At 40.7% G+C, this 210,572-nt stretch overlaps 7 protein-coding genes across 24 annotated transcripts; 4 read left to right on the top strand and 3 right to left on the bottom strand.

Moving 5' to 3' along the window:
• Window positions 1-2,331: 2,331 nt before the first annotated feature.
• gad2 (glutamate decarboxylase 2) lies at window positions 2,332-29,512 on the top strand. The gene is made up of 16 exons (XM_057823784.1): window positions 2,332-2,739; window positions 2,816-2,878; window positions 2,951-3,109; window positions 3,378-3,611; window positions 5,438-5,528; window positions 7,395-7,507; window positions 20,637-20,752; window positions 20,823-20,902; window positions 20,970-21,024; window positions 21,097-21,213; window positions 22,506-22,570; window positions 23,287-23,365; window positions 23,454-23,603; window positions 23,666-23,773; window positions 25,252-25,341; window positions 27,935-29,512. Exons 1-16 carry the CDS (start codon window positions 2,673-2,675, stop codon window positions 28,106-28,108), a joined length of 1,761 nt encoding a protein of 586 aa, XP_057679767.1. The 5' UTR covers window positions 2,332-2,672; the 3' UTR covers window positions 28,109-29,512.
• A 5,184-nt stretch (window positions 29,513-34,696) lies between these two features.
• On the bottom strand, window positions 34,697-88,113 carry LOC130908391 (protein zer-1 homolog). Of its 10 annotated transcripts, XM_057823780.1 has the most exons (18): window positions 88,046-88,112; window positions 81,167-81,369; window positions 78,688-78,838; window positions 76,085-76,488; window positions 69,635-69,808; window positions 69,436-69,550; window positions 66,429-66,578; window positions 66,164-66,352; window positions 62,173-62,297; window positions 56,546-56,678; window positions 52,178-52,219; window positions 51,971-52,090; window positions 51,775-51,890; window positions 47,367-47,552; window positions 44,370-44,467; window positions 41,474-41,576; window positions 37,764-37,828; window positions 34,701-37,684 (listed from the first exon to the last, which is right to left on the bottom strand). In XM_057823780.1, exons 2-17 carry the CDS (start codon window positions 81,331-81,333, stop codon window positions 37,798-37,800), a joined length of 2,304 nt encoding a protein of 767 aa, XP_057679763.1. In that variant the 5' UTR covers window positions 81,334-81,369; window positions 88,046-88,112; the 3' UTR covers window positions 34,701-37,684; window positions 37,764-37,797. The 10 variants fall into 10 exon arrangements, 4 of the variants coding, with proteins under 4 accessions (XP_057679764.1, XP_057679763.1, XP_057679765.1 ...); XR_009061593.1 differs by lacking the exon at window positions 41,474-41,576 and having other exon boundaries at window positions 34,700-37,684; window positions 47,367-47,466; XM_057823781.1 differs by lacking the exon at window positions 69,635-69,808 and having other exon boundaries at window positions 34,700-37,684; window positions 88,046-88,113.
• Window positions 88,114-92,778: 4,665 nt separating this feature from the next.
• Window positions 92,779-99,026, top strand: LOC130908395 (TNFAIP3-interacting protein 3-like). The gene is made up of 7 exons (XM_057823786.1): window positions 92,779-92,913; window positions 93,206-93,259; window positions 94,489-94,554; window positions 94,618-94,698; window positions 95,200-95,274; window positions 95,344-95,469; window positions 98,395-99,026. The coding sequence occupies exons 1-7, from the start codon at window positions 92,911-92,913 to the stop codon at window positions 98,470-98,472; spliced, it is 483 nt and encodes a 160-aa protein (XP_057679769.1). The 5' UTR covers window positions 92,779-92,910; the 3' UTR covers window positions 98,473-99,026.
• Window positions 97,804-120,409, bottom strand: si:dkey-192l18.9 (F-box/LRR-repeat protein 7). Its single transcript, XM_057823785.1, has 4 exons — window positions 120,149-120,409; window positions 113,812-113,907; window positions 100,512-101,084; window positions 97,804-100,308 (listed from the first exon to the last, which is right to left on the bottom strand). The coding sequence occupies exons 1-4, from the start codon at window positions 120,183-120,185 to the stop codon at window positions 99,572-99,574; spliced, it is 1,443 nt and encodes a 480-aa protein (XP_057679768.1). The 5' UTR covers window positions 120,186-120,409; the 3' UTR covers window positions 97,804-99,571.
• Window positions 120,410-124,922: 4,513 nt separating this feature from the next.
• Window positions 124,923-132,383, bottom strand: zgc:111976 (mediator of RNA polymerase II transcription subunit 1-like). Of its 7 annotated transcripts, none has more exons than XM_057824722.1 (17): window positions 132,332-132,383; window positions 132,093-132,139; window positions 131,950-132,034; window positions 131,534-131,610; window positions 131,409-131,463; window positions 130,551-130,677; window positions 130,447-130,475; window positions 128,709-128,780; window positions 128,569-128,643; window positions 127,274-127,350; window positions 127,028-127,202; window positions 126,825-126,937; window positions 125,715-125,809; window positions 125,463-125,643; window positions 125,319-125,408; window positions 125,137-125,239; window positions 124,923-125,069 (listed from the first exon to the last, which is right to left on the bottom strand). In XM_057824722.1, exons 3-17 carry the CDS (start codon window positions 132,030-132,032, stop codon window positions 125,003-125,005), a joined length of 1,419 nt encoding a protein of 472 aa, XP_057680705.1. In that variant the 5' UTR covers window positions 132,033-132,034; window positions 132,093-132,139; window positions 132,332-132,383; the 3' UTR covers window positions 124,923-125,002. The 7 variants fall into 7 exon arrangements, with proteins under 7 accessions (XP_057680705.1, XP_057680706.1, XP_057680701.1 ...); XM_057824723.1 differs by lacking the exon at window positions 132,332-132,383 and adding an exon at window positions 132,286-132,303; XM_057824718.1 differs by lacking the exon at window positions 132,093-132,139 and having other exon boundaries at window positions 132,332-132,379.
• A 120-nt stretch (window positions 132,384-132,503) lies between these two features.
• On the top strand, window positions 132,504-144,062 carry ralaa (v-ral simian leukemia viral oncogene homolog Aa (ras related)). 2 transcript variants are annotated; one of them, XR_009061657.1, is made up of 6 exons: window positions 132,504-132,732; window positions 133,609-133,789; window positions 133,875-134,083; window positions 135,784-135,958; window positions 136,027-139,567; window positions 141,183-144,062. XR_009061657.1 is itself a non-coding variant. In XM_057824706.1 (5 exons), exons 2-5 carry the CDS (start codon window positions 133,676-133,678, stop codon window positions 136,147-136,149), a joined length of 621 nt encoding a protein of 206 aa, XP_057680689.1. In that variant the 5' UTR covers window positions 132,504-132,732; window positions 133,609-133,675; the 3' UTR covers window positions 136,150-144,062. The 2 variants fall into 2 exon arrangements, 1 of the variants encoding a protein (XP_057680689.1); XM_057824706.1 differs by having other exon boundaries at window positions 136,027-144,062.
• A 3,966-nt stretch (window positions 144,063-148,028) lies between these two features.
• On the top strand, window positions 148,029-157,160 carry cdk13 (cyclin dependent kinase 13). Of its 2 annotated transcripts, none has more exons than XM_057825080.1 (14): window positions 148,029-149,895; window positions 150,085-150,603; window positions 150,678-150,824; window positions 151,787-151,926; window positions 151,989-152,159; window positions 152,245-152,434; window positions 152,509-152,565; window positions 154,303-154,404; window positions 154,475-154,552; window positions 154,754-154,870; window positions 154,934-155,065; window positions 155,140-155,330; window positions 155,407-155,871; window positions 155,942-157,160. In XM_057825080.1, exons 1-14 carry the CDS (start codon window positions 148,826-148,828, stop codon window positions 156,562-156,564), a joined length of 4,002 nt encoding a protein of 1,333 aa, XP_057681063.1. In that variant the 5' UTR covers window positions 148,029-148,825; the 3' UTR covers window positions 156,565-157,160. The 2 variants fall into 2 exon arrangements, with proteins under 2 accessions (XP_057681063.1, XP_057681062.1); XM_057825079.1 differs by having other exon boundaries at window positions 155,404-155,871.
• Window positions 157,161-210,572: the final 53,412 nt, after the last annotated feature.

Genomic DNA, 210,572 nt, shown 5'->3' with positions numbered 1-210,572 from the left:
CCCACCAATTATTAAGTGAATTATTTTCGTTATGTTCTTAGATGTACCTTTTACTTGTTGAATGTGCAGGTCCATTTTTTCCCCCTCCTAAACGCACAATTGATTGACTGATAACTTGTCTCCCCCCCCCACATACACACACAAACACAGACTTTAGATATTATGGATATTAGTAGGGCTGTCAAACGATTAAAATTTTTAATCAAATTAATTACAGCTTAAAAATTAATTGATCGTCATCGCAATTCAAACCATCTATAAAATATGCCGTATTTTTATGTAAATTATTGTTGGAATGGAAAGATAAGACAAGACTGATATATACATTCAACATACGGTACATAAGTACATAACTGTATTTGTTTATTGTAACAAAAAATCAACAAGATGGCATTAACATTATTAACAATTCTCTTAAAGTGATCCATGGATAGAAAGACTTGTAGTTCTTAAAAGATAAATGTTAGTTCAAGTTATAGAAATTTTGTATTAAAACCCCTCTTAATTTTTTCGTTTTGTTAAAATTTGTAAAATTTTCAATCAAAAAATAAACTAGTAGCTCACCGTTGTTGATGTCAATAATTACACCATGCTCACTCATCTTGCTCAAACCCATAAAATCATTTGGGCCCACGCGCCAGCAGAGGGCGCCAAACACACACAAAAAAAGTAACAAGCGGACATTGCACTGCTGTCATTTTAATGTTTGAGCAGAGCATGCGCGTTAATTGCGTCAAATATTTTAACGTGATTAATTAAAAATTTTAATTACCGCCAGTTAACGCGATGATTTTGACAGCCCTAGATATTAGACATTTTTATTTCAGCCAGCAGCAGTAACTGTTAGAAATGTAAAAAGATGTTCGGAAGTGGGGAATACACAACTAATTTTGCTACTGATAGCCCAACCTCCATCTGAGTTAGCATAACATTAAACTGTGCAAACTTGCTAACCTGAAAAACTCGAGTAGGTTGCTGCTTAGAGTGAAGTGTCCTCCTGTATGTGTTTTCTACTGTTAACGTGAATTCAACTGTAAGAAATGGAGTGAACTACTCCCCAATTTTACTTTTCATTTTATTTATGTTGGCTTAAAGTAGCCCAGGCCCACGGGAGCTGTCAGGGAAGTTCACTTTTGAACACCAAGACAAGTATCAACAAATAGCTCAAATAGGAGAAAATCAGACTCAGTCAAAAATTTGCCTGCTTCGAAGACTTTGTGCACAGGATATATATCAAGGGTACAATTGATGTGATCCAGACAGGAGCTGTGATCACGGAGAAGTACAATGAGACGAAAAAGACAAGCCTCTATATACTGAAGAAAGGGCGTTACCTAAACTTAATTTGAAACGATACATACACAGAAGTATTACAGCCCAAACTGAGGATTTTCCACTGAAAAACATTTGCGTTACGACCTTGAGAACTAGCTCTAGCTGGTACAAGAGGGACTCAAATCAGATAAGGCAGTCAACAGATACCCATTGTAAATGTTCAAAGGAATATATGGAGCACACGAACATGGATACAGTCTCACATGGAAGCATAACAAACGCATATAGTTTCACAGCAGTTGGTTTGTTTTTTTATAAGCATGAATAAAATATTCTTTCACAGGAGCTTTTAATTTTTGTTGAGTTTGGCTGCGCTTGTGGACAAAAGAAGTCGTGTTTTATCTGTAGGACGACTCCACTTTTTGTTTGTTATTCCCTGACAACATTTTTTTTTTTTGTATTTAGACAATGTTGAGTGGTCTTAAGACAAATGTAATGGGTTTTTTTTTTTTTTTTTTGCATTCCTGGATAGTTAAGAGATGATTAACAAGATTGCATTTATTGCGTATGTTAATCTATTTTCAAATAATGCAATTTAAATTTGCTCATAAAATCTGGATATTTTTCCTGGAGGTTTTCAAAATGTTTTACTCATTTTTGAAAACAAAGGTTTGAATTGCACGGTGTAGGCTGAACCAATACACATAAAAGATTTATTTTCATTAAGAATATCCCGTCCCCAGCGAAAAGTATACATGCAGGTTACGCCATATCGTCCCTACCAATGTTGAGACCAAACCTACGCCCTTGCATTCAACCCATCACATTTATGATTATTGTTCATGAATTTTAACAAGATTTGCTTTAAATTTGTTACTCCCCAGTCGGAATCCGGGGCCTTGGAGTAAAAGTACTCGAATAAAAAGTACGCAATACTTTTAGAATAAATGTGACAGCTAGGGCTAAAAATCCAGCTCCGGAAGGGGGGCGGGGGCAGGCCCCTCTCGAAGCCGCCCTCTGAGACGGCCTCCCGGGCAGACGCTCGCTTGGCATTCGGCGCGCGTCTGGAGGTCGGAGTGGATCCGCGTCGTCGTGCGCGCGCGTCTTTGAGTCACGACGCCATGCCCAGCAAGTGAATGCACCATTTGGCAGATTTTTTTCCCCATGGTGGGGGCTGTTTCCTAATCCACTTTTTTTTTTTTTTTTTTTTTTTTTTGCGTCTAACAACGTCATTTCCCCGGAGTGCGCACGTGTGATCATTTAAATTCTGCATCTGAGGGGCGTCGTGATTACTTTTATTTTTTTTTTTTACCCCCCCATATTTTTTTCTGGCGTGTGCGTGGATGTGCGCGCGTCCGACGACGTCGAGCACCAGCAGCTCGACGCGCTCCTGAGCGATGGCGTCCCCGGGCTTCTGGTCCCTGGGTGCGGGGGACAATTCGGGCAACCGGAGCCCTAACACGCGTGAGTTCTCCGCGCTTTTTTTCTTAATTTTGACAGCTTTTTCCTCTTCAACATCCACGTCTTTTATCTCCTACAGCCCGAGCTTGGTGCCAAGCAGCGGCCCAGAAACTCTCCGGAGGGCTCGGATCTAAATTATGTGGTATAAAATCCAGGTCGCCTGTTTTTTTTTTTTTTTTCTTGAATGAATTTGTTTGGATTTGATGTTTTGAAGCGCTCCTGAACGTCAATGAAGGGGACAAAGGGGGCGTCGAGCCCCCCGCCGCCAAGCAGGAGCATCCGCCTGACGCGGCGGAGGGCACTTGCGGATGCAACAAAAGCTGCGACTGCACCAAAGCCAACGTGCAAGGCTTCTCCGACCTCTATTCAACAGGTACGACACTTAAAAAATATATATTTTTTTTGCAACAGATACGGTGGATTTTAGGCCTCTTTTCTTTGCATTTTGATAATAAAAACGAATTCCTTGGCATTTCAATCCTCTATTTTAGTGCCGAATTTGTGAGGGGACAAAAAAAAAAAAAAAACGCTGATTTTGTTCATTGTTGCTGCAAAGGTCACCTTGATTTTTTTCTTAATAATAAATAATAAAAAGGAGCTCCATCCAAACGAATTTTTTTGGGGATGTGTGTATGTGTCAGATCTCCTCCCGGCTTCAGACGGCGACGCCAAAACGCTGAGTTTTCTCCAGGAGGTGGTGGACATCCTGCTGGCGTATATCGTGGAGTCGTTCGACCGTCAAACCAAAGTCATCGACTTCCACTATCCGAGCGAGCTGCTGCACTTGAACAATTGGGAGCTGCAGCACGAGCCCAGCACGCTGGACGACATCTTGATCAGCTGCAGGGCCACCCTCAAGTATGCCATCAAGACAGGTTAGACCACCGGCATTGCTTCAATCGATCTCGATGATCGCAGAAAATGCAATAGAAAAAAAATATTAGAGGTGTGCAAAAAAGAACTGATCTTTGATTTTGGTTATATATAATGTGGGGCCTTCTATTATTTCTGAAGATTGCAATGACACTATGAGAAGGCCCAAATCAAATACTCTTGAAATGATTGATTAAAAACAGCTCATATTTCAGATTTGCTTCATTTAAAAAGAATTTGTGAATATCATTTTTCCTCTTTAATATTAATGATACAATCAGGCATAGGTTTGGTCTCAACATTGGTAGGGTTGGTATAACAGCATAACCTGCATGTACACTTTTTGCTGGTCTCAAAAATAGCTGGTTCCTACATAAACATGAAAAAAAGTTACAGTAAAATTGTTTTCATGGGAGAAAGTCATTTTTCAAAATGCTTGCTTGATATAAAGGAAGTTTAGAGTGGTTGTGTGTTTTGTTTTTTTGGGTGGGGGGGTTAAAAATGTGCATCGGCTGCAAATAAAAAAATATTTTTTAATGATGTAGAAAATTCATAAATACATACATTTTAATTAGGGAATAAATGCACAAGTTGAATTAACATTAACAGTAGAAAAAGTACAAGAAGACACGTCTCTAAGCAGCTTTCTACTCGAGTTTTACAGTTTAGCAAGTTCACAGTTTAATGTTATGCTAACTCTGATTCCGGTCTGACTTTCAGTTGTATAATTAGTGGTGTGTTCCCCACCTTCACAGCATTGACGTCATTTTACATTAGAGTGGCTGCTGCTGGCCGAAAAAAACCTTCTAATATCCCTCCTCTTCAAAGGGGGCGGAGGAGGCGCCATGTCGACATGTATTTCCGTTGGGATTGTGTGAATGTGGGGGTTCTAGTCATCAGCCAATCAAACGTACCTTTGAAGGGGGAAAAAAGTGATAGGGGGTAAATGTAAGTCTGAACATAATGTAGGGTCAATTCTATCCTTACAACTTTTGGGAAGACAATCTAAATTACCTATATAACTGAACTCGTTATATAATTCAAATTAAGTTGCTTGAAAGTGGGTGGGAACAATTTGAGCATCCTTAAAAGATGGTGGTGTTATGTCCCTACCTTCCCTATGCAAACCTATACGACCTTGGATACAATGACAAAGTCTATTCAATTGTGCTTTTGCTGCTTGCTACCATACAAATAATAATAATACGACTTTACTATATTTTATGTTTGTGGCTCCAATATTAACATAAAACATAATATGAAGATGTCATTTTGACCTGAACGAAATATATTTTGGTACAAATCACACTCAAATATGAAAAAAATGTTAGCTGCAACAATCAAATGTTGCAGTAAATATTACTATTTCGTTTTTGGTTGGAATGTTTAATAAAGATGAAACAAATAAGTATAATGTCATGGTACTCCATGTCATTGACTAATCAGATTCATTTTTTTCCTGTATACACACATACCATTTACACAACAATATTTTTAACATACTATATTTAAAGTGCGTATGATAGGATGAAAAAGTCTTAAATAGCATTATTATGTGAATTAAAATCATATTTTGAGACGATTCGACTATATACAACAATTTGGCAAAGCGCAGATAACGGGAAATTAGTCTTTTAATCCGCTGTTTAGCCCCGCCTACCATTATAGGGCTCTAGCGTCCCCAACAGGAGGATGACGTCTGCAGGGTCATGGTTATAAAATACGAAATAAACATGCCTTTTGGTGTCATACGCACTTTAATCACTATGTGTAAAAGCAGAGTATCTGTTACAGTTTCTTGATATTTAATATTCCGTTTTTAACTCAGCGCACCCCAGGTACTTCAACCAGCTCTCCACCGGATTGGACATGGTGGGCCTGGCTGCAGATTGGCTGACGTCCACCGCCAACACTAACATGTGAGTGCGTTCGGCCCCTCGTCATCGTCATCATTTTGCATTTCATTTCCTGTCATACACGTGCTGATAAGTGGCCCCATTTCCTGCCAAATGAACAAAAAGAAGTAAATTAGCCCCCTCCCGACACTCCTTTTGTATTTGGTGTCCCCTCCCTCCAGTCACTGCGTCCCCATGGGAACAAGAAGGAGAAAATTGGCTGTGAAATTAAATCCAGTGGCTCCATTTAACGGGGGTCTGCTTTTGCCTGATAAAGTCCCAACACCACCAAAAAAATAGAATGTGGGCAATTAATTATAGCTACAGAGGTCATACATGGGTGTAAATGTGCTTTTTAAAGCCCCTTTGTGACGGGAAATGTTCACTGTCACTCACTTGGAAATATAAACAGTTTTTAAACAAATGAATGTATTTTACGTTGTTTTGTAATCATAAAAACCTTGTACAGAAAAATTGTTGATCACTTAAATAGGTAAGCCTATTCAACATATTTATATGGGGCTTTGCTATAGCCAAATCACATAATTTGGACATAAAAAATTCCGGGACGTTGAGGGCATAAAAGTTGTATACAGAATTTGGGAAAAAAATTACGGTTCTCCCGAAATTTGCCAAAAACTGTCCCATTCATTTTTAATTGGATGCCTAATTATATTGTAGTAAAATCCCCCCCCCCCAAAAAAATTCGAATGCCGTTTCTTCGGCGCACCGCACAGCCAGAACCGTTTGACCGATCGGCACTGTTGAAATATCGAAACGACAGAATTTTTGAGCGACGCAGGGACTTTTTCGAACAACCCTGAAAAATTTTCCCTTTGCCCGTAAACGCCGATTTTTTGCCGATTTTTCAGGAAAAAGAAAACCAAAACAAAAAAATTTTCAAAATCATGTAGTCCTACAAATTTTGACCAAATCACATAAGTTGGACATCAAAAATTCCGGAACGTTGAGGGGCATAAAAGTTTTTTTACAGAATTTTGAAAAAATTACGGTTCCCCGAAATTTGCCAAAAACGGTCCCATTCATTTGTAATGGGATGCCTTATTATATGGATATAGTAAGATTCTATTTTTTTTTTTTTTATTTAATGGAATTGCGTTTCTTCAGCGCGCTGCACATCGAAACGATGGAATTTTCAAGTGACTCGGGGACTTTTTCGAACGACCCCCAAAAAATTTCCTTTCGCCCGTAAAGGCCGATTTTTTTTACCGATTTTTGAAAAAAATAACAAATTTAAAAAACGTATCTAGTCCTACAAATTTTGACCAAATTTTGATGCCACTGACGGCCATGGACGTCCAAATTTCACATTCATTTCCAACGACATTTACCTCGGTTAATGCCATTGACGGCTGTGTATGTCGGTTCAGTTGATGCCAATGTACAGGTACTTTGACTCAATTGATGCGTATGTAAATCGATGCCAATGCGGCTATGGACGTCCAAATTTCTCATTCATTTTCAAAGGCAAAAAAAAACAAATTTCTCCTAATTTACAGGAAATGACCAGATATCTATAGGCCGTGTCCCCCAAATGTTCCCGGTTCCATTGACGCGTATGGAAGTCGTTGATATTGACGGCCATGGACGTCCAAATTTCCCATTCATTTCTAATGGCAAAAAAAAACTGTGTTCCCAAATATTGTCCCCAAAATGGGCCTCTTCCGATACTAGTATCTATCGCCAACAATGGCAGCCAATGTTAAGTGAAAAGGTTGTTGATGTGATTCATTAATTTGAATATTGCGTCAGTATGCCAAAATTACTGTGAGCTCAAAGTAAAAACATTTTCATTTTAAAATCAACTGCTGTTCCTATGACCGTCTACGGTAGCCCAGGGGTTCATATTTGTGACGTCACCCCGCGCAGGTTCACGTACGAGGTGGCCCCGGTGTTCGTGCTGCTGGAGTACGTGACACTGAAGAAGATGCGCGAGATCATCGGCTGGCACGAAGGCCGCGGAGATGGCATCTTCTCACCTGGTGCGCATGCGTTACATTCTCACGCTCATTTGCATACAGATGAGAAGGAAAAAAATCCTTTTTAAACCTGCTTTGATCTTAACTGGGAAGAATTGAAATGAGTCGATATGCTCCATTTTAGATATAAAAGTGTGTAGATGTGATGCTATTTAGGGCCCGAGCACTCAGCGTGCGAAGGCCCTATTGTTTTGCAAAGGATTATTATTATTATTATTATTATTATTATTAGGGCCCGAGCACTAAGCGTGCGAAGGCCCTATTGTTTTGCAAAGGATTATTTTTTTTTTTATTTTTTTTTTTTTTTTTTTTTTTCAGGGCAAATGAAAACGGCCAATTTGGAGGCCTGAACATGCACGAAAAGTCACCAAAATTTGCACATACGTCCGGAAAATTGTAAATTTCGATAATTTTGCAACGTTGCAAAAAAATATAACAAAATGGCTCAGTGGCGCCCCCTTGAAATTTTAAAATTGGCCTATAACATTAGGGTCTGTCAGCGTAGAGCAATGAAATTTGGGGGGTCTATACCTTGTCCAAAACCGCTCCAAAAAAGCATTTACACGCATATTCCAAACCCAACAGGAAATCGGTTATTTTGGATCAAATATGAAATTTTTATCGATTTACAGGGTGCACATTTGAGACCTTTTCGCCGAGGGAGTTAGTTGGATCATCTTCAAAATTGGTGAGACTGTTCAGGAGACATATGAAATCTTAAGTTTTGAAAATGGTGCGTTTTCATTCACGGGTCTGACCTGGGCGTGGTGCCAAAGTCGACCATTTTTTCGGCAAAATGACAAATTCAGTAAATGACTTATAGTTCCTTGACACAACGTTCAATCTTTTTCATATTTGGCATGTATGTGTGGTATCCCACCCTTAACACGAGTGCATTGAAATATTACCCATTAGGTCTAGCGCCCCCTAGTGAGAACAGGAAATGCCTTTTTTTACGAGACAGGTTCCTCCTCCAAGGGAAAAAAATCTGTTGACCTCAAACCTGCATCAGGGGAGCCTTAAGACCTGTGTTCAGGTGCCTGATGAAAAATATTGAGGTTTCGTTGAGGCGGAGGGGTCCAAACAGGAAAGTGAAAATGAACGTCAACAATTTGTCACGCAAAAAACTTTGAACAGTCATAACTCGGCAGATATACAACATATCTGCGCCAAACTTCCCGTGTTTGTTGAGAGTCATACCCTGAAGGTTCTTGTAGGGGTCATTTGCATCAACTCTACAGTGCCAACTAGTGGCGACAGAAAGAAGTTTTAAAAAAGGCCTTTCCTATTGGGTTTTTTCAACATAGAGCAAGGAAATTTGGGGAGTAGATACCTTATGCAAAACTGCTCCAAAAAGTCTCTTGCACCCATATTCCAAATCCAACAGGAAATCGGGTATTTTGGATCGAATGTGAAATTTTCATGGGTTCACAGTAGGAGTTTACATTTGGAGGCTTGAATATGCACAAAAACTTGTACAAATTTGCACATACATGCGGCTTTAGATAACGTTCGATAATCTTGCAATGTTACGAAAAAATGTAGCAAAATGCCTCAGTGGCGCCCCCTTGAATTTTTCAAAAAGGCGTTTCCTATTAGGTTTTTTTAACAGAGAGTGATGAAATTTGGGGAGTCGATACCTTGTGCAAAACTGCTCCAAAAAGTCTCTTGCACCCGTATTCCAAATCCAACAGGAAATCGGGTATTTTGGATCGAATGTGAAATTTTTATCGGTTCACAGTAGGAGTTCACATTTGGAGGCTTGAACATGCACGAAAACTCACAAAAATTTGGACATACATGCGGCTTTGCATAACGTTCGATAATCTTGCAACGTTACGAAAACATGTAACAAAATGGCTCAGTGGCGCCCCCTTGAAATTTTCAAAAAGGCCTCTCCATTTAGGTTTTTTCAACGTAGAGGGATGAAATTCGGAGAGTCGATACCTTGTACAAAACTGCTCCAAAAAGTCTCTTGCATGCGTATTCCAAACCCAACAGGAAATCGGGTATTTTGGATTGAATGTGAAATTTTTATCGATTTACAGTGTGCACATTTTACACCTTGGCACCTAGGGAATTAGTTTGATCATTCTCAAAATTGGCGAGACTGTTCATGAGGCATATGAAATCTTAAGTTATCAAAATGGTGTGTTTTCATTCACGGGCCTGAGCTGGGCGGGGTGCCAAAGTCGGCCATTTTTTCGCCAAAACACCAAATTCAGAAAATGACTGATAACTCCCTCATACAACGTTCAATCTATTTTAAATCTGGCATGTGTGTGAGGTATACCTGCCTGAGCAGGACTGGATTGAGAATTTACCATTTGTGCCTGGCGCCTCCTAGTGGGAACAGGAAAAGCCCTTTTTTTACGGGACACACACCTCCTCTAAAGGGAAAAAAACAATCTACCTCAAACCTGTATAAGGGAAGCCTTAAGACCTGTGTTCAGGTGCCTGATGAAAAATATTGAGGTTTCGTTGAAGCGGAGGGGTCCAAACAGGAAAGTGAAAATGACCGTCAACAATTTGTCTCGCTAAAAACTTTGAACAGTCATAACTCGGCAGATATACAACATATCTGCGACAAACTTCCCGTGCTTGTTGAGAGTCATACCCTGAAGTGCCTTGTAGGGGTCATTTGCATCAACCCTACAGCGCCAACTAGTGGCAATAGAAAGTCACTCGTTTTTCCAATACATATCCAGTTCTTTTCAGTTTGGTCATTGTAGTTTCAAGACCTATTAAAATACTTATTTACGGCCCATGTCCACGTGTCTGTCTGTTGCCGTGACGACCCTTTGTTCGCCATTTAAAGGAAATATTTTTTTCCAGAGAGTCAGGCAGCTTATAGAGCCACAATATTTGGCACACTTGGTCAAATTGGCCCAGTTAGAAGATTAATTTTGGTTTTGAATAAGGGCTTGGCTGCACAGCTCAGTAGTGGCTCCTTTTTTGTAGTAATCTCTCCAATAGGGGTTTTTATCTCTTGGGTGTGGTAATGTAAGAGGCGACTTTCGAGCATGTTAGGTTCTAATGAGATGATTAGAGAGGAGGATCTGCCACCACCCTGACCTGCACACAGTCCGAGTTGCGTGACGTCCGAGTTGCGCTAGATTGCGAGGGCCCGTTCAGTCCTGCTTGCAGGCCTAGTTATTATTATTAGGGCCCGAGCACTAAGCGTGCGAAGGCCCTATTGTTTTGCAAAGGATTATTTTTTTTTTTATTTTTTTATTTTTTTTTTTTTTTCAGGGCAAATGAAAACGGCCAATTTGGAGGCCTGAACATGCACGAAAAGTCACCAAAATTTGCACATACGTCCGGAAAATTGTAAATTTCGATAATTTTGCAACGTTGCAAAAAAATATAACAAAATGGCTCAGTGGCGCCCCCTTGAAATTTTAAAATTGGCCTATAACATTAGGGTCTGTCAGCGTAGAGCAATGAAATTTGGGGGGTCTATACCTTGTCCAAAACCGCTCCAAAAAAGCATTTACACGCATATTCCAAACCCAACAGGAAATCGGTTATTTTGGATCAAATATGAAATTTTTATCGATTTACAGGGTGCACATTTGAGACCTTTTCGCCGAGGGAGTTAGTTGGATCATCTTCAAAATTGGTGAGACTGTTCAGGAGACATATGAAATCTTAAGTTTTGAAAATGGTGCGTTTTCATTCACGGGTCTGACCTGGGCGTGGTGCCAAAGTCGACCATTTTTTCGGCAAAATGACAAATTCAGTAAATGACTTATAGTTCCTTGACACAACGTTCAATCTTTTTCATATTTGGCATGTATGTGTGGTATCCCACCCTTAACACGAGTGCATTGAAATATTACCCATTAGGTCTAGCGCCCCCTAGTGAGAACAGGAAATGCCTTTTTTTACGAGACAGGTTCCTCCTCCAAGGGAAAAAAATCTGTTGACCTCAAACCTGCATCAGGGGAGCCTTAAGACCTGTGTTCAGGTGCCTGATGAAAAATATTGAGGTTTTGTTGAGGCGGAGGGGTCCAAACAGGAAAGTGAAAATGAACGTCAACAATTTGTCACGCAAAAAACTTTGAACAGTCATAACTCGGCAGATATACAACATATCTGCGCCAAACTTCCCGTGTTTGTTGAGAGTCATACCCTGAAGGTTCTTGTAGGGGTCATTTGCATCAACTCTACAGTGCCAACTAGTGGCGACAGAAAGAAGTTTTAAAAAAGGCCTTTCCTATTGGGTTTTTTCAACATAGAGCAAGGAAATTTGGGGAGTAGATACCTTATGCAAAACTGCTCCAAAAAGTCTCTTGCACCCATTTTCCAAATCCAACAGGAAATCGGGTATTTTGGATCGAATGTGAAATTTTCATGGGTTCACAGTAGGAGTTTACATTTGGAGGCTTGAATATGCACAAAAACTCGTAAAAATTTGCACATACATGCGGCTTTAGATAACGTTCGATAATCTTGCAATGTTACGAAAAAATGTAGCAAAATGCCTCAGTGGCGCCCCCTTGAATTTTTCAAAAAGGCGTTTCCTATTAGGTTTTTTTGACAGAGAGTGATGAAATTTGGGGAGTCGATACCTTGTGCAAAACTGCTCCAAAAAGTCTCTTGCACCCGTATTCCAAATCCAACAGGAAATCGGGTATTTTGGATCGAATGTGAAATTTTTATCGGTTCACAGTAGGAGTTTACATTTGGAGGCTTGAACATGCACGAAAACTCACAAAAATTTGGACATACATGTGGCTTTGCATAACGTTCAATAATCTTGCAACGTTACGAAAACATGTAACAAAATGGCTCAGTGGCGCCCCCTTGAAATTTTCAAAAAGGCCTCTCCATTTAGGTTTTTTCAACGTAGAGGGATGAAATTCGGAGAGTCGATACCTTGTACAAAACTGCTCCAAAAAGTCTCTTGCATGCATATTCCAAACCCAACAGGAAATCGGGTATTTTGGATTGAATGTGAAATTTTTATCGATTTACAGTGTGCACATTTTACACCTTGGCACCTAGGGAATTAGTTTGATCATTCTCAAAATTGGCGAGACTGTTCATGAGGCATATGAAATCTTAAGTTATCAAAATGGTGTGTTTTCATTCACGGGCCTGACCTGGGCGGGGTGCCAAAGTCGGCCATTTTTTCGCCAAAACACCGAATTCGGAAAATGACTGATAACTCCCTCATACAACGTTCAATCTATTTTAAATCTGGCATGTGTGTGAGGTATACCAGCCTGAGCAGGACTGGATTGAAAATTTACCATTTGTGCTTGGCGCCTCCTAGTGGGAACAGGAAATGCCCTTTTTTTACGGGACACACTCCTCCTCTAAAGGGAAAAAATCAATCTACCTCAAAGCTGCATAAGGGAAGCCTTAAGACCTGTCTTCAGGTGCCTGATGAAAAATATTGAAGTTTCGTTGAAGCGGAGGGGTCCAAACAGGAAAGTGAAAATGACTGTCAACAATTTTTCTCTCCAAAAACTTTGAACAGTCATAACTCGGCAGATATACAACATATCTGCGCCAAACTTCCCGTGCTTGTTGAGAGTCATACCCTGAAGGGCCTTGTAGGGGTCATTTGCATCAAACCTACAGCGCCAACTAGTGGCGATAGAAAGTCACTCGTTTTTCCAATACATGTTCAGTTCTTTTCAGGTTGGTCATTGTAGTTTCAAGACCTATTAAAATACTTATTTACGGCCCATGTCCACGTGTCTCTGTCTGTTGCCGTGACGACCCTTTGTTCGCCATTTAAAGGAAATATTTTTTTTCAGAGACTCAGGCAGCTTATAGAGCCACAATATTTGGCACACTTGGTCGAATTGGCCCACTTAGAAGATTAGTTTTGGGTTTTGAATAAGGGCTTGGCTACACAGCTCAGTAGTGGCTCCTTTTTTGTAGTACTCTCTCCAATAGGGGTTTTTGCTACTTTCGAGCATCTTAGGTTCTAATGAGATGATTAGAGAGGAGGATCTGCCACCACCCTGACCTGCACACAGTCCGAGTTGCGTGACGTCCGAGTTGCGCTAGATTGCGAGGGCCCGTTCAGTCCTGCTTGCAGGCCTAGTTAGGGCCCGAGCACTAGACGTGCGAAGGCCCTATTGTTTTGCAAAGGATTATTTTTTTTTTTATTTTTATTTTTTTTTTTTTTTTTCAGGGCAAATGAAAACGGCCAATTTGGAGGCCTGAACATGCACGAAAAGTCACCAAAATTTGCACATACGTCCGGAAAATTGTAAATTTCGATAATTTTGCAACGTTGCAAAAAAATATAACAAAATGGCTCAGTGGCGCCCCCTTGAAATTTTAAAATTGGCCTATAACATTAGGGTATGTCAGCGTAGAGCAATGAAATTTGGGGGGTCTATACCTTGTCCAAAACCGCTCCAAAAAAGCATTTACACGCATATTCCAAACCCAACAGGAAATCGGTTATTTTGGATCAAATATGAAATTTTTATCGATTCACAGGGTGCACATTTGAGACCTTTTCGCCGAGGGAGTTAGTTGGATCATCTTCAAAATTGGTGAGACTGTTCAGGAGACATATGAAATCTTAAGTTTTGAAAATGGTGCGTTTTCATTCACGGGTCTGACCTGGGCGTGGTGCCAAAGTCGACCATTTTTTCGGCAAAATGACAAATTCAGTAAATGACTAATAGTTCCTTGACACAACGTTCAATCTTTTTCATATTTGGCATGTATGTGTGGTATCCCACCCTTAACACGAGTGCATTGAAATATTACCCATTAGGTCTAGCGCCCCCTAGTGAGAACAGGAAATGCCTTTTTTTACGCGACAGGTTCCTCCTCCAAGGGAAAAAAATCTGTTGACCTCAAACCTGCATCAGGGGAGCCTTAAGACCTGTGTTCAGGTCCCTGATGAAAAATATTGAGGTTTCGTTGAGGCGGAGGGGTCCAAACAGGAAAGTGAAAATGAACGTCAACAATTTGTCACGCAAAAAACTTTGAACAGTCATAACTCGGCAGATATACAACATATCTGCGCCAAACTTCCCGTGTTTGTTGAGAGTCATACCCTGAAGGTTCTTGTAGGGGTCATTTGCATCAACTCTACAGTGCCAACTAGTGGCGACAGAAAGAAGTTTTAAAAAAGGCCTTTCCTATTGGGTTTTTTCAACATAGAGCAAGGAAATTTGGGGAGTAGATACCTTATGCAAAACTGCTCCAAAAAGTCTCTTGCACCCGTATTCCAAATCCAACAGGAAATCGGGTATTTTGGATCGAATGTGAAATTTTCATGGGTTCACAGTAGGAGTTTACATTTGGAGGCTTGAATATGCACAAAAACTCGTAAAAATTTGCACATACATGCGGCTTTGGATAACGTTCGATAATCTTGCAATGTTACGAAAAAATGTAACAAAATGCCTCAGTGGCGCCCCCTTGAATTTTTCAAAAAGGTGTTTCCTATTAGGTTTTTTTAACATAGAGTGATGAAATTTGGGGAGTCGATACCTTGTGCAAAACTGCTCCAAAAAGTCTCTTACACCCGTATTCCAAATCCAACAGGAAATCGGGTATTTTGGATCGAATGTGAAATTTTTATCGGTTCACAGTAGGAGTTTACATTTGGAGGCTTGAACATGCACGAAAACTCACAAAAATTTGGACATACATGTGGCTTTGGATAACGTTCAATAATCTTGCAACGTTACAAAAACATGTAACAAAATGGCTCAGTGGCGCCCCCTTGAAATTTTCAAAAAGGCCTCTCCATTTAGGTTTTTTCAACGTAGAGGGATGAAATTCGGAGAGTTGATACCTTGTACAAAACTGCTCCAAAAAGTCTCTTGCATGCATATTCCAAACCCAACAGGAAATCGGGTATTTTGCATTGAATGTGAAATTTTTATCGATTTACAGTGTGCGCATTTTACACCTTGGCACCTAGGGAATTAGTTTGATCATTCTCAAAATTGGCGAGACTGTTCATGAGGCATATTAAATCTTAAGTTATCAAAATGGTGTGTTTTCATTCACGGGCCTGACCTGGGCGGGGTGCCAAAGTCGGCCATTTTTTCGCCAAAACACCGAATTCGGAAAATGACTGATAACTCCCTCATACAACGTTCAATCTATTTTAAATCTGGCATGTGTGTGAGGTATACCAGCCTGAGCAGGACTGGATTGAAAATTTACCATTTGTGCTTGGCGCCTCCTAGTGGGAACAGGAAATGCCCTTTTTTTACGGGACACACTCCTCCTCTAAAGGGAAAAAATCAATCTACCTCAAAGCTGCATAAGGGAAGCCTTAAGACCTGTCTTCAGGTGCCTGATAAAAAATATTGAAGTTTCGTTGAAGCGGAGGGGTCCAAACAGGAAAGTGAAAATGACTGTCAACAATTTTTCTCTCCAAAAACTTTGAACAGTCATAACTCGGCAGATATACAACATATCTGCGCCAAACTTCCCGTGCTTGTTGAGAGTCATACCCTGAAGGGCCTTGTAGGGGTCATTTGCATCAACCCTACAGCGCCAACTAGTGGCAATAGAAAGTCACTCGTTTTTCCAATACATGTCCAGTTCTTTTCAGGTTGGTCATTGTAGTTTCAAGACCTATTAAAATACTTATTTACGGCCCATGTCCACGTGTCTCTGTCTGTTGCCGTGACGACCCTTTATTCGCCATTTAAAGGAAATACTTTTTTTCAGAGACTCAGGCAGCTTATAGAGCCACAATATTTGGCACACTTGGTCGAATTGGCCCAGTTAGAATATTAATTTTGGTTTTGAATAAGTGCTTGGCTGCACAGCTCAGTAGTACCTCCTTTTTTGTAGTACTCTCTCCACTAGGTTTTTTTTTTATCTGTTAGGTGTGTGAATGTAAAGAGGCGACTTTCGAGTTTGTTAGGTTCTAATGAGATGATTAGAGAGGAGGATCTGCCACCACCCTGACCTGCACACAGTCCGAGTTGCGCTAGATTGCGAGGGCCCGTTCAGTCCTGCTTGCAGGCCTAGTTATTATTATTCTTTTTTCAGGGCAAATGAAAATGGCCAATTTGGAGGCCTGAACATGCACGAAAAGTCACCAAAATTTGCACATACGTGCGGCTTTCCGTAAATTTCGATAATCTTGTGTCGTTTTGAAAAAATGTCAAAAAATGGCTCAGTGGCGCCCCCTTTACCCTTAAAATTTTCAAAAAGGCCTCTCCTCTCAGGTTTTCAACGTAGAGCAATGAAATTTGGGGAGTAGATACCTTATGCCTAACTGTTCAAAAAAGCCTCTTGCACCCATATTCCAAATCCAACAGGAAATCGGATATTTTGGATCAAATGTGAAATTTTTATCGGTTCACAGTTGGAGTTTACATTTGGAGGCCTGAACATGCACGAAAACTCACCAAAATTTGCACATACATGCAACTTTACGTAAATTTTGATAATCTACAAAAAAATTTAACAAAATGGCTCAGTGGCGCCCCCTTGAAATTTTCAAAAAGGCCTTTCCTATTAGGTTTTTTCAACGTAGAACGATGAAATTTGGCGAGTCGATACATTGTGCAAAACTGCTCCAAAAAGTCTCTTGCACCCATATTCCAAACCCAACAGGAAGCCGGAAATTTTGGATCAAATGTGAAATTTTATCGATTTACATTTGAGACCTTGTCGCTGAAGAAAATAGTTGGATCGTCTTCAAAATTGGTCAGACTATTCAGGAGACATATGAGATCTTAAGTTTTGAAAATGGTGAGTTTTCACTCAAGGGTCTGACCTGGGCGTGGTCCCAAAGTCGGCCATTTTTGGGCAAAATACCAAATTCAGAAAATGATTAAAAACTCCGTGATACAACGTTCAATCTTTTTCATTTCTAGCATGTATATGAGATATCCCAGCCTGAACACGACTGCATTGAAATATTACCCATTAGGCCTGGCGCCCCCTAGTGGGAACAGGAAATGGCCTTCTTTACGAGACAGGCTCCTCCTCCAAGGGAAAAAAATCTATTGACCTCAAACCTGTTTCAGGGGAGCCTCAAGACATGTGTTCAGGTCCCTGATGAAAAATATTGAGGTTTCGTTGAAGCGGAGAGGTCCAAACTGGAAGTGAAAATGACCGTCAACAATTTGTCTCGCCAAAAATTTTGAACAGTCATAACTCGGCAGATATGCAACATATCTGCGCCAAACTTTCCGTGTTTGTTGAGAGTCATACCCTGAAGGTTCTTGTAGGGGTCATTTGCATCAACTCTACAGTGCCAACTAGTGGCGACAGAAAGAAGTTTTAAAAAAGGCCTTTCCTATTGGGTTTTTTCAACATAGAGCAAGGAAATTTGGGGAGTAGATACATTATGCAAAACTGCTCCAAAAAGTCTCTTGCACCCATATTCCAAATCCAACAGGAAATCGGGTATTTTGGATCGAATGTGAAATTTTCATGGGTTCACAGTAAGAGTTTACATTTGGAGGCTTGAATATGCATAAAAACTCACCAAAATTTGCACATACATGCGGCTTTGGATAACGTTCGATAATCTTGCAACGTTACGAAACAATTTAACAAAATGGCTCAGTGGCGCCCCCTTGAAATTTTCAAAAAGGCCTCTCCATTTAGGTTTTTCTAACATAGAGTGATGAAATTTGGAGAGTCAAAACTTTGTGCAAAACTGCTCCAAAAAGTCTCTTGCACACACATTCCAAATCCTACAGGAAATCGGGTATTTTGGATTGAATGTGAACTTTTTATCGATTTACAGTGTGCACATTTTACACCTTGGCACCTAGGGAATTAGTTTGAGCATTCTCAAAATTGGCGAGACTGTTCATGAGGCATATGAAATCTTAAGTTATAAAAATGGTGTGTTTTCATTCACGGGCCTGACCTGGGCGGGGCGCCAAATTCTTCCATTTTTTCGCCAAAACACCGAATTCGGAAAATGACTGATAACTCCCTCATACAACCTTCAATCTATTTTAAATCTGGCATGTGTGTGAGGTATAACAGCCTGAGCAGGACTGGATTGAAAATTTACCATTTGTGCCTGGCGCCTCCTAGTGGGAACAGGAAATGCCCTTTTTTACGGGACACACTCCTCCTCTAAAGGGAAAAAATCAATCTACCTCAAACCTGCATAAGGGAAACCTTAAGACCTGTCTTCAGGTGCCTGATGAAAAATATTGAAGTTTCGTTGAAGCGGAGGGGTCCAAACAGGAAAGTGAAAATGACTGTCAACAATTTTTCTCTCCAAAAACTTTGAACAGTCATAACTCGGAAGATATACAAGATATCTGCGCCAAACTTCCCGTGCTTGTTGAGAGTCATACCCTGAAGGGCCTTGTAGGGGTCATTTGCATCAACCCTACAGCGCCAACTAGTGGCGATAGAAAGTCACTCGTTTTTCCAAAACATGTCCAGTTCTTTTCATGTTGGTCATTGTAGTTTCAAGACCTATTAAAATACTTTTTTACGGCCCATGTCCACGTGTCTCTGTCTGTTGCCGTGACGACCCTTTGTTCGCCATTTAAAGGAAATATATTTTTTTCCAGAGACTCAGGGAGCTTATAGAGCCACAATAGTTGGCACACTTGGTCGAATTGGCCCAGTTAGAAGATTAATTTGGTTTTGAATAAGGGCTTGGCTGCACAGCTCAGTAGTGGCTCCTTTTTTGTAGTACTCTCTCCAATAGGGGTTTTTATCTCTTGGGTGTGGGAATGTAAAGAGGCGACTTTCGAGCTTGTTAGGTTCTAATGAGATGATTAGAGAGGAGGATCTGCCACCACCCTGACCTGCACACAGTCCGAGTTGCGTGACGTCCGAGTTGCGCTAGATTGCGAGGGCCCGTTCAGTCCTGCTTGCAGGCCTAGTGTTTTTATTGGTTTGTGAGTAGGGATGCACAGTACATTCCTCATATCACAATTTTCAAATAGATTCATTTTTACAGTCTTTATTTGCCGATAACTGAGCTAATCGGGCCTCAAGAAATCATTCGTCTGAGTTACATGAATAGATTTGATGTGTGTTTTGAACATCAATTTTCCCTTTTTAACTAACTAACCATACTCTGTAAACTGGCCTGGCAGTGAATGAGTTAAGCTAATGATTTAAATCATACTTCCATCATTTAAATTTTCAATAGTGTTATTTATTTCCTGGCTTTTTTCTGTCAAGAACCCAGAGAGGGTTATTTGGTTATTATATATTTAATTAATAGTGTTATTATTATATTATATTATATTATATTATATATTATATTATATTATATTATATTATATTTAGGGCTGTCAAAGTTATCGCGTTAACGGGCGGTAATTAATTTTTTTCATTAATCACGCTAAAATATTTGACGCAATTAACGCACATGCCCCGCTCAGATTAAAATGACAGCAGAGTGTCATGTCCACTTGTTACTTGTGTTTTTTGTCTCCCCCTGCTGGCGCTTGGGTGCGACTGATTTTATGCACCATGAGCATTGTGTAATTATTGACATCAACAATGGCGAGCTACTAGTTTATTTTTTTGATTGAAAATTTTACAAATTTTATTAAAACGAAAACATTAAGAGGGGTTTTAATATAAGAATTCTATAACTTGTACTAAAATTGATCTTTTAAGAACTACGAGTCTTTCTATCCATGGATCGCTTTAACAGAATGTTAATGTTAATGCCATCTTTTAGATTTATTGTTATAATAAACGAATACAGTACTTATGTACAGTATGTTGAATGTATATATCCGTTTTGTGTCTTATCTTTCCATTCCAACAATAATTTACAGAAAAATAAGGAATATTTGAGAGATGTTTGAATTGCGATTAATTACGATTAATTCATTTTTAAGCTGTGATTAACTCGATTAAAAATTTTAATCGTTTGACAGCCCTAATTATATTATATTATTTTTATTTTATTTACTTTAGTTCCGTGAAGAATCCAGAAAGGGTTATTTGATTGTGGCTTTTTTAAAAACAATACATTTTTACAGTTAGACACTCCTGCAATCGTCAAACTTTTTCTGTTACAAACTCATCCTCATCAGAGAAGTGAAGGGTTATGTGGCCCTCACTGGAAAAAGTTTGGGGAGCCCTGATCTAAATAGATGGCCACTGCCCCTGACAGGGTTGTGGGGTTTTTTTTGGGGAAAAGCTGAATCTCTATACTTACTTACTCCCGCAGGAGGCGCTATTTCCAACATGTACGCCATGCTGTTAGCCCGCTTCAAGATGTTCCCTGAAGTCAAGGAGAAAGGAATGTCATCCGTTCCCAGACTGGTGGCCTTCACTTCTGAACATGTAACTTCAAAAATTGCCATTGTTATTATCATTCTTATGTCATTATGATGTCATCGTTATTATTTTTTAGAGTCACTTCTCCATTAAGAAAGGAGCAGCAGCTCTGGGCATCGGCACCGAGAGTGTCATCTGCATCAAAGTCGACCAAAGGTAACTAAATGTCACTCTGATTGAAATGTTACTGCGACTACTTAAAACATTTTTTTTCTTCCATTAGTGGCAAATTGATCCCCGCCGACCTCGAGCGGAGAATACTGGAAGCCAAACAGAAGGTGAGGCGCTCCCCGCGCGGTCACGTGACATCGTCAAACTGAGCGTGACCATCCCCCAAATGCGGCTCGCAGGGTTTCGTGCCGTTCTTCGTAAGCGCCACGGCGGGCACCACCGTCTACGGCGCCTTCGACCCGCTCATCGCCATCTCCGACATTTGCAAGAAGTACAACGTGTGGATGCACGTGGACGTAAGTCCGGCCGTTCCGCTGCCGTCGACGGCGATAGGTGTCCAATTCCTAGTCGAAATTGATTGGATTTCTGTTGTTGTCAATGGCAGGCACTGATTCACCTGGCAAGTTTGAAAAAAATAAAAAATTAAAACAAAGGTTTAAAAACGTATATGAAATTTTAAATAATTGAATTATATAGCTTATAAGTTAAGAGACAATTCAATAATTGAAAATAAAATGAAAATAATAGAAAAGTACAATGTTAAAAAGGCATTGGAAAATGGGAGTTCACTTTATATGGCAGAAAACACTCAGGTGACTTGAAGTTCCACTCTGAGACCGCCAATTTGGCCAAATTTTAAAATTGTGCTATATGCATGTGTAATACAACATTGGAAAGCTTAAAATCTAAATTTTCTGGAGGGAGAAAAATTTTGAACAGGAGGGCATTTAAAAAATAAAAAGCCTAAACCCTGACTCGAGGAGAGAGCATAATTAAAGACACCATGATTTTAACGCCTACTTACCTTGTTTCAATCCCAAACCTCCGTGGAACATGTCTCACGCATGTCAAGACACAGCTGTGAATGGCCACAGCTGGATTTTTGAGAGATTTTATGGGTGAAACACGGTAATATAACAAGGGTCGAGTTGCAGAAATTGCAGATATCAAGGAGAGGTTGAGATGTTCTTTTGCAAAAATTTACCCTTTTAATATATATATTTTTTTCTTTCTTTCTTTGGATCGATTATTATCTAAAATATCGGAGAAAATGCGACAGTAACCAAAAAAAAAAGTTATGAGGTAGATATGCGTGACCTATTTACATGCACTATTTTTTCATTGTGACGTAATATGTTTAGAAGTTTAAAATGTGTGAGTGAATAATTTTATAAAGTCATTTTTTAAAAACTAAATATTAGACATCAATTAAGCTAAAAATGAGTGACAATTCAAATAAGGAATAAAAGTACTTCTTTTTATGGCTAGGTTGAAACAAAAGCGGTTGCGTGGCATCCGTAAACAAGGGTCTCCAGGGTAAAACGGACAAATTACAAATAGTTCGGGGGCTTAATGCGCCATGAAACTGCTATGGCAGCATATAGACATATTGTTCAATCAAACACAACAGTTCTTTTGGCTTAAAATACAGCAGTTTATTTAAAAGAGGGGTGCAAGAGCAGAAACTGCTTTTTCAGCCTTGTCTGTCTTAGTGACTCCTAACTGGCCTTTAATTGTTTGGCGATTAGACGTCTTTTGCCGTCAATTGCCGGCAATGACTTATTTGTGCTTGTTTTTGTGCCGTCAGGGTGCGTGGGGAGGAAGTCTGCTCATGTCCAGGAGACACAGGTGGAAGTTAGATGGCGTTGAAAGGTAAGTTAATGATAAACCTCCGTGAAGTTGCCCCCCCATCAGATGCTAATTTATTTAAAGAGGTTGTTTACAATTCTTTTAAACGTAAATCTGAGGTCAACAACCCGTCATTTTGATAAAAAAAAAATGTGTTAATCGTTTAATTTTTTTGAACTGTAAAACGTTTCATTTGTGTTTCTATTGTTTTTGAGATATTGAGCTATTATTTTGGACGGTTGACCTCTCGCAGCCTCCCATTTATTGCAACATAGACCCGAAATGGTGCCATTTGTTTATACCACGTTTGTGCTGTAAAAAAAATTGTTTGTGCTGCTATTGTTTTATAGATATTGAAATATTAATTTCGAGTGATGGCCTCACTTGCAGCTTTTCCGTATCCAACTCCCGCGGCTGACTGAGCGTACCAACTCTCTCTATAACAGAGGGGTGTCCCAACAACTAATGCAAATGTAGCACAAACAAACGCACTCCTTTGAGTCCATTTTGCAGTAAATGGGGGGGCTTAAGATATTAATTTTGAGTGAAGACGTGACTCGCAGCCCCTCATTTACTGCAAAATGGATTGAGTTCGCATGATACATACATTTTAAAATATAATTTACGTAAATGACAATGGCAAAAAAAAAAAAAAAAAATTACCCCTTTTTTAAGTGTACCTACCTCTGGCTAACGTTGCTAATTTTGAAAGATAAGCTAGCGCTATTTGTTGCCTTCAGGGCCAATTCGGTGACTTGGAACCCGCACAAAATGATGTCCGTGCCGCTTCAGTGTTCTGCTCTGCTGGTGCGCGAGGAGGTAACTAACCTGCTTTTCTCCCCGATTCGTAACCGCGCTCTGAAGTACTCACGCCTACTTTTGTCACGGTTGTGCGGCGTCCCTGCAGGGCCTGATGCAGAACTGCAACCAGATGCACGCCTGCTACCTGTTCCAGCAGGACAAACACTACGATCTGTCGTACGACACGGGCGACAAGGCCCTGCAGTGCGGGCGCCACGTGGACATTTTCAAGCTGTGGCTGATGTGGAGAGCCAAGGTGCGGCCCGCGCAATACTCACCCGTTCGGGCTTCACCCTAAAATCCTCGTATTTCTTTCAGGGTACCATCGGTTTTGAAGCGCAGATCGACAAGTGTCTGGAGCTGTCAGAGTATCTCTACAACAAGATCAAGGACAGGGAAGGATACCAGATGGTCTTTGATGGAAAAGTATGTGCCACTTTTTGTTTCTAAATTGTTCAAAAGTCAAGTGGATTTGGGACACGGTTATTAAATAATCTTTTTAGAGGCTCTTTGTTAATTGCATTTTAAACCCTTTATAAGGCCATTTTGGGTCTTGAAGGCAACAATATTCATATTTGGTGTGGCCAAGATGATCCAAAATGTAGTGGATGCCAGGTATCAACTATAGTTATTTATATATGTTTTATTAATCATTATTGTTTTAAAATGACTAAATAAAATTGTGGATTAAAATGGTTTCAAAACTAAAATGGCATGACCCCAATAGCACTCGAAAGTTCTTATTAACTTTGAAACTGGGAAGAGTGGCTCACGTTTCAGTGCGTTCGTTCAAAACGGATTGGACGTATTATGCCGTCAATGGCGGCCAATGAGTTCTGTCAAAGGTTCCTTAATTAAACGCAACCTGCATATGAATTGCAACACGTCACAAATAACGCTCCATTGAGCAAAAGGAGAACAAAAGCATGCACAGACATTGCCACACGCAAAATGGCTACTGGGCACTCATTAACATAATTTTTAAAATTGTGCTCCTGTGTTTTTTTTTCAATGTTTGTGTGTTTTTATTTCTAATTCTCAGGTGATTTTGTTTTGGTGTAAAGCACATTGAATTTGTGCTACACAAATAAATTTGACTAGCTAGCATTGCCTAATTTAATGTAGGGCTGCAGCTATCGATTATTTAGGTCATCGATTAATCTATCGATTAGTTTGTTTGAATAATCGAGTCATTGGATTACAAAAATTGAATGCGTTGCAGAACAAATTTTAGGAGACGTAGAACAAAAAAACACGTGTTTATACCTGCAATAACATTTATATTTTTGCTTGCTAAGATCACACTTTCAAAAGAGCATTAAATGCGAATAGAAAATAAAATACCAGTGTTTTTTCAAACGAAGCAGAATTGCACTTTCATTTCACAAGAGCAATAAATGCATTTAAAAATAAATCGATACCCGATCTTAGCCTCAAACGGTATAAACAACAAAAATGAGGTACAACAAAAGACAGTTGGCTAACTTGCATCGCAAAAGCCCGCTATCTTAAATGCTATAAAACACTTATATAGAAAATGCTCTTAACAAATCACATTTACACACACACTCACAGAAAAAGAATTTCTAAAATTCTAAAAACTAAATTATCAATACATGAACAAACCTATTAGCAAAAACTTTAACAGGGAGCAGTTGGATTCAGCAATGATACACAAGTAGTGTCATATTCGCTGTTGCCACTAGAGAGCGGTGTATCACCCAAATCAATGAAACTAAAAGCAAACACTTTCAAAACTATAACAACGTGGCTTTAATTAAACAAATCCTTGAACCAGCAACATTTAATTTGAAGCTTTTTTCTAATCGAATTACTCGAGTTAATCGATTAATCGTTGCAGCACTAATTTGATGATCATTTTTGGGGTTTTTTTTCGCGTGCAGCCGCAACACACCAATGTCTGCTTCTGGTACCTCCCTCCCGGCATGCGCTACATGGACGACAAAGACGAGAAGAAGAAACGCTTGCACAAGGTGATGAATTCAAATACAGGTAGTCCCCGGGTCACAACGTACTCGACTTACGCGATTTCGACAGTCTGGAGTCTCGTCCGCCGTTTTGTATTAGTTGTTTTTTTTTTGTTTGTTTTTTTAAGTCACATGAACAATACCTTATTGTACCTCCCAGTTTCTTATTTTTTACTCTACTTTATTAATATGACCTCTTCTGTCCCCACTAAATGTAAAGTTGTTCAGCTGGACATGCAGCAAATAAGGCAATTGTGCTTTTGGCAGCTTTTTACTTCCTTTTGACAATTTGTAAAGCTGTAACACACAAATGTACACTTATCTCCAAAACGACCTGCATTTTAACCATAAAACACTTGACACAAAACAATTGGTGTTCAAACGTCCGTCTAGTCTGATCAATATGTATATTTAGTAGATTAAATTAGCCTAATTTGCCTAACAAAAGTCCGCTAGCTTAAATGCTACGAATGCTAACGTATTTACAATTCTCATAGCAAATCGCTCACATGTAACTCCACAAACTGTAGCTCTAAATTTAATTACAAATGCATAGACAAACATATATTAGCTGAAACAACTTACAGCTTTATGTGAGCCAAACCACAGCCTAGCTATCCTGATCCATGTCAGACGTCTAAATCTGCTTCTCAGTTACAGTGCTGCCCAAAAGTATTGGCACCCCTGCAATTCTGTCAGATAATACTCAATTTCTCCCAGAAAATAATTGCAATTACGAATGCTCTAGTAGTAATATCTTCATTTATTTTGCTTGCAATGAAAAAACACAAAAGAGAATGAAAAAAAAAACAAGTTAAATCATTATCATTTTACACAAAACTCCAAAATTGGGCCGTACAAAAGTATTGGCACCCTCAGCCTAATACTTGGTAGCACAAACGGTCGATAAAATAACTGCTAACAACCGCTTCCGGTACCCATCAATGGGTTTCTTACAATTCTCTACTGGAATTTTAGACCATTCTTCTTTGGCCAACTGCTCCAGGTCTCTGCGATTTCAAGGGTGCCTTCTCCAAACTGCCATTTTCAGATCTCTCCATAGGTGTTCTATGGGATTCAGGTCTGGCCACTTTAGAAGTCTCCAGTGCTTTCTCTCAAACCATTTTCTAGTGCTTTTTGAAGTGTGTTCTGGGTCATTGTCCTGCTGGAAGACCCGTGACCTCTGATTGAGACCCAGCTTTCTACATTATGCTGCAAAATTTGTTGGTAGTCTTCAGACTTCATAATGCCATGCACATGGTCAACCAGTCCAGTGCCAGAGGAAGCAAAGCAATCCCAAAACATAAGGGAACCTCCACCATGTTCTTGTGTAAGAACCGTGTTCTTTTCTTTGAAGGCCTCGTTTTTTTCCTGTAAACTATGTTGATGCCTTTTCCCCAAAAGCTCTACTTTTGTCTCATCTGACCAGAGAACATTCTTCCAAAACATTTTTGGCTTTCTCAGGTAGGTTTTGACAAACTCCAGCCTTTTTTTTTTTTTTTTTTTTTTTTTTTTAATGCCTCTGGGTCAGAAGTGGGGTCTTCCTGGGTATCCTACCATAGTCTCTTTTCATTCAGACGCCGATGGATAGTACGGGTTGACACTGTAGTACCCTCGGACTGCGCGACAGTTTGAACTTGTTCGGATGTTAGTCGACGTTCTTTATCCACCATCCGCACAACCTTTCATTGAAATCGCTCGTCAATTTTTCTTTGCCATGCACATCTAGGTAGGTTACCCACAATGCAGTGGGCTTTACACTTATTGATGACACTGCGGACGGTAGACACAGGAACATTCAGGTCTTTGGAGATGGATTTGTAGCCTTGAGATTGCCCATGCTTCCTCACAATTTTGCTTCTCAAGTCCTCAGGTAGTTCTTCGGTCTTCTTTCTTTTCACCATGCTCAATGTGGTACACACAAGGACACAGGACAGAGGTTGAGTCAACTTTAATCCATTTTAACTGGCTGCAAGTGTGATTTACTTATTGGCTCAACCTGTTATGTGCCACAGGTAAGTAACAGGTGCTGTTAATTACACAAATTAGAGAAGCATCAGATGATTTTTCAAAGGGTGCCAATACTTTTGTCCGGCCCATTTTTTGGAGTTTTGTGTAAAATCTTTTTTTTTTTTTCATTCTCTTCATCGCAAGCAAAATAAATGAAGATATTACTGCCAAAGCATTTATGATTGCAATCATTTTCTGGGAGAAATTGAGCATTATCTGACAGAATTGCAGGGGTGCCCATAATTTTGACCAGCACTGTATACAAAATGACCGTCCAGCAAGACCCAATGCTGCCACCAGAGGACAGTGTTTCCCCCATCATTAAACAAAATACTGTACAATACTTTTGGCATAGTCATTTTGTAGGGGTACTTAAAGGGTTAATTCCGATTTACACAGAAATTCAGGTCACGTCGCCAGCGTAGGAATGGATTTCGGTCATTACTCGGCGACTAATACCGTAAACTATATGGCGCACCTGCAGCCAATGTCATCATATCTGAGAAAAAAATTCGTAGCTCAAGTCACCACTCATACTCTGAAAAATAAAGTTTTTTTTTGTGTGTGTGTGTGTGTTTGTGCGCGGCAGGTGGCGCCGGTGATCAAAGCGCGCATGATGGAGTACGGGACCACCATGGTAAGCTACCAGCCGCAGGGGGATAAAGTCAACTTCTTCCGCATGGTGATCTCCAACCCGGCCGCCACCTTCGAGGACATCGACTTCCTCATCGAAGAGATCGAGCGTCTGGGCCAGGATCTCTAAAATATGTAACGATCCCCATTCCAAGTTCAATATATATATATATATGTACAGTATATAGTCTATAACGCGTGTGGTGGCTCCGCTGCAGTCCAAAGCTTTGTACAAGTGCGTCCGTCCGTCCGCTCCGCGTGTGATAATCGCTGTCACTTTAGCTGTGCTAATATGTGCGATATTAATTCTTATTACGATGACTTCTCAAGCCTTTTTCTCATTTCTTGACAGTCATTTTGTGGTGAAGCGTCTGTGTTTTTTTGCGGTGGATGTTTAACTTGTCGACTAAACCGCCTTGAAATAAATGCTAGCGGTGCAGACTACGTCCCGGCACCACCAAGTAAGTGATTTATACGATTCCATAACGATTCTACAGCAATATTGAAGAACGATCGGTCGTAAGAGAAGCACAATGAGCTCCGCAATCACTTTAATGTAAATAGTGTACATGTACATAAGACGTATAACTAGAGATTATTATGATGTGATGTTCAATTTATGTAGAGCAGGGTGGGCAAAGTACTATATTGCTTTAAATGTGATAACGAACATGAAATGTTCAGATGAATGAAGTATTTTATCAATTAGTTGGTTAACTTATGACAATACGTGTGCTGTCGTGGTGACGTTTGTGAGCCGGAAGAAGTTTTTCTCGTGATCTGTGAAGGTTGGTTTGTGAGTGCGTGTGTGTTTGTGTTGTAGTTTTGCTGCCTTACAGTCCAACTTTGCTTATATTGTCTACCACCTGACACTTGTGGGGATGGGGGGTTGAGCACTTTAGCCCAAAAACATATACATATACAGGGAGTCCCCGGTTTACGAACAAGTTCCGTTCCCGTGCTGGCGATGTAACCTGAATTTCCGCGTGAAACCCTTTAAGTACCTCTAAACAACCTCTAAAATAAAAACTATCCTAAAAATGTATTATACGTCATTGTACTGTCCCCGCCAAGACCTTAAAGTCCTAGCTAGACAGACAGTGAGCTAAGCTCTGAAATGACAATGTCAGACTTAAGTGTGGTTTGCCGACTTTATTCTGCGGCCCTCGACTTTGGCACCCCGCCCAGGCCAGACCCATGAAGGAAAACGCACCATTTTGAAAACTTAAGATTTCATATGTCTCTTGAACAGTCTCACCAATTTTGAAGACGATCCAGCTAACTCCCTTGGTGAGAGAGTCTCAAATGTGCATCCTGTAAATCAATAAAAATTTCACATTCGATCCAAAATACCCAATTTCCTGTTGGGTTTGGAATATGGGTGCTAGAGACTTTTTGGAGCAGTTTTGCACAAGGTATCGACTTAAAAAATTTCATTACTCTACGTCGAAAAAAAACTAAATGGAGAGACATTTTTTAAAAATTCAAGGGGGCACCACTGAGCCATTTTCTTACATTTTTTTTTCGCAACGATCCCATATTATCAAAATTTACACAAAGCCGCATAATGTGCAAATTTGGCTGAGTTTTCGAGCATGTTCAGGCCTCCAAATTGGCCATTTTCATTTGCCGAGAAAAAAAAGATACCTGTACACATGTCTTAAGGGTCCCGTGATGCAAGTTTGAGGTCAATTGATTTTTTTTCCCGAGGTTGAGGAGCCTTTCTCGTTTCCTGTTCTCACTTGGGGGTCGCCAGGGCTAATGGGTAATATTTCAATGCAGTCGTGTTCAAGCTCGGATACCTCACATGCATGCCAGATATGAAAAACCTTGCACCTTGTATCAGGAAGTTATTAGTCATTTACTGAATTGGCGTGTTGCCAAAAAATGCACCCCACCCAGGCCCATGAATGAAAACGCACAATTTTGAAAACCTAAGATCTCATATGTTTCCTGAACAGTCTCACCAATTTTAAAGAAGATCCAACTAACTCCCTTAAAGAGAAACTCTCAAATGTGCACCCTGTAAATCCATTAAAAAAAATTCACATTTGATCCAAAATACCCAATTTCCTGTTGGGTTTGGAATATGGGTGCTAGAGACTTTTTGGAGCAGTTTTGCACAAGGTATCGACTCCCCAAATTTCATTACATCGAAAAAACCTAAATGGAGAGACATTTTTTAAAAAATTCAAGGGGGGCGCTACTGAGCCATTTTGTTACATTTTTTCGCAACGGTGCAATATTATAAAAATGTACGCAAAGCCGCATGTATGTGCAAATTTTGGTGAGTTTTCGAGCATGTTCAGTCCTCCAAATAGGTGATGAATGTTTGGAGGGTTTTTAGTTAAAGCCAACACTGTTTTTACATTTGTGTGATTTTGACAAAGATCAGATCAGATTTGATGGTGATTTTATGCAGACATGTGAGAAATTTCTAAAGGGTCAGATACTTGTTCATACCATTGTAAAAGCATGCATCACAGAACAAAAGCCAGCATTAAAAAAAAACCCGACTCAGGTCTAAATCACATAGGTCGGGTACGTCGTAACCCAGGGACTACCTGTATATAAAAATATGTAAACATATATGTGTACATAGTGTATATATACACGCAAAGAAGCCAATGATGTGTAATGTTGCTCCTTAATGAGGGTAAGAAATGTAATCAAAGTACCGTGAATGTGCAATTATTATATTTCCAATGCAGCAGAAGCTCCAAAGTAAAATCATTGAGCTCATCTAACGTCAAGATGCCTACCAAAAATTCAATTGGAATTGTAACCAAATCAATGTTGAAAAATGAAAATACCTCAGATAAAATGTCAGGTTTTTTTTGTTTTTTTTTAATCAAACATTTTTTAATTGTTTTCTCACTTGTTTTTTTTAAATTGGAATTTCTAACTTTAGCGCATTCAAGTCTACAAATGAACACTTTTAGGGACATCATGAGCTCAACTCTTTCACTGCCAGCAGTTTAAAATGTATCGGACGTCTATTGTCGTCAGTAACGACAAGAGTTAAGTTATGTGAGTCCACCACAGATTTATAAAGTTAAAAAAATCCCCAATGTAATGACAACATTTCTGAAAGAAAAAAAATCATAATTTGTATGGAGGTACAACTACCGTTTGGGGTCTAAGCGAGGACATCGACTTCCTCATCGAAGAGATTGAGCGACCCCAAAATTTTGAACCGTAGTGTACATAATGAAAAATCCCATATGATACAGTACAGTTCAAAAGTTTGGGGTCGCTTGGACCCCAAACTTTTGAACGCTAGTGTAGATTTGTGTCTTTATTATACGATTAAAAAAAAAAAGTCACTTCAATCAAAATATAAAAGTTCTATCCCAAAAAAGTCACTTCAATCAATCAAAAAAAAAAGTGAATGCAAAAATAAATTTGAAACAAAAAAAATGCATTCGAAAACGGTTTTCTTTGAAATTCTTTTTCTGATTGAAACAACTTTTTTGATTTAAGCAGGGTTTTGCACTTGGGCCACATTTTGGCTTGGACATTTTTGTCTTTATTATTCAGTCAAAAAGTTGCTTCAGACAAAAAATATTTTCAAAAGAAGAATCACTTCAATCAAAAAAAGAAAAATTTCAATCGTAGAAAAAAGTTTTTGAATGTGAAAAAATATCAGACTCAGAAATTTTCATTTGAACACTTAATTTTTGATTGAAAATGTTTTCTTTGATTGAAGCAATCCTTTTGGTGTTTGGGCCATATTATTTGTTTGACATTTGTGTCTAAATCATTAAATCCCCCAAAAATATATTTTCAAAGAAAAAAAACAATCATTTGAAAAATAAAATTGCCCTCACCCCAATTAAAAAAAAAAAAAAAAAAAAAAAAAAATTGAAATTATTTTTTATTGAAGTGTCACTTTTTTTAAGTGCAAAAAGTTTTGAACTACCTTTTTTTGATTGAACAGGAAAAAGTTTTAAAGGCACTTTTTCTAAATTGAAATTTTGACACAAATGTTCACTTCGCACTTTGCACTTCAAAAAAGTGACTTTAATAAAAAAAAAAATTTTTTTTAATTTAATAGACAGCCAGACAGATTGCTTTAATCAGAAGAAAACATTTTCAATGAAAAATTAAGTGTTGAAATGCAAATTTTTGAGTCTTGAATATTTTTTCGCGTTCCAAAACTTTTTTTCTATGATTTAATTTTATTTTGTTTTTGCAGCGACTTTTTTTTTTTTTTTTTGATTGTATAATAAAGACAAATCTACTGCCATAAATTTGTCCCTGAAAGCGTCCAAGTCAGGCAGGCGCTTCATGACCAAATGGAAGTTTTCTGCCATCTCGTGGCTCCTGTAGGCTATTACAGTTGCAGCCAAATTCCCATAGACTTAATGCTAATGCTAATAATGCGAATCCTTTTATTATTATTTTTGTTTAAGTCCATTCAATTTTAATTGAAAAAATATATATTTTAAATACGTTAAAGAATGATACATTTAAATAGATTTTTAAGACTTTTGAACATTCAAGAAAGCGCTGCGTCACCTTCAGTGGATTCCCACAATTGGACTTTTGGAGCTTGTGCTGTTTCTTTTCTGCCAAACTGAGAAATGTTGTCATGGCTTCCCATTCACGGCGGCGACGCGGTTCGCCGCTTCCGACCGGGCTTCCTTTGCACGTGCATGCATGCGCTCGCAACCTCGCTCGCTTCCTGGCCTCGTCCTGCTTTACCGTGTATTTTCCTGTCTTGTAGCGCCTTCTATATATCTAAGCACATATATATCGACATATCTATCCAGTATTTGCGCGTATATTCCCGTCCGTGCGTGGCTTTGTCGCGTCCCGCTTCTGATTGTCGTCTTCGGTGTGAAAAATGCGTCTCGCTCGCTTTTTGTGTGCCCGCCCGCCAGCATGCCGACCTCGCTTCTACGCGCCGTCTTCTGCTTTTTCTGCCGCTTCTGCCTGAATGTCATATTATATTCTCGTTGCATGTTTCCTTACCTGCGCTCTGCTTCTGTATCTAACCTCTCTCTCTTTCTATCGCCCGGGGAGCGTCCGGTCGCGGCGACCTGTCGCCGCCGTTCGGGAGTCTTGACGCCGCGTTTGCTGCTTTCGTGCGTCCGTTTTGAGGAAAGCCTTCAATAGATCCGATATGGTACAATTGTATATTCTGTAAAGTGATGTGTTGAAGTCAACGTTCATTTGTCCTGAATTATGTGCAAGTCTTTTGGGAAGAATATATATGAATAAATATTGGAAGTAGTAATATTGGGAACACAAAAAAAGTGTTTTGACTACTGTGTCACGCACAATAAAAGACACTACAGCATGGAAAACAGTAGCCTGGTACACCAGACTCACCGCTGTTCCAGCTATTGAGTCTGGCCACCATTCCCGCGGATACAATTTCCAGGGCGGAGCAAGCCACAGCAAACAGACAGCGGAGTGGACCAATCAGCGACGGGCAGGGCAGACGTCACGTTATTAAAGCGACGACGGCAGGACCAGGGACTTGCGCGCGGAAGTAAACGTACGAGGAGAGCGGAGTTTATTCAACATGGCTAGCGCGGGACAGACTTGTCAATGACTCGTGTCGATGTGTTTTTGGTCATTTAAAACTGATTTTACCTTGGATTGGAACATTCTCGGCTCTCCTGTTCAGCTTTGTTGTGGAGACGACTTCCGACGCGCAAGAGTGACGTTGCTCGTTAAAAACACGTCACGCAAATAAACGAATCTGATTTGTCGATTGATTTTGTACCGGCTCGAAAAGGCTGTTAATGGGATGGTTCCCAGACTATTTCTCTCAGTGTTTGAAAAATACAGGGAGAAAAGTCTGGCAGAGCCAGGCAAGGAAAACAGTACACAAACATACAAATGTATGCAACTTTATTTTCATTTTATTGAATTGTTTTGTCCAATTTTTTTTTTTTTTTTTTTTTACATTGCAACTACAGTGATCCCTTGCTACTTCGCGCTTTGAACTTGGCACCCTCAGTCCATCGCGGATTTTTTTTTTTTTCAATCAAATAAATACAGTATTTTATAGAGCTGTCTCGATCTGATCAAGTAGGCTGCGTTTCAATCGCGGTTTAAATGAGCCCTTGCTCATTTGCCTTAGCCACCGCCCCTCAGGGGAATCCCCGCCGCCATCTTAAGGGCCGTTCCGATTCCTAAAACAGCGAACTGAACTTGGTGAGATGGACCCTCAGAGGGCTCGGTGATAGAGTGAAAAACGATGGTCACTCCGGAGCTCCCTGTATCCCACAATGCATTGCAGTGGTACATGGAAAACATGTCCATGCGGTGGTGATAATGAAGCTCAAACACCGTTGGTTTTAACCAAGAATCGAGCCTCTTTTACGCCCATATCTTTGAAGAATTTGGGGATTTAAGCATTTATTCACAAGAATTCTCGCCAGAATAGCTGTTTACCCCATGAGGCCGCTGGCCTCGTTTGCAGTGGCGCCACTAGGGGGTGGCCAGGGTCGGCCACCCCGCTTGCCAGTATATCGTTAGATTGTTGTAGCATCAGTTATGCATTTCATCCCAAATGAATGCATTTATTTTGTTTTGTTAAATGTAGGGCTGTCAAATTTATTGCTTTAACGGGCGGTAATTATTTTTAAAAAATTAATCACGTGAAAATATGTATCGCAATTAACGCATTTGCGGTACGACTCACTCACGCATTGCCACAAACAGCCTCCAATGGCGCCGTTTTACTTACCGTATATACAGAGATAAGAGGCAGTGTCAAGTGAGTGGAGTAGATGCAAGCATTCATTGAAACAGTGCTTTTAATTGGTAAAAGCTTTGTCATCTCTCTCACAGCAACTATAAATATTGTGGGAAGCGACATGGGGAAGTCATGGTTGCACCACTTCCCATCATGCATTTGGGCAGAACAGTTAAGTCGCTACAGTATCATTTACTGAAAGCTCAACACATACACTAGATGGCAATATTTAGTCACAATATACAAACTCACATGTATCCTTTAAGAATTACAAGACTGTCTATTCGATCCCTTTCACAGAAAGAATGTTAATAATTTCAATGCCATCTTGTGGATTTATTGTTAAAATAAACAAATACAGTCCTTATGTACAGTATGTTAAATGTATATATCCTATATAATGTCTTATCTTTCCATTCCAACAATAATTTACAGAAAAATATGGCATATTTTAGAGATGGTCTGAATTGCGATTAATTACGATGAATTAATTTTTAAGCTGTGATTAACTCGATTCAAAATTTTAATCGTTTGACAGTCCTAGTTAAATGTACACCTTATGCCTAATACTGTATATACTGTATATAACAATAAAACAGAATTGTTGTGGAACTCAAAATGTTGACTGGACAGTTATGGACTACGCACATCAAATATTACACAATACACCAAAGTATATCAGTAGCCGTGTCCATAAGTCTTTCTGATAGTTTTCCTCTGACGTTTTTACTGCAATAATATAATGAAAACCTGAAATTTTGGCTTTTAGTCTTGGCCACCCCAAGATTTTAAGTGGCCCCATCTGGCCACCGCTATGAAAAAATTCCGGAGGCGCCACTGCTCGTTTGCTAACAGAGTAGCATTGTACTTCGACATTATACGTATAATAAACGCTAACTGCATGGTTTCTTTGCTTTTAACCAAGAATCGAAACTGTTTTATGTCTATATGAAAAATTGGGGGATTTAAGCATTGTTTCAAAAGCTTTGTTTACGCCAGGTGGCCGTTAGCCTCATTCGCTAACAGAGTAGCATTATACTTCCACAATATACAGAAAGTAAATGCTAACTGCACAGTTTCTTTGCTTTTAACCAAGAATCGAGACTGTTTTAGGTCCAGATCTGTGAAGAATTTGGGGATTTAAGCATTTATTCACAGGAGTTTTCGCCAGAGAAGCTGTTTATGCCAGGGGGCCGCTAGCCTCGTTCATGAACAGAGTAGCATTGTACTTCGACAATATACATAAAATAAACGCTAAATGCACGGTTTCTTTGCTTTTAACCAAGAATCAAGACTGTTTTACGTCCATATCTATGAAGAATTCAGGGATTTAAGTATTTATTCACAAGAATTTTCCCAGGAAAGCTTTGTTTACGCTAGAGGGCCGCTGGCCTCATTCTCTGACAGTAGCCTTATAATTTGAAAATATTCATAAAAGAAATGCTAACTGCACTGTTTCTTTGCTTTTAACCAAGAATCGAGACTGTTTTACATCCATATCTGTGAAGAATTCGGGGATTTAAGCATTTATTCAAAAGAATTTTCCCAGAAAATCTGTTTACGCCAGGTGGCACCTAGCCTCAGTCGCTAACATAGTAACGTCATACTTCCACAATATACAGAAAGTAAATGCTAACTGCACAGTTTCTTTGCTTTTAACCAAGAATCGAGACTGTTTTACGTCCAGATCTGTGAAGAATTCGGGGATTTAAGCATTTATTCACAGGAGTTTTCGCCAGAGAAGCTGTTTATGCCAGGCGGCCGCTAGCCTCACACGCTTACAGTAGCCTTAGGCTATAATTCGACAATATACGTAAAATAAACGCTAACTGCACGGTTTCTTTGCTCTTAACCAAGAATCGAGACTGTTTTACATCCATATTGATGAAGAATTTGGGGATTTAAGCATTTATTCACAAGAATTTTGGCCAAAAAAGCTCCTTTTACGCCAGGCGGCTGCTAGTCCCATTCGCTGACATAGTAGCATGGTACTTCGTCAATATACGTCAAATAAACACTAACTGCACGGTTTCTTTTGCCAGAAAAGCTATGTTTACACCAGGCGGCCGCTAGCCTCGTTCGCAAACAGAGTAGCATTGTACTTCGACATTATATGTAAAATAAACGCTAACTGCAGTCTCTTTGCTTTCAACCAAGAAACGAAACTGTTTTACGCGCATATATAGGAAGAATTCGGGGATTTAAGCATTTACCCACAAGAATTTTTGCCAGAAAAGCTGTTTACGCTAGGCTGCTGCTAGCCTCATTCACTAACAGTATATGGTGTATAATGATTATAAAGGGGTATTCTATCCTATAATAATCTATTTACACATTATTTATAATTGATTCTGCATGTTTTCCTCAAGTAGTACGTTTTTTTTTTTTTATGTAAAATGAGTGATTTATTAGCTGTTTAAAACTTAAATAACGTAAATAAAATAAAAAAAGATGCTATTTTGGTCAAAAACGTATGTTAAATATTGCTATTGATACTGAAAATATAGGTGATTATCTCTGCATTTGGTGATTTTGTGCATCTAGTGTAAAACCTGACTTTTATAGCCATTTGAAGTCGTGCTATACTTATGTAAAATATAATCAGGATATTATAAGGTAACGACTTGCCGCTGCTCATAGAGACTCATACTGTACATGGCTATGTTAGGTGCCTGTTTTGATTTTGAAAATATTTGTTTTTGAAAATAGGCCCCCTACCAATCAAATCGGTTATGAAGTCTATGAATCTGTCAATTTACTTGGCACATTGACACCAAATGCATGCTTCATTTCACAATAGTGTTTTTGTCAGGCAGGCATTATTATTTTATTGAGAAAAATACAAATAAATGAAGGTCTCCAGCGTGACTCCACCCCGCCATTTCCTGTACGACAGACGAGCGAGTAGATCACAGGAACTACACTTCCGCAGTCCTGATTTTCTTTCTAAAGCAATCGCCACCCACATGCGTTGTCTGAGTACAGTAAAACCTAAAAAAAAAAAAAAACGCAACTGAAAAGGAAGTGCAGTTGGCTTGAACACGGAATTTAAAAATGCGGCTCACTTCACCTCAGTCCTCCTGTGCGTGATTCATTTCCGTTCTTCAGAAGCTTTCACACTGCTCAATTGCTACCCTGAAAGAAAGATTTCATGTCTGTGGGATGGTGCAATTCAAATAAAATACTACAGTGTATATTCAGTTTGGTTTTGTCTAAAGAAGCTGTTGTTGACATTATCATCTACCTTTCTTTGATTATTGTAGCATTCAGACGGGGAAATAACCCAGATTAAAAGCATCTCTTCCGTGGGTCGTTCAGGACAAGATAACGTCAACGTAGTCGTCCGTTTTTGTGGCTTGCTAACTACCGCTACTTGACGAGTTGGCTTTAATGTGTATTGTTCTACTACTTTAATGAATGACTGAGTGATCAAAATTGCACCGAGCGAGACACTTCTCACAGTGTTGAAATGAGATAAGATGTCCTCTGGATAAGTGTGTGTGAATTAGGGTTCTCGCGCAACTGCTCGTCTACAAAACACTTCATGGCCTTGGACCAAAATACAGTGTATTACAAAAGTGTGTACACCCCTCGCATTTCTGCAGATATTTAAGTATATTTTTTCATGGGACAACACAGACAAAATGACACTGACACAATGAGAAGTAGTCTGTTTACAGCTTATATAATAGAGTTCAGTTTACATCTGGCGGTCGCTAGCCTTATTCGCAACGGAGTAGCATTGTCCTTCGACATATGTAAAATACAGGCTAACTGCACGTTTTTTTTGCTTTTAACCAAGAATCGAGACTGTTTAACGTTCATATCTATGAGGAATTGGGGGATTTAAGCATTGTTTCAAAAGCTTTGTTTACGCCAGGTGGCCGCTAGCCTCTTTCGCTAACAGAGTAGCGTTGTACTTCAACAATATACATAAAATAAAACACTAACTGCACGGTTTCTTTGCTTTTAACCAAGAATAGAGACTGTTTTACGTCCATATCTAGGAAGAATTCGGGGATTTAAGCATTTATTCACAAGAATTTTCGCCAGAGAAGCTCTGTTTATGCCAGCCGGCCGCTAGCCTCGTTCGCTAACAGAGTAGCATTGTCCTTTGACATATTTATGTAAAATAAAAGCTAGCTGCACGTTTTTTTTTTTTTTTTTGCTTTTAACCAAGAATCGAGACTGTTTAACGTTCATATCTATGAAGAATTGGGGGATTTAAGCATTGTTTCAAAAGCTTTGTTTACGCCAGGTGGCCGCTAGCCTCTTTCGCTAACAGAGTAGCGTTGTACTTCAACAATATACGTTAAATAAAACGCTAACTGCACGGTTTCTTTGCTTTTAACCAAGAATCGAGACTATTTTACGTCCACATCTTTGAAAAATTCGGGGATTTAAGCATTTATTCACAAGAACTTTTGCCAGAAAAGCTCTGTTTATGCCAGACAGCCGCTAGCCTCATTCGCTAACAGAGTAGCATTGTCCTTTGACATATTTATGTAAAACAAAGGCTAATGGCACGTTTTTTTTTGCTTTGAAACAAGAATCGAGACTGTTTAACGTTCATATCTATGAAGAATTTGGGGATTTAAGCATTGTTTCAAAAGCTTTGTTTATGCCGGGTGGCCGTTAGCCTCTTTCACTAACAGAGTAGCATTATACTTCCACAATATACAGAAAGTAAATGCTAACTGCACAGTTTCTTTGCTTTTAACCAAGAATCGAGACTGTTTGACGTCCACATCTTCGAAGAATTCGAGGATTTAAGCATTTATTCACAAGAATTTTCGCCAGAAAAGCTGTTTAGGCCAGGCGGCCGCTAGCCTCGTTCGCTAACAGAGTAGTATCGTACTTCGACAATGTACGTCAAATAAACGTATACACGTAATTCTCCAGCACCTGCAGCACCCATGCAGCCCCAAACCATGACATGCCCACCGCCATGATACACTTATATTTGGACTCCTCAACTGGTCGCCGCCACACATGCTTCAGACCATCGGAACCAAACAATGTTCATCTCATCAGACCATAGCACATGGTTCCAGTAATCCATGTGCTTTGTTGACATGTCTTCCGAAAACTGTTTGCGGGCTTTCTTGTGTACTGTCTTCAGAAGAGGCTTCCTCCTGGGGTGACAGCCATGCACACCAATTTGATGTAGAGTGCAGCGTACGGTCTGAGCATTAACAGACTGACCCTCCACCTCTTCAATTGCTGCAGCAATGCTGACGGCACTCTTGCGACAATCTTTCAAAGAAAGCATTTGGATGTGACGCTCAGCTTCTTTGGACGACCAACCCGAGGCCTGTTCTGAGTGGACCCTGCTCTTTTATAACGCTGGATGATCTTAGCCACTGTGCTGCTGCTCAGTTTCAGGGTGTTGGCATTCTTCTTGTAGCCTCGTCTCTCTTAATGTAGCGCAACAATACGTCTTTTAAGATCCTCAGTTTTTTGCCATGTGGTGCCTTGTTGGAACTTTCGGTGACCAGTATGACAGAGTGTGAGAGCTGCACTACAAATTTGAACACACCTGCTCCTTATGCACACCTGGACATAATAACACTGACGAGTCACATGACATTTTGGAGGGAAAATGACAAGCAGTACTCAATTCGGACATTTAGGGATGTAGTTTCTAGGGGTGTACTCACTTTTGTTGCCAGGGGTTTATATATTAATGGCTATATTTTGAGGGTAAAATAAATGAACTCTATTATATAAGCTGTACACAGATTACAAAGTGTCATTTTGTCAGTGATGTCCCATGAAAAGATCTAAATATCTGCAAAAATGCGAGGGGTGTGCTCACTTTTGTGATACACCGTAAGTCTGAACATAATGAAAGTAATTTACTTATTAATTGTATGGCCAATTCTATGCTAACAACATATGGGAAGACAATCTATACATAATAACACATTATATAATGCAAATAAGGTTGCCTAAAAGTTGGTGGGGACTATTTGAGCATCATTGCTTGTTTTATGTCCCTACCGTCCCTGTGCAAACCTACGCCTTTGAATAAAGGTGATTATTATTGGATGTCTAATAATTTGGGCTGTCAAAATTATAGCGTTAACGGGCGGTAATTAATTTTTTAAATTATTCACGTTAAACTATTTGACGCAATTAACGCACATGCCCCGCTCAAACAGATTAAAATGACAGCACAGTGACATGTCCACTTGTTACTTATGTTTTTTGTCTCCCTCTGCTGGCGCTTTGGTGCAACTGAATTTATGGGTTTAAGCACAATGAGCATGGTGTAATTATTGACAACAATGGCGGGCTACTAGTTTATTTTTTGATTGAAAATTTTAATAAAACGAAAATAAGAGGGGTTTTAATATAAATTTATATAACTTGTACTAACATTTATCTTTTAAGAACTACAAGTCTTTTTATTCATGGATCACTTTAACAGAATGTTAATAATGTTATTGCCATCTTGTTGATTTATTGTTATAATAAACAAATACAGTACTTATGTACCGTATGTTGAATGTATATATCAGTCTTATCTTTCCATTCCAACAAGAATTTACATAAAAATATGGCATATTTTATAGATGGTTTGAATTGCGATTGTGATGAATTACGATGAATTAATTTTTAAGCTGTAAGTAACTCCATTAAACATTTTAGTTATTTGACAGCCCTACTAATAATATAATCAATAAACAAACATAAAAAGAGCTAGAGTAGATTCATGTCTTTACAAAAAGGTGCTATAAGTCAAAGTCACTCCCTCGTATTGCACTTGGGTCTTACAGGGCCACGCTTTTAGTCTCGGGCAGCGAGCTTTCCAACTCCACAACTCTCTTCAGAAGTTCAATTCCTCCTTCTTTAATGAGCAAGGGACAGTACCTGCTCGCTGCACATGAAACATGAGCAAAGATGTGGGCATTATTTCTGACACATTCAGAGAAGCAGTAGAGATACTGTATGTACGTATTTGCATGAGCCAGGATAAGAACAAGCAAAGTCGTATACAGTATGGAGATGAAAATGTACAGTACAGGCCAAACATTTGGACACATCATTTGTGTGTTTTCTAGATTTTCATGACTATTTACTAGGGGTGTGCCATCTTTGGCACCCCACGATTCAGTTCGATTTGGATTCAGGTAGGGGTGCACAATATCCATTTTTTGAAACCGATATCGATAACTTCCTGCTCCTCAAAGCCGATACCGATAATTTATAATTTTTTAAATGTACAACCTGAGTTTTTGAACACCTGGAAGTTTAAAAAAATAAAAAATAGTGGTGGATTCAACATAGATTTGCCATTTGAACTCACCAGATTTTTCATAATGACTAGGGCTGTCAAAATTATCGCGTTGACGGGCGGTAATTGATTAAAAAAGAAAAAATTAATCACTTTAAAATATTTAATTAAGACACTAATTAACACACATGCCCCGCTCAGATTAAAATGACAGCAATGTAATGTCCGCTTGTTACTTTTTTTTGTGTGTTTGGCCTCCTCTGCTGGCGCTTGGGTCCAAATGATTTTATTTTACAATGAGTGAGCATGGTGTAATGATTGACATCAACAATGGCGAGCTACTAGTTTATTTTTTTGATTGAAAATTTTACAAATTTTAATAAAACAAAAACATCACGAGACGTTTTAATATAAAATTTCTATAACTTGTACTAACATTCATCTTTTAAGAACTACAAGTCTTTCTATCCATGGATCGCTTTATCAGAATGTTAATGCCATCTTGTTGATTTATTGTTATAGTAAACAAATACAGTACTTATGTACCGTATGTTGAATGTATATATCTGTCTTGTGTCTTATCTTTCCATTCCAACAACAATTTACAGAAAAATATGGCATATTTTGTAGATGGTATGAATTGAGATTAATTATGATTAATTTTAAGCTGTAATTAACTCGATTAAAAATTTGAATCGTTTGACAGCCCTAATAATGACATGAACAAAACAGTGCGTTTCACTTTTGCACTGCCCAACAACCAGCTAAAAATGAATGCACTTCCATAAACCACAAGGCTTTTCTTGCTTTTATGGAAAGACACTCGTCTTAATATTGTAAAAGTACAACAGAAAAATACACAAATTCAATACTCATTATACAACAAACTGCACAAAACACTTATATACACAACTAATATATGTATAGCATAGCACACAAGCTTGAGCTACTAAAGCATTGGCTGGCTTCTATAACACAACAACTTATGAAGTTCTGTACATATGACCCTTCACCACAGAAGTAAACATACAGAGGGGCAAATAAGTATTTAGTCAACCACTAATTTTGCAAGTTCTCCCTCTTGAAAATATTAGAGAGGCCTGTAATTGTCAGCATGGGTAAACCTCAACCATTAGACACAGAATGTGGAAAAAAAAAAAAAAAGAAAATCACATTGTTTGATTTTTAAAGAATTTATTTTCAAATCATGGTTGAAAATAAGTATTTGGTCAATACCAAAAGCTCATCTCAATACTTTGTTATGTACCTTTTGTTGGCTATAACGGAGGCCAAACGTTTTCTGTAACTCTTCACACGCTGTTGCTGGTATTTTGGCCCATTCCTCCATGCAGATCTCCTCTACAGCAGAGATGTTTTGGGGCTGTTGTTGGGCAACACTGACTTTCAACTCCCTCCTCACACCGTGGCATCAAAATGATAACAAGAACGGTGAGCAAAAATCCTAGAACCACACAGGGGGACCTAGTGAATGACCCACAGAGAGCTGGGACCAGAAAGTAAGAAAGGCTACTATCAGTAACACAATGCACCGGCATCGACTCAAATCCTGCACTGCCAGACGTGTCCCCCTGCTGAAGCCAGTACACGTCCAGGCCCATCTGTGGTTCGCTAGAGAGCATTTGGATGATCCAGAAGAGGACTGGGAGAATGTGTTATGGTCAGATGAAACCAAAATAAAAACTTTTTGGTAGAACCACAAGTTCACGTGTTTGAAGGAGAAAGAATACTGAATTGCACCATACCCACTGTGAAGCATGGGGGTGGAAACATCATGCCTTGGGGCTGTTTTTCTGCAAAGGGACCAGGACGACTGATCTGTGTAAAGGAAAGAATGAATGGGGCCATGTATTGAGAGATTTTGAGTGAAAATCTCCTTCCGTCAGCATGGCAATGATCCCAAACACACAGCCAGGGCAACAAAGGAGTGGCTTCGTAAGAAGCTTTTCAAGGTCCCGGAGTGGCCTAGCCAGTCTCCAGATCTCAACCCCATAGAAAATCTGTGGAGGGAGTTGAAAGTCCGTGTTGCCCAACGACAGCCCCCCCCAAAAAATCACTGCTCTAGAGGAGATCTGCATGGAGGAATGAGCCAAAATACCAGCAACAGTGTGTGAAAAGCTTGTGAAGAGTTACAGAAAACGTTTGGCCTCCGTTATTGCCAACAAAGGGTACATAACAAAGTATTGAGATGAACTTTTGGTATAGACCAAATATTTATTTTCCACCGTGATTTGCAAATAAATTGTTAAAAAATCAAACAATGTGATTTTCTGTTTTTTTTTCCTCCACATTCTCTCATGGTTGAGGTTTACCCATGTTGACAATTACAGGCCTGTCTAAAAATTTCAAGTGGGAGAACTTGCACAATTAGTGGTTGACTAAATATTTATTTGCCTCACTGTACATTGAAATACTCACGGGAAACTGACACCAGATAGTACAGAGCCCACGTAGCCCAGTGTTGACTAATAAGAGCGGTACTTTGAGGCAAAAGTGTGAAGATTGTTTTCAATGACCTAAGAGAACATCAAAATTTCAACAGGAAAATCCCATTACCAGTATACACACTTTAAATTGGTATAAGTAATCATCTGGGGTCCCCTCACCTGAACACCTCACGCGAGCACACAAGTACCAAAGCTAATTTGGTGCGTAGACTTCATTACTATTGACGTGTCACTTCGTCATTCCTTGCGTAACGCCTTATCAGAGGGGGCCGAGCTTCATTTAGTAATAGCCGAAGAACGCTCATGTCGGATTTAAGCTTGGATTTACTTACGATTGGATTTAACTACGCAAGCTATACCGCATACAAACAGGAATGATTGTCTCGGGAGTGATTTGTTCAAGGATTCAAGATAAATATTAAATTTTACGTACCATGCATGCGTGATTGAATTATTTATTCGCAGGAATCTTCGTTTCCACATGGAGGCGGCTAATTTTCGTGACTGACTAGCCTCATAGTTGATAATATTTACGCAAAATAAATGCTACCTGCGCAGTTTCTTTGCTTTTAACCAAGAATCGAGACTGTTTTACTGTCCATATCTATGAAGAATGCGGGGATTTAAGCATTTATTCACAAGAATTTTTACCAGAAAAGCTGTTTACCCCAGGCGGACGCTAGCCTCTTTTGCTAACAAAGTAGCATTGTACTTCGTCAATATACGGAAAATAGACGCTAACTGTACAGTTTCTTTGCTTTTAACCAAGAATGGAGACTGTTTTACGTCCATATCTATGAAGAATTTGGGGATTTAAGCATTTATTCACAAGAATTTTCACCAGAAATGCTCCTTTTACGCCAGGCGGCCGCTAGCCTCTTTCACCAACATAGTAGCATTGTACTTCGTCAATATACGCAAAATAAATGCTAACTGCATGGTTTCTTTGCTTTTAACCAAGAATCGAGACTATTTTACGATCATATCTATGCATAATTTGGGTATTTAAGCATTTATTCACAAGAATTGTCGCCAGAAAAGGTCTGTTTACGCTAATCGCGGCCGCTAGCCTCATTCGCTAACAGTATATAGTGCATAATGATAATAAAGGGCTATTCTATTCTATAATAAGTCATTAATTATCTCTTTACATATTATTTATTGAAATGATTCTGCATGTTTTTCTTATGCATTAAGTTTCTGATGTGAAAATTGATTTATTAGCTGTTGAAAAAAAAATTAAGTTGCTATTTTGTTCAAAAATCTATATGGTATGTTAAATACAGCTATTGATCCTGAAAATATAGGTGATTATCTCTGCATTTGGTGATTTTTGTGCATCTAGTGTAAAATCTGAGACTTTTATAGCCATTTTAAGTTGTGTTATGTGGGGCGCTGTTTGTAAAGCAGCACATGCCAAAAATTACGACAACATTTTCTCACATTTAGTGCCACGCAGTGTTAAAAATGTGGTGTGAAATGTTTAAATGTGTATTTTTACCTCGATATTGTTATTATCACAATAAATCATGCCCAAGAGCCGACTGCCACTGTTGAGTAGGTTTTATTCATTTTCAAGCAACGTAAACAAAGTCTGAGCTGCTCCAGCTTTTATTTTGTTACTTCCGGTCTCCGTTCATGTGAATTTGCATATTACGCTAAATATTTAGTTTCAACTGTTTCGAGAATTAAGATTTAAGTATAGTAGGGCTGTCAAACGATTAAAAATTTTAATCGAGTTAATCACAGCTTAAAAATGAATTAATCACAATTAATTGCAATTCAAACCATCGATAAAATATGCCATATTTTTCTGTAAATTATTGTTGGAATGGAAAGATAAGACACAAGACGGATATATACATTCAACATACTGTACATAAGTACCGCATTTGTGTATTATAACAATAAATCAGCAAGATGGCATTAACATTATTAACATTCTGTTAAAGCGATCCATGGATAGAAAGACTTGTAGTTCTTAAAAGATAAATGTTAGTACAAGGTATAGAAATTTTTATAATAAAACCTCTCTTAATGTTTTCGTTTTAATAAAATTTGTAAAAATTTCCATCAAAAAATAAACTAGTAGCCAGCCATTGTTGATGTTAATAATTACACAATGTTCATGGATGGTGCTGAAGCCCATAAAATCAGTCGCACCCAAGCGCCAGCAGAGGGCGACAAAACTCCAAAAAAAACACAAGTAACAAGTTGGCATTGCACTGTGCTGTCATTTTAATCTGTTTGAGCGGGGCATGTGCGTTAATTGCGTCAAATATTTTAACGTGATTCATTAAAAAAATGACCGCCCGTTAACGCGATCATTTTGACAGCCCTAAAATATAGTATTTAGATATAACATTTACATATAGGATTTATTATAAAATTCAGATTTGGGATATATTATTTCGGATATAAAATTCATAGATATATTTAGGATATAAATTTAAAAAATATACAGTATATATAGAGTATAAATTTAAGATTTACATTTAAGATTTAAATAAATATTTAGTTCTGGATTTAAACATTCAAGTCCAATACTTATTATTTAAAAATACTTAAGTTGCTAATTTTTAAATGTACAAAAAAAAGTGACATTTCACACCACATTTTTAACACTGCGTAGCGCTAAATGTGAGAAAATGTTGTCGTAATTTTGGGCATGTGCTGCTTGACAAACGGCGCCCCATACTGTTATATAAAAAAAATAATTAATTGGGATTTTATAAGGGAACGACTTTGATTTTTTTGATGCTGCTGCTCATGGAGACTCATATATGGCTCAGGTAGGTGCCTGTTTTGGTTTTAGGTCAGTAGCAGCTTTGGTTTGGAAAATAGGCCCCGTTTCCCATGTCAATAGGTTATGAAGTCTATGGTAGGTGTTCATTTTGGGCAAAGTCTAAATCTAAAAATCTAAACACTCCATCATATTAAAGATAACAAAAGGTCACCAGGGTGTCACCTGTAGTTGATGTCGACACGTCTTACGTTCCAGCTCTGGATGGCGTCCCGCATCTTGTGCATCACGGTGTCTCTTGATGGCTTTTTCATGGCCCAATGTTCTGGTCCACCAAACATGATGTGGGAAAGTAGACCACAGGCAAAGAATGAGGTTATCATCCCATGAGCCTCCCTGTCTAGTAGGTTACTGCCGTGTGAACGAGGGGAAACGGACAACAACATGACGATGGAATTAACATTTCTGAGAGGCATTTATTATTTCCCACTTGTAGTGAAAGGCATCAAAAAAAAAATTAAAAATAAAATAAAATAAATAAATAAAAAGAAAGGCACCGACAGAAATACAGACGTTGTACTTTCATGTCGAACAATAAAAGTTGACCCACAGACTTCATTACTATTGACGTGACACTTTGTTGTTATTAGCGCGAGAGCTTGAATCTTCATTTAGTAATAGTCGAAGGCGGCACAGTTATGTCAAAACCGGGTTTAAACTTGGATTTTAAAAGAACTATGAAAGCTGTAGCGCATAAAAAAAGGAAGGATTGTCTCAGGAGTGATTTGTTCCAGGATTCGAGGTAAATATGATCTTTTTCGTACCATGCGTGCATTTTGAAAGGTTGTGAAAAAAATCAATGGGAGAAATTAGCCGCTACTGTATTGGCATCATTCTCCGACATAAATACGTAAAATGCTCTTTCAACAAAAGTTTTACGACCATATCTTGAAAGGATTCAGTGATTGAAACATTTATTCGCAGGAATTTTCTTCTTTGTTTACACACGTAGGCAGCTTAAAGACGAGCCTGAAGCGGGATGCTTTGCTAAGAGTCTTTATTGCTCAAATTGCTGTGTCCAGCTCTCGTGCACTCTCTCTCTCTCTCTCTCTTGAATGAGCCGGAACGCGCGCAGCTCTTTATAATGTCTGTCACGTGACTGTGACGCAGCCGGTAACGCGCTCGGCCAAACAGACAAGTACAGTGGGTGAATTGTGTCCAACTAAGGGTCACCACAAGCCGCACATTTGCCATATTTACGTAAAATACATGCTACCTGCACAGTTTCTTTTGCTTTTAACCAAGAATCGAGACTGTTTTACGTTCATATAGTTGAATTTACGGATTTAAGCATTTATTCACAAGAATTTTTGCCAGAAAAGCTCTTGTTACGCCAGGCGGCCGCTAGCCTCATTCGCTAACAGAGTAGCATTGTACTTCGACAATATACGTAAAATAAACGCTAACTGCACACTTTTTTTGCTTTAAAACCAATAATCGAGACTGCTTTACATCCATATAGATGAAGAATTTGGGAATTTAAGCATTAATTCACAAGAATTTTCCCCAGAAAAGTTCTGTTTACGCCAGGCGGTCGCTAGCCTCTTTCGCTAACAGAGTAGCATTGTTCTTCGACAATATATGTAAAACGCTAACTGCACAGTTTCTTTGCTTTTAACCAGAAATTGAGACTGATTTACGTCCATTTCTATAAAGAATTCGGGGATTTAAGCATTTATTCGCAAGAATTTTCGCCAGAAAAGCTCTGTTTACGCCAGGCGGCCGCTAGCCTCTTTCGCTAGCAGAGTAGCATTGTTCTTCAACAATATATGTAAAATAAACGCTAACTGTACGGTTTTTTGCTTTTAACCAAGAATCGAGACTGCAAGAATTTTCGCCAGAAAAGCTGTTTACGCCAGGCGGCCGCAAGCCTCGTTCGCTAACAGAGTAGCATTGTTCTTCAACAATATATGGAATATGAACGCTAACTGCACTGTTTCTTTGCATTTAACCAAGAATCGAGACTGTCTTATGTTCATATCGTTGAATTCAGGGATTTAAGCATTTATTCCCAAGAATTTTCGCCAGAAAAGCTCGTTACGCCAGGCGGCCGCGAGCCTCGTTCACGAAAAGAGTAGCAATGTACTTCGACAATATACGTAAAATAAACGCTAACTGCTCGCTTTTTTTGCTTTAAAACCAATAATCGAGACTGCTATACATCCATATAGATCAGGGGTCTCAAACTCAATTTACCTGGGGGCCGCTGGAGGCAGAGTCTGGGTGAGGGTGGGCCGCATAAGGGATTCCACAAAAAACAAGTTAAAAAAAGTCCTCAAATGTCATTAACAGTTTTAATGATTTCTTCTGAACATGAAGTGTCCTGAACGTGAATGGAACATTGAGTGAAAATCATGAACGGTTCTTCTGAACATGGCTTCTGTTGCCTACTCCTTGCTGCCATAGACTTGACAGCGCTTCTTCTCACAAATCTGAACCACATTTGGCTTGAGAGAGGAAGCAGTTGAGACCCTCAGTATGGCTTGAAGATGATCATCACTAAGTCTGGACCTGTACTTGGACTTATTGAAGTTCAAGGTGGAGAAGAACTTTTCACACAAATATGTGCTGCCAAAAAGGCACATGGTCCGCTTGAACATTCGGCCCTCGGAGGTCCACTTTCTCCGCGGGCCACACTAATATTATACTTTCATATTAAGGTGCGGGCCACAAAATATTGTACTGCGGGCCGCACTTGGCCCCCGGGCCGCGAGTCTGAGACCCCTGATATAGATGAAGAATTTGGGAATTTAAGCATTAATTCACAAGAATTTTGTCAGAAAAGTTCTGTTTACGCCAGGCGGCCGCTAGCCTCTTTCGGTAACAGAGTAGCATTGTTCTTCGACAATATATGTAAAACGCTAACTGCACAGTTTCTTTGCTTTTAACCAGAAATTGAGACTGATTTACGTCCATTTCTATAAAGAATTCGGGGATTTAAGCATTTATTCGCAAGAATTTTCGCCAGAAAAGCTCTGTTTACGCCAAGCGGCCGCTAGCCTCTTTCGCTAGCAGAGTAGCATTGTTCTTCAACAATATATTGTGGTGACCCTTTGTTTGACACAATTCACCCACAGTACTTGAGTGTCCATTTGGCCGTGCGCGTTACCGACTACGTCAGTCACGTGACACACACTTAGAGCCGCGCGTGTTCCGGCTCATTTAGAGAGTTCGAGAGAGTTCACAGTGAGTGCAGCAGAGCTACTAGCTGGACACAGTAGCACGAGCTAACAGAACGCATCCCGCTTCACTGGATCACGTCAGGGTCACCAGTCGAACAGGCTTCTGCAGAGGTTGCTGATGACAATCATTTGATTCAGGTGTGTTAGGGGAGAGAGACGTGGAAAACACGACAGGAAAAGTGGCACCGAGGTCCGGATTTAGTCAACGCTGATATCGTGTATAATGATTATAAAGGTCTATTCTATTGTATTCTATTCTATAATAAGTTGTGATTGTATATAGAATTTATTAATAATGTAGTCATTAGGGCTGTCAAAATTATCGCGTTAACGGGCGGTAATTCATTTTTAAAAATTATTCACGTTAAAATATTTGACGCAATTAACGCACATGCGTTATGGAGTTTTTCTGCCCTCTGCTGGCGCTTGGGTGCGACTGATTTTATAGGCTTCAGCACCCATGAGCATTGTGTAAGTAATTATTGACATCAACAATGGTGGGCTACTAGTTTATTTTTTGATGGAAAATTTTACAAATTTTATTAAAACGAAAACATTAAGAGGGGTTTTAATATAACATTTCTATAACTTGTAGTTCTTAAAAGATAAATGTTAGTACAAGTCTTTCTATCCATGGATCACTTTAACAGAATGTTAATAATGTTAAAGCCATCTTGTTGATGTATTGTTATAATAAACAAATACAGTCCTTATGTACCGTATGTTGAATGTATATATCCATCTTGTGTCTTATCTTTCCATTCCAAAAATAATTTACAGAAAAATATGGCATATTTTATAGATGGTTTGAATTGCGATTAATTATGATTAATTTTTAAGCTGTAATTAAGTCGATTAAATTTTTTAATTGTTTGACAGCCCTAGTATTTATATATTATTGATTCCGCATGTTTTCCTCAAGTATTAAGTGTCCGATGTTAAATTGAGTGAATTATTAGCTGTTGAAAACGTAAATAAAGTTATTTGGAAAAAAAAAAAATAAAGTTGCTATTTTGGTCAAAAACTTCTGTGAAATGTTAAATATTGCTATTGAGCCTGAAAATATATGTGATTATCGCTGGATTTGGTGATTTTTGTGCATCTAGTGTAAAATCTGAGAATTTTATAGCCGTTTTAAGTTGTGTTATACTTATATATAAAGAATTAATAGAGATTTTACAAGGGAAGGACTTTGAATTTTTTGGATGCCGCTGCTCATGGAGACTCATATATGGTGCCTGTTTTGGTTTTAGGTCAGTAGCAGCTTTGGTTTTGAAAATATGTAAAGTTTTTGAAAATAGGCCCCCTACAATCGGCCCCGTTTCCCGTGTCATGTCAATAGGTTATGAAGTCCATGGTTGACAGCTATTTGTGCTTCAGCAATGTGTCACCTGAGAAAATTGATGAACTGTGGCGTGACATGCTGCGGTCGTAGTGCTTTGACCATGACAACATTAATCAGGACGTCCATCATGTTGCGATGCAGCTCCTTCCAACTTGGAAACTTCTGGATTGAAGTTTTAGAAGAGAAGTGGCGTTAATTGTACAAGTGACTTTGGAAGTCTGTGACTGTCACAACAAACTCACTCTATAAAGGTCCATGAAGAGCCTCACTCCCTGACAATCGAGGAACATTTGACAAATGTATGGGCTCTCATTAGTAAGATGCTCCAGAGCTTCCCAAAATGGTTCAAAGGCGATGCACCACTGCGTAGAATAAAAATTCAAAGAATTTCAGCGAGCTTACAACTTGATTGCATAAACCCACATGTGCATTTTACTGAGGTCACTCACTGGTTCACGCTGCATGCATTTCCGTAAGAAGTTGAACATTCTCTGAGAATGGAGGATAAGAATGAGTTGATTGAGTTTACGCCAGGCGGCCGCTAGCCTCTTTCGCTAACAGAGTAGCATTGTTCTTCGACAATATACGTAAAATAAACGCTAACTGCACGCTTTTTTAGCTTTAAAACCAAGAATCGATATTGCTTTACGTTCATATAGATGAAGAATTTGGAAATTTAAGCATTTTTTCTAGGGCTGTCAAAATTATCCCGCGGTAATTAATTTTTTTAATTAATCACGTAAAAATATTTGACGCAATTAACGCACATGTCCCGCTCAGACAGTATTCTGCCTTTTGGTGAGTTTTACAGCAAGGCTTTTTGTGCTGTGTAACAGCAAACTCTTGTGGTCGCTTTGCGACATGGTTTATTGTTTTCTTGCCAGTTCATTATGGCTGCACGACGTCTCGGGCTGATAATGTTGTGCTTATATGATCCTTGGACAAGATTTGTCCGTAAGTATGGTTGTTGTAAAGAATGTACATATTATGTTAGTAAGCGAAATGTTATATTTTTTGTATGAGACGCTTTTTGTTTATGTTTAGTGAACCTGTATAGCGTGCTAAGCTAACGTTGTTGCTAATGCAATGCTTGTGTACTTTTTTTTTGTAGTTTTACGACGGTCTAAAGAGGACAATGGTTTGAGGCCATTTTATTAATAAATCAGATGAAAAAGGAAGAAGTCTAATTATTAAGGCGTCGTTCACTAGCTGTCTAGCTTTGGAAAAAGTAGACGCTTCGGAGTGAGGACAGCATAGACAGATTTAAATGACAGTAGAGTGAAATGCCCACTACAGTCCTTATGTACCGTATGTTGAATGTATATATATATATCCATCTTGTGTCTTATCTTTCCATTCCAACAATTTATTTTACAGAATATATATATATACTGTAATTTACAGAAAAATATGGCATATTTTATAGATGGTTTGAATTGCGATTAATTACGATTAATTAATTTTTAAGCTGTAATTAACTCCATTAAAAAATTTTAATTGTTTGACAGCCCTAATTTTAACGTGACGCATTATATAATAAATTAATTGCCGCCGTTATTGGGATATTTTTGATAACCCTACGTCAAGCCTAAACTAATGACACTGGATGAGTGTAAAATAATACGACTGTAACATTAAAAACAATAGGAAAACGATTTAATTAAAAAATATATATATTAAAAAAAGCATGGCCGATATTTTTTTGCCGATTCCGATACTTTGAAAATGACGTGATCGGACCCGATCGATTGGCTAATCAAATAGATAACCAAAGAACCCTCTCTGAGTTCTTCACAGAAAAAGGCCAGAAAATAAATAACACTACCGAGGGAAAAAAAAAATTCAAAAATGCTCTCTGGTATTGTTCAGGGGGCCGGACCAAATGTCGGGGCGGGCCGTATCCGGCCCGCGGGCCGTAGTTTGGGGACCTCTGTTAAAGTATTATTTACCAGTATATTGAAATGCATGCCTTTTAGTTTTTATGGGATTTTTTTTACGCTCAAGTGGGGGCGCACTTGCGCTTCCTCACGCGAAGAAGAACACGCTCACGTGAAGAAGAAATGCCGCATCCAAGCGAGTGAGCGAGTTAGTGAGGCAGGGAAACACTGCTACGACCCTACGTTCTTTGTTAATGTTTGTAAAATATCTACAGAGGCAACACCTGTATGTATCATCTTTTGTGTTGTTGTTGTGTGTTTCCACTCGCGATCGGACACTTAAATCCAGTTGTGTAGTGGTTTGAACGATGTGCTTGGGTGCGACTGATTTTATGGGTTTCAGCACCATGAGCATTGTGTAATTATTGACATCAACAATGGCGAGCTACGACTTTATTTATTGTTTGAAAATTTTACAAATTTTATTAAAACGAAAACATTAAGAGGGGTTTTAATATAAAATTTCTATAACTTGTACTAACATTTATCTTTGAAGATACTATAAGTCTTTCTACCCATGGATCGCTTTAACAGAATGTTAATAATGTTAATGCCATCTTGTTGATGTATTGTTATAATAAACAAATACAGTCCCTATGTACCGTATGTTGAATGTATATATCAGTCTTGTGTCTTATCTTTCCATTCCAACAATAATTTACAGAAAAAATATGGCAGATTTTAAAGATGGTTTGAATTGCGATTAATTCCGATTAATTAATTTTTAAGCTGTGATTAACTAAAATTAAAAATTTTAATTGTTTGATGGCCTTAATTATTAGCAATTGTTTCTACAAAATGGATAAGCGACATGACTTTTGTCAGGGACTGTGATGAAGGTAGGGGTGTGACAAAATATCGAAACTGTAGTATACAGTGTTGGGCACGTTACTTTAAAAAAGTAATTAGTTACATTACTCACTACTTCTTCCAAAAAGTAACTGAGTAACTGAATTACTCTATAGTAAAAGTAACTAGTTACCAGGGAAAGTAACTATTTCCGTTACTTTAAAAAGAACTTGTATGTCAAAGAATTTGAAATTTTCTGAGCAGTATTCGAGTCAGTGGAATAGAGAAGAACAGACAGGTAGTTAACTTGTTAGGTGCTTCAGCAGATTTGAATTGCTTACCACAGATGTCGACAAAAGCTTTGCCCCGGGACATAAATTACACATTGCATGCAGGTTCTTTCCTTTAATTTCGACAAACTTGAAGTACTGTCTATACCTCCACCTCCTAAAGGACAATTTTTCTTCTGAATGCTCTGCCATCCCGACCATGTGCATCTGTTTTGCGTGTGTGTGTTTGCCGCACGCGCTGTTCCGGTTTGCTTGTGAAATCACCGGCTCTGATTGGCTGACCACGACACATGACTCTAACCCTCTGCCAATCACAATCACTTCCATCGCATCTCTCGAGGGGCCGCATTTAGGTAGGCTCGTTTCCAGACAATTCACGTCACCTTCAAAGCGTCTGCCGTCCTCAAGATGGAAGCAGAATTATTGCTGGCTGAACGAGGCTAGCATCAGGTGTAGCAAACACAGAAACGTTACCAAACTTTGGAAAGCATTGTCTTATTGAAGGAGCAGGGACAAACACCTTGGAGTCAGAAGTACGTGCGCTATTCTCGAACCTGAACCCACCCAAAGTCTTGGATGACAAATCAACAGAGCAGAGAGTGACACGGCCGGTAGTTTCTTCAATTTATTCAGAGTAAGTAACGCACCGCTTTTGACCGTCAGTAACAGTAACGGCGTTGTAACGGCGGAAAAAGTAATTAGTTAGATTACCCCGTTACTGAAAAAATAACGCTGTTATGTAACGGCCTTATTCCCAACACTGATATATCGTGATACTATTTATCCCAAAAGATTATCGATATGCTCCTGCCAAAAATCAAGATATCGTTTTAAATAGGAGTTGAGATCTTGGCTATTTACAGGCCATGACATTGACTGGATGATTCTTTCTCCAAGGAATTCTTGAACAGTTTTAGCTCTGTGGCTTGATGCATTGTCATCTTGGAATATGACATATTTTCAATTGAAGGGATAAGAAAGCTGTCTAAAATTTCAATGTAAATTTGTGCATCTATTGAAGATTTAACCACAGCCATCTTCCCAGTGCCTTTGCCTGATATGCAGCCCTATATCATCAAGGACTGAGGGGAATTTTGATGTTTTCTTCAGGCAGTCATCTTTGTAAATCTCACTGGAACGACACCAAACAAAAGTTCCAGCATCATCACCTTGTCAAGAATCTGCATTGGACAAGGTGTCAAGAGTCAAAAATCTGCATTGGACAGGGTGACGATGCTGAACTTTTGTTTAGTGCTGTTCCAGTGAGACCTTAAATGGCCCAACATGAACTAAGTGCCTGGCATTGACTGCCACTGACAGCCATAGACGTTCAATCCGTTTGAAGTGGGAGGGATGGCAGCGAATGAACGAATGCCACCCTCCCAGTTCAAATGGATTGGACGTCTACTAGTGATAAACTCATTCCAATTCACACAAGAAGCTTGTTTTTCTGTTAATTAGTTGTTTGTAGAATATCCTAGAATGATTTCCCGACCAATGTATCGATAGTCGTTGTATCGCCATATCGTCAGATCATCGTTATCGTGAGCTTTGTATCGTGAATCGTATCGTATCGTGAGGTTCCCACTCCTAAATGAAGGCGCGCTTTACATTTAATTGCCTAATTTGTTCCAGGTTTACCATACTGAATCATTTTTGTGAAAAGACGTGAAATCTTCACGTCTTTTAGAAGAATGAATGTGTCGTGCTTTTGTATCTTGAGGTACCTCCACTCTATTGGTGATTATTTCAGAGTGAAAAAGGTAAAGAAGACATTTGAAAAACCTCGGTTTGATGTTACCTGAACAAATCCAATCTTTCCCAGAGCTTCCTTATGGTGGTTGTCAGCCAAAGAGGCTAAGTCTGCGCAGCAACGCGCAGCTTTCCCCGGTATTACGCGAGCCTGTTGCCATTCTTGGCAACTTTGTGGAGGCCTGGGGAAAATCATTGAGAGGGTTGTTGAATGAATGAATGAATGGAATTTTATTGTCATCATCATCGGTATCATTGACAATCACAAAATGTGATATGATTTGCCCGAAGGAACCGAAGAAGACGACAAAGGCGGACGGGATGAAGCGTATGCTTATCAGTTTCCAGTCCCCCATACAACTAAAGACGCACATTCAGGCATGGAACATACATCAAAACTGTAAAATAACACAGTCAACAATCTGGGTTTAGTAACTAAGCGTCCAGTCAAGCAGCTCGATTAATTTCACGGCATACAAGGTTATGACTTTGTCATGTCCCTGACATTTTTGCATCTGTCTGCTGTGGAACATTTTGTTGTGGCTACAGTTGTGGTCAAAAGTTTACATACACTTGTGAAGAACATAATGTCATGGCTCCCTTGAGTTTCCAGTTATTTCTACAACTCTGATTTTTCTCTGATAGAGTGATTGGAAACGATACTTCTTTGTCACAAAAAACATTCATGAAGTTTGGTTCTTTTATGACTTTATTATGGGTGAACAGAAAAAAGTGATCAAATCAGCTGGGTCAAAAATATACATACAGCAGCGCTAATATTTCGTAACATGTCCCTTGGCCATTTTCACTTCAATTAGGCGCTTTTGGTAGCCATCCACAAGCTTCTGGCAAGCTTATGGTTGAATCTTTGACCGCTCCTCTTGACAGAATTGGTGCAGTTCAGTTCAATTTGATGGCTTTCTGACATGGACTTGTTTCTTCAGCATTGTCCATAAGTTCTCAATGGGACTTTGGGAAGGCCATTCGAAAACCTTAATTCTAGCCTGATTTAGCTATTCCATTACCACTTCTGATGTGTGTTTGGGGTCATTGTCCTGTTGGAACACCCAATTGCGCCCAAGACCCAATCTTCGAGCTGATGACGTTAGGTTATCTTGAAGAATTTGGGGGTAATCCTCCTTCTTCATTATCCCATTTACTCTCTGTAAAGCACCAGTTCCATTGGCAGCAAAACAGCCCCACAGCATAATACGACCACCACCGTGCTTGACGGTAGGCATGGTGTACTTTGGGTTAAAGGCCTCACCTTTTCTCCTCCAAACATATTGCTGGGCATTGTGGCCAAACAGCTGGATTTTTGTTTCGTCTGACCACAGAACTTTCCTCCAGAAGGTCTTATCTTTGTCCATGTGATCAGCAGCAAACTTCAGTCGAGCCTTAAGGTGCCGCTTTTGGAGCAAGGGCACGGCAGCGTCTCAGTCCATGGAGATGCAAAACACGCTTGACTGTGGACACTGACACCTGTGTTCCAGCAGCTTCAAATTCTTGGCAGATCTGCTTTTTGGTGATTCTCGGTTGAATCTTCACCCTCCTGACCAATTTTCTCTCAGCAGCAGGTGATAGCTTGTATTTTCTTCCTGATCGTGGCAGTGACAAAACAGTGCCATGCACTTTATACTTACAATTGTTTGCACTGTTGCTCTTGGGACCTGCAGCTGCTTTGAAATGGCTCCAAGTGACTTTCCTGACTTGTTCAAGTCAATGATTGTTCAAGTCAATAATCACTCGTGTTGCTGTATGTATATTTTTGACCCAGCAGATTTGATCACTTTTTCTGTTAACCCATAATAAAGTCATAAAAGAACCAAACTTCATGAATCTTTTTTGTGACAATGAAGTATCTGTTCCAATGACTCTATCGGAGAAAAATCAGATTTGTAGAAATAACTGGAAACTCAAGAGAGCCATGACATTATGTTCTTCACAAGTGTATGTAAACTTTTGACCACAACTGTATGTGTGTGACATGTTATCACAGCTGGTGTGAGTAGCGACTCAAAATGCTTTTCTTATAAGTCTCTTAAAAGGATACATTGCTGAGGTGTACATGGTGGCAACAATTGGCGCACACAAGGTCACTGTAACAGTTTCATCAGACATGAATGCATGAGAAAATCAAACAACGTGCTGTACATATTCTATCCTAAAATTAATGTCTCCACAACGAAAACATGCTTATTATTCGTTTTATACAGTATCTTTTCCTTATACTCAGTAAACTAGACATTTGAATCAGGAGCTTGGTAGACACAGCAGATAATTATGTTTTTACAATTGGGGATTAGGAGTTCAATTGTAATACATTCCAGGAGATTGTCAACCATAATTGCAACACCCCCCTCCCCCTTAGATGCCCGATACATTTGTGTCATGTTATATCCGTGCAAATTAAAGTCAGAGCCTTTGTTTTCTTTAGTAGATAATCCTTAATGTGTTCAAGATTCTTGTAGAGACTCCTGCCGTTGATAAGTTTCATCTTACCGTCCACATCCACGAGTTGTTATACTGGTCGGCTGTGTAGTATTTACAGTTATCCAGCTATTGCAGTCAGTTGGTCAAGACTCGTAATAGCTTTAATCTTCATATCTTGCGTCTTGACAAGGATCCTGCAATCCGAGACCCAGGTGTTGGCTATTTTCCCAGCATTTTTTGAGTTGACGTGCTTTTCTTGCAATTTCGGCATTTCGGCGAGTCAAGTTGTCTCTCAAAAAAAATTTCGACCCTGGTTAAGCAGGGCAGTCTTGGTCTTGTGGTCTGCCAGCTTCATGAGCACCGTCGCCGTTCCTCTCCCCCCATATGGGAGCAGAAGGCAGCGACGGATGTCCAGCGGTTCCATGTTTATTCCATACTCTTTCAGCTTAGCAATTGCCAGTTGCGCCACGGTGTCCCCTGGGCCAGGCGTCAGTTGTAATCCAGAAATGATGAGCTCATTTGCGCGTCGCCAGAATTTCCAGCCTCTTGATGCGAACATCTCTCTCCTGGACCGCCTGCTTGAGTTTCTCGTTTTCAGCGCGAATTAAATGGAGCTCTCTAAAGATTTCTTGACTCTGGTTTTGAATCAAGCCAGTCAAGGAGACCTCCAACTTCTGTATGGAGGATTTCATTTCATCCAAGACTCCGGGTTTCAAATTCTTTGGAGCCATACTGGGAGTCGAGCTTGCTGGCCCTGAGCACTTATCGATATTGTTGTTGAACGGATCCAGGCTTTTATCATGCGACACAATCTTTTGAACTCAGTTCAGTCCGGATTTTTGCCACAACACAGCACCGAGACCAACGTCCTAAATGATATTGGTCGGAATACTGACATATCATCTGTTCTGCTACTATTGGATCTCAGTGCCGCATTCCACACATATGATCCCGACATTCTACTCGAGAGATTGGAACGGTGGTTAAGGCTTACCGACACTGTTCTTCAATGGTTCACTTCTTAACACTGGAAGTCCAGGTTTTTTTTTTTTCCAATCTGAAAGGTGTCAAATGACGCCAATACCAAACTGACTACTTTGCTTTGTCAAACCATAGACCACTCAAACAAGCAATCAAGCAGCCTTGGTGTGAAGGAGGGTTTTCACTCTGGACAGCTTCAATTAGCATCTTGAATATGTGCAAATCCAGACTTGTTAACTCCTGGGTTAGTGTAAAAATGATAAGAGGGCCATGTGGCATGAAACTAAGACTAGCATCCAGAACTGTGGCGAAACCAGACTGTCAACATTATAGAAAATTGAGTGTTAGAGCCTCTGGGACAAATCCCATCAAGCACCTTTACTTTGTCTTGACAAATCAACATTCAGAAGTCAAGGTTCAGTTTATTATGTTGAAGCACACAATGACCAAAGAACTTTCCACAGCATCTCAAACAGCTTTTTTGTCTCTGCAAACACAAGCTTCAGTATGCAGTATATGTAAAAAGGTTGTCCGCCCGATTGCCTGCCTGAGCGGTCAACTGTCCGACAAAGGTAAGGCAGCCCTGCAAACACTCAAGATGCTAATTGGAGCAATCCAAATCTGAGGTTTAGTGAGTGTGACTAATGAGCACCTCAATGCTCACAAAAGACATGCTGATTAGAGTCAGATGACCTTTCTCTGATAACAAAAGTTAGTGGATCCACCCTAGGTAGTTCTAGTGTTAATTACATGATAGGGATTACTTTGTGTCGATCAGAAAGCATCAGTCAGAAGAACCCAAATTCAAATTCCTTCTTTTTGCAGGTTCGACAAATGACTGTTGGTGACCTTGGCTGTTTCCTGCCATTTTTGGGCCAGAAAATGTCATGATCATGTTTGAATTTATTCTATGTAGGGCTGCAACTATCGATTACGTTAGTAGTCGATTAATCTATCAACTAGTTAGTTCGAATAATCGAGTCATCGGATTAGGAACATTTAATGCGAGTTTATATGCTTATATGCGAGTGATAATGAGTTAAAACAGGTGTCATTAATACAGGTAACGGTTGGAGCCTCGTTAGAAGAAGTTAGACCTCTTTGACAGCTAGAATTCTTGCTCGTTTGTAGGTGACCAAATACTTATTTTCCACTCTAATTTGGAAATAAATTCTATAAAAATTAGGGCTGTCAAAATTATCGCGTTAACGGGCATCAATTAATTTTTTTAATTAATCACGTTAAAATATTTGACGCAAATAACTCAGATGCCCCGCTCAGAGAGATTTAAATGACAGTACACAGTGAAACGTTCACTTGTTGTGTTTTATGGAGTTTTGCCGCCCTCTGCTGGCGCTTGGGTGCGACTGATTTTATAGGCTTCAGCATCCATGAGCATTGTGTAAGTAATTATTGACATCAACAATGGCGGGCTACTAGTTTATTTTTTGATTGAAAATTTTACAAATGTTATTAAAACGAAAACATTAAGAGGGGTTTTAATATAAAATTTCTCTAACTTGTACTAACATTTTTTTTTTAAGAACTACAAGTCTTTCTATCCATGGATCGCTTTAACAGAATGTTAATAATGTTAATGCCATCTTGTTGATTTATTGTTATAATAAACAAATAGTCCTTATGTACCGTATGTTGAATGTATATATCCATCTTGTGTCTTATCTTTCCATTCCAACAATAATTTACTGAAAAATATGGCATATTTTATATATGGTTTGAATTGCGATTAATTGCGATTAATTACGATTAATTAATTTTTAAGCTGTAATTAACTCGATTAAATGGTTGAGGTTTACCCATGTTGACAATTACAGGCCTCTCTAATCTTTTCAAGTAGGAGAACTTGCACAATTGGGGGTTGACTAAATTCTTCTTTGCCCCACAATAGGTTTTCGTTTGTCTTAGAGATTTTACGATGAACTACCACTTGTGACTTCAGTGAACGAAAATATTTCAGTGCACTGATGTAGTTATTTACGGGTAATAATGCCACTGTTCAGGCTAAATTTACGTTGAAGAAGTGTGGGCCCCCCCAAAAAATGTAATGCCCCCCCCCCCCTTTAAATTTCTTTCTGCAGCCGGGTCTGTTGACAGGTATAATTTTATATCCTGTTTCAATCGTCTTTGTTTTCATTTTCTTTTGATTCAATGTGATTTTTACAAATCATTTTATCGCTGCTCTTGGATCTTTGTGTGATGTAAAGCACTTTGAATTGCGCTATACAAATAAATTTGCCTTGCCTTTCCTGATCCATCCATTCAGACTCCAGCAGTGTTAGCACCATGTGGTTGACGCGACTATACTGAAGCATCAGATCCTTGTTAGGACACCAGCTCACCAGAACAGATAAGCAACACTTTTGAACCTAGCCAGGATATGGGGATTAGACACAGTGGAGAGAAGAAAAAGCACACTTAGACTAGGTTCATACCGCAGGTCTTAATGCACAAATCCGATTTTTTTCTCATATCTATTTTTTTGGCGTGCCCGTTCAGACTGCCTTTGTCCATTGAACACGTAGTATGACGCATGCATGTTAACTAGCAGTCTGACACACACTGAGCAAACGACCTTGTTAAACCATGCTCTCAAAGGCGTACCGCACACTAGTTATTTTTAGACCGTGACGTCGCATCGTAAAGCAGAAGTGGGACATAATAGACCTGCCCTCGCATGGAAACAATGTTAATTCTGCTAACTAAATACTTATTTTCCACCATGATTTGCAAAGAAATTGTTTAAAAATCAAACAATTTGATTTTCTGTTTTTATTTTCCACATTCTGTCTCTCATGGTTGAGGTTTACCCATGTTGACAATTACAGGCCTCTCTAATATTTTCAAGTGGGACAACATGCACAATTACTGGTTGACAAGGGGTGAAAGTGGGCGGGAACGGTCAGGAACGCAGTTTCGGTATAAGATTCAGGGCCAGGACAGCTTCGGTGCTTTAATTCCAAAAATATGAGGGATGGCTTGGCTCAGTGGTAGAGTAGTTGTCCCCCAACCCAGAGGTTGTGGGTTCGATTCTCTGCCCTGATGAACTCGCCTAAGTATCCTTGAACAGCCCCACATTGCTCCTGGCACAAGTATGTAGATGGCGATATAGTGTCGAGCGCCTTGAAAGGTGGAAAAGCACCATAACACCAACTGTCAAAATTATCGCGTTAACGGGCGTTAATTAATTTTTTTACTTAATCACGTTAAAATATTTGACGCAATTAACGCACTAGGCCCGCTCAGACAGATTTAAATGTCAGAACAGTGAAAGGCCAACTTGTTAATTGTGTTTTATGGAGTTTTTCTGCCCTCTGCTGGCACTTGGGTGTGACTTGCAGATGTTATGTGGCGTAATGTGGCCCTCTGCTGGCGATTCAGTGCAGCTGATTATTTGGGTTTCGGCGCGCTTTTCTGACGTGATTATATGTCGACGCGAACTCACACTAATAGACAGTGCTATTCAGACCAGCTAACGTCCGCATCCAGTATTCAGTGGCAGTTCTCATAGCCTCATCACACTGTTTGTGTCTAATACATGCATCACTTGTGAGTTATATTCCTCCTTTGTTTATATTCATGAGCATTAGATAGTTATTGATGATGTGTATTTGAATTTGTTCACATATATGGTGAAATGCAGTTACATTGTTAGATGCTTGTGAGCTAATTGGCTAGTGCTCAAATGGACACGTGTGTGTACATTTTATGTTATTTTGTGATTTATGCAAGTTATTGACACATTGCCTTGTTATTTTCAGTTTTACAAAAATACAAGAAACGTGCTCCTGTCAAAAAGAGATGACTTCAGTAAAGCCCATGCAACTTTGCCACACCGTCTGATTTCTTTTTGGAACTTATGTTCGCTATCAGTCAATTTGTGTACTCACACACATTGAGGACAGAATAGGGCTACTAGTTTATTTTTTGATTGAAAATTTTACAAATTTTATCAAAACGAAAACATTAAGAGGCGTTTTAATATAACATTTCTATAACTTGTACTAATTTTCATCTTTGAAGAACTACAAGTCTTTCTATCCATGGATCACTTTAACAGAATGTTAATAATGTTAATGCAATCTTGTTGATTTATTGGTATAATAAACAAATACAGTCCTTATGTACCGTATGTTGAATGTATATATCCATCTTGTCTTATCTTTCCATTTCAACAATAATTTACAGAAAAATATGGCATATTTTATTGATGGTTTGAATTGCGATTAATTACGATTAATTAATTTTTAAGCTGTAATTAACTCAATTAAAAATTTTAATCGTTTGACAGCCCTTGTAAAAACAAAAAAAATACAAAGCTGCCACACATGTATTTCATCTCCAAGAAGTAAACAATCTACCAGCATCAGATTTACATACACAAGTGTTCACAACAAGCATAATAAAGTGCTTGTGTAGGGTAATCCGTTTCCACCGATATTTATTATTTATTTTATTCCACGGACGGCATGGAGGTTTCCCCGGCTGCTGCAGTTATCGGAGTCTGACGATGACGAGTCACGTCAATTTGCGAATGCACGCCGCAAAGCAAAACGCCTAGACTCATTTATCTGTTCAATTGGCTGACATACTGACATGTGATCAACAGAGATAGTTAGCTCTGATTGGTTCAAATGTGCATGTTTTCTGAAACAGCAAAAAAACAAACAAACAAACAAACAAAGCAAAACAAAATGGATCAAATCTTTCAGAGCAAGGAAAGAGTTAAGGTGGCCTTTTTATCCTATTTAGTTTTATTTGCTCTGATGGGGAGGTTCAGAACATTTTAGCTGCCAATGTGCACTTTGGACTTATATTTAGGGCTGCAGCTATTGATTATTTTAGTAGTCGATTAATCGATGAACTATTTAGTTTGAATAATCGAGTAATCGGATGAGGAACATAAAAAATTAAAATACCTTAGCTGAGCCTCAAACGGCATTAAAGAAAAAAAAAAAAAAGAATCTAGGTAAAACAAATGAACAATTGGCTAACTTACATAGTAAATGTCCGCTAGCTTAAATGCTATAAAATACTTCTTTTTTTTTTTTAATTTATCCAGTGCTCTAAACAAATGGTTCAGACACATATTCCCAACAAAATTGGCTAAATATACCTTTAAAATAAAATACGAATGCATTAAAAAAACATTAGCTCAAGCAAAAACTCAGCTTATGTTGGTCTAAACAGGGAGCAGATGGATTCAGCCATGTGATTGAGGCAGACTAGAGGGCAGTGTATCCACCCAAATCAATAAAACTAAAGGCAAACACTTTCAAAACAAACCATTACAGTGCCACTTTAATTAAACGAATACTCGAAGCAGCAAAATTTGATTCGAATATTTTTTTTTCTAATCGAATACTCGAGTTCATCGATTAATCGTTGCAGCACTACTTATATTTGTTCATTTATGTTAGGGTACTTATTCATTTCCTTGATTTAAAAAAGTCAATGTTTGCACAATCTTCAAAATATATTCCATTTCACTCTGCGTAATATAAGTCATTTGTACGTATTTTTCTGAATGTATGTTACTTATATCTATTATTAAATAACAAAAAGTAAATGTTTACATAATCTTCAATTTTAATATACATCCTCTGTTTTTAAATAGTTAAAATTGAGATTTGGCATTTAGTATGTGAGGAAATGAGAGAAAATAAAAATTAGGAGATGGGGCTTGGGGGTTTAGCTGTTTTTTGTTAACTTTTATTTAGCAAATCATTGAAAAAAAATACAATTTTGAATGAAACCCCCCCCCAAAAATAAATAAATAAATAAAATTTCTGGCTCTGTGGCGACCTTCTCGTCGGGGAGTTCTGGCAAGAGATTCTAACCACTTTCACCCCTGGTGGTTGACTAAATACTTATTTGCCCCACTGTAATTCTTTTTTTTTTTTTTTCAAGCTTTTTATCGGACTTTGTTCTACATCATGAAATGTCTGAGTGAGTGCTCGTCCGAGACTGGTGATTCCATACTTTTCGCTAGGGGTTGTAACACAGCAAGCTGTGATGTGATTATTGTTGCGACGTCTCATTAATGAAACAGCCACTGCCGGCAATACAAAAAGTCTAAAATGTAGAATAAAGAGGAAAAATGTAACGACTAGTGTAGCCCAAAATAGCGGAATAACGTTTCTTCTTCACAAATTTACTCAAGTAAAATGGCTTTGTAAAACTACTCTCAGAAGTACATTATTGTCAAAAGGTTATGTAACGTGTTACTACCCACCTCTGGGTCCTGGTACGGCTCCATTCCATTTAAAATAAGTCGAACGATCTCTTGGCGAAGCCTCACACTTAGGTCACTTTGACAGTCTCTTTCCCAGTCTGCTGAACATACCAGCATTTTGAGGGCAGAGTTACCCATCACCTGGATGTTCTTATCATATTTATGGCACTTCAATGCTGCTACAAGAAGCTGAAACAAGACTTTTTTTTGTCAGTGTTCATTTTTTTAAAAATAGTCAACATCAATTTTTAATAAGGTCCTATACCGGGACCGCCCGGCACAGCGGGAAAACTGCTTCCTGGGTTTGAAGTCTGAGAAATATTCTGTTGAGGGCAATGTAGGCCAATACGGGGTGAAACTCAGTGTAAGCTTCAATAGCATTCAGGAGTTGGTCTTCGTTCTTTGATCCAGTCACCTGAAAATACACCACAACTAAATAATTGAGAACATAGGCGGAGTTTGACTTTTGGGGCAGGAGGGGCACAACATGTTGATGACCCAAAAACAGTGTCAGCAATAAAATTAACTTACAAAAATATTTATAATAATAAGTTGACAATGAGCGTTTTTTCTCTCTCCATCATTCTTGAGGGGAATTCTAAATCAGGCTGCTTAGGCAATACTTTTCGCCAAGATCGTCATCCATTGAATATGGTACACCCGTGGGTGTCGTGCCAATGTAGTTACCCCAGTCAAAAATTTTATCCTCTGGGCGGAGCCATATGGAGGTAGATTTGTGTCTTTATTATTCAACCCAAAAAATGTTGCTGCGATATAAAAGAAAAAAATGTGTTTGAATGCAAAAATAAATGTGAAACTCAAAAAACAAAACAAAAAATGCATGTGAAAGCTATTTTTCCATTATTTTTTTTTTTTTTTTTTTTTTTTTTAATTGAAGTAACTTTATTGATTGAAGTAATGTTGATTTGTTTTTGGGCCACATTTTAGCTGGGACATTTTTTGCTTTTAATTATTCAATCAAAAAATAAGTTGCTTCAAAAAAAAAAAAAAAAAATAGACTTTCAAAGAGAAAATCACTTCAATCAAAAAAAGAAAATTTCCAACCATAGAAAAAGTTTTTGAATGTGAAAAAATATTTGTGTCTAAATCATTCAATCCCCCCAAAAAATTCAATCGAAAAAATATATTTTCTATCAAAGAAAAAAAAATCATTTTTCAAAATATTTTTATCTAACATATACAGTATATGTATATATTAGGGTGAGGGAAGTCTGGGCTTCCCTGTCAAAGCTGCTGCCCCTGCGACCCGACCCCGGAACACGCGGAAGATGATGGATGGATGGATGGATGGATGGATGGATAGATGGATGGAAGATAGGGCCATCTGCGCGGCTCTCTCCAGGGCAAGGGAGGGGTGGGGTAAGGGTGTTCGGGAAAGGTAAAGGAAATTGTCATCGAATTAAGTCGAATAAGAATTTAATATGTCCAAATACAGTTGGTCTCCAGTCAAATTCGTGCTCCTCACGGCTAGGCGAGACCTCAGGTCCCTTAAGTCATTGCCAGTAGTCGCGGTGGCCCTCAACAGTTCAGTCACCCAGAAGGTTCCGTCACCTGTCGCAAGGTAGCGTCCACTTTTCTCCATCCTTCCTCGGATTTTATAGGTGAAACATGGTCATATAACAAGGGTCGCCATGCAGAAATCGCAGACTTCAAGGAGTGGTCGAGGTTTTCTTTTTCACATACTGTATCTACTCTTATAAACATTTTTTTTTTTCAAATTTTTTTTGGTTTGGATCGATTATTTATCATCTAACATATCGGAGAAAATGCGACAGTAACAAAAAAAAAAAAATACAATTAAGCGATAGTTTCGAGGTAAATATCCGTGACTTTTTTACGGACACCATTTTTTTCACTGTAACGTAATTTGTGTAAATGTTTAAAAAAATGCAAGTGAATTTTTTTTTTAAAGTCACTTTTTTTCAATGAATGATTCTAAGCTAAAAAGGACAGACTTTTTGTACAATGAATATAATTAATTACCTTCGTTTTATGGCTGGGTTGAAACAAAAGCGGTTGCGCGACATTAGTAAACGGGGGTTTTCAGGGTAAAACAGACAAAAATAGTTCGGGGGCTTAATGTGCCATGAATTTTTTATGGCAGCATATAGACATATTGTTCTATCAAAGACAACAGTTGTTTTGGCTTAAAATACAGCAGTTTCTTTTAAAGAGGAGTACAAGAGCAGAAACTGATTTTCAGTGTTGTGTTTTCCGCCATATCCGTCAACCAATACTCGTCCTAAAATTTTTAGAGTTTTCGTCAACTAAGACTAGACTAAAACTAACACATTTATAAATGACTAAAATAACACTAAAAAGTGTTTTCGTCCAAAAGACTAAAATTAAAAGGGCTGCCCAAGACAACACTGATTTAAAGGCATTCTCCTCCCTTCAGTATGATGGGGAAAATATTATGTGACCTGAAGTGAATTAGCACATTATGCCTTATGATAAATTCAATCTGGGTCAAAGGGCGGAATGATGGGAGAAAATATTATGTGATGCCTTAACATTAGCACATTATGCCTTAGTGATGTATGATTGCCTGTGACATTGTCTTTCACGTTGGGTTCCATAGTTAGGAGGGAAACTCACGAGATAACTTGTTTTGCACCATAGTACGCGCTTGGGTTGGATAGTTAGGAGGGAATCTCACGAGATAAGTTGTTTTGCACCATAGTACGCACTTGAGTTCCATAGTTAGAGGGAATCTCACGAAATAACTTAAATAAACAATCTACTTTAACCGCTGGGAGCCTCAACTGGGGGAGGAATCTCATACCCCTGGAGTCTCATGAGTTCAGGTGGTGCGTTTTCATGGGGGCGAGGAGTAGCCACCCGCGTCCCCGCGTCAGACGTGCCTATAAGAGTCAGGAGATTCCCGAACCCCCCCGAAGTCTGCCAGAGGATTACGTACGGGTCGCTTGGCTTTGTTCCTTTGCCGCTTTGCTGGAACGTTGGCTCCCCGCTCATTTGTCAACGGTAAGTGATTTTCATTGTTAAGGAACAGTTTGTTATGCTGTAACGGTAACGCGGGGATTGTGGGATTGACAAACTAGATCTAATGTCATCGTTACCACTTGTTATGCTTGTTCTTGATACTTGTTGCTTGCTCTTGTGGGATTGTAATCAATAAACTTCATTTATTTGCAATTTCTAATCAATAAAAATCGTATATTTTGCAAAAGTGTGCCCGTTGCTGACTCACTGCGAACCTGGAAATTTCGGAAAACACAGTACTACCGTACCTTATAAGCCGGGATGTGTGTCACTTCACAAAGGTTGGTGTCAAATAAGCCCAAAAACTGCAGGGGCCTCCTCAGCTCTCGGAAAGGGTAGATGCTGCTCTTGCACGGCTCAATACTAAAGAAGAAGAAGGGGGGGGGAAATCATGACAGAAAAGCTTATACATCCATTGTCCCTTTATTTGATACGTTATTTAACCACCTCGGTGGACCCATAGCTTCTTCCGAGTGCGGAACTGTGCAGTTCTCAATCGCGATGTGACCCGAAATGTCCAGTGAAACCAGATTGACCAGTCGCTGAACGATGGTCATCAGGATTTTTCCGGTCATCTGAAATTTGAAGGTCCTCTGACAACCCCGCGAGACATCCAGATGCCTGAGGAATTCCTGTTCATTAGTTATTGGTGGCTTATCCAGCGAATGGATAAATTTTGCAGCTCAACTAAGTTTGTTGGAATTACAAGTCCAGTGATGTGTTATTTGATCAATTCTTTGTCGAATATACAATGAAGCCCTTTGCAGACTGCCATCCGGTAAATTTGTGTTGAGTCGGTCGCCAACGATTCGTTCTTTTTGGAGAAACGAGACCCAACAAATCACCTTCTGCGCCGATTCGTTCTTAAGGAAGCTGGGACTTGCGTGAGAGGGCGTCGAGCGAGCGGCAGTGTCTGACATCGCGCACGACCAATCAGACGCCAGCAGGCAGGGGAGGGAGCGGAAAGGAGAATCGAGAGCATCTGTCACTTATTTCCACGTGTGGCCAATAAGCAGCCTACATGCAGGCAGGCAGGGGGCAAGACTGATACATCACTTCCCGTTCACTTACTCGGTCCTGCACACGTTACATGACTTCCCAGTCAGGCTAATGTAGGCTGTCTTTATCCCTATTAGCCTCAATGTAGCAATGCTAACATTTACAGTTTTTAATATAGATGTGTTTCCTTATTTTGTATGTCTGAACTTTAATTCTATAGCGTGTTGTTAACCAATAAACATCTGTGAATGAACTGGAGTCTCATATGCCATCAACACGCATGTGTACACGCACGCACAAATGCACGCGACGATAAGACGCAGCTATGAAAATGACCGCCCTCATTTTTATTGACCATGCGATAAATGGACTCATTGCATACCGCGACAGGCTTAGCAACTCCAACAAAACATGTCGTTAGTTAGATGCACTCACGATCTGCCAGCTTGTAATTGTATCGTGTCGTCTTCCAAAATTACAACTGGGTAACGGCGCTTTAGGTGTTCATTCACGGCCGACGTGCAGCTGAGCTTGGCATTGAAGGGAATAGGTACCGTTCTCCATATAATTGTTTGCATTAGTCTAACACATTCCTCTAACTATTAGGCTGTATTGGCTGAGCCAAAATTGTGTTGGTTCGTTCCACTGAAATGGATCTACGTGACCTCTGCATTGTAATTTACATACGTTGCTAATTACTACCAAAAAAAAAGTGCTACTCACGGTTTCCAGTCATTTTTTAGTAATTAGCGTTTTCGTGTCGGTCTTTTTTTCCCCCGTGGCGCAGTGATATTGATACGGCGGAGTCGTATCGTCAGTGTGTGAAGCCATTTTAGGTCACGTGCACCAATAGGAGACGAGGACTGTTGCTATGCGCTTCGATAAACAAACAATATGGCGGCGACCGTGCCAAGCTACGACACGAGCGAAGATGAACCAAAGATAAGAAAACCGCATTCGGAATTTAGTCAAAAGGCATCGAAACGATGCTATATGCATCTCTCAACTGTCCAAGGGCGAAAAAGGGCAGGAATTTGGAAAAAACGCGCAGAGCCCGAGTGGTTGCGTCAGACAATGGCTTTCTTCCCAGGCTCCGTCGAAGGATCTTGCTGAAAATGCGTCGACTGGGATTTTTAACGACATTCACTACAGGTAAGCCACACGCACGCCTTTACTACAAGGTTAATTGTTATTAAGTTATGCTAAAAAAAAATCTTATTTAAACTAGTGTCGTAACGATACCATTTTTTAGCCCAGATATCAATACCACTTTGTTATAAAATGTATATAGGGTACAGTGTGTCGAAAGTGAATCCAGTAGAACTTTTTATTGCATACCAGTTATGGGTGACAATGGCTAAATAAACCTTTTGGCTCAAGAACATCAAGCTGTAGTCAATAAAAGCCCTGATACTGACGTGGCAGTGATTGCTGTTAGTCTGCAGATAGATTTACAGTGTAAATTGCATTTTTTCACAGGAGGAGGCAACAGAACGAGGACTGACGTCTCTAAGGTCTCTGCAGCTCCTGGCACTAGTGTGTGTTCAGCACTCATTGGCATCCATACATTCACAGGTTGTGACTCTGCTTGTGCCTTTCATGGCAAAGGCAAAAAAAACCTTTTCTTTTGCACGTCATAAAAAAGAATACCTGACTGGGTTTGCAAAGCTGGGCAGCAGTTTTAAACTTGACCTACAAACATTTAACACGTTGTGTAAATACGTGTGCCACCTGTTTGGCCAGTCATGTGCCAAAAATGATGCCAAATGCAGATCTTTCTGTATGGCCACGTCAGTCTTGCCAAAACATTCTATTCCCCCCAAAACTGATGCTCTGTACCAACATTGCAGGACAGCAGACTATCAAGCAGCAATTATGAAACGTTGTCTGACAGTTAAAATGTGTGCCCCTTCACCCATTGGGAATGGGTGGGACATTGAGGATGGGCAGTTGGCAGTGACATGGATGACTAAAAATCCTGCCCGATACTGTTTTGCAAGTAGTCAACTGTAGTTGAAAGGCAACCAATTGTGACATGGGAAGATGTTCCTGTATGTCTGCAAAACTTTCTTGTACTGATTTATATCGGTGCCAAGCATGTGAGAATGTTTCCAAAGAAACAGAAGACACTTGGATGGGATGATGACTTTGAGTAAAGCGATTTTGAGGAGTAATGTTGTCATGTACAGTTTTACTATTCTTTTATTTCTATTTTTTTTTTATTCGTTTTTCAATATTTGTATGTGTAATAATGTGTATTTCTATAGTATGAGATACTTCCATGTTTAAATAAATGTGTACCAACAGTACTATACTTGAATGATTCCAACCTTTTGTGTATATACAGTGTGATTAAAAAAGGCTGTGCCAAAATCAAAATGCCATGTCAAAAACGAAAAACATAAAAAAAAAAAAAAAAACTACCTTGGACAGATGTAGGAAGTAACTAAGTTTAATTTCATGTTTTCATAGTACTCAAATATGGCCATCACCAGCAGCATGGACAACATCAAGTTGACATGAGAATTCCTCCCTCCCGCGTTGACTGCGTCTGTTATGTAATCTTTCATGTCATCAATATTCGCTGGAAGTGGTGGAACATACACTTAGTGTATAACATACGTTATGTGCCATAAAGATGGATAACGAACTTTGTCTTTAACATACCAACATGTCCAGCAAGTACTGATGATGTGAAATATCGAACAACAGTCGCAATCAAGACAATAACTGCGACATGCACACGTTTGAGAGGAATTCTCATCGTGGCTTGATTTTGTCCGTGCTGCTGGGTGTGCTCACATTTGAGCACTTGTGAAACATGAAATAAAACTTGGAAGTTATCTTCAACACGTGTCCATCACTTCTTTTGTGATGTCTTTCATTTTTTAAGTATCACCTTATGATTTTGGCACATTATATTTTTGATCACCCTTTAATTTTTTTGTCTTATTCCATTTTTGCCATGATTCACATCTAGGAGGGTGTGGTAGCAATTGGGTTGATTTTCAGCTATTTATGATCATGGCGTGCATTTTTTATTTTATATATTTCATTGCATAGTAGGTTGTGATATTTTTAATATGACACATAAGCCTTTAGCTTAATTCAATATATATTTCATTGTGCTGGGTGCAAATCATTAATGTTGAAGTGTTTCCTTCAAGAAATTAGCTACATTTTTCATTCTGAATTCACCTATGTGTATACTAAGGCACCAATACTTGTTTCAAATGTTTGGTAGATGTGTTTATGACATTTGATAAAGATTTTGTGTTGCCAGAATTAATATAACACTTAAAACCAGCAAAAACAGCAACACTAGATCTGTATTTTTGTGTATTCACATCAGGATACATTTCTGGCTGGTGACTAAGTTAGGAGGGTATTGGCTTTGAAAAAATCAATTTTCTAAGCACTTTTTCCATGGTCCCAATAAAGCCATATTTCCACAAGCTTGTCCATTCGCAGCACTTCCTGGTCAACTCTAATCTTTTAATGGACGACGGTCTCACAGAAGAAGTTGTAGCTGTCAGTGAAGGGTGTTTCAGTTCTGAAAAACACGCACACACACATAAACCATGTGAGAACTGTTTCATCCATATCATATTTACATAATCTTCCAATCCAAATTATATAGGCTTGTCTATTCTGCCCATTTTTTCCTGAATAAAATTATCAAATAGGTTTTTGGAACTACGGTTAAACAGACTAAATACTATGTTATTTGTCAATCTAAACTTTTTGCTCAAAGTTAACAATCTAACATCATAATAATGACCGCTACAGCCCAGAACTCACATTGCAAGTCTTAACTTCATATGTGATCTGACCAGAAGCCCACAGCTCCCATAGTTATTCACAACAAAAGGCGTGTGTGTGGCTTACCTGTAGTGAATGTCGTTAAAAATCCCAGTCGACGCATTTTCAGCAAGATCCTTCGACGGAGCCTGGGAAGAAAGCCATTGTCTGACGCAACCACGCGGGCTCTGCACGTTTTTTCCAAATTCCTGCCCTTTTTCGCCCTTGGACAGTTGAGAGATGCATATAGCATCGTTTCGATGCCTTTTGACTAAATTCCGAATGCGGTTTTCTTATCTTTGGTTCATCTTCGCTCGTGTCGTAGCTTGGCACGGTCGCCGCCATATTGTTTGTTTATCGAAGCGCATAGCAACAGTCCTCGTCTCCTATTGGTGCACGTGACCTAAAATGGCTTCACACACTAACGGTACGACTCCGCCGTATCAATATCACTGCGCCACGGGGGAAAAAAAAAGACCGACACGAAAACGCTAATTACTAAAAAATGACTGGAAACCGTGAGTAGAACTTTTTTTTTGGTAGTAAATAGCAACGTATGTAAATTACAATGCAGAGATCATGTAGATCCATTTCAGTGGAACGAAATCCATTTTCTAAGCACTTTTTCCATGGTGCCAATACAGCCTATATAGTTTAGGCAGACTTCACTCCGTGCCCTTGAACACAGTAAAGTGAATCACCTTATCGGCGCTCATGAAGGGGAAAAGGAAAAATGGTACCGTTTCTCGTTAACACCGTCTAACTGTTTGCATTACTCGAACACACGTAATATAATTAATCAGAGAATAGTAGCATTTCTCATATTTACTGTAGGACTGCACTACCCTAACACACCTAATATAGAATAGATAGCACACCATAGTTTAAAGAAGCAGAATAGATACACAACGCCATCTTATCACAGAAGCCCAACGTGTGCGTCACGAGCAAGATTGACGCACCAACTCTGGCAATCAGGACAAAGACCAGCGCGCTTAGTCCCAAAACAAGTAGCGCCAGCCCGAATAACAAAGTTGATAGCGGGCACTTGGGACGTCAAGACCAGTGTCGGTCGCTGTGGCAACCACGTCCCATCCGCGCATGAACCTAAACAGCCCAAAACCGGCCACAGAGGAAAGGTCCCAAAAGCAACGCCTGGACACACCTTCGGCCCGGCCTACTCCACCACGGACTTAAAAAACCCTGGACACTGAGATAACACAGATTTTTTTGCTCGGAAACATTTTCTATGTAGCCTTGTTTTGGATTTAGCATTGTTCCTCCGTCGTCTGTTTTTGCCTTGTTTTTTGACAATTGTCAACGAATAAATTGTCAACCTGCTTCCGGTGAGTCTTCTTCAAACTTTTGGAACATGGAGTCAGTACAAAGAGTTAACATCAGAGATGAACGCGCGGAATTTCCGCCTTCCCGGTTGGCGCACGGGCTGTTGCTGTTTCCGTGTGGCTTGGCCGGGGAGGCGAATTCCAACAGTTCATCTCTGATGTTAACCCTTTGTACTGACTCCATGTTCCAAAAGTGACATAAATGGACATAAAACAGTCTTGATTCTTGGTTAAAAGCAAAAAAAAGAGACGGGACACAACAGTGTACCCTCCTTTGTTTCGTTGAAAGAAGTCAATGTTTCGGCTACTCTGGTGCGCTTTTTTGGCTTTATGCCGCTTTCCCCGCTCGCATACGAAGCGTCTGACGTTAAAAAAAATCTCCCAAACCCCAGACCCCTTAAAAATGTTCTCCTTGGATGGACACAATTCACATTGGCCACCCTTTTTGACTTCAAAACGGCGAATTTCGCCGAAAGGTGAAAGACTTTAATGCCTGCACGCCGCGTCCGAGGGAAGTCCCGGACAAAATCAGGTAAAATTCCTTGTCACCGCGTCAGTCGACCCGGCAAATTGCTTTTAGATGTTTGAATCACTGGAGTTCAGCTTATGTCTGAAAGGAGCTTAACAATTTGCAGAAGAATTGGCAGTTCACAAGTTGTGTTTTTTGAAATCATCCAAAACGTGAAACATTTTGTCAAGTCATAAAGGTTGATAAAATTAGGTCTTAAAAATGCACACCGTGGTAAGTACTCACTTGAGATTGACAAGTTCCACCACAGTATTTTCCCAGTCATCTGAAAGGTCCACATTGTAGAGGACAAGAGACTCCAGTCTATCTTTCCACTGAGTTAGAAAAGCTGTTTCCAGTAACTCTACGTTGGACAGACCTAATGAGGTGATTGACTTCAAGGGTTTAAGGAGGGTCTCAGCACGCACTTCATCTGGTAGGCCATCAAGCCTGAGTGACCGCAGGCGGTTAAAACCCTGAAAGTTAAAGTCCGTCCCTAATCCCTGCCTACATGTACGGCTCTTGCTAGAGAATATGTGACCGCAGCCAAAGAGACAAAGAGAGACCAGCGTCTCACGGAAGCAGGTCAGTGTTTTCAAGCTTCGTGATGATAGAGTGTAGCAGTAGGAAAGGTCCAGCTCATCTAGGTCCTGAAAAAAAAAAAAAACACACAAAACATAGATTATTTCAAGGACTTTCAATGCATAACAAATTTAGGCTCCTCAGAAACATTTTGTTTTTTCAAGTTAAGATCCATCATAAACGTATCTAACACTCATCCATTCACCGCTCAATTATCCACACCTCTTGTCCTCATTAAATGACTATTCATAAACTAGAAACTGCAATTTCTGGAGAAATGACTCTGGATCTTTGCTGTTTGGAGATACAGACCTTAGCCCCGCCCAGCTTGGTTTGGGGACATTTCAGGGACAATATCTCGTCACTTCCTGTTGATTTGGGGACATTTGGGGGGCGTGGCCAGGTCACATTAGGTCATTTGGGGACATTTGGGGGCGTGGCCTGGTCATATCAGGTCATGTGGGGCCATTTGGGGGCGTGGCCTGAACATATCAGGTCATTTGGGGGCGTGGCCTGGTCATATCAGGACATTTGGGGGGCGCGGCCTGGTCATTTCCTGTGTATTTGGGGACGTTTGTTTTTTGCTTGACTTTGACTTATAATAGCGTCAATGGAATCGAAGTACATTGGCATCAATATAATCGACAAACATGGCCGTCCATGGCATTAAAGTAGATGCCATTGAAAATGAATGGGAAATTTGGACATCCATGTCCGTCAATGGCATTGACATCCATATGCGTCAATGGAATCCATGTACATTGGCATCAATATAATCGACAAACATGGCCGTCCATGGCATTAAAGTAGATGCCATTGAAAATGAATGGGAAATTCGGACACCCATGGCTGTCAATGGCATCGACATCCATATGCGTCAATGGAATCCAAGTACATTGGCATCAATATAATCGACAAACATGGCTGTCAATTGTATCTGTCCAAATTGGCCCAATGCAATTTTCATGCCATTGGGAATGAGTTTGGACGTCCGTGGCCGTCAATGGCATTGACTTCCATATGCATCAATGGAATCTGGGACATTTCCTGTTGATTTGGGAACATTCATCTTTTTTTTCCATTGAAAATGAATGGGAAATTTGGACATCTGTGGCCGGCAATGGCATCGACTTACATATGCGTCAATGGAATCCAAGTACATTGGCATCAATAAATTTGACATAAATGGCCGTCAATGGCATCAATGCAATGTAAATTCCATTGGAAATTCCATTGGAAATGAATGGGAAAATTCCTGTTAAAAATGAACGGGAAAATTTTTGGGCACATTTCCGGGGAACCGTAAATTTTTTCTAAATTCTGTATACAACTTTTATGTCTCTCACCGTCCCGGAACTTTTGATGCCCAAATTCTGTGATTTGGTCAAAATTGTAGGACTAGATATTTTTCCGGAAATCGCAGTTTACGGGCGAACGGAAAATTTTTCGGGGCTGTTTGAAAAAATGCCTGCGTCGTGCGAAAATTCCGGATGTTTCGATACTTGAACTGTGCTGATCGGTCAAATGAGTAAACATGATAACAGGAATCAGTTGAAAACACACGCACGTATATAAAAAAATGCAGATTCTTGACTCCTGACAAGGTGATGATGTTGGAACTTTTGTTTAGTGCTGTTCCAGTGAGATTTACAAAGATGACTGCCTGTCTGCCGGCACTGGGGAGATGGCTGTGGTTAAATCTTCAATAAATTCTCAAGTTTACATTGACATTTTAGACAGCTTTCTTATCCTTTTCAACTGAAAATATGTTCGTCATTTTCCAAGATGACAATGCATCATGCCACAGAGCTAAAACGGTTAAAGCATTCCTTGGAGAAAGACTCAGCCAGTCACTGTCATGGCCTGCAAATAGCCCAGATCTCAACTCTATTGAAAAGCTGTGGTGGAAATTGAAAAAAAAATGGTCCACGGCAAGGCTCCGACCTACAAGGATGATCTGGCAACTGCAATCAAAGAGAGTTGGCACCAAATTGATGAAGAATACTCATCAAGTCCGTGCCTCGGAGACTGCAAGCTGTCATAAAAGCCAGAGGTGGTGCTACTAAATACCAGAGTGTGTTTTGATTGTTATTTCTTTGTTTGTTTCTCGTGATTCCATTTTTTTTTTTTTCTCAGAATGGAGGGATTCCATATATATTTCCCTGCACTTGCTCTATAAAAGTAACATTAACTTTAGTAACTTTTTTGGTAGGGGTTGTACTACACATCAACCGACAGAAAATGAATACTTCGGTACAGCCTTTTACCTGTTTTCTCATAGCTTGTAAGTGTTTGTCGAAGCCAAAGTCCACTTTCAGTCGCAGCCTGGTAAGACTGGTGCGACGAGGTTCTGAGAATAGTTGGAGGAAGCTTTCATCCATTTCAAAGCTAGCGTCTGTATGGACCAACTCCATGTACCTGTTTAGACAAACAAATGACTCAAGACATCTGCAACACAGGAAAAGCATAAGTGGATTTTAAGGGGCTCCAGGGGGCCAAGCCCCCCGGTAGCCGAAAAGTGTCATTGCATGTAATTGACTTTCCTATATATATATAAAAGTTGTAAAGCAATAAAACTGCAACCAAAATGAATGAACAAAAAAAAAAAAACATTTATAATGGGTCCAGATCATGTGACAAGCAACTTTTAGACGGTCATTTGCTTTGCATAGAATTGAAAAAATAAAATTAGGGTAGGGCAATTTTATTTTCAAATGATTTTTTTCTTTGATTGAAAATATTATTTTTGATTGAAGCAACTTTTTTTGGGATTGATTGATTGAGACTAGGGCTGTCAAAATTATCGCGTTAACGGTCGGTAATTAATTTTTTTAAATGAATCACGTTAAAACATTTGACACAATTAAGCCCCACTCAAACAGATTAAAATGACAGCTGTGTCAGAATGTCCACTTGTTACTTGTGTTTTTTGGAGTTTTGTCGCCCTCTGCTGGTGCTTGGGTGAGACTTATTTTATGGGTCTAAGCACCCATGAGCATTGTCTAATTATTGACATCAACAATGGCGACTACTAGTTTATTTTTTGATTGAAAATTTTACAAAATTTATTAAAACGAAAACATTAAGAGGGGTTTTAATATAAAAAATTTCTATAACTTGTACTAATATTTTAAGAACTGCAAGTCTTTCTATCCATGGATCGCTTTAACAGAATGCTAATAATGTTAATGCCATCTTGTTGATTTATTGTTATAATAAACAAATACAGTACTTATGTACCGTATGTTGAATGTATATATCCGTCTTGTGGCTTATTTTTCCATTCCAAGAATAACTTACAGAAAAATATGGCATATTTTATAGACGGTTTGCATTGCGATTAATTAAGATTAATGAATTTTTAAGCTGTAATTAACTCGATTAAAAACAGCCCTAATTTTGACACAAATGTCCCAATCATAATATGGCCCAAACACAAAAAAGATTGCTTCAATCAAAGAAAACGTTTTAAATGAAAAATTAAGTGTTCAAATGCAAATTTTTCAATCTCAAATATTTTTTCGCATTCAAAAACTTTTTCTATGATTGAAATTTTTCTTTGAATAAAGTGATTTTTCTTTTTGAAAACATAATTTTTGAAGCAAATTATTTTTTGATTGAATAATAAAGACAAAAATGTCCTAGCCAAAATGTGGCCCAAACACAAATCAACATGACTTCAATCAAAAAAGTTGCTTCAATCAAAAAAAAAAAAACAACCTTAATCCCCCCCAAAAAAATTAGGGTAGGGCAATTTTATTTTCAAATGATTTTTTTTCTTTGATTGAAAATATTATTTTTGATTGAAGCAACTTTTTTGAGGATTGATTGATTTAGACACAAATGTCCCAATCATATTATGGCCCAAACACAAAAAAGATTGCTTCAATCAAAGAAAACTTTTTTAATGAAAAATTAAGTGTTCAAATGCAAATTTTTCAATCTCAAATATTTTTTTTCGCATTCAAAAACGTTTTCTATGATTGAAATTGTTCTTTGATTAAAGGGATTTTTCTTTTTGAAAACAATTTTTGAAGCAAATTATTTTTTGATTGAATAATAAAGACAAAAATGTCCTAGCCAAAATGTGGCCCAAACACAAATCAACATGACTTCAATCAAAAAAGTTGCTTCAATCAAAAAAAAACTTGACCTTAATCCAAAAAAAAAAAAAAAAAAATCTCAAAGAAAAATAGCTTTCACATTCTTTTTTTTTTTTAGTTTTTTGAATTTCAAATTTATTTTTGCATTCAAACACTTTTGATTGAATCGACTTTTTTTGTTGTTGAAAATATATATTTTGATTGTTTGAAAATATATATTTTGATTGAACATTGAGCAACTTTTTTTTATTATTATTATTATTGAAGCAACTTTTTTAAAATTAAATAATAAAGACACAAATCTACTTCCATATGGTTCTGCCCAGGGGATAACATTTTTGACTGGGGTAACTACATTGGCACGACACCGGCGGGCGAACCATATTCAATGGATGACGATCTTGGCATAAGTATTGCTTAAATAGTCTGATTTAAAATTCCCCTCAAGAATGATGGGAAACCAAATTATTTTAAATAATCTTGGAAGTCAATTTTATTGCTGACACTGCATTTCGGGGTCATCAATATGTTGTGCCCCTCCCTGCCCCAAAAGTCAAACTCCGCCTATGAGGAAAAGTGCTCATAACTGATAAGACAATAAAGAAAAGAATTGAGTGTACAAGGTATCATTCCAATGACATACATGTTGACGAATTTGTCACAGATATGACTGGGAAGAAAGAGGCCAATGTTCAGGCAGAGCTTTTTAGTCACTCTCTGACTGCAAATGGTCTTTCTGAGGTTCCTCAGGCAGCATACTGTCGCTAGAGTCACGAGGCTGTCGGGGTCGTCTTCTGCACCGGCTGCCATATTGGTCTCTTGTTCTCTGGCTCAGTTCCAAGACCTGAAGAGAAAAGTGTCACAGAGTTAAATCTGTGCTATAAGAGCATGAGCAGTGTCACAATTTTGACATAGCTTTTCCCTTCCTTTGCTCACAACATAGCCTAAGAAACACATTATGGTCACAGCCATAGACTTCATTACCTATTGACGTGACACGTCGTCATTCTTTGTGTCACTCCTTATAAGAGGGGTTGTTTGAAGATTCGAGGTAAATATTATATTTTTCGTACCATGCATGCGTGATTGAAGTATTTATTCGCAGGAATTTTCTTCTTTGTTTACACATGGAGGCGGCTAATTTTTGTAACTGACTAGCCTCATAGCTGGCAATATTTACGTGAAATAAATGGTACCTGTACATTTTTTTTGTTTGTTTTGCTTTTAAACCTAGAATTAAGACTGTTTAACGTCCATCTCTATGAAGAATTCGCAGATTTAAGCATTTATTCACAAGAATTTTCGCCAGAAAAGCTCTGTTTAAACCGGGCGGCTGCTAGCCTTGTTCGCTAACAGAGTTGCATTGTACTTCGTCAATATACGTAAAATAAAGACTAACTGCACGGTTTCTTTGCTTTTAACCAAGAATCGAGACTGTTTTACACCCATATCTAGGAAGAATTTGGGGATTTAAGCATTTATTTACAAGAATCTTCTCCAGAAAAGCTGTTTTCGTCAGGCGGCCGCTAGCGTCATTCGCTAACAGTATATATATAACATTTTAGGTTGACCATATTTTGATTTCCAAAAAAGAGGACACTTGGCCCGGCCTCGAGATACTTGAATTTTACTCGAAGTCCACTCAAAGATGCCTACATAACTTTAATATATTTAAAGTGTGCCCCCTCCGTCTAGTTAGAAAAATGCAGTTTTATATAAAAAAAAAATAAAATAAATAAATAAACATAGGCCTATTGCTATATAGTATATATTATACACTATATGCCTGATATGACCAGGCACGGTGGCTTAGTGGTTAGCACATCTGCCTCACAGTTCTGAGATCAAGGGTTCAATCCCGGGCTTTGGCCTTCCTGTGTGGAGTTTGCATGTTCTCCCCGTGCCTGCGTGGGTTTCCTCCGGGAACTCCGGTTTCCTCCCACATCCCAAAAACATGCATGGTAGGCTGATTGAACACTCTAAATTGTCCGTAGGTATGAGTGTGTGCATGAATGGTTGTATGTCTCCTTGTGCCCTGCGATTGGCTGGCAACCAGTTCAGGGTGTCCCCTGCCTACTGCCCGTAGTTGGCTGGGATAGGCTCCAGCACCTCCGCGACCCTCGTGAGGAAAAAGCGGCATGGAAAATGAATGAATGAATATATGGAAAAATATTTTTTTACTCAACAGGCTTTATTCTTCCTTAAAAAAAATAAAAAAAAAAAATAATAATAATAATGATGATTAAAAAAAAAGAAATATATATATATATATTTTTTTTTTTACTCAACAGGCTTTATTCTTCCTAAAAAAAATAATAATAATAATAATAATGATTTTAAAAAATATATTATATATATATATATATATATATATATAAATGCAGACCCATGGAAATGTAGTCCAGTCAATACGCACACACAGTAGGCTATGTGCCAACTCAACATTTTTAGAAATTACTATCTCGACAATTGTCGTTGACAAATTGTTATTCCCACTCAATTTTTGTGTGTTCTAGATTGTACGCAAACAATAACCGAAATAAACTGACAAGCTATTCAACCAGCATGTTTCCAAACGCAGCTGTTCAAAACTACATTGCCCATAATGCCGAGCGCAGCTGAGCGCACTGATAGCTATGCTGTTAGTGAGTACCGGGCGATACAAAATCAAACTTTGCTATCAAAGTTTACAATCATCGGCAACGCAACGATGCGACACCAAACAGGATTTTACAGATTACACCAGTACAAATCTCCAACAGAAGTCAACAGTTGCCATTATATATGTATTTATCGTGGAAAAAAAAACTCTCAACTGGGCAAGCGCTTCTATTTAAAATATAATACTAACATTCAACCAAATACACGAACACAGAACAATTAATACAAGACTAATACAATATACTGCATCTCTGTTTACACATATTAACCCAATATTCAACACACGTAATCGACATTAACAAGAGAGAAACCTACAGAATGGTGTATGGAGCCACATTTTAAAACTCCTTGCAGTTGTCTGATTTTTTGCCAAACTGTCAACCGTCGTTAGATGGTGGTAATTCCACATGAAGCAAAGGGTAAACTGCCAACAAAAAAACAAGAAGAAGATGTACTCCTTCTCCCGCCCCTACTAGTCGGAGCCACAGCAACGCAGGCAGGCGCTGCCACCTAGCGACCGGAGGGATTCTCTTCAAATTGGTCCCGGGAAAAATCATAAAAACAGGACATTTTCATGAATTTATGAAACCCGGCCGGACCCTCCGGAGCGCATGTAATAAGAGGACATGTCCGGGCAAAAGAGGACGTTTGGTCACCCTATAATATGTATGTATGTATATATATACTGTATATATATATATATATCTGGGCTGTCAAAATTATCGCGTTAACGGGCGTTAATTTTTCAAATTAATCACATTAAAATATTTGACGCAATTAACGCACATGCCCGCTCAGACAGATTTAAATGACAGTACAGGTGAAATGCTCACTTGTGTTTTATGGAGTTTTGCCGCCCTCTGCTGGCGCTTGGGTGCGACTGATTTTATAGGCTTCAGCACCCATGAGCATTGTGTAAGTAATTATTGACATCAACAATGACGGGCTACTAGTTTATTTTTTGATTGTAAATTTTACAAATTTTAGTAAAACGAAAACATTAAGAGGGGTTTTAATATAAAATTTCTATAACTTGTACTAACATTTTTCTTTTAAGAACTACAAGTCTTTCTATCCATGGATCACTTTAACGGAATGTTAATGTTAATGCCATCTTGTTGATTTATTGTTATAATAAACAAATACAGTACTTATTTACCATATGTTGAATGTATATATCCGTCTAGTGTCTTATCTTTCCATTGCAGCAATAATTTACAGAAAAATATGGCATCTTTTGTAGATAGTTTGAATTGCGATTAATTACGATTAATTAATTTTTAAGCTGTAATTAACTCGATTAAAAATGTTAATTGTTTGACAGCCCTAATATATATATATATATATATATATATATATATATATATATTAGGGCTGTCAAAATTATCGCGTTACCGCGCGGTAATTAATTTTTTTAATTAATCACGTTAAAATATTTGACGCAATTAACGCACATGTCCCGCTCAGAAAGTATTCTGCCTTTTGGTAAGTTTTACAGCAAGGCTTTTTGTGCTGACTCTTGTGGTCGCTTTGCGACATGGTTTATTGTTTTCAGTCCAGTTCAATATGGCTGCATGACGTCTCGGGCTGATAATGTTGTGCTTATAGGATCCTTGGACAAGATTTGTCCGTAAGTATGGTTGTTGTAAAGAATGTACATAATATGTTACTAAGCGAAATGTTATATTTTTTGTATGAGACGCTTTTTGTTTATGTTAAGTGAACCTGTATAGCGTGCTAAGCTAACGTTGTTGCTAATGCAATGCTTGTGTACTTTTTTTTTTGTAGTTTTACGACGGTCTAAAGAGGACAATGGTTTGAGGCTATTTTATTAATAAACCAGATGAAAAAGGAAGAAGTCTGATTACTAAGGCGTCGTTCACTAGCTGTCTAGCTTTGGAAAAAGTAGACGCTTCGGAGTGAGGACAGCATAGACAGATTTAAATGACAGTAGAGTGAAATGCCCACTACAGTCCTTATGTACCGTATGTTGAATGTATATATCCATCTTATCTTTCCATTCCAACAATTTATTTTACAGTATATATAATTTACAGAAAAATATGGCATATTTTATAGATGGTTTGAATTGCGATGAATTACGATAAATTAATTATTAAGCTGTAATTGATTAAAAATTTTAATTGTTTGACAGCCCTAATATATATATATATATATATATATATATATATATATATATATATATATATATAATCTTGTTCTTTAAATGCACCAGTTTATATGTGACACTATTACCAATAAATTTATATTATTTTAAGAATGGAGTTTTATTTTTGTTTCATATTGCACGCTATATAAAACGTTGTAAGATTAGTCACCAATTTGTTTAAGGCATACGTCTCTATTTGTAAGATTGCCAACGGCCTCGGGTTGACAGGTATGAAATAGTCATGCTTATATACTTGTTGATTATTACCCACGCTAGGAGTTGTGATTCGAGTTAGGCGTCCTTCCGTCCGGTCAGGTGTTGTGGCAAATTGTCACTCCCCTGCACGCACTCGGCATTTCCTCTGCTCAGCGCGGCGCTTCCGACGGAACGAGTGTCTCGTCAAAGGCTAGTACGTCACAAGCTCGTCGCGATTATTACAAAAAATAAATGAATAAAACGATCGTAGTCTGTAAATATTTTGATTCAAGCATATGAATGCGAACGTCACCGGAAGCGACTCAATGTACGCAACCTTATCATTTTCACCAATCAAGTTTTAACGAGGCAGATATACAGGAGTTGTACACAATAGCGTCGTTAGGCATATTTTAGGGGGGCATAAGCTCCCCTAAAATATTAAGCCCCCCTAAAAAAATGTGGTTCTGTTTTATTAAAAATAAACAAAATTACCAAAAATGCTGACATATTCACTATGAAGTTGCCAGAATATTAGTTCAAATCAATAATCATATAACCTGTCATTGTTAGGCATGTGCCGGTATGATATTCTGACGGTATGATAACCTTAAAGGGGATGTTTCGGCAAAGGGGGTGTGAGACATCAATAGAACCGTTATGCGCCAAGATAACAAATATTGATAAAGTTAACAAAAAAATCAATCACATTAATGAGCAATTATCGAAAATAGATCGAAAATGACGAACACTACCGAAAGTGTTCCGGAAACAGCCGAATGGGGCGGCGACGTCACGACAAGTGATTGAAAGTCGAGGCGGAGCTAGGTGCCATTGTTTTTTTAACGACGAGAGAGTAGCGTTGGGGTTTGTTTGACCAAAACATCACAACAATGGTTCAAAACTGCTGTGCTATGTGGTGTACAGATAGTTGTTTATCGGAATATAGTATCCATGAGTTCCTGAACGCGAAAAAAAAAAGCTGGACTACACAGAAAATGGGTAAAGTTCGTCCGTGCAAAGAGGGCTAATTTTCTAGACACAGCCTCCGGCACGCTTTTCTGTGGTGCGCATTTTCCAACTGAAAGCTTCTCGAACTATGGACAAGAGAAATCGGGTTTTGCTAAAAGATTGCTGCTCAAAGGAGATGCGGTGCCGACCATAGATGCACAGCCACCTAAATGTCCCGAGATATCAAGAGAGAGACGATGACTGCTAAAGGAGGCTAAAGCTACGCAAAGAAGGGAGCAGCCAAGCTTGAAATGGCCAGAGTGAGTACTCTTTTATAATTAATAAAAAAAAATGTCACGCCTTTGGATACAGGACTCGACACATGTATAAATGATCGTTCGTAAAATATATAGAACAAATCCTCTGATCCCGTTCATATTTGTGTCTGTTGGCAGAGCGAAAAGCTATGATAGCGCAATAAATTATAATTATTCTATGCATTCCTTTATTTTGCAGTCACGGTGTATCAGCTTCACAAAAAGAAATGCTAAACAAATCATTGGTGTTTCCCACACGATCTGCTGCCGATGTTTCATCAGTGTCATTGCTCCCCTCAATGACCGTTTCATTACGCTGCATTGGCGTTCGTTTGGGCTCAAATTGGTCACCTATAACACCGATTAAAGCTTTGCAACTCTCCTCGTCACCATTAGATGAACATTCGTTACGTCCTTCTACGTCGGATTCGTCGCTGAAACTAGAAACGAAATTGACTGCCATCATCGCCGCCATTCAGTATTAAAGCACTGAGCCTTTTTCTTGTTGAAGAAACAGCCCTCACTGCCAACTCTGAATTCTCTTTTATTGACAACGAGCGGTGTTTCTTCATGAGGGAACCTGGAATATGTGCAGGACGAACACAATGCATCAGCATAAACGGCTCAAAACACCCCTAATTCTCCCCACACTAGAAGGAATTATATTGATGCAGACAGGCGCTGCCCCCCTAGTGGCCGGTGGCACTCTCTTCACTTGACGTGACGTCACGCACACAATCTGCCAGATCTCGGGCGCCGGTCGTTTTAGCTTGACAATCGAGCCAAATTTCTCTCATTTTCTTGTGTGTAATTACACGAAGTGGCATGATATGAATACAAAAGGCATGCGTTTATGGATAAATGATGGAATATCAAAATTTTCCCAGGGCGCTACATCCCCTTTAAGCCAAAATTTCTCAGTATAACAGTCTTGCAATTACAGCTCTAAAATGTGTTACTTTGCGATATCTGGGTTTAAAAAAAATTTTTTTTTGCATTGAAGAGAATTTATATTTTTCAAAACATTAGCAAGTAGTAACTTAAGTATAATGTTAGATTAAAATAAGTATATATATTCTAAATAAAATGAAAATGCAGTCCTTTAGGTGTGTCACGACGGGGCACACACGGCTGAACTCCAATGCACGAGAAGAGAGGATTGCAATGTCCAAAAAGTATTTAATTCACAAAAGGAAATGTAAAAACAGGCAATGGCAAAAACTTATCTTGAATGATGGTGGTGACGTGACGGCCTACTGATCTCCAAAACATTGAAAACGTACTGGCAAAGGGCAACAAACAAGAGGAGTATTCAAGGAGTACAGCCAATGGGGAACAGGTGTCGGCACTCAGGTGATTAGGGAAGGAAGACAAAGCTGACTTAAGTGAACACAAAGTAATCTACCAAAATAAAACAGGATATGGAAAGACTAAATCAATGCCGCTGACGGCGGCTTGTAACAAGATGAGCCTAAACCAGGGGTGAAAGTGGGCCGGAACGCTGTCCCTGTATACCAGTGGTCTACAAACTATTCCACATAGGGCTGCAGTGGATGCAGAATTTCCCTCCAACAAAACAAGATCTCACCTTTTCATCAATCTGGTGTTTTATAAGTGTAATCAGTTGATTGCAGTCAGGTGCTGCATGTTTTAGTAGAAACCACATTGGTTAAAAGGTCTGTGCTTGATCAGTATGAACAAAAACCAGGACCCACAAGGGCCCTCGCGGACCGGTTTGGGGACCCCTGCTGTATACGGTGCTTTGATTCGGAAAATATGACGGCAACTGTCAAAACGTTACGTAAAAAAAAATACAAAGCTGCCACACATGCATTTCATCTCCAAGAAGAAAACAATCTACCAACACCAGATTTACATACACGAGTGTTAACAACAACCATAATAAAGTGCTTGTGTAGCGTAATCCGTTTCCACCGATATTTATTATTTATTTTGTTCCACGGACGGCATGGAGGTTTTCCCAGCTGCTGCAGTCATCTGAGTCTGACGATGACGAGTCACCTCAACGTGCGAATGCACGCAGCAAAGCAAAATGCCTGGACTTATTTATCCGTTCAATTGGCTGACATACTGACATGTGATCACCAGAGATAGTTCGCTCTGATTGGTTCAAATTAGGGCTGTCAAACGATTAAAAATTTTAATCGAGTTAATTACAGCTTAAAAATGACTTAATCGCAATTCAAACCGTCTATAAAATATGCCATATTTTTCTGGAAATTATTGTTGGAATGGAAAGATAAGACACAAGACGGTTATATACATTCAACATACGGTATATAAGTATTGTATTTGTTTATTATAACAATAAATCAACAAGATGGCATTAACATTATGAACATTTTCTTAAAGCATTCATGGATAAAAAGACTAGTTCTTAAAAGATAAATGTTAGCACAAGTTATAGAAATTTTATATTAAAACACCTCTTAATGTTTTTGTTTCATAATTATAATTTTTAAAATATTCAATCAAAAAATAAACTAGTAGCTCGCCATTGTTCATGTCAATAATTACACCATGCTCACTAATGGTACCAACCCATGAAATCAGTTGGACCCAAACATCGCTACCACCCCCCACGCCCGCCCTCCCTCCCCGGGCTGGCTGGGTGGGGGCCGGGGCCCTGGGCTGGCGCCCGTGTGGTGTCTCTGCTTGTCTACGTGGCTGTCGTATGCCTGGTGGGGCTCGTGTGCAGCGGGATGTGATAGGGCGCGCTCCGGTGGGGTCCTGGTGCCGGGATTGGCAATGGGGCGGTGTAGGGTCGGTCGCCAACGGGCTTACACTCACAAAGGATTCACACGATTACTGGGTTCTAAATCACAGAGCTGATTTGTGTACACACTCTACCCCTTTCAATCACTTAGCTTATAGACACCCCCGTCCCCCTCTTTCCCTGGTCCACATGCCCCCACAGAAATATATCAAGCTGAAGATAGCACCAACATATTAATAGCTAGTCTAGACGTTCAGTGTATTTCTCCTTGTAATTTGGGTTTCTTTTCTCTCTTCTCATGTGTTTCTTTTCTTCTGTCCCCCCATAACCCCTTCCTGTCTGCTGCTTCGTCATAATAAACGAGGTATTTTGAATGATCACAATGGGAGTATTTCAGAGTCTCAATGTGAAACATTAAAACTGTTCAGACTATCCGGGCACCTTGACTTCCATTCTCTGTGTCAAACAGCTGAACAGGACAGGTTTAGAAAAAAAAAAAAAAAAAAAATCGGGTCTCCTGCTCCCACCTCTTGTGGCAAAACATACTACTACACTAAAAATTGCTGTGTCCATCAGGTTGACTTGATTGTATTTTTCCTTTTCCTTCTTGTTGCCCGTCAGTGGCTCGCCATGTGTTTCCCCCTTCGACGCTTCCTGTAAGCGGCCGGCTCTGACTCACGCCGCGTCTCTGAACAAAAGATTGCGAAACATGACACCATAGTGTGATTTTCCCAGCGTTAAGTACGACGTGTTCATTCACAAGAAGGTCAGTCAAGTGTGACGTGACTGTTTCGCAATCAGTTTTTTTTTTTGCTGATAAATGATCAAACATGAATTGTATTTATTTCAATTTTAAAATGTAGTTTTTTTTAAGTCATTAAATAACATGAAAAAAATAAAGCCATATGCATGAATGGAAAGTTTAACCAGGAAAAGATTTTAGGATTTTCAGTAAAAGTCCTCTTTTTTTTTAAATGTGTATTTACGGCGCCCTCCATAATTATTGGCACCCCTGACAAAGTTTTTTAGCTTCTAATTTTTTTTTTTTATTCAAATAATATAATTGTTGCCAAAAAAGCTCAATCTTGGTCTCATCTGACCAAAGCACACGGTCCCAGTGTGTATTTTTGTGTGGGACCAAGATTGAGCTTTTTGGCAACAAACACTCTACTGGTAAGTGGGTCTTGCGTGCCACGAAAGATGCGCATGCTGAAAAGCACCTCATACCCACTGTGAAGTATGGGGGTGGGTCAGTGATGCTGTGGGGCTGTTTCGCTTCCAGAGGCCCTGGGAACCTTGTTAGGGTACATGGCATCATGAATGCTTTGAAATACCAGGACATTTTCAATCAAAATCTGTTGCCCAAAAGCTGAAGATGGGTCGTCACCGGGTCTTTCAGAAAGACAATGACCCTAAACATATGGCCAAATCTACACAGAAATGGTTCACCAGACACAAAATCAACCTCCTCCCATGGCCATCTCAGTCCCCAGACCTTGTTGTGTAGGCAAAAGGGGGTTGTACAAAGTTAACACCAGGGGTGCTAATAACTGTGACACACATTATTTGATGTCAAAAAATGATTTCTTCGTGTGGGATTTTTTCCCCCACTGAATAAATGCACTTGTATTGAAGGTTAGATTTTTCTCTGTTTTTCCGTTAAGGTCCCATATTATTTGAATTTAAAAATATATATATTAGAAGCTAAAAAACACATCTTTTTCAGGGGTGCCAATAATTATGGATGGCACTGTAAATGGTCATCATGTCAAGATTTGATAGTAGATTTTTGTTATCCACAATTTGTAATATATGGCGGAAAACACTCAGGTGATTTGAAGTTCTAGGGTTTGTTATATGTCTTCCGTAGAAAATCCAGTTTTAACAAGTCTTATATAGAGTCCCTGACAAACCTGACTTTTAATGATTCAATTGGTTTCAGAAATGGCTCATATAAAAGCTAAGACCCTCCCAAATGGTGTTGAATGTACAAAAATATATTTGTTTCAATGGAAAAAGATTTATCATTTAATGAAGACGCAAAGGTCAAATTTTGTTTAGTGGCCGACAGAAAGTAGTGTGAAAATTGAACAAAATGTACTTCAAATACAAAAATATGTTACATAACATAAGCCAATTAAGCTTCGGCAAGGATTCATACAATTAATTGATGAAGTCATCAGGAACATCAAAGAAAGCATGCCTACCAGAGTTGATCAACATTTTTGGGTTTCGTCTTCCATGCTTCCTCTTTCACCCTACCCCAGACATGCTCAATGATATCCATGCCTGGTGACTGGGCTGGCAAGTCCTTGAGGATCTTGATCTTCTTTGCCTTGAGGAACTTTGAGGTAGAGATTGAAGTATACGAGGAAGCACCATCCTGCTGCAGAATTTGTCCCTTTTTATAGTTAGCTGCCTCTTACATTCCAAAACATAAAAAGGGGACAATTTCTGCAGCTGCATCGCATACTTCAATCTCTACCTCAAAGTTCCTCAAGGCAAAGAAGATCAAGATCCTCCAGGACTGGCCAGCCCAGTCACCAGACATGAACAGGATAAAAGAAGAAGCATGGAAGACTAAACCCAAGAATGTTGATGAACTCTGGCCTGCTTTCTTTGATGTTCCTGATGACTTCATCAATAAATTGTATGAATCCTTGCCGAAGCCCATGGAAGTCATATAAAATATTAAATTTGGATCTCACAACACCACTACTTAATTTGCTTATGTTATCTAACATATTTTGTATTTGAAGTACATTTTTTGTTCAATTTTCACACTACTTTCTGTAGGCGCCAAAACAAAATTTGACCTTTGTGTCTTCATTAAATGATAAATCTTTTTTCAGTGAAACAAATATATTTTTGTACATTTGTACAGTCCTAGCTTTCATTTCTGAAACCAATTGAATCATTAAAAGTCAGGTTATCAGCAACTGTTTCTAGGGACAAGACTTTTGTCAGGGACTATACATTAAAAAGCTTCATACACCTTTTTACTTGAGTAAACTTTCATGAATACAATGGTACTTGTGTAGAATTTTTGGTACTTTTTCTACCCCTCAAATGAGAAGAAATGATAGGAAGCACTGCAAATTGCATCTTTGTGGAAGCTCAACTTTTTGTATTTCCAGGTAAAACCTGTTCTTTGACTCAAAAGAAGAAAAACCCTTTTTCTTGTTTGTTTGGTTCTTAGTCACACTCGGCGCCATAAAGATGATGATGATGATGATTACCGGCTCTTTCTACTTTCCTAAGTGGGCCAACTTCGGGCAAGCAGGGGCGGGGCTAAAGAAGGAGGGCCTCAATTTTAAAAGGCACCGCCAGCCACATGAGTGCACAACAAACGCAACATGGTGAGCTTTTTCACCTCCCTTGTAGCAATACTATATTATCAATTCCGTGTAATTTTGATTTGACTATATCATTTACATGTTATGAATCCCTAACCCTAACCTTTATTATCAAGTTTTGAAATGTGACATCACGGTAGCCTCAAAGGAGTAAAGACGTCCATTTTTGTTGTGCTCGTTCTTACTGGGAAGCCTCTCGCAGTCAAAAGAGGAAGAATGAAAACATCACGCTGTGATTTCCTCAGTGTGACCGTTAAGATTTACGCTGCAACGCTTCCTTTTTTTGTCCTTCTAGAGCCGCGACGATGAAGCCAGCCACGTTTTCATCCTCGAGAGGCAACGGCGAGAGGTGAGAGTTCAGATTTATTGAGATGTGTGATGCAATATTTATCATTATTATGCAGATTTTAATTTGCAGTATTTTGCAAATTTCATATGGTTAAAAAAAAGGATTTATTATAATCTAAATTTAATTTTTGTTTGGTTTAGACTATCATTAAATTCAATTTTATTTTAGTATGTTTTGAGACTTTCTCATTCACTTAATTGGTGAAAAGTCTCAAAACTTATGAGTGCAGGTGTAGATATACAGTACGTATACATACTGTATACAGAGGCGTAGCAAGGGTCCCCGGGGCCCCAGACAACAAGCAATATGGGGCCCTTCGAGCGTGTGCAAGTAAGGGGGACAGTTGGACTTGGAGCAGTAGCATATTTAATAAAAGTATAATAACGCCTCGGTCTCATAGAGCGCTTTTTAGGACACTCAAAGTGCCCGGCTTTTACTACATTAGGACATAAAACTACAGTAACATAGTACACTCACCGCTGTCTTGCTTGCTTTTCTCTTCTGGTTTTTTTTTTTTTTTTCTTTCTTTCTTTTGTCGCTTCCAGAAGGATAACCTCTCTTCATTTTGGATATACAGTACTGTGCAAAAGTTTTAGGCAGGACACCTGCCTAAAACTTATGCACAGTACTGTATATATATATTTTTTAATTATTAAATTTATTAGGATCATGGAAGCTTCCACTTGGGGAAAATATATACATACAGTATATCCTGTATATACAGTGGGGAGAACAAGTATTTGATACACTGCCAATGGCAGTGTATCAAATACTTGTTCTCCCCACTGTACATAATAAAATAAAAATATACAGTACTGTGCCAAATCGCCGCTCACTCTCACTCTGAGTCACGTGAGGGAGGGGGGGAGTGTAGAGTATGTGAAGAGGCCCCTTCAGGGAACTCAGACTCAAGGCTTTCACTGGCACTGTCGCACTTGTCGCTGCAACAGTGCAGTAAAGCTGCGTGTGCTAAATCCGTTGGCCCTCTGGGGTCCCTTCCTGGCTGGGGGCCCTAGACAATTGCCTGGTTTGCCTAATGGGACGCGACGCCTCTGACTGTATATATTTTTCATTTGAAATATTCATTATTGGAATGTATTTTGAAAACGGCAATGAATTCATTGGTGGCATACAGGGTGCCTCTTGGCCGGAGGACGAACAAATTCAGATTTTTCCTTTAACTGCGATTAACAGCAATAGACGTCCAACTGGTTTCTGTTTTGTTTTAGCTGCTGAGCATTAACCAGAAATGGGCAAAAGAGTACAACAACATGGTGGCCTACTACCAACGCAAGGTACCAAAGACAGCATTTCAACACATTTAGTTGTAAAATTAAATTACTTTTTTTTTTACACAGCTTCTAACTCTTCAGGCGTCACCAAAACATCCAGAAAACGTCACAAAAGAAACAAAATCACTGAGCAAACACCTACCTGAGGTAAACCCGTTCTTATTTTCCAGTCATACAGTGGTATGAAAAATCATCTGAGTCTTTTGGAATTTCTCACATTTCTATATAAAATCACCAGAAAGAAAGATGAACATCCAGACTTTTAGAGATGGTTTTGTATCCTTTCCCAGCTTTATACAAATCAACAATCCTTGATGGCAGGTCTTCAGACAGCTCTTTTGACCGAGCCATGATGCACATCAGACAAGGCTTCTCATCAACACATTTCTTACCAGGTGTGTGTTTTATAATGGGCAGGGCAGCTTTAAACCACTCATCAGTGATTAGGCACACACCTGACTTAAATTGTTTGGTAAAAATTGGTTTCAGTTGCTCTTTAAGTCTACTTAGGAAGAGGAAATTCCAAAAGGATACATTCCAAAAGGTTCAGATACTTTTTCATACCACTGTATGTTTTTTCCTGGGCTCATATTTGAATAATTTATTTTGAAATAATGCCTTAATCATGGAAATTCTCCTTGCTAAAAGGCTCTGGAATCAAGACTCCCTTCAGGAACACTAAAGGAACGAGAAACGACTCCAAGTGACCTCTGGAGGCATCAGGCATGCTTTAGCCATCACATCCCGCGTCGTATGTGTGGGTGCTAACTTAATGTGGGTGCCCCGGTCTAGGCGGAGGTGTTCAAGGAGGATTTTGCCAAGGAGCGAAGGGACCGCGAAGAGCTGCAGCACAAATACGAGGAGCTGAGCAAGAAACTGGTTTCAACCAGAAATGAGTTGCACCACCTTAAATCACAGGTATCAGATATTCAGTGTTACCGTGGCAATAAGAGGGTTCAAACCTCTGGAAAAAAATATTCAGCCCCCAAGACTGGTTGACCTAAAGTGCGTATGACACCAAAAAGCATGTTTATTTCATATTTCACGCGGTATTTTATGCTCCTGAATGAAAGTGATCGTTTTATTTATTCAATTTTTGAATCCCGTGCCATGAAAATATGTGACTTCCGGCTCCAATCTCGGGTTTAGGATGAATGCGAATGCTACGTCACCCGGGTCAGCATCTCACAATACAGCATTGCTTTAAAGCATGCGGTTGGACTGCGGATTCAGCTGATTTTGCCTATTAATTCGTTTATTTTTCGCATCATGCCAGCCAAACGGGTGCAGGCTTTTGTAGCTGCACTAGGGAGAGGCATGTGAGCCTTTTTGGGTTTCAAAAGTTCCCGTCCAGCCCGAGATCAGCCAAAACAACTGTGTGACAACTTACGAGGAAGTGAGCAAACATCGTATTTTGAATTATGTCATATACTAGGATCATGGCACACGTTTTAATACGGAGATGGCTTGCATTTTGTGGCTGACAGTGCTCCTTGTCCACCGAGAATGGCACTCGGCCGACAACCGGCGGTTTGTCGCACACCCACCGCTGTCCTTTGTAGCGCTATACTTGGCTTATTGCCCTCTTCGTGTGCCCAGTGTTCTGTCAGAAATTGCAACCTTGTGTTAAAATGGCCGCGAATACAGCGATTACAAAGTAAAGATTACAAACCAGGGGTCTCCAAACTGCTCCCCCAGGGCCGCTGTGGGTCCTGGTTTTTGTTCATACTGATCAAGCAAAGAACTTTTAACCAATGTGGTTTCTACTAAAAGAAGCAGCACCTGACTGCAATCAACTGATTACACTTCTAAAACACCAGATTGGTGAAAAGGTGTGGTCTTGTTTTGTTGGAGTAAAATCCTGCACCCACTGCTGCCCTTTGTCGAACAGTTTGGAGACCACTGCTACAAACTTTCTTTAAATAAAGGAATATTTACTTTAGGGCTGTCAAAATTATCGCGTTAACGGCCGGTAATTAATTTTTTTAATTAATCACCTTATTTTTTAATTAAACAAGTTTAAATATTTGAGGCAATTAACGCACATGCCCTGCTCAAACAGATTAAAATGACAGAACAGGGTCATGTGCACTTGTTAATTGTGTTTTGTTGCCCTCTGCTGGCACTTGGGTGCGACTGATTTTATGACCATGAGAATTGTGGAATTATTGACATCAACAATGGCGACCTACTAGTTTATTTTTCGATTGAAAATTTTACAAATTTTATTCAAACGAAAACATTAAGAGGGGTTTTAATATAAAATTTCTATAACTTGTGCTAACATTTATCTTTTAAGAACTACAAGTCTTTCTATCCATGGATCGCTTTAACAGAATGTTAATGCAATCTTGTTGATTTATTGTTAGAATAAACAAATACTGTACTTATGTATAGTATGTTGAATGTATATATCCGTCTTGTGTCTTATCTTTCCATTCCAACAATAATTTACAGAAAATTATGGCATATTTTATAGATGGTTTGAATTGCGATTAATTACGATTAATTCATTTTTAAGCTGTGATTAACTCGATTAAAAATTTTAATCGTTTGACAGCCCTAATTTACTTACGTTTCATCCTGGACAGACATGTAGAAAAGTTCTCCTCAGACACATCCTGCCTTGTGAGCTGCACACAACAACTGCACGCCGCTCTCCCACTGTTTACGTCTTCACCGTGTAGTTACGTTTCATCCTGGACAGACATGTAGAAAAGTGCTCCTCAGACACATCCTGCCTTGTGAGCTGCACACAACAACTGCAGGCCGCTCTCCCACTGTTAACGTCTTCGCCGTGTAGTTAAGCAATAATTTACACCATATTTGTGCTGACCACGTGGCAGCTACACGCTCGCCCGACGTCAGCCGGTTTGTCAGGCGGTCATTCTCCAGCTGCTTCCCCGCAAACGAGCTCTACTGTCCGCAGCAGGGAAACGACGAGCTGTAATTTGCTTGCCGCCGGGCGGGTTGCCGATCGACGAAGACAATCGACAACCCTGCCGCCATGTGACATGACCCGGGGTAGTTTTGTGTAATTTTTTCGCTTCGAAAAGCGAAAAGACTTTGAGACGTCACTCGGTGCGGGTTAGCATGTCGGCTAGCTGTCACGCCTCCTGGTTTGTTTACATTCTCTGAAGCCGTGGCAGAGAAATGACAAAAGCTGGACTAACTCCAGTGGCATAAAGGTGCAAGAAGTCGACAGTTTTGACCATTATGGAGTAAGTTTGCCATCTCATACTGAATAAATGCATTTTTAATTTATGTATATTCCATTTAGTACAAGACTGTTATTTGTCATGACCATACCATTAGTTTAGCATTGGGGAAAAATTACATGGATAAAAAGAATATTCTGTAAAAATATTTGAGAGATTTCAAACAATGACATTTTGCTGTTCTCTTTGTCGCATTTTCCTCGTTCTGAATAATTCCCCCTCAATGGACAGAATTCTAAATCAGATGAAATCCTAACCCTGCAGACGTCATCCTCCATTTGGGGACGCTAGAGCGCTATAATGGCAGGCGGGGCTAAGAAGCAGATTAAAAGACTAATTTCTTTCTTTTCTAATTTTGCCAAATTGTCGTGTATAGTCAAATCGTCTCAAAATGATTCTAATTCTAATGATATTTAAGACTTTTTAATCATGTCATACGCACTGTAAGGGCATAAAATTGGGCAGACTTGTCAATCATAAAAGGACGAATGAAAAGGTCTCGAGGACCCATGCCTAAAATTAAACAGTAAGTCACCCATTTTGGTTTGAAGAAGCCATTTGGGATGACTTGCCAATATTTTTGCCTATATCTGACATTTAACAGTCATTTCATTTTGTCGTTGAGGCCACTTGGACACGTATTCTACATCCGGTTGTGGAGTGCACGTGCCAACGGACCGACCAGCGCAACACTGGCTTCTGAAAGGGACAACATCTAATTGGAAATCCTCAACATCTGCAAGAGTGCTGAACAGTCTTCTGGTTGGTCATCAACAAATCTGAAATTCCGCCACAGCATTGTGAGGGAAATCTCTGGCGCCCTCTAGCGGTCTTCCACTACAATTACTAGTTAGTTTTCCCTTCAGGTGTGAGAAACAACATGAATACCTCGTATGTTGATAAAGTGTACACTTTTAATACTCTTCAGACAAATAAAGAACATTTGCTTCTACCTCACATGAAAAAAGGCACAAATTGTCCTTGATTGTCACAAGCACATATGATTGTCTGTTGCATTATAAATAGTCATGTGGACGCTCGGTCCAAAACGGAATAATTTACAAATGTGTCTTATGGTAAAAATGGGTGAGTTTAGAACATTTTGAGTGGATTAAATTCGATTTACTAGCTCGCATAAACCAGAAATGTTTTTAAAATTCGGCAGAGGAACCATCTGGACCAGAGGCTTTACTGTTGTGCAATTCTGTGACAACTGACCGGCTGAAATCTTGAAAATAAATACTTCCTTCAGCTCTTTTTTTGTGTCAAGCTTTTAGACTTCCTTAGAGACCGCTAAATGCATGGCTGCCAGCTCTCCCGGTTCAAATGGACTGGATGTCTAGCACTGTCAAAGGCAGCTAAAGAGCTACGTTCGAGTCTGGCCTTGAGATATGAGTTTGTCAAAATAGGGGCTGCAATTCGGTCAGATTTTGTCTTGAGATATGAGCGATCCTCACAATGTCACGAAATATAGCCGCCGTCAATTCACATTTATTTCCTTGACTTTGCCAAAGAATGGATGCTACAGAAGGTATGGTAAGGTTTTGTTTTAAGTAAACTTTGTATTATAAAGATTTTTAAAATATGTTTAAAACACAGGTGTCAAACTCGTGGCCCGGGGAAGAGATCTGGCCTGACACGAGAAAGCAAATCTGTTTCAATTGACCAAAATTGCTACTGTTTTCCCTGTTTTTTATTAAGTACAATATCGTACGCGGAGTTGCTCATATCTCAAGGCAAGACTGTGCACTTTTCTAGTCCAGATAAATAGGTTAAATAGCTTAGCGGCGAGCCCGTCGGTGTCAATAGAAGGCCGGGTCGGTGTGCTCGATGACGCACTTGCGACAGTGGCGCCGCACGAAACGCAGCGCGTCTGGCGCCACTTCGCACTCCTGCACGTTGAGCAGCTGCAGCTGGCAGCAGTTGGCGGCCAGCGCCCGCAGGCCGCACCCCGTCACGCTCTCGCAAGCCCGGAGGCTGAGGCGGCGCAGGGCGGCGCAGCAGAGTGCCAGCTGCTCCAAGCCGGCGTCGGAAACCAGGGGGCACTTGCCCACGTCCAGCGATTTGAGCTTGGGGCAGCCGCGCGCCAGGTGTCCCAGGCCCTGGTCGGTCAGGCCCTCGCAGCCACGGGCGTTGAGGTAGCGCAGCTTGGGGCAGTAGCGCGCCACGTATCGCAGGCCCACGTCGGTGACGCGCGGGCAGTGCGCCACACTCAGGTAGCGCAGGCGACCCTCCAGGCGGGCCACCTCCCGCAGGCCGAAGTCGCCAAGTAGCCGGCAGTCGCTCAGGCTCAGCTCGCGCAGGGACGGGCAGCGGGGTGCCAGGTGGCGCAGCGCCTCGTCACTCAGCCGCCCGCAGCGCCGCAGGTACAAGTGCGTCAGGCGCGGGCAGTGCGCGGCGATCACGCGCAGGCCTTCGTCCTCCAGCCGGGAGCAGTCGCTCATGTCCAGGTAGCGGAGGGAGGTCTGCAGGGCGGGCGGCAGCGGCGCTGGCAGCGAACCTTCAGGGCTCAGGCTGATGCACGTCACCTTGGAGCAGCCTGAATAAAAAAGGGGCAGCGCCGTTACATCATAAAAGTATATTATAATGAGTTTTATCAGCAATGAAAAAAATATGTTCATAGATCCACCTCAAATCAATGCAAATTCAACTAAACCTGCTGAAATACACACTGAAAAAGGTAAACAAACACATTTGTGTATTAATACATTTTTTGAAATATCCACTAGGGACGGCCCTTACCCGAGAGGTCGAGGTGCTCCAAGCCGGGACATCGCGACACCACCTCAAAGACGGCTTCATCGGAGACGTCGTAGCAGCCGGCCACCTCCAGCCGACGCAGCTCGGGGCAGCGCTGCGCCAACACGCGCATCCCGCGGTCGCTAAGCCGCCGGCAGCCGCTGACCGCCACAGTCTCCAGGGCCAGGCACACGTCTGGCGTGTCCCGGCACAGTCGCTGCGTCAGCGCCCGCAGGGCCCGATCGGCGTGCAGCTGCTCGCCGGCCAGCCGCACGGTGCGCCAAAGCCGCGGGTCCCACGCTAGCTTGTACCAGCGCAGGCACACGCGAGCGCAGCGGCACAGCTGGTCGCTGGAAAGGTGCGAAAAGATTTCCAGCAGGAGGACGTCCGGCAGGAGGTCCGTCGGGGAGCGGCCCTTGGAATGCCCACTCAGCCGGGGGCGCTCTGGCGCCGCCGCCTCGGACGAAGACGACGACGCGGAGTTGCCGTCGTGGCCGTTGCTTGACGGCGCCGGCGACGACAGGGACGACGACTTGAGGCCGGGGCTCGGGGTGCTCAGCGTGCGCGAGTCCAAACCTGCGCGAAAATGTCCGGGTAAGCGACAACTGTTCATGAGTAACTTGAGTACATAGTGAAGGAAATAGCATCTGTTCTCCTATTTACTGTTTGTAGTCCTCTAATGTACCCAATATAATAGCATTCATATCATAGTTTAAGGAAAACAAACAATATATTTGACATAGGGCATAAGAGATACATGACGCCTACGGACCACGGAAGCCCAACGCGTGCGTCATGCAGCTGACTGAGCCAGATTGACGCTGACGACCAGGTGATAGGCAAGACATCTACAAGCTCACGTCTGCAACACCAAATCCCGCAATCAGGACAGTCCAGAACAAATGGCGGGACGTCCTGAACTACCACAACACCCGATAACAAAAACAACTAAGTTTGATAGCTAGGCGCGTCTCAGATGTCAAGGCAGGCCGAACCTCCCACCTCAGTTGCCACAGTAACCATGACCCAGCAACGAACGGTGACGCATGAACTTGACCGCTCGAATCTGCAACAGAAAAATTATCCTAAACAACACCCTTTGTCCGGCCCACCGTACCGCAGACTTCAAAAAGACTGAACGTTTAGCTAAGAAGTGTCTCTTCTCGGGGACATTCCGATCTGCTCGTGTTTTGCTGACCCTGAACCCAGAATTGCCTCTCCGTTGGGGATTTTGCGGTTTGCCTTGCCGTTTGATCGCTGTCCACCTGAATAAATTGTCCACTTGTTTTTTCCAGCTTTCAAAATGAGTCAGTACAAGGGGTTAGGACTAAGGTGAAGGAGCAGAGTTTGGCCTTTTGGCCGGGTCGTTGGATCTGCGCCAGCGTGGGTCCGGCGGCAGGCTGGCGTGATTACGGCAATCTGGCTAAAAGGTCAGATTCCTCCGATAGTAAACATTTTTTGCCAAAATCACAGCATCTGCTTTTCATTTCATTGCATCCTGTTCAGATCCGATACCGAAAAAAAATTATTCCAAAAATTTTTTTTCAACATGTTACTGTACCACCGTGTCACCTTCAAACGTGGACAAATGCTTGTCTTTATTAAATGCTTTATTGAGTGAGTCCACTCACTCTGCTCACTTACACAATGAGTTGCCACAGCACACTACTGCTAGTGTTTAACAAGCTTAATGATGACTGACACATGCGGCGCCTTGAAGTTAGCATTCCCAAGCTTCTCTGGCAAGATCAAAGCTTCAACGCCCGTCAATCATTGTTAACAAGCAAACTCCAGCTCCCTAGTGACCAAGAAAAGCAGCAGGAGAGGCTGTGCGAGCATAGAGCAGAAAAACATATATTTTTTAAAATTAAAAAGCCGATTTTTTTCGCCCGATTCCGATCCTCTGAAAAATGGCGCAATCAGCCCAATTTCCGATCACGTGATCGGATCGGGACATCATTATCTGGGGTTAATTTGTGCCGGATCCTCGCAAAGGAATGGGTTTGTGTTATTTATTGTAATCTCGGATTTTTTTTTCTTTCAAGTTTTACAAGTTAGACGGTACGTTACTGTAAGTCCAACCTGTGGTTATGTTACTCATGCTGTGCAAAGTATAGCCTAAATTATTGTAAATTGTTGCCATAACATTTATACCTTGGATATTATCTGAAATTGAGGCTTGTAAGGTAAGTGGGCATTTGCGGGTTTTTTTTTAGTACCATTTTCTGCGTATGTTCCAGGACCTGTGCCCGTCTCGTCATCCATGCGCTGCCATATGTACTTTGCGTTCCGGCACCTTATGATTGACAAATTAGTCACTATTATTAGGGAACTGTTTGCATAGAAAACTAAATTTGTAGCTGATCTTACTGAGCGCCCCCTCCCCACCTCCTTCTGATGGATTGACACGCGACCCCGCGTATCTTCGCGCCATCCAGATGGTGCTGCCAAACGGCGGCTAACTGGATTCTAATTGGATCCTTATGCCCCGCGCCGCCGCGGATCCCATTTGGGTATTAGTGGCAAAGGATTCCAGGGCTCGCGTGCCCCGTTGCGGCCGCACACGCATTTCCCCCCCCCCTCTCTTTCCGCCGTCCAAAGCGAAGAGCAGATGTTCGGCTGGATTTCCCGCAGCACGCCGAACAGATTCCAGGGAGTTTATTCATGAATGAAGTCAACGGCTTCGCTGTCACATCACATGGTCTTCATCAGGAGTTGTTATGGAGACACACAACCTTCTATGTACTTTTATTTCATGTTATTTATTTTAATTGGTGTGCTTTTTGGGAACTAGAAAATAGAAAGGGACACAAATGTTGAAATACTAAAACATGGAATTAGATGAAAACTTACATCCAAAGTGGTATGAAAAAGGATCTGGACCTTTTGGAATTTCTCACATTTCTGCATAAAATCACCATCAAATGTGATCTGATCTTTGTCAAAATACCACAGATGGAAAAACGGCGTCTGCTTTAACTAAAACCACTCAAACATTTACAGCTTTTCATATTTTAATGAGGACTGTATGCATCCAATGACAGAAGGGGAAAAAATAAGTAATTTTGTGCCCCCCCTTTGGCAATACTAACTTCAACCTGACGCTTCCTGTAGCTGCAGATCAGTCCGGCACATCGATCAGGACCGATCTGGGCCCGTTCTTCTCGACAAAATTGCTGAACTTTAGTCAGATTCCTGTGATGTCTGGCATGAATCGCTGTCTTTAGGTCATGCCACAGCATCTCAATAGGGTTCAAGTCTGCACTTTGACTGCCACTCCAAAACGTGTATTTTGTTCTTCTGAAACCATTCTGAAGTTGATTTACTTCTGGGTTTTGGATCATTGTCTTATTGCAGCATCAATCCATTTTCTAACTTCAACTGTCCGACAGACGGCCTCAGGTTTTTTAGCAAAACTTTTGAATTCATTCTTCCATGAACAATGGCAAGTTGTCCAGGCCCCGAGGCAGCAAAACAGCCCCAAACCATGATGCTTCCCCCACCATGCTTCACGTTGGGGATAGATGTTGATGTTGGTCAGCTGTTCCATTTTTCCAAAACCTCTGTAGCATGTGTAAGTGCCTTTTTGCAAACATTAAATGAGCAACAATGTTTTCTTTTTTTAGACAGCAGTGGCTTCCTCAATGGAGTCCTCCCATGAACACCATTCTTGGCCATAGTTTTACATATAGTTGAGATATCGGACTGTGCCAGTGATTTCTGTAAGTCTTGAGGAGACACTCTAGGGTTCTTTTTTTTACCTCTCTGAGTATTCTGCGCTGAACTCTTGGGGCCATCTTTGGTGGACGGCCACTCCTTGGCAGATAAGGAACAGTGCCGAACTCTCCATTTGTAAACAACTGTTCTGACTGTCGATTGATGGACGTCCAGACTTTTAGAGATGGTTTGTATACTTTCCCAGCTTTATACAAAACAACAATCCTTGATCGCAGGTCTTCAGACAGCTCTTTTGACTGAGCCATGATGCTCATCAGACAATGCTTCTCATCAAGACAATTCTTACCAGGTGTGTTTTATAGTAGGCAGGGCAGCTTTAAACAAGGGCTGCAGCTATCAATTATTTTAGTAGTTGATTAATCCATGAACTTAGTAATTTAGTTCGAATAATCGACTAATCCGATAAGGAACATAAAAATTAAAATACCTGAGCAGAGCCGCAAATTGTATTATAACAAAAAAAAATGAAGATCTATGTCGAGCCGCTACTCCTCCGCGCTGAGAGGAGCCAGTTGAGGTGGCTCGGGCATCTGGTTCGGATGCCTCCCGGACGCCTCCCTGGAGAGGTGTTCCGGGCATGTCCCACCGGCAGGAGGCCCCGGGGTCGACCCAGGACACGCTGGAGACACTATGTCACCCGGCTGGCCTGGGAACGCCTTGGAATCCCGCCGGAGGAGCTGGCTGAAGTGGCTGGGGAGAGGGAAGTCTGGGCTTCCCTGCTAAAGCTGCTGCCCTCACGACCCGACCCCGGACTAAGCGGAAGATAATGGATGGATGGATGGATGAAGATCTATGTACAACTAACGAACAGTTGGGTAACTTACATAGCAAAAGTCCACTAGCTTAAATGCGAAGTTCTTTTTCTTTTTACAATGCTCTTAACAAATGGTTCAGACACATATTCACACAAAAAAGGCTGAATACACCTGTAAACTAAATTATGAATGCATAAAAAAAAATTGCTCAAAAACTTAGCTAATATTGGTCTTAACAGGGAGCAGATGGATTCAGCCATGTGAAATGAGGTAAACTCGAGGGCCGTGTAGCCACCCAAATCTAGAAAACTAAATGCAAACACTTTTAAAACAAACCATTACAACGCCACTTTAATTAAACAAATACTCGAAGCAACAAAATTTAATTTGAATCTTTTTTCTAATCGAATACTCGAGTTAATCAACTAATCGTTGCAGCACTACTTTAAACCACTCATCAGTGATTGGGCACAGACCTGATTTATAATGTTTGGTAAAATTTGCTTTCCATTGCTCTTTAGGTCTCCTTAGGCAGAGGGTTCACTTATTTTTCCCCCTTCTGTCATTGTTTGCATACTATCATCATTAAAATATGAAAACCGAGAAATGTTTGGGTGGTTTTAGTTAAAGCAAACACTGCATTTTCATCCGTGTGATTTTGACAAAGATTAGATCACATTTGATGGAGATTTTATGCAGAAATGTGAGAAATTCCAAGAGGTTCAGATACTTTTTCATACCACTGCATATTGAAATACATGTTGAAGTAAATCACGAAAAAATGAATGACACATTTTATATGAATAAATGTTTTAAATGAATGAAAATTGAAATAAAAATATTGTGGGTTGCGGTCTACTTATTCAAAGCTCTGTGAAATTTCCAGGAAGCTCTGTGTGAAAGTGCACATTTGCATGTGTCTTTTAAAACTCTTTGAAAGGTATCCGCCACTCAGGTGACTTGTTCCGCTAATGTCTGCGGATGTCATCAGACCCGCTTCTGGAATAGCTCTTTGGCGGGAGGAGGTCGCCGCCCCGCCGGCGTTCTCCATTAGCGTCCATTTGTCAGGCGGACGTTGACACGCGGCGTGCAACTCGCTTGACGGCCGCCGGCCTTAGATTAAAACAAGGGCGCGAATGTTTCTTTGTGGAAAAAACAGTGAGTAAATGAACAACAGAGGCAGAAGAAAGAAGCAGAAGGACTTTGTTTGATGGCCTTGTTTGCGGTTGTTATAAAAGAAGCCAGAGGAAGGAGGGAAGAGAAATTGGCAGCTGCGTGTGCAGGCGAGAAGACAAGTGCGTCAGCAGACTCAAAATGCACAGATTGTTTTTACACGTTACGGCTTTCCGGATAGCTCTTTCTGTGTCGAAAGCCTGTCTGGTCACCATTCGAGTTGTTGTTCTTCTTGTGGACACTAACTTGGAAGTCCTACTCCTTTATCATTTCTCCGCCGATCGTCTTGAAACGTAGTAGATATGTAGCATGCGTCAGTATCCTCCTCAGAGACCTTTTTTTTTTTTTTTGTATTCATGAATTGTGCAATTATAGTAAGGAGTTAGCCAGTAGAGGGCAGTCTTCTGTAGATTAGGAATTTGCCAGCTTGTACAGCACACTAGTAAAGGTCGACCAATATTGGATTTTCAAAGGCCGATGCAGATTTTTAAAAAATCAATTCTGTGATTGCCGATGTCTAAAGCCAATTTTGTAAACTGATATTTGAGGCCGATATGCTTCACAAAAAAAAAATCCGGTTGTTTCAATTATTTACAGTGGTATGAAAAATATCTGAACCTTTTGGAATTTCTCCATCAAGTTTGAGCTGATCTTTGTCAAAACCACACTGATGAAAAACATTGTCTGCTTTAACTAAAACCACCCACACAATGATAGGTTTTCATAGTTTAATGAGGATAGCATGCAAACAACGACAGAAGGGGGGAAAATAAGTATGTGAACCACCACATTTAACAATTTCTGGGCCCCCCCTTTGGCAGCAATAATTTTAACCAGACGCATCTTGTAGCTGCAGATCAGTCTGACACATCAATCAGGACTAATCTTGGTCCATTCTTCTCTACAAAACTGCTGTAGTTCAGTCAGATTCCTAGGATGTCTGGCATGAATCTCACATGCCACAGCATCTCAATGGGGTTAAAGTCTGGACTTTGACTTGGCCACTCCAGAATGTGTATTTTCTTCTTCTGAAACCATTTTGAAGTTGAGTTACTTCTGTGTTTCGGATCATTGTCTTGTTGCAGCATCCATCATCTTTTTAGTTTCAAATGTCTGACAGATGGCTTCAGTTTTTCCTGAAAAACTTTTGAATTCATTTTTCCATTAATGATTGCAAGTTGTCCAGGCCCTGAAACAGCAAAACAGCCCCAAATCATGATGCTCCCTCCACCACGCTTCACGGTGGGGATGAGGTGTTGATGTTGGTGAGCTGTTCCATTTTTTCACCACAAATGACTTTGTGTGTTACTCCCCAACAATTCAACTTTGGTTTCATCAGTCCACAAAATATTTCACCAAAACTTCTGTGGAGTGTCCAAGTGCCTTTTTGCAAACATTAAACGAGCAACAATTTTTTTTTTTTTAGACAGCAGTGGCTCCTCGCATGAACACCATTCTTGGCCATAGTTTTACATATAGTTGATGTGTTCACAGAGATATTGGACTGTACCAATGATTTCTGTAAGTCTTTAGCAGACACTCTAGGGTTCTCTTTTAGCTCTCTGAGTATTCTGCGCTGAACCCTTGGCGTCATCTTTGGTGGACGGCCACTCCTTGGGAGAAAAGCAAGACTGCAAAACTCTCTCCATTTGTAGACAACTTCTCATCAATCGACCAACATCAACACCTCATCCCACCCTGAAGCATGGTGGAGGGAGTGTCATGATTTGGGGCTGTTTTGCTACCTCAAGGCCTAGACAACTTGCAATCATTCATGGAAGAATGAATTCAAAAGTTTTGCAGGAAAACCTGAGGCTGTCTGTCAGACAGTTGAAGCTGGACGCTGCAACAAGACAGAAGTAAATCAAAATACACGTTCTGGAGTGGCCAAGTCAAAGTCCAGACTTGAACCCCATTGAGATGCTGTGGCATGAGCGATTCATGCCAGACATCCCAGGAATCTGACTGAACTACAGCAGTTTTCTCGACAAGAATGGGCCAAGGTAAGTCTGGCACATTGATCAGGACTAATCTGCAGCTACAGGAAGCATATGGTTGAAGTTATTGCTGCAAAAAGGGGGGGGCACAAAATATTAAATGTGATGGTTCACTTATTTTCCCCCTTCTATAATTATTTGCATACTATCCACATTAAAATATGAAAACCTATAAATGTTTGGGTGGTTTTAGTTACAGCAGACATTGTTTTTTCATCGGTGTGATTTTGACAAAGATCAGATGACATTTGATGGTGATTTTATGCAGAAATGTGAGAAATTCCAAAACATTCCGATTCTTTTTAATACAACTGTATCCGTTGACCTTTTCACAGTAGTCCCTGTTTTTAACTCATTGGCTGCCACTGATGGCGCTAGATGTCCAATCCATTTTAAGTAGGACGGTTGGCTGCAAGTCATTGGACCTGATTGAAATTCGGACGTCGGACCAGGATTGCAAAAACTTGCATTGCTTTGCTTTTGAATTGAACATGTGGAAGTGGGTGACGCTATCAGTAAAGCCTTCGATCCAGGAAGCGCTGATGTCACGGCAGCGGCGGGAGGACAATAGGCGCCGCCGAGCCCGTTTTAATGCCGCCGCTGGGACAGGAAACGAGACTCCCACGGTTGAACTAACCGATAAACAGAACCCCCAGAAAAAAACAAACAAAAAAGACTTTTGTCTAGAGACATTGTTGACTAAAAATAGTCTTAAATAAATGCATAAATTAACTAAGAGATAATATTTATTCAATTTTTTTTTTTCCATTTTAAAATTTTTCTTTTTTTTTTTTTTTTTTTAAAAAGGGCAATTTATTCAAATATTCTTAGTTCATTTTTTTTTTAAATAATTCAAAACAATAAGATTAAACTGTCAATATTCATTTAAAAATTTCAATTTCTGTTCAATGAATTTAAAAAGCAAACAAAAAACTTTCATTCAGAAACATTGTTGACTAAGAACTGTCTCAAATAAATACATAAATTAAAACTAAGAACATTTTTTTTTTCATTTAATTTTTTTTTTAAAGGGCAATTTATTAAAATATTCTTAGTTCATTAAAAAAAAAAAACATTTTTAAATAATTCAAACCAATAAGATTTAACTGTCAATATTATTTTGTCAATTTATATTTTAATGAATATAAAAAGCAAACAACAAACAAACAAAAAATTTTGTTTAGAAACACTCTTGACTAAAAATCGTCTTAAATGAATACATAAATTAATTAAAACTAAGAGAACATTCTATTTTTTTCTTTTTTTTTTAAAAGGGCAATTTATTCAAATATTCTTAGTTCATTTAAAAACAAAATCATTTTAAAATAAGTCAAAACAATAAGATTAAACGGTCAATATTCATTTTTGTTTCAATTTCTTTTTAATGAATCTAAAAAGCAAACAACAAACAAAAACAAACTCGTCTAGAAACATTGTTGACTAAAAATCGTCTTAAATACATAAATAAATTAAAAGTATGTGAACATTCTATTTTTTCTAATTTAATTTTTTTTGGTTTAATTTTAAAAAGGGCAATTTATTCAAATATTCTTAGTTCATTTTTTTAAAAAAAACATTTTTAAATAACTATCAATATTCATTTTTATTTCAATTTCTTTTTAATGAATTTAAAATACAAACAACAAACCAAAAAAAATGTTCGTTTAGAAACATAGAAACACTAAAAATCGTCTTTAATTCACTCATTCATTTTCCATGCCGCTTTTTCCTCACGAGGGTCGCGGAGGTGCTGGAGCCTATCCCAGCCGACTACGGGCAGTAGGCAGGGGACACCCTGAACTGGTTGCCAGCCAATCGCAGGGCAATCGTCTTTAATACATACATTAATTAAAACTACGTGAACATTCTATTTTTTTCCGTTTTAAAAATGTTTTTAAAATTTTTTTAAAAAGGGCAATTTATTCAAATATTCTTAGTTCCATTAAAAAAAAAGCAAATTTAAATAATTCAAAACAATAAGATTCAACTGTCAATATTCATTTTTATTTCAATTTCTTTTTAATAAATTTATTTGAAAATATTTAGATTCAAAAGCAAAAAACAGTATTCTTTTTTTAGTTTAATGTCATTTCATTTCATGTATTTTCTTTTTTTTAATTCAAAACATATTGTATACTATTATCTTTGCGAAGTGCGTTTGACGTCACGTCGCGAGAAAATACAGCGTTCCCGCTAAATTTGCTGGACGGCCCACCGAAACCCCGACCTCTCGGGCGGCGGTAATGACACGCTAGCACTTAGCTCCCGGCACCGCCGCGCTTAATTACAACCCCGCGGCGGTTCTGGCGGTGCTGTAAAAAGCCAGAATATGTATTCCGCTCGTAAACATTCGGGAACCCCGTTCGGGTAAATGCGTGTTAAGCTAATTACAAGACGTAGCCGCTGTCGTGTCGCCGAGTTAGGGCTGTCAATCAATCGTGACGCGGCAGAAAACATTGCGGCTAGCGCTATAAACTGCGATCGCGTAGCGCCTCTCTTTTTCCGCTCTTTCGGAAGCAAGTTCGGTGAAAACAAAGAGTCAAAAATGGAGGAAAAAAAGCTTCTGCTACTTGCTAGCTCTGGTCAAAGAGCTCTCTTGTCACCAGCGTGAAAAATGGGCCTGGGACACAACAAGGCTGCCGTTTCCGCCGCTCCTCCTCTTTGGCTAAAACAACTTCTTATTTTTCTCCACTCTGACTTCCCGAGTGGAAGCGAGAACAGCTGATGGGACAAAGAAATCTGCAGGGGAAAATATGTTCCTTTCACATAGTAGTATATTTGCATCCGAGTCCCACTCAGCTGTTTTTGAGAAGCTCGTCCCGATTCAACATTTCAGACAAGTACTAAGCCAAATATATTTTTCCCTCCATTTCAACTACCGTATTTTTCGGACTATAAGTCGCAGTTTTTTCATAGTTTGAATGGGGGTGCGACTTATACTCTGGAGCGACTTATGTGTGAAATTATTAACACATTATGATATCATTTCACATGTTATTTTGGTGTTTTGGAGTGACACTGATGGTTTGGTAAACTTGTTAGCATGTTCTTTATGCTTTACTTATCTTAATAGCTATGTAACGTTTCCCAATTCATATTTTAAAGGGACGACAGGTCGTCCCCAGGTTACGACGTACTCGATTTACATGTCAACTTTACAACGCCGGAGTCTCGTCTGCCATTTTGTCACCAGTCTTTTTTTTTAGTTGCATAAACAGTACCTTATTGTACCTCACAATACCTTTTTTTTTTTTCTTTATTAGTATGACGTGCTTTGTCTTCACTAAACGTGAAGTTGTTCAGCTTTTTTTCGGACATCAAACAAGCTTTTTACAGTGGGATGAAAAAGTATCTGAGCCTTTTGGAATTTCTGACATTTCTGCATTAAATCATCAAATTTGATCTGATCTTTGTCAAAATCACACAGATGAAAAACAGTGCTTTAACTAAAACCACCAATACATTTATAGGTTTTCATATTTTAATGAGAATAGTATGCAAACAATGACAGAAGGGGGAAAAATAAGTAAGTGAAGATCACATTTGATATTTTGTGCCCCCCTTGGCTCAATAACTTCAACCAGACGCTTCCTGTAGCTGCAGATCAGTCTGGCACATCGATCAGGACTAATCTTGGCTCATTCCTCTTTGCAAAACTGCTGTAGTTCAGTCAGATTCCTAGGATGTCTGGCATATATCTCACATGCCACAGCATCTCAATTGGGTTCAAGTCTGGACTTTGACTTGGCCACTCCAGAACGTGTATTTTGTTCTTCTGAAACCACTCTGAAGTTGATTTACTTTTGTCCTGTTGCAGCATCCATCCTCTTTTTTAGCTTCAACTGTCTGACAGACAGGCTCAGGTTTTCCTGCAAAACTTCTTCCATTAATGATTGCAAGTTGTCCAGGCCCTGAGAGAGCAAAACAGCCCCAAATCAAGATCACGGTGGGGATGAGGTGTTGATGTTGGTGAGCTCTTCCATTTTTCGACCACACATGATGTTGTGTGTTACTCCCAAACATTTCAACTTTGCTTTCATCAGTCCACAAAATATTTTGCCAAAACTTCTGTGGCGTGTCCAAGTGCCTTTTTGCGAACATTTAGCGAGCAATAATGGTTTTTTTTTTAGACAGCACTGGCTTCCTCTGTGGAGTCCTCCCATGAACACCATTCTTGGCCATTGTTTTAGATATAGTTGATGTGTATATGGAGATAATGGACTGTGTCAGTGATTTCTGTAAGTCTTTAGCAGACACTCGTGGGTTTCTTTTTACCTCCCTGAGTATTCTGCGCTGAACTCTTGGCGTCATCTTTGGTGGACGGCCACTCCTTGGGAGAGAAGCAACAGTGCCAAACTCTCTCCATTTGTAGATATCTCCTCTAACTGTTGACTGATGAACATCCAGACTTTAAGAGATGGTTTTGTATCCTTTCCCAGCTTTATACAAATCAACAATTGCAGGTCTTCAGAAAGCTCTTTTGACCAAGCCATGATGCACATCAGACAATTCTTACCAGGTGTGTGTTTTATAGTGGGCAAGGCAGCTTGAAACCACTCATCGGCGATTGGGCACACACCTGACTTAAATTGTTGGGTAAAAATTGCTTTCAATTGCTCTTTAAGTCTCCTTAGGCAGAGGGTTCACTTACTTATTTTTCCCTCTTCTGTCATTGTTAGCATGCTATACTCATTAAAATATGAAAAGCTACAAATGTTTGGGTGATTTCTGTTCACGTAGACACTGTTTTTACATCTGTGTGATTTTATCAAAGATCAGATCACATTTGATGTTGATTTTATGCAGAAATGTGAGAAATTCCAAATGGTTCAGGTACTTTTTCATGCCACAGCACTCCCTTCACTTTTGACAATTTGTAAAGCTATAACACACATATGTAGACTTTGTTGAATGTTCAAAACGACCCATATTTTACCAATAAAACACTCAATTCAAAACAATTGGTGTTCAAACGTCCATCTAGTATGACCGATATGTAAATTTAGTAGATTAAATTAGTGTAATTTGACTAACAAAAGTCCGCTAGCTTAAATGCTACAAACGCTCACGTATTTACAATCCTCATAGCAGATCGCTCACACGTAATGCCACAAACTGTAGCGGTAAACCTAATAACAAATGCATACACAAACAAATATTAGCTGAAACAACTTCCAGGCTGATGTGGGCCAAACCAGAGCGCAGCTACCCTTGATCCATGTCAGATGTCTGAGTCTGCTTCTCAGTCATACAAGATGACAGTCCAGCCAGACCCAACAGTGTATCCTCCATCATTTAAGCCAAACAATACTTTTGGACCTATTGGATAGTTATTTTGAGATTTATGGGTGACATTGAGTGATCATGTTTTACCGACGTTAACGGTGATATACTGTAAATCCAATCCAATTTGACTGGAGATGCCATTCAAATTCAAATCAGACGTCTATCGCCGTCAACGGCGCTGAAACACGAGCCCGTCTCTTGAATATACACAGATGACGCTCCATTAGTAAGAAATTCCTTGCGAGTTGGCGTTTGAAGGAGGGTCATCTGAGGAACACTTCTCCCAAAATAGGCAGGATGAGGAGGGAAGAAGAGTGGAGTAAGGGGGAGTTAATGAGCACCAGATGCTTCTACCTTCTTCGCTGGGAGTCGCATTCTTGGGAGCTTTGCCGCTTTGAGTGTGATCGGTGCTGGAACTCAGGTCGGACGAGATGCTGGAGCTCCCTTTGCCTAAAGAGCAAGCGCACACACAGCATTTGTCACGTTTCGCCTGCTTCTTTTAGAAACACGTCTGACATTCGGGCCGCGTCAGAAATTTCAAATGCAAGCGGCACCACTCACACATACCGAATTAATACGACGCTTTTGTTTCGCTTTATGCTTCAGTGCTGGCCAAAAGTATTGGCACCACTACAATTCTGTCAGATAATGCTCAATTTCTCATAGACAATGTTTGCAATTCCAAATGCTTTGGTTGTAATTAGGGCGGTCAAACGATTAAAATTTGTAATCGAGTTAATTACAGCTTAAAAATTAAAATATGAAATATGCCATATTTTTCTGTACAGTGGTACCTCTACATACGAATTTAATTCGTTCCAGGACCTTGTTTGTAAGTCGAAATGGTCGTATGTCGAGCAGGATTTTCCCATAGGAATACATTATAATTCCATTAATTTGTTCCAAAGCCTAAAAACATACACTAAATTCTTAATAAATACTGCTGGAACTGTTACAAATGGCAATTAAACATAGAAAAACAAATAAGTTATAAATAAATAATTCAGAATAATATAATAATAATAAGAAGAATTAATAATTATTCCTGTAAATAATGTAACGAATCGGATTCTAATATGGCGGACACTTTTTACTGTCCCTGAACGCACCGCGAAGCTGACGTCTCAGTGAGATAGGTCGGTGCGGTAGAGATAATACTTTCGTTTTCTTGAGAGCAGTCAACTGCTTAAGACAATGGGCGTTTTGTGTTGGATAAGTTCTTAAATAAATGATAAAAACGTGACGAAGCTGGCGATTTCCTTGGCAATGTTACCACAATAATAATTGTCACCTTAACTTATAAATAGTGGCGAACGGTGGTCGGAAGAGGACCATGGAGCTGTATTGTTGAGCCAGTTCAGGGACGCGCACCCCAAGCTCATATTTTTCTATAACTTGCATCTTCATTTCAAAGGTAAGCATCACTTTTTTCCTTGTTTCTCCAACTGTATCAACTTTTTTTGAAAACTGTGTTGATTTCTCACACAAGTGCGTTCTCCACCGTGCGTTCGTTTGCAGTGCTGTCATGTCGTCGTATTTCGAGCAACTCGTCGGATGTAGAAACAAATGGCGGCTCAAATTTTACGTCGGATCTCGAAAAGATCGTGTGTCGAAGTGATCGTATGTAGAGGTACCACTGTAAATGATTGCTGGAATGAAAAGATAAGACACAAGACGGATATATACATTCAACATTCGGTACATAAGTACTGTATTTGTTTATTATAACAATAAATCAACAAGATGCCATTAACATTATTAACATTCTCTTAAAGCGATCCATGTATAGAAAAACGTGTAGTTCTTAAAAGATAAATGTTAGCACATTTACAAGTTATAGAAATTTTATATTAAAACCCCTCTTAATGTTTTCGTTTTATTAAAATTTGCAAAATTTTCCAATCAAAAAATAAACTAGTAGCTCGCCATTGTTGATGTCATTATTACACCATGCTCACTCCCCAAAGCCATAAAATCATTTGGATACAAGCGCCAGCAGAGGGCGCCAAACAACAAAAAACAGATAACAAGTAACAAGCCGACATTGCACTGCTGTCATTTTAATCTGAGCGGGGCATGTGCGTTAATTGCGTCAAATATTTTAACGTAATTAATTAAAAGAATTAATTACCGCCCGTTAACCCGATAATTTTGACAGCCCTAGTTGTAATATCTTCATTTATTTTGCTTACAATGAAAAAACACAAACGAATGAAAAAAGAATTTAATCAATTTCATTTTACACAAAACATTCAAAAAATGGACTGAACAAAAGTATTGGCACCCTCAGCCTAATACTTGGTTGCACAACCTTTAGACATAATAACAGCGAACAACCACTTCCGGTATCCATCAATGAGTTTCTGCTGGAATTTTAGACCATTCTTCTTTGGCCAACTGCTCCAGGTCTCCGAGATTTGAAAGGTGCCATTTTCAGATCTCTCCACAGGTGCTCAATGGGATTCTGGTCTGGCCACTTTAGAAGTCTCCAGTCAAACGCTTTTCTCGTGGTTTTTGAAGTGTGTTTTGGGTCATTGTCCTGCTGGAAGACTTCTGAGGGAGACCCAGCTTTCTCACACTGGGCCCTACATTATGCTGCAAAATTTGTTGGTCGTCTTCACAATTCATCATGCCATGCATATGGTCAAGCAGTCCGGTGCCAGAGGCAGCAAAGCAGCCCCAAAACGCCAGGGAACCTCCGCCATGTTTGACTGTGGGGACCGTGTTCTTTTCTTTGAAGGCCTCGTTTTTTTCCTGTAAACCCTATGTTGATGTCTTTTCCCCCAAAAAAACTCTACTTTGTCTCAACTGACCAGAGAACATTCTTCCAGCAGGTTTTTGGTTTTCTCAGGTATGTTTTGGCAGACTTCAGCCTGGCTTTTTTATGTCTCTGGGTCAGAAGTGGGGTCTTCCTGGGTATCCTACCAAAGAGTCCCTTTTCATTCAGACGCTGACAGATAGCTTGGCTTGAACTTGTTCGGATGTTCGTCAAGGTTCTTCATCCACCATCCGCACAATCTTTGGTTGAAATCTCTCGGCAATTTTTCTTTCCCGTCCGCATCTAAGGAGGTTAGCCAGAGTGCCGTGGGCTTTACGCTTATTGATGACACTGCGCACGGTGGATACAGGAACATTCAGGTCTTTAGAGATGGACTTGTAGCCTTTGGATTGCCCATGCTTCCTCACAATTTTGCTTCTCAAGTCCTCAGACAGTTCTTTGGTCCTCTTTCTTTTTTCCATGCTCAATGTGGTATACACAAGGACACAGGACAGAGGTTGGGTCAACTTTATTCCATTTTAACTGGCTGCAAGTGTGATCTAGTGATTGCCACCACCTGTTATGTGCCTCAGGTAAGAAACAAGTGCTGTTAATTACACAATTTAGAGAAGCATGATTTTTCAAAGGGTGCCAATACTTTTGTCCAGCCCATTTTTAAAGTTTTGTGTAAAATGATCATGATTTATTTGTTTTTCCATTCTTTTTTGTTTTTTCATCACAAGCAAAATAAATGAAGCTATTACTACCAAAGCATTTGTAAATGTAATCATTGTCTGGGAGAAATTGAGCATTATCTGACAGAATTGCAGGGATGCCAATACTTTTGGCCAGCACTGTAACTTAGGCTGTCACCGGTCAAACCAATCCATTGACGTTTAGCACCGATGGTATGACATAGATCAAATAATAATAAGATACTTTATTGTCAATGCATCAACTTTGATGGGAGCGTCGCCCCTACCAACATGGCCGCCCGTGAGGCCAATTTGCTAGGGGCGACGAAAGCGCTCTTTTCAGGCTTCTGCCAGGAATGGAGATCAGTTTATCATCAGTAGTCACTTCAAATCATTTTTAGACCCGCTTTTGACTCTGCGGATTTCCGCACAATTGGCTGAAGTCACCCTCGGAACGGCGACGACGGCGGTCCGCTGTTATTTTAAACATTTGCTTTTTTTTTTTCCTCAGGAGTTATTGACTTAGGACGGGATCGCGCTGCTGGAATGTTATTTGTCCAAACACGGGCGGACAGAAATAACGCGGGGGAGGCGGGATTACAAATCTTGAGATGATAACGTGGAGGTGAAGTTGACGTTGCGGAAGATAGTATCGCTCCGGCCGGGATGATCCCGACCGCCGAAAAACAGACGTTACGCCCTGGATTTGGAGCGCATTCCATTTGGGTGAAGCACTTTGCTGCAGTTTATCTGCAAGATAAACTGCAACCAATCCAATCGGAATAGCGGATGATCGTGTGTCAGCGTCATCTGCCGGTCCCTCCCAGTCCAAATGGATTGGATGTCAATTGCCGTAAATGAATTAAGAGAGTAGTAAGGAGCTTGTTTCGAATTTTTGTTTTTATACTTGAAGACATGGCCGCTGGAAGTCGCACACAGCAAGGGGTTCTGCTGAGGATCTGTTTTAGCGTTTCTCATCCAAAAACAGCCGTTTCGGTCCAAATTTGTCGTGCTAGCAGCTTTTTTCCGTACATAGGCATGCACAATGGCAGTACACAGTTTACATACTACTACTACTAAGCTACTACAAAGACAGCGTTCTATTTCACCTAAAGTGTGTGTTGGAGTTTTTGTCATGGAAATAAAAGCGTATTATAACGCAATTCCCCGCAGCTAGACGGCGCAATGACACACAAAAAAATATGAAAGCTAAAAGGTTCAAATAAGTCTCGGTTTAACACCTCCTTTTCACAACACTAAAATAAATTCCACACCGACAACCAACAGCCCTCTGCACAGCGCAAGCTCAACAGCAACAACAAACAATAACATGGCTACAATACAAGCTATTTGACGTTAAAGGATATAGTACCTTTTCTCGTAGGCACCGTCTAATGGTTTGCATTATTCTAACACACTTAATATAATCAATCATGGAATAGTACTGTTTTTTGTATTTACTGTTTGACTGTTTGTATTACTCTAACACACCCAATATAAAAAAATAGCACTTATACAATAGTTTAAGGAAAACAAGTAGAACATAGGGCATAAGAGGTACGTGACGCCTTCTTATCACGGAAGCCCAAAGTGTGCGTCATGAGCAAGATTGACAGTGAAGAGCCCACGTCTGCACCACCAACTCTTGCAATCAGTTCCCCCGAACAGTCCAGAAGAAATGCTGGGACGCCCTGTCCCAACACAAGGAACACCTGAGAACGCCTGATATCCAATGGATAACACGACTGATAAGACTCTAAGAGCCCTTTTGACGCTGAGGTGGCAAAATCCACAACCCTCGTTGCCCTGACAACAATAACTCCCGAATCCTCCTGTCCAATCCAAAAACAGACAATAATCCCAAACACACCCTTCTTCCTGCCAACGGCTCGCCCCACGAGAGCCTTCAAAAGATTGAATGTTTAACTAAGCGTTGCCATTTTTTCTCAGAAACCTTTTGTTGACGTGTGATAGGGTGACCTTGCCTCCCCGCCTGAGTGTTTCTGTTTCGCCTTGCTGTTTTGAGCGCTGTCGACCTGAATAAATTGTCAACTTGTTTTCGGTTAGCCTTCTTTAAACCTTTCAAAATTGAGTCAATACAAAGGGTTACGACTAAGGTGAACGCACGGAGTTTGGCCTTCTGGCCGAATTGTCGGCCTCTTGCCGGCCAGGGTCATCCGGCGGTTTGGCTGGCGCGATTCCGGCGGTCTGGCTGGAAGGTCAGATTCCTTCAGCACTATTATAGAACTATAATATATATAGTGTATGAATTTTATTTTTCTCGAATTGAATTTAAGAAAATGTCATTGTTTTTGTACTGAAAAAAAATGTTCTTTGTATAATGCTAACGCCTCCTCTGTCAACAACGGTAGCAAGCAAGGTGTCCGGTTGGTGACTATGTTATTAACAAACAAAAACTTTTTCAACATAAATAATTCCCAAAGTTAAATACCCTATTGATTCAATGTGTTTTGTTTAACAAAAAATGATCTACAAAAACTTTTTTTCTCCCCAACACCAGGGGGTGCTGCAGCACCCCACTTCCCGCACCACTGAAGTTGTAACACAAGTAAAAAGTTGCCTTTTTCTAGCTTGACATGTTTTGATTTCTATCCATTTCTACAGAAAAAGGCATACGCATCTTCTAATAGACATTAAATCAATTTTGGTGTGATCACGTTTCGCTGCCAATGGCGGCGATGGATGTCCAATCCAATTTGACTGGGGAGGGTGGTAGCGATCAATGGCAGCCAATGAGATCACTGCAAATAGTTGATCTTTCACTTTTTCTTAAAAACAAAAAAATAAGGAAAACAGTAATACTAATATCCTTGACAAATTGGAGGTCCAACAATTTTTTGCAGCGACAAAATAATTTCATGCACTTGCCAAAAATACCAATTCAAACTCGCAAAATGATTTCGAAAGCGGAAAAAATATTTTCATTTTTTTGCCAATTTTTTTTTCCTAAATGAGATTTGGGTTTTTTGCGCATTGTTTCTAAGCCGAATTTGACTCCATATTGATAGGCCAACCCTACTTGGTAGTTACCTTCCTTAAAATAAACTAACTTTTTGAGTCTTTTTTTCTGCGGTAAATTGGATTAAAAGTATAAAACGGGACCGATTTAGCCGGGATTTCAAAACATGCAAATTGTAAATGACGACAATAAATTTGCTCCCAAGCACGCCTCGCGCACGAAGTTGCCTTTTTAACGGCGCAACTTTGCGGCACTCACCCTCGCTTCCATAGAGTTTTCCGTTGTTGGCACCCATTTGAGAGGGCACATAGTCAAGCACCCAAAAAGTCCAAATAGTTCATCCAGATGTGGACGTGACGTGACGTGGGCGAGAGCGAGACGCCTCACGGCGCGGCTGAAAGCCTCTCTTCCTCTCCTTCTTCTTCCAGCGGTGCGTCTGCTCTACATCCTCTCGTCTCTTTTCTTTCGCCTCTCTCGCGCATGCGCACATGACCGAGACTGGGGCTGGAAAAGGAAAAAGTGGCGGAGGTGTTCTAAATGGCAAGCAGCTGTTGCTGTCTGCGCCTCATAGATGTCATATATAAAGCTAGATCACCGGTGCGCGCGCTGTGACCCAACGGTGACTTGTCGGCCATTTTGTGTCAGAGCCATTAAATTCAATGGAACGTTACATGGCACTAGGGCTGCAGTTATTGAATATTTAGGTATTCCATTAATCTAGCGATTAGTTTGAATAATCGAGTCATCAGATTACGAACATTTAATGCGTTGCAGAATACATTTCAAGCGATGTAAAACAAAGGAACAAGCGTTTATGCCTGTAACAACATTTATTTTGGCTTGCTAATATTGCAATTTCAAAAGAGCATTAAATGCGAACACAGCATTTTATTTTTAATTCCATAAAGTGTTTCTTCAAAATATGCTAAATAACACAAGAGCAATAAATGCATTTCAAACTAAAGTACCTGACAACAAAAATGAACAATTGGCTAAATTGCATTTAGCAAAAATCCGCTAGCTTAAATGCTATAGGCTTTTTTTTTTCTTACAAAGCTCTTAACAAATCGTTCAGACACATATTTCCACGATAAAACCCTGCTAAATATATTTCAAAACTAAATACCAAATGCATAAACAAACATATTAGCTTAAACAAAAACATACCGTTTGTTGGTCTTAACAGGGATCAGCTGGATTCAGCCATGCTAGAAGAGTTATTCATTCTTGCCACTAGAGGGCAGTGTATCCACCCAAGTCAATAAAACTAAATGCAAAACTTTCTAAACAAATCATTACAACGTCACTCTAACTAAAAGAATCCTCGAAGCAGCAAAATTTCTTTCGAAGCTTTTTTCCTAATCGAATTACTGGAGTTAATCGATTAATCGTTACAGCACTACACGGCGCTTATTTAATTCACAGATGTCGCTAGACATCCAATTCATTTTGACTTGAAGTCAAAATGAACTTTGATGTCGGACGCCGTCCATGGCACGGGAACATGAGCATTCGCAGCCAGCCTTCCTGGTTTCAATTAATTGGATGTTTATCGCCACTAATGGCATGTAGTGACGTAAATAGTATTATTAGGGAAAAAAAAAAAAAAAAAACTTTCAGAGTGTTACTAAGGGCCGTAACTAGCGTGTATTTGTTTTTATTTTTGCTAACGTATTAATTTCTAAAATATATATCTTTATTTAAACGAACAAAAAGTCACTTGCCCTAAAATGGGTAAAAAGTCTGAAGTGTAAAAAAAATAATAATAAGAGATGCAGAGATATACTGTATACTTCAGATACTTCATAACATTTCCCCAAAATACAGCCAGAATTGTAGCCACCAAACCATTTGCAAGCCAGGCAATACTTGAAGCCCCAACCCAAGATGGCCAACAGCTACTTACGCCGCCGTTAGTCATCTAGATTTATGTGCCTGCCTCGCAAGCGGCGCACGACAGGAGCCTGGCTTCCTTTGGAGTTAAAGGGACAGTAGCACACAAAACTGCTACTGGGAAAGTTGCTAGAACAATGGGCGAACATCATAATTACAAGCTATATGGTTTGCGAGTACTCATTTGCATAAAAAGGGCATAGAAATAGATTTGGGGTTTCAAAGTCACAGTCAAAGAGGAGTGGATGGGTCAAATTCCGTAGGTGGCGCTGTAGTGCTTCAGAAAGCTGAATATTTACCGTTTTCTACCATTTTTATATTTATATGGGGCTTTGCAAGGCAAAGGCTAAGGTAAAAAAATTAAAAAAGGAGGTTTACATTTTTTTTTTTTGAATGGCGATTCTTCGCACAGCCTAAACCGTTTGACCGAACGTCACCGTTCAAATATAAAAATGACTGGAATTTTCACGCAACACAGCAACATATTATGATATTAATTCTGAGTATGTGGGATTAACTCCAGAAATCATTATTTATATGACGAACATCACGTCCTTTTGCTGTTGAGTGTTATTGTATGACTGATTGGAACTGTACTACATTGTTTCGCCACAGGGTGTGCTGTCGTGTATTTTATGTTCGGTGTGAAGAAGAAGAAAGTTAAAAGAGGCATTAAAAGCCTGTTCTCAACTTCTCCCTCACTGCACTTTGGCTCTCATGGAGAGCACGTTCGCTCATGTGTTCGAAATAAACGATAGCCAACGTGCAAAGTAGTGATGGGAATTTCGGCTCTTTTTAGAGAGCCGGTTCTTTTGGCTCGGCTCACTAAAAAGAGCCGCCTCTTTCGGCTCCCAAATGGCTCCTCAGTCTTTCTGCTGCTAAAAATAATTTACTACCAAAAATATTGTAAAATTATGTGTAAAACGAATTACTAACGTAAAAAAATATACAGTATATCAAATATGTATTATTTATATAGCTTTATTTATATTCTTCTGAACATACTCAACATGGAGTACAACATGGAGTGCTACAAAAATAAATTATGAAGTACAAAAACAAAGACCCATCTCAAAAAAAGGTCAACAAAAAGTTCCAATCTCTGATTGTGTATATTTATAAGCTTTGAACTTTTTACAGTAAAACAACACAAGTAAGCTTTGATTACCACACAACAAATTATAAATTAAAATTTGTAAAACAAAAAGAAAAAAGCATCCAGGTAAAAGTTTTAGCCAGTCTTTAGCTAAGATTGGCATGAAGAAAAAACATATCATAACCATATATTATCCAAATATATTATATGTATATATTATATATAGATTAGTATACATCTAACCCAGGGGTCGCATTAACCGAATATTTTCCGTCGTTGACCAATTTTTTAAAAACGGTGACGGAAAAAAAATGAAGTCCATCTGTCATTTTGACAGGTTGCAATTCACACCCCAGACCACAGGGTGGCGGGTGAGCATATTAATTAGCTATTTTCTCTCTTGATGCATGACGTCGTTGGCCTTACTATGAAAAATGTCAAGGCAACAGAGTGTCCGAAGTTTCTTCAAAAAGCCCCAAAACGACGATGGTGTTGATAAAAGAGGTGAAAAAAGAGGGACTGCACAAGCGGGCACGCAATTCAAGTCCATGCGCACCAGGAGGAAAGTGTGAGACTGCGTTCAGGCCACAGCAGGTGAACTGTTAATTTCATTGTTCCATATGTAGCCTACCTACTGGGGCCACAGTCAGCTGTTTTTGTCAGTGTGGAGAAAAAGTTGCATATTCATCTGCTTGATGTGTGATGGCACGGTGTGGATTCTCTGTTAAGCTTGTTCGGACAGAATATTAATTTAAAATGAATGAAAACTAAATACTATTGAATATGTTGAAGCGGTATGCAATGTTAAGAGTCTTGTTAGCTCGAATTGCTGTGTCCAGCCGCTGTAGTTTTGCTGCTCTCTGTGAACTCTCTATTCAAGCTGGAACGCGCGCGGCTCTTAAGTGTCTCTGTCACGTGACTGTGTCGTAGCCGCTAATGCGCTCGGCCAAATGGACACACAAGTACGGAAGGTGAATTATGCCAAACAAAGGGTCACCACAATGTCATTATCATCATTTTAAAAATTTAAGTGACGGATAAAAATAGATTATGACCGGATTTTTATGACCCTGTCAGTCAAAATGACAGACAACGAAAAAGTCTAGCGCAACCTCTGATCTAACCCCTGCCCCTTCTCCTCACTGCAGCGCGTGTGTGTGTAATCCTCCCCTCCCTCTTCTACCATGGATCTTGACCAATCAAGTGTGGCTTTAACGGAAGGGGGGGGGGGAAAAAAGTCAGCTCCTATTAGGAACGGCTCCCTATTAGGAGCCGGCTTCCGTCGTTCACTTTAAAGAGCCGGCTCTAAGAGCCGGTTCGTTCGCGAACGACACATCACTAGTGCAAAGTAGCAAGTGAGCTGTAAAAATAGCGAGCTTAGTAGCGTGAAAACCGCGGGAGAGCTAAGTGTAGCTAACGAACAGCTAAGCGGAGCTAAGTGATGCTAAACGGCGCTAAATGAAGCTAAGCGACTGATACTCTGTCCGTCGTCGTCGTGGAACAGTCCATTGTAGTGCATGTGTGTGTGTGGGGTAATATAAATGCAGCATTCAAATGGTTTTCTTTTTTGTTTTGTTATTTGTTTGTTTGGTATGCTGACATAATTATACATGACGAATAGTTGGGGGTGCTGCTGGCTCCGGTGGCCCAAGCCGTTGCTCGTTATGGGCAAGGGCAGCTGGTTGGGGGGCCCCCTACTGGTTGGGGGCCTAAGGCGATCGTCTACTTCGCCTGAATAGTAGATCCGCCTATGGACGTATAGCTCTGTCAATAAATTAAGAGGCTTAAAACGATCCTCCACCAGCATTTGTTGGAAAGGTTGGACTCGCAAGCAGTCAATGGATTTTACCCCACATTTTGGAATCTTTCTATATATAGATGCCACACAGGTCATCGGATACCTCAGCAGTTGTCAAGCGTATAATCCACGGCTTTTAACACTCGTAAAGTCTTAGAAATTGCACCGAACGAACGGGCAGCCGTGCCCAGAACTTGGACTGAACTGACTCGTGAAGACAGATTTACTCACTCTCAAACATTCAATACCAGTCATATTTATTGAGTACCCAAACTATCATGTAGAAATTGCTGTCGTTCTTGCCCATTGTTGCTTGGCCGGTGGGTCAAAGGTCAGCGGGAGGCTTCAACTTTCTGTACAATGCTTGGACGGCCAGCGGGATAGACATGCACCTACGAGGGAAGCCTTGTATGTATATCACTGCACATTTTAGTCCTCCTCTAACCCGTAGGTAAATACCGCTCAATGATGCCGGAAACGTGCTCCTCAAGGGAGGAATCGTCCGTCCCCACGCCGTATAATTGGCACGTGAGCTGATGTGAATTTGGAACGCTCACAAGTACTGCCAACAACGAGAATGTTCTTAATAAGAGTGTCGCTAAGGCAGTTTGGAATTTTAAAACTATGGGAAAACTTCTCACAAACAGCAAGGGAGTCCGTATTTGGTGGCTGGAAAGTCACAGAAAAGCTGGTGTCACTCTCTGGACGTACTTCAAAAAGTTGCTGTTGATCTGAAACTGAAGCAGTTGAGCTCCTTCAAGGAGATTAACCGCCCATCCTCATACCTGCAGCTTGGTCGGCGCAGCTCTTCAACAAGGCGTTGATGGCACACTGATGCCGCAGTACCTCCACGATTCGCGGCACGTGAGCGGCCTGCCTGAAAGGGACGGCGTCCGTCAGCGTCCCCGCGTGAGAGGGCCCTTTCCACGCCTCTTCGGGAAACACGAAGGTTTGCGGGGGGAGAGCCTGGATACCGGCGAAACCAACTGTTATTGTCCCAGAATTGTAAACAATGGAGGATAGAAGTCCTGCCGTACCAGAGCGGAGAAGCCGCCACGCTCACTTTTTGAGCCTTTCAACAGAAGTTTAGGAAATGACCCCCACTGCAGGTCAGTGGCCGTTACTACAACTTCTGGGAAAGAAAATGCAGATGTGAAGACAAGCAATGACGTTACAAGCCAACAAAAAATGTGTTTAAAACTGGTGGGACTCGATTTAAACTAATAAGTCATTGGGTGCCATTGACGGCAATAGACGTTCAATCCTCCTATTTATCTAATTTATTTAATTTTTCAAAACACAAAATCTAACTTTTTTGACCAAAAATCCAACATATTGACAAAAAAAAGCTAATATTTTTACCCCCGCCCCACACACACACACACCAAATAAACATTGTTGACCAAAATAAAATGCCAACTGTCAAGCGTCATAAGTTCAAATAGATTGGACGTCGAATGTCATAAATCAGGGTTGGGGCCTTTCAACAGAAGATGAGGAAATGCCCCCCACTGCAGGTCAGTGGCTGTTACTACAACTTCTGGAAAGGAAACCCAGCAGGGCAGAGAATGAAAAGTGGTATTTGCCATGTGTCAAAATGGATTTTGCCATGTGATTTTCTTTTCATGAGGCAAAATGTATTTTGACATGTGGCATTTTTTTTTCTTTGCATGTAGCAAAATGAATGCACTGTAATATAAAGTATGGTCAAAAATCACAACCACACATTTTTCTGCCATTCAAAGTGAATGGAAAATTTGGACATGCACAGCCGTCAATGGCATAGCCTTACTTGGGTGCCAGTTGAATGTCGATGCGCTCTAATGGTAAGTGCATAGTCAAAAATCACAGCCACAAATGTTTTTCTGCCATTTAAAATGAATGGAAAATTTGGACGTGCGTAGCCGTCAACAGCATGGATGTGCATGGCCTGCAAAAATGCCATACACCCCCCCCCCAAAAATGCCACAAACAAAAATGCATTTTGCCACATACGAATAAAAAATGCCACATGGCAAAATCCATTTTGCCACATGGCCAAAAAAAAAAAAAAAAAATTTGCCACATGGCAAAAAAAATTTGCTACATGATAGATAGGGTTAAGGAATGAGTTCATAATCAATCATAACGAATGCGTTATGATATACCTGTAATGTGGTGGATCTTATCAAGGAAAGACTTCATCACAGGTATGGACGGCTGCAAGCGAAGCACAAAGCAGGCGGGAAACTCTTCATTCGGCGGGTCCAACATGGGAAAACTGACGGGGAAAACACAAATTTGCACTCAAAATAATAAAAAAAAAGATAAAATTATAAAATTGATACGATTGAATTAATTCCAATTTTACCCTTGCAGGTCCAGTTGTAGAGGTAACTGGAAAACTGAGGCCATTTGGAGTTTTTGCGTCACATGACTGGCGCCCACAGTCACCCGGGCTGACTGACTGTCTGCTAAATGAGCACCGTGGGCTCTATTCTCTTCGCCGCTTGGGACCAAGTAGAAGTGGATGGTCAAAGGATAATCTAAAAAAAGGGGGAAAAATCATTTCATAAGCAAAAAACATCATTTTGATCCATCATTTGGCAGGCTTTACCTGCTTTTTCGGCCACTAAGCAACCGAGCAAGCCGTCATTAATTGAGTCCATTTTTTGCTTGCCGTCTTTTCCAACCCTGGGAGCAGATGAAAGGCATTTTTTTTTTAATTCACTTGCCAGAATTGACTGCCGTTGACGCCGATAGACGTCCAATTCATTTGAACTGAGAGGGACGGCAGCAGCAGATAAAGATCAGGGAATAGTATCTTTTCTCGTATTTACTGTTTGTATTACTCTACACACCCAATATAAAATAAATAGCACTAATACCACAGTTTAAGGAAAAAAAGCAGAATCTAGGGCATAAGAGGCACATGACTCCTTCTTAACACGGAAGCCCAACATGTGCACCATGCAGCTGACTGAGCAAGATTGATGCTGACGAGGCAAGACATCTACAAGCCCACGTCTGCACCACCAACTCTCGCAATCAGTTCTTCCGGACAGTCCAGAACAAATGGTGGGACGTCCTGTCCCAACACAAGGAACACCGGAGAATGCCCAATATCCAACTGATAACACGACTGATAAGACTCCAATAAGACTCCAACAGCTACTTTAATGCTGAGGTGGCAAAATCCACAACCCTCGTTGCCCTGACAACAGTAACTCCTGAATCCTCCTGTCCAATCCACAAAGATTTAAGCTGACTACCAGGTGATAGGCAAAACATCTACAAGCTCACGTCTCCATATCAGTTCTTCCGGACGGTCCGGAACAAATGGCGGGACGTCCTGTCCCAACACAAGGAACACCGGACATCCAACTGATAACACGACTCAATGAGGCCCTTTGACGCTGAGGGTGGCAAAATCCACAACCCTCATTGCCCTGACAACAGTAACTCCCGAATCCTCCTGTCCAATCCACAAACAGAAAATAATACTAAACAATGCCCAAACACACCATTCTTCTGCCCACAGCCCGCCCCGCGAGAGCCCCTGTATAACTAAGCATGGGCATTTTTTTCTCGGGAACATTTTGTTGACTTGTGATATGGTGACCTTGGAACCTTGCCTGGGTCCCTCTGTGCTGTATGATTGCTGTCGACCTGAATAAATTGTCAACTTGTGCTTCGAAGCCTTTTTCCAGCTTTCAAAATAGTCACTACAAGGGTTAAGAACAAGGTGAGCGCGCAGAGTTTAGCCTTTTGGCCACGTTGTCGGGATTTCACCGACAATCTGGCTAAAAAAGTCAGATTCCTTCAATATTCATTTCAAAGTAAAAAAAAAAATCTTTAAAGAAGATACACATTAAAACAGACCTTTTACATTTCATTGGAAAAAAAACGAACCTGGGTAAATGGGACATGGCTCGCAAGTCTTTCCAGAGATGTTGTAGAGCTGTGAATAGTTTGAATTTCGTGTCACTGAAAACAAGACAAAGATGTCATAACTCAAGTATGTCATGACTAAATACTACAAATATTTGTACTTGTCTCCGGGGATGTCGTACTGGCTGACGAGGTCTCGGAGTTTAGTGGAGAAGTCTGCAAAGTTTTTCGACCTGTTGTCGGTAGAGCAAGCATTTCAGAATAGCTTTCTCTAGCGGTATGTCTAATGCAAGTTCAACTTTATTGAACTGGAGTTAAGAAAAAAAGATAAAGTTTTTACTCAATAACAATGCTACAGAAAGCCAGAAATGTCAAAATGAGAACATTGCATTTCAGTATTGATTTTAATATACTCTGCTGGCCAAAAGTATTATCACCCCTGCAATTCTGTCAAACAATGCTAAATTTCACCCAGAAAATGATCACAATTACAAATGCTTTGGTGGTAATATCTTCATTTATGTTGCTTGCTATGAAAAAAAACAAAAAAAAAGATTGAATTTTTTTTAAAAAATCATTATCATTTTACACAAAACTCCAAAAATGGGCCGGACAAAAGTATTGACACTCTCAGCCTAATACTTTGTAGCACAACCTTTAGATAAAAAAACTGAACAAACACTTCTGGTATCCTCCAATGAGTTTCTTACAATGCTCTGCTGGAATTTTAGACCAATTTTTCTTTGGCCAACTGCTCCAGATCTCTGAGATTAGAAGGGTGCCATTTTCAGATCTCTCCACAGGTGTTCTATGGGATTCAGGTCTGGCCACTTCTCCAGTGCTTTCTGTCAAACCATTTTCTAGTGCTTTTTGAAGAGTTTTGGGTCACTGTCCTGCTGGAAGACCCATAACCTCTGAGGGAGACCCAGCTTTCTACATTATGCTGCAAAATTTGTTGGTAGTCTTCAGAATGTCATGCACACGGTCAAACAGTCCAGTGCCAGAGGCAGGAAAGCAACCCCAAAACACCAGGGAACCTCAGCCATGTTTGACTGCGGGGACCGTGTTCTTTTCTTTGAAAGGCTCATTTTTTCCCTGTCAACTCTAAGCTAATGCATTTTCCCAAAAAGCTCTACTTTTGTTTCATCTGACCATTCTTCCAAAACGTTTTCGGCTTTCTCTGGTAAGTTTTGGCAAACGCCTACCTGGCTTTTTCATGTCCCAGGGTCAGAAGTGGGGTCTTCCTGGGTATAGATTCCCTTTTCATTCAGACGCCAACGGATAGTACGGGTTGACACTGTTGTACCCTCGGACTGCGGGACAACTTGAACTTGTTTGGATATTAGTCGAGGTTCTTTATCCACCATTCGCACAATCTTTCGTTGAAATCTCTCATCAATTTTTCCTTTCGACCACATCTAGGAAAGTTAGCCACAGTGCAGTGGACTTTACACTTATTGATGACACTGCGCACGGTAGACACAGGAACATTCAGGTCTTTGGAGATGGATTTGTAGCCTTGAGATTGCCCATGCTTCCTCACAATTTTGCTTCTCAAGTCGTCAGACAGTTCTTTGGTCTTTTTCTCCGTGCTCAATGTGGTACACACAAGGACACAGGTCGAGTCAACTTTAATCCATTTTAACTGGCTGCAAGTGTGATTGTTATTGCCGCCACAGGTAAGTAACAGGTACTGTTAATTACATGAATTAGAGAAGCATCACATGATTTTTTCAACGGGTGCCAATACTTTTGGCCAGCAGTGTGTATATACTGAATATATATATTTTTTTTTAAAAATAAAATTTGAAATGATTATACGTAAATTGAAATAACGTGTTCTAGTCCCGTTTTCAGTTGAAATTGATAAAAAGTTTGATTCGTTCAATTGCTGGCTACCTGAGAGGCTGCAGGAGGGAATCGCAACTCTGCAAAAGATTTTTTCACAAACATTATGTCAAAAGAAAGATGCGTTTTACAAATGATGCGCGGCCGTAACGCACAACCGGGTCTCCTCCGTGCGGTGCCACTTTGATGTCTTCCACGCCGCCACACGGCAGCAAAGTCACCTCCAGGTAGAAGAGGTCGGCCGTCAGGTAGCACGTAGCCTCCGTAACGTGGAAACCCAGTCTGCCATTTTCGGAAAAACACTTTCAAACATAACAAAAAAATTGATTGGACAGTCTCTTTCAATTTCGCCCTTAATATTTACGGATGTGCAAAAAGCCCCATAAATATCCAGTGGCAAAAACAAAATTTCAAATTTTAAAAATGCTACTTGTCCTCCGGTTTTTGTCAAAAAAAAAAAAAAAAAAAAAAATCACAAAATCAAGTTATCAGCCAATTTTGGGCAAAAACATACAATACCAGCCAAAATTTGACCAAAAATTGCCCATCCATTTTAATGGCTCCATTCATTTCAAATGGAAGTTGATCCCACAAAATGTCTCAATTCAGTCCTATTGATTTTTAACTTGGACCTGCAAAAACATCTCAATGGGTGGTCATTTTTTTGACAAAAACATAACAAGAAGTGACCTTAAACGTACAGCTAATGACCCGTCAGTGCCCCAAAACCATTAGGAAATGACCAATGCACCGGAGGTGACCCCGGAATTCCCAAAAATGTACATGAAGTGACCCGTCAGCACCCTAAAATTAAAGAGAAATTGATCTAAAATGAACTCATTGCCTGCTATTAACAACGATAGACATCCGATTCATTTAAACTGGGAGGACTGGCTTAGTGTTCAGTGCCGCATTCGTGTAGCCCCTCACACTCCAGAGGGATTGGACATCTAGTGCCGTCAATGGCAGCTAATGAGTTAGCAAGACATCTAGAATTTACATCTTCGAGTTACCCTCGTTGTTCGGCCGCCACCTCCAAATAAGATCTTGTGACATTCACAGAAGACGCTAAACGCAGAGTTTTTGGAACATCAGCAGTGTTTACCCAACACTATCTATTTAGCGCTCTTTTGTTTACCGGTAAACACCTCTTGGAGCCTTTCCAGAGCTCGAAGTAGCGGCTGACAGGGTTTGCCGTCATCTCTGGGTTTGTCCTATGACCAGATCAAGAGGAAGGGTGTGGGGAAGAGACGGCATACAAACAACAATGGAACATTTGTGTGACAAAGGAATCCTTGTGTAAACACAATTAGATAATATTGACAGTGGGGTGCGCCCGACATGCACCTGTTTAGTGACAAAGAGGTCTATCTGAATATATTATTATAGATACTCCAACTACATTGAACTTGAGGCAATTCAGGTTGGAACTGAATCCAATGGGGGGCATGTGAGACAACACGTGGACAACACATGACCTCATGGTCTACTTAGGACCCGAAACATTCGGTTAGCTTGCTGTCAATTAATTCCCAGCTTTTAAAATGACTTAACATGCATCTTCTCACTAGCTGGAAAGTCTCATTCCAGGTCTTTGCTGCATACTTTGAATGGAGATGTGATAAAATGGAGTTCATCACTGTGAAAACAGGTGAAATTTGTTTGAAGCAGTCTGTAAAAATCTAATACACATTTACCTAGTCTTACTCTCTGATGCTTGGTTCATCCAATTCAAAGGTGGAGGCTTTTAAAGGGAATGAACCAATTAGTAGTGAATATTGGGTTTTGATAAACAAATGCTATAAAAATCAGATTTAAAACAGAAATAATTATACTAACAGGACAAAAAGTGTACGAAAATATGATAATTCAGTTTAAAAATGAGCTGACCTTCGATTGCAAATACACTCTCCATTTACTATCCTGTTATATTTACCGAATGGTTCTGTTGCAAAATGGCCGACAAGTGACATCCCAGTCTCCTTTGCTTAACGGCGCGTATCAGATATCTGGCGTACGGTAAACGATATTTATGAGGCGGAGGCTCACGACGTCGGAAATATCCGAGAGTAGCCGAAAGCTGGCCGCTCACTCTCTCGGGAGACAGGGCGGAGGCTCACTAAGCCGAACAAAACCGAGTAAAGTCGAGTGTAGCCGAATCGAGCCCAGCCCGGTGCCCGCCTGTCACATCACTGCTGCTAACTGCTCGAGCTAGCTGTGGGAACTAGCCATGAGCTAACGAGCAGCTCGTTAGAAAGTCTCTTTTTTTTCTTTTACCCACGTACATTTAAACACTCGCCCGAGGCGGACCCGACACGGAAGCTTCCACCTTTTCCGGTAGGTAATGTTACACCTCTCGCCAAGTGCTTCGTGATTAGCATGACATCGTTGACTTGTGATTAGCTGCTGGTTAGCCTGCTGTTTAATTGCCCGAGTGGCCGCCGCCGTCGGTGCCGGGCGGACAGGGAGGAACCGGGCGAACATCTGTTGCTGGCTAGCATTTTCTCACTGGCTTTTCTCTGTCAAAACGATCGGGTTATTATTATTATATATATATTTTTAATCATAATAGTAAGACTGAGTGGGCATTTTGTTCGATATCCCTCCTGTCGTGCATCAAGCAAATAGCTACTTTTTAAAAATTTCCCCCCCAATTTATCATTATTTTTTTTTAAACCAGAGTCTCCCGTTAAGTTGCTAATACGTTACTTATTTTACCCTGACTGTGTATTTTTTTTTATTTTTTATTATCTGTTGACGTCTCAGGTGAGTCATAAGTCATATATTGAGGGAATTCGATGTGATGATAAGCCACTAGTCCTTAAATGGGGCATCCCATTACTGTACTGCAGTACGTTACATTTAGTGGATTAAGTACTGACTCGGACTATCACAACTAAATAAATATTGACTAAAAATAGTGGTTATCGCACCTTAGTTTCGCCTACTAAGCGTATTCTTGTTGGCTATGTTATGGGTTTCAACCAACATATTGGTTAAATAAACGTTCGTTCTATCGCCCTTCCCAGTCAAAATGGATTGGACTTCTAGCGCCGTCAGTGGCGCAACGTCCATTTTTAAAAAAGTTTTATTGAAATTACGAAAGACGAAAAAAACAGTCGAAAAAACTTAATATTTTATAGAAACCATGCTAGTTTTACTATAAAAAATTGAGAAAAACAGAAGTAAATAGTCTCTCTTATTTATTTTTAGGGATTTAAAGCTTAACCTAACTGAGCCCGGGTTTGAAATCCCCCTTCCCCGATCTGTACGCGGAGCTATGGCTGCTGCTAAACCCAAAGGCCAAAATTCTTTAGCCCTCCACAAAGTCATCATGGTGGGCAGCGGCGGCGTGGGCAAGTCGGCCCTCACGCTGCAGTTCATGTACGACGAGGTAAGCCGGCGGCACGTTGGTGCATCCACTCCCCCAGAGTGGAAAAAATAATACTTTCTGTTTTTTTTTTTTTTTTTTGGGGTAGTTCGTAGAAGATTATGAGCCCACCAAAGCGGACAGCTACAGGAAGAAGGTGGTGCTGGACGGCGAGGAGGTCCAGATCGACATCCTGGACACGGCCGGGCAGGAGGACTACGCCGCTATCCGCGACAACTACTTCCGTAGCGGCGAGGGCTTCCTATGCGTTTTCTCCATCACTGAGCTGGAGTCCTTCGCCGCCACCGTAGATTTCAGGTACATGTTTGGCTTCTAAAATTCCTCGGATGTCTAGCGCCTGAAGGAATCTGACCCTTTAGCCAGATTGCCGGAATCACGCCAGCCGAACCGCAGGGCCCGCGCTGGCGCAGCTTCAGCGACCCGGCAAGACCCTGGCCAAAAGGCCGAACTTTGCGCGTTCACCTTAGTCTTAACCACTTGTACTGACTCCATTTTGAAAGCTGGGAAAAGGCTTCGAAACACAAGTTGACAATTTATTCAGGTCAACAGCGATCAAACAGCAAGGCAAACAGCAAATAGGTCCCCGACAGAGAGGCAATTCTGGATCCAGGGTCAGCAAAACAACGAGCACATTTGTATGTTCCCGATAGGCAACAGTTGTTAGCTAAACGGTCAGTCTTTTTGAAGTCTGCGGTACGGTGGGACGGATGAAGGGTGTGCCTGTGTGTTGTTTAGGATAATTCTTCTGTTGCAGATTTGGGCGGTCAAGTTCGTGCGCCACCGTTCGTTGCTGGGTCATGGTTACTGAGGCAACTGAGGAGGGAGATTTGGCCTGCCTTGACTTCTGAGAGGCGCCGAGCAATCAAACTTAGTTGTTTTTGTTATCGGTTGGTGTGGTAGTACAGGACGTCCTGCCATTTGTTCTGGACTGTCCTGAACAGCTGGTGTTGCAGACGTGGGCTTGTAGAAGTCTTGCCTATCACCTGGTAGTCAGCGTCAATCTTGCTCAGTCAGCTGCATGACACACGTTGTCAGAAGGCGTCCCCGACAATCCGGCCAAAAGGTCGAACTCCACACGTTCACCTTAGTCTTAAGCCCTTATACTGACTCAATTTTGAAAGCTGGAAAAAGGCTTCGAAACACAAGTTGACAATTTATTCTGAGTCGACAACAATCATACAGCACAGAGGGACCGAGGTGAGGATCCAAGGTCACCATATCACAAGTCAATAAAAGGTTCCCGAGAAAAAGACAACGCTTAATTAAACATTCAATCTTTTGGCGGCTCTTGCTGGGCGGGCCTTGGGCAGTAGAAGGGTGTGTTTAAGAATATTGTCGGTTTGTGGATTGGACAAGAAGATTCGGGAGTTCCTGTTGTCAGGGCAACAAGGGTTGTGGATTTTGCCATCTCAACGTCAAAGGGGTTCTTGGAGTCTTATCAGTCGTGTTATCAGTTGTATATCGGGCATTCTTGTTCCTTGTGTTGGGACAGGGCGTCCCGCCATTTGTTCTGGACTGTCCGGGAAAAATGATTGCGAGAGTTGGTGGGCCAAACGTGAGCTTGTCAGCGTCAGTCTTGCTCAGTCAGCTGCATGACGCACACGTTGGGCTTCCATGATAAGAAGGTGTCATGTATCTCTTATGCCCTATATTCTGCTTGTTTTCCTTAAACTATGGTATAAGTGCTATTTATTTTATATTGAGTGTGTTACAGTAATACGAACACTCAAACAGTAAATATGAGAAAAAGATACTATTCCCTGATTGATTATATTAAGTGTGTTAGAATAATACAAACGGTCGATTGGTAAATAAGAGAAAAGATACTATTCCCTTCTTGCCGTACATGGCAGACGTAGAGTTAACATGGCAACCCAAGACTGATATCTGATTGGACAAGCAAACGTTGGTTTGTCCGCCCCTCCCAGTCTGAACGGATTGGACGTCTCACCGTCAACGACAGCCAATGGGTTGACCTTTTTTTTTTCGTCCCTTAGAGAGCAAATCCTGCGAGTCAAGGAGGACGAGAACGTCCCCTTCCTCCTAGTGGGCAACAAGTCGGACCTGGACGACCGGCGGCAGGTGAGCGCGGACGAGGCCAAGACCCGCGCCGAACAATGGGGCGTCTGTTACGTGGAGACCTCGGCCAAAACCCGTGCCAACGTCGACAAGGTCTGTCCCACCGGCGTCTTCCCTCTCTCCGTCTCCCCCGTCCGACGTTTAACGCTCATCTTCTCCAGGTCTTCTTCGATCTGATGCGCGAAATACGAGCGAGGAAGATGGAGGACAGCAAAGAGAAGAACGGCAAGAAGAAAAGCAAAAGTTTGGCTAAGAGAATCCGAGAGCGATGTTGTATTTTATAGTGGCCCGAGGTCTTAAAAAAAAAAAAAAAAAAAAAGCCAGAGAGCTGCTTGTGTACATATGCTACATTTCTCAGACTTTTTATTTAAACCCTTTTTGCGTTTAACCTATAAAACGGCGACACTCCATATGCTCAAAAACATTGAATCCTTCCGCTGCCTGTTTTAAATGAAGTCAAAAGAGGCTCAAGTGGGAGAAAATATGTCAAAGATGATTAAAAAGAGGTACATAGTGGGACAAAATATGGAAAAGACACTTTTTTTCATTAAAAAAAAAACAAACAAAAAAAACAGACTAAATGAAAACCTGAAATCAATACACAGTGGTATGAAAAAGTATCTGAACCTTTTGGAATTTCTCGCATTTCTGCATAAAATCACCATCAAATGTGATCTAATCTTTGTCAAAATCACACAGATGTAAAAACTGTCTGCTTTAACTAAAGTAGTTTTTCTAATGTTTCAATGAGGATAGCATGAAAACAATGACAGAAGGGGGAAAATAAGTAAGTGAACCATCATATTTAATATTTTGTGGCCCCCACTTTGGCAAAAATAACTTCAAACAGACGCTTCCTGTGGCTGCAGATCAGTCTGCCACATCGATCAGGACTAATCTTGGCCCATTCTTCTCCATAAAACTGCTGCAATTCAGTCAGATTCCTGGGATGTCTGGCATGAATCACTGTCTTTAGGCCATGCCACAGCATCTCAATGGGGTTCAAGTCTGAACTTTGACTTGGTCACTCCAGAACGGTTATTTTGTTCTTCTGAAACCATTCTCAAGTTGATTTACTTCTGTGTTTTGAATCGTTGCCTTGTTGCAGCATCCAGCTTCAACTGTCTGACGGACGGCCTCAAGTTGTCCTGCAAAACTTTTGAATTCATTCTTCCATTAATAATTGCAAGTTGTCCAGGCCCTGTGGCAGCAAAACAGCCCCAAATCATGATGCTCCCTCCACAACCATGCTTCACGGTGCGGATGAGGTGTTGATGTTGGTGAGCTGTTCCATTTTTCCTCCTCACATGACGTTGTGTGTTACTCCCAAACAATTGAACTTTGGTTTCATCAGTCTACAAAATATTTTACCAAATCTTCTCTGGAGTGTCCAAGTTTTGCGAACACTAAACAAGCAACAACAACAATGTTTTGGAATCCTCCCATGAACACCATTCTTGGCTATAGTTTTACATATAGTTGATCTGTTCAGAGATATTGGACTGTGCCAGTGATTTCTGTAAGTCTTTAGCAGATGTTCTAGGGTTCTTTTTTACCTCTCTGAGTATTCTGCACTGAACTCTTGGCGTCTTTGGTGGATAGCCACTCCTTGGAAGAGAAGCAAGAGTGCCAAACTCTCTCCATTTGTAGACAACTTCAACTTCTGACTGTCGATTGATAAACATCCAGACTTTTAGCGATGGTTTTGTATCCTTTCCCAGCTCTATACAAATCCCCAATTCTTGATTGCAGGTTCAGACAGCTCTTTTCACCGAGCCACATCAGACAGTGCTTCTCGTCACGACAATTCTTACCAGTCTTACCAGGTGTGTGTTTAATAGTGGTCAGGGCAGCTTTCAACCACTCATCAGTGATTGGGCACACATCTGACTTAAATTGTTTGGTAAAAATTCGTTTCAGTTGCGCTTTAAGTCTCCTTAGGCAGAGGGTTCACTTACTTGTTTTCCCCACTTCTGTCATGATTTGCATGCGTTCCTCATTCAAATATGAAAACCTATAAATCAGGGGTCCCCAAACTTTTTCCTGTGAGGGCCACATAACTTTTCCCTTCTCTGATGAGGGGCCGGGTCAGTTTGTAACAGAAAAAGTGTGACGATTGCAGGAGGGACTAAATGTAAAGATGTATTGTTTTTCAGAAAGCCATAATCAAATAACACTTTCTGGATTCTTCACTGAACAAAAGTAAATAAATTAATATAATATAATAATAACACTATTAATTAAATAGATAATAACCAAATAACCCTCTCTGCGTTCTTCACAGAAAAAAAATCCAGAAAATAAATAACACTATTGGGGAAAAAGAAAAAAAAATTGTTCAGGGGGCCGGACCAAATGTGGAGGCGTGCCGTGTCCGGCCCGCGACTTTGGGGACCCCTGCTATAAATGTTTGGGCGGTTTTAGTTACAGGAGACACTGATTTTTCATCTGTGTGATTTTGACAAAGATCAGATCACATATGATAATGATTTTATTCAGAAATGTGAGTAATTCCAAAAGGTTCAGATGTGTTTTCGTACCACTGAATATTAATAACTCTACAGCTCTATTCCCGGTGATAGAGGTCCAGTCCGTTTGGACTGGCAGCAATTGAATTAGTGAAAAGCAGATGCTTTGACATTGACGAAATTGTATTGTTTAAAAATCGGTTAAGAAACGACCAATGACTTAAAACATTTTAATGGGAGCATTGCCCCTACCAAAATGTCTGCCAGTAAGGCACATCACCCACCATTTTTCACTCCACCTTTTCATTCGCTGCCATTGATGGTGATTAATATCCTTTCCATTTACAATGGCATTGAATGATCACATTTCAGTGCAATTGATAACATATTAACTTTATTTTTCTTCTTTAATTCCACATAAAAAAAAAACACTAATGTTCTTAAATCACAAGTATTTGCACATCCTGGTTCTAACATTTCAACCATTTTTTAAAATTCTACTATTGTTCTTGTTATGAAGTCATCTTTGGTGCTTAAACAGGCTAATCGCGTCTCTATGCTAGCATTATGAAGGTGCACAATGTTGCGGCTAAGCTAATTTGACCAAAATGAGTGAAAACGCATCAGCGAAACTGGAAAACGGGATCATAAAATCCACAAAAAAGGTTCTTTGTCACTACTAAGAAAGCAATTTAAAGTCCCGAATTCAATTTAAAAAGTGCCAGATGGATTGAAAATAGCCAAAGAAAACCGCTAGCTAGCTACCACACGCTAAAGTGCCCACTTTTCCAATTAAAGTGAATTTGAAAAAGACTGATCACGAGAAGTTTTTTTTTGTGCACGCCACTGCCTACGTGTCGTCCGTGTTGAATGTCGAGCGTCGCCAGGCCGATGCTAACAATCGTGTGCATTTACTGTATTGAGCTAACCATATTCTTACATTTGAATACAATATGAGAAGTTGGGCATGGTTAGCTTTCAGATGGATTTTCCTGCAATATAGTCATCGGAAGTGTGGAACAGTTGCACAAATGCGTTTTAAAGTTGAAAGCAAAGGTGTCAAACTTAAAGCACGGGGCCTAGATCGGGCCCTGTGTAGCCTGCAAAAGCAAATTGTGGTGTTTCTGGATGAAATAGAAAAATTGTACATTTTTGTTGAAAGTATTTTTTGGTTACCAAACCCCTTGAGAATGCATGGGAAAGTTGTTTTACTGGCTTGTAATTTCATAACCAGGTACAGTGCTGGCCAAAAGTAATGGCACCCCTGCAATTCTGTCAGATAATGCTCAATTTCTCCCAGAAAATGATTGCAATTACAAATACTTTGGTAGTAGTATTTTCTATAATTTTGCTTGAAATGAAAAAACACAAAAGAGAATGAAGGGGAAAAAATTAATCATCATTTTACACAAAACTGCAAAAATGAGGCCGGACAAAAGTACTGGCACCATTTGAAAAATCATGTGCTGCTTCTCTAATTTATGTAATTAACAGCACCTGTTACTTACCTGTGGCACATACCAGGTGGTGGCAGTAACAATCACACGTGCAGCCTGTTAAAATGGATTAAAGTTGACTCAACCTCTGTCCTGTGTCCTTGTGTGTACCACATTGAGCATGGAGAAAAGAAAGAAGACCAAAGAACTGTCTGAAGACTTGAGAAGTATAATGGTGAGGATGGATGGGTAATCTCAAGGCTACAAGTCCATCGCCAAAGACCTGAATGTTCCGGTGTCTACCGTGCGTAATGTCATCAATAAATGTAAAGCCCACAGCACTGTGGCTAACCTCCCTAGATGTGGACGGAAAAGAAAAATTGACGAGAGATTTCAACCAAACATTGTGCGGATGGTGGATAAAGAACATCGACGGACATCTAAACAAATTGAAGCTGTCCGGCAGTCCGAGGGTACAACTGTGTCAACTCGTACTATCCGACGGAGTCTGAACGAAAAGGGGCTATGGTAGGATACCCAGGAAGACCCCATTTCTGACCCAGAGACTTAAAATAGCCAGGCTGGAGTTTGCCAAAACTTACCTAAGAAAGCCAAAAACGTTTTGGAAGAATGTTCTCTGGTCAGATGAGACAAAAAAAAGGCTTTTTGGGAAAAGGCATCAATATAGAGTTGACAGGAAAAAAACGAGGCCTTTAAAGAAAAGAACATGGTCCCCACAGTCAAACATGGTGGAGGTTTCCTGATTTTTTTGGGGGTTGCTTTGCTTCCTCTAGCACTTTTGGGGTTGCTTTGCTTCCTCTAGCGCTGGACTGCTTGACCATGTGCATAGCATTACACATTTTGCAGCAAAATGTAGGGTCCAGTGTGAGAAAGCTGGTTCTCCCTCAGAGGTCATGGGTCTTCCAACAGGACAATGACCCAAAACACACTTCAAAAAGCACAAGAAAATGGTTTGAGAGAAAGCACAGGAGACTCCTAAAGTGGCCAGACCTGAATCCCATAGAACACCTGTAGAGAGATCTGAAAATGGCACCCCACCCTTCAAATCTCAGAGACCTGGAGCAGTTGGCCAAAGAAGAATGGTCTCAAATTCCAGCAGAGCATTGTAAGAAACTCATACCGGAAGCGGTTGTTCGCAGTTATTTTGTCTAAAGGTTGTGCTACGAAGTATTAGGCTGAGGGTGCCAATACTTTTGTCCGGCCCATTTTGTGTGAGTTTTGTGTAAAATGATAATGATTTCATTTTTTTTCTTCATTCTCTTTTGTGTTTCTTCATTGCAAGCAAAATAAATGAAGATATTACTGTCAAAACATTTGTTATTGCAATCATTATTCTGGGAGAAATTGAGCATTATCTGCCAGAATCGCAGGGGTGCAAGTACTTTTGGCCAGCACTGTACTTGAATTTACATGAAGGGTCTAGAGACCTTTTTTTAATTAATCCAATTTGTTATCATTTCCAGTTGTCGTGCAAAAATTCCTCAACGTTCACTGGAAAGCTAAATATTTTGTTAGCCAAAAACCTTCATTCCCTTTCTTTGCTTTGATCAACTGAGCCACAGCTATTTTTCTTTTCAGCCCGTTTTCCCACAACAGGAGTCTATGCAACAAAAAAGTGGCGTACCTTCAAAACACAACTCTGTTTTCTTTGCAATCCCCGTTCATAGACTTCATAATGATATTGACGGGACACTGGGCCGATTAAGTGGGGGCCTGCATTGTTGGCGAGGCCGTCAAAGCTGACTGAGCGGAATCACAGATAAAGAGCTTTTTTTTTGATGAAAATTCTTGTGAATAAATGCTTAAATCCCTGAGTTCTTTAGAGATATGGACTAGGGCTGCAGCTATCGATTATTTTAGTAGTCGAATAATCGTTGAACAAGTTAGTTCGAGTAATCAGATAAGGAACATAAAAAATTAAAATACTTGAGCTGAGTCTCAAATGGTATAAAAAGAATAAATAAATGAAGATCTAATTACAACTGAAGAACAATTGACTAACTTACACAGCAAAAGTCTGCTTAAAGCTTATAACTTAAATGCTATAAAATGCAAACTTTTTTTCTTACAATGCTCTTAACAAATGGTTCACGCACATATTCCCACAGAAAAAGGCTAATTATACCTATAAACTAAATTACGAATGCATTATCATTTATGTTGGTCTTAACAGGGAGCAGCTGGATTCAGCCATGGGAAATGAGTTATGTCATATTTACTGTTGCCACTAGAAGGCAGCGTATCCACCCGAATCCTAAAACTAAATGCAAACACTTTCAAAATAAACCATTACAAAGCCACGAGGCACAAAATTTAGATTTTTTTTCTAATCGAATTACTCGAGTTAATTGATTAATCGTTGCAGCACTAATATGGACGTGAAACAGTCTCGATTCTTGGTTAAGAGCCAAAAAAACGTGCAGTTAGCATTTATTTTACGTAAATATATTGAAGTACAATGCTAGTTTGTTAGTAAACGTAGCTAGCAGCCATTTGATGGAAACAGACCTTTTCCGGTGAAAATTCTCTTGAATAAATGCTTAAATCCCCGAATTCTTTACACATATGGGTGTAAAACGGTCTCGATTCTTGGTTAAAAGCAAAAGAACCGGGAAGTTAGCATTTATTTTACATAAATATGTCGAAGTACAATGCTAGTCTGTTAGTGAATGTAGCTAGTGGCCGCCTGATGTAAACAGAGCTTTTCCAGTGAAATTTCTTGTGAATAAATGCTTAAATCCCCGAATTCTTTATAGATAGGAGCATAAAACAGTCTTGATTCTTGGTTAGAAGCCCTAAAAAAACGTGCAGTTAGCATTTATTTTGCGTAAATATGTCGAAGTACAATGCTAGTCTGTTAGTAAATGTAGCTAACGGCCGCCTGACGTGAAGTGAGCTTTTCAGGTAACAATTCATGTGAATAAATGCTTAAATCCCCAAATACTTTATAAATATTCTTTAAACCTTTCAAAATGGAGTTGTCAGGGCAACGAGGGGTTGTAGATTTTGCCACCTCAGTGTCAAAGAGGCTCTTGGAGTCTTGGCAGTCGTGTTATCAGTTGGATATCGGGCTTTCTCCTGTGCTCCTTGTGTTGGGACAGAGCCTCCCGCCATTTGTTCTGGACTGTCCGAGAGAACTGATTGCAGACGTTGGCTTGTCAGCGTCAATCTTGTACAGCTTTCGTACTTTTTCAACAGAAATCCGCCGTTAGATCGCTGCGTGCGCGTGTTTTTGAATAGCTCCTCCTGACGTGGGCGGCCCCCTACTTGAATGTGAGGCGCAGCACATGACCGATCTGACCTGTCAATACATTATGAAGTCTATGCCCAGTTTGAAATCCTCCTCTTAATTGCACTGGTGTCACGAAAATGCAAAAGAACGCCCGCGGTTCGTATTTATCGAAAAGCACATATAGTGAAGAGTTCGGGAAAGCCTAAGCTAATAAGCGCACGGAAAGCATATTTTTAATTTAAGGGCTAATTTCCAGCACACGACGGCCCGGGGTAGAAAAATGTCGACTTTTTCAAGTGTAAGAATAAAACCGTGTTATCTCCATTTTCAGTGTGCTCTTGTCGCTAAATAACTACAAAAACAATAATGACCACCGTTGTGCTTATTGCTTAACTAAAAAAAAAAAAAAAAATAGCTAGTACGCGCTGTGAGTTTCTTCCTACTTCGCCCCTACCAAGATGGCTGCCACTGAGGCATGTCACGAGCCATTTTTCACTTTGTTGTTCCTTTTCGGAGATGATGGTAAGCTCATTCACTGCCATTGACAGCAATCGAGGTCAAATTCATTTGAAATGAGATGACTGGCACTGAATGATTATGTATGAGTGCCATTGACGGTGCTAGACGTCCAATCCATTTGAAGTGGGAGGGTGGCAGCGAATGAACGTTCGTTCATTCGCTGCCACCCTCCCTCTTCAAATGGATTGGACGTCTAAACCCGTTCGAGATTGGACGTCTGTCATCGTCAATGGCACCGAAAGAGTCTGCCGAGACGGCCATTTTTTTTTTTTGCCTTTTTATATTAATGCTATAGAAAATCTACTATATACAATATGTCTATGTTGGGTTGGGTGATGGGGCATGTTTGAAACGCTACCTTCATGTTTACTTGATTTTTTTGGAAACATAACCACTAATGTAGCCTAAAAACGTCTTTGAGTGCAAGAGGCGATGCTTACATTTCAAATTTGGTGTGTGTGCGTGTGCGTATGCGCGTGTGTTCTTTGGAAATGGCAAATAAAGGTGATATGACTAACGCAGATGTCTTTGTTGTTTCTGGAATAGTTCGTTTTATTATTGTTCGGAGTGTTTGTCCGCTACTCGAGACGGATTTCGTCTATTAACTTGGTAAACCGGCAAATTACAACTCCAAGCAAAAAGTATGGAATCGCCAGTCTCGGACGAGCACTCACTCAGACATTTTATCATGTAGAACAAACTCTCAAAAAATTAATGAATTAGTTCAAAAGTGCAACTCTTTAGCGTTCAGAAACACAAAAAGAAATGAATAAAAAAATTGTAGTGGTCAGTAAATGTTAATTTTATAGAGCATGTGCAGGGAAATATATATGGAATCCCTCCATTCTGAGAGAGTCAAGAATCTGCATTGGACAAGGTGATGATGCTGGAACTTTTGTTTGGTGCCGTTCCAGTGAGATTTACAAAGATGACTGAAGAAGACCTCAAAATTCCATCTGTCCTTGATGATATGGGGCTGCATGTCAGGCAAAGGCACTGGGGAGATGGCTGTGGTTAAATTTTCAATAAATGCACAAGTTTAATTTGAAATTTTAGACAGCTTTCGTATCCCTTCCATTGAAAATATGTTTGTCATTTTCCAAGATGACAATGCATCATGCCACAGAGCGAAAACTGTTAAAGCATTCCTTGGAGAAAGACTGATGCAGTCAATGTCATGCCCTGCAAATAGCCAAGATCTCAACCATATTGAAAACCTGTGGTGGAAATCGACAAAAAAATGGTCCACAGCAAAGCTCCGACCTGCAATGATGATCTGGCAACTGCAATCAAAGAGAGTTTGGCACCAAACTGATGAAGAACACTCATCAAGTCCATGCCTCAGAGACTGCAAGCTGTCATAAAAGCCAGAGGTGGTGCTACTAAATACTAGAGATGTGTTTTGATTGGTATTTCTTTGTTTGTTTCTCATGATTCCGTATTTTTTTCCTCAGAATGGAGTGATTCCATATATATTTGCCTGCACTTGCGCTATAAAATTAACATTTACTGACCACCACAATGTTTTTTATTCATTTCTTTTAGTGTTTCTGAATGCTAAAGAGTTGCACTTTTGAACTAATTCATTATTTTTTCAAGGTTTTTATCTGAGTTTGTTCTACATGATAAAATGTCTGCGTGAGTGCTCGCCCGAGACTGGGGATTCCATACATTTCGCTAGGAGTTGTAGAAATAAATACAGTGCTGGCCGCTGGCCAAAAGTATTGGCACCCCTGCAATTCTGTCAGATAACACGGTCAAGCAGTCCAGTGCCAAAGTCAGCAAAGCAACCCCAAAACATCAGGGAACCTCCGCCAAGTTTGACTGTGGGGACCGTGTCCTTTTCTTTAAAGGCCTCGTTTTTTCCCCCCTGTTAACTCTATGTTGGTGCCTTTTCCCAAAAAGCTCTACTTTTGTCTCATCTGGCCAGAGAACATTCTTCCAAAACGTTCTCAGGTAAGTTTTGGCAAACTCCAACCTGGCTTTTTTATGTCTCTGGGTCAGAAGTGGGCCAGAAGGCCAAACTTTGCGCATTCACTTTGGTCTTAACCCTTTGTACTTACTCCATTTTGAAAGGTTTAAGGAAGGCTCACCAAAAACAAGTTGACAATTTATTCATGTCGACAGCGATCAAGACGGCAAGGCGAAACAAACACTCAGGCGGGGAGGCAACGTCACCCTATCACACGTCAACAAAAGGTTCCTGAGAAAAAATGACAACGCTTAGTTAAATATTCAGTCAAAGGTTTGGGGTCGCTTTGACCCCAAACTTTTGAACGGTAGTGTATATACTAGTATATTGATTTATTATATATCTACAGTGGTATGAAAAAGTATCTGAACCTTTTGGAATTTCTCACATTTCTGCATAAAATCACCATCAAATGTGATCTGATCTTTGTCAAAATCACACAGATAAAAAAAACAGTGCTTTAACTAAAACCACCCAAACATTTATAGGTTTTTATATTTTAATGAGGATAGTATGCAAACAATGACAGAAGAGTGGAAATAAGTAATTAACTCTCTGTCTAAGGAGACTTAAAGAGCAATTGAAACCAATTTTTACCAAACAATTTAAGTCAGGTATGTGCCCAAACACTGAAGAGTGGTTTAAAGCTGCCCTGCCCCCTATAAAACACGTGGTAAGAAATGTCTTGATGAGAAGCATTGTCTGATGTTGAAGGAATCCGACCTTTTAGCCAGACTGCCGGACCCGCGCTGGCGGGACTCCGACAACCCGGCCAGAGGGCCAAACTCCTCACGTTCACCTTAGTCTTACCCCTTTGTACTGACTCCATTTTGAAAGGTTTAAATAAGGCTCACCGAGAACAAGTTGACAATTTATTCAGGTCCACAGCAATCAACAGCAAAAGACCGAGACGAGGAGGCTGACTCGTTCCAAGGTCACCATATCAAAAGTCAAAAAAAGGTTCCCGAGAAAAAATGACAAGGCTTAATTAAACGTTCAGTCTTGTTAAGGCTCTCGCTGGGGCGGGCAATGAACAGGAAGAAGGGTGTGTTTAGGATTATTGTCTGTTTGTGGATTGGACAGGAGGATTCCGGAGTTACTGTTGTCAGGGCAACGAGGGTTGTGGATTTTGCCACCTCAGCGTCAAAGGGGCTCTTGGAGTCATATCAGTCGTGTTATCCATTGGATATCGGGCGTTCTCCGGTGTTCCTTGTTTTGGGACAGGGCGTCCTGCCATTTGTTTTGGATTGTAAGTGTGATTTAGTTATTGCCACCACCTGTTATGTGGCACAGGTAAGTAACAGGTGCTGTCAATGACACAAATTAGGGAAGCATCACATTATTTTTCAAAGGGTGCCAATACTTTTGTCTGGCCCATTTTTGGAGTTTTGTGTAAAATGATAATGATTTAATTTTTTTCCCCATTCTCTTTTGTGTTTTTTCATTACAAGCTAAATAAATGAAGATATTACTACCAACGCATTAGTAATTGCAATCATTTTCTGAGAGAAATTGAGTATTATCTGACAGAAGTGCAGGGGTGCCAATACTTTTGGCCAGAACTATAGTCGGTAGAAAAATCATAAGATAAAAAAAAAAATAAGTCAATATAGAAAATTAACTAATTAATAAACCAATTATTTTTTCTATAAATTAATGCATTTTTAAAAATGTCAATATTTTTAATTAATTGTCTATATTTTCTTCCATTCTTTTTTTAATCTGATTTTTAAAAATTAATTTAAGTTTACCTGATTTTTAATTAAATTTTCTGTATTTCGCTGTTTTTTTCATGTAGCTACAGTACTTGTTTCTGTATTTTTGTTAAATGTAAATTCAGGCATCAACGGGTGGAACAATTCAATGAGTCTATTTTGAAAATAGGACTACAAACATGGCCGGTTCTCGCATTTGCACATTTAAAGCCCGGCGGTGCAACAGACGCATGTTAACAAATTGTGTAAAAATGAGCAATATATAGTAATATGTATTAGCACAGTTATGTTCAGGTTGCACATTCAAGTATTTTTATTTTTTTAATATTGATCAATAAACATACATACAAATAACAGCAATACAGAAAAAACAGTTCACCGAGAGTAAACCCTTATCAATATTGCCTTTTACATAGTAAGACATACAAAAATAAAATAGATAACACAAAATAAACAGGAAATTATAAGAGAAAAACAAAAAAAAGCATGTTATATCCTAAACAATTTTGCATAAGCTTCTAGAACAGACTTGCATTTATTGTTTTGTATCATATTAAATGATGTGAAATATGATTCAATTTCAACCAAAATTATTTAAAGTTCAGATTTACCTTTTGAAATTTAGATTTGTGAATATATTCCCCCAGCAATGTATAAAGATTTAATATTGTATTTAATTTTTTTATCTTTGGATTCAAATACGGTAATAATTGTTGTTTTTCGTTTTTGCACATTCAAGTAGTGATCAGGGGTTCCCTCGGCGACGACGTCACAGGGTACGTCGTTACGAACTCGCCTGTGATTGGCTGACGCCGGCGCACGAGGCCTGTAGTTTGAAAGCTCGTCTGCGGCCCGACAAGTGTTTAGCAGTAGCATTAGCCCCACACCTCCAACAAAGTTAACACCGTCGGCCAACTTCATTCATATCGACACCTCCGCTCGCTTCGGGCTTCTAAAGCTACGCGCGGCGCATTTGGCGGCCATGACGCCACCGGCGGGAGCGGAACACACCACGGACGCCGCCGCTTTTTGACGGCTTTTTTGCGGCTGGAAGTCCACGCCGAGACCGGGAGATACAAGAAAGCTTCCCCGCCGCTTCACTTCCTTGTTGCGCGTCGGGAGGCGGATAAGTTTGCTTTATTTTTTTATGTTTTTTACTCGACAGCGGATGGAAGTACTCGCTCGTAGTGGCGGTGGCGTGTCAACGGAGCCGGGGACTTAAACCCGGACGGGCCTCGGGCCTGCACTTTTGTCTGCCAGTCGGTACGCAATGTGTCGCGGGGCTTCGTTAGCCGCCGGGAGGCTACTTTAGCTAACAAATTGTTGATAACGTTCAACCTGAGTTCGACCGCTAGCTTCGTGTCATATGTTGCGTGTACGCGTGGAAGAACCGGTTCCTAATCAAGTCCAAGTGGAAAACACCATTGAGTTAGCTTTGTGATGCTAACATTAAGCTCGTGATCTCGCCTGCCAAATGTGAATGACCGTGCTAACCGGCCCGATGTTATTGTGTTCCACCGCACGACAGGGAACGTAGATTAGAAGTATTTCAAGGGAATTGAGTGAGGGGGTGGCGTTAGTGCAACCGTGTGGATCGATGCCGAATTCGGATGTACTGCGGGATGGCCGCGGCCGAAGTCCCTCCGCGCAGAGAAGCGCTAGCAGGCAGGACAGGCGGAACGCGAGTAAGCCGGGGAGCAGCGCGGCGGCTCAGCGGGACACGCGACGGGACAAGAGACGCTCCTCGGCGTCTCGTCGCAAGAAACGCAAGCAGGGCAAGGACAGGGACTTGTGGCACCTCGGTGCGACGGAAGGGACGGTCAATGACAGACACGCGGCTTTTGGCAGGGAGGCAGAACTCGGGACTTTGGTGGAGTACGACGACGTCAGCTCCCAGTCGGAGCGTTTCTCCGGGAGCCCCTCGCCTAAGCCGGACCACCACTTCTCCGTGGACCGATTGAGCGACTTCGGGGACTACGACGGACCTCAGCCCAGAGAACGCCAGGACGTCTTCGCCATCAAGGACAAGCGCGCCAGAGCGCCAAAAAGCAAGCCTTCGAGCCGCAAGAAGGAGCGTCCCGCTCGGGAACGAAACTCCAAAGTCCGAGGAGGACTCGGCCCGAGCGCCTCTAAAAACCACCGGGACGCCGGTACGAAGAGCGAAGACAAGAACGGCAAGAAAACGTCTGCCGGCCCGTCGTCGGAAAAACGGGACTCCAAAAGGCAACGGAGTAAAACGCGAGCGGACAAAGAACCGCCGTCCGCGTACAGAGACGTTCCTCCGCAGTCGTACCGGGACGACTACAGGAGGAGCCCGGGATTCAAAGCCGAAAGTCCCTACGGGACATCGTACCCGTACAACTACCAGTCCCCGCCCGGTTACAACCAGATCTCCAGAAGAAGCCCGACCTATCCGAGCAAAAGAACCTCTCCCGTGTCCAACTACTACAACCGGGACGGCGACGCGTACGGCACCGCCAAATCTCCCGGGTCTTACTCGAGCAAGAGGAAGCGATCCCCCGCCAGTCCCGCCACCTGGCGCCGGTCTCCCAGCTACAGCCGCCGCAGTCCCTACGAGCAAGGCGAGTTCGTCGCCAGTCCGTACGCAGGTCGGCGGAGGTCACGGAGTCCCTACAGGAAGTCCCTCAGCCCCAGTCCGGATGTCAGGTGAGCTGGAAGGTTAAAATTCTTAACTCGTGAACCAAGTGTAGACGTCTGATTCATTTAAACCGGCTGAGAATGTTCATGATTGTTTAAAAAAAAAAAAAAACATAAGAATCGTAAAAGCTAGTTAAATAAAAATGTGAAAAGTTGTCAGCACGGAAAGCGACCTTGACCTTGACTCTCTCCCAGCAGGCGCGCGGCCCGGTCCCGCAGCCGAAGCCCGTACTCGTCGCTCAGGCCTTCCCGCTCGCGCAGCCGTCACCGCAAGTCGCGCTCGCGCAGCCGGCCCTCCAGCCTCTCGCCCGGCACGCTGACCTTCAAAAGCAGCCTGGCGGCCGAGCTCAGTAAGCAGAAGAAGGCCAAAGCAGCCGAGGCGGCCGCCAAAGCCAAAAGCTCCGGCGACACCGCTGCCTCCGCCCCAGTCAAATCCGCCGCCGCTCGCCAGCCCAGCCCTAAGACCGACCACGCGGCCAGGAAGGGACGCCCGCCCTCGCCGCCTCCGGAAAAAGGCCCGCGCACGCCCACTTCCGTTCCGTCGCCTTCCAAGAAAACGACGGAGCAGCCCGCCGGCCGGGACAAAGACGGAAAGGCTAAAGAGGACTCCAAGAGGAAACCCGCGGCGCCTAACAAAGCCGGGGGGAGCTTTGCCGCCAGCGTCCTGAACCTTCCGCTTCCCCCGAGCATCCTGGAACAAATCGATAAAGGCGAGAGGTATGTTTCTGTCATGGTGTTACGGCGATTCTCTGTTTCACTTTGTAATAAACCTGGGGCCTTTTTTGTTTCAGCGCCAAGGACGCCAAGAAAAAATCGGAGCGAAAGGGCCGACAGCTCCTCGCCGACCTGCCGCTCCCACCCATTCTTTCCAGCCGCACGTCTTCGCCGCGCAGTCCGGCCGAGGAGAAAAAGGCCCAAACGCCTCGCCGGAGGCCGAGGTGCGTTCGGGTTCCCAGATGGCTTTTGACCCTGTCAAGTGTTTTATTTATTTTTATATCATATATATAAATTTATATTGATATATACAGTGGTATGAAAACGTATCTGAACCTTTTGGAGTATCTCACATTTCTGCATAAAATAACCATCATATATGATCTGATCTTTGTCAAAATCACACAGATGTAAAAACGGTGTCTGCTTTAACTAAATCCACCCAAGCATTTATAGGTTGTCATATTTTAATGAGGATCATATGCAAACAATGACAGAAGGGGGAATATTAAATGATCCTTCTGCCAACAAGACTTATAGAGCAATTGAAACCAATTTTAGTCAGGTTTTACCCAATCGTTGATGACTGCCCTGCCCACTATAAAACACACACCTGGTAAGAAATGCCTTGATGAGAAGCATCGTCTGATGTGCATCATATCTTCAATGTGACGATTCACTTATTTTTCCCCCTTCTGTCATTGTTTGCATACTATCCTCTTTAAAATATGAAAACCTACAAATGTTTGGGGGGGGGGTTAGTTAGAGCAGACACCGTTTTTTCATCTGGGTGATTTGGCAAAGATCACATTTGATCGGGATTTTATGCAGAAATGTGAGAAATTCCAAAAGATTCAGATACTTTTTCATACTACTGTATATAGAAACCACACACATAAACCCATTCATATAACAGTTTAGAGTCTCAACACAAACTCCCATTCAAACTGGAAATTGTCATACAAGAGAGTGTGTTTTGTAATTGGATTTTGTCTTCATTTTTACTAACAACATGCCTAAATATCCGATAAATCGTTTAATTAATTGGGCGATTAATTTATGATGAAAATTGTTATTTGCAGCCCTAAATTCAATGGCAATTTCATTCCCCCTACTTTATTTATTATTTATTTATTATTATTATTATTAAAATACATTTTTCTTTTTGTCTCCCGGTCATTCCCAGAATGTGCGGCCCGAGATACGGCGAGATTAAAGAGACGGAGATCGACTGGGGCAAGCGTTGCGTGGATAAGTTTGAAATCATCGGCATCACGGGGGAAGGCACGTACGGCCAGGTGTACAAAGCTAAAGACAAAGACACAGGTGAGAAAAAGAAGAAGAAAGCGAGAAAATGAACGAATGAAAACTGGTTGCTTTTCCCTCAGGCGAGATGGTGGCGTTGAAGAAGGTGCGTCTGGACAACGAGAAGGAGGGCTTCCCCATCACGGCTATCCGAGAGATTAAAATTTTGCGGCAGCTCAACCACAAGAGCATCATCAACATGAAGGAGATCGTCACCGACAAGGAGGACGCGCTGGACTTTAAAAACGACAAAGGTTTCTCGTCGTCTGGAAGTCCGGTTTTGAAAACCCAGGAAAATGTTGCCAATGATGGTTTGTGTTTTTGGGTGGGGTGCGGCAGGTGCTTTCTATCTGGTCTTCGAGTACATGGACCACGACCTGATGGGCCTGCTGGAGTCGGGCTTGGTGCACTTCAACGAGAGCCACATCAAATCCTTCATGCGCCAGCTGCTGGAGGGCTTGGACTACTGCCACAAGAAGAACTTCTTGCACCGCGACATCAAGTGCTCCAACATCCTTCTCAACAACAAGTAGGTCCAGGCTATTTATAAACCATGTCGGAGCCTTTTTTCTTATGCTAACGTGTTTTGTCTCTCCTTAACAGAGGTCAAATCAAGCTAGCAGACTTTGGTTTGGCTCGCTTGTACAACTCTGAAGAGAGGTGAGTGAGCTTCTCCACTTTATATTTAATAATAGGAGATAGAGTTAAATCCATTTGAACTGGGAGGGTGGCAGCGAATTAGCATTTGCTTCCATTATAAATATTATTATTGTCCCTCCCAAACGGTGTAGATGTCTTTGGGTGTCAGTGGCAGCCAATGCCAGGCAATAAGTTCATTTTGGGGCATTTATGGGTCACTTCCTGTTGATCTGGAGTTACTGAAAAGGAAGTAACTCAAGAATGTCCTCAAATCAATAGAAAGTAACCTGTAAATGTCCCAAAATCAATAGGAAGTGACCAAAAGTCAACTGTAAAGGACATATAATGCCCCAAAATTAGCATTGGCAAAATAAGCATTGGCTGCCACCGATGGCCATAGACGTCCAAACTGTTTGAAGTTGAAGGGATGGCAGCGAATCTTCTCTGGCTATGAATGCTCTGGTTTCAGTGCCACTGACTGCGCTAGACGTCCAATCCAGTCAAAGTGAATTGGTTGTCTAGGGCTGTCAATGGCAGTCAGTGAGCTAACATAGACACTATTCAAAGATTTTGGTAGCAACCCGTTGCTTCCTTTTTGCTTTTTTAAACAATGGCACCTTTTTAAATTGATATATCGATTCTCGGAAGGAGCGTATGAAAGACCTTTCAGGCTACAAAGTATGGTGACTCGGCGACCCAAGGCTCTTGAGCCACATGTGGCTCTTTAGCGCTGCCCTAGTGGCTCCCTGGAGCTCTCTCAAAAATGTTTGAAAATGGCAAAAAGATTAGGGAAGGAAATATATTTTTGTTTTAATGTTTTCTGTCGGAGACAAACGTGACACAAACATTCTTCTAATTCATTAATATTGTAATGAAGTTAAACTTGAGGCAGCATCGTACAACAGAGTAGTCTCGTGGTGCGTTTTTCTCTATAGCAGGGGTCGGGAACCTTTTAGAAAGAGAGAGCCAAAACCCAACATATTTTAAAATGTGATTCCACAAGAGCCATACAGTGTGTGTCTATGTGGTTGTTTATATATTGAAGGAATCTGACCTTCTAGCCAGACTACCGGAATCGCATCAGCCAAACCGCTGAACCCGCACTGTCACGACATTGTTCGGATGGAGACGTAGATGCAAATTTGAAATTTTTCGTATTCTTGGAGAGTAAACGTCCCTTTAGATGGTACGCGGTTTAACTTTCCCCTGTGTATGTTTTATATACTCCGGTTCACTCGGCATCGAGTCGGGAGGGGCCGACCCCGCCACTGGCCGAGTGGGGACTTAGCACACGAGGCGATCTCGCCCATCTCCGCGCAACCCGACTTGAAGCATATTATTGCGACGCAGATTTGAAGTGTCTAGGAATAATGTGCGAATGCCCCATCAGCTCATCATTGCTGGGTAATGTCAAGCGAGCCAGTGGGTTCCCTATTTAAGATGTCGGGTTGGCAGAGTGCCATATGCGCTCATCAAATGAGCCGTAGGTTCCTGATCCATGCTTTATAGGATGCACTGCAGGGAAAATAAATCATGAAGGCTCATTTTGTATTTGTAGCCAACTTTGTCATTTTGATAGTACAGCATGTGTTGCCTTCATTACAAGGCTTTTAAATTTTTGCAACTCCAGACATTTTTTTGGCTCAATGTGGCTATGTGAACATTTTGGGTTGCCCACCCTTGGCCTACTTGGACGCCGTCTCGGTCGGTCAACATTTAAAGGGAAGCTTTCGATCAATGTCCATGTCTCGTTGGCAGTCGACCTTACACCAACAAAGTCATCACGCTGTGGTACCGGCCCCCGGAGCTCCTGCTGGGCGAAGAGAGGTACACGCCGGCCATCGACGTGTGGAGCTGCGGGTAAGAAACAACCCAGTCCTCTTCAACTGCTTAAAAAAAAGTCGTTTTGACGCACGCCGTCTTTTCACAGATGCATCCTCGGGGAATTGTTCACCAAAAAGCCCATCTTTCAAGCGAACCAGGAGCTCGCCCAGTTGGAGTTGATCAGGTACGTGGACGTGGCCCCTACCAAGTAGGCTGCCAGTGAAGCGGACCGTATTCATTTATGGAAAAAACAGTACAAAGATTTTTTTATGAGTTTCCTTAATTGCACTAAGTGATAACTGGACGGTTGGGGTTGGGTCAACGTAAAAATGTCAATCTATTACCTCGCGAGTTAAAATGGGTCCGCTTCTGTGGGTGATTCCAGTCGGATATGCGGCAGCCCGTGTCCCGCCGTGTGGCCGGACGTCATCAAGCTACCCTTCTTTAACACCATGAAACCCAAAAAGCAGTACAGGCGACGACTACGGGAGGAGTTCGCCTTGTGAGTTCCTAGGTTTCACGTCGTAAGCGAGGGTCCGTCTGACCCGAGTCTCGTATTCCTCAGCATCCCTCCGACCGCTCTGGATCTGTTCGACCACATGCTGAACCTCGACCCGGGCAAGCGCTGCACGGGCGAACAGGCGCTAAGCTGCGAGTTCCTCAAGGACGTGGACCCGGACAAAATGCCCCCACCGGAGTAAGTGATGACTCCCCCCTGAGGCCGTCGTGGAGACTGTCTCGCACCGTAACGCTGTTCTTTGACGTCCGCAGTCTTCCGTTGTGGCAAGACTGCCACGAGCTGTGGAGCAAGAAGAGGCGGCGGCAGAAGCAGATGCCCGAGGATTTGGCTCTTCCTCCGAAGGCGCCCCGGAAAGAGTTAGGCATGGACGACAGTCGCAGTAACACACCTCAAGGCTTCTCCGCAGCTGGGGGCGCCAAAGCGCCGGGCGCGGCAGCTTCGGGTGGGTGCGGGGAGATGCTGTTTTCTTAACAAAACTAGAACTAAAATGTCTACTTTGTATTTTGTTTTTCCAGCAGACGCGAAGGGTCCCAACTCCCAGCTGACCCAGGAGCAGCTGGCCGTCCTGCTGAACCTCCTGGGGCCGCCCAACAGCGGGACCAACCCGGCCCAGTTTTTCCAGGCGGGCGGCTCCAAGGCCAACCAGGAGACGCCGCAGCAGCCCTCCAAAGCCCCGCCGGCTCCCGACGCGGCCGAACCCGCCGCGCCGCCCGCCGCGCCCCCGCAGCCGACCGCTCCGGCGGGCGTGCCCCGCACCCCGCCCATGCCCAAGCCCCCGTCGCCACCTCCGGCGCCCGAGGGGGACGCGGCCGCAGCCACCCAGACGGCCGTCACCATGCTGCTGGCTCAGCTGCTGCAGGCTCAGCGGCAGGAAGACGGGGGCGACGGTACGGAGGCTTCCGGCGGCGTCCAAGCGGCGGGGGTGGCGCCCCCGATTCCTACTGAGGGCAAACTACCTCCAGAGTCCAGCCCGGTCTCACCTGGTAAATCCTTTCATTTTGACTCCCATTTCATAAAGTCACTCTTTGAAACTGACGCGTCTTTGTCTCGCAGCGCCTGACACGAGCGGCGTCCCCATCCTGCCCCCGGACCAGAGACCGCCTGAACCCCCGGAGCCGGCCCCGCACGCCGACCTGGACTATAGGCGGCCGCCGCCCGAACCCAAGCCTGGCCACGCGCCGCCCATCGCTTCGGCCGGGGGAGGCGACGGAGGCGCCCTCCCGCCCGAGCCCGACTACCCGCCCCTCCCCACCGCCGAGGGCCCCGGCTACGGAGGCGACTTCAGCCACCCGCCGCCGCCCCCGTTCACTCCCTCGGCCTTCGGGGACAGTTTCATGGGTCACATGCTGGGAGCCGGGCTACCGCCTCACTCTCTAAGAGAAGTGTTTAGCGCGCCGGGCCCTGCCGCGCCCCCAGAACTTTTCGTGCCGCCGGGCCCCGCCCCCGCCGGACCCCCCGGGATGATGTTCGCTGGGGACAAGGACCACCGCTTTGAGTACAGCTCCCTACCGGCGGAGGGCCCTCCCAACCCCCTCCACTTGTACAACCACGCGCCTCCTCATCCGCCGCCCATCCCGGCGCCGGGCCACGCTTGGGCCTCCCCCTCCTCGCAGGTGCCCCTCGGCTTCGCGCCTCACGTCACCTCCGCCATCAGAGGACGAGGGCTCCCCTTCTGAACCCCGAGCGGGAGCGGCTTTTCCGGCTCTGACCATTTTCCTATTTTGTAATTTTGTTCTAAAATCTTTTTAAGAAACAACTTTGGGGGGAATGAGCAAGCCGCCACGTTTCTAACACTCGCATGACAGCTTCCTCCTGGTCAAGATTTGCACTACGGACTCAAGTAGGCTTAAAAACTCTTTTAGCGACGGACAAAGACGAACGAACAACCACGAATCACGTGACCCCCGATGTCGCCTCTGGCGCTCTCTCGCTCTGTTTTGTAATATTTTTTCCAAAAAATGCTACCGGACTGCTGGCACTTGGGTGAGAAATCGTGAGAGAGATGTAAAATGATCAAATACAAAAGGACACGGTGTGTTTCTCCCATTTTTTTTTGTATTAAAAACAATCTATCCCATGCCCTTTTCCTTTTGGCAAGTGTTTATTATTAAAGAAATGCCATCGTGTATAGATATTGTCTTTTCAGTTACTATAAAGAGTATTTTTCAATGTCATTTGTCGCTTTGTTTGACTGTATGTGACCTCAGCCACCACTGGATGGCGCCATCAATTTTTTTCCCGATTCCAATATATATATATTTGATGTGAAAATAAAAGTTTTTGCACATGACAGCTCGTTAAAAAGCGCTCCAGCAGCACGTCAAAGCACACAAAGGAGCCCTTTTACTGCCAAATTAAATTGCACCTTTTGTTTCTTTGGCACCCTTCAAGTAATATGTCAAGTACTTAGTGGCAATGGCCTACAAGAAAGTAAAAGACAATCACCTCCAGTGTGTGATGTACAAATAATGGAGCCATTTATAGCTGTTAAAAAAAGGAATGCAGTATAAGATTGACAAAAAGCAGCTGTGGCCATGACATTAAATATATTAACCACTAATCTGCTCTTTTGTGACACAAAATCAAACATTTATGCAAAGTAGTGCCTGAAAATAACTTCAACGCTAATTCTCTTCGCATGAAACCATAAGCCCAGTTGAGTGAAACGTTTTGGCATTTTTTAAATTCAAAATGTGAAATAATCCATGCATTATCATACATTGAAAAAAAAAATCAAGTTATATTTAAGAAATCAGAAATTCATTGAAGTAAATTGCAGGCATGAAAATCTCTCACTTTTTGGCGAAATTCGCCGTTATGAAGTAAAAAAGGGTGATGTGCGTCAATTGGGTAGATCCGAGAACATTTTTTAGGGGGGAGGGTTCGGGAGATTTTTTTTCAATGTCGGATGCTTGGTACGCAAGCGGGGAAAGCGGAACAGAGCCAAAAAAGCGCACCAGAGTGGCCAAAACTTTGACTTATTTCAACAATACAAAGCAGGGTACACTGTTGTGTCCTTTCTCTTCAATGCCAAGCTTGGCTGCATGTCAGCCGTGAATGAACTCCTAAAGCGCCCTCACTCAGTTGTAATTTTAGAAGACGACAGGAGACAATTAAAAGCTGGCAGTCCATCTAACTTACTAAAGACATGTTTTATTGAACTTCCTAAGCCTGTCGCGAGATGCAATGATTCCATTTATCGCACGGTAAATAGAAAAGAGGGCGGTAATTTTCACGGTTGCGTTTTATCGTTGCGTGCGTGCATACATTTGTTTGTGCGTGTTCACATGCGTGTTGATGGCATATGAGACTCCATTTCCTTGCACAGATGTTTTATTGGTCATCAACACGTCGTCCAATTAAAGTTCAGACATACAAAATAAGGAAACACATCTATATTAAACACTATAATGTTAGCATTGCTACATTGAGGCTAATGGGGAAAAAAGACAACCTACTTTAGTCTGCTATAAAACATTGGCAGTCTTCTGCAACGCAAACCTGCGGTTAAAAGGTGATATTTCAAACATGAAAAATCGCTGGTTAACAGCATTTGCAAACGAAAAAATGAAAAAAATTGATTATTGACACCACATGCAATGACAAAAAAAAAGTTTTTTGCAGGGTGTAAAGCTTACTGTTAGCGGTTTAGCGAACTTACTCCCGGTGAACATTTCAAAATAAAAGCACGTCATGTGGTGGTGGTGGTGGTGTTACACTTTTATAGCACCTTTCGTCGTATAAATAACGATTTTTGGAGTTAATCCCACATACTTCAGAATTCACATTCTACATTAAGAATAGCTTTAAAATAAAAAATCTGAATGGCAATGATTATGTCACTATAATATATAGTAGTATACTATAATATCAATGCGAGATATTTTTTAAGAATTGTTTTGAATCATGTTGGAAAGGCGAACGAAGTCAGTGTTCTGAATCTGTTTACATTCCATTCTTTTGCACCAATTAATGCTATATGCAGTTGACCTCATTGTTTATTTGTGATTCATTCTTGTTATTTTCCTTTTTACTCTGTTACTCTATTTACTATTTATTTACTCGTTTATTTGTACTTTAATAAAGAATTTAAGTGTTCCAAAATGTTTTTGTGAATCAATAAATATCATCAAAAATGTAATTGCTAAATTAGTAAGAAAAGGAAAAAATTAAATTAAATTAGGCGACTAATCGTAAAAATAATCGACTGACTAATCGGGAGAAAATAGTTGTTTGGGACAGCCCAACTTGTACAGTGTACCGGAACAACCCTTCTCACCTTTTTTAACCCATGACCAATTTCATGCCTGAAATTGGAACTTCATTAGCATAAGTGATTGAACTGTATTTTTCTGCTAAATATTTCAAATAAACCACTTCATTAAAACGCTCTGCTTTTAAAAGAGATTTTAATTTAGTCGTCAAGTCGTCACTCAACTAAATCACGTGGCGGTAGAGCGTCCAATTACTGATGACCACCTGGTGAAAATAGCAAACAACAATCACCTCTTAGCACTTAGCTGTACATTTAGCCATTGTTGCGCTTTTTGAAAAAGAATTCTTTGTGTTTGGTTATGTTATGCTGCTTTTCGTCAAGCGTGTAGCTTTCGTTTCTTTTTAGCAAGTTACAAAATGTTCGCCTGGAGCAGCCAAAAGAAGGTAAATATACATGCTACTATGTTCACAAACCTCGCAAGCAACTATGTGCTTTTAATTCATTAGTTTTATTGAAATAAATTCTACTATTGTTGTGAAAAAGGGGTAAGGCTTACAGCGAGAATACTGCATTTTAAAAGGACATGTTTGTGAAGATTTGAATGTAAAAAAATGTAAATGGAAAATGCTTAGTTACAGTAGCCTCCGTGTCTAAAGAAATGACCCTACGGTATTCTCTAATTTGGCCACAAGGTGGTGCTAAAAGTTTAGAAACATTTTTTCAACTAGTCGACATTCAGGACCAATATTTACACACCTTTCTACCGCGTGTGTTAAATTTCACGTCCATTTAGCTGCAGTTGTTAATTGTAGCTATTCTGGGAGCTAAAACGTATTGTACAATGAAATGCTTGATGCCTGATTTTGCATTTAACTCTATCAGTGCCATTGACAATGCTAGACGTCCAGTCAGGTGGTGTCCAATCATCCTTCTGCTGTGATTTCAGACATTCTGGCATCAAGAGGTGTGCTGCAGTACAAAGACTAGCACTTGCACTCATAGTATCCGGTTTTGTGTGGGGGCTCAGTTGAAAGGGGCAAAGAGAACATATTAATTAGGAGTTAAAAGTGATTCATGAGGGGATTTAAGCAGCACTGCTTCCACTTAACCTTTTCGCCCGCCTTGCTGTTAGCGACCCAAAATGCATCTGTCACGACGACGCCTCGGCTCACGGATGCCAGTAATCGCCCCCGTGGATGTTGTTTTCATTTATTTACGCTTTTTGTTTTGACTAATTCCCACAGGGTTTTAGTTGTGTTCATTAACATGTGAAAATCTCTTGCTTAGACAGTGACTCAGCGAATGCGATGGACATGCTCCATCCAGCCTCAGGCCTTGTCCCATTTTACAAACCCTTTCAGCTTGTTTGGGAACAAGAGATTTGAAAGATATATTTTTTTTAGGGCGGTCAAAATTATCGTGTCAATGGGCGGTAATTAATTTTTTAAATTAATCACGTTAAAATATTTGAGGCAATTAACGCACATGCCCCGCTCAAACAGATTAAAATGACAGCAGCGTGTAACGTCCGCTTGTTACTTGTTTTTTGGTGTTTGGCGCCCTCTGCTGGCGCTTGGGTCCAACGGATTTTATGGCTTTCAGCACCATGAGTGAGCATGGTGTAATGATTGTAGGGCTGCAGCTATCGAGTATTCTAGTAGTCGATTAATAGATGAAGTAGTTAGTTCGAATAATCGAGTAATCGGATAAGGAACATAAAAAATTAAATTACCTGAGCCGAGCCTCAAACGGTATAAAAAAAAAAAAAAAGGGATCTATGAAAAAAAAAAAAAAAAAAAAAAAACTGCAGAATATACCAATAAACTAAATTAGGAATGCAATAAAAACACATTAGCTCAAACAAAAACTTGGCTTATGTTGGTCTTAACATGGAGCAGCTGGATTTTGCCATGTGAAATAAAGCAGACTAGAGGGCAGTGTATCCACCCAAATCAATAAAACTAAATGCAAACACTTTCAAAATAAACCATTATAACGCCACTTTAAACGAATACTCGAAGCAGCTAAATTTAATTCGAATCTTTTTTTTTTCCAATCGAATACTCGAGTTAATCGATTAATCGTTGCAGCACTAAATGATCAACAATGAGGAGCTATTAGTTATGATTGAAAATTTTACAAATTTTGATAAAACGAAAACATTAAGAGGGGTTTTAATATAAAATTTCTATAACTTGTATCTTTTAAGAACTACAAGTCTCTCTATCCATGGATCGCTTTAACAGAATGTTAATAATGTTAATGCCATCTTGTTGATTTATTGTTATAATAAACTAATACAGTACTTATGTACCGTATGTTGAATGTATATATCCGTCTTGTGTCTTATCTTTCCATTCCAACAATAATTTACAGAAAAATATGGCATATTTTAGAGATGGTTTGAACTGCGATTAATTACAATTAATTAATTTTTAAGCTGTAATTAACTCGATTAAAAACTTTAATCGTTTGACAGCCCTAATTTTTCCCCTTTTTAACCCTTTCAGTGCCAGTGGTGACTACGGTGGACGCGTTCAAATGTTGACACTCAAGACCATTCAAGCAACACTAGGTAACGTTTCAAACCTTTATTAAATATTTTCATAACATTTGTGATATGTCGACTGACATCTAGTTAAATGACACTTCATTTATATCTTGAGGGGGTCTGTATCGCTTTCACTGGCACTAATTAACTTTGAGGAGGGTGGCAGGAACCCTGCCACACAAAAAACTATAAATGTGCTGACTGCTTTGCAGCATACGTCATTTCCCTCTTTCCCCATTCATTTAAAAGACGGAAGTCGATGCGAACGCTTTTGCGCAAATTTTTCAAAGATGGCAGAGCAACAAAAGAGACAAAAAGTTTTTGACGCCCCCGCCAAACGGAATTCAACTCTGACGAGTTCGGGTGATGTGGGGGCTTAGCTACGGATGCCACATGGTTGCTAACCGTCATATGCTATTATTTTGCCACAACTGGATTTACCCTATTGGCCCGAATTAGAGTTGTTCCGATCATGTTTTTTTGCTCCCGATCGTTTTAGTTTGAGTATCTGCCGATCCCGATATTTCCCGATCCGACTGCTTTTTTTTTTTTTTTTTGCTCCAGATTCAATTCCAATCATTCCCGATAATATACATTTAGGCAACGCATGAAGAAAAAAATGAATAAAACTCGGACGAATATATACATTCAACATACAGTACATAAGTACTGTGTTTGTTTATTATGACAATAAATCCTCAAGATGGCATTTACATTATTAACATTCTTTCTGTGAGAGGGATCCACGGATAGAAAGACTTGTAATTCTTAAAGGATAAATGTGACTCTGTTTATTGTGACTAAATATTGCCATCTAGTGTATTTGTTGAGCTTTCAGTCAATGATACTGCAGCCATTTAACTTCTGCCCAAATGCATGATGGGAAGTGCAACCATGACTGTGCGTAGGGGCACCAATTGACATATCTTCTCTGCCTTGGGAAAGAACATAGGGTGTTAAGAAAATGATCAACTACTACCGTTCTTCCCCACATTACCACCCACGTTATTTTTAATTGCTGAGAGAGGCATTGCCAGGCTTTAGCTCCATAAAAAATGGCTCCAAAGGCTGTCAAAATTCTCTCTACTCATTATACGCTGCCTTTTAGTGCTATCTATAGGTGAACGGCGTCTTTATAGGTTGAACGCGACAATGTGTGAGTGGTTCGTGCAGCGCATGGGTTAATTATTTAACGTGATTAATTAAAAAAAATTAATTACCTCCGTTAACGCAATAAATTTGATATTATAATAAAATTGATAAAAAATTTGATTTTCAAAATATAAAAATGCCAATGAGTTAATACTGAGGTTTCATCAAATATTTGGCCATTTGTCAAATCACGGCCACATCTCTGCGCGTTTCTGCCGACGTGGCACTTTGACGCGTTGGCGGTTTGATAAACGAGCGCGGCGACAGACAAGCAAGGACGCCCGACGACGGGGGCCGTGAAAAGACCGTCCTCTGACCGCGTGCGAACCGGCGGCGGCAAATGTAATTGACTCCTTATAGGAAATCCATGTGCGGCAGCGTGAAATTTAACCCCGCTTCGTACATTTAAGTCAATAGTTTGAATGTTAACGGTGCTTCATTTTTATGCTCCGTGCAGACGTGTGCAGATTTTTTTTAATGCGCTGCACCATAAAAGCTTGAAATGATCTGAAAACGCTGTAAAAAACATCACAAATATACATATATGTACTGCGATTGCTTTGGGTGTAAAACAATACGATTCATCACGATTGGACTCGAGGCTCCTGTGTAATAAATTGTGATTAAAAAGATTTTGCGGTTGCGCTCGTTTCAAATTCTTTATTACTCATACAGCGGTATATTTCAAATGGTTGCAGTGAACGTTGCAGTGCTCTTCCAGTCCAAATGGATTGGAAGTCAATGGCAGCCAATGAGGTAAAGGTAACGCCCGGTGAGAGAACTATTCAAACTCCATTGGGAAATAAGCCAATATAAGCTATGTCTACACCTAGCACATTAGTAGAAAAAAAAGCATTTTAAGTACATTCATAACAAAGCCAGACGTTAAGGTGACAGCAGTTTCCCAAATCCCATCCAATCTGGCATGGACTTCATAATGATATTATCAGTATTGTCACCGATTACTTGAAAAAGTAATTTAATTACTGATTACAGACTAGACCTCAAAAAAGTAATCTACAACCCCTAGCAAAAAGTACGGAATCACCAGTCTCGGATGAGCACTCACTCAGACATTTTATTATGAAGAACAAACTTGGATAAAAAGCTTGAAAAAATGATGAATTCGTTCAAAGTGCAACTCTTTAGCATTCAGATACACTAAAAGAAATGAATAATAACATTGTGGTGGTCAGTAAATGTTACTTTTATAGAGCAAGTGCAGGGAAATGTATATGGAATCACTCCATTCTGAGGAAAAAAATATGGAATCATGTGAAACAAACAAAGAAATAACAATCAAAACACATCTCTTGTATTTCGTAGCGCCACCTCTGGCTTCTATGACAGCTTGCAGTCTCTGAGGCATGGACTTGATGAGTATTCTTCATCAATTTGGTGCCAAGTCTCTTTGATTGCAGTTGCCAGATCATCCTTGCGGGTTGGAGCCATTTTTTTCAATTTCCACCACAGCTTTTCAATAGGGTTGAGATCTGGGCTATGACATTGACTGGATGAGTCTTTCTCAACGGAAGGCATTAATGACAGTTTTAGCTCTGTGCATGATGCATTGTCATCTTGGAAAGTGACAAAATATATTTTCAATTGAAGGGATAAGAAAGCGGTCTGAAATTTCAATGTAAACTTGTGCATTTATTGAAGATTTAACCCCAGTGCCTTTGCCTGACATGCAACTCCAGATCATCAAGCACTGTGGGAATTTGATGTTTTCTTCAGGCAGTCATCTTTGTAAATCTCACTGGAACAGCACCAAACATAAGTTCCATCATCACCACCTTGTCCAATGCAGATTCTTGACTCGACACCTTGTCCAATGCAGATTCTTGCATAATGAGTTTCCCACTGTGCAAGTGAGAGGTTGTCCTTAGCAGGAGGGACGGTGAGAACCAAAAGTAGTTTTTGTCATGTGGCAAAATGGATTTTGCCATGTGGCATTTTTTTTGTCATGTGGCAAAATGGATTTTGCCATGTGGCATTTTTTTTGTCATGTGGCAAAATGGATTTTGCCATGTGGCATTTTTTTGTCATGTGGCAAAATGGATTTTGCCATGTGGCATTTTTTTGCCATGTGGCAAAATGGATTTTGCCATGTGGCATTTTTTTTGCTATGTGGCAAAAAGGATTTTGCCCTGTGGCATTTTTTTTTCGCTAGGTGGCAAAATGGATTTTGCCATGTGGCATTTTTTTTGCTAGGTGGCAAAATGGATTTTGCCAGGTGGCTTTTTTTTGCCAAGTGGCAAAGTGGATTTTGCCAAGTGGCAAAGTGGATTTTGCCAAGTGGCAAAGTGGATTTTGCCATGTGGCATTTTTTTGCTATGTGGCAAAAAGGATTTTACCATGTGGCAAAGTGGATTTTGCCATGTGGCATTTTTTTGCCAAGTGGCAAAGTGGATTTTGCCATGTGGCAAAGTGGATTATACCATGTGGCATTTTTTTGCCATGTGGCAAAATGGATTTTGCCATGTGGCATTTTTTTTTTTTTTTTTGCCATGTGGCAAAATGGATTTTGCCATGTGGCAAAATGGATTTTGCCATGTGGCATTTTTTTGCTATTTGGCAAAATGGATTTTGCCATGTGGCTTTTTTTTGCCAAGTGGCAAAGTGGATTTTGCCAAGTGGCGAAGTGGATTTTGCCAAGTGGCAAAGTGGATTTTGCCATGTGTCTTTTTTTTGCCAAGGCCACGTGGATTTTGCCCTGAGGCAAAGTGGATTTTGCCACGAGGCAAAGTGGATTTTGCCACGAGGCAAAGTGGATTTTGATTCTCGGCCCTACTGTTCAGCAGTGTGAGCATCAAAACTTTGACTGGATTTGAGTGGACTCACTCAATGAAGCATCTAATAAAGACAAACATTTTCGACGTTATTCTTAAAAACACAGCACGGTGGGACAGTAACATGTGACTCTGATTCGGGTGCAAAAATGGTGTGTAAAAATCTTGCATTAGTCCATTCTTGCTTAATTTTTCGCACATTTTTTAGTTTTTTTGTTGTTAACCACCAGGGTGGAAATGGAGCAGAATCCCTGGCGTTTATCACCGTCATATAGAAGCTGTTTTCCCCGGCCGCGCAAACGCGGCGTCGGCGTTGAGCGATGCGGTGCCAAAAGTCGGCGTGGGTTGAGCTGATGTATCTGCTGTCACTTTGTGCATTAGCGCGCTGACCTTTTCCCTCTCCACTCCCCGGAAAGATGGATCGGTCCGCCGCTCGACGTTCCACCGTGAGGAAACTCAATGGCCGCCAATGACTTCTATCGTCGTCAAACGCTGACAAGCCTAGCATGAGCTCACTCGTGTTAAAACCAATACCATCTTTTTGGCTCCCTATTCCGATACCAGGCTGCGTGGCGTGAGCCAATAACATGTTATTGTTGTTTTCTTTTTAAGTATACAACACATGATTTTCTTTCAATGCAAAATTTCTGTGTACTCAAATGTATAGTACCGTATTTTCCGCACTATAAGGCGCACCTTCAATGAATTGCCTATTTTAAAATTGTTTCCATACATGGGGCATTATAAGGTGCAGTAGTAGTAGTAGTAGTCGTGGTGGTTGGGAATGAGTTAAACATCCGCTACACTAAGGGAAATGCCGTGCCATGATTAACTAATACGGTATTGATCTATATACAGGTAGTGCCCGCGTTACGACGTACCCGTTTTACGCGTTTTCAACTTTACGACACCAAACCCCCTTCCGCCATTTTGTCTCCAGTCATATTTTTTTGTCTTGTAAACAGTACATCATTGTACCTCACAGTATCTTATTTTTTTCATTTTGATAGTATGACGTGTTCTGTCCTCACTAAAAGTTGTTCAGCTTGACAGACAGCAAACAAGGCACTTTTGACTTCCTTCACTTTTGACAATTTGTAAAGCTGTAAAACACATATGCACACTGAAGGAATCTGACGCTTTACCCACTTTGCCGGAATCACGCCAGCCCAACCACCGGACCCGCGCTGGCGCAGCTCCAACGACCCGGGCCGGCGGAATCCGACAACCCAGCCAAAAGGCCAAACTCCGCGCATTCACCTTAGTCTTAACCCCTTCTACTGACTCCATTTTGAAAGCTGGAAAAAGGCTTTGAAGCACAAGTTGACAATTTATTCAGGTCGGCAGTGATCATACAGCACAGAGGGACCCAGGCGAGGATTAAGGGCCATCATACCACAAGTCAACAAAAGGTTCCCAAGAAAAAATGACAAAACATTTAGTCTTTTTGAAAGCTGTTGCGGGGCGGGCTGTTGGCAGAAGAAGGGTGTGTCTGGGCATTGTTTAGGGTTATTGTCTGTGGATTGGACAGGAGGATTTGCGAGTTACTGTTGTCAGGGCAACGAGGGTTGGGGATTTTGCCACCTCACCGTCAAAGGGGCTCTTGGAGTCTTATCAGTCGTGTTATCAGCTGGATATCGGGTGTTCTCCGGTGTTCCTTGTATTGGGATGGGGCGTCCCGCCATTTTTTCTGGACTTTCCTGGAGAACTGATTGCAAGAGTTGGTGGTGCAGATGAGGGCTTGTCAGCGTCAATCTTGCTCAGTCATTTGCATGACGCCCACGTTGGACTTCCGTGATAAGCAGGCGTCGTGTATCTCCTATGCCCTATAATCTGCTTCTGTTCCTTAAACTATGGTATAAGTGCTTCCAAAATCCACAACCCGCGTTGCCCTGACAGCAGTAACTCCTGAATCCTTTTGTCCAATCCACAAACAGACAATAATCCTAAACAACGCCCAAATGCACCCTTCTTCCTGCCCACAGCCCGTCCCACGAGAGCCTTCAAAAGACTGAATGTGTAACTAAGAATTGTCATTTTTTTTTCTCGGAAACCTTTTGTTGACTTGTGATATACCTGATATACTTGTGATACCTTGGATCCTCACCTGGGTCCCTCTGTGCTGTATGATTGCTGTCGACTCAGATTAAATTGTCAACGTGTGTTTCGAAACCTTTTTCCACCTTTCAAAATGTCAGTACAGAGGGTTAGGCCTTTTGGCCAGGTTTTCAGGGTCTCACCGGCCCGGGTCGCTGGAGCTGCGCTAGCGCTGGTCTGGTGGTTCAACTTGCTTGAACCCGTTATTCAAAGCATCTGCTTGTTCAGTCTGTGGATGCCATTTACAGTGCTAAACGTCCAATCCATTAGAAGCGGGAGGGTGGCAGCGAATGAAATGTTAATTCACTGCCATCCTCCGTCTACTAGTGATAAACTTATTAAGATTTTAAAAAAATTTATTAAAATTTTACAGCATAAGGACGATTGAATGCCACAAAATCTGACATCTAGCATTATCCTTTTTTTTTTTTTACAGCGGCGTGCATAACTGGCAGCTATCTTGGGTAGGGCAACCAGCATAGATATTACACATCATCTGCACGTTATTTCTTTGTACTCCTCGTTCAGCTGACGTATTTTAGTACCTTAGAGGTACCGATCCTGTGCTGAAATGCAACACAAGTGCTCACTCAACTTAAAAATTCCCTTTCTGTAATCATTTGTGATAACGGCAGGCGTTCACCTGCCAGGCGATGAAAAGGTAACACGCTAGCTCACTGTATGTCCTATTATTATTTATTTTACGACGCGCGTTCTTTCATTTTTCACCACAGGCCAGGGAATACGAATCCCGAACTTTGACACTGATGCGTACGGAGACGAGCCGCCGCGTGGTGTAAAGTCGTGCGATGGCTATGTTTTCAAGCAGGGGGAAGGAAAACCATGTTCCTGAAAGGCTGGCAGGAACTTTGGATTTGGACAAGGAGGTCCCGCGCGTTTGCACGTACTCCAATCTTTATGATGAATAATTGATGCTTTTTGCGCCTCTCATGCTCGGCGGGAGTCATTTACTGTTTTTTTTTTTTTTTTCTTCCCCTCTTCTAGCTGAGAGAGAGAGATGGAAACGTGATTCTCCAAGGACGAGGACGCGATACGACTCGATCCTCTCGGGCTCGTCGGAACGAGAACATACGCGGGAACTAGAGGTGAAGTGCGTGCGTGGAGGGGGAGGGAATAGTCATGGAAGCTTATGCCTGACTGACTTTGAAACTGCAGCTGACTTTCATCATAAAATAGGCCTACCAATATTTTTAAAATGTTGTGTGTGTGTGTGTGTATATACTGTAATAATTTTTGACTTTGTACCAATATTGAGGTCAATGTCTTAAAGCACATCTTAGTAAATTTTCAGTTTTGGTCAGTTTTAACCGGTAGTGTTTTGCCTTAAAGTGATCCTCTACCTTAAATACACGTAGGCTCTAATAAACCACAATTGTTCTCGTGTACAAAAATATGTTGTTAGAAACGCATAAAATGTTAAATCAATGGCAATTTTTATATAATATTTACTACATATTTTGACCGTTAGTTGGCACCATGGTTTGCGGGCTCACAGTGATGACGTCATTGGGATCTTTTCCAATGTGTAGCGTGTTCAACAATTGCTTATTGCTGCCTAAACTCGAGAAGTAAACCACGATGTGCTGCTTTTGGATGCAATTTCCAGTCAAATGGAAACAAGGGGAGTGAAGTGAGTGGTCAAGGTGGAATTATTATTTTTAGTGAATAAATGTGCATAAGTGGAAGCTTCTCCCCCTTTTTGGTCCCTATATGCACGTATCCTACCCACCACGCGTTACAACTGGCGCCCGAACATTTTTCCTTGATCCTCAGTCAAGTAAGGGATCCGTCTATTTTCTGGATCCGATGGTCCCACCGCGTCTGCAATTTTGGTTTGGGATCTATTTTTTTTTTTAATTCTTCGGTCCCACAGCGGCTTTTCGGATCAGTCTATTTTGTGGATTCGACGGCCTGATTGCGGCTGCAACATTGCTATGGGATCAGTCTAATTCCTGGATCTTTGAGTGAGTAAAAAACGCGGATTTGGATTACTATTGCTATCTTTTTTGTTGACTATTTTTCGTGGGAGTTTTCCCCAAATCATACCAAATAATCAAAGCACTATATGGCATGCTACAGTGACAACAGTGACTCTGACATGGACCTTACAACAATGTTGGAGTTCGTCAGGGAGCACGTGTTTGCGTTCTGCTGAGCTACCGAGTGAAGAGTGGTCAAGGTGGAAATATTATTTTTTGTGAATAAATGTGCATAGGTGGAAGCTTCTCCCCTTTTAGGTACTTTTATACACGTATCCTAGCTACCACGCGTTACAATGTACAAGACATGGATTACACAAGGTGTGCTCTTTGGCCTGTACTGTATGTAAAGCACACGACAGCTCTGGGTGCTAACAATCTACATAATTGGGATAAGTTTGAAAACACAATATGCTTACCTTGAATATCTGCTAATAAAACCGGAGTTCCCAACAGCATACGCTCTCTCGCTCTGATGTCATTGAGACTTTTGCCCAACTTTTGTCTTATCAGGTATTTGCTGCACACATTTTTCCCTGAAGCTCGTCTTTTGAACGACCGACAGTGCTGTCCTGCTCCCCACTTTTCAGATCTGGTTCAAATAGGAAGGGTAGAACCGACGACATGTTGGGAAAGCTAACGAGTGACACGCTGGAATTTCGACAACGGGCCCGGTAATGTCACGCACTGCGACGTAACAAGAATGGCGACCTATCACTGAAAATAATTTTACAAACTTTATTAAAACAAAAACATTAAGAGGGGTTTTATTATCAAATTATTATAACTCATACTAGCTATTATCTTTTAAGAATTACTTGTCTTAAAAATAGAGGATCCCTTTAAGGAAGACTGCTTTTCCAATGAGGACCAGCGCACACCCGCACAATGTCGTAAAATCATCAATCAATCAAAAATCTCCTGGTCGCATGCATTTGGATTAAACATTTCTGTTTCCATTGGCTGTGTGAAGGATGAAAAGTAAAAAGTAGGGCTGTCAAACGATTACAATTTTTAATCGAGTTAATCACAGCCTAAAAATTAATCGCAATTCAAACCATCTCTAAAATATGCCATATTTTTCCTGTAAATTATTGTTGGAATGGAAAGACACAAGACTGACATCTACATTCAACATACTGTACATAAGTACTGTATTTGTTTATTATAACAATAAATCCACAAGTTGGCATTAACATTCTTTCAGTTAAAGGGATCCACGGATAAAGACTTAATGTTCTTAAAAGATAAATGTGAGTACAAGTTATAGTAATTTTATATTAAAAGCCTTCTTAATGTTTTCATTTTAATAAAATTGGTAAAATTTTCAATAAAAAAAATAAACTAATAGCTCGCCATTGTTGATGTTGCCAAGCGCGACGTCACACGGGCTCCCTGCTGTTCTTCCACAGTGTCTTTAACTACGTAAGGTAGTGATTGAAATACACCACAAGGTGTCAATGGCGAGTTTTAAATTAGAGATCTAGCCAAGGCAAAGTCTGAGTAAGTTTTATGTATATTTTGCTTAGCTATTTTAATCGGGAATGCCAGTTCTCTTTGCATTGAGCGCTTTTCTTTTTGTGAACCTTATGTTTTTGAGGGATAGGAATATTATTTTTGTTGTGTTTTCACTAAATGATACTGTAGCGACTTAACTGTTCATGCATAATGCATAATGGGAAGTTGGGCAACCATGACTGTCAGTGGTGGCTGCAAATGGTATATCTTCTGCGTTGTGTTCAATACAGCGTGTTAAGAAAAAAATCATCTCCTGTCTTTCGTCCCCACGTCGCTCGCCACAATAAATATGTCTGTTGTGAACGGGTTGCCAAAGCTTATGCCAATAAAAGGCGCGGTTCAATGAACGCCTGTGTCCACTCGCATTTCATTGCCGTTTTAGCTCTCAATACGCAAAAATGGCGTCATTATAATATGTTTGAGCCAATGCATGAGGGGATAATTCCGTGCATGCGTTAAATGCGTCAAATGTTTTAACGTGATTAATTGCAAAAATTAATTACCGCCCGTTAACGCAATAAATTTGACAGCACTAGTGTATATACAATATACTATAATAATTTTTTACTTGGTACCAATATTGAGATCAATGTCTTAAAGCACCTCTTGGTAAATTTTCAGTTTTGGTCAGTTTTAGCGTTGTCGTTGGACAAAACCGGTAGTGTTTTGCCTTAAGGAAGACTGCTTTTCCAATGAGGACCAGCGCACACCCGCACATTGTTGTAAAATCATCAATCAATCAAAACTCAATCTCCTGGTCGCATGCAGTTGGATTACACATTTCTGTTTCCAGTGGCTGTGTGAAGGATGAATAGTAATAAGTAAGGCTGTCAAACGATTAAAATTTCTAAACGAGTTAATCACAGCTTAAAAATTAATTTTTGGTAATTAATCACAATTCAAACCGTCTCTAAAATATGCCATATTTTTCCTTTAAATTATTGTTGGAATGGAAAGATAACACAAAAGACGAACATATACATTCAACATGCTGTACATAAGTACTGTATTTGTTTATTAAAACAATAAATCCACAAGATGGCATTACCATTTATAAACATTCTTTCTGTTAAAGGGATCCACGGATAGAAAGACTTGTATTACTTAAAAGATAAACGTGAGTACAAGTTATAGTAATTTTTAGGGCTGTCAAAACTATCGCGTTAACGGGCGGTAAGTAATTTCTTAATCACGTTAAAATATTTGACGCAATTAACGCACATGCCCTGCTCAAACATCAAAATGACAGCACAGTGAAATGTGTACTTGTTGTGTTTTGTCGCCCTCTGCTGGCGCTTGGGTGCAACGGATTTTATAGGCTTCAGCACCCATGAGCAATTGAGCATTGTGTAAGTAATTATTGGCATCAACAATGGCGTGCTACTAGTTTATTTTTTGATTGAAAATTTTACAAATTTTATTAAAACGAAAACATTAAGTAAACTTGTATTAACATTTATCTTTTGAGAACTACAAGTCTTTCTATCCATGGATCGCTTTAACAGAATGTTAATAATGGTCATGCCATCTTGTTGATTTATTGTTTAAACAAATATAGTACTTATGTACGGTATGTTGAATGTATATATCTCTCTTGTGTCTTATCTTTCCATTTCAACAATAATTTACAGGAAAAATATGGCATATTTGATAGATGGTTTGAATTGCGATTAATTGCGATTAATTAATTTTGAAGCTGTAATTAACTCGATTAAAAATTTGAATCGTTTGACAGCCCTATAAAAATCAAACAATGTTATTTTCTGGGGTTTTTTCCCCACATTCTGTCTCTCATGGTTGAGGTTTACCCATTTTGACAATTACAGGCCTCTCCAATCTTTTCAAGTAGGAGAACTTGCACAATTGGGGGCTTCTTTGCCCCACAATATGTTTTCGTTTGTCTTATAGATTTTACGATGAACTGCCACTTGTGACTTCAGTGAAAGAAAATATTTCAGTGCACTGATGTAGTAATTTACGGGTAATAATGCCACCGTTCAGGCTAAATTTACGTTACGTTTACATTAATTAATTTTTAAGCTGTGATTAACTCGATTAAAAATTTTAATCGTTTGACACCCCTAGTAATTTAAATTTAAACCCCTGTTAATGTCTTCATTTGAAATTGAAATTGGTAAAATTTTCAATGAAAAAAAATAAACTAATAGCTCACCATTGTTGACGTCGCCGAGCGACCATCCATTTCCATTTCTTCTACATTTTCCATGATGCGGGGTCTGCTAATTTTACTAATGCACAAAGATGAGGGTCTGTTACTTTTATTCGTGCACAAAGCACAAAGTTAAAATACGGGTAAGAGTGCAAACTAGTGTCTTCCTCGACACATATATTCCACGTGTTTTACGGTTACATTTTATGCATGAGCGCTCGTGGCGGTCGTTAGAAAAATTGATAAATTGGCCGCATCATTGCATACGCCGCAGGATTCAAACTGAGGGGGAAAAAAGTAGCGGCTTGTAGTCCGGAAATTATGGTAATAATGCTATTTAAGACTTTTTTTTTTTTTTTTAAATCCTGTCAAAGGCACTTTAGGTATAGTAACAAAGTACCCGAATAGAAGTACCTAAACCTAAGCCCATATATCGGCCCGATATATCGGTCAACCTCTCTACCGTACGCCTGAAAAATACGTAGTGTACTTAGCACCGAAAGACAACAACAAACAGCTAGCGGAAGTCTGTTAGGTGAAACCTCGGCACAATAATGAGTGGCTGAACGGCAGCCGCTGTGTTAAACACATTTTTCGAGATTGACAGCGTTGTCCGTATGACTCTCACTACGGTACAGGCACGTTGTCAAGCTCGCATCGCGGTTCATTAGCCTGTGCCGAACATACCTAATGAAGTGCAGTTGAGTTTGAAAACGCAATCTTCTAGAGTGGCATCCATATTTGATGGCGTAATCATAGAAGAGATTGTTTTTGATTTTCTGGCATTTTTTTTTATCCTCGGCTCCCCCCGCGGCTTGCGTGCGTACCGTTCGCATCGGGGTCGGCGAGGTCACGTGGCGCCGACAGACAGACGAAGCGACCTTGGCACGCGCCTACCTGGGGACACGCGCCAATGCATGTTTAATGTGCTTTGTTTGCGCCGGCTTTATAAAAACATTCATAAGATGAACGTCAGTCATTTTGCATACGCGGACCTAGCTTTTGTATAATTTAGCGTCTTTTCACCACGGCGCAGGGCTGTCAAACTCACCTAGAGCGTCCGTGATGAATCAAATAATTGATGATCAAATGAATTGACAGCTATTTTGATAGTCAATTCATATTTTAAAGACCCTGTTGACCTAAAGTGGACTGAATTGACATTTTTGAGCCTTTGAATAGAAAATATCCTGTTTTCTTTTAATTTGTGAATTATTATAGGAAAAAAACCTAAGTATTTTATATTTTTTTTTTATGTATTTTTTTTAAATCAAGAAAAATAAAGGAACTGAAGTATTTTTCTATATCATTAACAAACAGAATAGTGGGGGGTAAAAAACAGTATATATTTTTTTGTTTTAGAAATTTTCTTTTAAAGACTGACTTTCATTTTGTCAGTTTTTCATGGAAAATTAATAGTTTAAAACAAAAAAGGGGAAAAAAAAAAGCAGTGTTCTTTGGTAAAATTTAAAGTGTTACTTTAAAGCAACATCAGGTAACTTTTCAGTTTTGGTTGAATTTAGTGACCCAGGTGGACAAAAACGGTAGTGTTTTGCCTTAGGGAAGACGTTTCCCTCGAAGACCAGCGCACAGTGTCGTAAAATCCTGATCTCCTGGTTGCCTGCAGATAGATTAAACGACATTTGTTTCCAGCGGCTTAGTGAAGGATGAATAGTCATGCGGTAATAAATCCAGTTGTGGCTAAACAGTAGCATATGACAATATTGAGAGGAAACTTATCATTTCTAAAAAAATGTTCTTTTTTTAATTGGTCGACTAATCATAAAAATAGTCGGCTGACTAATCGGGAGAAAATGAGTCGTTTGGGACAGCCCTAGTTGTACAGTGTACCGGAACATACTTCCTCCACACCCTTCTCACCTTTTTAACCCCTGACCCATTTGCATGCCTGATCTTAGCTTTTCACATCTCCATTGCTCTTTGGTGTGTGCTCTTGTTCAGTTAAAAAAATTCGGCGCACACTCTGAAAATGAGAGCGCCACTGCCATCCACTGAGTGGATGTGCAATTACACTTTACTCTAGTTCGGCAAAAAAGTATGTTCCCTGAGGTCACATGCGCCACTGTTGCTTTAAATAAAGTGGGTGATGCTGAAGTCTTTCATCGAGGACTACAGATTTAACGAGGTATACTTAGTCAGGCCACACAAAATGAGTTTGAACTTTTGTCAAAAAACAGTAGCGAACGCCGTAGGTTATTCTACGCGTCGGCCCGCCGAACGGTGCCGCCGGTAACCACGGCAACTGATCCACGGGTGACTTTGCTCCTACTGGCGTCACGCGCCATTAGCGTCAAGTCGCTCTCTTATGTGCCGAAACCGTGACACACTCGCGCAAACGGTAGCTCCCTTCACAGCGTGAAGACACTTGATGTCCGTCCGTCAGGCGTCAACTTTCTGGCAGTGCCGCAGGCCCCTCCCAGTTCAGTTTAGTGTTGCAATGATACCGTTTTTGCTGTGTGTGCGGTGTTTGCTGTGACGATACTGTACCAATACACGTTCATGGAATGACAGCACAATCGCTTGACTTTAAACTCACTGATATCATGGCTTGGTCAGACACCGCTTAATTCATTGTCGTGGACTTTACACTTATTGATGACACTGCGCACGGTAGACACAGGGACATTTAGGTCTTTGGAGATGGATTTGAAATTGCCCATGCTTCCTCACAATTTTGCCTTTCAAGTCCCCAGACAGTACTTTGGTCTTCTTTCCTTTCTCAATGTGGTACACACAAGAGCACAGGACAGAGGTTGAGTCTACTTTAATCCATTTTAACTGGCTCCACGTGTAATTTAGTTATTGCCACCACCTGTTATGTGCCACAGGCAAGTCACAGGTGCTGTTAATTACACAAATTAGAGAAGCATCACATGATTTTTCAAAGGGTTCCAATACTTTTATTCAGGCCCTTTTTGGAGTTTTGTGTAAAATGATAAGGATTTTTTTCCCCATTCTCTTTTGGGTTTTTTTTTATTGCAAGCGAAATAAATGAAGATATTATTACCAAAGCATTTGTAATTGCAACCATTTTCTGGGAGAAACTGAGCATTATCTGACAAAATTGCAGTGGTGCCAATACTTTTGGCCAGCAGTGTAAGTATATTAAGCATTGTAAAATGTTAGCATTGCAACATTAGGGCTAATGCAAAAAAGACCACTTTAGTCTGCTATAAAACATTGGCAGTCTTATGCAAAATTGTGATGAAAAGATCACTTTTTTTTCTTTTACGGAGTGTAAAGCTTACGGTTAGCGGCTTGGCGAACATGCTTTCGGCGTCATTTACCATTAATCTCACATACTTCAGATTCTACACTAACAATAAGATGACACCCATTATGAAAAATCCGATTGTCAATGAATAATTTGGCTTCAAATGAGCTAACATTCACTTTGCAGGACAAGATGACAGTCCTTTTGGATGAAATGAACACTTTTGGGCTTTAAATGACAGAGAACAACAATGGCATTGGGTTTCTCACCTATTTCATATTCTGCACTTAGCGAGCTTTCAAATGATTCTTTATGCAATGTGTGTGTGTGATTTTTATTATTCTTAGCATAGGTAGTCATATTTAAGAACAATTTATTGCATTTAAATAGGTGATTTATTAGGATGTGTTGTCACTACATTAGTGGTTAAAAAATTTATAATATCTAATATTGGCAATAATTTATGAGACAATATATAGCCTATTAAAATTTGTTATCGCAATAGGCCTAGTATCAGTACTGATACTAGTATCTGTAAACTCGAGACTAATTTAGTCTAGTTTTAGTTGATGTTTAATAAAATGTTTGTCTTTAAAATGAAGATTAAAAAATATATATACACACCGGGAAGCCACGAACTGTATGTTAAAAAAAAAAAAAAAAAAAAGTCTGATAGGTTAAGGCAGGGGTCCCCAAATTATGGCCCGCGGGCCGAATACGGGCCCAATAGTGTCATTTATTTCCTGGCTTTTTTCTGTGAAGAACCCAGAGAGGGTTATTTGGTTATTATCTATTTAATAATTATTATTATTATTTATATTATTATTTTTATTTTATTTACTTTTGTTCCGTGAAGAATCCAGAAAGGGTTATTTGATTGTGGCTATCTGAAAAACAATACATTTTTTTAGGGCTGCAGCTATCGAATATTTTAGTAGTCGATTAATCAATGGACTAATTAGTTTGAATAATCGAGTAATTGGATAAGGAACATGAAAAATTAAAAAACATGAGCTGAGCCTCAAAGGATGTATATATATTTATTTTTAAATGAGGATCTATGTATAACAAAAGAACAATTGGCTAACTTACATAGAAAAAGTCCGCTAGCTTAAATGCTATAAAATGTTAGTCTTTTTTACAATGCTCTTAATAAATGGTTCCGACACGTTCCCACAAAAAAACTGCTAAATGTACCTATAAACATGAATGCATTAAAAACATTAGCTCAAACTAAATCTTAGCTTACGTTGGTCTTAAGAGGGAGCAGTTGGATTCATCCATGTGAAAAGAGGCGGATCAGAGGGCAGTGTAGCCACCCTAATAAATTAAATGGAAACACTTTCAAAATAAACTATTACAACACCACTTTAATTACACGAATACTCGAAGCAACAAAATTAAATAGAATATTTTTTTCTAATCGAATACTCGAGTTAATCGATTAATCGTTGCAGCACTAAAATTTTTACATTTAGGAACTCCTGCAATCATCACACGTTTTCTGTTACAAACTGACCCCGGCCCCTCATCAGAGAAGGGAAAAGTGATGTGGCCCTCACAGGAAAAAGTTTGGGGACCCCTGGTTTAAGGGGACGCTCGCCGTTAGCAATAGCCTGATGCTAACGCTAACGTGAATGCTATGCTAATGGACGAGTTACATTTAGCGTGTGTGATGATCAGTTGGCACAGAGTTTACGAGGACGCTCGCACTTAGCATGAGCCTGATGCTAACTTGAACGCCATGCTAAAGCTACGAGTTACATTTAGTGTGGGATGACCACTCAGCACAGACCTTTAGAGGCTAAAGCAACATTGCATACTCTCTCTTCCCAAGAAAAGACGACTAATCTTCGCATGTGTATCTCAAAACCGGCAATGGGAAGACTGGTTAGGACACTAGTGGGTGAATTGGGGGGGGGGGACGCAGCATGTCACATGAGTGACACACCCAGACACGCATTGTGAACATGTGACATAAACTATGGCACATTTTTGTCTCGTAAGACGAAAATTGGCATGTGTGTCATTATGGTTTACTCTCCCAATAAACGTTTTTAGCTCGTTATCGTCTCGTGATGAAAAAAATTTGTCGACAACAACACTGCTTGTAGCCAAGGTTCAAGTTCAAAAGCTGTTCGTTTTCAAATTTGGGTTGTGAAATGAAGGTCACGGCTTTAAACTCTAGTGAGTGATATAAAACTTTAAAAACCTAATTTGTGGTTTTGTAGTAGTTTCAAAGAAGGTTTTAGGGTTTGAAAAGTCAAGGTTATGGTTTCAAACAAGGGTTAGGATTTCAAACATGGCCGAGGCTTTCAAATGAGGTTTTTAAACGTGAAAGTAAAAGTTTCAAGTTACTGTTATCATCTGTTGCTAACAGTATTCCTAATTTAGTGCTTTGAAAAGAGCAACAACCTAAATCTGAGGCTTTTTTTTTTTCTGTTTTCTTCTCGTCAAAGAAGGATCAGAGCCACTCTTGTCGGAATTTTTTTTTTTTTTTGAGCGCGCGCGTGTCTGCGTCTTAATTAGAATTTTGTCTGGCAGCGCTTCCAAAGCTTCCCAGCCTCAGCGGAGAATGTAAAGACACCGCACGCGCATCGTGTTTGTTTGATGCGACAACAACAACGCAACCACAACAATACGCCCACGACGCGTCCCCGAAAAAGTTCACGTAAGAAAAGGCGGAGGCCTTAAAATAAACTCATTCACTGTCAACTCATTTGAAACAGGTCGCCCGAACACTTTGAACGTCTATTGCTGTCAATGGCGACCAGTTAGTTTGCGACGCTTTAAATCATCGCCGGAGGGCGGCATCGTCTCCCATTATGCAGTGTAATTAATGTGGCGCGTTGTTTGCGGGCGGAGTAAACGTATCATTTAGCGGGTTGTGCCGCTTTAACGCAACATTACCGTCGGCTAGCATAAAATCGCTTCTATTTTTTTTTTATGTGCTCCCTTTTCAGGGGTTTTGCCTCTTTACCTGCAGCAAAACTCATTTCGCCGGAAAATTGGCTTTAGCGTCTGCAGCCTCCCCCCGCGCTCTCCTCGGTTTCCCCTCAGCTCCTCGGTTCTCTCCTCTCGTCGCCGTAATTCAGCCGCTATTGTTGCGCCTTGAGTGCTAATCCAATTAGCTGTAGGAAGCTAATGGAGTTATCTCGCATGTTGGCACGCCAGCCGAGCCGGTAGGGCCGGGGACAGAGGTGGGCGGGTCGAAAGGCCGGCTGATTTTATTGGGGCTCAGGGCCGTTTGCGGTCATCGGCATGTAAATTATTCATAGCTGAAAACAAACAAAAAAGGATTGTTACAGTTTACAAACAAGTCAATTTTGCAACTTTTAGTGTAGTACCATGTCGTGCCACAACTCCATTGGAGAAGGGCAAAGTGTTATTGTGGGGAGGCTTCGCAAAGACTTATAATAACGGCATTTTTTTCCCCATCCACTTTTTGGGCGCGCCGCACAGCCCACGTGCTTTGACTGATTGTAACAGTTACAAAGTCCAAATATTCCGAAAAGACTTTCTTTCGATTTCGCCCCTCACGCTTACATTTGCAATCAATCAATCATTTGCACATCAATTACACATCAAGAATGCATGAAATCAAGGCGCACAAAAGTTGTATTTGTTGCCAAAAATGTATGCTTCCACCTGTTGTAATTTCACCTTAAGCCTGTCACAATATGCAATAATTCCATTTATCGTGCGATAAATAAAAATGAAGGCGGCAATTTTTCCGCTGCGATTTATCGCCTCGCGTGCACGTGCGTGCGCGCGTACGGCAGACGTGCTGTTAAAAGTTCGGATTCTTCGTTACCAACTGCGGAAAATGCATCTTTGTTCCAGGTCCGGCAAAAACTAGCGCCGGAGCCAATCGTTCCCATTATATCCTATTGTTCCACGAGTGACTGTGGACCATCTCCGGCACGCCGGTGTTGTTGACGTGTGGGCGCTCCCGTCAGGAGTGACATTTTTCGGCACAACGCCGGATATTTACAACGAAGTCCGCCAAAACATTGTTACCGACTTGGCTGCTACGAACAACCTCGCTTTGACAACGAATAGCTGAATGAAATTAAGAGCGCTGTGCTTCAAACTCGTCCTGTTTATGAAAGTCGATTGTAATATGCTGGTGTTGTGTAGTAATGAGCAGTAGTGACTTCAGCGGCGCTTGCCAGACCCGGCGGCATGGGCGGGCATTAAGGGGCCTGGCCCGCCCTGAGGGACGGCCGGGCCCGCCCTAGCTCGATTAAACTGTACTGTGTAATGTTTTTTTTAATCTTCCACAAAAACATACACACACCGAGAGGATGAACCCTATATTCCAGTGTTTTTCAACCGATTGTGCCGCCGCCGTGAGAGATCGTCAGGTGTGCCGCGAGAAATTATCCAATGTCGCTTTTTTTAACATCGTTGGGCAAAGTTGCAGTAGGAAGGAAGGAGTAGGCAAAAAGTTCTCGGTTGTGTGCAGATGAGTCGTGTTGCGTTCAAGAGCTGCTCTGATTTCTAGCCATCAGCCACCTTGCTCTCCGCAACAATGTGGACCCCAGCACGTCTACTGTTCATTATTTGACTCCTCAAGTGTCGATATACACAAAAGTGTCCTTTCCATTTTATCCATATGTGACGACCGTTAATCCTCCCTCTTTGTTTTATTCCAACACATTATCGAGGACAGCAAGGTGGAAGATGGCTAGAAATCCGAGCAGTTCTTGAACGCGACACGAGCGGCTATCTAACGCCATGGCGCCATACAAGCCTAAATGTCATCTCCAAATGAACGCACGTCGCTTCAGAGCAAGTCGATGGACTATTTTGTACGCCCTCGTGAAAACACAGAGAAATGGGCAACTTTTTGAGAAAAACTACAAAGGTAAATAAGAAAGCCATGAAAGCCTTTGTTGCTAAATCCCAAAAGTCCCAAACTGTGGCAGAGATGTTAATACTACCTGCCTGCAAAGCCATTGTCAGCGAGACGACCAGCCCTGATGTGCTTAAAGACATTGCTCAAGTCCCCTGTCTGATAGTTTTCAAGCCCAATTGCTAAACGTTTCACACTAAGTATAAATACTGAGAAATTATTTTAGAATTAAATATACTGTACAGAAAGTAATTTTGGAACATTTTGGTGTGGTGTGCCGTGAGATTTTTTCCAACGTAAAAACGTCCCGTGACTCAGAAAAGGTTGAAAAACACTGCTCTAGTCATCCTATCTTGATCTGTCGTCATTCAATTCAACCAATCTGAGCAGCAAATGTAGGCAATTTCTAGCAAATCACAGATAAGGGGGGCGGGCTGAGTAGCCGGCCATTGGGTACTGCGATTGGATAGGGATTGCTTCGGTTACAGAAATGGCGATTGAGCGGCTCCTCCGTTGCTTAATCAAATTGGAATGGACATCCGTGTTTTTTTCAAGAAACTAAAGACGAACTCAAGCCATGACAAAGACGCGGCCGAAAGTCAACATGAAGGGATAGCACTGCCACCTCCTGCAGTTTCACTGACTGACACCATCATCAGAAAATATAACGGGTAAAAACGCCACTGTTAAGGCTAAACTTACGTTGAAGAAGTGTGCCCCCCCCAAAAAAAATGTAATGCCCCCCCTGTAATTTCTTTCTGCAGCCGGGTCTGGCGCTTGCTAACTTTTTTAATGCGCGCACACACTAGATATCATGAAACGGCAAACTAGATGTGCTACGTCCCATGCCATTGGCTACGTGAGCCCAGAGTGATTATGGGACACGTAGTCCATATACTACATCGATGAATTCTAAACTGTCATTTGTCACATGAGGTTAAGAAGGCCAAATCACTCCATACCAGTGACTATAGATAATGTTGCAAATATTGTTAATTCAGTACGTGACACAGATGGATTCGGACCACAAATAGGATGTCTTGCTCATGTAGTAAACCTAGCTGCTAAGAGAGCTGTGGCAATCAACAGTGTGCCCTGCCTCACTTTACAGACAGTAAAGATTGTTCTCAGCACTTTTATACAAAATTTTTTCAGATCAGTAAGAAGTAAGCACATAAATATTATGCACTAAAATGCATGTTTATATGATGGCAATTTAATTTTTGAACAACAAAAAACACGAAACAAAAAAAAAGTTATTTTTTTACAGTGCATTAAATGTATTGAATCGGATCGAAAATCGTGTCCCCCGTATCAAAAATCGTACCGAACCGTGACTTAACTGTATCGTTGCATCCCTATGGAACACCATTGCAGAAGCTATGACGGGAAAAGTTTTCATTTGCCTAAATGCTTAAGTTATTAAGTGCAATTTTTTTTTTTTTTTTTAAACACATTTTATTTATTCTGTGCGGTATCAATATTGTTATTTTTTACTTAAGAGGCATGGTCTATTGTTTTTAGTTGTGATTTCTTAAAATGGGTGTACTTGATCTATTAATATATACTGTATTCTCACTGTGTTATTGTAAATTGGTTAAAAAAAATTGGGGGGTCGCCATAATATCGCATATCGCAATAATTTATGAGAATAATTATCGCACACTAAAATGTGTTGTCGCGACAGGCCTAATTTCACCTTTGATGGCTTTGAAGGAATCTGACCTTATAGCCAGACCATCGGAATCTCGGCAGCCGAACCACCAGACCCGCTCTGGCGCAGCTCCAACAGCCTGGGCTGGTAGGACTCCGACAATCCGGCCAGAAGGCCAAGCTCCGCGCGTTCGCCTTGGTCTTAACCCTTTGTACTAACTCCATTTTAAAGGCTCACCAAGAACAAGTTGACAATTTATTCGGGTCGACAGCGATCAAACAGAAAGGCGAAACAGACTCGGGCGAGGAGGCAAACTCGTTCCAAGGTCACCGTATAAGAAGTCAACAAAAGGTTCCCGAGAAAAATAACAAGTTAAACATGGTCTTTTGAAGGCTCTCACTGGGCGGGCCGTGGGCAGGAAAAGGGGTGTGTTTGGGATTATTGTCTGTTTGTGGATTGGATAGGAGGATTTGGAAGTTACAGTTGTCCGGGCAATGAGAGTTGTGGATTTTGCCACCTCAGCGTCAAAGAGGCTCTTGGAGTCCTATCAGTCGTGTTATCAGTTGGATATGGGGCGTTCTCCCGTGCTCCTTGTGTTGGGACAGAACGTCCCGCCATTTGTTCTGGACTGTCCGGGAGAACTGATTGCGAGAGTTGGTGGTGCAGACGTGGGCTCGTCAGCGTCAATCTTGCTCAGTCAGTTGCATGACGTACACGTCGGGCTTCTGTGATAAGAAGGTGTCATGTATCTCCTGTGCCCGATATTCTGCTTGTTTTCCTTAAACTATGGTGTAAGTGCTATTTATTTTATATTGGGTGTGTTAGAGTACCGTATTGGCCCGAATATAAGACGGTGTTTTTGCATTGAAATAAGACTGAAAAAGTGGGGGTCGTTTTATATTCAGGGTCTAGACATTATACCCATTCATGACACTTGATGGCGCCAGATATCATTGAAGCAGTGTTCTGTCATGACAGATCTCAGCGACTCAAGTTTAACCATTTTACATTATTTTATTGCAATGTTTTTCCTCATTCAGATTTGTTTCAAGACTACAGTTACAGTTAGACTTCTTTGATGGTTAATGCAGTTATTGCAATTTTTTTGTTTCATCACAATAGATTGGCCTCTGGTTTTTGAAATGTAAATAAACCAATTATTTACGAATGTGATTGCACTTTAGTTTACATATTTAAATGTTCTGATATTAAGATTTCAACGAGGCAAAACAACATGCTTTTTCTCTCAAATATATTGTTATAAACATTTGTCTCAGATGTAGTGTAATTATTTTCTGTATAAAAATGAATTTGGTGTTCAAAAGGTCTTTTTTTTTTTTTTTTTCAAACTTGAGTCTTGAAAAAGAGGGGGTCGTCTTGTAATCAGGGCTGTCTTATATTCGGGCCAATACGGTAATACAAACAGTCAAAAGGAGAAACGATACTATTCCCTGATTGATTAGATTAAGTGTGTTAGAATAATGCAAACGGTTAGACGGTGCCGACGAGCAAAGGGACTATCTTCTTCAGTCATAATGTCGAGTCGTTTCTACAATTTCCATAGCAGCAGTGTTTACTCGGCAAGTTCTTTTTTAAAAGATTACCGCCAGAAAACAAGCAGTACTAGCATGGGTTGTATGTGCACGCTTCTGTGTTGACCCCCTACCGGTTTACGGTGGTGACGTCACGCAGCCTTGCAGTCTAATAATAGCATTCGTGCGTTACGCTATTCCAAATGTTCCACATGCACATTCCAAATGTTCAAAAAATTACGATGCACGATCTTTTGATTTTGCTCGTTACGTTGACATTTGCAATTCAGTGTTCTTCCAAAATGTCCTACATCGGCGAAACGTGGTCAACAGATCAACTCTGCTTTAAAGCTACCACAAAAATAACACAATGGTTAAAAGTATGAGAGGGAAATACATGCAAAAAGTATTTTTGAGGCAGTGAAAAGGTATTAAAAAACTCAATAAAAGACAAAAATAGTGTGTACTCGCCGCCTTTAACCGATGTGCGCATGCGTGCGGATGCTGGCGCGAGCACACTGAGCATTGTGTAGGATGGTTTTACCAAAATTGGACAAAAACGACCCTATTAAAAATGTCCCAAAAAAAATCAGCCTTTTAGTAGTGCTTGGAACGGATTAGGGCATTTACATGGTCTCTACTTACAGAATGTTCGGGTTTCAAGGCTACTTCTAAAACCAATTACTGTCATAAGTAGGGGTACCACTGTATTACCTTTTGAGTGATTTTTTTTTTTTTTGTCAACTCAAACCCTTGTTAGTTTTTCCCGCTCAATTCTCCATGGGAGAGCTGTGTCTGCTACTCAAGGGCTGAAGTCAGTGATACCTGCACTCAAGGATAATCCTCCGTTTCGCCGACATTACACGAACGATTGGACTCCTGCTCCACTTGTGTATTTTTTTTCCGTGGATGATGCACAATCTCGCTTTGGGGTTTACATCACTCGCACAAGCACACGCTGGCTTACTCACGCTCACTTGCGCACACTGATACTTTATATGGCGGTTTTTCTGTCGTGTACTTTTTATTTCCACCACCAACCATCTTGACTAGTACATAAACACTGCTGGCCAAAAGTATTGGCACCCCTGCAATTCTGTCAGATAATGCTCAATTTCTCCCAGAATAGGATTGCAGTTATAAATGCTTTGGTAGTAATATCTTCATTTATTTTGCTTGCAATGAAAAAAAAAACAGAAGAAAATGAATAAAAAAAATAAATCATGACCATTTTACACAAAACTCCACAAATGGGGCCGGACAAAACTACTGGCATGCTTTGAAAAATCATGTAATGCTTCTCTAATTTGTGTAATTAACAGCACCTGTGACTTACCTGTGGCACATAGCAGTTGGTGGCAAGAACTAAATCACACTTGCGGCCAGTTAAAATGGATTAAAGTTGACTCAACCTCTGTCCTGTGTGTACCACATTGAGCATGGAGAAAAGAAAGAAGACCAAAGAACTGTCTGAGGTCTTGAGAAGCATAATTATGAGGCAGCATGGGCAATCTCAAGGCTACAAGTCCATCTCCAAAAACCTGAATGTTCCTGTGTCTACCGTGCGCAGTGTCATCAATAAGTGTTAAGCCCATGACACTGTGGCTAACCTCCCAAGATGTGGACGGAAATAAAAAATTGACGAGAGATTTCAACCAAAGATTGTGCGGATGGTGGATAAAGAACCTCGACTAACATCCGAACAAGTTCAAGCTGTCCCGCAGTCCGAGGGTACATTAGTCTCAACCCGTACTATCCGTTGGTGTCTGAATGAAAAGGGGACTCTACCAAGGAAGACCCCACTTCTGACCCAGAGACATACAAAAGCCAGGTGGGAGTTTGCCAAAACTTATCTGTGAAAGGCCAAAAACGTTTTAGAAGAATGTTCTCTGGCCTCTGGTTTTTGGGAAAAGGCATCAACATAGTTTACAGGAAAAAAAACGAGACCTTTAAAGTGTATTACAACACCTGGGGAAATGCTAATATTCCATCATTTATCCATAAACGCATGCCTTTTGGATTCATATCATGCCACTTCGTGTAATTACACACATCGCAACACCAAGAAAATGATAGAAATTTGGATCGATTGTCAAGCTAAAACGACCGGCGCCCGAGATCCCGGAAATCTAGCATATTGTGTGCGTGACGTCACAACTATGAAACACCCGGCTCAGTGCTTAGTACTGAATGGTGGCGATGATGGCGGACAATTTTGTTTCTAGTTGCAGCGACGAATCTGACGTAACGAATGTTCTTCTAATGGTGACGAGGACAGTTATGAACCTTTCTTTGGTGTTTTGGGTTATCAATTTGAGCCCAAACGAAAGCCAATGCAGCCTAATGAAAGGATCATTGAGAGGAGCAATCACACTGATGAAACACCGGCAACATCGTGTGGGAAACACCGAATGGTTTGTTATGCATTTCTTTTTGTGAAGCTGATACACCGTGACCGCAAAATATTATATAGAATAATGATCATTTATTGTGCTATCATAGGTTTTCGCTCTGCCAACAGACACAAATATGAATGGGATTAGAGGATTTGTTGTATATATTTTACGTGCGATAATTTATACATGTGTCCAGTCCTATATCCAATGCGTGATATGTTTTTTATGATAAAAGAGTACTCACTCAGGCCATTTTGAGCTTGGATGCTCCCCTCCTTTGCTTAGCCTGGGGTGGTGGGATGGTCTCATCAGTGCCAGTCATCGTCCTCTTTCTTGATATCTCAGGACATTTAGGTGGCTGTGCATGTATGGTGGGCACTGCATCTGCTTTCAGCAGCAATTTCTTAGCAAAACTTGATTTCATTTGTCCATAGTTCAAATAGCTTTCAGGTGTAAAATACGAAACCGTGCCGGAGGCCGGGTCTGCAAAATTAGCCCTCTTTGCACGGAGGAACTTTACTCATTGTCTGCATAGTCCAGCTCTTTTTCTCACGTTCAGGAACTCATGGGTACTACATTGCGACAAATAGCTATTTGTACACCACATTGCATGACAGGTTTGAACCATTTTAGCGTTTTTTTTTTTTTTTTTTTTTTTGGGATAAAAAAATGAACGCAACTCTCTCGTCAATAAACAACGATGGCACCTGCCTCGACCTTTTGTTTCCTGGCTGTGACGTCAAAGCCCCATTCGGCTGTTTCCGGAATACTTTCGGAAATGTTCGTAATTTTCAATCTATTTTCGATAATTGCTCATGAATGGGATTTATTTTTTTGTTAACCTTATTAATATTTGTTATCTTGCCACATCAGTTCCATTGATATCTCACAGCCCCTTAGTATTATAATTCTCTTTAAAGAAAAGAAAGCTGTCCACACAGTCAAACATGGCGGAGGTTCCCTGATGTTTTGGGGTTGCTTTGCTGCCTCCAGCACTGGACTGTTTGACTGTGTGCATAGCATTATGAATAGGGTTGGGAATCGTTTGAAATAGAATGAATCCGGTTCCATGGAATCATTCCGGTTCCGAACGATTCAGATTCTTTTAAGAAGCAGGGTAAAAAAAAATCTATGGTTTAAAAAAAAAAAAAAAAAAAAAAAAGGTCATGGGTCTACCAGCAAGGACAATGACCCAAAACGCACTTCAAAAAGCACTAGAAAATGCTTTGAGAGAAAGCGCTGGAGACTTCTAAAGTGGCCAGACCTGAATCCCATAGAACACCTGTGGAAATGGCACCCTTCAAATCTCAGAGACCTGGAGCACTTGGCAAAGAAGAATGGTCTAAAATTCCAGTAGAGCATTGTAAAAGAAACTCATTTATAGATACCGGGAGCGGTTATTTTGTCTTAAAGTTGTGCTACCAAGTATTAGGCTGAGGGTGCCAATACTTTTGTCCGGCCCATTTTTGGACTTTGGGAGAAAAAATCATTATCATTTTACACAATTCTCTTTTGTGGTTTTTCATTGCAAGCAAAAATAAGTAAAAAAAAATATTACGACTAAAGCATTTGTAATTGCATTCATTTTCTGGGAGAAATTGAGCATTATCTGACAGAATTGCAGGGGTGCCAATACTTTTGGCCAGCACTGTATGCTGTGAATTAAACGGGAAGCTAGTCACAGTAAGGTAGAGCCGAACAGCAGGGTTAGCAGATGGTTGAATCTCGCACGCGGTGTTAAGTGCTTGTCACGTATAACGCAGCTCGGCGCACTAATTATTTTGTCTACGTCTCGCCCTAAAGCAATTGGGTGATTGCGGCCGCCCCCTTCGCGCCTCGCTTTCGATGCGAGGCACACGACCGGCTGTTTACTCTGCCCCGCCGCCGTCCTCCAGAGAGCCGATCAATGCCTCGCAGGCGGAACGGCGGAAAATGTTTATGAGCTTTCGTACGCGGCCGAGCCGGGTTACGGATCCCCGGAGCTCCCTTAACCGTCGCCGGAGTATATTGTTCTCGGATTTTCATTAACACGTGGCCTTTGCGGGCCGGAGGCGGCCCATTCCCTCCGAATGGTCTTTTCGGGGCGCTTCGGTTCTCATTTCCGTTTTCCCTTTACCTGTCTGCAATTTGTCTGTCTTTTTCTTTTGGCAAATGAAGCTTAAATGATGGCTTTTTAATGCCCGGCGCTGCAACGGGGGCAATCTAAATGCAAATGGGACGCGAACGCAGCCCTGAGGTACGCCCTCCTTTTCTGTTCAAATGAAATACGTCCATCATTTTTTTCCAGGCGTAATGAAATGGAAAACATACGGATGGGATGCCCTACGTAATAAGTCACTCATTCACCGGATTCATTGGACGTCTATCGCCGTCAGTGGCACTGAAACATGATCATTCAATGTGAGCCACCTTGACTACAATAGATTTGATGTCTATTGCTGTCGATGACGGCGAATGAGTTCGGCTTTATGTCCTACAAGGAGATTTAAAAGAAATAAAGAAGGTTCCTCAAGGCGGCCATGTTGGTAGGGGCGACACTTAAGTCAAAAGCAATGCATGTATAGTGGTATGAAAAATGATCTGAACCTTTTGGAATTTTTCACATTTCTACATAAAATCACCATCAAATGTGATCTGATCTTTGTCAAAATCGCACAGGTGAAAATACAGTGTCTGCTTTAACTAAAATCACCCAAAAATTTATCGGTTTTCATATTTTAATGAGGATCGCATGCAAACAATGACAGAAGGGGGAAAAATAAGTGAGTGAACCCTCTGCCTAAGGAGACTTAAATAGCAATTGAAACCAATTTTTACCAAACATTTTAAGTCAGGTGTGTGCCCAATCACTGATGAGTGGTTTAAAGCTGCCCTGCCCACTATAAAACACACACCTGGTAAGAATTGTCTTGATGAGAAGCATTGTCTGATGTACATCATGGCTCGGTCAAAAGAGCTGTCTGAAGACCTGCGATCAAGGATTGGTGATTGTTTGTATAAAGCAGGGAAAGGATACAAAACCATCTCTAAAAGTCTGAGAAGTTGTCTACCAATGGAGTTTGGCACTGTTGCTTCTCCCCCAAGAAGCGGCCGTCCACCAAAGATGACACCAAGAATTAAGCGCAGAATACTCAGAGAGGTCAAAAAGAACCCTAGAGTGTCTTCTAAAGACTTACAGAAATCACCGGCACAATATCTCTGTGGGGCGGCCGTGGCGCAGTTGGTAGCTGGAGTTGTCCTTGGACCGAAGGGTCAATTCCTGGCTACGACTGCCCACTGTCGAAGTGCCCTTGGGCAAGGCACTGAACCTTGATTTGCCTCCAATGGGTTGACAGCGCCTTGCATGGCAGCAGCCCCATTGGTGTGTGAATGTGTGTGAACGAGTAAATGTGTGCTAATGTAAAGCGCTTTGGGCATGGTAACCATGCAGATAAATGCACTATATAAGTACTGTCCATTTACCATTTTACACATCAACTGGCCAAAAATGGTTTTCATGGGAGGACTCCACGGAGGAAGCCACTGCTGTTTAAAAAAAACATTGTTCTCGTCTAATTTGGCAAAAAGGCACTTTGACACGCCATAGAAGTTTTGGCAAAATATTTTGTGGACTGATGAAACCAAAAGTTGAATTGTTTGGGAGTAACACAATACGTCATGTGTGGAGGAAAGATGGAACAGCTCACCAACATCAACACCTCATCCCCGCCATGAAGCATCATGATTTGGGGCTGTTTTGCTGCCTCGGGGCCTGGACAACTTGCAATCATTAATAGAAGATCGAATTCAAAGGTTTTGCAGGAAAACTTGAGGCCGTCTGTCAGACAGTTGAATCTAAAAAGAGGATGGATGCTGCAACAAGACAGTGATCCAAAACACAGAAGGAAATCAACTTCAGAATGGTTTCAGAAGAACAAAATGCACATCCTGGAGTGGCCAAGTCCAGACATGAACCCCATTGAGATGCTCTGGCATGACCTAAAGACAGCTATTCATGCCAGACATCCCAGGAATTTGACTGAACTACAGGAGTTTTGTAGAGAACAATGGGACAAGATTACTCCTGATCGATGTGCCAGACTGATCTGCAGCTACAGGAAGCGTCTGGTTGAAGTTATTGGGGCCACAAAATCTAAAATCTGCTGATTCACTTATTTTTCTGCCTTCTGTCATTGTTTGCATACTATCCTCATTAAAATATGAAAACTTATGAATGTTTGGGTGGTTTGTTAAAGCAGTTTTTTCATCTGTGTGATTTTGACAAAATCCAGATCACATTTAATTGGGATTTTATGCAGAAATGTGAGAAATTCCAAAAGGTTCAGATATTTTTTTTATACCACTGTACATTAAATCAGCTATATTGAATGTTTATCAAGTGACCTGAACTCCACAGCAGTTTGACCACCGTCAATTTTCTCAAATTATTGATCGTCATGCGGGACCTCAAAATTGGCTCTGCACGTTTGTTTGAATTTGGATCAATACATATAAACCTGCACTAGAGGACAGCTTAATTTCCATTTAGCGTGACTAAAAAGGGATGTTATCCCTCCCGTTTTCAAAACGTAACGGCATCATCGATATGCGGCATTTCCCGAGGTGATTATTTCGGAAGGGATCGTTAACGGGGTCTGAAGCCGAGCGCGACGTCGATCGTAAACAGAAGAAGAAAGCCGTTCGGGGGAAGCGAAAACCAAAGTAACATTTCACAGCCGTCATAAAGTGTGACGACTTAACACTCGCGGTGAACCCGCCGCCTCCGCGGCGCCGTGCGGAATGTCGATGAGGATGTCCGCAGCTGTGGGGGAAAGAATGCCATATTAATCAAGTCACTCAAACTACAAAGCGATATGGGAATGAAATAAATATAGATTAGTTCTGCAGCAGCAATGTTTCGCCATTATTTAAAAATACTGCCGCGAATGTCATTGTGCAATTCCATTTGTCATGTGGGCCACAGTCTTAACCAGTGTGTTTCATCTTTCGTTACAGTTACAAATGACTTAACCCCAAAAAGTAATTGAGTTAGTAACTCAGTTAAGAGTACCATGTTGGCCCGAATATAAGACGGTCCTGATTATAAGACGACCCCCTTTTTCAAGACTCGACTTTTTGAACACCAATTTTTATACAGAAAAAAATTACAATACAGCCGAAATAAATGATTATAACAATAGATTTGAGAGAAAAGTTATTTTGCCTCATTCAAATCCTAATATCTGAACATTCAAATATGTAAACTAAAGTGCAATCACATTCGTAAATGAATGCCTTCTGGTTTTTGAAATGTAAATAAACCAATCTATTTTGATAAAACAACAAAATGTCAATAACTGCATTAACCATCAAAGTGAAGTCTAACTGTAACTGTAGTCTTGGAACAAATCTGAATAAGCAAAAACATTGCAATAAAATAATGCAAACTGATTAAACTTGAGAGTCGCTGAGATCTGTCATGACAGAACATCGCTTTAATGATATCTGGCGCCATCTAGTGTTGTGAATGGGGAGAGTAGCTCATATCTGTCATGACAGAACAAAAACTTATATATAGGGCTGTCAAATGATTAAAATTTTTAATCGAGTTAAGTACAGCTTAAAAATTAATCGTAATTAATCGCAATTCGAACCATCTATAAAATATGTCATATTTTTCTGTAAATTATTGTTGGAATGGAAAGATAAGACACAAGACGGATATATTCATTCAACATATGGTACATAAGTACTGCATTTGTTTATTAAGACAAAAAATCAACAAGATGGCATTAACATTAACATTCTCTTAAAGCGACCCATGTATAGAGAGACTTGTAGTTCTTAAAAGATAAATGTTAGTACAAGTTATAGAAATTTTATATTAAAACCCCTTTTAACGTTTTAGTTTTATTAAAATTTGTAAAAATGTTCACTCAAAAAATAAACAAATAGCTCGCCATTGTTGATGTCAATAATTACACCATGCTCACTCATTGTGCTGAAGCCCATAAAATCATTTGGACCCAAGCGCCAGCAGAGGGCGCCAAACACCAAAAAACAAGGAACAAGCGGACATTACACTGCTGTCATTTTAATCTGTTTGAGCGGGGCATGTGCGTTAATTGCGTCAAATATTTTAACGTGATTAATTTAAAAAATTAATTACCACCTGTTAACGCGATAATTTTGCCAGCCCTACCTATATATTTTAAATATTGCTATTGATCCTGAAACTATAGATGATTACCTCTGCATTTGGTGATTTTAATGCATCTAGTGTAAAATCTGAGACTTTTTTTTTTTTTTTTTTGCCACTTGAAGTTGTGTTATATTTACCGTATTGGCCCGAAATATAAGAAGGTGTTTTTTGCATTGAAATAAGCCTGAAAAAGTGGGAGTCGTCTTATATTCGGGGTCTAGACATTATACCCATTCACGACGCTAGATGGCGCCAGATATCATTGAAGCGGTTCTGTCATGACAGATGTCAGCTACTCAAGTTTAACCAGTTTGCATTATTTTATTGCAAGGTTTTTCCTTATTCAGATTTGTTTCAAGACTACAATTACAGTAAGACTTCACTTTGATGGTGAATGCAGTTGTTGCAATTTTGTTGTTTAATCACAATAGATTGTTTTATTTACATTTCAAAAACCATAAGCCATTCATTTACGAATTTAGTTTACATATTTAAATGTTTAGATATTAAGATTTGAATGAGGCAAAATAACATGCTTTTTCTCTCAAACATGTGTTGTTCTAATCATTTGTTTCAGATGTACTGTAATGATTTTCTGTATAAAAATAATTTGGTGTTCAAAAGGTCTTTTTTTCAAACTTGAGTCTTGAAAAAGAAGGGGTCGTCTCATGATCAGGGTCAATACGATCTATAGAAAATAATTAATCGGGATTTTATAAGGGAACGACTTTGAATTTTTTGATGCCGCTGCTCATGGAGACTCATATGGCTAAGGTGCCTGTTTTGGTTTTAGGTCAGTAGCAGCTTTGGTTTGGAAAATATTTGCAGTTTTGATCATAGGCCCCCTACGAATGGGCCCCGTTTCCCGTGTCATGTCAATAGGTTATGAAGTCTATGACTTGATCATTTTCTTGGTGGAAAATTTTCAGCCATTAGCATGAAAAACATTCTTTTGGACCAAACTGCTGTTGATGTAAGTGATCGACAGTTATCGTTTTTATCTTTTCAGTTGCTGTTAACCAATCGATGTATTGTTACGCCCCTATTAACACATCGGCTGCTATTGAATGAATGTTCATCCACCCCTCCCAATAAAAATTAATTGGACTAGCGCCGTCAATAGCACTGAAAGATGTGTGTGAGGGGGATACCTAAAATTAAGAACTGAATTAAAATCATTTATATCCGCGGTCCCGACGAACGCGTTGGATCTTTGTTTGCGTTGACGTGAATTATTCAGCGTGACGGCGAGACGTAATGAGTTCCTGCGACCGCCCGTTATTAACGGGCCGCGCCGGCGCCTTGTTTACCAGACGCGTGTTCAGATGAAGTTGGTCACCTTTTCACTCGCTCAACTTTTTTTCAAAAACAAAACCGTTCAGTGGCCTCTTTCTTACTTGTGCTAAGAAAGTGTTTACTTTCCAACTCCGAACGCCTCGTCGGCCAATTTGAGTCCTTCGTGAAACTTTCCTTTGACTTTTTCTTTTTTTTTTCTTCTTTATCAGCGGCTAACAAAGTGTCCTTGCTGCCTCCGCATTAGCGCGCCAGACCGTCGCTTCCACATGAACTTCCTTTGAATAGATGGCTTTCAATTAAAATCCCCTTCTTAAAGCGACCCGCACTTTGGACTAAATGGTTTATTTGTTTCTTAAACTATTTGAGGATGGCCATTTCATTGAACGGTAAATGAACTCATTCGCTAGCATGAATAATAGTAGTTGATGTTTTTAAGGTGCTACGAAAATGTCATTTTACGTGTACTAGAAAACAAATTTGACTCTCAAATTTGTCTGTTTTCATAGTTGTTCCACCGAAAATAATGCTTCAGGGAACATCCACTTTTTCCCAGCAGTTAATTAATGATAATGCCTAGCTTTGTAGTGCTGTGCTAGCTTGCTAGCACATGTTGACAAAATGCCCACACGGCCTCTAGAGTATAGCACATCTACAGTGATGGCCAAAAGTATTGGCACCCCTGCAATTCTGTCAGATAATGCTGAATTTCTCCCAGAAAATGATTGCAATTACAAATGCTTTGCTAGTAATATATTCATTTATTTTGCTTGAAATGGAAAAACACAAAAGAGAATGGGGGAAAAAAATTAAATCATTATCATTTTACACAAAACTCCCAAAATGGGCTGGACAAAAGTATTGGCACCCTTTGAAAAATCATGTGATGCTTCACTAATTTGTGTAATTAACAGCACCTGTTACTTACCTGTGACTCGTAACAGGTGGTGGCAATCACTAAATTACATGTGCAGCCAGTTAAAATGGATTAAATTTGACTCAACCTCCTGAATGTTGCTGTGTATACCGTGCGCAGTGTCATCAATAGGTGTATAGCCCACGGCACTGTGGCTAACCTCCCTAGATGTGGACGGAAAAGAAAAACTGACGAGGGATTTCAATGAAAGATTGTGCGGGTGGTGGATAAAGAACCTCGACTAATAGAGGTGGGAATCTTTGGGCACCTAACGATACGATTACGATTCAGAGGCGACGATTCGATTATAAATGGATTATTGATGCACCCCCTAATAATAAGCAAAAGCATTTCGTCATTGCGGGCAGAAATTGATAAGACCAAATACTGTATATAATAACAACTTAATCATTATCTCATCAAATACATTTCATGAAGCAATTGCATTTGGTAAGTAATAAAATGCAACAATATGATTTCTTAAATATCCCAGACTGTTTTAGTTTCTCAATGTCTGTGGCTTGTATTGAGGTTGACCTGTGGAACCTAGGCCGGTTTAAACGGGTCAGAATAACAAGGCAGTTTTATCAAGCGCTAAACATGTCTATAGTTATCAATTACTAAAATGTCTCTTACTGCAATCAATCATGGAATATACTATGACAGCAATCAATACGTTATTGTGAGCCTTCATTGGTAAAAGCAAATATTTAATAACCATTTAATAATCATCAACCCGTACTATGCGTCAGTGTCTGAATAAAAGGGACTATGGTAGGATACCCAGGAAGACCCTACTTCTGAACCAGAGACATAAAAAAGCCAGACTAAAGTTTGCCAAAACTTACCTGAGAAAGCCAAAAACATTTTGGAAATATGTTCTCTGGTCAGATGAGACAAAAGTAGAGCTTTTTGGGAAAAGGAGTTTACAGGAAAAAACAAAAACGAGGCCCAAAGAAAAGAACACGGTACCCACAGTCAAACATGGCGGAGGTTCCCTGATGTTTTGGGGTTGCTTTTTAAAAAATGATTATCCTTTCACACAAAACTCCAAAAATGAGCCGGACAAAAGTATTGGCACCCTTTGAAAAGTCATGTGATGCTGCTCTAATTTGTGTAATTAACACATAAGCACATAACAAGAGGTGGCAATCACGAAATCACACGTGCAGCCAATTAAAATGGATTGAAGTTGAGTCAACCTCTGTCCTGTGTCCTTGTGTGTACCACATTGAGTATGGTGAAAAGAAAGAAGACCAAAGAACTGTCTGAGGACTTGAGAAGCAAAATTGTTAGGAAGCATGGGCAATCTCAAGGCTACAAGTCATCTCCAAAGAGCTGAATGTTCCTGTGTCTACAGTGCGCAGTGTCATCAATAAGTGTAAAGCCCATGTCATTGTGGCTAGCCTTCCTAGATTTGGACGGAAAAGAAAAATTGATGAGGGATTTCAAGGAACGATTGTGAGGATGGTGGATAAAAAACCTCGACTAACATCCAAACAAGTTCAAGCTGTCCCGCAGTCCGAGGGTACAACAGTGTCAACCCGTACTATCTGTCGGCGTCTGAATGAAAAGGGACTCTACCCAGGAAGACCCCACTTCTGACCCAGAGACGTAAAAAAGCCAGGCTGGAGTTTGACAAAACTTACCTGGGAAAGCCAAAAACGTGTTGGAAGAATGTTCTCTAGTCAGATGAGACAAAAGTAGAGCTTTTTTGGGAAAAGGCATCAACATAGTTAACAACGGAAAAAACCGAGGCCTTCAAAGAAAAGAACACGGTCCCCACAGTCAAAGATGGCGGAGGTTCCCTGATGTTTTGGGGTTGCTTTGCTGCCTCTGGCACTGGACTGCTTGACCGTGTGCATGGCATTATGAGGTGTGTATACGACCAACACATTTTGCAGCATAATGTGGGGCCAAGTGTGAGAAAGCTGGGTCTCCCTCAGAGGTCATGTGTCTTCCAGCAGGACAATGACCCAAAAAGATAATGGTTTGAGAGACAGCATTGGAGACTTCTAAAGTGGCCAGCAATGAGTCCAGACCTGAATCCCATAGAACACCTGTGGAGAGATCTGAAAATCTGAGACCTGGAGCAGTTGGCCAAAGAAGAAATTCCAGCAGAACATTGTAAGAAACTCATTGATGGATACCAAAAGCGGTTCGCAGTTATTTTGTCTAAAGGTTGTGCTACCAAGTATTAGGCTGAAGGTGCCAATACTTTATTCTGGCCCATTTTTGGAGTTTTGTGTAAAATGATCATCATTTGATTTGTCTTTTTTTTATTATTTCCTTTTGTGTTTTCTCATTACTACCAAAGCATTTGTAATTGCAATCATTTTCTGGGAGAAATTGAGCATTATCTGACAGAATTGCAGGGGTGCCAATACTTTTGGCCAGTACTGTATGAATAGCATGCTAGCAGATATCTGCAGCTCAAGATGATGCTTATCACTTGCTAATCGGTAATTATGATTGAGTCCTGTTCATGTACTTCTGTTGTCGTAGCAAAAAAACATAGCAGACACTGACTCTATATCGATTTAGGAAAAAAACAAAAACTTCCAGTTTCTTCCTATTCACAACTTTTCTCACGCCAACACTCAACTTTTTTCACTGCCAGGGAAAGAGTTCAATTTGGCAAATATAACTAAACAAATCAATGAAAAGTGTGGAATTAAAAGTGATTTCTGAAGTTTGCTCAACAAACGAAAAAAAAAAAAACACCGCCGCGCTGCTGTGTTTGACATTTTTCAGCAACAGGAGGTGACAAAAAACAACAACGTATAAAACATGAAACGTCGTCATATCGTAACGCCGCCAAACTGAAAGAAAACAGGCGGGCGCACGGCAGGGGGCGTCGCCTGGGGCTCACCTGCGCCGACACGTGATGCGTACCGCCGCCTTTCAAGCAATTTTAACCCCCCGCCGAGAGTCAGCCGCCAGGCGCGCGCGCCAGGATTTTTAATGACAACTTTTCAAAGCGCGTCGGGGGAAGGAAGAGGAATATTTGCGTTGGAGCATCTGCGACGCGGCCCGCCTCAAAATTCCAGTCCCTTCCTATTTTGCCGCTATTTGCCAGCAAATAATGTTTTAAAAGGGATGAAGGAATGAGGGCACGCGGGAAGCGCTTCCTGACAGCCTTGATTACAGCCGCCTTTTTGGAACATTATTGCGTGCTAAAAGAAGAAAAGGAGCGGAGGCGTTCGTGTTGACGAGATCCAAAGGGGCCTTCTAGTTCTTCACAAACAAAAAAGGTTGTTGAAAGCTATTATTCTTTCTTAAGAAAATGCGAGAAAAATATTGAATTCATTTGGCTGCCATGGACGTCCCAGACATCCTATTCTTTGGACTAGAAGGGGACAAATTAACCTAAAAAAGTCCAATTACTATTTCAATTGAAAAGTAAAACCAAAAGGCGTCAACTTGCTGAAGGAATCTGACCTTCGTCAGAATGACGCTGGCCCAGCTCCAACGACCCCGACAACCCGGCCAGAAGGCCAAACTCTGCGCGTTCGCCTTAGTCTTAACCAGTGTTGTTAATCTTACTTTAAAAAAGTAAGTAATTTGAGTTACAAATTAACTTCTAACATAAAGTGATTCAGTTAGTAACTCAGTTACCTGAATGTAAGAGTAAGTAGTTATTTGGCAAAGTAACTGGTTTTACTTTTCATGATTTTTTTTTTTTTTAATTCCCCAAAACAAACAAAAACAAAACATAGGGTCTGCATTAGTTAGTTCCATTCTGTCTACTTTCTACACGGGAAAGTTTTAAAACTGTTTCATCTTTTAAAGGTTCTAGTCAAGATTTTGCCGATTTAGGAGTATTTTAGATGTTACTTAGGGCCGCTAGGAAGGTTCTCTACAACAGAGCCTTTCTGAGAAGTCTGCTGCTTTAAGATGGCGGCTGTTTACTAACGCCAGCAATTGTATCATTTCGCATCTACTTCTCTATACATTTGCTAACACCACCAAGTCTGTCATTTCGCATCTACTTCATATAAATGTGTTATCTAGCGTAGCATCATTTGGGCGTAGTTTGTAGGCTGTCGGCAACAGTCATGTATGATTGGAACCGCCTAGCATCGCGTTTGCAACGGCGTCACAACTCCCTCTTTCCCACTCGCGCTCTTCTCTCTCCCCGTATCTCGCAGACTTTTCTCGCGTCATTCAGCCAACGTAATAATGCAAAGTAACGCACGCCTTTACATTCTCAGTAATGGTAACGGCGTTGCAAAGATGAGAAAAGTAATTAGATTACTCACTACTGAAAAAACGCCGTTAGTAACGCCGTTATACTCGCTTTTATTAACAACACAGGTCTTAACCCTTGGTAATGACTCCATTTTGAAAGGTTTAAAGAAGGTTCACCGAAAACAAGTTTACTATTCAGGTCGACAGCGATAATCAGCAAGGCTAAACCGAAATGGCCTCAGGCGGGTAGGCAAACTCGCTCCAAGGTTACAAGGCACAGAGGGACCCAGGCGAGGATCCAAGGTCACCAAATCACAAGTCAACAAAAGGTTCCCGGGAAAATTGACAATGCTTAGTTAAACATCCAGTCTTTTGAGGGAGCTCGTGGGCAGGAAGAAGGGCGTTTTTGGGATTATTGTCTGTCTGTGGATTGGACAGGAGGATTCGGGACCTACTGTTGTCAGGGCAACGAGGGTTGTGGATTTTGTCACTTCAGCGTCAAAGGGGCTCTTGGTGTCTGATCAGTCGTGTTATCCATTGGATATCGGCCGTTCTCCGTTGTTCCTTGTGTTGGGACAGAGCGTCCCGCCATTTGTTCTGGACTGTCCGGGAGAACTGATTGCGAGAGTTGGTGGTGCAGACGTGGTCCTGTCAGCGTCAATCTTGCTCATGACGCCAGTGTTTCCCACAGGATTTTAGGAGACTGTGGTGGGAGGGTCTCTGACCATAGGATTTTTTGAAACTGTGGTGGTGGGCTGCATCGGAGTCGGACAGCCACACCATGTCATGCCACGGCGATTTTTTTTTTTTTTTCATTATTTTTTCCCCCCAAGAAGAACCATAACAACGATATATTTGAAATATTTCATTAGCTAGGCTAATGTTATAGCTCTCAGCTACGGTACATGTATGTAAAATGCGTTGCTGAGTACAGCTACGTTACCCTATGTAATAATGCGACTTTTTTTCTCGTAGCAATAGTACGACTTACATCTCGTAGTGACTCAGGGTTGGCAAACTGTTGAAAAGAGCCATATTTGACCCCCCCCCCCCCAAAAAAAAACAAAGAAAAACTGATACAGTATGTCTGGAGCAGCAAAAAATTAAAAGCCTTATACAAGCCTTATAATTATCAATACTAGCAATATTAGCCTACTATAAAAATGACTAAGTTGGCTAGAAATACATAATTAGCCTTCATGATTAAATGTTTATTTTCCCTGCAGTGGATCCTATAGCGCACCATGTGACTACTCTGTTGTACGATGACACCACAAGTTTAACTTCATTACAATATTAATGAATTGAAAGAATGTTTGTATCATGTTTGTCCTCCTAGAAATCCTATTAAAACAAAAAATATATTTCCCTCCCCCATCTTTTTCCATTTAAAAAAAAAAAAAAAAAAAAAGCTCCGAAGCAGCACTAAAGAGCCGCATGCGGCCCAAGAGCCGCGGGTTTCAGACCGCCGTCGTAGCCCTCCTTTTTTCTTTTTATTTGACCCTCATAAGTACTACATTACCACAACAATAACAGTCCTTCTGTCAACTGACCCATTTACAGGACAGGGGGAATTCTAATGGCCGTGTAAAGAGTTTTTCTTGATTCGGTGAGAAGGTGAATAGTTTTTTCCACGTTGTTCGTTAACTAAATTTCCACACAAACGCACATCGAGGTACCATTAACTTAGCAAGGAGAGGTAAGAGAGTCATTTTTCGAGTGTCCCAGAGCTCGCGAAATTGTGTGTGTGGGGGGGGCGCATTTATCCAACTTTCGTCAGCCATAATTGTCTGAAGTTGGCGCGTCGGTGTTGTGCCGAAAAATAGCCACTCCACGCGAAATGTCCCCCCGACGGGAGCGCCCACACGTCACTCGTACAAACAGCCTTTTCTTACCAATCGATGGACACGGAAACGACGTTCTTGCACCGTGAATATGTATCATTTTACTCTGCTTGAACTAATAAATACTTTACTGTGACCAACGCTCTGAAAATAGAGCAAGGCTTTATTTTGGGCCCCGCCTCTCCGCGCAAGTTCAATCAAAGTTTTCTTTCCGTCCACCGCTCACTTTCGCCGAAAAGTCCGATCGAAACTATTGTAATGCCCCGGATATGGGGAAGAAGGAGAGAAGTCTGTATTTGCTTAACCACTCGATTGTGGTAACAATAATAAAGAGAAACAATAACAAAATAACAGCGGGCTGCTACGACATGCGACCGCTATCTCTCGCTATCTCGCTCGTTCTCCCATTCTTCCTACTCGTTCCCCTTGCGTCTCTTAAATAAATAAATAAATAAAATACTGCTCTAAAATGCTGCTCTCGCTCGCGCGGGTAGTAGAGTGGAGTGGGCTACAGCTGTGTAATCGGCTGACTGACGCATCTGATTAGTATCTTTTTTTTTTTCGGGGGGGGGGGGGGGGGGCCGCAAACGAGACTGTGGCGGGCCGCCACAGTCTCGTCCATTAGTGGGAAACACTGACGCACACGTTGGGCTTCCGTGATTAGAAGGCGTCATGTGTCTCTTATGCCCTGTGTTCTGCTTGTTTTCCTTAAACTATGGTATAAGAGCTATTTATTTTATATTTGGTGTGTTAGAGTAATACAAACAGTCAAACAGTAAATACGAGAAACGATACTATTCCCTGATTGATTATAAAACCCTTAGCAAAAAGTATGGAATACCAGTCTCGGACAATCACTCACTCAGACATTTCATTATATAGAACAAAGTCTGTTAAAAAGCTTGAAAAAATACAGAATTAGTTCAAAAGTGCAACTCTTTGGCATTCAGAAACACTAAAATGAATAAAAAACCTTCTGGTGGTCAGTAAATGTTACTTTTATAGAACAAGTGCAGGGAAATATAGAATTGCTCCATTTTGAGTAGAAAATACAGACACACCTAGTCAATTTCCTTTGCTTAATTGGGCCCCTGCCTCAGATTAGGTCTGCCTGTTAGTCAACAGTTAAAAACAGTGCAGTTATCACACCTTGGAGGGGTGCTGGATTCACAAGAATCATGGCTCCAACAAGAGAGATGTCTCTTGTGACCAAGGAGAGGATTATCAAAGTTCTTGAAGAAGGTAACGTGACAGGTATGGTTGCCAAAGATGTGGGCTGTATCAAAAATCTGGACCAAGTACAAACAGCATGCCAAGGTTGTTAAAGTTAAGCGCACTGGTAGACCGAGGAAGATGACAAACAACTAAAGGCCATATGTCTTGAAAACATAAAATGTACAACAAGACAAATGAAGAAATGGGAGGAAGCTGGGGTCGAGGTTTGTGACAGAACTGTGCAAAATCGCCCAAAGGAAATGGGATTTTCATACAGGAAGGCTAAAAGGAAACCATCATTGACACTTAAACAGAAAAGGACAAGACTGCAGTGGGCTAAGGAGAGGAAATCATGGACTGTAAATGACTGGATGAAGTTTATTTTCAGTGATGAGTCAAGAATCTGCATTGGACAAGGTGATGATACTGTAACTTTTGTTTGGTGCCGTTGCAGTGAGATTTACAAAGATGACCGCCTGAAGAAAACATCAAAATTCCCTCAGTCCTTGATGATATGGGGCTGCGTGTCAGGCAAAGGGACTGGGGAGATGGTGCGGTTAAATCTTTAATAAATGCACAAGTTTACATTGAAATTTTAGACAGCTTTCCTATCCCTTCAATTGAAAATGGCAAATCATTTCACTTATTTTTAGTAGATTTACACTGAAAACAAGGGAATTTAATTAGTTTTAAGGAGGCATGTTTTTGCAGTACATATTTGTTGGTTCAGGTGATACACCGTTCGATTCAAACCTTTGTTTCCAAAAACTACAACCCCTAGCAAAAAAGTATCAAATCACTATGGTATGGATTCTTGACTCTTGACACTTTGTCCATGCAGATTCTTGGCTCTTGACAAAGTGATGATGCTGGAACTTTTGTTTGGTGCCGTTCCAGTGAGATTTACAAAGATGACTGCCTGAAGAAAGCATCAAAATTCCCTCAGTCCTTGATGATATGGGGTTGCATGTCAGGCAAAGCACTGGGGTTAAATCTTCAATAAATGCACAAGTTTACATTGAAAATTTAGAAAGCTTTCTTATCCCTTCAAGGCAAGGCAAATTTATTTATAAAGCACAATTCAACACAAGGCAATTCAAAGTGCTTTACATCACATGAAGAAATCACATTTAAATCAATACAACGTAAAAACCAAGACAATCAAAATAGGAAATTATACATAAAAATCGCATTTAATCACAAATAGAATAAAATTTTAAAAAATAAACAAAAACTACTACTACTAATAATAATTGAAATCAGCAACGGAGATAAGCACAAGAGGAATAGAAAGCAAGTAGATTGAAATATATAGACAGTTATGGATATGCAGTGCTAAACAAAAGCGTTTTTAGCCCTGATTTAAAGGAGCTAACAGTTTGAACATACTTCAGACGTTCAGGTAACTTGTTCCAGAGGTGGGGAGCATAATGACTAAATGCTGCCTCACCCTGCTTGGTTCTTTTTCAGTTGGCACCAAATTGATGAAGAATACTCAAGTCCATGCCTCAGAGACTGCAAGCTGTCATAAAAGCCAGGGGTGGTGCTACTAAATACTAGAGATGTGTTTTGATTGTTATTTCTTTGTTTGTTTCTCATGATTCCATATTTTTTTCCTCAGCATAGAGTGATTCCATATATATTTCCCTGCACTTGCTCTATGAAAGTAACATTTACTGATCACCACCATGTTTTTTTTTTTCATTTCTTTTAGTGTTTCTGAATGCCAAGGAGTTGCACTTTTGAACTAATTCATTATTTTTTTCAAGCTTTTTATCTGAGTTCGTTTTACATAATAAAATGTCTGAGTGAGTGCTCGTCCGAGACTGGCGATGCCATACTTTTTGCTAAGGGTTGTATTAAGTGTGTTAGAATAATGCAAATAGTTAGACGGTGCCTACGAGAAAAGGTGTTATCTCCTTCAGTGCACATTTACAATCTGCGCCTCCAGTGGCCGGAGGGGAAATTGCACAAGCCTGCGGCTCCCCCTTCCCATCACCGTACTGCATTCGCACATGATTTATGAGTTGATCCGGCGTGCCGCATTACAGCGCATCTCCATCCTGCCTTTATAAAATCTCCCCCCACCTTGCAAAGGCGGGCGCCGCTCCTTTCCGGCGAACCGTTTCTCTAATAAACAGCGAGATTTCTCGGGCGATTTCCCCACACGGCCGCCGCGCTGACATCTTTTTTTCTCCTCCCCGAGCGCCGGCAATTACCTCCGAGTTGCCCGCCGCTCCGTACTTTGCTGTCACCGCGATAGCGAGCCATCTGATAACATTCTTTTTTTAAGAGAGCGAGAGAGAGAAAAAAAGCCGGCTGACATTTGGACTCAGATGGCCGATAAAGCGGCGCTTGTTTTGGAGCCGCAGATTTGTTAAAGGAGATGTCGCGGAAAAACGTTGGCAGCCGTTTTCGTACTCGCTCATTTGCGAATGGTGTCGCGTTCTGACATTGATAACTATCGGTAAATGTCAGAACATTTTAGTCAGAAAGGCACAAATGTCAGAATTTTTAAAAATTTCTAAATCAAACTAAAAATGGGAAAATCCTATTTTTTAATGAATTTTCTATCGTTTTTATTTCGGGTTATGATTATTTTAGGATTTTTAGCTCTATTCAATTTTCTATATTATTACTGAAGAAATCTGATGTTTTAGCCACATTGCCGGAATCACGCCAGCCAAATTGCCGGACCCGTGCTGGCGCAGCACCAACGACCCGTCCAAAAGGCCAAACTCTGCGCGTTCTTAACCCTTTTTACTGACTCCATTTTGAAAGCTGGAAAAAGGCTTTGAAACACAAGTTCACAATTTATTCAGAGTCGACAGGAATCATACGGCACAGATCGACCCAGGCGAGGATCCAAGGTAACCATATCACAAGTCAACAAAAGGTTCCCGAGAAAAAAAAGACAATGCTTAGTTAAACATTCAGTCTTTTAAAGGCTCTCGCGGGCCGGAAGAAGGGTGTATTTCGGCGTTGTTTAGGATTATAGTCTGTTTGTGGATTGGACAGGGAGTTACTGTTGTCAGGGCAATGAGCGTTGTGGATATTGCCACCTCAGCATCAAAGGGGCTCTTGGAGTCTTGTCATCGTGTTATCAGTTGGCTATCGGGCAGTGGTGTCCAAACTATTCCACATAGGGCCGCAGTGGGTGCTGGATTTCATTCCTACCAAACAAGACATCTTTTCAACAATCTGGTGTCTCACAAGTGTAATCAGTTGATTGCAGTCAGGTGCTGCTTGTTTTAGCACAAACTTCATTGGTTCAACTGTCTCTGCTCAATTGGTATGAACAAAAACCATGACCCACAGCGGCCCTTGAGGACAGGTTTGGACACCAATGCTATCGGGCGTTCTCCGGTGTTCTTTGTGTTGTGACAGGATGTCCCGCCATTAGTTCTGGACTGTCCGGGAGAACTGATTGCGAGACCTAGTAGTGCAGACGTGGGCTTGTAGATGTCAGTCTTGCTCTGTTAGTTGCATGACGCACACTTTGGGCTTCCGTGATAAATGGCGTCATGTATCTCTTATGCCCTATATTCTGCTTGTTTTCCTTAAACTATAGTATAAGCGCTACTTATTTTATATTAAGTGTGTTAGAGTAATACAAGCAGTCAAACGTTAAATACAAGAAAAGATACTATTCCCTGATTGATTATATTAAGTGTGTTAGAATAATGCAAACAGTTAGACGGTGCCTAAATCTCCAACAGGTACAACTGGATGTCTTCTTTGTGAAAGCGCTTGTGTTCATATGAGACAATAAGCGAAATGTTGCCGTGGAGACGCCTGACACCGTCACACAATGGGGACAAATTGCAGCAATCAGACCTGGCCAACTGACAAACGCACCGTTGTTACAACTGTATTATTACGCCACTCGTGTGGACCTGTGCTAGAAAATTGTGTCAAATTTCAGACCCCAGGTGTCGGGATACTTGTGGGACGTGCAGATATTTTGTGGGATGCACAAAAATGGAATGTTTTAGGGCTAACAAACATTGTAGGTGTGTTAAATTTAGGGTCGGTTGGGGTGTCTCCTGGATTGAAATAATCAGCCCTAGACGCCAGTTTGATTTAGCAACTTGAAATTTGGTAGGTTTACGTATCACGTGGTGACGCAAAAGAAGTCTCAATTTCAGTTTTACTTGGCAACATGAAATTTGGCAGGCGTGTCTATCATGAATAGACACATAAAAAAAAGTCTGAAAAAGTCATGCCCAAAAAGACAATGGAAGCTTGCCATCTTGTTTCAAGTTTTGGCAGCCCTTTTTTATTTTTGTCTTAGTCTTTTGGACAAAAATCCTTGCAGAGCTGGCCAAAAGTTTTGGCACCCTTGCAATTCTGTCAGATAATACTCAATTTCTCCCAGAAAATGATTGTAATTACAAATGCTTTGGTAGTAACATCTTCATTTATTTTGCTTGCGATGAAAAAACACAAAAGCGAATGGGGGGAAAAAAATATATATTTTGCACAAAACTCCCAAAATGGGCCCAACAAAAGTATCGGCACTTTCAGCCTAATACTTGGTAGCACAACCTTTCGACAAAATAACGGTGAAGAACCGCTTCTGCTTTCTTATATTTGTAACAGTCACCTCCTTGAGTGGTCTTCCTCTTGACGTCCACCGCGCGGTGGCGCTGCTTTATTTATGTTGTATATGTTGTTCTTCTGTTGTTGCTTACTTTTGTGTTGGAGTTCGTCTGGGAACGCGTGTGTGCGTACCGCTGAGCTCCGAGTGACGAGTGGTTGAGCTGGATTTATTTTTGTCTATTAAAAGTGCATAAGTGGACGTCTGCTTCCTTTTTTGCCTTTTATGCGCTCATCCTGCCCTGCCAAGCGTTACACATTGCTCTGCTGGAATTTTAGACCATTCTTCTTTGGCCAACTGCTCCAGGTTTGTGAGATTTGAAGGGTGCCATTTTCAGATCTCTCCACAGGTCTTCTATGGGATTCAGGTCTGCTGGCCACTTTAGAAGTCTCCAGTGCGTTCCCTCAAACCATTTTCTAGTCCTTTTGGGTCATTGTCCTGCTGGAAGACCCATGACCCAGCTTTCTCACACTGGGTTCAGATTATGCTGCAAAATGTGTTGGTAGTCTTCAAACTTCATAATGCCAAGCACACGATCAAGCAGTCCAGTGCCAGTGGCAGCAAAGCGACCCCAAAACATCAGAGAACCTGCGCCATGTTTGACTGTGGGCACTGTGTTCTTTCCTTTGAAGGCCTCGTTTTTTTTTTCCTGTCAACTCTTTGTTGATGCCTTTTCAAAAAAAGCTCCACTTTTGTCTCAACTGACCAGAGAGCATTCTTTCAAAACGATTTTGGAAGTTTTGGGTTTTGGCAAACTCCAGCATGGCTTTTTATATGTCTTTGGGTCAAAAATGGGCTTTTCCTGGGTAGACTCCGACGGATAGTACGGATCGACACTGTTGTACCCTCGGACTGCGGAACAGCTTGAACTTGTTTGTATGTTAGTCAAGGTTCTTTATCCACCATCCGCCCAGTCTTTCGTTGAAATCTCTCGTCAATTTTTCTTTTCTGTCCACATCTCGAGAAGTTAGCCACATTGCCGCGGGCTTTACACTTATTGATGACACTGCACACGGTCGGCACAGGAACATTCAGGTTTTTGGAGATGGACTTGTATCCTTGAGATTGCCCACGCTTCCTCACAATTTTGCTTCTCAAGTCTTCAGACAGTTCTTTGGTCTTCTTTCTTCTCTCCATGCTTAATGTGGCACACACGAGGACACATAACAGAGGTTGAGTCAACTTTAATCCATTTTAACTGGCTGCAAGTGTGATTTAGTTATAGCCACCACCTGTTATGTGCCACGGGTAAGTAACAGGTGCTGTTATTTACACAAATTAGAGAAGCAGCACATGATTTTTCAAAAGCTACCAAAGCATTTGTAGTTGCAATCATTTTCTGGGAGAAATTGAGCATTATCTGACAGAATTGCAGCGGTGCCAATACTTTTGGCCAGCAGTGCGAGGGAGAAGCACCGCATATCTTACATGAGTGACACGACCCAAACACTGTCGCGACGCAAGATGACGTACGATATGAAAATGTCACGCATCGTGAACGTACAGTACGTCAGGAACAATGTTGCATTTTCGTCTCCTTGTCGTCTCGTCAGATGAAAACTGGCATTCCTTTCGGTATGTTTTAGTCTCTCAAGCCATGTTTTTAGCTGGACATCATCATGAAAAAATTGTCCGTGGAAAAAAGATTTTTTTTGTTGAAAACAACACTGGTTTCAAGCATCCATTTTAGCCTCAATTTCTCCTTCTTATGTCTGAATGCAATCAGTTTTGATCAAAACGTAAAAATATCTTGCACCTATCACCGTTTAGTATCACGATTTGCCATAAACCAAACTCTTATAACGAAACTCCAGGTCTGCGTGTGACCGAATTTGACTTGAACGATGTTTTAGTTGTTCTTCAACAGCGAAAGCCCGCAAAATCTTGACATCATCAATGTTTCATTACGAGAAAAAAAAGTCTCGATCCACAGGATGTCCAAGTATTAGTGATTGAGCAGTGTTATTCTTTTTGGAAAAATAGCCCGCGGCTGTGTGATTTCCTTTTAAATATTTCAAGCATAAAACAACAAACGCCGCCGCTTCCATTATGGAAGCTTCCCTGGGCAAGAAAGCCAATTAAGACGCGAGCTTCACATCAATTTTCTCTCCGAGTGCTTCCTCAAGACGCCGCCGCGGGGCAACTCATCTGGGCGTCGCATCAATATACGTGCTTTTGCTGATTTAATATGCATGGGAGTAAAAAGCACTGATTTTCATTCCCGTTTACCACAAGTTACTCTTTTCATGGCTCGTACGTTGCTCTAAGGCTCGGCTTGATGTTTTGACATTGCTTGACATGCTTCGTAGACAACCGCACCTAAAAATGGCTTTTCCTTATCTCGTCCCACAAAATTGGACACGTACAGGTGTCTTCATGTCTTGCTATGGGTTTAGGATTTTTTTTTTTCATGGTAAATGAAAATGGCCAATTTGGAGGCCTGAACATGCTCGAAAACTTACCAATATTTGCACATATTTGCGGCTTGGTGTAAATTTCGATAATTTTACAACCCTGCGAACAAATGTAACAAAATGGCTCAGTGGCGCCCCGTTGAATTTTTCAAAAAGGCCTCTCCAGTTAGGTTTTTTCAACGTAGAGCGATGAAATATGGGGAGTCGAAACCTTGCGCAAACCTGCTTCAAAAAGTCTCTTCCACCCATGTTCCAAACCCATCAGGAAATCTGGTATTGTGGATTGAATGTGATTTACAGGGTGCACATTTAAGACCTTGGCACCTCGGGAGCTGGTTGGATTCTCCTCAAAATTGGTGAGACTGTTCATGAGACATATGAGATCTTAATTTATCAAAATGGTGAGTTTTCATTTCCGGGTCTGACCTGGGCGGGGTGTCAATGTCGTCCATTCTTTAGGGCAGCACGCCAAATTCAGTAAATGACTAATAGCTCACTGATACAAGGTTCAGTCTTTTTCACATGTGGCATGTATGAGAGGTATTCTAGCCTGAACACGACTGCATTGAAATTGAACCTTCTAGCCTGACTGCTGGAATTGCGCCAGCCGAACCGCAGGACCGGCGCAGCTCCAGCGACCCGGGCCGGCGACAATCCGGCCAGGAGGCCAAACTCCGCGTGTTCACCTTAGTCTTAACCCTTTGTACTGACTCCATTTTGGACGCTGGAAGAATGCTCACAGGGAACAAGTTGACAATTTATTCGGGTCGACAGCGATCAAACAGCAAGGCGAAACAGACACACACTCAGGCGAGGAAGCAAGGTCACCCTATCACACGTTAACAAAAGGTTCTCGAGA

Source organism: Corythoichthys intestinalis, chromosome 20 (genome assembly GCF_030265065.1).
Source record: "Corythoichthys intestinalis isolate RoL2023-P3 chromosome 20, ASM3026506v1, whole genome shotgun sequence".
Classification (NCBI taxonomy): domain Eukaryota; kingdom Metazoa; phylum Chordata; class Actinopteri; order Syngnathiformes; family Syngnathidae; genus Corythoichthys; species Corythoichthys intestinalis.
This window is presented reverse-complemented; position numbering and strand designations above follow the sequence as displayed.

Coding starts and splice junctions, on each gene's coding strand:
- si:dkey-192l18.9 (XM_057823785.1), bottom strand. CDS start 120,185: ATGGGTGCCAACAACGGAAAACTCTATGGAAGCGAGG. Junction 113,908..120,148: donor AAAACTCTATGGAAGCGAGG/GTGAGTGCCGCA, acceptor CTTGCTCTTTAG/GCAAAGGGAGCTCCAGCATC. Junction 100,309..100,511: donor GGAGCACCTCGACCTCTCGG/GTAAGGGCCGTC, acceptor TTTTTTATTCAG/GCTGCTCCAAGGTGACGTGC.
- ralaa (XM_057824706.1), top strand. CDS start 133,676: ATGGCTGCTGCTAAACCCAAAGGCCAAAATTCTTTAGCCCTCCACAAA. Junction 134,084..135,783: donor GCCGCCACCGTAGATTTCAG/GTACATGTTTGG, acceptor TTCGTCCCTTAG/AGAGCAAATCCTGCGAGTCA. Junction 135,959..136,026: donor CCCGTGCCAACGTCGACAAG/GTCTGTCCCACC, acceptor CATCTTCTCCAG/GTCTTCTTCGATCTGATGCG.
- gad2 (XM_057823784.1), top strand. CDS start 2,673: ATGGCGTCCCCGGGCTTCTGGTCCCTGGGTGCGGGGGACAATTCGGGC. Junction 3,110..3,377: donor CTCCGACCTCTATTCAACAG/GTACGACACTTA, acceptor TGTATGTGTCAG/ATCTCCTCCCGGCTTCAGAC. Junction 3,612..5,437: donor CAAGTATGCCATCAAGACAG/GTTAGACCACCG, acceptor TTTTTAACTCAG/CGCACCCCAGGTACTTCAAC.
- cdk13 (XM_057825079.1), top strand. CDS start 148,826: ATGCCGAATTCGGATGTACTGCGGGATGGCCGCGGCCGAAGTCCCTCC. Junction 152,435..152,508: donor AACATCCTTCTCAACAACAA/GTAGGTCCAGGC, acceptor TCTCCTTAACAG/AGGTCAAATCAAGCTAGCAG. Junction 154,405..154,474: donor ATCGACGTGTGGAGCTGCGG/GTAAGAAACAAC, acceptor GTCTTTTCACAG/ATGCATCCTCGGGGAATTGT.
- LOC130908391 (XM_057823780.1), bottom strand. CDS start 81,333: ATGGCAGCCGGTGCAGAAGACGACCCCGACAGCCTCGTGACTCTAGCG. Junction 76,489..78,687: donor TACAAGCTATGAGAAAACAG/GTAAAAGGCTGT, acceptor TTTTTTTTTCAG/GACCTAGATGAGCTGGACCT. Junction 56,679..62,172: donor GAATGGATGGATCAGGAAAG/GCAAGGCAAATT, acceptor GATTTTCCCCAG/GCCTCCACAAAGTTGCCAAG.
- LOC130908395 (XM_057823786.1), top strand. Junction 94,699..95,199: donor TGAGCAAACACCTACCTGAG/GTAAACCCGTTC, acceptor CCTTGCTAAAAG/GCTCTGGAATCAAGACTCCC. Junction 95,470..98,394: donor TGCACCACCTTAAATCACAG/GTATCAGATATT, acceptor TTTGTCGTTGAG/GCCACTTGGACACGTATTCT.
- zgc:111976 (XM_057824718.1), bottom strand. CDS start 132,368: ATGTCACTTGTCGGCCATTTTGCAACAGAACCATTCG. Junction 132,035..132,331: donor TTTTGCAACAGAACCATTCG/GTAAATATAACA, acceptor CTGTTTTCACAG/TGATGAACTCCATTTTATCA. Junction 128,644..128,708: donor TACGACATCCCCGGAGACAA/GTACAAATATTT, acceptor TCTTGTTTTCAG/TGACACGAAATTCAAACTAT.